The sequence below is a fragment of the Tiliqua scincoides genome, chromosome 1, assembly GCF_035046505.1.
Source record: "Tiliqua scincoides isolate rTilSci1 chromosome 1, rTilSci1.hap2, whole genome shotgun sequence".
In the NCBI taxonomy this organism is placed as follows: Eukaryota; Metazoa; Chordata; class Lepidosauria; order Squamata; family Scincidae; genus Tiliqua; species Tiliqua scincoides.
The window spans coordinates 16,389,748-16,613,285 of record NC_089821.1 but is presented as its reverse complement, the minus strand read 5'-3'; the positions used below and the strand labels follow the sequence as shown (position 1 = coordinate 16,613,285).

The 223,538-nt window shown below is 43.6% G+C and overlaps 5 protein-coding genes and 3 pseudogenes across 5 annotated transcripts; 4 read left to right on the top strand and 4 right to left on the bottom strand.

Moving 5' to 3' along the window:
- Positions 1-1,112: 1,112 nt before the first annotated feature.
- On the bottom strand, positions 1,113-39,068 carry CAPN3 (calpain 3). Its single transcript, XM_066630953.1, has 22 exons — positions 38,542-39,068; positions 36,419-36,488; positions 32,808-32,926; positions 30,276-30,409; positions 28,888-29,056; positions 27,003-27,131; positions 25,262-25,345; positions 24,685-24,770; positions 23,876-23,953; positions 22,417-22,577; positions 21,269-21,438; positions 19,394-19,405; positions 17,830-18,038; positions 15,970-16,006; positions 10,549-10,620; positions 9,729-9,786; positions 7,764-7,828; positions 7,066-7,134; positions 5,078-5,156; positions 4,762-4,878; positions 4,157-4,215; positions 1,113-3,026 (listed from the first exon to the last, which is right to left on the bottom strand). Exons 1-22 carry the CDS (start codon positions 38,803-38,805, stop codon positions 3,000-3,002), a joined length of 2,268 nt encoding a protein of 755 aa, XP_066487050.1. The 5' UTR covers positions 38,806-39,068; the 3' UTR covers positions 1,113-2,999.
- A 9,500-nt stretch (positions 39,069-48,568) lies between these two features.
- On the bottom strand, positions 48,569-89,408 carry GANC (glucosidase alpha, neutral C). The gene is made up of 24 exons (XM_066613933.1): positions 89,323-89,408; positions 87,396-87,458; positions 85,302-85,410; positions 84,157-84,284; positions 83,149-83,331; positions 82,925-82,973; positions 82,474-82,540; positions 79,821-79,917; positions 72,298-72,478; positions 70,723-70,873; positions 69,250-69,485; positions 68,595-68,721; positions 67,957-68,036; positions 66,486-66,629; positions 64,698-64,794; positions 60,623-60,724; positions 58,717-58,960; positions 57,102-57,166; positions 55,435-55,511; positions 53,390-53,464; positions 53,160-53,273; positions 52,791-52,903; positions 50,341-50,444; positions 48,569-49,763 (listed from the first exon to the last, which is right to left on the bottom strand). Exons 1-24 carry the CDS (start codon positions 89,349-89,351, stop codon positions 49,654-49,656), a joined length of 2,745 nt encoding a protein of 914 aa, XP_066470030.1. The 5' UTR covers positions 89,352-89,408; the 3' UTR covers positions 48,569-49,653.
- On the bottom strand, positions 62,180-62,301 carry LOC136638176 (5S ribosomal RNA; annotated as a pseudogene).
- A 1,877-nt stretch (positions 89,409-91,285) lies between the features above and the next one.
- TMEM87A (transmembrane protein 87A) lies at positions 91,286-125,165 on the top strand. The gene is made up of 20 exons (XM_066618443.1): positions 91,286-91,402; positions 94,733-94,793; positions 96,006-96,103; positions 99,431-99,547; positions 100,815-100,862; positions 100,949-101,005; positions 103,331-103,481; positions 106,385-106,446; positions 107,821-108,004; positions 109,416-109,515; positions 110,855-110,948; positions 114,876-114,948; positions 117,837-117,941; positions 119,000-119,058; positions 119,261-119,364; positions 119,855-119,928; positions 120,392-120,453; positions 120,695-120,747; positions 121,290-121,320; positions 123,265-125,165. Exons 1-20 carry the CDS (start codon positions 91,286-91,288, stop codon positions 123,304-123,306), a joined length of 1,692 nt encoding a protein of 563 aa, XP_066474540.1. The 3' UTR covers positions 123,307-125,165.
- Positions 125,166-132,122: 6,957 nt separating this feature from the next.
- VPS39 (VPS39 subunit of HOPS complex) lies at positions 132,123-164,720 on the top strand. The gene is made up of 25 exons (XM_066634531.1): positions 132,123-132,276; positions 137,402-137,467; positions 138,950-139,014; positions 143,520-143,562; positions 143,968-144,062; positions 145,327-145,425; positions 146,767-146,859; positions 147,133-147,316; positions 148,354-148,474; positions 149,006-149,126; positions 149,580-149,709; positions 151,211-151,353; positions 151,468-151,611; positions 152,477-152,618; positions 153,736-153,822; positions 154,318-154,391; positions 155,327-155,425; positions 155,664-155,781; positions 158,429-158,557; positions 158,877-158,979; positions 159,895-159,940; positions 160,924-161,073; positions 161,368-161,502; positions 161,798-161,889; positions 162,577-164,720. Exons 1-25 carry the CDS (start codon positions 132,204-132,206, stop codon positions 162,650-162,652), a joined length of 2,628 nt encoding a protein of 875 aa, XP_066490628.1. The 5' UTR covers positions 132,123-132,203; the 3' UTR covers positions 162,653-164,720.
- A 4,770-nt stretch (positions 164,721-169,490) lies between these two features.
- On the bottom strand, positions 169,491-169,608 carry LOC136637739 (5S ribosomal RNA; annotated as a pseudogene).
- A 5,511-nt stretch (positions 169,609-175,119) lies between these two features.
- On the top strand, positions 175,120-216,226 carry PLA2G4F (phospholipase A2 group IVF). Its single transcript, XM_066618320.1, has 20 exons — positions 175,120-175,233; positions 181,118-181,190; positions 183,842-183,978; positions 187,346-187,471; positions 189,765-189,805; positions 190,154-190,196; positions 191,621-191,691; positions 196,414-196,579; positions 196,658-196,771; positions 197,557-197,594; positions 200,042-200,177; positions 200,490-200,626; positions 201,772-201,994; positions 207,296-207,410; positions 208,403-208,540; positions 210,250-210,357; positions 213,470-213,664; positions 214,312-214,478; positions 214,762-214,948; positions 216,006-216,226. Exons 1-20 carry the CDS (start codon positions 175,120-175,122, stop codon positions 216,224-216,226), a joined length of 2,550 nt encoding a protein of 849 aa, XP_066474417.1.
- LOC136638036 (5S ribosomal RNA) lies at positions 191,940-192,058 on the top strand (annotated as a pseudogene).
- Positions 216,227-223,538: the final 7,312 nt, after the last annotated feature.

Below are 223,538 nucleotides of genomic sequence, written 5' to 3'. Positions count from 1 at the left end.
ACTATGGGGAAAGAGGAGCCTGGACTACATAAGCTTTGCATAAATCTGCTACCTCCATTGAAAATAAAGGGGAAATCCTTTTCAGGACATTTTTATTTACCCACTGAAGCTCCTACACCTATAGGAAATGGCTGAGTCAGGGTAATAATAAAAAAAGGTGGGAAATAAGTGAGCCAGTTAGTAGGCTGTTAAGTTGTCTTGGACATAGTCCTCACACTGTTGCTTCCGAATGGTTTGGCTTTTAAACAGCTAAAGATTGTGGTTTCTGGGTATTTGCTCCATCTTTCTTCTGTATCCCACATGATTACCAAGGGTTCTCCAACTATTAGCAGTTTTTCCTACTGGAGGAAATCAGGGAGGGGGCAGGAAAGATGCCTTGAGCTTACATATGTATGTTTTCCAATTGCTTCTCTGAATGCAATCCAGTATATTGGGATATGGGGATATATTGGTTGTGTGCATATTTCATCTTTCTAGGTGGCTTGGAAGTACCTTATTTGGGAGGAGGGTGGTATGCTTCATGTTCCATGCTGTGAAGGGGAGACTTACAAAGTCGTCCTTTCAGGCTTATGTGGTAATTGAGGGACTTGAATAACAACAGTATCAAAGCTCATATCTCTCTTGTGTGGAAGTAGCATAAAATGTACCCCTGAAATGGCTGAATCCCCTCTTCTGAATGAAATATTGTATGTATACTGTAGATGTCCAACTCTTTCCATTAATTGGACTGTCCTGGACTACGCATGTACCAAAATTCAAGTCACTAGTTCATGTGGAAGTACAATAACAATCTTGATCCCCCCTGTCAATGAGTGACACTTGACTTTCCTTTATATTATTACTTTATTATTAATATAAAGCCTTCTGCATTAGGCCACTGCAAGGAGTGTTCCCTGAACCAGGAGCAAGAGGTCTGCAGTACTGATGACATCTGTTTTGACCCATAGCCTTTATTGAAGGCTATATACAGTACATGGATTTAAAGGGCTAGTGATATCCCAGTATGTATTTACTTTTTCCCTTGGTAACTTTTGCCATAAGTTCCCTTAACCTCTGCAGTCCAGTTGCAAAAGCCTCAAAAGTTGATCTACAAAGATCACAGTATCTCAAAATATAAGCAGAAATATTTTTATTAGGTAGTACCATTAATATTTTCTAACTAAGGTAGTCTAATCCATATAATCACATCAAAATGCTGTAAATTTCTTTGGTTAAAGGGAGTTAGACATTAGCAATTAGTAATTTGAATCAGATTGGCGTTTTCTCTAATTTCAGTATGGCACATTTGGAGAAACCAGTGTTTTGACTGTATTTTGACAACAATGAAGCAATTACACACAGGATATTTTTCTAAAGGTCTCTCTAAAGTTTCTCTAACATGGAGACTGTGCAACTTCCAAAAGCAGGTGGTTGCAACACTAGACCCTGCATAATTTTTCTATCACACATGATTTCTGTGTAGGATAAAAGAAAAGCAGGCATGATGCAGCCCTAAATTATTTATATCCTTCTATACGTTTTTATTTGTAATATCAAGTTAGTCGGTTTTCACCAGGTACTGTGACAGAATTTGGATAAAAGCACAATTTAAATCTAAACCTGAAAATGCGAAATGTGGCTAGTAGAATATTTTTTCTGAGCTCTTGGAGCAAACTTGGAAGCTTACAGCTATTGGCCAGTAGCATTGCAATGGGAGCGCAGGCCACACCAAGTGTAACATTCAGGAGGAGTGACGCCACACAGCCTGAAGCCTCCATTTGATGATTTTCAGCCTGCTCCAGGCCCAGCTGCCTCATACTCTTGCTGATGATCGTGTTTTTGCTGCTTGCCAGCAAGAACACAAAGTGACTGGGCCCAAAGTGGGCTGAAAATCACTGAACAGAGGTGGGCTTTTTGCATTTAAAGCATTGTGATAGACCAGATGTCATCACATCACCCCTCAACTTCTAGACCAAGTAAGCACTGCACCAGGTGGCACCTGCCCCAAGGACTCCTCTGCTATTGTCTAAGCTAGTGGTTCTCACACATTTAGCACCACAACCCACTTTTTAGAATGAGAATCTGTCAGGACCCACTGGAAGTGATGTCATGACCAGAAATGGGATCAAGCAGGAAAACTTTTAACAATCCTAGGCTGCAATCCTGCCCATACTTACCCAGGAGCAAGTCCCATTGACTATCATTGTTAAAAGCATATACATAGTAGCCTGTTAAAAGTACAGATCTGTAACATTTCCCCAAATGCAGTCACATCCCATGGTAGCATCAAGTCTAATCTATTCAAAATAAAACATTGAAATGAATAGGGACCCACCTGAAACTGGCTCACGGCCCACCTAGTGTGTCCAGACCCACAGTTTGAGAAACACTGGTCTAAGCTGTAACAGCCACAGATCCATTTTATCATTGGCTATTGTCTGGGCAGTCCTGTAAGCATTGCATCCTCTAATGGCCTGCTTTTGCTGAACAATCTCTTGCTAGTGGGAAGCTTTGGCTACTGAAATACTACTACACAGATAAAGGCAGCAGTTACAAAGCAAATTACATGAACAGTCTTCAGAATGTTCAGTAGATGAGGCATGGTATTTTCAAGAATGCCAAATTTAAATTTGGATGCATCACTTTTACGTACTCTTGAACATCAATGCACTAGTGAAAAGTTTAACATTCTTAGCACTTTAGGGTCTTGTGTTTTCAAATTATGGCTTACAAAGAGTTGGAAGAAATTGCCAGTGTACACTAGAACAAGCATTTTACATCATAATAATAGCAGGCATCTTCACCATGTGCAAGATGCTTCAGTACTAATGTCAGTTATCAATAAAAGAGGAGAGATTTTGGATAAACAGCCATCTGGTAAAGGGAGATGGATGCTGTTTGGTGTTTAAACCGCTGTCAGGTTGCACTTTCTTCCCATGTCACTGTCAGAAGACAAAGATATACCACTGGGCCCTCATTTGCAAGTGCATGTTGAGATTGGGGATGGAGGCAGGTGAAGTTCAGGCATACATGGTGAGCTGTAGCCACTGGAAGAAGGAGAAAATTAAAGTTAAATAGGAATTTAAAACAAAGTGCAGTACACCAGTTTGGTCTTGCACTTAGCTAGAAGCAAGTCCCATTGAACACTGTAGCACTTCTGAACAAACATACATACACTTCAGGTGTAAATCAGCTGTCTCCCATATCTATGTTCACATAAGTGAATGCCTAGAAAAGCCATTTTCAACCACTGTGCCATGGCACACTGGTGTGCCATGAATGGTCCCCAGGTGTGCTTCAAGAATTTGGGAGGGGGTCATTTATCAATAGGACGATTAGGGGATGTGAGCCCCCATTGATAGCACAGTGTGCCTTGTCAATTGTCAAAAAGCTGATGGTGTGCCTTGACCATTTTAGTGCCTTGCCAGTGTGCCGCGAGATGAAAAAGGTTGAAAATAACTGGCCTAGAAGGTGAGCCTCCAGTGACTTCATTGTGGAAGTAGACAAAAGCCCTGCACATGTAAGGCTGCACACCTTGATATTAAGTGTTGGCTAAATCTGAAGTTCTTCCTCCTCCAATTTTGTTTTAGCAACTGTGAGTAGTATACCCCCTAAGATAAAATGATTCCAGACTGATTCTATCTTCTCCTTATAAACCTACAGAAGGGAATTTCTTTAGCACATTTGGTTTTGCAATTGTCTTGTTCAGTTAATGTTTCTATCCTGTTCTGCTCTTTTGTATGGCTATATCAGCATCCACTACCAAGAAAATTCAACATAAACAGAGTACCTCTCTAAGTGATAAGTGCTTGTCTGTATAAATAAAAATTACAGCATAGATATTCCTGAATGTTGAACTGAAATCCTGCACTACTGTAATAGTTTAACATTTTTGTCTCTTATGGAGCCCTCAACAACAGTGTTGAGTATATGTCATATGGGGGGATAACACACTTATCGGAGGGACGCAATAACACACTTTCCTAGCTATACTTATTTGCTGCTTTGCATTCTGTACTCTTCATTTATGTGTATTTTATAACTCATATTTGTACAGAGGAGAGGAAACAGCAACATGAGCACAAAAGGTAATGTATGTTTCCTCTTTAGAAAGAGAAACAACGGAACCAAACAGATACATTTTGGAAAAAAAGCACATCAGAATGAAAGTAGTTACCTCTAAGACATTCAGTTTAATAATACCATCTCCATCTTTATCAAAGGCCTGAAATGCACCTGAGGGAATATGACAAAAAGATGACATCTGGCGAATTACTTACATCAGATATAGATTAATTCTAAACCCTAACTAAACAGCACTCCCAAATATTGTGAAGCATCAATAACTTCAGTATTTCCACCCTCTATAATTCTGAAGCTGGTAACAAATTCCAAGTATTGATGGAAGTAGTATCCTTATGTGAGTAGCATAAAGTGTGAATGGGGACTTCATGGCATTCAGCAGTGACAATTTCTAGTACCTACTAGGTAAATTATGGAAATACTACTAGTTGTAATACTTGAGATCTGTGAGGTATGGGCTCCTTCAAGTGAACCGTTATTGTGAATGAACTACCAACAATGCACATGAATGGGGCAACTGCATCGCTAACAAGCAGCTTTAGTAGGCTATTTGCTATTTTGCATTCTATATTTATTGTAACTAACATTTTATTTGTGGGTGTCTGATTTTTTTTTATTGTATAGTATACATATTATCTTGGAGAGTTTTAAGCCAAATGATGGTCTACAAATATTTTACAACATATAAAATAAACTTACGAAACATTCCTTCCAGTCGCACGAAGCAACAGATGAAGCTGTCAAATTCAATGTTCATGTTTCTATCAGCATAACGCATTGTAATGATGTCATAAAGTTGGTTATTCAACTGAAAGCCTGAGGAAGGAAGTCGGATGGCAAATATTTTGAGTGAAAGGACATTTTGAAGACTTCAATTTTTTTTCCTTTTTTGTAAGGAATGTTATTTAGACAACATGCTTTTCAAAGCAGACATTTTAAAAACAAAAGTACACATATGCATATGGTGGCAAAAATCCTGTCTGAAGCATGCAGCACGGTGAGCGTTGTAGGTTACCTGCATCTTTAACGGCATTTCGCATTTCATAGCTGTTAATGGTTCCTGAACAATCGGTATCATAATGAGTGAAAATTTTCTGGAAAATAAAAATTATGATTTGGTTTTTGTAAAAACCTTTCTTGCTCATGTTAAAGAAATGCAGGGTCCGTCTAACTTGATGATCTTGTCATACTCATTTTTAATCACTTAATTTTGCTGTTTATGTTCATATAAGCTATTAGATTAGTTGGAACGTATGTTAAGCATTCTCTGGGAAAACTAGAAGTTTCACCATCCCACATGTTTAAATGGCAAAGAAGATGAGAGGCTTAGAGCCATGTGTGTAACTCGGGGAGAAGCCCTTCCCTGTGGAAATGTAGGAATAAATTTTTTCAGGTGATGCTAAGATCATATTACAGGATTCTATGTTTTGAATATGCATTGATTACCCATTGAATATGTATGTCATATATGGAATAAAAGGAATACACATATGTATGTCATATGTATTTCTTACTCAGGTAATATGTCTATTGTGATTTCTGATTGGAGCAAATATAAAACTTCACCTTATTTGCATTAAGCCAGATCTTTCTATCCAGTTACATATGTAATGAACTGAGTGTGAATGAGGTAAATAGGTTCTGAACCCCATTGTTCTGGGTGCATGTTTTTACTCTTCATCGTTGACGCACGTCACAAGTGTTGAGTGGCTTGCGACAAAACAGCTATTTTTAATAAAATAAGGACTCCTGAACTAAATGCTGTAATGCCTTGAGTCTTCACCCAGCTGAGGATCCTGAGAGAGAACCCTTAATTTTTCTTCACACTCTCCTCACACACCCCAAATCTGCCCTAGAGATATCCCTTGCCCAGATGCCACTATTCACACAGGGAAAAATAAAACACTTGGGAGAAACTTTGAAGGGTTTCATGTTAGATTGTTTAAACCTGGCCCACAGGTACATTTGGTCCCTGTTGTGTATATGCAACATTGGGCAGAAATGGCTTAAACTAAGATCCTTTCCAGTAATACACCCAGGGCTAGCAGCTGCCCTTTCCCCTTAGAAAACATAACAAAGCCATTTCCTGAGGCACAGGCACAAACCTGTGCCTCAGGCAGAGGAAGGTTGAGAGAGAGAAAAGGCGGAAAAGTCCTTAGAGGAACTTTGAAAGTCAGGTCCAGCAGTATGCAATCTCTGCTCCCTATACTATAGAACTTATATAGTAAATGGAGCGGAGATTGCTCGGCCTGACTTTCAAAGGGGTCTGTCTTGTGGCTCTCATGGGTCTAACCAGGCAAGAGGAGAAAGAAGACATCTACACCTGGGGAATTCTTGTTTATTGACAGATATATAATGCCTTTCCCCAGATATATAAAACAAAATTCTAAAGGAAATTTGCCATAGTAATGTACTCTCTCAGAATCAATGGGGTATGTGTGAGGATTGTCATTCAAAAGCAGTTGTATGCCAGCATTTCTCTCCATATGGAAAGCTAGTGAAGCATCACAAAAAAGCTTTAAACTGTCTCTCTTTGTTAGCTCCTTTTATGTGAGCTTAGAGATTCAAATAAGTAAACTTCCCCATACTAGCATTATACTTTAAGCCATTTCTGTGCAATGTTGTATATTTGCAACAGGGATAAAATGTATACACCTGTGGCTGGACAGAAATGGGTTAAAAACAAAAAACTCCTGAAGACAATGGCCTTCTGAATGACTAAGGGCCCAATCCTGTTCAACTTTCCAGTACTGATGCAACCACAGTGCAGCCCTGAGGTAAGGGAATAAATGTTCCCTTACCTTGAGGAGACCTCTGTGACTGCTCACCACCGGATGCAGGGCACACCATGTTGGCACAGTGGCATCAACGCTGGAAATTTGGAAAGGATTGGACTCTGATTCACTTTATTGTGTTGTCCTTACTAGATACAGATGATTGTGGCATTCACCCATGGAGTAGTACTGTCACTTCAAAATACGGCACATGTAAGAAACTGAATACCTGCCAGCTTTTAATCTTATTCCAAAGGTGTCGAAACTCATCAAAGTTGATTTTCCCAGAACCATCTGTCTGTGATGCTAGCATTTAGGTCCAACATTTCTTGAAACAAAATTAGTAATGCTAGAGTTGAGTTTGGGGGGCACTGTGTTCAATACAGATAATTTAAAAAAAATATTCCAACCATATTCTGACTTTGAGTTCCTGTTTAACTACTAATTTTACTGGGGCATTGAGCAAGACACTATCATTTGGTCTCGCTATTTTATCTGAGGAATAGGGATAATGCCATACCGCATAGGATTATTATGTGAGACTGAAGGAAATGAGTTTTATCAAGTACCTGTATATTATTCAAGTGCTGCAGAATGAATGCTGTTCCTTTGTGGGAAGATATACCAATAATATATAATTTGCATATGTAATATCAAATAATATAGGGGAAAGTAGCCTTTGAGTTGGTTTCCACTGAAATAAGGGGTTGGGGTGGCATCAGGGGGTCAGGGAAGTTGGGCACTGACTAAATGCCTACATCCATCGAAAGGCTTGCATGGTCAGACAAATCTGCTGTAGTGATAGCACCCAGTACACACCATCGAAGCACAGGTAGAAGGCCCCAAGCACCTTGCATTGATGCTGCAAAGAGTAAACAGGAATATTATTGAGGTGCTGAGTAACTGTGCATAATCTGAAAAGGATACATCCATTAAGGCAATCATGCTGCGGCAAGAGTCCAGTGCAAACCCTTCTGCCTTCAGATCCTTGTCTGAAATATGTGATACCAATTAGTGTCAATATTTCACTTGAAAAGCTTGTAAGCATTATAATAATTGAATTTTCAATAATAATAATTGAAAAGCTTGTAATTTATCATAAGTAAAATTATGATAAATTTTAAACTATATTTCCCTTAACAAATTTTGAAATGGCATTAAGAACAACCTGCATAGCTTCTTGACATGTTTCAAAAGTTACTCTGGTGGACATTTCACTTCCTTGCAATACATGAAAGAGGCAATGATTTCAGTATTATTACTGATTGTTTTCAAGGGAGTAGAGCTTGTGCCATATAATACAAGGATGTGATTCTTCATATTGACATGAGTGATAGTGTTATAATTTACAGCAGCGGTTTCCAAACCCCGGCCCAGGGGCCAGATGTGGCCCGCAGCGAGCCTCTATCCGGCCTGCGGCCAGGCTCTTGTCCCCTAAAAGCCTCTGGTTCACTCAACTGTACATGACCAGAGCTGTGCTCTGATTGCATCTGGAGGGTGTTCTGAGAGCCAGAGAGGCTGAGTGAATGAGCCCACTCATTCATTTATTCATTCATCTAAGTTCCATCGCTAATTTGTTTATTTAAATTTTATATTTAAATTTTTTTCCGGCCCTCAGCACTGCACCAGATATTTCATGCAGCCCTCTGGCCAAAAAGTTTGGAGACCCCTGATTTACAGGGATGGGTACTCAAGTCGACTCAACTCACAAAAATGCTGGTTTTTTGCAACTCGTGTTAACTTGAGTCATGGGTGGCACTGACTTGGACCCAACTTAAGGCTCAGAGCCAGTAACTCGGAAAAGACTCATGATTCAAATTTGACTCCAGTTTTGACTCTCTTTACTGTCTGTGTGCTTGTTTGCTTTTTCCCCCAGTTGCTTTCAGGTTGCCCCAAAAGACCTCCTGGGCAATCTGGAGGCCATCCTTCAGATCCAACAGCAGCAGTATACATGGTGGTTCCAGGAGGTGGGGCTGGGAGTTGAGAGGAGTAGGAAGTCTTTTTTGCTCAGAGACTTGACTCGTTTCTTGAAACGATTCAGAACCTTAGTCAAAATGACTTGAAAATTTCCACAAGTTGAGTTGTGGCAGAATGCGCAATGACTTGCAAGTCAACTCGAATCACAAGGTCACTAACTTGTGACTCAGCTCGGTAACTGGAGCACATCCCTGGTTATAATTTAGTATGATGTTGGTTCTCACACAGATGCAACTGTAGTAACAGGGTGCACTAAAGAGTTAAGTCTTAACATTTCTATTATGAGATAGAGCTAGCCTGCCCCCTTAGACTTTTCTTTTTTGTTCCTTTTAGTTACCAGCATAGTTGTGTACTGCCCTACAATAAAGAAACACATATGTTTAGAGTATGTTATTTCTTCTGCAACACTTGGCCCTATAAAATACCCCAGCTATTAGCTGGGTAACAGTGAACATGTAGATTTGACAAATGCTTATGAGGACTGGCTGAGTTCCAGGGATGTGTGCATTTATACATACATACACAAGTTTTTATATACCGCTTTTCTGTTTTTATGTAGCATTTATGGCAGTTTACATAGGCAGGTTAATCTAAACCACCATTTTTCAATTGGGTTTTTACAGTATCAGGCCTGATCCTCTTGGTAGGCTATGCTTGTCTCACAGCCATGCATATATAAGTACACACATGGCTGCTTCAGCCTGCTAAATCTGTTTTGGTGTGCTTGTACCTGATACTCCAAATAACCTGGATTGTAGAGCATAGCGCTCAGGCATTGCTGGTGGAGTTGTGAAGGTTTCGGACTCGCAACAGTCAAACAACTACTCGTCATCCATTCACATTCATTCATCTGTCTCTACTTTCTCTGCCTGATGATTCTCAAAAGCTGAAACTATGCACAAGAGCCAAACATACGCTTTTTAAGAACATTGTTGAGGACGTTTCTGAGTTCCTCGGCACTGATCTCCATGTCCTACGAGAAAAAAGACAAATAGGTTGAAGAATAGTAACATGATTCAAGGAGGAAAGGCTGCAAAATGGTAGTTCCTTGGGTGCTCTCCTGCAGTCTGACCATAGTGTATAGACAAGACATTCAGACAAAAATATTAGATCTCTAACAAGGGCCATTGTCTGTAATAAAATGCAAGCATTTGAAAATTGAACTTTCCTGCTAAGGACATTTGTTCTTAACACACAGAAACAATTGGAGCCCAGCCTAGTGAATGTAGCAAGGAGAGAGGCTGGTTCAGAGCTTCCAGTTTATAATTAATAAAATGATTGAATTAAATTAGTTTAATGTGAAGTTCGTCTCAAGCTTGTTCAGAGTCAAAGCAAATGTAACAAACAGCTACTTTGATAATCGTGGAGGGAAAAACTCTCACAGACTACACTTCTGTAGCCCGTATCCTGTCAAACATTCGGTTATTGGTTTCCCTTAGTTTACGGTCTTGCAGGAACTATTTCATAAATGTGGCCAAGATTGATCTGACTCTAGAGCAGCCATTCTCAACCACTGTGCCGTGGCACACTGGTGTGCCGCAAATGATCCCCAGGTGTGCTGCGGGAATTTGGGAGAGGGTCATTTATCAATAGGACCATTGGGGGTGTGAACCCCCACTGACAGCACAGTGTGCCTTGTCAATTGTCAAAAAGCTGATGGTGTGCCTTGCCAGTGTGCCGCAAGATGAAAAAGGTTGAAAATCACTGCTCTAGAGGAAGAAATTTTTATACTCACATCCCCAGCAATCTGCCGGAAAATATTCCTGAACTGTTGGTCTTCCTCTTTCTCTGTATCTCTATGTGCTGGCTGCAAAGACACAAAATTAACAAGGTTAATGGAAATGAAATGCTGATCCACTGTGGTATGCGGAAGAAAAGAGGTGCTGCTTCTGACTTTCCATGAGCATGCTTTGCAGTGTTAATATACTGTTTGTCCAGATTCCTTTCTTTTTTCCAAAGAAGGACTCTTCTAATTCCTTCATTTCTGGTCACTATAGGAATTTCTTTTTTTGCAGAAATTATTCAGAGCCTTTCTCAGGCTGCAGCCCTATGCATACTTCAGAAAAATCCCCACTGAACTCATGGGGCTTCTGTTTGAGTAACTATGCATACCATTTGATTTTATGTCAGATTTTCCATAGCAGCAACCTTCTGGTTAAAAAAAATTCGCATTTTATTTATGTAGACAAATCTGGGACAAGATACTGAACATAGAAAAGAAAGTAGGATACAAATTTTACGTTTTTCCATGTTTGACTACTGTATTTAAAGTATAGTTTTATTGTTCAAATTCTCTTGGTGCAATAGATTTGTTTTGCTGAGCAGAAAGATTTATGTTTTGGCCAGACTGCAATCAGATGTGGAATATTTTCTTGGTTTCAAACACAGGCATTCTTTTGTCATTCAGAAAACAGCCCTTTGTTTCAGGGCCTATTACCTGCAGAAAAGAAAGGGGAAGGTAAGCATAGCTAGTTAGTAGCTGAGCACTGAGCTATGGTGTAAGTGAATACTTTCAATTTTAGAACTGTAAAGCAATTTAGAAGCCTAGAAACAAACAGAATATGAAACAAAATGCAAGATATTCTCTTCTTCCCCACAAGAGAGATGCAGTGGTCCTAAAGATTCTGGGCATGGAATTCTGTGGCAATTTCAGAAAATTAGATGCAGTCAGTTCATGTAAAGCTAAGCATGATTCCATTACTGCATAGAACAATTGCTGTACTTCATTTACCTTGTTCCACTCAAATGAGTACACTCCAATTTTGTATAGCAGAAAATGGTTATATCATTGTTGTTGACTATGTTTTAATCTGTTAGATTATGTTGTTGACTAAGTTCTAGTATTAAGGCTGAATAAAGTTGCATCAGGGTAAAAATGAGTGATGGCACTGTATTTTTGAGCTAAAGAAAATTTGACAGAGCTTCAATATTACTGTTGTGACAAAAAATTTGTAGAAAAATCCATCTGCTTTTAATGAAGCTTTTCTACTTCACTGAAAGGTGGGTTATCTTTATTTGTGAATTTGGCACCTACTGATTTGCCTCACTGAGGGTTCTGAAACTGCGGATTAACCTGACACATCTCAGACGTGGCCAGAACCTTGTTCTGGTTGTGTCTTGGAGGCCTCTCAGACACTCAGAACGGCTCCAGTCACATTTGGAGCTCAGGTCGGTTGCAAAAACTGTGGCTTTTGTTATCTGTGGTTTTTAGTATTCGTGGGGGGGGGGGGGTCTGGGCATGGAACCCCTGCAGATAAATAGGCTCCACCTGTATTTCACTTTTAATCCCTTGTGATCTAATCTGCAGTTCTGCCTGTTGACCATAAGGTGGCACATGGACTGCAGTGTGCCTCTCTACTGTCAGACACACAGTGGTACCTGACTCCCTACATGCCTTGAAAGAATAATGTAGAATCTTTATCAAAAGCAATTATCCCCAACCCATCTGGTGTGCTCCCTGGGGCATTTGGTGGGCTGCTGTGAGATACAGGAAGCTGGACTAGATGGGCCTATGGCCTGAACCAGTGGGGCTGTTCTTATGTTCATCTCTGTATTTGGTGATGGCCTGCTAAGAAAAGTAGTGTATGTGTTCAGACTAGAAGTCTGGTTCAATTCTCCACTCAGACATTAAGCTTCCTTTGTGACCTTGGGTTAACTGCATGCATTCTCTCTCTCACCCTAAGCTCAATTCATTAATATGGTCAAAGGCCAGCAGAAACAGAACAGAGCAACACTGCCTGTGCAAACAAAATTAAAAATTTTTTAAGTTAAATGCACATCATACTAAAAACAGAAAAACAGAGAAGATGACCATCAGAATTTTTTTCTCATAACTAAAAATACCCTTGCGGGTTTTGCAGCCAAGAAACTAGCACTCCCTCTTGTGCTAACCTGTGAACTGCAGGTTAGCTCCCTTAAGAAGTTCCCTGGCTATCTCCTCATTGGGCAGGCTTAACCTAACTCACAGGGTTGTTATGAAGATAACAGTGAGGAGCAAAGATATGCTCTGTCCTTGGTGGCAGCACGGGCAAGAAATGCTTTACAGGGGGTCCTTACTATCTGCTTCTCAGTTAAACTCACAATTACAAGTCCAATCTATTGAGCAACACTGTCTAAAAATTTCGTACACTTATGAGGATCCTTTGATGAGAACCTGGAGATTCTGTGGATTTTCAAAATTTCTGTGTTGTCTAGTCTTGCCATCCACAACATGCAGGGAATCAATCACTGCACAGACTCTGTGCACTGTGCATCCAGTTTCTACATTGTTGCACAAAATGCTTGTATTTTGTGCAAAACACAAGTGTTCTGAACCCCCTAGTTCTACTGCTCTTCTCCCCCCCTTCCTCTATCCATCTAATAAACCCAAGACAGTTACTGTTAAGAGATGGTAAGTAAAATATTGTGATTATTTACCATAATGTACCTTTAAATTCAGTCCTTCCTTGTTACAGGGAATGGGAGTCTGGGTAAGTGTAACAATGAAAACAGAGTTTTATTTTGGAGATAGCGGGGGCAGGGGACACTTTTATTTTTATAATTGTTTCAATGAGTGAATGCGTTTAACATATCCTACATCATGCAGAGCCTAACAAAACATTTCTTAAAGGTTTTAGAATAAAAACCATCTGTATGGTAACATAATTCATAGTCATATATATTAAAAACCTTCAAACTAAACTGCGGCAGGGCATTTCAGATCTTTCAGTCCCAATCAGACCCTATCCCATTATGGAAAAGAAAAAAAAAAACAGCTGCTAACCATGGATCTCTAACCAAGTCAATTTTTCAGTCCTCATTACCCTCAGATAATGAGGATCCCCTATAAATAAATTTAGTGCCACCATGAGGATGAAAGAGAGTATACAAAGGAGTCAGCATTTCGATAGCTTTAGAGACTTTCACTGATAAACTGACAGATTATCAAAGAAAAGAATTGTGCTGTTTTTAAGGCATGACAATAATTTAGGTAAACTGCAGCTTTTTCAACCATCACCAATAACATGCTCTAACTATAAAACAAAATTTTCAAGAAAGCAGTAGAAAATGGCCCCAATGTATTAGATAGCAACGAATCTGTTAAAGACATAAGCTACACCTTAGGTCCAAAACCTAAATCCCTGGGGTCTAAATCCCTGGGGGATGGGGATAAGAATAGACCCTTAGTTTGGCTGTACTTGTCGTAAGAGGCGACTAAACAGCCACTGGGTAGATGGGACTCGTCAGCCTGGGAAGGCAGCTCAACTGAGAGAAGAAAAACTCTGATCCCAAACCTCCACTGCCTTGTGGCTACATCCAGTTATGGAAAAGGCTTCAGGAGTCAACCTCGAGGCAAAATCCGGAGCCGGAGTCCCTGAGGCAGTTCATGGCTGAACACAGTCACGTTCTGGCAACTCCTGCGACGCTGCTGGAACCAACCGTATTGGCCTCTGCCTTTCCATTGGACCATTTCAGCGACGTGGAGAGGGGGGATTTGCTGCATGGGTAACAGCCTATCCTCCATACCTACTTTACCCAGGCTTCGCGCACTGGAGAGGACACTCTGTTCCAGAACCACCATTCAGAGCATGACACCATAGTCTTCCGAAGCTGAAGGATGCCAACAAGGTCCAAAACCTTAGAGTGCATCACAAAGGGACAGTAGGCAGCACCACTGCATGGGGCAGGTAGGCAGGAGTATATAACTGATTCAGTGCACTGCCAAGTCCACTGACCCTTCATCTTGCTTCTATTCAGCTGAGCCATTTCAATGCTTGCAGCATCCCTACCTCAGGCCAGCTAGTCATTTTTTAAGCTTATTTAGAATTAGGCACACTATATGACAGAACACTCTTGCTTAAACCACATGTAGGATCGTCCCAACAAAGAGATCGCTAAGAAAGAAAGATGACCCTGCAGTGTTATAGAATTCCCTGTTCTCCTCCTCACTGCCAGTTTCCATGCAATGCGTATGATTCCATGCACAAGGAAGACAATACAGCAGAGCTGGACTGTGAATTTTTTGGGAAAGGCAAGTCAACCCAAGCTTAGGTTTTGTGCCTCCTTCTGCTTGCAATTCTGATATAACTGTTTTGTACATTTTTCTCTATGGGGATAATTCTGAAAAAGCATCCAAAGAGGCAAGCATGGAATCAGAAGAGACATGCTCGTGGTACCCATGTGCAAAGCCTAGCTGTTTCATCATGCTCATTAGAACACACTCAGTATTCCTCATGCTGAGGATACAGGCACCTCATCATTTTTCTTTTTCTTATCTGTGCTTTTTCTCTTGTCTGTTTTAGGCCCTTCACCACCTTTCAGATTCTTGTTTTTGTTTGCTCTGTCTGAAATAAAGATGATTGGCTAAAGAGAAGAGAGGAATTAGAGGGGGGGAAATGAAATTAGATCACAAACTGGCAGCATCTTCACAAAATACGTTCTGCAAGTTGATTCATCCTTTTCAGAATTGCCAAGCCAGCCCAAAGAAGGCTTCTCATCACCCTAAAGTGGGCCATGCATGTGGTTCATGCATAAAAGCATGAATGAGTAGAGCTAACGGGTAGAGCCTCCATTAACCTGAAGATAACATCCAAAGGTCACCAGTTTGAGGCCACTGGCAGCTCCGTGAACAGTGAGACCTTGAAGCAGTTATTCCACCTGCTCTTTGGTGTGAGCAAAGAAGCGTCTTGCCTGTTCTTCAAGTGAGAGATGCTGCTTGTCAGCCTGCATGGGAGGCAACTGAAGGCCAGAAGTGATACCAGACCAGAAAATATCCATCTGAAATGTTGTGCGGTTCTTGAAAGACAGAACCTTTCTTTGTAAAAATCCCTATGGGGGTTTAGGACAGCCTGCCCATGTAAACTGCCTTGAATTAAAGTCAGAGGAGAAATGTGACAACCAAGAAAGGCGGTATGTAAATACTTGTACTATGATTATGATTATGATGATTATGATTGTGATTATTATAAAAGCACAGATGAGCTATTCATAATATAGCTTCAAAAAAAGTTTATAAGTTTCCAGTATGATCACCTTTCCCTAGAAAGCAGCAATCATAATAGCAATAAAGACTAGAAACAGGCAATACGAACTGATAGGGTGATAAAAATACTATTTTGTGTGACTTCAGAAAGGAAAGAACAAGGACTTCAACAAACTTCATACAGAATGTACTCACAGAAAGGTGTTCTGCCTGAATCTTGTCTTCAACTTCCCTATAAGATAGCAGCAGGATGGGGTGGGGGGGAGGGAAAGGCAAAAAGGAAAACAAAAAACAAGATTAAAAAAAATTTTAGTGAGAAAATATACATTGAAATACAGTTCAAAATACAGATGCAAAATTTGTATTACAAACAAACCAGAAAAAAACAAGATACAGTATATCAAATTTCAAAACAGAAGAAAGAAAAGGATGTATATTATAGAGATATTTGAGCCATCTATATTATGACATACTTCACACAATAGGAAGTTTAGGAAAAGCTTTCAAATGGCCATAAATATATCCATTCATAGTCGTTATGTGTGTGTTCAAAAGTTGATAAATTCACAAAGTCTTCAATCAATTGACTAATTGTAGGAGAACATTTATTTTCCAATATTTTAATGCAAATCTTTCAGGTACCATGAGGGCACAGAGAATCCGTTTTGCTGTTAACTTCCAAGATACAGGTAAATTGTTCAAAAGGACATAAGTATCAACAAACATTGGTGATTGCCGCAATATAACAGTAATATTATCACATTAACAACTTCTTTCTGCTCCTCTCCTCTAAAAAATATTTTGGATCAAGTCCAGATCCAATGTATTAAAATTCCAACATTTAGATTCTTTAATAAACCCTACACTATAAAGACGCTGCTGTGCCCAATAAACCCTAAGTGGCATGGATGAAGTTTCCAAGTTCAGCATTGTGCTCCTCACACAATTGCCTTATCTGGAATGGAACCTTGGCAGGTGCTGAAGGCTCCTCCTGTTGCCACAGTTTTGGTAATGGCAGGCAAGGCATTTTGCAGGCCCTCATCCTATTTCTTTTGAAAAAAGAAAACATGGACCAAACACAATTATTAAAAGTGACCTTTGACCCCAAGTGCATTATCTGGGGTATTCAGGTTCATATGGTATTTCAGCCATGAACTCAGTAGCAGTGAGCCTTAAGCCACACAGTACTGCCCCATCCTCTCCTATGTCCCACTGTAAAAAATGGGGATGATAATAAGGAATCTACCTTATAGGATTATTGTAGTAGTTACTAAGGTCATGTCGTGAGAATGGATGATGACCGGATCCCAAAGGATCTCCTCTATGGAGAACTCGTGCAAGGAAAGCGCCCTACAGGTAGACCACAGCTGCAATACAAGGACATCTGCAAGAGGGATCTGAAGGCCTTAGGAGTGGACCTCAACAGGTGGGAAACCCTGGCCTCTGAGCGGCCCGCTTGGAGGCAGGCTGTGCAGCATGGCCTTTCCCAGTTTGAAGAGACACTTGGCCAACAGTCTGAGGCAAAGAGGCAAAGAAGGAAGGCCCACAGCCAGGGAGACAGACCAGGGACACACTACACTTGCTCCCAGTGTGGAAGGGATTGTCACTCCCGAATCAGCCTTTTCAGCCACACTAGATGCTGTGCCAGAACCACCTTTCAGAGCGCGATACCATAGTCTTCCGAGACTGAAGGTTGCCAACAAAAATACTAAGGTCATCAATGTGAAGCACTCTGAATACTAAAAATGTTATTTTTCATATTTTTATACTGTCCTTCCTCCAAGGAGCTCAGGATGGTGTACACAGTTCCTTCCCTCCTTTCAGAGTTGAAAAGAATGCTTTGTCTTCATGACAATCCTGTCAGATAGGTTAGGCTAAGAGTTAGTGACTTATCCAAGGTCATCCAGGAAGCTTCATGGGCGAACAGGGATTTGAACCTGAATCTTCCAAGTCTAAGTCCAACTCCAGAATCACTACACACCGTCTTATGGTGGTAGTTATGCTATGGTTGTTCTTTTTTATCTTTGGAAACGAAAGCATGGGTATTCTACTTACTCTGAAAGACTTCTTTTTTCTGAGAAAACTCTGAGGATGAACTCTCCTTCCTGGTGAGGTTCATATGTGGAGGGGATGATGACGTATTCATTTGGAGGCAACCGAAAGCGTTCAGCAATTTCTCGCATGTTTATGTAAGTCTTGCACTTGACTTTGGAGGCATTGTAGAGGAAGAAATCCTTGGGCAAGTGTTTCTTGTCCCCTTGCATCTGTACGCAAAAGCCAGTAATTGCCAGCAAGAACAGGGAACATCGTGCAGCAGGGATACAAGCTGTGGCAACAACTCTGAAATACATCACACTGAAGAATACTATTGTTGCAATCCTGGCAAGGTTAACTATAACTAAAGACTCAACTAGACACAGTGTGGTGGGAGATCCATGATCACAATTTCCTGCGTATGTTTTAATTAACTTCAAAGCAGCATGAGGCTAATGGTAGCTTCAGTGGATGGGACAACTTAGGTCAGAGAAATAGCACAGAAAGAGACTCCCCTTCCTCCAGAGCCTTTTCAGATTAGCATTCTTCCCATTCAGCTGCTGTTGGGGGGGGGGGGGAGCAAACAAGGCATGAGATAATCTGTTCAATCTCCCATGTAGCATCTACAGGATGGGCCTTGATATCTGCAGGGGTTCTGTTTTTGGGCCCCCCCCCATGGATACCGAAAACCATGCATAAGGAAATCCGTGGTTTTGACCCCTTTAAACTATCCAAAGGCAGCTGAGGCTGCACTCCGGTCAGCCTCGGAATCCTTTCAGAAGCCTGCAGAGGCTGCATGCAGCCATCTGCAGCCTCTGTGGGCCTCAGAATGGCCCCATAGCCTGAAAAAAATGCTACTTCTGGTTTCCCTCAAGAAACTGGAAGTGATATTTTTATGGTTCTTAAGGCATTCTGAGGCCTGGGAGGGCTTCCCTGAGCCTCAGAATGCCTTAAAAGTCATAAAAACGTCACTTCCAGTTCCCCAAGGGAAACTGGAAGTAGCATTTTTTTGTGGTACAGGGCCATTCTGAACCCCGCAGAGGCTGCAGGTGGATGCATTCGGCCTCTGTGGGCTTCAGAAAGCCCTCCAGAGGTGATCAGAGCACAGCTCCATTCAACTTCAGAGGATTCAGGTTGGGCCAAGTCAGGCTCAACATGGGTTTGCTTCATGCCAACAAACAAACAAACAAACAAACAAACAAACAAACAAACAAACGTTTGGGGGACCTGCGTTGAGTCAGACCCGCGGATATAAAATCCACAGATAAGTAGGTTCAACCTGTAATTGGATCTAATTTTCTTCCATTGAGTTCAGTAACGCTTGCAGTGCAATTTTATTTGTGTCTACTTATAAGTAAGGCAAAAATTTATTTTATACCTTAAAATCAATATCACTATATCCCAACAAGCTTCCTCATCACATAACAGATACAAAGTTTTAACTTCAGAAGTATAACTACAATTTATAACTACAACTAAATAACCACACAAACCCTCGAGTACGCCCATTTTAAAGTATAGAATAAAATAAATTTGAGAATGTTACATAAAGGCATCCACTCTTCTTTCTCCATTGTGCTCATACCTCTTTTGGCACCTTGGGGAAAAAAGTAGAACTACCATTAGAAAAGTGTGGCTTATGGATTATTGCAAATTCATTTATATTTGTCGTTCAGTGCCAGAGCTCTGACAAATGTCTGCTATAGATAGCTCTAGGTCCATAGTCTTATAGGGGCAAACCTATGCATGTCTATTAAGAAATAAGTTCCATTCTGTTCAAAGAAGCTTACTTTCAGGTAAGTGTGTTTATGGAATTTCAGCCTTAGAAAAGTATAGTATAGAATGATCACTTCTTATCTGTCTGACTTCGAAGAATTGTAGTGAATACAAAAAAGGTATTAGAAGTGCTTTGAGCCCTCTAAAGTGGTATAGAAATGTCATGTTTTCATCCCCTGATTTTGAAAGTGCAGCAATTTTCAAACAAGGAAGGTCTTACATGATCAGATCACCAACTCTTTTCAAAATCAGACAATGGCTTGCTTTATGAAGCTATAGCATAGTTGGTTGAAACAGCATCATAGATTAAGAGGTCCATAATTCTTGTCACCATTACAGAGTTCTAAAAATGGCAGGGACTAGAACCAAGCATAGATTTAAAACATTATAGGCATGTTGTTCAAGAAAAATCTGGAGGGAACTGCCATACTCTGTGGTAGAGCCTCTGCTTTATATGAGGAAGGTCCCAGGTTAAATCCCTAGCATCCCCAGGTAGGGCAGAGAAAAATTTCCCCAGAGAAACCCCAGAGAATGACTGCCAGATGGTGCTGACAGTATTGAGCAAGATGGACCAATGCTATGACTTAGTATAGTTAGTACAGCTTCCTATACAGTATTTGTTAAAAATATACAGGTGGACACATGAATGATGGTCCAGAACGGATGCCAAAAATTGCAATAAATGAAATCCATTTTCTCAGAAGGGCCCTTTCAATTAAAGGAAAAGCGTTCCTTTGAAAAATAGCCTTGTTTATCATTGTAAAATAGGGGAGCTGCAGTAAATCAATCAATCTCTCTCTTTCTCCATGGGCTTAAGTTCACTCCTAGGCAAGTAACCTCTCCTGTCCCCTGGAGCAGCAAGATAATGCAAAGTTGAAGTGATAATCACCTCCCTTTTCATTCTCTCCTGTGCACCAGGGGGAAGGGAGGGGTCGCTTGCCTTGGAGTTTTTCCTTGAAAGGGCCCTTCTCATTGTGTTGAGATAAAATGGAAGGTGAAAAATCAGCAGATAATTAGATTATACCTGTATGGTGAAAAATCAGCAGATAATTAGATTATGGAACTGCTATTAGCATACAAAGCCTGCAGAAAAAGATGATTGGTAAACATTTCTAGGACTTGGCTGAAGTCAATCCTCAGAAAGCAATAACCCAATATATAGCTGGCAAATATGACAATATCATATGCTTATCATATGTTTATATGCTTCATATGTTTCTGAAGACATTCTAGCCTGGTTGGCATCTTTACAAAGTTTGATATTTACAGGGATAAAATACAATATGGGTGGAGCCTCTTTATCCGCAAGGGTTCTGTTCCTGGACCCCTTGCAGATACTGAAAATCATGGATAACGTGAAAATCACGGATAACAAAATCCACAATTTTCAGAGCTTTGCTCCAGCAACTTCTCTGAGGCTCAGAAAGCCAGAACCTTAAAAAACAAACAAACAAACAAAAACCTTAAAAAAAAGAAAGAAAGCCAGAACCTTGTTCCGGTCATGTCTCGGGGGTCTGCGGGGGGCAGGACGGAATCTAAGGGTTCAGCATTAGTGGTGGGGCAAATTCGCTGATGCTGAATCCATGGATAAAGAGGCCCCACCTGTATGCACTTTTTAAATTCTTCTGTGCAGTGACATCAACTAACCTTGAGAATATAGATAGCAATCTGGTAAAAAGAATACCTCATAGATGGCAAAGCCTATCGTGAGTAGGTTGGCTCCTAGCTTGCGTTCTTTCCTCCTGTTTTTCTGCATTAGTGCAACCAAGAAACTGCACACCACTTCGTCATCTTCTGGGTCATCATCTTCTTCCAGGAGTCTCAAACGATACTGAGGATTGGTCCAAAATGTGTCTGCAAAACCCCAAAATATTAAGGCTGCAATCCTATTCACACTTACCTGGGAGTAAGCCCCATTGACCACAATGTGGTTTACTTCTGAGTAGACATGCATATGATTGAGCTCTAAATTATGTTCTATGTTGCTGAAAAAGCTATTTTTACAGCTATTTTTTACAGGAAGAAAGAATCTTCCTCAATTTCACTCTCGCTTTTCCCCCCAAAGGTTAAAAGTAATTTTTATGAATTACAAAACATTTTTCAAAGCAAGGTTCTGGAATAACATAATAAAACAGTCTGCTTTATTACTAGAGCTATTCCCTCCATTCCCTCCACCAATATCATCTTTGGCCTTCTTGCTAGTTCTAGAACAGCGATTTTCAACCTTTTTCATCTCGTGGCACACTGACAAGGCACTAAAATGGTCAAGGCACACCATCAGGCTTTTGACAATTGACTGCACCATGCTGCCAGTGGGGGGCTCACATCCCCATTGGCTCTATTAATAAATGATCTTTCCCAAAATTCCTGTGGCACACCTGTGGACCACTTGTGGCACACTAGTATGCCATGGCACAGTGGTTGAAAATGGCTGTTCTTGAACATTAGGAGTATTTATCATATTTTTTCTTAAGATTTATTGAAAGAAATTCCTTTCATGGAATCGGAGTTGGAAGAGGCGTGCTGCCTGATTAATCCAGGTAGTGGCGTAGCTAGAGGGGGTGCAAAGCACTATGTTTGCAGGCAGCCTCATGGTAGTGTGCAAGTGAACCCTCTCCTTCGCAGCCATTCTGAGTGGTGGAAGCAAAACGGAGGCATTGGCTCTGAATGGGAGTGTCTTCTTGCACACTGCAGAAAGGCTCGCTGCAAAACTTAGTGCTTTGCACCCCCTCTAGCTATGCCCCTGAAACCAGGGCACCTATTAAAGGACTATTCATTGTCTTAATCCAACCAACTAATGTAATCAACAATGCAGCCCTAATTTTAAGTTACCTGGATAGTTTCGGCAGCCTCCTGCTGTGCAGCCTCGCACCCACCGCCCTTCTGTGACTGAAACCGTCCATGTTTGAAGCTTATCAACCTCTAAAGCGTCAGGGGTGAGATTGCAAATCTCAAGTTTTGTGAAATACCTCAGGAAATCTTCAAAAGATATCCTAGAGTAGAGATGGGGGAGAAAGCAGGGAAGCAATACTTATAATATGCTATTCATTTAATGATTGCTGATGTACAGATTAGCTTTGTGTGTGGGGGGGATATTGTTTGCTATCTAGCAGGTAAGGAGTATGCTTTAAAGCAGCATTTCACAAACTGTGGGTTGGGACCCACTAGGTGGGTCACAAGCCAATTTCAGGTGGGTCTCCATTCATTTCAATGTGTATTGTATTTTTAATATATTTGACTTGATGCTTCCATGGTATGTGACCACATTTCAGGAAATGTTACAGATCTGTACTTTTAACAAGCTACTGCGTATAAGCTTTTAACAACAATAGTCCATGGGGCTTACTCCCAGGTAAGTGTGGATAGCATTGCAGCCTTTGGGATGTTTGGGGGATATAAAAAAAAATAGATCAGTAATTGCTTGTGTGCCCTATCCTACCCAATTTCCCAGTGCTGGTGCAACCATGCCAATGAGGCATGTGCGGCATCCTGTGGTGGGGAGGCAGTCACAGAGAGGTACCCTTCACATTTGTCACATTTGTCACACCCTTACCTTGGGGCTGCATTGCAGCTGAACCGGTGCTGGAAAGTTGAATAGGATTGGACCCTGGGAGGGTTAGAGGGTTCTTCTTTATTTTAAACAAATTTTTGAACTTATTAATTTACTTATTTATTTAATTAGGACCCAATTTTCCAGTGCCTTTGCAACCATGCCAATGGGGCGTGCACTGCATCCTGTGATGGAGAGGCAATCACAGAAGCCTCTTCAAGATAAGGGAACATTTGTTCCCTTACCTTAAGGCTGCATTGCAGCTGCACTGGTGCTGGAATGTAGGATAGGATTGGGCCCTGAATTAATTTGATTTTGTCTTATGGGCGTTCTAAAAATTTTCCTGCTTGATGATGTCACTTCTGGCTATAACATCACTTCCTGGTTAATGACATCACTTCCGGTGGGTCCCAGCAGATCATCATTCTAAAAAGTGAGTCCCGATGCTGAAAAGTTTGAGAACCACTGCTTTAAAGCATAGACACAAAACTCCTCTGCAATTCTAGTGCCATATTGATGGGGTCCTGGGAAAAAGTCTTCCACTGGGCACTTCATGGTGCATAGATCTGTGCATCTGTGAAAATGTAAACACTGTCCAACTGATGTTGCGTTGGGCACTACCACTGGTGTTGAGGGTTCAGGGGTTAGCCTGACCAGCTGGACCCGTGACTGGTAGCCAACTCTCCTCTTCTGCAGAAAAGGTATAATATTCCTTAACAGGCAAAAAATGGATGTCTTTACCAAAACTCCCCATCCTCTGCCACCTTATGCTGCAGGCGGGTCTTCTCTGATCGATCGATCACATTCCATTCATCTGAACTGCAATATAGTGAAGAGGTACCTTTTTCAATACACAAATGATTAAAAATTATGCCTGTTGCTTCTCAAATAATAAATTAACAGTCAAATTAGCAGTTGAGCTGGGAATTAAAGATTCACCCTTCATTAGGTTAGAAAAGGTTGAATTAAATTTCTTACCTTTCCATCTTCCCATATGTAATATGTGAAATTCTTCTTTTTCTATTCATAATTGGATATGAAACTGTACTATATTTAACTGGACCAAGCACTTATGGTCTGGCATATTATAAAATCCTATTTTTAGACATGCTCTGTTAACCATAGTGAGAAGACTATCACTTAGTTTTAGGTTTACTGTTCAGTGTCTGTCTCATCTGAAAAGATAAGGTAAGATCCTGTGGAAGAAAGAGACTTGCAATGCTTAACTCTCTTTTATTGTAACTTCATTTTTATTTGAACCATGTCTATAATTTTTAATTAATATATATTTAATATCTGTGTATTGTTGCTATCACTGTACATGGTGCTTTACACAAAACAAAAGTATATCAGACTTTTGGGATACATTGTAAAATTCTGTAGCAAGATGAATATCTGAAAAAAACAAAACACTAAGTCCTGTACAAGAGAACATTAACTTTTCAGTGCATACTTGCAGATGAAGCAAAATGAAGCACTTATACTGAAACGGAGCTATTTTCCTTCATCAAATTAATCTGTGGGTTTCAGCAAGGTTGCTTTGTACTCACCTGTCACTCCAAGCTCCGTTCCATTCAACTTGCCCCCAAGGATTTCTTAGCCGCACCAGTTTTATCTTTTTTCTTTTAAATGTTGTCTTGAAGGGGGAAAAACATAATTAATTTAACAAATAATGAGCTTGAACTTGCAAAGTACCCTCACTTTAAACAAATTAGCACAATGTATACAACTATCCACGGAGTCTGTTCAAACCACCAGTTTTCTAATGTTAAGTGCAGTTTATTTACTTCATTGCCCTTCACTGCTGCCAGTCAATAGCTAGTCTTTCCTTTTCCAAAAAAGTTGCTTAACTGCTTATTCTGAGTACAGAGACCGAGGGCCAAATTCTATCCAATTTTCCAGCACTAGTGCAGCCGCAATGCAGCCCCAAGGTAGGGGAACAAAAGTTCCCATGCATTGAGGAGGCCTCTGTGATTGCCTCCCCACCACAGGATGCAGCACACGCCTCAGTGGCATGGTTGCACTGGCACTGGAAAATTGGATAGGATTGGGCCCTGTATCATTTTCTCCTAGCAAAATTCATTCCTGGTTCGTAGGTATGTAAAGAAAAATGAATTCCATGCTAACCTCCTCCAAACCTGTAACTGAATAGGCATGTCCTGTGACCAGTCCATTAGTCATGCGCCTCTCAAACAGCATTGGAACTACCTTCTGTAAAATAGAGAGAAAACAAGTTAAGGATGACAGCTGTGCAGACTATTTATAAGGGCAACATGTTCTACCCATTCCGTTCTGCCCAAAGTGATTTGTAGGGGAGAGCAAGTCCACACATACGTGACTTAATAAAGGCAAGGTGAAAGCAGAAGCGTTGCCATTTCTAATAAGAGTGGTCCAGTTCAAGATATGTGTGAAGCTTTGCAAACTCTTAATTCAGATTTACTGAAGTAATTCCCAAGCACATACTCTGTGCTCTCAAGCGCTGATAGGGTTGCTAAATGTCACTGAAGCTATTTCTGGATATTGTTTTTTCCCAACATAATGTAACATGGAAAATACCCCCAAATCTTGTTAAAATTATCTGGATTGCTTTCAGGATCACCTAGAAATTGATGCTGATTCCTGGAGGGTTGGTAGCACAGAGTAAGAAATCCAGGACAGATATCTGCTGTCTTTGTGTATGCTCCAACAGCATCCCCCTTCAGTAGCCTAGGGTTAGGAGGAAGAATGGGGATGGGAGCAGTGGTTTTCCTTTTCACTTATCCTAATGGCATGGAAGTTACAGAAAGACTTCTTTGTGTGTGGAAATGTACTCTCCATTTTATCTTTGTAAAAATTTCACTTTGCTTGGAGGTATACCAAAGATGAAACCAAGCACAAATAGATAACTCCCCTACTTCAGTAGTACTATAGTACTACTTTTAAGAATCTATTTCTGACAGATTAGAGCTTAATAAACAATTAAGGCTGCAATCCTAACCACACTTTCCTGCGAGTAAGCCCCATTGAACAAAATAGGACTTACTTCTGACCAGACCTGGTTAGGATTGTGCCTTAAGTTTATCTCTGCCTAAGAAAATGTCTGATTAACATAATAAGTGAAGAGTTTGTACTTTTTAGGCCACAGACGCCAAAATTGAGAAGTCAGTGCATATTTACGAGCACCGATGAAATAAGAATTCACCACACCAAATTCACCAAATTGTCCCCCCAATGAATTCTTGCAACATTATTTCTGCAGTGTGAGAAGGTGGTGCAAACTGATGGGTGAAGGCTTGGTGGTGATGTTTTATAATAAGCTATTTATGTATGCAATAAATGCTGTAGCTCCTCTTACCAGAAGTTAGCAAGGTAATATAAGCAAGAGTATTTAAAAAAACTTGATAATGAACATGTTTAGAAATAAGTTGGGAACTGCATTTTTGTTAATAGACATGTTCTGAAAAAACAGCTTCCCGGATTAGTATAGGATTTTAGGCCTTGCACTTAATTCTTCATTTGTTAGGGGAATAGAATCACTTTTATCTTTGCTAATCTAAAACATAGGCCCAAATCCTAACCCACTGTCCAGCACTGGTGCCAATGGGTTGTGTGCTGCATCCTGCAGTTGGGTGGCACTCACAGAGGCCTCCTCAAAGTAAGGGAATGTTTGTTTCCTTACCGAGGGGCTGTATCGCCGTTATGCGTTGCTGGAAAGTGGGTTAGGATCGCACATATAGCTAAACAATCCTTTCATTGTTGTTCCACTCTTTCAAATACATATCTCAATGCAAAGCTTTCAGAATTTTTTAAGGTTCCTCAGGTAGAGACTTGTGTAATTGGCAGGGTTGCTGTGGATAGAGAGTGCTTAATGGATCTGAAGATGACAAACCCGAGTCACACTGTCTTCTGTCCCTTGGGCTGAGTTATTCTCAAGGTCATTCATATTCTTCATCATTTGGGCAATTAATAAGCCAAGATTAGTTTGAGGAGCAGATCCATAAATAAATCCTGTATTATCCTAGGTCACAAAGAGAGAATGTGGAAAGGAAAGAAGGGGACTATAAGAAACCGAAACATAGCATGAGTCAGCAATAAAAGTTGAAAAAACCATTTTGATTACTCCAGTTCCTTTTCCCCACATGCCAAAATGTCAGAGCTTTCAGGATAGCACTTGAATTTAATCTTTTCTATTATTGAAACAGATTGCATAATTACAGTAAGTACGATTGTATGGTTAAATCTACTCTGATGTGACCATTCATCTATACCAGTAGTTCTAACACATTTAGCACTGGGACCCACTTTTTAGAATGAGAATCTGTCAGGACCCTCCAGAAGTGGGTGACATCATCAAGCAGGAAAATTTTTAAACAATCCTAGGCTGCAATCCTACCCACACTTACCCAGGAATAAGTCCCATTTACTATCTTTGTTAAAAGCATATACAGAGTAGCTTGTTAAAAGTACAGATGTGTAACATTTCCCCATATGCAGTCACATACCAGGGTAGCATCAAGTCTAATATATTAAAAATAAAATATTGAAATGAATGGAAGGGTCCATCTAGTCGCGTTTCATGTACCTCACCGTGGCCTATCAGGTGCCTCAGGGAGCACACAAGACAACAAGAGACCTGCATCCTGGTGCCCTCCCTTGCATCTGACATTCTGAGGTAGCCTACTTCTAAAATCAGGCACATACCCATTGCAGCTTGCAACCTTGATGCTGATGCTTTGGCTTATTTCAATATGCATTCATTGTGCTCTATTCTGTCTTTTCCTTCTAAAATTTTCAATTGCCATAGGGTGCAATATTAACTACTTATGTCAATGCTTTCCAGCACTGGCATAGCGGTGCCAATGGGACGTGTGCTGCATCCTGCAGTTGGGTGTCACTCATGGAGGCCTCCTCAAAGTAAGGGAATGTTTGTTCCCTTACCTCAGAGCTGCATTGCCCTTATGTCAGTGCTGGAAAGTATCATAAGTTTCATAAGAACATCAGAAGAGCTCTACTGGATCAGGCCAAGAGCACATCTAGTTGAGCTTTCTGTGTCTCACTGTGGCTCATCAGATACCTCAGGGAGCACTCAAGACAACAAAGTACCTGTAACCTGGTGCCCTCCCTTGTGTCTGGCATTCAGAGATAGGCTGCCTCTAAAACCCGGTGTTTGCAACTAGTCATCATGGCTTATAACCTGTGAATATTTATTATATTTAACATATTTACATATTGATTTGGCCTTTCCATCATAACATTGCTAAAGACAGCTTGCAAAATAAAGCATTAAAAACAATAGTAATAAACGATGACAAATATACAATTAAGCACAGAACATTGCGCAAGGGTCAGCCCCAAGACAACAAAATTAATAACTCAAATATTTCTCAATGCTCGAGAAAAACAACATTTTAACCTAAGTGATAAATGCAGGTAGCTTCTGATCTGGCGAGAAAGTTTCAGTGCTAGCATGCCAACACTGATCACCAGTTCTATTAATACATGACTCTCCATTAATTCATATACTTGTATGTTCTGGAAGTCACAGAGTAGGGAAAGCAAAAGATATTTTCATGTATCTGAAATAAACCCTCTATAGGGCTTTATTGTGTATGGGTGTTGATTGATAGCCAATATTTCTCCATTGCTGGATCACTGTCTTGGTATGTGTTTGCTGAATATAAGCAGCATGAAATAACCAGAGGGAATCTTCATGCCATGATGACTCAGAGCTAATTATATTTGTGTGAAAATTCCTAGCAGTTTACAGGAAGTACCTCAATGGAGGAGGCCATTAGTGACCCTCTGTCAATAGCATGTTTCATGATTTTATATATATCTTTAGGAGCATCCCTTATCTCATAGAACTCTGTCACTCCTCCTGTGAAATCCTCCATAGCTTCTGTGGTGTTGCCTCCTTTCAGAGCCTCATAGGACCCATGAAGTCTGGAGAGAAAGAAGAAAAAAGGTGCAGTATAAATAATGCTGATGATTCTCACTCATCTGTGCATGGATGATCTTTGAATTTCTTGATTTTTGTTATAAAGCAGTAGTTCCCAAACATTTTAGCACCAGGACCCACTTTTAAAAATGACACCCCATCAGGACCCACCTAGGTTTACAAGACTTTTTAAAAAGGGGAGCGAGAAAGAAATATTTATTTATTTATATTTCTATTTAATAATAACCAGAAAAAAGACTCTCACACATTTCTCTCCCTATACATACATATGTTTGCAAAGTGCAGGAGCTTAGCTGCTTGCAGGGCAGTTAGCAGCTATTTTGCAAACTGCAGAAGTTCAGCTCTTTTAAGGGTAATTAGCAGCTATAATATCTGATTTATAAATAGCCTCAGGGCTTGAGGCAATTAGTTATTGATCTTTCAGTCACCCTTTGGTGACCCTGCCCAACAAAAATCTGGTCACGACCCACTAGTGGGTCCCACAGTTTGGGAGCCACTACTTGAAAGATTCAGGTCCAAATCCTAACCAACTTTCCAGCACTAGCATAGCTGTGCCAATGGGACATGTGCTGCATCCTGCAATTGGGTGGCACTCATGGAGGCCTCCTCAATGTAAGGGAATGTTTGTTCCCTTACCTCAGAGCTGCAGCACTCTTATGTCGGTGTTGGAAAGTGGGTTAGGATTACGCCCTCAAATGTCTAAAGAATTTGCATTATTTTGATTCAAATTTGTTTTAATAATATCAATTTTAATAATGCACATACCGCTGAACACACTATGTTCATACTATCTTTGTGTGGATATGGTATATTCAAATGGAATGCAGGCATGTGAATGCTTCAAAAGGGCTTTTGAAGCAGACAAATAAAACAGACGCAATGGCTCTTCAAATGGGAGCCCATTCTAAGGAGACATGGATAGTTCTCCCAGTATATGACTTGATTGGTACAGGAGGCAGACTACCCACATTGCCATGCAGTGTTGTCCTAACAAGTTGAAGGAAATTTGTTACAGTACTTGTATAGAGTACGAGCTTGAAAAGTCCTCAGAATAAAACAGGGTTATTTTCATTACGATCTGTGCCTTTGGTTACTTGTGAAATCATACCGTTATTTTATATGAGTGCACCTCTGCCTCTCACCCCAGATAGTAAACAAGAAATTGTATACAGTTAGAGCATTAAGAATAGAAAAGTACAGTACTTTGCATAGGCCTTTTCCAGCAAAGCACTCCAGAATTCATTCTGCTGAGAGGATTTGGTGAAGACCAGATGTTTGCCATATGTTGGTAAGCGGTCATCAATAACCACCTCTACCCAGCTTCCATAACGCCAAAACTGAAATTTGAACAAAGATTAGAAATGTACGATTAGAATCTATTGTGATAAAATGTGTAAGAAAAAAGATTCAGTGTGGCTTGTTGACCAAGACCTGGTTGACACGATATAGCTTTTGCAATTAGGGGGTTGGGTTTTATTTATTTATGATAAAATTTGTAGTAGTGAAATAGATCTCTCATATATTCATATATTTTTGATACATACATACTTAAAGAACATAAGAACAGTCCTGCTGGATCAGGCCATAGGCCCATGTAGTCCAGCTTCCTATATCTCACAGTGGCCCACCAAATGCCCCAGGGAGCACACAAGACAGTAAGAGACCTGCATCCTGGTGCCCTCCTTTGCATCTGGCATTCTGACATAACCCATTTCTAAAATCAGGAGGTTGCACATACACAACATGGCTTGTAACCCATAATGGATTTTTCCTCCAGAAATTTGTCTAATCCCCTTTTAAAGGTGTCTAGGTTCGATGCCATCACCACATCCTGTGTCAAGGAGTTCCACAGACCAACCACACACTGAATAAAGAAATATTTTCTTTTTGTATGTCCTAACTCTCCCAACACTCAATTTTAGTGGATGCCCCCTGGTTCTGGTGTTATGTGAGAGTGAAAAGAGCATCTCTCTATCTGCTCTATCCTTCCCGTGCATAATTTTGTATGTCTCAATCATGTCTCCCCTCAGACACCTCTTTTCTAGACCAAAGAGCCCCAAACATTGTAGGCTTTCCTCATAACGAAGGTGCCCCAGCCCAGTAATCATCTTAGGGCCCAATCCTATCCAACTTTCCAGCATCAGTGCAGCTGCAATGCAGCCCCAAAGTAAGGCAACAAATGTTCCCATACCTTGAGGAGGCCTCAGTTGCTGCCTCCCGACCACAGATGCAGTGCATGCCCCGTTGGCACGGCTGCACCGACACTGGAAGATTGGATAGGATTGGGCTCTAAGTTGCTCTCTTTTGCACCTTTTCCATTTCCACTATGTCCTTTTTGAGATGTGGCGAGCAGAACTGGATGCAATACTCCAGGTGTGGCCTTACCATCGATTTGTACAATGGCATTATAATATTAGCAGTCTTATTCTCAATAAGTTTTCTAATGATCCCAAGCATAGAATTGGCCTTCTTCACCTCCACCGCACATTGGGTCAACACTTTCATCGAGTTGTCCACCACCATCTCAAGATCTCTCTTTTGATCTGTCACAGATAGCTCAGAACTCATTAGCCCAGTGGTTCTCACACATTTAGCACTGGGACCCACTTTTTAGAATGAGAATTTGTCAGGACCCAGTGGAAGTGGTGTCTTGACTGGAAGTAACATCATCAAGCAGGAAACTTTTTTTAACAATCCTAGGCTGCAATGCTACTCACACTTACCCAGTAAGTCCCATTTACTATCGTTGTTAAAAGAATATACATAGTAACTTGTTAAAGGTACAGGTCTGCAACATTTCCCCAAACACAGTCACATACTATAGTAGCATCAAGTCTAATATATTAAAAATAAAATATTGAAATGAATGGGGACCCACCTGAAATTGGCTCAAGACCCACTGTTTGAGAAACACTGCATCAGCCTATATGTGAAGTTTTGATTTTTTGCCCCAATGTGCATGACTTTACGCTTACTCACATTGAAACGCATCTGCCATTTTGCTGTCCATTCTGCCAGTTTGGAGAGATCCTTCTGGAGCTCCTCACAATTGCTTCTGGTCTTCACCATTCAGAAAAGTTTGGTGTCATCTGCAAACTTTGCCACCTCACTGCTCAACCCTGTCTCCAGGTCATTTATAAAGAGGTTGAAAAGCACCAATCCCAGGACAGATCCTTGGGGCACACCGCTTTTCACCTCTCTCCATTTTGAAAACTGTCCATTGACACCCACTCTGTTTCCTGGTCTTCAACCAGTCCCCAATCCATGAGAGGACCAGCCCTCTAATTCCCTGACTGTGGAGTTTTCTCAGTAGCCTTTGGTGAGGGACTGTGTCATACTTATATAGTGGAGTGGCCAAACCACGGCTCGCGAGCCACATGGGGCTCTTTGACACATAATATGCAACTTGTGGAAATATGTTGGCTGACCTCCTTTGGGCATCACAATTAATATAAAAGATGAATAATTTTTTTCAAGCTTTATAATTATTTACTGGGAATGAATAGAGAGTCCATGGATTAAAATATGTTTAATGTTCATGATGAGTAAATATATTTAAGAATTTAAATGCTTCTTAGAAATACTGTGTCTCTCAAAAATCTGAAGTTTATCCTATGTGGCTCTTAGGTTAAGCAAGTTTGACCACCCCTGAAAAGTAATATTCTTCAGTGGTTACAGTGAGAATTCTGACCTGTGAAAAGGGACACTGTGTTGTGTCTGATCAAACCCACATACCTGGAAGTGAAAGATTCCAGCATAATCTTTTATGAATGTCTGGTCTGGTGGTATGACGCGGAACAGCAATTTTTCGTTCAGGGTTAGGCAAGCAATGGCAGCCAGGAACCAACAATCACCTGCGAGAAAGCAAATGGAGCAGGAAAAATGACCTGTTCAGTACTAACTGTAAGAGACACTTTTGGGGGCCAAATCAGATGCTGACAAATAGGTATACCACAGTCTAGAGGGGGCCTGACATGGCATAATACTATGGCAGAGGTTGAGGGGCTGCAACACTGCCCCCTACTGAAGCTTCCACTCTGATTGTGGAACCCCTGGTGCATTGCCTTTGAAAACCATTTGAAGAGAATTCCTTCGAAAACCATTAAGAATACGGGGGAGCCACCATATCCGTGGATGCCGCATCCACGGTTACAGGTATCCACAGATCGGATCTGTGGCCCCCCCCCACACCCCGTCCACATGCCCCCTCTGGATACAAACGGAGCTGGGCTTCCCTGGGGCTTCTAATAAAAACCTCACTTCTGGTTTTATCGTAAAACTGGAACTTGTAGGGTTTTATTTTTTTGCTTTTTTGGTCACTCTAAGGCCCTCGGTAGTGATGCTCAGCTTCTGTGGGCCTCAGAAAGCCTCTGGAGGTGAGGGGAGGCGAGGGGAGACCAGCCCCCTTTGTCTCTGGAGGGCAGGGGGCATCCTGGGTATCTGCGGTTTCACTTAACTGCAAGGGATTCCGGAACAGAACCGCTGTGGATATCAGAGCACACCTGCAGGGTTCATGACGGCCTGCTGTGGGGGCAAAAAGTTTACACTGCTTGCCCCCACACTGCAGTCTCAGGACATTTCAAGCTTCCACCAGCTCACTAAAGAAAACAACAACAAAGGGCCACACCAGGTATTTGCAGGCATGACCAATTCAGCTCTTAAATAGTCACTCTCATACTGTATTTAGCATGGGGACATCAATTTTTCTTATTCATCCTAGCATCGTGTTCTTCCTACTAGCTGTTGGTTGGTGTCTCCATTGTGTCTTTTTACATTGTTAACCCCATTTTACCTTGGGAAACCCCAGCCATCACATCTAAGAATGATATCTGAAAAAAGCTGAAACCCTTGTACTTTCTAATTCTCCAGTTATTTGGAGGGAAAGACAAATATTAGTTTGCTTAAATGCCCGGCCCACAGGTGTACACATTTTATCTGTGTTGCATGCATGTAATGTTGGACAGAAATAGTTTAATCTACCAATCAAAGTGCTCAGCAGTCCTACTTATAATGTACAGAAAAGGGGAATTATTAATTCAAACAAAAGCAAATAGATATACAGGTGGAGCCTATTTATCCGCGTTAGTTCCGTTCCGTGACTCAGCGCGATCAGTGGTGTCACTGGGATTTGTGTCACCCGGTACGGGAGGCCTGCGTGTCACCCCATGCAGTGGGTGGGGCAACACCCTAGGTGGTGGGCGTGGTGATGTACAATCGCCCCGCCCCCACTGGTTTTTTGGCTGTACCTTTTGATAGAACACAGATATTTCAATGTGGTTTGTTTCATTGCATTCTACATGAAATTACGCATTGATTGATATATAACATGATGGTATTATTTCTCCAAATTCTGATTTTAGTGATTTTGAAAACTTGTAGAGTCACATAGACACACCCGATGTCAACTTACTAACACCTCATTGCAGCAGTTCTCAAACTTTTAGCACTGGGATGCACTTTTTAGAATGACAGTCTGTCCAGGATCCATTGGAAGTTATGTCATGGCCAGAAGTGACATCATCAAGCAAATTAAAATAAATAATTATAAATAATTAAATTAAAATAAAAGAAATAATTAAATAAGGGGGAGCCAGTCCTGTTCCACCAAGTGAATCTACTCTGAAGTAAGTCCTATTGTGGTCAATGGGGCTTACTCTCAGGAAAGTGTGGGTAAGAACATAAGAACAGCCCCACTGGATCAGGCCATAGGCCCATCTAGTCCAGCTTCCTGTATCTCACAGCGGCCCACCAAATGCCCCAGGGAGCACACCAGATAACAAGAGACCTGCATCCTGGTGCTCTCCCTTGCATCTGGCATTCTGATACACAGCACATTTCTAAAATCAGGAGGTTGCGCAGGTAGGATGCTGACCTTTTAAGAGTCCAGTCCTAAGCATTTCTACTCAGAAGTAAGTGCCATTGTAGTCAATGGGGCTTACTCTCAGGAAAGTGTGGAGAGGATCGTAGCCTAAATCTCATGCTTTGCTTGCTGGGCTGTTTTGTTTGTGTTGGCTGGAGCAGGAGAGCCTGCACCATGCGGGGGAGGGGAATTTGGCAAACACTCCCTGGGTTTTTTAAAGCAATCCCCTCACCTCCCCCTCCGTACTCAGCCCTCACTGTTGCCACCTGTCCTGCTTCTTTCGTAGGTGAGATACTGAGCTTTTAAGGGATGCTGCCCCTGTGTGTGTGTGAGCCAGCCCACCCACGCACCTGCCCTGCTCTGGCTACAGAGGTTTTCTGCCCCCCTTCAGCTTCTTTGCTGGCTCAGGGGCTCCAAGAGTGTTACTGTTCCTTGGCAAGGGGAACCTCTTCCAGGGCTATTTCCCTGCCTGTGCCAGGCAGAGCCTTTTTGCAGTGTTTTGGGCTGCCTGAAAACTGAGCAAGACAACATTGCAGGGCAAAGGAAGCAAAGGTGTGTATGACTTTCGGTTCCCCCAACCCCATTCAAGTTGAGACAAATCCACAGATAATCTGTGGATAAATAGGTTGCATCTGTATGCAATATTAAGAACATATTTCTTAATGTGGACAGGTTTTTCCTCTGAAACAATGTATTTTAGGTTGGGGTGTTTATGCTAGGAATGTCACACTTCATTCTCTGACATCATCATCCATCTGTTGTCCACCTGTATTTTCCTCATGCTTAGATTGTCACATTTATTAATGCAGATAATCCAACTTTTTTTTTCTTTTGATAAGAGCAATATAGCAGTGCAATGACCACACTTGTGAACATGGTCCTACTTTTCTGACTTACTTTGAGAAGTGCATGCCCAGATACAACAGGCCACAAGACACAGGCCTGACCCCAAACTCCATGAGCTGGAGTGACAAATAAGTGCCAGATCCTGGCCCTGCTGCCCACCCACGGGCCCACCCACTGCCCACCCTCCCCCAGGAAAAGCCTCTTCCCCATCCTCCCCACACACACCAGGTCCCTGCATGGACCTAGCTAGGCCAGTACAGGCTTACCTTTTCTGCTGGTTCAGTGGGGCTTGGGCCAGCTACCATCTGTGTGCCTGACCTCCCTCCTCTCCTGGTGGCACGAAAGTGCTTTAGGATTTGCGCCAGCCCATCCCCTCTCCAGGATTGTGCCCTTAAGCATTTAAGTGCTTCTCAGATATTGCAGCTCTCAAACATTAGTCTTCTGGCTCGCAAACATCTGAAGTTTATGATATGTGGCTCTTACATGGAGTAAGTTTGGCCACCTGTGGGCACTACAAGGAGCCCATCTGGGAGTGCCCTAAATCAATGACACTTCAGAGCAATATTAGAAAATACTCTTGATTAATTAAATTGCTAAGTTATCATAAACCCATAACAGCTCATAAGAAAGGCTTCCTTACCTAGTTCTCCCTGACAAATGTCAGTCCTGTTGGCTCCACCAATAATAAAGCGTGGATTCTCACATATTTCCTGAAGAAAAGAAATAATTTTCTGAGAAGGAGGATATACTATCTGCCTGCTTTGATAATTTGATGCAAACCTGCTACAGTTGTTTTTGAGTCAAACATGCAGAACTTTCAGTGGGATGCTCTCTACGCATTTTAGCGGTGTCTGGAACCTGAAGTACAGGACTGTGGTATAGAGCTTCTGTGTTCTGTATAGGACTAGTGGACTATTCCTACTGTAGAGCAATTTCTGCATCATTTTCTCTCATGATTTCATCCTTTGGTCACTTGCTGGGAGTTAGGGCCTCAAAATATTCTTGTGTAGACCCTGCAGTTTTGTGCCTTTTGGGGGGTAAATAATAGCACTTGCTGGGTCCTGTGAACAGGATCAGGATCACAGTTGGGGGGAATTTAGGCAGGTTTCAACACTTTGCCCCCACTGTGCTTTTGATCAGAATCCTGTGCCTCCTGGATGCTATTTACTTTAGGGAAGAAAACTTCTGTTGTCATCAATGGAGGCCCTTTTCATCAGGAAAGTAGCATGGGAACATATGTGCATGAGAAATGCAATGGGGCAAAATGTTAAAGCCCTCTGCTCAGCACCACAGTTTTGATTTAGTTTGTGCCACCCCTCATGTGCTATTTATGAGAAAAAAAGAACACTGCTGGATGAACAACAAAGTAGAAGTAACAATAAATAGAAGTTCTGACCCTAATGGGGAACTGGCTTAAAGGGAACAGACCTTTAAGTACAGGTCCAGCCTATTTATACACGGATTTGACTCAACAGGAATGGCCACTGCAAATGAGAAGGAATGTGCTGATCCCTGGAGAAGGGGAAAAATGCATCCTGTTAAAATCAGCTTAAAAAACTGAACAGTCCTTTAACAATAGCCTCCTTAATGAGTGAGAGAGAGAGAGAGAGGGCAGCTGGCTGACAATCCATCAATCCTTCTCTCTCCAGGTGACCCCTCCCTTTCCCCTGAAAGAAAGGTGATCACCTTGCATTGGTGAAGGGAGGGGCTGAGTGAAGGGCCTTTCTAAGCCCTTGGAGGAGGACTGATTGATAATTGTCTTCTTAATAACTCTTATCTTACATCATAAAGATCAGCAAGGCTGTTTTTAAATCACCAGAGCAAAGAAACTGTTTTTCAAATTGATTTGCTATAGTGCATTTTTTGCCATCCACCTGAGTGCTTGGAAGGAAATAATGAGGCTTAACCTGTAAATGTGCACAGGATTGGACTGTTGGGTATCACTGATGGCTCTGTACTGCTACACTCCAGCATGTCTTTTCCTATGCATCTTATGAATGTGGTATGTATGTTCCATATTTTCAGTGAAATTTACTGACAATGTAATTTGGATTGTCTTCTGCAGTATGCCGTGGGTGCACGCCAATGCACGTGGGCAACTCTATTCTAACTATTAAGTTCCACCTGTTGAACCACGTTATTGCAATCATTGACTGGGCTGGGGGTGGTTAAAAGAATGGCATTTTCCAAAGAATAAAATCTTGCATGTTCCAAGCACTGTCTTTGCCACTGATGAGCCAACTGTGGGAGTGGCATTGAGTTCCACACCTTGTACCATGAGAACTGAGTGACAACAGTGTTTGAAAACAAAATGCATTCAGATAAAATCAAAGCAGATTAAAAGGCACTTTTACAAGAGTGAAGGAACAGTTGGTCCCCATTCCCTATCATGTTGTTTTCCAGGTGCTCTTTTTCATATCGATACATTGCTATCTAGAATGGTCAATTTCTGTCCATTCTCCAAAGTAAAAGGATAACATTCTCTTGAAGGACAGCATTTGGAGAGACATAGTCTAAATCAGGGGTGCTCAAACTTTCAACTTTAGGGACCCTGGACCTTTAAAATTGTGTAGGAGAGATAATTTCATCTGTGGGATGACAAGTTGCACCTGCTGAAATTCTCTCTTCTATACACTTGTTAAAGGTCCAGCATCCCTAAAGTTGAAAGTTTGAGCACCCCTGGTCTAAATGAAAGGAAAATTGGCTTATCGTTACAATATTAAATATGATCAACGTTTTAAATGGACTAAGAAGCCTACTTACAGGTGGTCTCTTCCACTGAAATTTGAATGGAAGCTTTTGACTGAAGAAGAGAGAGGCATCATTTGCTGGGAAGTCAGGATCCTCATACAGAATCTTCTTTTGAAGGCATTTCTTATGGAGCTCATGAAAGGTCTTTTCCTTTACTCCTATGATGGGTTGGTTGCGGCTGAGGATAGCAGAGTAGATCCCGCCTGTACCTCCACCCGGTTCAGAAGTAGTGCTAGCATGCTGGTGACCCACAGGGGCATTGGCGGTCGATGGCATGGAGGGTGGATTGAAGCAAATGTTGCAATTTAACAGCAACAAAAATTAAGGAAGAGCTTGCGGCCAGGAGGGAAGCGGCAGAAAAGAGGAAACTGCCGCGCAAAATATTTCACAGGCACAGCACGCTCTCTTCCTTTTCTTCACAAGCAAATATATGACAAACCTCTAAGAGCTGAGTCTATCACCCAGAGCTAATGCTGGCTAGTCATTCTACTGGCTGATGTCAAAATCCTCATCTCATCAGGAAGAAGTAAGCAAGAGGAATTGTTGGGTAACTTCTGCTGTCAGGTTTGTGTGTGTATGAGCGAACATGCCAATGGCATGCTCTGTAAAGGTTGCAGCTTCGAAAACTAAAAATAAACTCTTAGGGAGAGTGCTGGTGGAGGAAGGGAGAAAGAAAGATTTGCATTCAGTGTCGATTCTTTCAGAAGGACTGGAATGGGAAGGCTGGCTGAAGTAACTTTTTTACCCCTCCAGTAGCAAAATATACCACTTACTGCAAATTTCTTGATTGCTTTAAAAGATTTCTTGCTAAAACTCTCTTTACAAAGAAGAATAGCTAAAATGTTTATGAAGTTTCCATGTATGCAAAAATCATACATGTAATATTTTTTAACTAATTGCTCATATTCAATCATTCATATTCAGCGTTCACACAGTTAGGGCAGTGACATGGAAAAATGCCAAGAGAAAATAGATGCAAATATGCAACCTAATAAGAAGAGTTTGGGGGCAATTTGGGACAGGAATCAGGTTGGGCATATAATTATGTACATCCATACAATTATGAATGTATACATTTTGTATGCGCTGTCATTCATTTCCATGATGTCTCTATCTATGGGTGAATCTGAAGTCAGGCAAAATGGTTTTGATGAATGGAATCCTGGTTTTATACTCAAGGAAGTCCTTTGAATGAAACGCCCACTAATATATTAATCTCAAACCTAATAGTTGTTAAAAACCGAACTCCCATTTCCTGATTCAGAATAACTTAATGATTCCCTAAACACATTGAGAAGCATCTGAGAAGCACCAGCTGTTCTCTAAAGTCTCCTAAAAGCAGCTGTCTAAGACCAGCCTGCTCCAGTGTGTTGTCACTCCTGCTCAGAGAGGCCATGAAGAGTTCTTTTGTCCTCAGAGAGTTCACCATGAATGTTTTCAAGCAGCGTGAGTTGCAGACACTTTATTTGCAACATTTGTTTTCCTTTATTCATATTTTACAACTCGATTCCTGGTTTATTCTGACGCAGCAATAAATTTGAACTTTGGTGAGACATGTCCTGGCAGCAGTGCAAAGAGAAATCCTAGACGGAAATGTGGTGAGCTAATTGCTATGCAAGTACACAGGAGATTCAGATGGGTGCAGTCTTTGAACAGCACTGATGACTACATTTTGCAAACTGGCTGATTTTTGGCTACTGTTCTTTCCTGATTTCTTTTGCTACCAAACTTTCAAAGTAATATACTAAGGGCCTAATCCTATGGGCGCCTTCCACTGATGGAACTAGCATCTCCATTGGCAATAAAAAGGAATAAAAAGGAATAAAAAGGAAAGACTAATGAGGAAAGGCTTCAGCATTTGAGCCTCTTCAGCCTAGAAAAGAGGCACCTGAGGGGGGACATGATTGAGGCCGCAATCCTAACCAGTACTGTACCAGTACCAGTACCAGTATAGTAACGGTACAATACAGTACCAGTATTTTCCAGTACTGACATAAGGGCAATGCAATTGAAGGGAACAAACATTGCCCTACCTTCAGGAGGCATCCATGACTGCTCCCCAATTGCAGGATGCAGCACATGCCCCACTGGCACAGCTATGCCAGTGCTGGAAAGTCGGTTAGGTTTGCGCCCTTCAACATGAAAAATTATGCTTGGGAAGGGCAGAGAGATGCTCTTTTCCCTCTCACACAACACCAGAAACAGGGGACATCCACTAAAATTGAGTGTTGGGAGAGTTAGGACAGACCAAAGAAAATATTTCTTTACTCAGCATGTGGTTGGTCTGTGGAACTCCTTGCCACAGGATGTTGTGATGGCATCTGGCCTACATACCTTTAGAAGGGGATTGGAAAAGTTTCTGGAGGAAAAATCCATTACGGGTTACAAGCCATGATGTGTATGTGCAACCTCCTGATTTTAGAAATGGGCTATGTCAGAATGCCAGATGCAAGGGAGGGCACCAGGATGCAGGTCTCTTGTTATCTGGTGTGTTCCCTGAGGCATTTGTTGGGCCACTGTGAGGTGCAGGAAGCTGGACTAGATGGGCCTATGGCCTGATCCAGTGGGGCTGTTCTTATGTTCTGTTCTTATGTTCATTGAACTGGACAGAACAGTTTCCCAAAGCAGGGGTCTGGCCCCAACTTCTATTGGTTTTTTCAGGGGCTGTTTCACATCTCCCACTGTGCCAGCTCCTGATTTTAGAAATGGGCTATGTCAGAATGCCAGTGCAAGGGAGGGCACCAGGATGCAGGTCTCTTGTTATCTGGTGTGCTCCCTGGGGCATTTGTTGGGCTGCTGTGTGATGCAGGAAGCTGGACTAGATGGGCCCATGGCCTGATCCAGTGGGTCTGTTCTTAATGCAGACACAGCAACAATGCCTGCAGTGGGGCTGTTGGCATGAATGGCTAGTGACTGCATGTATGTGGCACTGGAACACTCAGCCACTGCTGGAGGAAGTACATTTGCAGTGGGAGTGGGCAGTAGGTCAGAAAGGGATGTAATGGGATGTTTTGTGGAAGGAGCAGGAGGTGTGCTGGGAAGAGAGGGTGGGTCTGGGGGCAGTTACACATATTAGATCCTATCCCCCATTTTGCAATCTGCCCCCTGGCTCTCCATGGACCTATACCAGCTATACTGTATAGCTCACATAGGTCCAAGGATACCCATAGATCATCAGAAGAAAAATATTTTCCCTTACCTCTTGCAGGTCTCCTGATTGGCCCCCTATCATAGCATGTAGTATGCACCACCATGGTGTGCATGCATGCTACACTATGGTAGGAGATAGGATTGGGCTCTAACAGCCTGATCCTGAGCTGCCTGTAGCACTGGGCTGCAGCAGTGCCAAAATGGCTGCTACAGCATCCTGAGTGCACTGGATAGCCACTGCCGGCTCCTGGGGGGGACAGTCGTCCCCTTCCCCCATGTAAGGAAACATGTTCTGTTGAATTGTGTGTTCCCTCTGGCATTTGCTGGGCCGCTGTGAGATACAGGAAGCTGGACTAGATGGGCCTATGGCCTGATCCAGTGGGGCTGTTCTTATGTTCTTAAACTACAATTCCCAGGAAGCCTTGCAGGTCTCTTGTTATCTGGTGTGCTCCCTGGGGCATTTGGTGGGCCACTGTGAGATACAGGAAGCTGGACTAGATGGGCCCTTGGCCTGGTCCAGCGGGGCTCTTCTTATGTTCTTATGAAAGTAGCCCTGTAATGAGGCTACTCGACTTTGTGTTGGCTATTTAGCTGGTGCAGAGTAATTGAGTTCCATGTCAGACCAAGAGGCCTGATGCAGGGTTCTGAATCTGGCAGAGCTGATTCCATGTTTACTTAGAAGTAGGCTTGATTGAACTCAGAAGAAGCACTTGCTTCCAAGTTAACTTGCATAGACTCAGCTTATACAAAATATTTTTTTTAAAGAAGACTAACCTTGGTTGTGTTACAAATATGTCATATGTCAAGAAATATATAGATTCTCCCACAATAACCCAGATCAATAAAAGTTATCACCATAACTATTTTGTATTGATTACTATTATTGTGTATCATAAATACTTTGAACTGGGGGCAAGTTATCTTTAAATTAACTTTTTATAGGTCAAGCCAGTCATTTGCATTGCTAGATATTCTATATATTAGGCAAGTCTAAGCAGTTTGCCTTGGTTGCTATGATCTCTCCTTGGCCATACCTTACACTGACATGTGGCTGCTACATCTTTGTGTTAGTTAAGAAGGTCCTAAATGCTAAAAAGGCACACAGTATGCTAAATATACCCAGCACTGGCGCTGAGGCCTATTTGGATTGGGCCGATCTTGCTCCCCTACTTCAGAACTGATTTTACAACCAAGAGAGTAAAAATTTGCATTTAAAACAAATCAAGATTATCAAACATCCAGGTTTCATGCTGCACGGCCTGCACACAGAAGTGTATGCTATACACTGTCCTCAAAATAGTTCCATGGAATAAGTGAGAGAGATCTTAACATTCCTGGGAAAGTACACTTGGGTGGATCAATTACAGGCAGCAACTTAAAATGCAGTGATAGCAATTTGTCTTAAATCTTGGCTCTGCTTGACATTCTCTCTACAGAAAGGCAAGGCGGATGAACAGGGAATGGACAGTGGACAACAGGTGGAATTAAGTACTGTGAAGGCATAGGAGGAAATGCATTTGGCATTTACTTGACTCATTCTATGCACAGTGACAAATATGAAAAACATTCGCCCCATTGATTCAGAGCACTTTGTCCCACCTGCAGCAGTTTCTTTCCCCCCTTCTTTTTCTGAAGAAAAAGTCTGACAGAGCCATTTTAGCATGCAACAAATTCTGTCTCTCATTTCAGGATTTACCTGAAAAACACATTCATTTCCAGGCAGAAAAACTTTGGGTGAGAGACCACTTTATACATACATGTTTAAGCCTAGAGTACACTAAGTAACAGTGACTCATCCTATTGAGAATGTCTGTTAAAATCATATAGTAAAACAGAAGTTTTTGGTGTAAAAGAGGCATCACTGGGAGGTGTGGGGGATGCAGGCTGTACCAGGTGACATGCATGAGGGGCTGACACCACTACACACTAAAATTTTTAAAATCTTGGTATTTTTAAAAACAAGTCCAACCTTGTTATACATGGATTTTTTATACACAGATTTGACTCAACATGCATGGCCACTGCAAATGAGAAGGAATGTGCTGATCCCTGGAGAAGAGGAAAAATCCACTGCCTTAAAATCACATTTTTTTAAAAAACTGCTTTTCTTACTGTTAGTGATGCAAGTGATCATGCCATTCTTCAGCTTAGCCAGGCAAAAGCAGGGGTTCTAATTGCTGACTGCTTCTCTCCAACAGTTAAGAGAACCTGTTTTAAACCACAATTGTACAGGGATGCACTTTTTAATCTTGTTAAAATGTGTTAAATAAAAGCAGTTTATGGTATTACCCTGCAGATGTCGAGACACAACCTTATTCCATTAGAAGCAGTGGGTCTTTAAATCTATTTTTCCACTGTTTTTTTTTATCCACTAGGGGTTCTGGAATGCATTGCAGAATGCAATGAAACAAACTGCATTGAAATATCTCTATTCTATCAAAAGTTATAGCAAAAAAAAAAAGCAGAGGCGGAGTGATGGTACATCACCACGCCCACCACCAGGGGTTTATGCTGCCCACTGCATGGTAGGTGGTCCATCGTAGGGGTGATGTCTCTGCACTGGGTAACAGAAACCCTAGTGACGCCACTGAGTACGGGCCACTATTCAGAAGAAAGAACTGAAATACCTGATGACTGTGTGAATGCTCTGTGGTATATAAGACCAGCAGGGGTGAGAGAGTCATCAACACAATGGAGCTAGGAGGGTGGAGTCATTTAGAAAGCTAGCAAATCGATGATTATACAGAAACCAGCTTTGCAGAAAGAAAAAAGTTTCCTGTGACCTTTTTCAGATTCAGAACATGATGAGGAAGAGAGATTACAGAATTCAGAGGCACTGAAAAATATTTATTTAATTAAAGGTTTATATCTTGCTTTTCAAGACAAAGTTCCCACAGGGTGGCTAAGAACAATTAACAATATAAATGCAGAGATAAATGCAGCATAAGAACATAAGAACAGCCCCACTGGATCAGGCCATAGGCCCATCTAGTCCAGCTTCCTGTATCTCACAGCGGCCCACCAAATGCCCCAGGGAGCACACCAGATAACAAGAGACCTCATCCTGGTGCCCTCCCCTACATCTGGCATTCTGACTTAACCCATTTCTAAAATCAGGAGGTTGCGCATACACATCATGGCTTGTACCCCATAATGGATTTTTCCTCCAGAAACTTGTCCAATCCCCTTTTAAAGGCGTCTAGGCTAGACGCCAGCACCACATCCTGTGGCAAGGAGTTCCACAGACCGACCACACGCTGAGTAAAGAAATATTTTATTTTGTCTGTCCTAACCCGCCCAACACTCAATTTTAGTGGATGTCCCCTGGTTCTGGTATTATGTGAGAGTGTAAAGAGCACCTCCCTATCCACTCCCTGCATAATTTTGTATGTCTCAATCATGTCCCCCCTCAAGCATCTCTTTTCTAGGCTGAAGAGGCCCAAACGCCGTAGCCTTTCCTCATAAGGAAGGTGCCCCAGCCCCGTAATCATCTTAGTCGCTCTCTTTTGCACCTTTTCCATTTCCACTATGTCTTTTTTGAGATGCGGCGACCAGAACGGGACACAATACTCCAGGTGTGGCCTTACCATAGATTTGTACAACGGCATTATAATACTAGCCGTTTTGTTCTCAATACCCTTCCTAATGATCCCAAGCATAGAATTGGCCTTCTTCACTGCCGCCGCACATTGGGTCGACACTTTCATCGACCTGTCCACCACCACCCCAAGATCTCTGTCCTGATCTGTCACAGACAGCTCAGAACCCATCAGCCTATATCTAAAGTTTTGATTTTTTGCCCCAATGTGCATGACTTTACACTTACTGACATTGAAGCGCATCTGCCATTTTGCTGCCCATTCTGCCAGTTTGGAGAGATCCTTCTGGAGCTCCTCACAATCACTTCTGGTCTTCACCACTCAGAAAAGTTTGGTGTCGTTTGCAAACCTAGCCACTTCACTGCTCAACCCTGTCTCCAGGTCATTTATGAAGAGGTTGAAAAGCACCGGTCCCAGGACAGATCCTTGGGGCACACCGCTTTTCACCTCTCTCCATTGTGAAAATTGCCCATTGACACCCACTCTCTGCTTCCTGGCCTCCAACCAGTTCTCAATCCACGAGAGGACCTGTCCTCCAATTCCCTGATTGTGGAGTTTTTTCAGTAGCCTTTGGTGAGGGACCGAGTCAAACACCTTCTGAAAGTCCAGATATATAATGTCCACGGGTTCTCCCGCATCCACATGCCTGTTGACCTTTTCAAAGAATTCTATAAGGTTTGTGAGGCAAGACTTACCCTTACAGAAGCCATGCTGACTCTCCCTCAGCAAGGCCTGTTCGTCTATGTGTTTTGAGATCCTATCTTTGATGAGGCATTCCACCATCTTACCCGGTATGGATGTTAGGCTGACCGGCCTATAGTTTCCCGGGTCCCCCCTCTTTCCCTTTTTAAAAATAGGCGTGACATTTGCTATCCTCCAATCTTCTGGCACCGTGGCCGTTTTGAGGGACAAGTTGCATACCTTAGTCAAGAGATCTGCAACTTCATTCTTCAATTCCTTAATAACCCTTGGGTGGATGCCATCAGGGCCCGGTGACTTATTGATCTTTAATTTATCAATGAGGTCTGAAACATCTTCTCTTTTAACCTCTATCTGACTTAACTCCTCGGTTAGGTGGGGCTGTTCGGGCAGTGGTATCTGCCCGAGGTCTTCTGCCGTGAAGACAGATGCAAAGAACTCATTTAATTTCTCTGCCATCTCTAAGTCTCCTTTTATCTCCCCTTTCCCTCCCTCACCATCCAGAGGGCCAACCGCTTCTCTGGCGGGTTTCCTGCTTCTAACATATTTGAAGAAGCTTTTATTATTCCCCTTAATGTTGCTGGCCATGCGTTCCTCATAGTCTGTCTTGGCCTCCCATATCACCTTTTTACATTTCTTTTGCCACAGTTTATGTTCCTTTTTATTCTCCTCATTAGGGCAAGACTTCCATTTACGGAAGGAAGCTTCCTTGCCCTTCACAGCCTCTCTAACTTGGCTGGTTAGCCATGCAGGCACCCTCCTGGATTTAGTGGAATCTTAAAATAAAAGCAGCCTCTTAAAATAAAAGCTAACAGGTATTGGTCTAAACCAGCCATTTTCAAACACTGTGCTGTAGCACACTGGTGTGCCACAAATGGTCCCCAGGTGTGCCGAGGGAGTTTGGTGGAGGGCCATTTATTAATAGGACCATTGGAGATATGAGCCCCTTACCAACAGCAAGCTGTGCCTTGTCAATTGTCCAAAAACTGATGGTGTGCCTTGACAATTTTAGTACCTCATCAGTGTGCCATGAGACGAAAAAGGTTGAACATCATTGATCTAAACCCTTGTGTAATTGATGGATCTTGACAGAGAGGGGATCTGATGAACTTCCCCAGGGACAAAGTTCTAAAGCTGTGGGGGCCATCATAGAAAAAGCACTTCCCTGGTTTTTTAATTTATGTCAAACACAAGCAAGAGAACAGGGAGGCTGATTGTAAAGTTGGGTTGTGAAGGCAACCCAGCTCTAGCCTACATAGTTAAGCTATGGGGCATCTATTATGTTTCATGGGTTCTAATGTTCTGGACAACCACCCAAAATATAGAACCAACCAAAACAAGAACACCCTTGTAAGCAAGGGTGGCAACTGAGCTCCTTCTTGCAGTCAAAAAATATTCCATTGTAGCAAGTTATATATCATTTTATAAGACATGCACTTCTATTTGGCAAAGTCTTTTATACTTTATAGACTGAAGATCAATGTTCTCAACAAAACAAAGTTAAAAACTTCCTGATCCTTAAATGATATAATGAACTCCCTTACCATACAATACCATATTCCTTATATGACTCATTTGGGTTGTTCTGATAAATTGGAAGCACTGACACAGTTATGTGTGTCAACAGTCAATTTAACTGATAAACAGTTCAACCAAGCTTTTATTTCTCTCTTACATATTTTTATGTATGTAAAATCTCTCCTGGATTTTTTTTGTCTTCTGGATCAGTTTCTCTATGCAAGAACTCAATGGAGATTATAAAAACAGTCTCCATAATTCTATCAAGATAGTCTTGTAAGACAAATTTTATATTGATGAATGCAACGGTGTAATTAAGAGAAAGCAGAGCTCCAAAACTTCTACTTCAAGAACTATGATATTACCAGCAGGAAAACTCAGACACTGCCTTTGAAACTTTTTCAAAACAACTTTAGTAGAGAGAACCATTAGCCCCAGCAGGAGGAAAAGAAATTTGCCTAGGGGCATACATTAATGTTTACTCTATTGTCTTTTGCAAGGGTTCCCTGAGAGACTGAATACAACTGTTACTACATTTAACATACAGTCCTATGCAAATTTCCCTGGAAGTAAATCCTATAGGTCACAGTGAGACTTCCTCTGAGTAAACATGCCTAGGCTAAAACTAATAAACCTTTTATATTTATTTGGAATACTTACATTCCATTTTTCAATTTTTATACAGTTTTACACCAAATGCAACCCACTCTCCAAGTGTTTGGAATGAACAACATCTTTCAATGAAGTATAATATATTTCAATGCAGAAATAAGCGACAGAAGAAAACACTGTAATGAAAAAATTTAAAGTTGATATTGAACCTGCTGCTGGTATTGTTACTGTAGTTTTAGCAGGGTATGTCATGATGAGTTCTGGCACTTTAAAATTTACCACTACATCACTGGGTGAACTTGACAGAGCAGTGGGTTCCCAAACTGGTGGGTCGCCACCCACCAGCCTGGGAAGCACTGGCCAATGTTCCTTTAAGGGACAGGGGGGAAGCAGCCACATGATCTGCAGGATTGCGCTGCTGCCGGGGACGGGAGGACGGTTTTCTACTTACTTGCAGCCAGTGCTGTAGTCCTAGGGGCCTGGAGAGCCCTCCACAGGGCTGCAAAAGTGTGTAAAAAAGAAAAAAAATGGAAGCGCCAACTGATAGCAAAAACTGGAAGTGCCCTTTTTTCTTTTTTACACTCTCTTGTAGGCACGGGGAGCCCTATGGAGGGCTCCCTGCACCCCCCCAGATTGCCCAGGACTGCCACACTGGCTGCAAGTAAGTAGAAAACCCCTTTCCTATCCCCTGCAGCAGAGTGATTCTGGGGACTGAAATGCTGCCTTCCCCCCTTCCCCACAACTACTTACAGTGTTCCAAACTCCCTTGTTGGTGAAACACTGTGATAGAGCATCTTCTAGGCCAGCAATATTCAGCCACTGTGCTGTGGCACACAGGTGTGCCACAAATGGTCCGCAAGTGTGCTGTGGGACTTTGGGGAGGGTCATTTATTAGTAGGGCAATTGGGGGTTTGGAGACCCCTACCAGCAGCATGATGTGCCTTTCAATGGTCAAAAAACGGATGGTGTGCCTTGACAATTTTAGTACCTTCTCAGTGTGCCTGAGATGAAAAAGGTTGAAAATTGCTGTTCTAGGCTGTTTCTTTGTCTGAAACCTTCACTACGCTAATAAACTAATAAAAAAGTGGGTATTTTGTCTTGTGTGCTCCCTGAGCCATCTGGTCAGCCACTGTGAGACACAGCAAGCTGGACTAGATGGGCCTTTGGCCTGATTCAGTGGGGCTCTTATGTTCGTGATGTCAAGAAACAGAAAATTTAGAGTGGAAGTCTTTAAAAAAAAAAGTCAGTTGAAGCACAAACCTATGGCTAATTCCAGATGTTTACATGCAGCTATGTGAGGCAACATTTGCTCCGGAACCTAAAAATTCTGGAAACAAGCCACTCTCAATAGAAGAGTTGAATTGGCCCGTTGTAATTCAAGTAGAATATTCTGAACCTTAACAAATTTGAAACCATAGAAATCTAGTCTGCAAATGCTTATGATTTATCTGTTTCAAAAGGTCCCATTCAAAGCAGCAGGTTGTGTTGACCAAAACTATTATTTTTCAGCTCTTTATCCATTTCTCTGAAGCTGCAGTTTCTTCTCTCACTTGATTTGAAGCTCCCAGTCAACGCCAACATTTAATGAAAGGTTTTGAAGAGTCAGTACAGAACTTTTGGCATCATATGTGAAAGCCACTGCTTTGTCTTTTCCATCTGAATTTCAACAGAATTAAAAACAAATACATTAAATCCACTCACACACAGGAATATATTGAAGGCTCACATGCTGCTAAGAGCAAAACCCTAGTTCAGCAGTTCTCAAACTCTCTAGGAGAGTTTGAACCACAGTAAGTTCTTGCGGGGGCGGGTGGAGGCAGCGACGTGGTCCCCAGGATTGTGTCACTAAGGGGGCTGCAGGGACTGGCAGGTACTCACCAGTCCCTGCAGTAGCCTCCGGGGGAAATGAGGAGCCCTGGCAACCATCTACAGGGCTCCCCAGCCTTCTAAAAGTGAAAGCGCAGTGATTGTGCTCTGCCTTCGCAAAACCGGTTTTTTTTACTTGCAATTGGTGGCAGTGACAGTAGTGGCAGCAAAACCTGGAAGTGCTGTACTGGCATTATGGGTCACCAGGTGGGTAGCTACCCTCCTTAATGGGGTAGCTTCCCAACAAAGGTTGGGAACCACTGCTTTAGGTCAATTGATTTTGTTTTGTTTTATACATCCACTTTTATTTTGGCAACATGCTAAAAAAAAACAGTATGGTGAAATGTAAGATGTTTCTGTCTCTTACCGTGAATGCTGGCTGTCACAAATGAAGGTTGCTTTTTAACTCCCAAGAGCACTATCTGTTCAACTATGCATTTTGTACAGAATTGTCCATTTTCATCAGCGCACCTGGAGGCAGGAAGAGGTAGAACCTAACACATATATTAAAACAACTGCTTCACACAGCATGTATAGTTAGCACATATTTATGTTCTATAAACCCAGTAAAGTTATTTGGAAAAATATAGGCTATATTTTATTTTTTCCAGTAGAAAATAGTAGGAAGTGACATTGCTAACATGCCTCTAGCACAGCACTTCCCAAACTCCTAAAATGGAGTTGGGAGCACTATTAACACATGTGGGGGAGTGGCTGTGGCAGCAACACGATCCTCAGGATTGTGCTGCTGCTGGGGATAGCAGGAGTTTTATTTACCAGTCCCCAGAGCCATAGTCCTGGGGGATCGGGGAGCCCTCTGCAAGGCTCTCTGCACCTCCAAACTTGTTAAAAATAGGAAAAAAGGGCACTTCCAGTTTTCCTCGCTCTACGAACTGCCCCAGAACCCCCAAGACTCCAGCACTGGATACTGGTGAGTAAAAAACCCCCCTTCCATCCCACTTGGGGATCCTGGGGATCACATTTCTTCCTTCCCCCCTCCCTATATAAGATTATTGTAAGAACTGTTTAATGTACGGTAAGTGGGTATGATTATCTTCATATTGCACATGGGGAGGGTGGGTCTGAAGTTGAAGTCAAAAGCAGATGGAACCGAGGGAGAAACATGATCAGATACCCGCTGCTGGCGCAGTCAATTTGGATTGAAGGCAGTGGCAGTGACAGAGGGATTGAACCCCACCCCCCAATTTATGGATCTGACTGGATCTATCTCCTGGAACTGCTATTTGCCTGGCAAGGTAAAACATACACGTATTATACAAGTACTTATCTGTTTTCCTCTGTAGGGCAAATAGGGGCTTTAAGGGAGACATTCAAATCCAAAAATGGGTGCAGAGAATCATGGCCAACCCCCTCAAAAGGTATGATCCCAATTCGAATCAAGAGGCCAAGCAGCTGTATTCAAATCAAGGATCTCCTGCTGTTTCATCAAGCTTATCTTGAGACAGTGGTTTAGGAACTCATCAAGTGAAAACAGGATAGGAGTAAGATATGAACTAGGGTTGGGCTGATTGACAGCAGTGAAGTGCTGTGAGCGACTTTAGTTGAATACTGACATGCTACTCAAACATCACTTAACACAGGGGCCACTACAAGGTCCAAGGGCTGGAGTCAGAGGATTAGTTGTTTTGCTGAGCAAAAAAAAAATCATACCCTTTATGCCCACCAACCTCTCTCATCTTTCTTATTATGCAGTCCTCTGGGAGGTTCCTTCTTTTCATGAATTTGATTGAAAAAAGAATCATTGATTTTTTTCCCCCCAAAACACTGTGAATACAGAGTACAATCACTTCACCTGGACTGGGCCAGACAAGACCAGGGCCATGTGGGACAGCATCTCTCAGCTATTTGCAGTGGAGGTTCCCCCCTAGGGACAAATGGGACTTGGCCCCTCCAAGAAGAAAGGAAATCAACTCAAATTAAATTAAAAAAATACATTTAAAGACTTCAGAATTAAATTGATATTTAATCAATTAAATATTTTTGTGTGACCTAGGTTAAGTGACTGATGAATTAAACCTTGTTATCTTATAGCTGCCCACTGCTTGTGTCTCAGCCTGAGACTCTAGTTTCAAGATGGCTCTTCATTCAGGACTCTGCAGCTGTCTGGGCAAGAGGGAGGGCATGCTGGCCACAGACTCGTGTGATAAGACTTGTTTACTACAGTCTTCTCAGTACAGGGAGGGCTCATTTACTTGTTCCACTTTGTGGCCTTCTTCTCAGCAGCAATTGGCTGAAAGTTTTGATAAATTCCTTCTCAAACTTTCAGCCAATTGCGGCTGAGTCTGAGGCATTTTCAGCCAATCACATAAATCCAGTGAACCTTGAGTAGAGCTGGCTTTAATCTCAAGATACCTCTTGAATACCATTTCCTTCCAACTGGCTGACAGTAGCCAATTGCCATGTTAGGAAGAAAATGCACCATTTCCTACTCCCTTTGCAACAATCGCTGGTTCCTAGACTGATAGATACAGTTGGTGTCGAAAGATAGGCTGGGTCTAGTACGCTTTTATGTTCCAATTTCCGGAAAGTGCGATCACTCCAGTATCACTTTTGGAAGGCTGGGGAGCCCTGCAGGCACTCATGGTCCCCCTGCAGGCACCCCCGACTGGCTACTGCAGGGACTGCCCCTTAAGGGGGCAGAGGCCCAGTCCTTCAGGCTGGGGCGTCGCAATGCCCCAGTTTGAATACCACTGCATTAGAGTGTCATTTTAAAAAGCGGGTCCTGGTGCTGGAACATTTGAAAACCACTGGTCTACCTGAATCCCTTTTTTCCCTTCCTCTTACAGTGTGTATTACCTAGATGAGAAGACATTCTCATGGAAGGTGAACTTCCTGAGTAGGAACTGCTTCTTATGGAGGTATTGGAATGAATGGCCATCATCCAAGTAGAGCAACCCCACTGCAGACTCCTATACAGCAGGTTAAACAGAAAACAGTTAACAAAGCTCTGTAGAGTTACGCAACTTATTTATGATATATCTTAACACAGTGTAAAATTACATCATCTATCCATCATGGATACTGTACTTTCAGACAGGTTCCTTGGAAGGCCTCTCAACAGAGAAAGCCCTTGCATAATGATATAAAACTGAGTGTCAGAACAGATAACAGACTAGAGATTATATAATAGTTATAAAATGTGTATAAAATATAATTCCACATTACTTTATAATCAAGGGCAGCACGCAGTTCATAAGAGACATCTGCCATCCATTCTGTAGATTTGCCTACAGAAGTCTTTAGTGGTATAATGGTCCCCCCACGATGAATCACTGGAATCTACAATTAGAAGGAGAGAAGAATCTAAATACATCAGGCCTCCTTTAAAATGAGGCAGATCATGCAATGAAACACATTAATCTTTTTTTGTCAGTGATATAAAAACACAAACTTACATGATCCAGTGTTACTGGAATCTTCACGATGCCTTTACCTTCTATACATTTAAATGTTCGGAAGTCATACCAAATCTGCATTGCAACAGAGGAAAGTGAATAAGGATGAATTACACATTAACAAATGCTTATTTCACCTCCTCACCACATTCAAGGTGGGCCACAACATCAGAAACTCCTCATAGAAGGCCAAATATAGAAAAAAATTCACAAATATCTACAAACATGAGAGAAGAGCGAGAGAGAGACCATACTACTAATAAGGTATCAGCAGAACCTTCAAAATCCATGAAAAGGTGTTAAAAATGTAGCTGTACAAAAGTTGTACAACTGGCAATATCAATACCCCCAAATAAGCAGTGATGTATATTTGTGTATCATAGCAGAAAGCTCATGTCATAGCCTTGGAGGAACTACAGAAGGATACTGATTCTCCCTGTGATTGTTCTTAACTTCCTCCTGTTGATCTTAATAAATAAGGTGTTTTATACTGGAAAAGAAGCTTCCTGCAGCAGGTAAGTCCAAGTATTTAGCCCCAGATTTAATTTAATTAATTATAAAAATCGGACACAGATATTGTTTGCGATTGACTAGCAGCCAAGAGTGAGGATCTTGTGCAGTCAACAGCGATATATCTACAACTAGTCATTCAAAGGAGGACTGCAATATCTGGAGCCCAGAGGATAATTTCGCAACATGCAGACTAGCCTATTGTGTAATATTGTGTAACACAGTAAATGTAAATGTTAGCTGGTGTGGCCTGTTAGAGTTCCTCATAAGGAGTTGCCCTTTTTTCTCTGCGCTATGACTTTGTATGTACGTAATTGCTTACTGTTATGCCAATAAAGGTAAAGGTATATCCAAGGCAATGGCAACTTTTAAATCTTCAAAGTAGCACCTTATATTGAGCCCAGCAGCTAACAAGAAACCAAGGCTGTTGAATACAGGCATTTCTGGGACAAAATGTGCACCAGAAAGGCATCACACTGATTGTCAAGATCAAATGCCCATTCTGCACATCAACCTAAGCACTGACTGAATAGTGAACAAAAAGCTGTCTGGACATTTCCCTGTACATTCTTGCACAGGCCTCTGAGGGTGGATGACCTGGGAAGTTGAAGCCATAAAAAAGAGCATGCATGTTGGCAACCTTCAGTCTCGAAAGACTATGGTATCGCGCTCTGAATGGTGGTTCTGGAACAGCGTCTAGTGTGGCTGAAAAGGCCGATTCGGGAGTGACAATCCCTTCCACACTGGGAGCAAGTGCAATCTGTCCCTGGTCTGTCTCCCTGGCTATGGGCCTTCCTTCTTTGCCTCAGACTGTTGGCCAAGTGTCTCTTCAAACTGGGAAAGGCCATGCTGCACAGCCTGCCTCCAAGCGGGCCGCTCAGAGGCCAGGGTTTCCCACTTGTTGAGGTCCACTCCTAAGGCCTTCAGATCCCTCTTGCAGATGTCCTTGTATCGCAGCTGTGGTCTACCTGTAGGGCGCTTTCCTTGCACGAGTTCTCCATAGAGGAGATCCTTTGGGATCCGGCCATCATCCATTCTCACATGACTGAGCCAACGCAGGTGTCTCTGTTTCAGCAGTGCATACATGCTAGGGATTCCAGCACGTTCCAGGACTGTGTTGTTTGGAACTTTGTCCTGCCAGGTGATGCCGAGAATGCATTGGAGGCAGCGCATGTGGAAAGCATTCAGTTTCCTCTCCTGTTGTGAGCGAAGAGTCCACGATTCGCAGTACAGAAGTATACTCAGGTATGTTCCATCAGCTTCTTGTTGGACCAGACACAGCCACACAATTCCATTTCTAGCTTTTGCTAATCTTTTTTAAGAAACCCTCTGATTTGTAATTTACTTCTTTTGTACTGCACAGAAGCCTTGAGAGGCAATATCAAGCAACATGCTTTTGTTTAGATTAGTTGCTACAATGATACTATCTATATGGCTAATGTAACTATACAGAAATGTCTAGTAGCCCAACAGGTCTAGAGTCCCCTGCATAAGGTTCATTTTAAAAAAAAGGAGTTTACATCAGTGATTCTTACCTCTTGTTGGCCTGGCAGAAAGACACTGACTGCTGTGACTTTTGGTTCTGTGACTGGACAGATCAGCAAAGCATTTCCTGAATTACAAAAATATAGAAAGAAATGAGATGCTGCTCTGTGAGATTACATATCAATTTGCCATTTGCTGATAGTTCTACCAGGAGTTCAATTTTACTTATTTTTTAAAAATGTTATTACGCATTTAGAAACAGATCTCATTTGATTAATATATTAGTACACTAGCCATGGCACCCAAAATGGTGAAATGTTTCAATCTGAGATGACGAAGGCTGATAGTGATTTCTTGTAAGGTTTGCAATCAAGAAAAAGAACCATGTTTTTCTCACAAGTGTGTGAAGTAGGTTAGGCTCAAAGATAGTGTTTGCCAAGCTTCACCAGTGAGCTTCATGTCATGACTGAACTGGCACTGGAATAGCAGTCTAAGGGCCCAATCCTATACCATTTTCCAGTGCTGGTGAGGTTGTGTCAGTGGGGTGTGCATTGCATCCTGTGGTGGAGGGGCAGTCACTGGGGCCTTCTCAAGGTATGGGAACATGTGTTTCCTTACCATGGGGCTACATTGTGGCTACACCAGAGCTGAAAACTTGCATAGGATTGGGCCCTAAACCCACCCTCCTGTGGAGGTCATTGTTAGCAGAAATTATTTAAATTCACCTGCATCTACAAGGAGAGGCAAATTATTCATCAGACAGTAAAATGACTTGAAAGCAAATCCTTTTCTACATTGTTGGGAGAAAGACTAATAGGAAGCTCTCACATGCCTTCAAGAACTCTCTCCGGTTACTATACTGCTGGATACTAGAGCATCATAACACACAATGAAAAATGTCTCTATTTTTGTATTGGCAACCTTCAGTCTCGAAAGACTATGGTATCACGCTCTGAAAGGTGGTTCTGGCACAGCGTCTAGCGTGGCTGAAAAGGCCAATCCGGGAGTGACAATCCCTTCCACACTGGGAGCAAGTGCAGTCTGTCCCTGGTCTGTCTCCCTGGCTATGGGCCTTCCTTCTTTGCCTCAGACTGTTGGCCAAGTGTCTCTTCAAACTGGGAAAGGCCATGCTGCACAGCCTGCCTCCAAGTGGGCCGCTCAGAGGCCAGGGTTTCCCACTTGTTGAGGTCCATCCCTAAGGCCTTCAGATCCCTCTTGCAGATGTCCTTGTATCGCAGCTGTGGTCTACCTGTAGGGCGCTTTCCTTGCACGAGTTCTCCATAGAGGAGATCCTTTGGGATCCAGCCATCATCCTATTTATCCCCCCACATTTGAACATTCATCAATTGCACAGGTTTTTCCCCCCCTTGTATAGATAGTCAACTCCATTGTTATCATTTTCCAAAAGTGTCAGTGTCCCAGGGAAGGACCCATCGACATCTTTCACACCCATAACAATGGGAAATTGCTTTAGTGCTTACTTTACCCTCCACATCCAAGCAGATTAGAAGCAACTTGTCCAGCCCACAGCTGGACCACTGAAGACTGGAAAAAGTGCAATATTCCACAACAGAGCCGTCCGGATTAGGCCTAACTGCAGCTCATTTTCCTCCACGTACTATATATGCTGCTCTTCTGGCATTGTTGCTACATCTTCCAATTATAAAATTGCCATGTTTTATATAATGTCTTCATCCATGAAACATTTAAAACATACCAAGCATATATTCATCTTCAATGCCAAAAGTTTCCAGTTCTTCAGGAAATTCTACCCAGACAGGTCTATGAAAAGGAAGGGAGGAATCTGAAAAGTGTTGCCATTCTAGAAGGAGTACTCTATAATTCAAGACAAATAGTTCACCAGGACTTTCAGTGGCTTGACACAGCATGCCATATGCTGACCACTTACCTGCTGACATGTCAGTCACTACTCCTCCAACACTCTAGCCTAGCAGTCTCCAAACAGTGGTGCAGCAGTATTACTGGTCTGGACACGGAGGTAGTGAGGTCTTACCATTCTATCCCACAGCCATCTTTTGTTACACCTGATCTTCACAGAGCCTTGCTCCAGGAAGCCACTTCTAATGCATGTTGCTCCAGAAGGCTCTGTACCCTGATTTCCCAGGGTAAATGACTCCCTGGCGTGAGTAATAGTAAGGCCCCACCACTGTTGTGGTTCCAGGCCTCACCACCACCTGGAACAATAATTTCAGTGTTGGATCTGGCCTGCAGGCTGCGTTTGGAGCCCCATAATCTAGCCCACTGCTCTCTTTTCCCCCTATACCTCTGCTTTATCCCCTTGTTCTTTTCCAATCCAGGAGGTGGGAGGAGGAGGGGGATCACTAGAGGTGAACAGGAGGCTGAAGTAGGTGCTCCTACTAGTCTGCTCCGTGAAGTGACCAGTTATCCTCATGAATGGGCCAGACCTGCTATGTATACCATAGTTTGTGTACTTAAGGTATACATGCATAAGGTTTTGTTTCACATTTATGAGCCATTCCTATGGATTATGTTGTAAAAGGCCTAGCAACAGTGCAGATATTGTGCATGATGGAGTTGCTGGCAGAAACAGCCAGTGGTTTCCTGTCATGCCAGAACCACCTGCACACTGTGATAGAGCAGGTAAGTTGGCAGCATGCATGGTCTGTTGGTAGTCCGAGGCAGTGATTGGACTCAGCTGAGGTATGTTGAGGGTAGGCTGGGGGGGGGTGGCTATCAGTAGCAGCGACAGCTTCAATATCCTTCATCCCCAGTCCAGGAAGGGGGTTAGGATTGGGTGGCCACTGCCACCAAACCTGCCCCCTTCTTAGGCTTGATCAGCCCTCTCTCTGCCCTGCCACTGCTCTCATTCTGCACTCCCCTGCCCCATTCCACTTTGCCTGCCTTCTTCTCTTCATTAGTGGGCCTTCTCCTGGCCATCACTCCTCCCAGGGCCACTCCAGTCTCACTGCTGGTAGGCTGGTAGCGCACAGTTCCATATGCTTCCAGCAGGCCATCTGTGACAGCTGTAAAGCATTCCTTGCCATCAGAACGCTAATTCCAATGGCGGGGGTGAGATTAGGATTGAGCTGTGAGTGAGTGAACACAGTGCTCAAATTACATGAGAGTTGTAATGAAAACCACCAACGCATTCCCCAATCCCTGTGATTTTGCCAAATCATGCAAAGACTCTTGCTCATCTCATTCCTACCTTTCAACATATGTTATTGCTTGACGTCTTCTAAGCTTTCTCTAATCATGGATGTTGATGTTTTGGATACGGCTATCAATACTAGCCATGTTCATATGTTAAAAGGCTACATGTTAATATGAAGCAGAACTTACAAGCTTACCTCATGACTGGTTCAGCAGCAGTATGTGCTTGATAGAACAATGAATATATGTAAGGAAGAAGACGGTAGCGCTCCTTGATAGCCTCCCGGATGATCCGTGTGTTCTCTTCCCCAAACAACCAGGGTTCTCGACGCTTGGTGTGCATATTTGCATGGCCTCTGAAGAAAGGCTGGAGTGCCCCGGCCTGATACCATCGAACTAGGAGCTCTGGTTTGGGATTGCCAACAAATCCACCCACATCCGCTAGATTTCAGAAAGGCAATTTTTTGAGAAAGGTCTGAAAAATGCAGAGTTTGCCTGGCCATTTTACATTTATCAAAATTAGTATCATCCTCTATGATCAACTGAACTGAGGGTTGAAAAAAGCAGTTCTTTTTATATAAATTCAGACACACACCAGTTCAGAGAGAGGAAATGAACATTTGATAAAATAATAACATTACAATTGTCGACAATGATTTGAAACCCCCAATCTAAAATTGGATGTCTTTGACCTCCAAGGTCCACAGGACAGATGTTCTTTTAAGATCAGTTACAGCATGGTATATCAGACTTCTTTGCTATACATTATAGTAAATATAATTACACTCATCCCTCATTATCCATATATAATTTATTCCTGAAAACAGCACTTATACTGAGAATCTGAATAACGAATACAATTATTACATGGGGGAAATTCCAACTTGTTCCAAAGTTAGTTCGCCCCAAAATCACCCTAAATGCCTAAGGGTGCAATCCTACCTCACTTTCCAGCACTGACATAAGGGCAATGCGGCTCCTAGGTAAGGGAACAAACATTCCCTTACTTAGAGGAGGCCTCCATGAGTGCCACCCAACTGCAAGATGCAGCACATGTCCCATTGGCACCACTATGCCTGTGCTGGAAAGTTGACTAGGACTTGAGCCTATCAGAAGATGGGCTCAACTGGGAAAGTTGCTCCAGATTTGCTATCAGCAGATCCAGGTTTGCTTCTAATTTTCACATTACATAGCACTGATCTCTTTTTAAATCTTTCAAACCACCCATGTTTGCCTTTGAACTCCACCTCACTCACAGTCTCATCGCTCTCTTCCAGTATCTTATTCTTGAGGGCCACAAACTGTGTTTGGACCATCCCTTGAATTAATATCATCGACAAAGGAATACCATGATCACCATGCAAGTCTATCCACTGCGCTAGAAGCTTTTCAAGCATTTTGTAAATTTCACGTCTCCCACACTTTAACTTTTGTTAGCTTATCGGCACCATCCACATTTTGAGCTTTTGCTTCTCTTTGATACATAGACTGTGTTCAGTGTCGATTTTGATAAAACTAAAACAAGAGATACGTCTTTTGGTCTTTTACCCACATTCAGCTTGTCAGCTTGCATGGGAGGAAACTGGAGGTCAGAATGTGATACCAGATCAGAAAGATCCATCTGAAAATGTTGTGGTTCTTGAAAGCTAGAACCTTTCTTCAATTGTAAAATACCCTACAGGGATTTAGAACAGCCTGCCTTTGTAAACCACCTTGAATGAAGTCTGAGGAGAAATCTGACGACCAAGAAAGGCGGTATATAAATACCTGTATTATTATTATTCAATGTTCTTTAGCATTTAACTGACTGTGGGTATGAGATGCCTACCTGGCATTGTGTCTCATACAGCCACTTGGTGCAATTTTTAATTGCAGTCGCAGCTCACATAGACAGGATGCTTCTTCCTGTATAACTGAAAATTTTGGTACTTATAAAGAAATATGGTATTAATATTTGTGGTCGGTATAAGTGAAAATCCATATAGAGAATGTTTGTATAGAGAGGGATGAGTGTATAGTAAATTATATTCTGCCTAGTGCTCTAACACAAGCAAAATAAGGCCAGTTGCCTTGCTTGATATTGCAAACTATTATATTTCTTACCACCACAGAAAGAAATTCCTGCCATGCTGATTGTCAGTAGCATCGGAATGGAGATTTTCAAGTAACTCCAGTCCGCTTTGTTGTCTCCACTCCATACTGCACCTGAAAATATCAGAATCACATGCTAGAGTTGCAATCCTACACACATAATGAAGTAATCCTGTGAAATCACTAGACTTTACTTCTGAGTAAACAAGTTTAGGATCATGCTGTGTATACATGAATACAAATCTGCAGGTTGAAGCTATTGTCAGTTGCATACTAATAGCTCAATGGAGCCTGCACTGCCACAGGTAAGTCATACATCAGCAGTGTATCACCAAGGTTGTCACTGTGCTGGTATCTGCATGGTGACAGAAGCAGTGTCATCGCACACCACACTACACTTCTCAGCTCCTCTTGTAAGGAGAGCACAGTGTATCATCCAGCTCTGGACAGGGCAGATGTGCACAAAGTCTCAGTAGCAGATCTTCAGTTCAGCTTCCATTAAAAGAAGAGGAAGCTGGAAACATAAAAGATGGACTTTAAGTGTTCAGAACACCACACGTGTTGCCAAGATGGAAACAAACTCTCTCAAAACGTCAGTGGGTGGGTTACCACCCAGCCTTTCCATGCCTTAAAAATCCTCCCACTGTGTTATCTCTCCATCTCTGCTTTTCAGAAATGTATTCTGCAGTTGTTGTTACTACTTTACATAATTCATGCAGGTTTGCTAGTCATGGGGAAGGGCAGGATACGGAACTGATGACTCCAACTACTGGAAATCTTATTCAGGCATCTATCTTATAGCTTTCTAGGATATCAGCAGGTCTATTTTCAACTCAATAATGAGCTGTTGCTATGATTTTATTCCTATCCTGTCCCTTAGATTCAGATTGAATAACAATGTTCCTTATTTCGCTTTAACTGCACTAGGAAAAAAGGTGAAAGTTCAACGGTACCACAAATGCTTTGCATGTCTAAGGTCTCAAACTGAATCCTTGGCATTCCCAATTAGCCCATTTCAGTCCAGCCCACAGGTGTACACATTTGATCCCTGTTGCATATATGCAAAGTTGGGCAAAAATGATTTAAAGGGTCTCAGACAGCAGGATAAGAGCTCTTCCCAACATCCTGAAGACTTGCTGACAGCTGCATTTTTAAAAAAAATGTTTGTGCTGAGATAAAATGAACTCCACTCAGATGTGGCGTCAGCCAGGTAGGACACTGACTAAAGACCCACTTCAGTTCTGGTGGTGGTAGTTACACCCAATGAACCATTAATGGGCAGGCAGGGGGTGCCATGGAGGTCCCAGTGCACAGCTTTGCCCCATGGCCTCATGTAGGCCTGGAAGCCAAAAAACCTGCCTTGGTCATAGCATCTGAGCATAAGCAAAGTTCCAGCATGCTTCAGCAAGTAGATGGGCAGAAAGGACTTGTTTGCAGACTGTTTTTTGCTGGCCAACAGTCTGCATTCCAAGTAGACAATTTTGCTACCAAATAGACAGTAGTATCAGGAAGGAGCCTTTGAGCTCTATGGTTGGTTGGCAACCTTCAGTCTTGAAAGACTATGGTATAAGCCTACAGCACCTGGTATTCCCAGGCGGTCTCCCATCCAAGTACTAACCAGGCCTGACCCTGCTTAGCTTCTGAGATCAGACGAGATCGGGCATGTGCAGGGTAACAGTTGAGTTCTATGCCTTCTTTGTTTCCTGCTGTTTGTTATCTGCTGCTTATCAGCTACGTTGGGCCATTATAACATTACTCTGCTAGATTTTCATATATATTCGTAATCAGCTGCACGCCTCAGTAGAAAAAAAACTGCTCAAATATAAATCTTTTAAATAAATAAATCCCACCTCTCCTCTGCTGGAGAAGATGCCCAAGGTGGTTTACAATTTATAGGGGAAAAAAATTAAATAAATACAATTTATAAAAACAATGAATAAACTCAAAAATAAATAAAATAAAAACCAATTAGAGGAGGACAAAACTGTAAACATTTAAGGAACAGCTATAGGGGCATAGGAGGCAGGTAACCCTAATGCCAAACAAAACAAAAAGGTTTTGAGCCCTTGCTGAAACACCATGAGGGAAGGGGTAGATCTTAATTTCCCTGGTAGGGAGTTCCATAATTGTGATGCCACTACTGAGAATTATGCCATGCTGCTTTGTTTTTGTTTTGCACTGGCCCTTGGTGGTGGTGCATCACTGCCGCTGTACCAGCTGCTTGAGTGCATCCTTGCTTTGTAAGTATCCTATCAGTCAACCTGGATCTCTCATCTCACTTCCTTGGCATATCAAAGAACTTTCAGCCCACACCCAGGGCACACACTCCTTTCCAACCTGGTGCCAACACTGACTCTGTAGCATCCTTCTGAAGTAAGGAAATAAAGTAGCATTGTGAGGAACAGGCAGTGGCATAGCTAGAGGGGGTGCAAAGAACTGTTTTGCAGGGAGTCTCACTGCAGCATGCAAGTGGCCCCCCCTTCCCTTAGGAGCCATTCTGGGCAGGGGAGAGCAAAACCCCCCTTAGTTTAAGCATTCACCTTAGTGTCCACTTGCACACTGTGGTGAGGCTCCAAGCAAAACTTAGTGCTTTACACACCTCTAGCTATGCCATTGGGCATAGGGATGGTCATATGGTGGCCAGCCAGGTTGAATTTGGCTTCTGGGATGAATCCCTGTGTTTTCCCTGATTTTTCTGCATATTTTCCCATATTTTGGGCAATTTTTGGTTTATCAGCAGTGTCCGTACCACTCAGTGCTGGAATCTGCCTACAGACAGCTTTTGTCATTTTGCCTCGCAGTCACTGTTAGCTATCAGAGGGGAAATTCAGCTTCTTTCCCGTCCCAGTTAGTGAGCTCCCACCAGAAATTGGAAAGTGCCAGCCAACTGGCTCAAGTTCCTGTATGTCTTGTTCCACTCCTCCAACCAGACAGCACAGTTATGTCATACCAGTCAAATGTTAAAATTCCCAGTACATAGGACGCCTTGGTTTTTCCTTTCTAGCTGCCTGAGAACCCACTCCATGAAACTCAGAGAGGAGCACCCTCTGGCCGTACAGCAAGTGGAAAGGGCTGGAGATTCCAGCACGAAGATGTCTTAGGGTCCAATCCTATCTGACTTTCCAGCACCGGTGCAGCCACAATGCAGCCCGGAGGTAAGGGAACAAATGTTCCCTAACATTGAGGAGGACTCTGGGACTGCCTCCCCACCAAAGGATGCAACACACGCCCCATTGGCATGGCTGCACAGGCCCTGGAAAATTGGACAGGATTGGGCCCTTAGCAGGGGAAAACGTTTAGCTAGGGAGTATCAGTCTTTTGGTTCATTCTGGCCCTTTTGCAAAGTCCTCCCGGCTGCCACAAGTGTCTCCTGGGCAAGGCCAGCAGATTGAGTACCACTGAGGCTCCATCTGGTGGACATTAGTGGTAACTGCCTCATTAGCAACCCTTTCCATTATACTCAGGCCTCCAGTGTTTTCATTGAACTTGTCATGCCTGACCCCTCCCTTCTTCTCCTATTGCTGTTTAAACTTTTAAATAAAACTGGTTCTGTTCAACTTTTAGTCTGCCTGGTCCCCGATTACAGGGAAGTTGAGTGGATTGTCATGTCTCTTTGCTCTGCAGATGCTACTGTGTGTGTGTGTTTTTAATGAGAACCCCTGAGGTTTAGTATTCTCCTGGGAGAGTTTTTTTTGCCCAGACAGCCCCTCTGTCTGGTCTTATATCCTGGGCTGGTGGCACCAGATATTCTGCTGAGGCTTTTCTCTGTTCAGCTGCATATCCAGTAGAAGGAAAGTAGGGAGCAGGAAAGGGGGAGTGCACTAACTACTAGGTCTTTACTCCCAAGAGAATGCAGGCTGACTCAGGGAAGAATCTCTTGAAGATGACAGTCTCTAAGAGTATTTCATCCTGTTCTAGACACTAAATTTAAATCAAGATGTGGAGGAAAGTTGCATTTATAATAAAAATTGATGCTCCACTCCTTAATGTCACCTCTCTTGGAGTTCTGAATGTAATAAGCTCTCAGGAATAGTTGCATTGAGGCACCCCCAAAATTATGCAAGTCTCACAGTACGACCCTCCTTACCATATCTCTGTGATCCAGCGAAGAAAGAGCGTGTGAGGACAAAGGGCCTCTCTAGACCCCCACTGCGTCTGATCAGTCCTTCTGCAGTTGCCATTTGCTGAAATGCACAAGAGGGAGAATAAAGAAAACATTTCGTCTTCCTCTTCACTGGAGCTGTGGTAGAGAAGGTACTAATCAGATCAACATTTTCTGCAATTGGCCAAAAAGTACAACACTGGTAATTACTGAAGTGCTTGGATTCCATTCCCTCTAATGTGTGTGGCTGTGTGAAAGGTATGTCTAAGGAGTCATGGTTAGAAAATCATTTTTCAGTAATAGCAAGAATGGTAAATACTCATAAGTAGAAAAGTATATAATGGAAAGGTTATTTAAGTCGTGGGACACAATTTCTATCAACTCAGACAACTTTTATACATGTCAGAAAATGAATACAAAAAGATAGTATGTTTCTGAAGAAATTGATGTTCTTATGCTCTGGAACAGCACTGTAAATATTTAACCATGTGCCTTGCTGAAACCACTATGACATGGGTTCTCAAACTTTTGGCTTTGTGACTGACCTGGTCATTTGTGGTGGGTTGTGGGCCTGCTGCCAGCTGCCAGACATTATGGGGCTTCTCAGTCATGTTGGCTTGAGACCTGGGTCAATGGCCATATTGCATTGTATCATGCAATGTGTTGTGGGTTGTGACCCAATTTTTGGTTAGTCACATGCCCACTGTGACCGGAAAGTGGCAGGGCAGCCCACAAGTGACTTCTGCATTGTGTGGCATGATGCCTGCCAGCTTCCTGGTCAAGGTGGACAATGACCCACCACAAATCAAGTCTGGTGCGTCACAACGCACAGTTTGACAAGTGTTGCATTACAGATATGTAGTTATTTTTAATAGTATTAACGCCTGCATACCTGTCTCAGACCCCTCTCTCCTTTCAAAGAAAGAACCTGTAGCACCCATCAATACAGAGTAACAGAGAGGGAGGGGGGGTAGAAAGAAACAAAGACAGGAAAGCATGAATTTAGGGGAAAGCTTAAAACTTACTGCTTTGCTAATCTTATCAATGGCAAATCTTTTGCTGACAAGTTAACAACGTGCCTAGCTAACCACAAGCCAGACATATCCTTTAGACACTAGATAAAATTAGAAAAGCAAACATACTTGGAACGGTCAAAACGAGACAAGATTACTTCCCTGAAGACAGCGAGGAGGGGGCGAGTGCATGAGAGGGACAAAGTGGAAAAGTACCAGAGAACTTCCCTTTTTGGAGACGCTTTGTTTGAATTACAACTGGAATGTATAAAAATGTGTCCCACCCAAATGAAGGGTGCCTTTTGGATTTGAGCTCCCAGGGGCTGCAGGCGTGCCTTGCTGAAACAATGAACAGCCTTCATAGCCTTCCACCTTTCAGTGTCTTGCTTATTTGGTCTCAGTGGCACTGGACAGAACCCACCCCTGTCTACCAAGTGGCTCTGCCCTTTGGGGCAGGGGTATGACAGTATAATTCTATTATTTATTCACCTAAGGACCCAATCCTATCCAATTTTCCAGTGCCAGTGCAGCTGTGTCAATGGGGCGTGCACTGCATCCTGCGGTGGGGAGGCATTCACAGAAACCTCCCTAAGGTATGGGAATATTTATTCCTTTACTGTGGGGCTGCATTGTGGCTGCACCAGTGCTGGAAAATTGGATAGGATTGGGCCCTAACTCTGTTAGCTTAAAAATAATCATCGTCATGATCAAAGGCACAAAAAGGACTAGAGTTGATTTATTTGATCTGCAAAAGCCTTACCTGATAAAAGCCATAGAGATTATGAATCTCTCGATGTTCCCATTTGCCATGGTGGACACAATCCTTCTGCATGGTCAGTTCCACCCCTCTAAAAACCGAAGGCTCATTCATATCATTCCAGGCAAAAAGGATTTCAGATGAACCCTACAAAGAAAAATTCCATTTCATTCAAATTGGAAACTCAGTCCAAGTTTCACAAAACTATAAGACTTCAGTTCTTAAAAAATGTACAAGCTTAAGAAGATGAAAGTAATCATTAGGAAAGTCTGAATTACTCCTTGTCCTGTTCAGTGCTACTTCTAATTTTGATCACATGGCATCTATCCACCCATAAATAACTCCTGTATTTCAAGCATTTGCTTTGTTGATGTGGAGATTTCTTGGCAATCTTGGCTTTCTTGGCAGTGTCTAAGGAGACCAGCAGCAGTGCTCTTTCCTTTGTTGATCTCTCTGACAGACTCTTTCACCTGGGATCAGAGTGAATGGAGACCATTCACAACATTTAAAGGCTATCTCCAAGGGTGGTATTCAAAATGGCAACTGTGAGTTTCACACATAGTACTCTCACCCCACATAAAAGATTTTGGAACGAGAGAAATTGGTGAGACAGCATAGTCCCTTCAGCTTCATCACAGCCTCTAAAGATGAGCCAAGCTGCACATCTGGCAATTTATGGTCTTCATGTGTACCTGTGCAGAAGCTGCCTTTGTGTTTATTTTATTTTTTAAATAAATTTGCATCTCGCCTTTCCGTGTTAAAATAAGTCCAGAGCAGCTTGCTGCACATTAAAAATCAGTGGTACCTTAAACAACAGCATAATAAATGGATGTTGACCTTCATAAGGGGCAAGGCCTTTTTCCCTAGGCCATATTTCTTCATTCTGGCATTGGCTGTAGCAACAAAAGAAACTGGAGGGCGTGGGATGGTGTTCAGCCCCTTCCATTAGCCCTACCGGATGATGCTGTTCTGTGCTGCTTTTCCACCAGGGCCATAGTGTCCTGGTAAACATTGCCTCCATCTTCTGCATGGCTAACAACTTCTCTAACACAGAGAACCAGAAGCCCTTAATTTTCTTGTTGAGGGATGGAGCAAGGGTCAGGACAAAGCTGGTCTTACCCATGCTGAGATGTTACTCCTTGATGGAGTCCTCTCAGGTGCTAGTAATCCTCTGGTTGATGACAGAGCCAGAGGATGCAGTCCCTGGACCGTTGGAGCAAGCAGACTTCTATCTGACATAGAAGTAGGGAGTAGGGAAGCAAGCTTTCTGCAACCACTCCTAAGGTCAATGGCAGGGGCCAGGCTGGTCTTAATTTGATCTATTATATTTAGGGTTGTTCCCATTTATAATAACAAAATACAAGCTGCTTTTCTTACTTTTTAACAACTTAAGGTTTTTTTATTTTTATTTTTTGCCTCTTTCCCTTATTTATAAAAATTCTGCTGCACGGGATCACATGAGAAGGACACAAACCTGATAGGTTTTGAAGGCAAATTGATCTGCATACCATTCTCGGACTTCAGGATTGGTGAAATCCAGGTAAGAAGAGAGGCCTGCAGTTGGGGGGGGGGGGAATAACATATGAAGGTTACATTGAAGAACATCATCATGATGTGGCATCCAAAGGCAGAACTGTAAAATACAGGTGTGCTCCCATATCTGTGGGGGTTCAGTTCCAGAACCCCCCCCCCAAAGTTAAGTGAAACTGTGGATACGGGTGAATGCCTCCCCCCACTCGCAGGAGCCGACAAAGTCAGTGGCTTCTGCTAGGCTCAGACTGAGCCTTGCTGTTCAAAAAAGCAACTTCTGGTTTTTCCATGAAATCAGAAGTGATGTTTTAAATGCCTTATAAGGCATTGGGAGGCCAGGGGGAAATGGCAACTGCTGTATCCTGTGGGTGCTGGGAAGCCACCAGAGATCTCCTTGAGGGGACATTTATCCCCCTGAGTTAGGGTGGGGAATGTATATGTATTTGATATACAAAACAGTTGATCTGTAAAATGTTAGGTGTATCAGTTCCTTTAGAGAAATCAGCTCCAGAAAATCTGTTTTAACGTACTTCTATATATTAGGATAATAGGATTTTTTAAAATGTAGAGTGGGTGGATTACCTGGCCAGCAGATGCCCTCAAAATCTTCACCCTGACGATCTTTTACAAAATACCCTCTCTGTTTGGCTTGTGAGTATATTGTGTACAGAGGATCAACCTTAATGTGAGGGTCCAGAATGACGACAAGCTGCCAATGTGAGAGACATATCATATCTTTAGTGTTGGCCATTAACTATGCCATAAGAAGAATTATGGCCCAATCCTATCATGGATTGGGCTGGCCCATGGAGGGTTTTACAACAGTAGAATACAGTTGTCATAACAGTACAACACAGCAGAACACAGCTGTCATTATATATGATGCACAACTAGCAGCCATTTTAGGTGTGCTGCAGCACTTGGTGGCAGCACTTGACGCCTGCCACCAGACCTGTATTACATGAACTCTACTGTACAAGGAAACCAAACAGACTGTAGAGATCCATACAAAATGTTCTTGTTCTAGATCAGTTCTTGTTCTAGATCAGCCATTCTCAATGGGAACCGTATGGCCCCTGGGGTGCCCTGGCACATTTGAAGGGGGGCAGAAACTGAAAACCGAAATTAATAATGATTTTATGTTTATCTGTTCATGTTGTATCCTTGTTTGATGGGAGGGGGAGGCCTGGAACCTGAGAAGAGCTCCTAGCTAGGAGAAGCCAAAAAGATTACGCACCTTGCGTTTTTTCTTCATAAGTTGCTTCTGCATCCTCATGGGATTTCCAAATTTCTTCTTATCCCACGTGAAGTACCGTTTGCCATCTGTGTGCTCAATATCCAGCCATATAACATCATAGGGGATGTCATATACATCAAAGCCTGCATCCACCCCTTCAACATCTTTCTCATCTTCGTAGTTCCAGCGGCATTGATGGTAGCCAAGGGAGAAGAGTGGAGGGAGGGCCTGAGTTCCTGGCAAGGGTAAGAAAAAAGTTATTTTATTTAAGTGATTTATATCTTGTATTTTCCTCCGAATGCTATCTTCATGTGTTAAACAATGTGTCTTTTCCCTCTTACTTGTTCTCCCAGTGCAAGAAACAGTAAACTAGAAATAGAAAAGTGCACAGGAAGCATCAGTTGTAATGAAGGCAGAACAGATTCCTTTTCCTCATTTTGAACCAAGAAAACAGGTTGTCCAGACTGCCCAGTCAGTTGGTGATCATATTGCTGCAAGCTGCTAAAGTAGATTTCTTCTGGGTGAGTGGCTTGTCAGATTCACTACAAAGTTGCCTTTTTGATACAGTGGGTACACATGTAGACAAACAGGCTAATGAAGTGGTTTGTAGGTTAGTACAGGCCTAAAGAGTATTCGCCCCTGTATCTGTGGGGGTTCTGATCAAATCTGTAGGGGTTCTGATCAAATTTGTGGGGGTTAAGTGAAACTGCAGATATGGGCGAATACTCCCCCACCCTCTGGAGCCAAGGGGAGCTCTGCTCTCCTTGCCCCTGGAGGGTCTTCTGAACTCAGCAGAGTCCGCATGTGTCCATCCATGGCCTCTGCTGGGCTCAGACTGACACTTACAGTCAAAAACATGTGACTTCTTCATGTCAAAAAACTGGAAGTGACATTTTCAATGTCTTATAAGGCATTGGGAGGCCCGGAGAAGCCCCGCGGGGTGTGTGCGTGCGGGGTGGGTGGGGTTCGCGGACCCGATTCACAGACAAGTGAATCTGCGGATATGGGATCCGCAGATACGGGGCCCCCTGTACTTTTAAAAATATTGGTCCCCAAGGTTGTTGTATAGAAATAGTTCTGTATTTTTAACTTTCCAAAAACAGTTCTGTCCTGACATAGGCTGGATGTCAGGGCTGGCCCAAGACCTCCTGACACCTGAGATGATGTACCAAATGCTATCCCCCTTATCTGGTGAAGTGTCAACCCCTGCTCCTCCCACTTGTCCTCCTTTCCTTTTCTGATCCAGGGGGGAGAAGAAGCAGTGGAAGTGAATAGACAGGAGGTGTACCCCCCCCATCTGCTGTTTGAGGTGACTGCCTCAGTTGACTCACAGATGGGCCAGCCCTGCTGAAAGTGTTATATGAATGATGGTTACTGTTCAGTTCTCTCCGTTCATCACCTTCCATTTTAAGGCAATTTGAGGATTCCATGGGAATAAGTAGAGAATGCTCCATTGTCATGGTAAGATACTACCTGTTAACTGTGCATACTGCTTAAAAATATCAAAAGGTCTGGGTCCCATTAGGATAAAAGTATCAATGATTCCACTTTCTGACATCCAGCGCACATCAGTTTGAGGCAATACTCTTTGCTTTGAGATGTCTGAACTTCCAGAGGGCACAACCTTTGAAACAAACCAACAAAACAGGAAGATAAAGGTGCAAAATGAGTTTCTCCCAGGAAGGACTTTAGAAACAACAGTGGGCTTCATTGAATAAGCACAATCAAGGCAGATGATACACTGGGCCTGCCATTCACACATACTGGCAGGTGAAATAAAGATAGCTAAACTGCTTTTACACCTGTTCTTACACCTTCCTTCAGCCTTTACAAAGAAAGTAAACTATGATTGGACAACTAGTAATGGCAAACAGAACATGGCAGATTAAAGATCACAGGTCAAAATAAGAGGAGTATATCAAACAGTTTCCGAACAATTAGAATTCATTCAATTGATTATCCTGAAAAAACATTTACTTCAACAAGCAGAAAATGGGCAAATATTTGAGAGTTAATGAAGAACTAGTATTCCCCCCTCCTACCTAAGTCTAGAAAGCATCCTCTTACTCCAGGGTCCTTATCCATTGATGTATGCTGTCAAACCCTTCTCAAAACCCAAACTAGTGATCAGGTAGATTTCTGAGCATGAGAACAACTAAAGTTCCTAAACCAGCGGTTCTCAAACTTCTTTGACTGGCGGCTCCCTCAACCTACTGGACCAGGAGTGTCAAACTCATTTCATACATAGGGCCGAATAGCATTCACGATGCCTGCTGAGGGCCGGAGGTGATGTCATTACACAGGAAGTGATGTCATTAAACAGGACAAAACCAGAAATAAACACTCTGTTCTTGTGTAGGAACTCATTAGCTGCTAATGACAGGAGAGAAAATACACAAATCTTGATCATATTTCAAGTTATGGGAGAGCCCAATTATCATGCGGGTCACCCTTTCAGCAGTGTCACCTCAGCATTGCTCAGCAGCTGAGAGCCCGAGGGCCAGATGAAAAGCTTCTGTGGGCCGCATCTGGCCCCTGGGCCTTATGTTTGACACCCCTGTACTGGACCATTGGCTGTGGTTCCTCATAAGTGCTACAATCTTATACACTGTATAGGGCGGTGGATCCCCTGGCTGGTTTCTGCAGTTCCCTGGGGAGCCTCGGCTCATAGTTTGGGAACCTCTGCCCTAAACTGTGTAATGAATCAGGAGCCCCAGAAAAGGCTAGAGCATTCTGACTTAATAAACTAACCCCAGACTGTTATTAACATATTAAAAATGCTACTAAATGTTAGCATTTAAGATGTTAGCAGCATTTTCCAAACTTTTTGAACTGCAGCACTAAATACAGTTTTTATCTGGCAACTCGCTGAGTTGGTACATATTAATAACAATAACAATCTCCAGAGCGCAGCTTATAGGAAATACTGCTTCCCATGACCCCCAGGAACCTCCATGCAACCCTTGTTTCCCCTGGTTTAGGAACCACTGCCCTATAGAGTTGTACTTTCAGGCTACAATCTGAGCAAGATTCCAATGCAGCACTCACCTTCATTGCAGCTTTTGTAGCAATCTCCACTAGAGTTTCTGAGGAATTCATCCAGAAGACTCCCATGGTTCTATCAGGTTTGTGCGCCAGGAGTAAGGGCACTGAACCATAAATGCCCATTTTGCTGTGTATCTTGTATCCAAAGACATCCAGGTTATAAAGCCGGTAGACATCGTCCTCACTGGAACAGATAGACATTGCTTTTACAGAGCATTTTGCTTACACTGCATGCAATGGTGTTACACTGTTTGGTCAATGCAAGAGATGAATATTATATTTAAACGATTTCCAGGTCCATCTTCAGTAAAGTTATCACAATAAAAGACTGGGACCTCCCACATATTCTAATTACACAGAACAAACTGCATCAGTCCCACTGATACAACTAAAGTCAGTTTGGCCCTAAGTGTGTTTACTTAGAAGTAAATTTCATTGAGTTCAGTGGGACTTTCCTCCTGTTAAATAAGTTAGAAATGGTCTAAGAAGTGCACTGATCTTTTCCAGTTTTGTTCGAAGCTTCTGCATTCTCAGAGCTCTGCCCAACAAGCCTAGCTGATTTGTGCATTGGAAATTTTGCAAATAAAAATTTATTTATTTTTTATAAATCACCAAAATAAATTTAAAAGGAACAAGAGCTCAAGCTGACAAAGATAATATTGTCCCTTAAACCTGTTCTTCTAGGATGAGGTGTGTGAAAGGAGTGTTTGCCTAAGGTACAACTCTCAGGAAGAGAATGTGTCTTTAAACAAAGACAAAAGTTCAGTTCCTCTTTCTCTCTTTCACTGGACGGCTTGTCATTCTTTTCAGATCAATACACCTTACCGAAATATGATGCCATGTACAAATCACTCTGTGGCTTCTACACTGAATGCAGTGCCCCCCCTCCACCTTACAATGGTAATGCATTCTGGTGACACTCCAGTTGTATTGTAATAATATTGTAATCTGAACCCAATAACTCAGTGATTCCCATATCTTCTCAGAAGTTTGGGAAACACTAAGTATTTGTGGGAGCAGGGAGAAGGCAGCAACAAAATCCCCAGAATTGTGCAAAGCAGAACCAGGCTGCAGCAGAAGGAAAGAGAATAAAAGGTTAATTTTGGCTGGAATTTCCCAGTTGCTGTAGAAACAATCTCTGTCCTGCCTGCCTGGTGCCTGCCTGCTGCTTGAGAAACTTGGGGCCTGTCTGCTGCTTGAGACAGGAACTTTTCAGAGTTGAAAGGCCCTCTGATAGACCTGGAGATAAGTCGAAGTGAGAATTGGAGCTTGATTACTTGGCAGAAATTTCACTACTACACATGAGTATCTACAGTAATCGGAAACCACTTTTGGTTTCATGATCGAAAACTGGAAGTGGTTTCAGATCACCGGAGACTGGCATAGGAGGAGGTAAGTTTTTTAAAAATACTCTGTTCCTGGCAGTGGTGCAATCCTGGGGATCCCATTGCTGCTTCCCTCCTCCCCCCCTTAAGGGGCCAGGATCAAGTGCTTTCCAGTTTGGTGGGTAGCCATGCACCAGTTTGGGAACCTTTGCGATAATGCGTTTGGGGGGGATTCTTTTCAAGGCCTCAAAGGTCTCAAATTTTCTGCCACAGAATTAAACTATTTCCCTCTCTAAAAAGTGGTTTTAAAAGGAGTCTAGTATGCTCTTTAGGGGTCATGGTTATGAATTTATGCAATGTTGTAATTATAAAACACAAATTACAAAGCTGTATCCTTACCCAACACACACAGCCAAGTTCATTTTGAAATGATTTGATCCTAAAGCGAACCCACCATAAAGCAAGGATCCACTGCAATTGTAATACTTAACATTCATATAGTACTGTCTGAGTGTGCCAAGTGCTTCACATACACTACTCTGATGTTGTCCTTACAACAGTCGTGTAAAATAGGTATTATCACCCCCATGTTACAGCTAGGAAGCTGAGACTGAGTGGGCTGCCTTGTGAGAATTCATGGCAGAGTTGAGATTTAAACTGGAATTATAATAAATAATAATAATAATTAATAAACTAGGAATTTAAACTGGGGATGTCCTGATTTACAGCTTGGCCTCTTAGCCATTATGCTACCCCAGGTCTGATGATGGCCAGATCCCAAAGGATCTCCTCTATGGAGAACTCGTGCAAGGAAAGCGCCCTACAGGTAGACCACAGCTGCGATACAAGGACATCTGCAAGAGGGGTCTGAAGGCCTTAGGAGTGGACCTCAACAGGTGGGAAACCCTGGCCTCTGAGCGGCCCGCTTGGAGGCAGGCTGTGCAGCATGGCCTTTCCCAGTTTGAAGAGACACTTGGCCAACAGTCTGAGGCAAAGAGGCAAAGAAGGAAGGCCCACAGCCAGGGAGACAGACCAGGGACACACTACACTTGCTCCCAGTGTGGAAGGGATTGTCACTCCCGAATCGGCCTTTTCAGCCACACTAGACGCTGTGCCAGAACCACCATCCAGAGCGCGATACCATAGTCTTTCGAGACTGAAGGTTGCCAACAACAACTAACTACCCCAGGTCTAAAGAAATGGAGGACCCAATCCTATCCAAATTTCCAGTGCTGATACAGCCATGTCAACAGGGTGTTTGTAGCATCCTGCAATGGGCCCACAGTCACAGAGGCCTCCTCAAGGTAATGTTCCTTCTCTTACCTCAGGGCTGCATTGGCACGGAAAAGTTGGACAGGATTGGCCTGAACTGGGAGAGGAAGACAAGGTGGAAAAGGAGCAATAGAGTACAGAGAGCCTAGAGGAGGGTATCTGTTAGAGGGGGGGTATTTCCTTCAGTAAAGGAGTTGCAGTCAGTTAAGCATGAGAGGCAAATGCAGCCAGAAAGATACTAGAGAAGGAATCCATCTGGAATCATAGAGTTGGAAGGGGTCTAATAGGCCATCTAGTACAACCCCTTTGAAGATGTTCTATGGAAGGCGTTCTATGGAATGAAGGCGTTCTATGGAAGATTAGAACTTGTAATTGTAAAAATCCCTTATGGGTATTTAGAAAATCCTGCCTATATATAAACCGCCCTAGATTAAAGTTGGAGGAGAAATCCAGCGACAAAAAAAGGCGGTATATAAATATTGCTATTAGTATTATCATCATCTATAGGGCTAGTGTGTTGTGTGAATGAGCTAGCCGAGTCATTGCTAAATGGGCATGAGAAAGGTTCTTGAGATTCATTCTTCTCTGCTACCATTGCGTCTGCTGATAGCCGTCCAGCAGAGCTGTTCTGTGTGGTGCGGGGCCTCCTCCATCAGGCACCGCCAGTGTACCAGGAGGAATACACGGTCAGCCGCTGTGACGTGTTTGCGCAACATTTTGCAGATAAAATAGATCGCATTCGTTACGACTTGGATGCCACATTGACAATGTCTGATGATGTCCCCCTGGCAACTGCTTGTCCAGTGTTGTGGGATTCTTTTCAGCTTGTGCAGCCTGAGGATGTGGACAGACTCCTTTGGAGTGTGAGGCTGTCTGCCTGCCTGTTTGACCCTTGCCCAGCTTGGCTGATAAGAGCTGCCCAGGGTGGACTGGCTGAGTGGACGGGGAGGGTGGTCAACTCTTCTTTGGGGGAGGGGACATTGCCACCTGCTTTGAAGCGGGTGGTGGTTCGCCCCCTCCTGAAGAAGCCCTCCCTGGATTCCACTGTGTTGAACAACTATAGGCCAGTCTCCAACATCCCGTTTCTGGGCAAGGTAATTGAGCGGGTGGTGGCGGCCCAACTCCAGAGGGTCTTGGATGAAGCGGATTATCTGGATCCTTTTCAATCTGGTTTCAGGCCGGGCTTTGGGACGAAAACTGCCTTGGTCGCCTTGGTGGATGACCTACGCCAGGGACTGGACAGGGGGAGTGCGTCCCTGTTGGTCCTGCTGGAACTCTCGGCGGCTTTCGATACCATTGATCATGGTATCCTTCTGGGCCGATTGGCCGAGCTGGGAGTTGGAGGCACTGTTTTGGGGTGGTTCCGCTCCTAGTTGGAAGGTCGGTCCCAGATGGTGGTGCTGGGGGATGCCTGTTCGACACCCTGGCCATTGAGGTGCGGGGTGCCGCAGGGTTCAATTCTGTCCCCCCTGCTATTTAATATCTACATGAAACCGCTGGGTGAGGTAATCTGGGGGTTTGGAGTGGGGTGTCATCAATATGCTGATGACATCCAGCTTTATCTCTCCTTTCCTCCAGACTCTAGGGTGGCGGTTGAGGGCCTGGAGCGCTGTCTGGAAGCAGTGAGGATCTGGATGGGGGCTAACAAGCTGAAATTAAATCCGGATAAGACAGAGGCTCTCCTGGTTCGGAAATCCTCAATGCAGGTGCTGGATTATCGGCTTGCTCTGAATGGGGTTGCACTCCCTCTGAAGGAGCAGGTCCGCAGCTTGGGGGTCCACCTGGACTCGCAGCTGCTCCTAGATTCCCAGGTGGCGGCTGTGGCTAGGGGGGCCTTTGCTCAGCCTCAGCTGGTGCGCCTGCTGCGTCCGTACTTGGATTGTGCAGACCTGGACACGGTGATCCATGCTATGGTGACATCGAGGTTAGATTATTGTAACGCGCTTTATGTGGGGCTGCCCCTGAAGACGGTTCGGAAACTGCAATTAGTGCAGAATGCGGCGGCCCATGTGGTCACTGGAGCTAGGCAGTTTGACTCTGTCAGCCCGCTTCTCCGGGGGCTGCATTGGCTGCCCATTCGTTTCCGGGTCCAATTCAAGGTGCTGGTTTTGACCTTTAAAGCCCTATACTGCTCTGGGCCAGGTTATCTTAGAGATCGCCTACTTCCGCACAATCCGGCTCGTCCTCTCAGGTCATCAGAGAAGGCCTTTTTACAAGTGCCGCCGCCCAAGGAGGTTCGTGGGGCTGCGGCAAGAAACAGGGCCTTCTCAGTAGTGGCACCAACTTTATGGAACTCCCTTCCCCTTGACTTGAGAATGGCTCCCTCTCTTGAGACCTTTCGGCGAGGCCTGAACACCTTGTTGTTTAACCAAGCCTTCTGACTTTATGGCCTTTTTAACATCTTTTATACATCTTTTAGCTGCTTTTTTACAGGCCCAATTCCTCTAAGAACTGCTGTTTTATGCTCTTTTATTCTGACTTTTATCTGACTACTGTTTTTATGGGTTCTGCTAATGTGTTTTTTAATATGTTTTTATCTGTTGTGAAATTATGTTTTAATCTGTTTTATAAGTTGTTAGCCGCCCTGGGTCCCTTTGGGGAGAAGGGCGGGATAAAAATAAAGTTATTATTATTATTATTATTCAGTAAAAGAAGGTGCCATGCAGTTGTAAAATCATGCTGTCTGAGACTCTATCTTGGAGACCATGTTGGGAGAGAAAAGTTGTCTCTCTGTGCTAGGAGAACAGCTACTCATTAGGAAGGTTCTCTTGAGAAGATACCTGGTTATCAGGTTGTACCCTGGCTCCAAGGCTAGGTAGCTGGGTCTACTAATTAAAAATTGGCTGCATCTGTCTGTTTCAGAAACAGGCCTTCAGCCACCGTGCCTGGACAGGCCTGGACAGTCACTGTGCTTGGACCGTGCCAAAGGTTCTGTGGTCCGAGGCCTGTGGTCGGCTAAAGATGCTGTATTTTAAAAAAAATATTTTATAGCTGTTGGTCTGAACTGCTGAGCCACAACTGTTCTAACTAATTATTTATTAATTGTTTTATTTATGATTAGCTTTATTGTTATTTTTAATAGATCACAGAGGGTCTGGCTGATTCTGAGGTAAATAAGGGAGGGTGTACCTAGCTGTATACCAGTGTATCTCATTGAAATGAGACCGTTTCATTGAAATGAGACCAGGGCACACAACAGCCCTGGGTAACAAGTCTGTTTTGTTCGGATGCCAAGGCCTCTCCCATTGTCTGTTCTGTCATTATACCCTTTCTCAGCTGACTGAGCTGGTGCAACAACATGGAAGTTCAGGAACACTCTAACTATGCAGCTTGAAAATGTCAGCACAAAATGTTAATGAACGATGCAGTCTGTGTGAGGGACATAGGGCTGGGTCAGCTGAGAACAACCTGGGACAGGAGAAGCTACATGCAGGAAAGAGGGACAGATGCACGGAAGTGGAGATGGAAGAGCTATGAGAGTGGGTGTGCAGAAAAAGGATGGCTGTTGAAACAGAGGAGGTGATGGGATGTGAAGAAAGGATTTGATGATGGAGAAGGCAGAGGCTTGAAGGAAAAAAAGGAAACAGAGGCATTAGGCTAAGGAAGAGTGGGGGTTAAAAAGAAACTGGATTTTGCAGAACATCAGCTACAGAGTTTAGGGAGCAAAAGAGCTATTTGCTCTTGGCAGGAAGGAGTGAGCAGAGAGCTGGGAAACTGACTGGAAAGAGGACCAAGGGTCAGGGAAACACAGCAGGCAATGGGCTTAGCTTGAGGGAGGGAACAGAGAAAGGAGAGAGTAAGTGTGCAGCGACAGAGAGCACAAGCTGAAGAATCTGGTAACAAGTCCCAAGCACCTTAGGGTGCAATCCTAAGGGCAATGCAGCTCTGAGGTAAGGGAATAAACATTCCCTTACTTTGAGGAGGCCTCTGAGTGACATGCAGCGCATGTCCCATTGGTACTGCTATTTCAGTGCTGGAAAGCACTGAAATAATGGGTTAGGATTGCACCCTTAGTCCCTCACCACTGGGCACAACTTGAGAGTCAAGGATATGGCTGGTCTGCAGCCATAATGACTGGGGTGGGGTGGGGTGGCGGAGAGGTACTGCTACTTGGCAGGCCAGCTTGATCAAATGACCTAGAGAGCCAATAGGCACCCGACTGTTGCTATATAAGTATTGTCTCAGATCTAGTTCCCCAGTATGAGCAACCTGTCACCTAAAGTAGCTGCTGAACTACTCTCTGGTGCTGTGCCTCAGCTACCTTTCGGAACCTGACTTTCTTGGATCATGTCACCTGCCTCTGGTGTCCTCTGATCCTTGCCTGCCAAATTCAGAACCTGCCTGTCTTGTACATGCTGGCTGCCTTGGACAGAGTAGGTCCTTTGCCCCTGGGTCCTGACACCAAGAAACAATGAAACTCGCATCTTATTTAGATGCAGTGGGGACTGTTTGCAGTTGGTAGTAAAAGTGTGGACAGACAGTTACAGACCTGCCCCAGTGCGCAGGTCCATGATGCAGCCTCCCCCCATCATACTGGCCCCCTGCCTGGATAACTATCCAGCAGAATGCAGCCTTGCACGGTGTTAGGGATGGCTAGGAAAGCTTTCTGAAGTTTAACACATGGTCTTAAATAGCACTTCCGGGAAACCCGAAGTACTGCTTAAGACTTCGTCAGAAACCTCAGAAGGCTTTCCGAGTGGTCTGCAACACTTTGCAGGTGCAGCATTTGAGGCTTTTGCCCCCCTGCTCCCCTCCAGGCACCACTGTGGACAGACCTTTGGAGGATGGTGAAGCATGAGCCAGGGAAGTTGGCTCATAACAATAAGAGGATCTGAATCTGAACTAACCAGCCAAATCTTCAACTGCAAATCTCTAGTTATCACTACATTCAGATGCTTGCCAACATCTGATACAAATTAATTATATTACCTTGTGTTTTTAAGGAGAAATGTCTCTGCATGCTGAGGTATTCCATAGACATGTTCAAATCCATGGAAAGAAAAATCAAGGCCTATGGAACTAGGACCTGGAATAAGAATATTGAGACAGAACAGTGCTGTGATATGATGAAAGCATATTAACAGTAAACAACAACAAAACACCCTTAGTTTGAACAGGATTCACAATTGGCCTCTGCAGATGTCTTTTGCCACCTACTATATATAGACTTTCTTTTAGAGACTTGTATCCCAATGGTACAACAGGTAAAGCCAAACCACTTAGAGGTGACAGCCAGCATCTTGAACTGTACAAACCGAAACAAAATGCGGGTCACGTTCTGTATCAGCTGATGTTTCTGTACACTTTTTAAGGGCAGCCTAACATAGCGCATTCAGGCTTGCTATGAATGAGGCGTGTGGAACACTCGTCATGCAGTGAAATGTCACCACGCCAGTGCGTGTCAGACTACAGGTGTGATCTGCTCCTTGGCATTTATTTATAACCCCCACTTGGTTTTTGCGCAGTAGCTCAGGTAGCTATAGCTGAGGTCTGGCAGCTAGGATTTTGAAACACATCAGAATATTAAATATAGTCAAGATCTACTCTTCCTATTGAGAGTTAAGTGACCCGGTTTTCTCATTTCCAAATATATGTTATGTAAGATTGAGAAGGCACTCTACCCAACAGGGCCAGGAGCTTTTCTTGCTGGCAAATCTTTAACTGCACTTTCTGTTTCTAGCTGTATTTTAAGTTGTTCCTGTTAGAAGAGCAACAGCATGTGAACAGAACCACCCAGAATATTCGGGTAGTTAAAAAATGGTGAAAATGATGACCTCCACCAGTAGGGAGTGCTTCCGTTCTGCACAGAAGTTCAAACTGTTCTGTAATTTTGTTGTGCAGTAAGTCTTTACAATTTCTATCTTGGGTGCTGGGATTGTGATTCTGATGTTTAATGCGGTCAACATTTTAATGCCTGTTTCCCACAAGTTTTGTTTAACACATGCTAAAGCAAATTCAAGTTTATTGGGAAAGCAGCAGGGCTGGCCCAAGACCTCTGGATGATTGAGGAGGGCAGCCAAATGCTGCCCCTGCCCTGCTAATATGTCAGTTTCAACCCCATCACTCTCTTCTTCTCACACTTCCATTTTGTCACCCACTTTTCCCAGTTCAGGGAGTGGAAGGGAGATTCGGTGGATGTGAGCGGGTGGATGGAAGAAGGAGCCCCTAAACAGTCTGCTGCCTTGAGGTGACTGCTTCAGTTAGCCTCCTGGATGGACCAGCCCTGGCAAGCTGTTTAGTTCATCTTTGAAAACCACAAAGGCACTGCATTGCTCAAGGGTAGAAACTTGTTCCTGAATGCTTAGAGTTGCACAATTTTGGCCTCCCTGGCCGTTTTACTTTTAACAGGCTGGGTAAGAGATTATGCACCTTGTCAAATATGCTTTGGGTATATCCCAAAGAATACATTGGGATGAAGTAGAGGGCTTATAGCCCAATCCTGAGCTGCCCGGTGCACAGGGCTGCTGTGGCACCAAAATGGCTACCACAGCATCCTAAGCACACTGGGCAGCCAGTGGCTCCTTGGGAGAAAGGAACATTTGTCCCCTTCCTCCCGGGTAAGGAAGTAGCCCTGCAATGAGTCTACTTGATTCTGCACCAGCTCTTTAGCCAGCGCAGAATCAAGGAGTCCTGTGTCAGGCCGTGTGGTCCAAAACTGGGCTCCGGAACTGACGGAGCTGAGTTCTGCCTGTCTCACCACCTCCCACCCTACTCCCTCTCCTGCCACACCTTCCACCCTGTCCCAGAACATCTTCTCCCCTCCTTCCCTCATCCCGTCTTACCTCTTCACCATCCAGTGCTTCACATGAAGCTCCAGGCAGCGAACCGTAGGCCAACACCAGAGCTGGCCCAGCGTGGGCTCATGCTGGGCTAGCTCTGGCGCTGTGCCCGCAGTAAGGCAGTGCATGCCAGCGGTGACCTGGCATACAAAGACCTGGATTGGGCCCTTATTCCTTTCTCAGAAATATGAGGTATCTAGTGACATAATCTTTATGAAAGCAGGTCCAACAGTTAAGAGAAGTTAAGGTGTCTGGAAGAATTATTATCTATTATTAATAATAATTAATATTTATATAATGCCTTACAACAAAATTATGTTTATCTCTTAGGTTGAGCTGTGACTGAAAGGGGTCTGGGATGACTGAAAGGGTAGTGGTACTGTTTGGGATGCCTCAAGATTTCAAGTAGAAAGAAGTCTATTCTGGAGATTATTTGTTGTGTAGAGGAGATAATACACACTCTCAGGGATTTATCAAACTCCAAGGGTCAGAAAAGTTAAGCTCCTCTATTGCTGCAAAAGAAGAAGTTCTGGTCCTGGTATTTTTGTGTTTCTGCTGGCCAGATTTGTCTAAGAAGGGAACCAAACGGCCAATATAGTTTAGTATGTTCAACAACGTTTGGTAGTGATTCTATAGGATTTCAGATAGGAATTTTTTCCTACCCAGCCTAGAGATGCCAGGGATTGAACCTGAGATCTACTGCGTGCAAAGCATGAACATAACACGGCCCTGCTTCATATGCCTAGAACATAATAATCAAGGAAAAGCACAAGCTTTTATATTAAGGCTATGCCTAGTCTTACCATTGGCTTTAATGTCAGAAAACCCGCCAAAATTCTCTTTCCAGAGACCCAGGACATCTTGATTTTCCTATATGTTTAAAAATAAGAGACAATGTGGTTTGATAAATTGCCAATTTAAGTCCTTAATTTGTAAATTCCCTTCCCCACATACTAACAGAGTTGCAATACTGAAGAGAGTCCAGGGCCAAGCGGTCGGCTATTGCTGAGGCATTATATTGTAATTCTGCGTTGTACACAGTCCCATCTCACACCATCATTTGTTGCCATATGGACTCCCTCCCCATCTTGACTATCGTTCAGAAGCAGTTGCCAAATAGAGCATTTTCTTCCTGCCCCAGTCATAAATTTACTATGACTTGGGTACTTTCACAATGCTAAATGCATTATTTTCTATTAAGGAGGTCTCATCACCCTCCTGGATAAGGCAAGAAGCCACAAAACACATGTTTACCTCAGAGGAAGCTGATGATCCGTCCACATTTTCTTGCACTGTAGATTTCCTAATTACAAAGCAACAGTAAGAAGAATTGGTTAGCACATTTATTTATGTCTGCTTATGGGTAAGTACCAAGGATTTCAATGGAAATCATTTCAGAATATGATTGTTTAAGATTGCAGCCTAAGATTATTTGGCACCACTTGGTGCCAATGAACCCAGACAGAAAGATATCACACCTGAGATGGGGTGGTGACCGTAGGTGCTCAAAATACAACAGGCCTCTTGAGTTCAAACTCAGCACAATTTCATCCTTGGAAACAAACTGTATCTGAAAAGGGTTTGCTGTGATGTGAAGCTGCTGGTCTTCACTGGCACAAGCCAACACAAGCTTGCCTGCATCTCTCTCTGATATATTTAGCCTGGTGAACAGAAGAGACAGTAAAGCATAAAACCCTTGAAAGCTTGTTATTAAACTGTAAACAGCAGCAAATCAGACAACAGGTCACTAAGATGTATTCTGGTTGTACACACACAGTACTAGCATTTGGCTTCAGGATTAAGTGTATCAGTTTTTATAAATTCATGCCTCCATATGCAAAGTTGACAGTTGGTTCACACAATCAGCAAACTATGGTTTGTTTAAATCGGAAATGCAGCTTGAAGTTCCCTGACTGAATCCATGCCTTCACCTCCCTTAGCTTCTCAGCAACTGCAAAGCCAGAACATTTAAATCCTGTATGTAAATCAACAGAACCTTGGCTTCTCTGAACCAGGAGCTGCTGCATAACAGTAATTTAGAAATGACTCTGGCTTAACAATGGTTGGCAGACAGCAGCTCTGAAATTGGATGTGGGCTCTGAAGGGTGCAAGTTGCGTTCGTGACCCAACAAGTCACAGTATGGTCATCTGAATCAGCCCTGTGTAAAAGTATTAAGAAAATAAGAACAGCCCCACTGGATCAGGCCATAGGCCCATCTAGTCCAGCTTCCTGTATCTCACAGCGGCCCACCAAATGCCGCAGGGAGCACACCAGATGACAAGAGACCTCATCCTGGTGCCCTCCCTTGTATCTGGCATTAATATTCTGATAGTCTGCTAAACAGTCACATGGTGTCCATAAGCAGCATATATTCTCATACAGAAAACAGCCTAATTATCTCTCCTCCCAGCAATCTCAAAACTACCTTTTCACCCCTGAGAGGGACAGATGCATAAAAGCTAAAATATCACTTTCTACTGCTTACCTGAATTTGGCAGGTTCTTTTATGAGAACATCAGGGACTTCATATCTTGGTTTAAGTGGCTTTATTTCATTAATTTTAAGTCTGAAAATATTGTCCTCTATTTCACAAATTTCCACTGAAAGTGGTATCTGGTAACGAGCAAACAAACAACAATTATAATCTATGTGCAGAAGTATGTGGTATGTGTACGTATGTTGTATTATGTTTTAGTTCAGATTTCATGTCATGCTAGAAAAACACAAACCTGGGGATGGGTGGGAAGGAGAGGAGGCTTTCCTACAATGTGGTTTATGTAAAGGTATCATTAATTGCACTTAACTCTGTCACATGTGCATCTGTATACCTGAGAAGGAAGACTGAAGATACCGAAACAAAGAAAATCCAGACTTTGGGTTCTGCTATTATTTATTTATATGCCTCTTTTCAATAAAAAAAGTGCCAAAACCACTCACAATCAATTAAAAATAATGCAGCTGCTATCTTTTAAAAATGTCTTTTATCTTTTAAAATTTTTTTATTGATCCTACTGACTGAGGGCACAATCCTAACCAGGTCTACTCATAAGTAAGTCCTGTTTTGTTCAATGGGGCTTACTCTCAGGAAAGTGTGGTTAGGATTGCAGCCTGAATATCTGTGGGCTGCTTTGAAAACTCACTAGCAAAGCAGTGTAACCATTAAACAATAAGTGATTGTTACCCATGACTGCTCCTGCAAATAAACACACACAGAGATTCATTCATTCATGTGTGTGTGTACACTGTGAGACAACTGGTTGCTTCTTGAAAACACAAATATCTAAATGGCCTAGACCCTCATTTAGACAAGGCATACTTAACATTGGCTAATTCTGGCAGAAAGGAACCACTGAATTAAATGAGACTTTCTTTGGTACTGGCATGTATGGGATCGTGCTGTGAAGTGTTAATTCCTAGTACACTCTAAATTTTACAGTACTTATAATCAGCATCTTCTAGAAATCAATGGTGACAGCCTCACTTGAATTAGCAGAGACACAGTTCATCCAAATGCAGTCACCACGCAGGCATGGCGCAGACACAATCAAGTACTAAAACAGCAAATTAATCTTTGTATGATAAACTTTGCATTGCTTTTCTCAATCAATGACATTCCAAATATATTCCCACCTTGCACTCTTCATTGATAACTTGGAATTTGATACTGTCATTGGTTATATCAAGGGTGTCCAGCAAGGCTTGGTATAAGGACTTCTCAAGACGCAACTGTTTTTGACGCCTGATGCACAAAGAAGAGAATACATTCATAAGTTCAGCTCTATAATTTATAGTATACAGTGATCTAAAATGTAATAAGGCTCACAAGTAGGTATAGTTTAAATCCTATTGACTTCAAAATCATTTAAGCATAATTGTAGCCAAAATTTACACCTATTGAAGAAACAATGTATGGATAGACAGTCTTGTATGGACAGACAGTCTTGAATATCAAATTAAAGTTTGTTTCTTGTTAAGATATAAAAATGGAAAAATCTACAGTCCTTCCTTGGTATCTGTGGGGGATTGGCTCCAGTCAACTCCCCCCATGGATACTGAAATCCACAGATGCTGGAGCCTGGTGCTGCAATCATTTTACTGAAGGTTGCGCAGGCCCACTCCACGGGCTTCAGGCCTTAGAACACCTCCTGAATGTGACCGGAAGTTATGGACAAGTCACTTCTGCTTGTGTCCAGAAGCTGTTCTGAGGCCTGGGGAGGCATCTGCGGTTGCTGGAATCCACAGATTCCAAGACTGCAGATGCTAAAGGCCCACTGTATTTAATTCAATTATAGTACTGTCTGTCCTCTGCAAAGCACTGCTTAGCGCGCTTCAGAAATCCAGTACTGCTCCTTGATGCACTATTCTTACCATTAGTTCAGGGCTTTTCAAACAGCCTGTGGGCCCTGGCCACTTTCACCTTAAAGGGCAGGGGCAGCCTGGAGGCAGGGAGGAGGCAGCCTCGCGATCCCCAGGATCACACTGCTCAGGGGACTGCAGGGGCTTGGCTGCACGTACCTGAGCCTCCTGCAGCCTCCTGGGGGTGCAGGGAGCCCCGCGCAACCTTCTGCAGGGCTCCCTACAGCTTTGAAAGTGAAGCTATCGCGCCCTGCCTCTGCTAAAGCGGAAGTGGAGTGCGATCGCTCCACTTTCACTTCTGAAGCTGCAGGGAGCCCTGCAGAAGGTCGCGCCAGACTGCCCGGAACCCCAGAAGGCTGCAGGAAGCTCAGGTACGTGCAGCCAAGCCCCTGTAGCTCCCTGGAATGGTGCGATTCTGGCGATCGCGCCGCTGCTTTCCCCCTGCTGCCTCCCCCCCCCCCCGCAAAAACTTAGAGTGGCTCAAACTCTCCAAGAGAGTTTGAAAACCGCTGCATTAGTTTATTGCTGAGATTACTACTAGTGAATATGAAAGGCAGCTCTGTTAACTAATTCAGTTATTACTGAAAGTTTCAGAAGTCACGCATCTCAAAGGAGGAAGAAAGGATTATGTGGTCAGTCCTGAAAGTTGAAGTAACTTTTTTTTTCTCAGCAATCTGAAATAACTAAGCCTCTTTCCGGAAATTCTGTGCATCACACACAAAACCAACAGGGAATTGACTAAAGATTTTTTAGCAGCTGAAAGGATGACAATTAGAAGGAGTTGTAGGCTTCCCTGAAATCAATGAGGGGTTGGAAAGGTGTAATAAAGGAAAATGCAGCAGGGCTGATTATCTGCAAAATGCATCTGTAGTGTTTTCGTTGAGTTACTTGGTTTTTGTGGTAAGAGGTGACAGGAAAACAGTTCTCGCTTCCCCCCCACAAATGACAACACTCGCACTAATTCTTTCCAGTGAGGGGGTGGTGATTGTCCTACTTTGTAAACTCTTACCTCCTGAAGACTATCAACGTAACCACAAAGACGAAGCAACTCAATGAAAACCAGAAAGCTTTTAACGGATAATTTTAGCTGGTAAATTGGAATTGGCTTTTGTTCCTCTGCTCTTACGTGGTTTTATTTGTTATATTGATATACAAGCACTCCCACTTTGGGAGTGCTTGTCCTAAAAGGCAGTGTATGAATGTCACCACCTGACAAGGGTAACTCTGTACAAGTTAGAAATACTTATGGAAGCAAAAATGTAGCACAGGTGCAATGACCTGGACCTTCCTGCAGTGTGACAGGTTGTGATGTTAAGTTAGCCCAGTTGTGTAGCGTAGGAAATACACTTAAACATTCATATCTCTTACCTGTAGAAGGCAATTTGTTTGCAGGTCTTAAATTTGCTTTTGTCCACAGCCTCATCCTCAACACTGGATTAAAAAATGTATAAGTGAAATAAAAAAGGTATGAATGAACGAACTGGCAACCCACTTATAAGGTACATACTGGCACAAACTCGCTTTGTCCAAAAGAACAGGTGGGCTATGCAAATGTAGGCTCTAGTTTGCTATTTGTAGCATTTTGTGGAAGCCGATGACTGTAGTATGCAGATATGGTGATAAATAAGCCTCATAGGACAATAGTTTAAAACAGAAAAGGTTAAAAAATGAACCAATGCAGAAATGCAAAATATTTACAACTGAACACTTTGAGAGTAGGCCTAGAGAATCTATCAATACTATTTCAGAATAAATTAAAAACATGGAAGCCAGAATCTGAAATAATATTGAACTGAGATAGATGTTCATGACTTTCCCACCTTTTGAGATCTTCAAAGTAAGCAGAGTCTCCATTACTGATTTGTCCCAAGAGGACTTTGTGTACCTGGAAATTGAAGCCCATGGATTTGACTAAGGGCCCAGTCCTATCCAACTTTCCAGCGCTGATGCAGCCATGCCAATGGGGTGTGTGCTGTATCCTGCTGGGGGGGGGGGGCTTCTTCAAGGTAAGGAAATATTTGTTTCCTTACCTAGGAGCTGCATTGCAGCTGCACCAGCACTGGAAAGTTAGATAGGAATGGACCCCAAATTAGACTTCCTAATCAAGTCTTCTTTTCATTAAAAGAAAGAAAGAAAGAAAGAAAGAAAGAAAGAAAGAAAGAAAGAAAGAAAGAAAGAAAGAAAGAAAGAAAGAAAGAAAGAAAGAAAGATCTTGCAAGTTGAGGTGGGCTGTTTTCAGTACTGCATGGCCTACTTAATTTTTAAAAACTGGGATCCTCATGGTTCACCTAGGTAATTTAATTTTATAAAGCAAGACTGTTATGTTTGAGACCTGTAAGTAATGGTGGCACAATTAATATGTGCTAAACCATTCTGAGCATGCATTCCTGCTTAAGAATGTACTAAGAAGTGGCATTAGTGGCAGAGCACACACTTTGCATGTAGAAGATCCTAGGTTCAAACCATGGCATCGCATCTCCAGGTAGGGCTTAGAAAGACTGTTTGAAACCCCGGCGAGCCAGTGCCAGTCAGCCTAGTGACAATACTGCTCTACATGGACCATAAGTCTAATTCAGTATAAGGCAGTTTCATATAGAGCACTGCAGGCACTCGCCCACGTTGATCCCATAGATAAGCCGAGGGCAGGTTTTGAGCCAAAAATCATGGAATTTTCTATGACCCTCGGATAAGTTGGGGGTTAAACTTAGGGGGGTATCTGACTATAGTTTTGTCTGATTTTACCCGAGGCCAGATTCTGAAAAATAATCTACCACTAATTATTACCCAAGAACTGTAAAGTCTCCACGTCAACTTCTCCTTACCCCAATTTTCATCAAATATAGAGCCTGAGGAAGAATTCTCTGCAACCTGAAAGCTCACATAATTTCAGACACTCGCTGGCTCTGTTTAAAGTATTATAGCACAAGCACAAGCAAACAGTGTGCAAATTGCACTCAGAATTACTTACACCATAGCTCTGTCCACAGTCTTTCACTTTACACATTGCTCACAGTCTGTTATCCCAACCCACTGATAAGGATGTAACATTTTAGTGGAACAGATTGTATCATTTCATGTTCCTTTTCTATTACACCGGAATGGATCCCCCCCCATGTATTTTTCTATATACAAGTGAGTTACAAGCTCTGTAAGTGCTCACTGTTGTGAATCAGAAAAATATGAATCAGAAAAAAAAATAACTTAATGGTGAGAGCAAAGCAAAATCCAAGCTGCCTGCTTGTCTCTTCACAGCCATGCACTATGCCCCAGTTCTTGCAGAATCATTTGTATTTACCTGATCACTTCCTCGCCACTTGCTTCCATGGCACTCTGTCAAGGAGCTATTTTGAACACTGTATGTATTTCTTACCAGTGCTCCTGCCCTTCTTACAGGCATTGGATAGGACTAGAGAAAAACCTCCACCCAATGGTGAGTTTTCATTTCACTTTATCACATTGCATTCTGGGAATTGGAGTTTTTGTTTTATAGATAGCTAGCCCTGGCAGGCAGTTGTCAAGCAGCATATCTTTTGAAATTTTTATTTCTGTGGTGCCCAAATAGCTACAAGTGGGGTGTAATTGAGGAAGTATGGGATCAGCTGGTCATCCTTTTTAGTACTCAATATTAGTTCCAGTTCTAACCAATTCTCTATAACAGGCTGTTTTAAAACACTGAAGTTTCCATTTTGGGGGAACTACATTTGTGTGACTCCTGAGAAGAAAAGGAGTAACTAGTGTGTTATCTATATCAAAAAGAAAGCACTTAAGATAGCATTGAGGTGGCATCTATAATGGTACAATGGAAGTAATGTACCTGCTACAGGACTCTTTGCAACACCTGCTCTAATTCTTTCTCTATTACAGTGGACACGATACTCTTGCACAGTGTTTTTCAACATTTGTCCTTCACTGTACCACTTCACATGGTTTATTTATCCAAACTACCACCAGGTGATGACATCATTGCCAGTTACTTCTGGGTTGGGGGGCCAGATGTGTCATGCTCAACACCAGTAAGAGGCTCAGGGTGGATGGGAGGGCTTTTTTGAGCAGGGAAAAGCATGCTTTGGAGCCTCCTACCACTGTTTGTTGTGTCACGTTCCTGATCTCACTGCCAGGTGAAAGGGGTCTGGAGGTCCTGGGAGTACTATGAGACACCACCTCAAGTCCTACTGGTGGTACCCGTACCACTGGTTGAGAACAGGGTGACCAGACATCCTCTTTTTCCAAGACACGTCCTCTTTTTTAGCTTCATGTCCTGGATAAGAACTTAAATGTCCTCTTTTTCCCTGTGAGTGGGCGCACATAGCCTTCTTGTAATTAATAAATTATATGCAATATAGTTTTAAATTTAATAAGTAATATAGAGTTTAAATTAACCACATGAAATCAACATATGAATGTTCTTACCTTTTATTTTGTCATGTCTTCCATTTTTCTTGGATGTCTTTACATTTTAGGATGCCTTGGCCTCTGGCGGTTATGACATCTGGTCACCCTGGTTGAGAAACGCTGCTCTAGGATAAAGTCCAGGTCAAGTATGAGTGTTTGTCATGTGCCGTGTTGTGGCTTGTTATTGTGTGTGGGCCAGGAATGCAGTGGAGAGCATGGAAAACAAATGCCCAACCCTTGGTGCGTGTGGTGCGTGGGGAGGCAGGTGAGGCAGAGCCTCCCCACCTGAGTCCTTTGAAAAGCGCTGCTGCTGCCACCACGTGAGGTGTGCAAACATACACAATCCATGCGCATAGCAAACAAATGCCCATTCTGCAGCTACGGGTTGTGTGTGCTTCAACACTTCACGCAGTGGCGCTTTTTGAAGGACTCCGGTGGGGAGGCTCTGCCTCACCTGCCTCCCCACCCACCGCACATCCCTGCAGAGTGGGCATTTGTTTTCTATGCACGTGGGTTGCGTGTGCTTGCACACCTCATGGGGTGGCAGCAGTGCTTTTCGAAGGTCTCCAGTGGGGAGGCTCTGCCTCACCTGCCTCCCCCTCCCTGCGCAATAACCAGGCACAACGGGAGGCACCACCCTCGCCACGGATTTGCAGAGAGCGCCTTCCCAGCAGCAGCTGTGACGTCACGCCTCTTGCGTCACAGCAGCCGTGTGACGCCAGCGCCCGTCCCCACCTGGCTGTACCAATCCGGCGGCGCCCCATCACCCGCCTCCACTGGCGCGGAGCCCCAGCCCGGGGGGCGGAAGGGGAGGCGCGAGAGCCGCGGCTGCTGGACGCGCTGTGTGCCCGGCTGCCTGCGGAGGGATGGCGCTGGGAGCCGCGCTCTGCCTGGGACCCACCTCGCTGCTGCTGCTGCTCGCGTGGCTGCCGGGCCCGGCTGGAGCCGGCCAGCTGTCCAAGTGGCGGCTGCCGGTGCTCGCGGTGAGCCAGCCTGGCCCCCTCCCCTTCCACTGAGCGGGCGGGGGCGCGGGGAGGCAGCTGGGGGGGGCGCGGGGCACCCCAGGGGCGCCACGGCTGCCTCCTGCTTGCGGGGGGGGGGGAGACTAAGCTGCACGTGTGAACACCTGCTCCTCTTCCTCCCTGGGTTGCTCCAGCTCCCACTCGCATGGGGAAGGGGGCATCTTGCTGCCCCCCCTTGTGAGCATCTGGTAGAAGTTGGGGGTTACTGCCACTGACCCCCTCCTCGACTTGTCCGCAGGCAATTTTCCACTGCTGATGAGCTCCTCTAACTCATCTTGGCTGCTCCGGCTTGTCACGATTCCAAACCTGCTGGCCCTCCAGCCTAACCGGTTCTTAATGCCCAGAGCCCTGCTCTGCAATTTAGGAATAACAAGAAAGAGCAGGCCCCTGAGCATGTGCAGAGTGCACACTCACCAGCCTTCTTCTAGACCAGGGGTGGCCAACTTTTCAACTCTGGGGCTCCTGGACCTTTAGCAGTTGTGTAGGAGAGAGAATTTCAGAATCTGTGAGATGACAAGCTGCACTTGCTGAAATTTCTTCCTTTATTCTATACAATCGTTAAAGGTCCAGGAGCCCTAAAGTTGAAAGGTTGGGTTGGCCACCCCTGCTCTAGAAATCTAGCTTTAGGGGATTTGGATCCAGGTGGACGGTTGCCAGTTGCCTAGGTCCATCCTAAAAAAGACAATTGCCTGTTGATCACCAATAATGTCTGTTAATGAAGGATCTTTTTTGTATCTTATTGCTGATAATGGGGCCCAACATGTTTTTTAACCTAGTGAATACGCATGGATGCACAAAGAATAAGAGCCAGTGGAGAGATTGTTTTTTAGAGATTATCTGCACAGGTTTCTGCTCATGTGAGTGGTCTACTCATATGAGTGGTGCAAGGGAGAAGGTTGCAGCATCCACTTGCACCTTGGACAGAGAAGTTGCTGATATGATTTTCCATGAACAGCAAATCTGGCATTACATGGCTCAAGTATGTGGGCTACTTGGAGGTTTACCGGCTCCGCTTATCCAAACGGAGTGTGACAAACAGTTAGTAACAAAAATCTGCTGCCTTTTGCTGAACATGGAAAGAAAATGAATATCAAAATAGGTTTAAGGTTGTGACCAGCTCCGACCATGGTAATAGTGTCCAGATGGTTGGATCTCATTTACATAGGTGCAGCCAGAAATTATTGTAACTGATCAGGTGCAATTCTCGTTGCACCGTCAAAGATTCCAAGAGGAGATCAGAAGTACACTGTATGTTTCTCCAAAATCTACTTCAACATATGATGTCCAGACAATGCCCTGGTATATTTTGGGTTTCCGATATCAGCCAGCACTTTGCCAAGTACAAATTTTACTGTCTGATCTACATTTAAGGCAAGCACACAGGTAGATGAAAACCCATTTACAGAGGTGCTTTTGCACAAGTTATTATTTATGAATATTATTAACTTATGCAAAAAGACCAACGTAGATGAATAGTTAAAACTCATGTTAACATTTCGTCCTGTGAAATTGGGTCTGTAATGATTATCTATGGTTTATTGCTTTTAAGTAAGTTGTTTCTGTAAGTTCAACTGTACGTTGAATTTACCACTGGGAAAGAAAAGCAGGATGATACTATTAAGGATATTTTATATCCTGCTTTTTAGCAAAAATGTTCACAAAGCAATTAATGTAGAAAAATAAATAAATGGTTCTGTGTCCTCAACAGGCTCACAATTCATACACTATTAAAATAAAAAAGTAAGTCAATACCACTTGCCATGTGACCATATGGTAATCCATTCATCTTGTCATGTGATGAAAATAACTTTTCCACTTCACTGGTTCCTGGTATTTTTGCTCAGGTGTGGTTATGTGACCCAATCCTCACTGCTGTTACAAATGCATGATTTGCTGTGTTGTTGCATGCAACTGTTATAACCAACCACTTGATAAATGACCATCTATAATCTGTGTTTTACAGGCTTTGCTGAATATGATTTTTAGGCATTGTTCAAAGTTATATGAACAACATAGTGCAATCCTCTGCCTGTTTACTCAGAAGCATGTCCCAGTGTTCTGTTAGCATACGCTCAGGAAAATATGCAGTCTTAATGCTAAAGATATTTTATATGTACTTGATCTCAATGCTCCTTAAAGCATCCCTGAAGATGGAACAGTATTATTGTCGTTGTTGTACAAGTGGGGATGCTAAAGTAAAAAGTCTTACCTTAAGCACCCAATGACGTTATAGCTGAAGCAAAAGATTAAATTGGATCTGAGATCTGAAGACTGCATGTGTCACTAATAGATAATTAACTCAAAATATATAAACTTTTCAGCTCGGGAATTCCACACCCGTGTGTTCATTTTTTGACGACTGATGTCAAATGGTGACTTGCACTCTGTGTCAACACCACAGAGGCCTTGTTGGACCATCAGGCAGGGCATATATTGAAAAATAGACTTTCATATAACCTCAGTCAGTGGTTTCTGAGGCATTGCTTCACAAACAAAGTACTGCATATGTGAACCAACCTGTATAACTTGATTCTAGCCATGTTTACCGAGAAGAAAGCCCCATTGTAGTCAATCAATCTTATTTTCAGACAAGTGTAGTGTCCAACTTTCCTGTGCTGATTCTGTTGTAGATCAGTCGTTCAGTTGTGTCTGACTCTTCATGACCCCATGGATCCCAGAATGTCAGGCCCCGCTGTCTACCACTAACTTCTGGAGTTTGTCCAAATTCATGGTCATTGCATCCATGACACTATCTCATCCTCTGCCATTCCCTTCTTCTTTTGCCTTCAATTTTTCCCAGCCTCAGGATCTTTTCTATAGTCCTCCCTTCTCATGAGATGACCAAAGTAAGCTTCAGTGCCTGTCCTTCCAATGAACAATTAGGGTTGATTTCCTGTACGATTATCTGGTCTCCTTGCAGTCCAGAGGACTCTCAAAAGTCTTCTCCAACAGTATAATTCAAAAGCATCTATTTGGTGCTCAGCCCTCCTTATGGTCCAGCTCTCAGCCATACATTACAACTGGGTAAACTGCAGCTTTGACTATACTGACCTTTGTTGACACGGTGATGTCTGATACACCTTGACAGCAGGGTGTGTGCTGCATCCTGCAGTCATGGAGGCCTCCTTGAGATAAGAGAGTGTTTATTCCAGTGTGGGAAATTTGGATAGGATAAGGCTCAGACTTGCAATCTAAGCGTATTTATTCAGACGTAAGACCCACTAATATTAGTAATATGTACTTGATGGCCTCCCATATATAGTTGTAACTTCTCTTCCTTTTCTTTTATAGCCGAAGACACCTTTCAGCTTTGGGAAGATTCTCTTCAAGAATACTTCAATCTTCCTGAGGTGTAAGTACATTCAGATTGTAGCTTCCATATAATAGTGCAGCCCGTAATAATTTTGAGTCAACTCACAGCACAGTCCTAACTTTGGTCAGAGCTGGCTCAGAGTGTTGCAAATGTGCCATAGGGCATGTCTGTGATGACGTCTGTGGCCGCACCAACAGCCTGCGTCAGCTTGCCAGAGCTGCCTCCCAGAGCAGTGCTGACTGGCACAGGTAAGATTGTGCAGCGCAGGAGTATGGGGAGAGGACATTTCTGGGTGGGGGAGGGCGGAACGGGGGCATATTGGGCCCAGGAAGAGGGCAGGGTTGGCTTAGACCTCCTCCACCATATCCTAACCCCCTTCCCAGGCCAGGCAGCTCTACATGGGGCTTTCCGGATTTGCTCAGCTAAACAGCTGGTGCAGATCTGAGAAACCCCATAGGGGAGCCTGGGGCATTACTTGGGGTAGGGGGAAATATATCCCCTTACCCCGAGAAGGTCTCCAGCCACCTCCTAACCTGTGCTGGATGCAGCACAGGCCATGTAGCCTGCCTGTACTGGCGCAGGTTAGGATTGGGCTGTCTCTCTTCAGAAGTCCAAAGCCTTTTTTTTAGGACTCTGATTTCAGCTGCATTTATGCACACTTGAAGTAACCCCATGTAACTCAGTGAGATTTACTTCTCAGTAAATATGCGTGGGATTGCGCTGTTACATAAAGCTGCAAAAATGTGTCCAGTACTTTTCTCCCATTATTTTTAGCAGTCCTTTGCCCCTCTCAAAGCAGTTAAGAACATGGAGCTATATTTAATTTGGCTTCATAAAAGGATCACCATATTTTTCTAGTGTTCTTTCTTTGAACTCTGAGCTTCAGTTTTGCTAATATTAATTGTAAGTACAGTCAGATCCGCGGTTCCAGCCTCTGTGGTTTTGACTCACAGTGGATACTGGGGTCCAAGTTTTAATGGCTTTAAAAACAAGAAAAGGGTGTGAAAATTGGGGCTCCTTCTGCTTTGCAACCAAACCACCATTTCCAAGCCTGAGGAGCTTTTTTTTTCAGCTCTGAAAGACCAACTTCTGGCTTGCATGATGGTTCTTTCCTTCTCCCATATTCACCCTAGAATGCATCGTGATGAAGTGGACATCCTTGTGGTCTGGGATTAAGGAATTGCATTTAAGAATATTTTAGTAGTAGAAAGAGCAGGAACTATTTCTTACGTGTTGTTCTTATTTGTTTAGTTGAAGGCAATGCAGACACATGTGATTCATCCCAAAGTTACAATGTCTCCTGGTACTTGAGATACTGTAATTGCTACAATGAAGTCTTCAACTTTGGGGTAAGAATTAGTATTAAAAACTATATCACATGTGCAATTTGCCACTCACCTGGATGACTGCAACCAGTCGCAATTGCTGTCAGGCAAGCACCCATGTAGCAAATAGCCCCTGCTGCTGTGATAGTAGAGTAACTAATTTCAACCAGTGTGCCAGAAATGATCTGCAGGTGTGCTGCAGGAGTTTTGGGGGGGCATTTATCAGTATAGCCATGGGGGTTGTGAGACCACCTCCAGCAGCATGGTGTACCTTGCCAATTGTCAGAAAAACCTGATGGTGTGCCTTGACAATTTTTGTGCCTCGTTAGTGTGCCATGAGATGAAAAGGGTTGAAAATCACTAGTAGAGCATGGTGGGCAGCATCATTAGCATAACACAGAGCCTTGCTGTTTGTTTAATTGCAGTGACTTACAGTAATTTCATCAGTATCCGTTTCTGTTGTAAAGAATCCACAATCAAAAGACCGAAAGGTATTATGATAAATCCATCAGGAAGACATGGGTTTAAAAATTGAGAACCTCTTTTTGACAAAAAGCAGCTGTCAGGAGGCGGGGGTAGTGTAATGAGAATCCAGATTGGGACTCAGGTGCACAGGAAGGGTGGGTGTTAACACTTTCCCTCCATGTCATTTTATTGGTAAGAATCCTCCGTACAGCAATTTACAGCAAAAAGCCACATCAGAGACAAATTTCAGCTGGGGAGAGGACGTTTAGCAAGAAAACTGCAGTGCAAAAGTGTTCCCACTCCATGTGTGCCCTCTCTATATGTCGTGGTCTTGATCTGAATTGCCTTCCTCTGGTTGCTCTTTCTCAGAAATGTGCTTCTGGTTTGAAGCCTCCTTCTTAAAGGGAGGAGCATTGATGATAATGCTTAGTTTGTCCCCATGAGTGAAATGTAGATGATTCAGGAAACAAAGGAAGGCAATGTGAAAATAATACATTCTTGCCACTTACTAGCTTTTCCAGTTGCAGCAAGCTTCCCCACCCCCCAAAAACACTCTTTTACAGCACAAATTTAGTTTTACTTCTGTTCAGCATCTCTTTACCACTTCTGACACCATCAATATTAATCTACCATTATCATCATAATAATTCAGTGGATTGTAAAACATTTCTGGAACTTCCACTCTTGTTTTCGGAAATAGGCTGCTCAGAAACTGAGGAGCCGTGGTGGAATTTACCCAGCAGGTCAAGTTGGTGATGATGACAGGATCCCTTGCTTGCTTTTCTTGCTCATAGCAGTTGATTCAAGTGGCTCCTGTGCATGGAGAAGGGGCCTCATCACATCTGGTGAAGCAACAGTTTGCCTTGCTTCCTTCCTTTCTTTCTACAAGTTGCATATATGACTTGACTTCTTTCTTGGGTAGAGTTAAGGAACCTTTAATGTCAGAGGAGAGAGGGATAGAAATGATGTGCTTTGTCTTTCCTATGGAGATTGCAAACGAGTGCTTTGTATCTTCCATGAGTGCATCTGCATACATGAGAATGAGGCAGAACATTCTTTTGTCCTTGTTCTGAATGTTTTTCAAAGCTTTTATTTAGAGTTCATTAAGGTGTTTTACTGTTTTGCTGATGGGGGGGGGGATATAATAACCTGGATAACATTTTAAATTAAAAAGGAGGAAGAAAAATTTGGATGTTTCTGAAAAAAATTATATGAATAGCAGATATTCCATGTGTAGTCTGCCCTGTTCTATTAATTGCAAATGATTTTGGCTGCAGTCTTGTGCCTAGATATCTAGGAATAAGCCCCACTGAACACAATGGAATTTACTTCCAGTAATCATGGACAGGATTGTGCTGCATGTTATTAAAACCCATTTTTGCCCAGCCCACAGGTGTGCGCATTTGTGTATATGCAACATTGGGCAGAAATGGCTTAACAGCTTAGTTCTGTACATGTTTATGTATGTCGATCTGTGTTCTATAGGGTGTACCCAATAGTGTATTTCAGACTGCGCCTTAGTTAACATGTAATGTATTTCTTTACCTCATTGCACAACAAAGGGCGCAATTCTAACCAACTTTCTAGCACCAAGGTCAGGGCAATGCAATTCCGAAGTAAGGGAGCAAACATTGCCTTTCCTTGAGGAGGCCTCTGTGACTGCCCCCCAACTGCAGAATGCAGCACATGCCCCACTGGCACAGCTATGCCAGCGCTGAAAAGTTGGTTAGGATTGCAGCCAAAATTTCTTTACAAAATTGCTCAGTTTTTGTTGTTCGTAATCTTATGGGACATGAGCAAGACAAAATCAGGACTTGAGGGTCCAGTCCAATCCAACTTTCTGGCATTGGTGCAGCTGTGCCAATAGGGCTTGCGCTGCATCCTGTGGTGGACCTTCATGGAGGCCTCTTCAAGGTATGGTAATGTTTGTTCTCTTAGCTTGAGACTGCATTGCAGCTGTGTCAGTGCTGGAAGCTTGGATAGGATAGAACCTGTAATCTTTAACCCAGTGATTTTCAACTGTTTTCATCTCATGACACACTGACAAGGTGCTACAATTGTCCAGGCACACCGTCATTTCTTTGATAATTGACAAGGCACACCACACTGCCGGTGTGGGGCTCACATCTCCCTAATAAATGACAACCCCCCGAAATCCTGCAGCACACTTGCAGATAATTTGCTGCACACCAATGTACCATGGCACACTGGTTGAAAATTGCTGCTTTGACTTCTGCACGTGTCACTATGGCTTCCAGAATTTAGTTGTTGATGTTGTACAAATGCTATTGTGACTGCACCGCCTTAATTTTTATCTGGGAAGTTGCTTTTTGGAAATCATCTAAGCATACGATTGAGGAACATATGACAAATGTAATAATGTTTCAACCCAGTGAAGCATGTGGCGTGGCCAAAGTAGCCCTGCACCTCTTCCTTATTCTTTTCCCTCCAGTGCATGTCTTCATATGCACATTGGTGGGGGAACTTGAAGTGGGCACAGCAGAGTCTTTCCTGCCTCTGTCGTTCTGGAATTACCACTGCAGCCTCCCCTGTCCCCCATGGGGGGGTTCGACTGCTACCTTTCTTCATTTACTTGATGCCGCATTGTGTAGAAAAGCAAAATGTTCATTTTGCCTTGTGCTTGGCTAATACTGAAGCATTTGTTACTTGTTCAAAAATAGTAAAAGGGACATGTTTTTTCTGTGTACTTTGCATAGTATCTTGGGCAAGAATTTCACTTTTGAAGGAAATATTCTTCACACCTTGAGATTGTAGATGAGTGATAGATGCCCTTTAAGAATGTAAAGATGCCTTGGTGAGAAGCAGTTTTACCTTTTTATTCCCAGTTTTCTTAGAAACCAAAAAGTCACGTTCTGTTTCTTACAGGATGACGAGGTAACAAATTATTTTCAAGGCACTACCGAAAAACAGCCCGGTTGGACAGGATACTATGCTATGTCTTCGCTGTTCTTCTCCAACTGTTCTAAGCTCTTCACACCTCAGGTACTGCAGAGCCTGTGACAGGTCAGAATGAGGCAGGTGTGGGCTCAGTCTATCTCAGGGATGGGGCACTGGGCAAGTGTGCCTACACTATTCCTCCCAACTGGCTTGTGCCTTGGAACAGAGAGGTTGAAAGAAGTTGTGACACTTGCTTCCTTTACAAGACCATGCAAAATACTGATTGATATGAGCTCTTCAGGAAAGAGGAGTTTGGCTACAATCCTGTGCTCACTTACTTGGGAGTAAACTTCACTGAACTTGGTAGGACTTACATCTGAGTAAACATGTGCAGAATTGTGCTGTGGGAATTCTAGTACTGAATTCTAGTACTGAGTGGCCCATGGTTGGAGTATGACATCTGTAGGACGGACTTGGCTTGTAAGTTTTGAGGGTGAGAAGAGAGAGCAGCATTGATATACTTCTTTTACATCCTTTTTTGGGGAAGGACAGACGGATACACAGTCAGAATTGAAAAGTTTTTCAGTTTGTGTGCACTGTTGGAATAAAGCTGAGGAAAAAAAGGTGTTGACTGTGCAGGCTCATATTATGGATGCACTGTTCATCAATATTTGCAAAGGCTCCTGTCTTCGTGGGTGTCTGACAGTTCAGTGCCACACAGAGAGATGCTCTTTACACTCTCACATAACACCAGAACCAGGGGACATCCACTAAAATTGAGTGTTGGGAGAGTTAGAACAGACAAAAGAAAATATTTCTTTACTCAGTGTGTGGTTGGTCTATGGAACACCTTGTCACAGGATGTGGTGATGGAGTCTGGCCTGGATGCCTTTAAAAGGGGATGGGACAAGTTTCTGGAGGAAAAATCCATTACAGGTTACAAGCCAAGATGTGTATGTGCAACTTCCTGATTTTAGAAATGGGTTATGTCAGAATGCCAGATGCAAGGGAGGGCACCAGAATGAGGTCTCTTGTTATCTGGTGTGCTCCCTGGGGCATTTGGTGGGCTGCTGTGAGATACAGGAAGCTGGACTAGATGGGCTTATGGCCTGATCCAGTTGGGCTGTTCTTATGTTCTTAGCTGAGCAGATGAGCCTTGGGTCCTTTTGGTTTACTTCTAAGGGCCAAACTAAACACTGTGTTAAACACCTAGTCTCATGCTCTGTGTGTGATATTTTTTAAAGCATAAATGGCACCCATTGTGTGTATGTCATATGGATTGGGACCATATTATGGGAACCCTTTGCCTCCCAGTCACTGTGCTATATGTGCCATGTTCATATGTAAAAAATATTCCTCACTTTATTTTTAGGTTTTTTACAAAGAATTTGTCCACCCAGAAGTCCTCTCAAAGCCTGAGGTATTATTTTTTTTTATTAGTATGTGGAAATTTTCATTTGAAAAATATTCTTCTGGGTTTTAATCAAGCCTACTTTTGTCTTTAAGGTTTTAAAGGAGACAAGGGAGAATGGAACAAATCAGACTACTGTAATAGAGAATAATGTAAGTATGAGAGAGGAAGTATATGGAAAATAAAGGGGAGAACGACTTGGGTTCTTGTCCTTTCCTCTGTTGGAGTGCTGCTTGAATTGGTTGTGCTGCTGGTAAATTCTGTGTTCGCTTTCCTCCAATTAAGATAAAGAAAAATTTAACTTTGATTTTATAGCATTCATACTAGATTAGCACAAACTATGTTGTTTTGGAGCACTTGTTGGGTTCCTTTTCTGACCTTTTCCAGTCTGGCTTTCAGCCTGATTTGGGACGGACACAGCTTTGGTTGATCAAGTGGGTGATGTATGTTGTGGGTCCCTGTTGGTTCTACTGGATCTCTCAGAGACACTGGATACTATCAGTCAGGATATTCTTCTGGGATGCCTATCTGGGATAGGGACTGGGGCTATTGCATTGCATTGGCTCTCATCCTTCCTGGAGGGCAGGTTCCAGAAGGTAGTGTTTGAGGACTTCTGCTTGACACCATGATAGGTACATTGACTATGACTGGTTTTTGCCTGTCTCAAATCTTCAGAATGTAGTGGGGTATATTGTTTTTTAAGTAGTTCAAATAAATAAATGTTTTACTGGAGTAATGGTCCTCTCCTCCCTCTGCTTTCTCTATCCACCGTGGTCCAGCCCTCCCCCTCAGTCCTCCATTTCCCACAATTTGCTCCTCCCTCTGCAATCCTCTCCCTCCACAACCCCAGTTTGGCTGTACTTGTCGTAAGAGGGGACTAAACAGCCACCGGGTAGATGAGGCTCGTCAGCCTGGGAAGGCAGCTCATCTAAGAGAAGGAAACTCTGACCTCAAACCTCCACTGCCTTGTGGCTATATCCAGTTGTGGAAAAGGCTTCAGGAGTCAACCTTGAGGCAAAATCAGGAGCTAGAGTCCCTCAGGCAGTTTGCAACTGAACACAGTCACGCTCTGACAACTCCTGTGACGCCGCTGGAACCAACCGTATTGGCTTCTGCCTTTCCATTGGACCATTCCAGCAGCGTGGAGAGGGGGGATTTGCTGCATGGGTAACAGTCTGTCCTCCATACCCACTTTACCTAGGCCTCGCGCACTGGAGAGAACACTCCAACTTCGCCGTACGGCGTCGGCACAACAAAGCAGGGCTTTGGAACTGCAACAGAAGGCATCTATTTCTGGAACAGATCAGACGGAAAGCTCTTCAACCTCTCCAGACTGAGATCAAAGTCCAAAGTCCAGCTGAAATGTCTGCGTGACTTCCTCTTTGCCGATGATGCAGCTGTCACCGCCCACTCTGCCAAAGATCTCCAGCAGCTCATGAACTGTTTTAGCAAGGCCTGCCAAGACTTTGGACTGACAATCACCCTGAAGAAAACACAGGTTATGGTTCAGGATGTGGGCTCACCTCCCTGCATTTCAATCTCTGTGCACGAACTGTGCATGACTTTGTGTACCTTGGCTCAACAATCTCTGACGCTCTTCCTCTCGATACTGAGCTAAACAGACGCATCGGCAGAGCAGCTACCACGTTTTCCAGACTCGCAAAGAGAGTCTGGTCCAACAAGAAGCTGACGGAACATACCAAGATCCAGGTCTACAGAGCTTGCGTCCTGAGTACACTTCTGTACTGCAGCGAGTCATGGACTCTTCGCTCACAACAGGAGAGGAAACTGAACGCTTTCCACATGCGCTGCCTCCGACGCATTCTCGGCATCACCTGGCAGGACAAAGTTCCAAACAACACAGTCCTAGAACGAGCTGGAATCCCCAGCGTGTATACACTGCTGAAACAGAGACGCCTGCGTTGGCTTGGTCATGTCGTGAGAATGGATGATGGCCGGATCCCAAAGGATCTCCTCTATGGAGAACTTGTGCAGGGAAAGCGCCCTATGGGTAGACCACAGCTGCAATACAAGGATATCTGCAAGAGGAATCTGAAAACCTTAGGAATGAACCTCAACAGATGGGAAAACTTGGCCTCTGAGCGTTCTGCTTGGAGGCAGGCTGTGCAGCATGGCCTTTCCCAGTTTGTAGAGACACTTTGCCAACAGACTGAGGCAAAGAGGCAAAGAAAGTAGGCCCATGGCCAGGCAGACCGACCAGGGACAGACTACACTTGCTCCCAGCGTGGTAGGGATTGTCACTGCTGAATCGGCCTTTTCAGCCACACTTGACGCTGTGCCAGAACCACCATTCAGAGCGCGATACCATAGTCTTTCGAGACTGAAGGTTGCCAACAAGATCTTTATTGGAGGACTATCTGTCGCTTGAGTTGGCAGTCAAGAGGATGTGAAATAGGATTGAGATGCTTGTTTTGATTGCACCTGACTTGCTCTGCAAATATGTTTTTTTTTTTCAGGAAAAGAATGCTGTGATGAAAACCTGGCAAGATGGGCCTTATATATTTATTGTCCAGTTTGCACAGACCAATGAGAAAGTTAAACGGAACACAAATGATGCATTGCAGACCGTTTCAACTTCCTCAAATCCACAGGAAACTGGCATCACCAGTAAGCCATAACAGTTCATTTATTTTGTAATTTTATTTTGCGTATTCATGCATCAGGAACTGAGTTAGATGACGCTTGATCTTCAGGATTGCATCTGTGGTAATTTTGGGAGTGGGCCTCTGGGTCACAGTATGCAGAATATGACTGATTGCACTCTAGGAAGCAGAGACCAGAAGGATTCTGAGATGTTCTGTTAATTAATTGACTGCTACCCTCCTCGGTGGAAAATATTTTAGCACAGTGGTTCTCAAACTTTTAGGGAGCTTTACTCCCTCAGTAAGTCTTTGCGGGGCAGGGGCTAGGGCAGTGACGTGATCCCCAGGATTGCATCACTAACGGGGGGCGAGGGGGGGTGCTTTCACTTACTTTTAAGTAAGTGAGGCTGCAGGAGGTGCGGGAGCCCTGCGCAGCCCTCCGCATGGCTCCCTGAAGCTTGGAACATTCAGTTAAAGCGGGTGCAAAGCACCTCCTGCAAAACGGAAGCCTCAGGGAGTGCTACGGAGGGCTGCGCAGGGCTCCCCGCATCTTCTGCAGCCTCCAACAGCCCTACCTACTTAAAAGTGCAAGCACCCCCTCTCACCCCCCTTAGCGATGCGATCCTGAGGTTCATGTCACTGCCTCTCCCCTTCCCCCACCCCTTAAAAGGTTAGGGGAACCTTTACACAAACTGGTGGATTGTGACCTACCAGTTTGAGAACCACTGCTTTAGCATATTATCCTGTTCCTAAAGTTTGATATGAACAGGGAGAAAGTGAGGTATGCTCTCCTGATCAATGCTTGCACACAGTGCCTCCATTTTGTTCCCACCTCCCAAAATGGCTCTGAAGGGGAGGGAGAGGAGCTGCTTGCACGCTGCAGTGAGGCTCCCTGCAAAATTTAGCACTTTGTGTCCTCTCTAGCTATGCCTCTGCCTACACAAACATCCAATGTTATTCTCATATGTTCTCATATGAGAACTCCAAGGGGTACTTTCATATGTTGGTGGCCTCTGAAACAACCGTGAAACCAAAAATCAGTTTTGTAATTTCAGTTTTACTGTTCATATTCCTAAGAGAGCTACAAAACTTTTGTCTCACAGGCTGAGCTCTGCCCACTGTGACCTACCAAGCACTTGACTGTGTTTTTTAAAGTCCTAGGCAAGCAGCAAAAAACCCGAAGGTTTATTGAAGCCTTGGTGGGCTACCACGCATACCAGGCATGCTGTATTCTGCTTGGTGGGGTCACAACTTGTAAGGTCTTTTTTAAGGGCAAAATATTAGCAGACACGTGTTTAGTTTCAGCATAATAGTGGTTACTTGATATCAGCTTGCTTTGTTACTTGCAGGTCCTTGTTTTTTGCATTCATATACAGGGGGGCCTCCATGTCCACAGATCCCATATCTTCGGTTTCAGGTATCTGCAGATACAAGCACTCCCCTCTGCTCCCCCACACTCCAGAGGCTGAGGACGACCACCTGTGGCCTCAGCAGGCCTCAGAATGGCTGTTTCCAGCTGAGAGCCGGAAGTGACAGTTTTCAACTGAAAACAGCCTTTTTGAGGCCCGCTGAAGCCACTGGTGGATCTTCACAGCCTTGGCAGGGCTCAGATGTCCCTCCAGAGCATTCAGACTGTGGGGATGGGCATTTGCCCATATCCACAGTTTAACCTGTCCTCATGGGGGTTCCAGAATGGAACCCCTGTGGATAAGGAGTCACACTGTTACATCTGATATTTGGGGAGATAGTGGGAGGGAAAAAGTGGATTTCACATATTCCAGTCCATACAATCGGCTCATTATTAGAGACCCTTTTCCAAGTGCCTACCACCTTCTGAAGTTATATGAACCACGATAGATGAGAGAGCCTTCTCTGTTGTGGCACCCCTTCAGTGGAAAGCTCTCCCGGTGTTCCTTACCTGGCACTTCCCTTTAAGTTTTGCCAGGTAAAGCTGTTTTGATTTTCCCAGGCTGTTTTAGCAGTGACCCAAGTTTGATTTTATTTTGTTGCTATGTTTATATTTAGCTATGCTATTGTTTTCATTATTCTATTTACCCTTGTTTCACTATATTAAGTGATGTGATAGTTTTCTTAGCCCTCTGAAAAGCTATGCTAATAGAGTGGGATACACAGTTTTGTGGGATACACAGTTTTGTCTAAATAAATAGCCTAGATGACACTGGATTGGATTCAAAGTATTCCTTGTGTGAATGGCAGGCGCTTCTGTTCAAGCAAGAAAAAGTGCCCATTTTTCTTACCTTGCTTTTCTACTGCATAGTACAGTAGTTTCCTGTACTGCATAACATCCTGATCTTGTGCCTCTGCAAACCTCGATAGGAATTTTTGGGGTGCAGAAGAATATAAAGGGGGATAAATTGAAAATCGCATCCTTGTTGTATTCATACGGTGGGGTAGGATGCGATTGTTCATTTATCGTTTATGCAATTTATCATTAATGTGAATACAACAATTTTTCATTCACACAAGAAAAGTTTAGGATCCAACTTATTATTTTGGTATTTTTTCTGAGTTGATAAGAAAAACTCTTAGGGCCAAATCGTATCCAATTTTCCAGTGCCGATGCAGCTGTGCCAATGGGGCGTGCACTACATCTTATGGTGGGGAGGCAGTCCTAGAGGCCTTCTCAAGGTGTGGGAACATTTGTTCCCTTACCTCAGGGCTGCATTCTGGCTGCACTCTGGTGCTGGAAAGTTGGATAGGATTGGACCTTTACACTGGTATGCATCACAAATGCGTTACTATTATGGAATGGAAAGCAGAAGAGAGACACATCAAATGACATGATAACTGGCATAAGAATTGCATTCACATGACAACATGACTGATGTTGGAATGAAGGAGTTGTACTTGCAGTTCTGTGTCAGCAGTTCTGATTCCTTGCTCTTGTCTTTGGTTGTGTTTTGACAGTGATCGTGGAAGTGGTGGGTCCCTATGAGTATCTTTCTCTTGCAGATTATCCTCTCATGATTGTAAGTTCATTTAATTATCTGATAGAAAATACTAGTAATTGATTTTCAAGCATATGCAGATAAATAGTCTTGATAGCTTACTGGCAATGAAAGGCTTCTTCACAAGTCCAGATGACTGTTTCCCCCTTGGACTCCTGTTTATCAAGACCAGGCTCAGGAAACTGGAGAATGGAATGGGGAGGAAGTGGTTAATCCAGGCATCCAAGTCTGTCACTGGGGCCAGTCCTTGTTACCCAGGTAGTGAGGGAGGGCAAGCAATTGGGTGGAGCTTTCTAGAGAAGAGAGGAAAGATGAGTGATTGAAAGCAGCAACAACTGCTTCTTGTAACCATCACTATCACTTAAATTACATTCCTTGTTCTGCAGAGTTAAATAATTAGTATGTCAATATGCAATATAATTTTTAGTACATTTGGCAGTTTTGGCCTGCCAAGGTTGTGGAGTCCAGATAAAGGTTGAGGTTGGAGCCAAAATCAGTAGGATGCTGTAGCTGAAACTGCACTGGAGATTAGGGAGTACAGCAGGGAACTGCAGCGGGAGGCTGAAACCAATGATAACAGCACTTTGATTGCCACAGCATAATTGCACCGATCTTCCATTTTCTTGTGCAAACAAGAATATATTGTTGGTTTTTTAGATCGTTCTTTTGTGGGAGGGTGCGACTTTGTTTCTTCTCGAGTTCAAGTGTTTCCTGGTAGAAACGGGAGATTTTTTTAGAAGAATACCTTAAAGTATTTGTTGGTGGAATCTTCTGCTACAAAACTGAGAAGCAGATTCTATTTGAGTTAAAGTTCCTGAAATCTCTTAGTGCAGTGTTTCTCAAACTGTAGGTCGGGACCCACTAGGTGGGTCGTGAGCCAATTTCAGGGGCTCCCCCCATTCATTTCAGTATTTTTAATATATTAGGCTTGATGCTACCATGGGATGTGACTGCATTTAGGGAAATTTTACAGACCTGTACTTTTAACAAGCTACTATGTATATTCTTTTTACAATGCTAGTAAATGGGACTTACTCCTGGGTTTGTGTGGGTAGGACTGCAGCCTAGGATGGTAAAAAATTTTTCCTGCTTGATGATGTCACTTCATGACATCACTTCTGGTGAGTCCTGACAGATCCTCATTCTAAAAAGTGGGTCCTGGTGCTAAATGTGTGAGAACCACTGTCTTAGTGATTTGAAATTTTCTTCCTAAAATTTATTTTAAAGATCAAATCTTCTACCTTGAAAGACAGGTTTTTACTTCCCGCAGAAGTATTTGTACTATGAAAAGTTGTTAAAGCAAGAAAATCTAGGAGGAAAAGATCCCTATAAGCAGCTATGGAAATGCTGGTTGAAACTATTAGTTTCCAATTTTCTTTTGTCTCTATGTAACAGTTTTTCATGGTGATGTGCATCGTATATGTATTATTTGGAGTTCTGTGGCTTACATGGTCAATCTGCTACTGGAGGGACCTCCTGAGGATCCAGTTCTGGATTGGTGCCGTTATCTTACTAGGAATGTTAGAAAAAGCCGTTTTCTATGCAGAATTCCAGAATATCCGCTACAAAGGAGAATCTGGTATGTGGGAATAACATTTAAATAATATTTATTTGAAAGAAACAGGTCATAGATAATAAGCTGTCATCAACATTAGTGATAGTAGCAAATGGTAGTGTAGAAAATACAATCAAAACATTGTTTACTGTCAGTGGTGTAGCTAAGGGAGTGCAGAGGGTAGCAGTTGCACCAGGCAGCAAGCTTTAGGGGGGCAACAAGCCGAGCTTGACACAAGTGACCACAATTGTGAAAATCTTGGTATGTATGAACAATACCATCATGTTATATATCATTGGAAAGGTAATTTAATGCAGAATGCAATGAAACAAACAGCACTGGCATATCTGTATTCTATCAAAAGTTATGGCCAATTAAGCAGAAAATGAAAATACAATTGCCTTATGGAACAAAAAGTGGATTTTCTTAACTCAAAACTGACCCATGAGACTGATTGTTCTGGGAGTCAGTGTCATATTATCATGTTATTGACATGTGGCAATGACATGTTATTATGATATAGCATGAAACCAATAAGGTGTTAATATGAGTCAGCTCTCATTTCCATGTATCATAATACAGTTACCCCTGCTAACTGAGTAAAAGGCACTTTTTCAATTGGTGCCCTTCTTAAATTTAGCAAGGGGAGAATAACCGTCCCTCTTCACCCCAGCACAGTGTCTTTTACCTATCAGGGACACACTTTTTATTTATTGACTTAATTAATTTGATTTTGTCTGGGGGGGGCTACAGATCTTCTTTGATCCCAGATAGCAGATAGATGCCTTAGCTATGCCACTGACTGGGGGGAGGCAGCAGAGCAATTAGGTGGCAAGCTGCTGGAGGGAGGAGGTGAGTTCCTCCCAATTTTCACTTTAAGAAAGCCCAGGTATGACAGATAGAGTAAGGGCGCAATCCTAACCCACTTTCCAGCACCAATATATGCAGCTCCGAGGTAAGGGAACAAGCATTCCCTTACTTCGAGGAGGCCTCCGTAAGTGACACCCAACTGCAGGATGCAGCACATGTCCCACTAGCACAGCTATGCCAGTGCTGGAAAGTGGGTTGGGATTTGGGCCTAAGTCCCACTGAATTCAGAAATTTACTCCCTGGAAATCAGACTGAAGGCTTTGTTTCATGGAGCTTGCTTTTTAACATGTATACTTAGGATTGCGGTCATTCTACAGAGGGATGTCTCACGAGGAAGCACTAAAAGAGTATATCTTGAATCATCTTTTTGAAATATTTCAAAATACCATTTTGTATTTAAGACTTTTGCTTTATTATTTGGCATCTGGTGAATGAATTGCCAGTTTTGTTGCAATTATCTGGTGTAGTAAAATCAGTTGGAACTTTTGTTGTAACTCCATACAACTTCAACTACTGAGAATTATGTTTAGTGACCCGGCTGTTTTGTGGTGTTGTTTGTTGACAGTTAAAGGAGCGCTGATACTGGCTGAGCTGCTTTCAGCACTGAAACGTTCACTCGCTCGAACTCTTGTCATTATAGTGAGTCTGGGATATGGAATAGTCAAGTGAGTACCAGCCTTTCTGAAATTTTCCATGTTCTAAATCAGTGTCATTGAAGGAGTTGGATGTTGCTGGGTTCTCTCTACCCATTTTGATGCAACCTGTTTTATACAGGTGCGCTCTGGTATCCTCAGGGGTTCCATTCTGGAACCCCTTGTAGTTGGTTAAAACCCTGGAAACCGGGGACACCCCCTCTTCCCTCCAGAGGCAAGGGGAGGCGAGGGTCTTCTGAGACCCACAGAGGCCTTGCACATGAGGCCCAGCTCTCCTATGCCTTTTAAAGGCATAAAAATGTAACTTCCAGTTTTATGGAAAAAAAACAAAAAACCAGAAGTTACTTTTTTTTTTTTTGCCAAAATGGCCATTCTGAGGCCTGCAGAGGATGCGGGTGGATGTGTGTGGTCAGAAGATCTTCCTGATGCAAGTGGAACGCAGCTCCTGTTGCCTCTGGAGGGTACAGGGAGTGGCATACTGGTTGGCATAATGGTAGGTTTTTTTTTACATGACTTGCAGATAGTGCTGCATCCTGGGATGGGGGGACATTCATGGAGGCCTCCACAAGGTAAGGGATTGCACATGCAATCCCTTGCTTCAGGGTTGCACTGTGGCTGCATCAGCAATAGAAAGTTGGATAAAATTGAGCCCTAAGTCACACAAAGCCTGCAATGATTTGTTCTTGTGTATGTTGCAAGTCTGAGTCTCAGGCCTGCAGTTGGAAGGATCTGCAACTGATATTGCTCATAGCGTCCTTGAGAACATCAATGGAGACCCATTATCTAGATCAGGGGTGTCCAAACATTTTGGCAGGAGGGCCACATCATCTTTCTGTCGCTGTGTTGGGGGCCGGGGAAAAAAAAGAATTACTTTACATTCAAAATTTGAATAAATTTACATAAATGAATTTGTTAGAGATGGAATTTATATGAATGAATGAAGGTCTTGCAGTAGCTCAAGGCCTATAAAAGGCCTTGCACAAAGCAAGCCCAGCCTTTCCTTCGCTGCCACTGCTGCATCACAGATGTGAAACATCAAGAAGTGGAAGGAGCCGTCATCCCACAGCTCAGGTGAGAGGTCGAACAGTCGTTCTCATGCTGAGAGCAGTTTTGTCAGGACAGCAGAGGCTCCAGCAAGTCTCTGGAGGGCCAGAGGCTCATTGGAGACTGGGGACTCCCCGTGGGCTGGATTGATAGGGCTGCAAGTGGCCCCCAGGCCAGAGTTTGGGCACCCCTGATCTAGATGGGCAATGAATTTGTTAGAAGACTTGGGATTTGTGCTTCATGTCATTTGCTAGGCTGAAGTATGCTTTGACTTTGTTTTAAATTTCTTTCTTTATTCCCATTGCAGACCTCGCCTTGGAGTAACTCTTCACAAAGTAATTGTGGCCGGAGCCCTCTATTTATTGTTTTCTGGCATGGAAGGTGTCCTTAGAGTCACAGGGGTTAGTAATCAGATATTGGAATGTTACGTGTCTTGTATTCATAGTAGTTGATAACTTTAGCATATTGCAAGTCTGCACTATATAATAAGTCACTGATTTTCAAGCTCACTTTGACATCCCTTCTGTCGGGGTCCGGGAGGTATAGGGAGCCCTATGGAACCCTCTGCAGGTCTCCCTGCAGCTTGTACAAAGTAAAAAAAAAAGTGATTGTGACCCACTTCTGGTTTCACAGTTGCAACCCATAAGAGGGTTCTGATCACTTTTTAAACTTTCTACGAGCTGTGGGACACCCTCCAGAGGGCTCTGCAGGACTCCCCACATCCCCTGGACCCCAGCAGCAGCTAAGGAACATTAAAACAAAGCCTTCTCTTCCCCTGCGGAGGTGCAGTCCTGAGGAGTGCGTCACTGCCTCCCCCTTCCTCTGTCCCTTAAAGGGAAAGGGGCAGTGGTTCTCCAGCTGGTGGTTCGCAACCCATCAGTTTGAGAACCACTGTATAGGTAGTAATGGAAGTTTTTGATTTGAGTGAATTCACTGTTCATCTGAACTGAACTTTTTTTCACTAGAAAAGAGAGGTTTTTTACTGGTGATATAATCTGCTTTAACATTCTGTGTAGATTAATTCTGACTTCATTATTAACTTTCGTTGGTGAACCCAATTTTGTTTCTCTTTTCTACATTGCTTCTATTGTGTGTGCATGTGTTCAAATGACGAAGTGTTCACTAGTGGCATAGCTAGAGAGGATGCAAAGCACTAAGTTTTCTAGGGAGCCTCACCCTAGAATGTGAGGGGCATGCAAGTGGCCCCTCCCCCTTGGAGCCATTCTGGGCAAAATGGAGGGGAGCAAAATGGAGGCGAATGCCTCTCTCCGAAGGGGAAGGGCTGCTTGCACGCTGCAGTGAGGATCCCTGCAAAACTTGGTGCTTTGCACCCTCTCTAGCTATGCCACTGGTGTTCACCAAGTGAGTTATCCTCAGTTCCATCTGATTCACACTTTTTTGTTTTTTCTAATGATGTGTTGTGCAGCTGTTAAGTCTTACAACTCCATGTGCAGAAACGTAGTTGCACCTCTAAAATGGGGACCTTGAAAGGCAAACAGACACAAATAATAGATAATACAGACCCTCGTTGTGTGGAATGAAAGTGAGATAGCCTGTAGAAGTGTGCTTTATCTGCAGTCATTTTACAGGACATGACATACTTTCCCAGCGAATTTTAGCAGGTGTCTGTGATGCATTAGTGTCGACATACATTATTTTATGAAAGAAATGTATGTTTATGAAAAGATAGTTATTTGGTATTGGAAATTATTTTGGTAATATGAAAGTATAGGATACTACAAAAGTCTCAAATGGTCATGGCTTCCTGGAAAGAACTTGTTTTACATACAACACCACACATGGACTAATAAAAGCTGCAGAACTTTGGGAGCATGTGGCTTTGGCTGAAGAAGGTTTGTACTTGGATGGCTTGTTCTTCCCACTATTGAGAGCAGCTGTTTACAGTGCAATCCTATGCCTGTATTCAGAAGTAAGTCCTGTTGAGTTCAATGGAACTTACTCCCAGATGAGCATGTGTAGGATTGTAACCTTAATGGCCATAGCTTCTCACTTCTGTGTTGATCCCTTTTTAATAGGATCAGGAATATTTTTTAAATCTCTCTCTCTCTCTCTCTCTCTCTCTCTCTCTCTCTCTCTCTCTCTTTTTTTTTTTTTTTGTAAAATGACACTCTTTTTCTTGGTACTTTTTCAGTCCTTCCATGGTGTTGCAGCTGTGGTAGCTAATTTTGGGCTGGCAATCACTGACTCCTGTATTATTTATTGGATATCCTTTCAGTAGTTGCACAGTTTATGAAAAACTGCAACATACGACATGGATGCTTAGTGAAAAGATTTATGTGGCTGAGAAATTTCTTATAAATTCATATTTGAAGGGAGTGAACAGCCAGCTAAGTTTCCCATCTATCACCCCTAAGGGTTAGCCCTGCCCATTTATTCTAGGTGTTTGTAGTATTCGGCACTGTGAAACCAGCTTGTGATTGAATTAGAATGAATGACAACACTTGCTAGTGCAATGAGAGTGAGTATCCAATGCACCAGAGAAATTTAAACATCACTCTATACAGCTCTTAGCTGGTGCAAAAATTCCATTGATTTAAATGAGATTTAAGAATGTTTTATGTAGCCTGGGTTGTATCTGTTGTGAATAAGAACATAAGAAGAGCCCCACTGGATCAGGCCAAAGGCCCGTCTAGTCCAACTTCCTGTATCTCATAGTGGCCCACCAGATGCCTCAGGGAGCACACAAGACAACAAGAGACCTGCATCCTGGTGAACTCCCTTGCATCTGGCATTCTGAGATGGCCTACTTCTAAAACCAGGAAGTTGCACATGCCCATCAGAGCTTGTAACCTGTGATGGACATTTCCTTCAGAAATTTATCCAGTCCCCTTTTAAAGTTATCCAGGGTAGATGCCATCACCACATCCTGTGGCAAGGAGTACCACAGACTAATTGCATGTTGTACAGTGTAATTGTACAGTGTAGTTTATAGTGGAATATATTTTTGCATGATTTTCTTTGTATAAAAAATACATTTTCTCTGTGCCTGCACTAGTTTTCTGAAGCCAGATAAGGGCAAGAAATTGAACTCAGATTGCTCAGTGTCATCTGAACATTTTTGGGTGTCTGCAGTAGAATCTGCGCTGTGATTTGGCAGCAGACTCTACATTATGATGAGGTCATATGAAAGCACCATGCCATGTCATGGGGAGATGCACAGGAAGGCCTCTCAAGTTAATGTTAGATTTTATTTTTCTGGAGTTTGGTCCCCTAATGCGTTTGCAAATAAATCCAGAAAAGCTGTACCCCATACATATTTTTACAAGCTCATCTTCCTACATAAGTTACGTTATTTATTTAATAGAAGTGTAATCCAGTCCTCAACTCCTATATGCTCTTACGGTGGCTCACAAAGTTTGCAAATCAGAGTCTGGTATAAAACAATAAAAATAAGAAACAATAATAAATGCAGCAGTAGAGAAACAGCCATTATAGCTTCAGTCAGTGGCAGTTTTAAAGGCCTGGGATAATAAGAAGTTCTTCATCTTGCACAGGAATGACATCAGAATAGAGTTCAGCTTGTCACACCTCTTTGCACTAATAACACAGGCCAACACACATTTTCCTTCCTTAAATGTTACACCAATTCCTGGGTATATTTGGGGTGCTGATTCAAAAAATGGCATCTGTTTTGCTCTATCACGTCTAGTTTTGGAGACATGGCATAGCCTCTTTAGTGAATGGTTCAAGCAGCTTCCTCATGAGGAAGCCTACACCATGGCTTCCTCATGAGGAAGCTACTTGAACCATTCACTAATGAGGCTATACTATATCTCCAAAACTAGATGTGATAGGGCAAAACGGATGCCATTTTTGGAATCAGCACCCCAAATTCATATCTAACCACCATAAAGTTTGGGAAAAACGTTTCTGACCCTCAGTTTTTTTAGGCCATCTGTCCATCTGTCCATCTTTGTACAAGATTTACACCTTCACTTTGTACAAGTTTGTGCAGAACTGAGTTTAACGAATAGTCCTGCTGATGTTTGTCCTGCAGGCTATTATGAATAACTTTCTTACCAGCCAGAATGGATGAAAAGTAATGGAGCCTGAAGCTTCAAATGCAGTTATGGATCCAGAAATTATTTTAATATTATGAACTTAAGTGATCAGGATGAGTATCTTTGAGCTTTTCTCCTGCTGGTGATTCTCTTGTTTCACTGAACAAATGAAAGTCATATTTACACCTTTGGGGTTCTGCGTTCATTCTTCTGACAGTAGTATAACTTGTTGTCTGGGTGTCTAAGTCTTGTATCTTGCTTCTCATCTGTCTTGATCTCAATGCCTTTTTCTCTTTGTCTCTCTAGGCACAGAGTGATCTTGCCTCCTTGGCTTTTATTCCACTGGCTTTCCTGGATACTGCCCTCTGTTGGTGGATATCCTTCTTCACTGGCTTATTTGGTGGAGTGCTAATTTCTTTGGAGCTGGGTTTTCGTGGTGGATGGTATTCTGTTGCAGATGTTTTGCTAGATTCAGTTACTGCCTTTTTCTCTCCACAAACATAATTCTTTAAAGGCTGGAATCCTATTATACACCAATTATATACTATTGATGGGGTAGTAAGCCCCATCAAATGCAATGGGATTTACTTCTGAGCAGACATGCCTAGGGTTGCACTTGAAGGCTAAGCATGAAGGATGGTAACTAGGGAGTAAGGGCGAAATCCAGCCCTTGACTTGGGCAGGTGCAAGGGAGCCGTAAGGCACGTTTGCGCCTCCTCAGAAGTTGGCTAGGCCGGTACGTTCTGCGGAGGCTGGAACAAGGCCGATGCAAGGCTCTGAGGTAGGCAGGGAGGGGGTGGGGAGGAGGCAGGTGGGAGGAGTTCCTGGGTGGGCGGTGGGTGGACAGTGGGCAGGTGAGCAAGAAGCAGGAGGCAGGTTTGGGATCTGGCAGTTATGCCAGATCCCAACCCCTGTTCCCTGGGGAGAACGGAGCAGCTTCAAGCCACTCTGCTCTCCTCAGACTTGTGCCACCTCAAGAGGTGGTGCAAGTCTGAGGAGACACATAAGGGAAGGGACGCCTTTCCCAGAGGTAAGGGGGAAAGTTTAACCTTGCCTCTGGCTGAGCAACTTTTGACCCCTATCCTGCGCTTGATACAGCGCAAGCCTCCTGGCTTGTCTGTTCCAGCGCAGGGTAGGATTGTGCCCTAAGTCTGGTTGAACTCCTTAGAGTTGGGCCATTATCATCCACTCAAGCACCTTACCAAGAAATCTGGCCAGTAATTATCCAGTGCAGTAGGACCAAGACAGGACTTTTTCAGATATGGTCTTACATACTATGGTCTTACTACCACCCTTTCAGATAAGCCCTCACAAAGGCATTTACTGCCCTCTTGGTCTATTTGGCTAGCCCTGCTCTGGCTGCTTTAGTTAGCCAGAATGGGCAATGGTTGGGTCACAGGAAGCTGGTCTCATACCAGTGAGCGCTCCACCTCGTTCATCAGGTTGAACAAACTGAAAGGTAACCATAACAACAGGAAAAAGCTACATCCTCCAGTTTGTTTTATATGGATTCCAAGTTGGAATGGATGTGAATGACTTTGGGCGCAATCCAGAGGTGCCTGTGTGCTGGCGCAAGTCCCTTTGCGCCAGCATAGGAGGGTTGCAAATGTGCTGTAAAGCATGTTTGCGCCTCTCTGAAGTAAGCTGTGTCCACGCACCTCTCCAGCCTCCATGGCGGCTTACTCCATGAGCCTCGCGTCAGCCCAGCTGGGCACACACAAGGCTCTGGGGTGGGCGGGAGCCAGGTGTTCCTGGGCGGGGGGAAGGCGGGCAGTGAGCGGCCCCGGGGATAGGTGGGTGGGGAACGGGAGGCGGGGCTGGGATCTGGCAGTTATGCCGGATCCCAACCCTCGTTCCTCAGGAGGTGGTGCAAGTCTGAGGAGAACAATAGGGGCCAGCATGCTTTACCCGGAGGTAAGGGGAAAAGTTTCCCCTTGCCTCTGGCTGAGCCACTTTGGGCCCCTATCCTGCGCTGGATACAGCGCAAGCCTCTTCGTTTGCCTGTTCCAGTGCAGGGTAGGATTGCGCCTTCAATCTGTGCAGTGCCCACACGGTAGTCACACTGTATGGGCCACCAAGTATTTCTCTTAAACACCTCGTGGGACAGGCTATAACAGGCCTCTTCCTACTGAGCTTAGAAAAACTCCCCTGGTTGATTCTGAGCAGATGCATTGGTGGCAGGAAATTGAGACCTCTTTGCTATGATCACCCCTGTGAAACAGGTCTTCAAATGGGCTCTAGTCCATGTTTGATCGTATTCATCTCAAGTTTTCTTCCACTGTTGCCTTAGCCATCATCCCAGCTGCTTCATCACCTCAGAAAACCAGGAAGTTGACTTGACTTGGAAAAGGTTGCTCAGGATTGATCTTGTTAATGGCCTTGGTAATTTCCCTAGTCTAGAAGTTGGCCACGGCCTCAACAGAATCACCACAATTTGAAAGATTGTCTGCGTGTTACATCCGTAGTAGCGAGAACCTCAATTTCTCCCAAGAAACCACTTGGTTTTTCGGCATATATCTGTTTATTACTCTCATGTGGAAGCTGCTGAAAACTGTTTCCATATGTCAGTGTTGTATGCTGGAACTTTGATTGTTTGCATACAGGTTGGTACATGGATACTCTGAATGTGTGGAAAGTTTCCAGGCCATTGCTACATAAGAATATAAGAACGTAAGAACAGCCCTGCTGGATCAGCCCAAAGGCCCATTTAGTCCAGCTCTCTGTATCTCACAGTGGCCCATCAGATGCTTCAGAAAGCACACAAAACAACAAGAGACCTGCATCCTGGTGCCCTCCCTTGCATCTGGCAGTCTGAGGTAGACTGCTTCTAAAATCAGGGGGTTGCACATGCTCATCATGGCTTGTAACCCGTGATGGATTTTTCTTCCAGAAATTTGTCCAATCCCCTTTTAAATCCACTAGGCCAGATGCCATCACTACATCCAGTGGCAAGGAGTTCCACAGATCAACTACACTGCACATTTCCCATGGATGGCGTTACCCACCTTTTTGAAACGCCACCACACAGAAGTGACTTTTGACAGTCTTTGTGTGGTGACCAAAATGTTTGAATTGGTTCTGAGGGTAAGTGGTGACTAAACCACAAAGCAGCAATCATATCACTGATTTTTATGAGTTCTGTGTTTATTTTGGTGACCTTTTGGCATTTTGGCATTGTTTAGAGTTACAGTAGAATCTGAATACCCTTAGTAAATTTGGCCAGGCTTTTTTTGTTAAGCTTTATTTTTCTTGACTTACCATACATATTCATCAGTCTGACACAGACCATGAAGCTCTTAAAACTTCGAAGGAATGTTGTGAAGCTCTCTCTCTACCGACACTTCACCAACACTCTTATTTTGGCAATAGCAGGTAAGTGTTAGCAATAATTTTTTCCTAAACTGTGCTGCTTTAAGTTTAGAGGGTTTTTGAATCACGTGTTCTCTAGGATATTTACCACTTCAGGGCTCTTTGTACTATGAGGTATGTCCAAAATGCTGTTTGCCTTGCTTGGTGCCTGTATATTAAAGAGGAAGTATAGATGGAAAATGAAGTGGGTACCTTAAATAAATTGTAGTTTTGTAGTTGTTGATTCTTACCATGCTGTCATGAAACCAGGTTTCTATTTTGTAATCACAGTATGCAGAAATAAGTGGCAACGGGTCCAATCCTGTTCAACTTTCCAGCACTGATACAGTTGCAGTGCAGCCTTGAGGTAAGGGAACAAATGTTTCCATACCTTGAGGAGGCTTTTATGTGACTGCCCCAGCACAGGATGCAGTGCAAGCCCCATTGGCACGGAGAATTGGATAGGATTGTTATTTATTTATAGTTATTTATCACTCAATACCAAAGTTATTTATCACAGCACATTTGATGAACTGACTGGGGGAGCAGAATGGGTTCTGTAAAATAATTTATATTCCTCAGGTTTGTTTTTTTTAAAGAGTAAAGAGCAAGTGCTCAAAAATGCTTTTGCACATTATCAATGAAATGGAGATCCAACAGAATCAATTGATATTTGGCATAACCCTCATGACTACAAGTGATTTAGGCTGCAATCCTAACCACACTTTTCTGAGAGTAAGCCCCATTGAACAAAATAGGACTTACTTTTGAGTAGATCTGGTTAGGATTGTGCCCTTAGAGCAGGGCTTTTCAAACTGGGGTGTTGCAACGCCCCACCCTGCAGGCCCTGGCCCCTGCCCCTTTAAGGGGCGGGGGCAGCCTGGAGGCAGGGAGGAGGCAGAGGCGCAATCCTGGGGGTCACACTGCTGCCTCCCCCCTCCCGCCCTCGCAAGAACTTAGTGGCTCTCAAACTCTCCCAGAGAGTTTGAGAACCACTGCCTTCGAGTATCTGAAGAGGAGTTCTGCAGTCTGATTTGCTAATTTTATCAAATATGTGTTTTGCTTTTTTACAAAATCGTTAGCATCTGTTGTCTTTATCATCTGGACCACTATGAAATTCAGGCTGGTAGATTGTCAATCGGTAAGTTTGAGTAGTCTTTTTAAATTTAATTTAATTAAGCTAAAACTTCCATGAAGAAGGGTGCTTTTTTTAAAAAAAACTTTTCAGTGGGTGGGTAAGAATTGTCAATTAATTTATGGACTCTGTGCCTTGCTACTTGTTGAAAATGTTTGTGTTTCTCCTATAAAATAGGTTTGGGTTTTGCATATTCTTCTTTTAACAGGATTGGCAGGAGCTGTGGGTGGATGATGCCATCTGGCGTCTGTTGTTTTCAATGATCCTTTTTGTAATCATGGTTCTTTGGAGGCCGTCTGCCAACAACCAGAGGTATAACATTTATTGGCATGAAAGCCAAGGTTATTTTGATTCTTTCTTTCCAGGGGCCATCCGTTACTTGTGATTTTGTTTATGTGTTGTTCTACCTTGAGAATGTTTAAATAAAATCCAAGTTAAAAAAAATAGTAGCCACACAAACGTTGTATAGATCTAACCCTGCAAAGCATTACAAAAACACTGTTACCTAGTTATGTCTGGTATCTAAATTTGCAGCACAATCCTGTGCATGTCTGTTTAGAAGTAGGTTGCACTGTTTTCATTGGGGCTGATTCCCAAGGAAGTTAATTGCAACCTTAGATTCAGCGGCTGCTGTTTCACTGAATAAATATAAATATTCAAAGCGGCCTGTGACAGATGTTTTCTGTGCATATGTACATGCTCACGCATACACTCACAATAGAATGAATGTCTATTCATAGAAATGAATGAATGCATTTCAAAAGCCATTTGCAATTTTTTAACATTTATGTCCTTCTAAAAGGTTTGCTTTTTCACCATTGTCTGAAGAAGAGGAGGATGATGAACAGAAGGAACCAATGCTAAAAGAAAGCTTTGGTAAGAGGAACATCTTTCTGCTTTTGGTAGCATTTTTGGTAGCGAGGGGGAGCTTTAATTTCTGCAGTATATATGCTTAGTATAGGCTTCTTGTGCTAGTTGCCAGACCTTTCTTTGCTCCTCAGTTCAGCGTAGGCAGCTTATAAGGTTGGTGAGGTCTCTGCTCTGGCTGACTCTAGGGGGCATCATTGCTGCAGGTCAGTAGAGGAATAGAGTAGAACTAAGCCTGGAGACCCAACCTTGCTTGCACACTGTGCTGTTCCCAAATGCTTTGCTTATCTTCAGGATTTTCTACCTCCATGTCCCAGAAGCCAGTTCACAGGCTTTTGTCCTGCTCTGCGCATGATAAAAAGTAGAAATTTTGGGAACTCACTGTTATACATCCCAGTTAAATATTCATAATGTTTAATCATTCTCTTTCTGGCGGCTTAGTTGAATGAGTTTTATATTATATCACCCGCAGAGGGAATGAAAATGAGGAGTTCTAAACAAGAATCAAATGGAAATCCTAAAGCCACCAAAGCAGTAAGTTCGATTTTTGTCGTCATCACTACATTATGCAAATAAAACCAAGCTAAGAGCGACAGAAATATCAAATGTAGTTATGTGAGCTTCAGTGGGGAAAAATTACATACAAAAAATATTTTGGGCAGCTTAGCTTTCTGGTACTTTGGAATTAGTGGCATGATACTGTGAGAAATAATGTGTAAGTTTCAAGTAGCCCCAATATCCCTTAGTTGCATGGATTTTCTTTTTAATCTAGCAGGAAGATGATCTGAAATGGGTAGAAGAGAATGTTCCTACTTCAGTGACCGATGTGTAAGTACATGTAGCTTGACTATCTTGAGGGCATGCACTGAAAGTTAACTACTAAAAATAATGATTATTTCTAGAATAAGAGGTGCTACTAGTTGCATTCTAGGATTGGTGTAGAATGTTTGAATGCTACATGTGGGTTCCTACTACTAGTCTTTTATGTACAAGGTGAATCTGGCTTGTAACCAGCTGCACTGATTATGCATAATGGGGTGCTTTAGCTGTGATCCTCCTGACCAGATCATGGCTACTTTCGTTTTTCTTCTTCTCTTAAGCAAATATACAGATGTTTCCTAATTTTGTGCTTTTGCTTGTGTTCTGAAGCTTCGGGCACAATCCTAACCAGGTCTACTCAGAAGTAAGTCCCATTTTGTTCAATGGGGCTTACTCTCAGGAAAGTGTGGTTAGGATTGCAGCCTTCATTAAGTAATTGTCGATTCTGTGTATACACAATGTTTCCCCACGAGTATTATTAATTGCCAGCATTCATTCTTCTTATTAATGCTGTATATGTGTATTTGTTTCTTTTCTCCTAACCAATGCAGTGCTCTCCCAGCGCTTCTGGATTCAGATGAGGTCAGTAAGCCAGCCTCTAGCAACAATTCAAGTCCTGTGACACGTTAGGGAAGTCATGAGCTAACAGTGAAGGAAATGATTTCAGCCCCTTAAATGCTCTAAAACATTCCAAGCAGTGCATCAGGGAACTAAAGAAGGCACAAGGGAAGCACTGATAAATATAATTCAAAGATTTTTTGACATATCTGCCTTAAATCAGTGCATTGAACTACAATCTGAATATTTCATCTGTTGAGTTTATTTCCTGTATTTATGGATCATCTTGCTGTTGAAACAATCAAGGCAATTGCCATTTAAAATAATGGGTTGAAATTTTAAAATGACATGATACAAAAAAGGAAAGGAAGAGGAAAATATATAAGTTCAGGAATAATGGCTGCTGCATGAGATGGTGCTGGGAGGGGAGAAAGTCATACGACTGGGTAGCACTGATGCTGGTTGAGCCAGCGGAGGGAGCCTTTTTGTCTCACCTATCTGGTACAGCAAATTTGAATGGCTGTTTATGGAGACAGTTCTGTGAGCAGAAGAATTGTGCAGTTCTAAGAGAACTGTTGAAATCAATGCTACGTTTGTGTTGGAAGGAATACTAGATAGAAACATCATATTAAGTTCTGTGCAAGTGTTGAGTATGATTGTTTATGTGTGTCACAGTCTATAAGATATATAACTGTAGTTGGGCGCAATCCTAACCCCTTATGTCAGTGCTTTCCAGCACTAAGGGCAATGCAGTCTGAGGTAAGGGAACAAACATTCTCTTACTTTGAGAAGGCCTCCATGAGTGACACCCAACTGCAGGATGCAGCACATGTCCCATTGGCACCTCTATGCCAGTGCTGGAAAGCACTGACATAAGGGGTTTGGATTGCACCCGTTGTTTATTAAGTATAGTGTGTCATCAATGTACATGGTGAGTTACAGATTCACCTTAGCAAAAAACAAAAAACCAACAAAATATGTTCCTATCCAAGGGACCTTAACATCTAAATGTTGACAGTGGGGTGGGGGGAGATAGCACAGGAAGAAAAGACAAGGATAGCAAACAACCTAGCATGAGAATAGGTGACAATGACAAAAGTTGAATGTAAGCAACTGTAGTTTCATATAGTTTTTGTTTTGTTTGGGAATGAGGACTAAGGAGTTGAGCCAAGGCTTTATGTGTTTTTAGTAGATATTGAGGAATGAAGGTCACAGGCAGGGATATATTAGGAGATTAGGGCAAAAAAGTAGGGCGGGGCAAGGCCATAAAGGGCTTTAATGGTAAGGAGCTTGTGTTGAATGTCGAAGCAACAGGAAGCCACTCCTGTGACCTGACACAGATTTCTGAATGATGAGAGAAGTAATTCTTAGCGTGATAACACAGGCCTACACACATTTTGTCTTAAAACTTAGACCTATTATGGGGTATATTTGGGGTGCTAAATCAAAAAATGGCATAGGTTTTGCCTGATTGGCTCTAGTTTTGGGGTATGATTGGGGTGTGTGTGTAAAATATGCCAATTCAAGCAGCTTATATACTGATTCAAGCAGCTTCCTCATGAAGCCGTGGTATCAATTTCCTCACGAGGAAGCTGTTTGAATCGGTATATGAGGTGGTTATGCTGTACCCCCCAAACTAGAACCAGTTGAGCAAAATCGATGCCATTTTTGGACTCGGCATCCCAAAAATATCCTAAATCCATTCAAACATTCTTGGCAATGTAAAAAAAAGTGTTTTTTTGATTTTGGTTTTGTAGACCAGTGTAATATATACCATCAACTCATAAACAAGCATTTGTAGTGAGTGAGAATTTGGTCTTGGTACTTGTTCAGAGAAGAAGCTTTTACTTAAATCACATTTGTGCATTTAAGGATGAACTTCTGCATGACAATAATGCAACCTTTTTAAAAAGAAAAAAAAAAGTTATGTGTCGATTCTCATTGTGGTTGGTCTGTTTAATCTTACAGGAAAGAATGATCACACATTTTGAAAGATCCAAAATGGAGTGAAAGAGGAAATGGTTCCCAGGACATTTCTTGCAGGTGGTGTTCCTCAGAATGTTCTAGTGCTTCATTCTTCTGGCAGGGTCCTTGATCGTCACCTTTGGAATTGGATACCATTCTCAGAAGGAGGATGTTTTACTTGGGTCTCTGTAGAAGAGAATGACACGCATGTTGGTAAACCTAGGAAAACATCTGCACTGGGGTCATTGCTGGCCAGTTGAAGTTTTGAGCCATTTAAGTATCTTTTATTGCAGCACATTCTGTTTGTTAAAAAATATTTAGGTCAAACTAAAGCTCTTTAACAATTTCCCAAAGAACTATTCAATATTACAGCTACATCTCGTAAGTTTTAGCTACGTTTTAGGTGATCTGGGGGAGAAAGAAGCAGAGAATAATGAACAGCCCCTGTCCCCCTGCCAGACAAGAGTGACCTGTACACAAAAGCAAGTGTCTTGCAGACAGTGTCCAGTAATCCACATACTCAAAAAGATGCTGCACTCAAGCATCTGGGGAAGCACATGGAGGGAATGAAGCCCCTCTGTGTTCCCCCATAGAAGATTGGCGCTATCGCAGCTGGCAGCATCAGCCATCTGCAAGAGAAGCTTGCACACAGTAGTGTGTGTGCAGCCTACCGTGTGCATGAATCTGTGAAGCAGGGTCAGTGCCTTTTTGTTTTTGCAGCTGTTGATTGAAACTTCAAGTATCTAGCTTGGGAATAGTATAGTGCTTTAGAAGAAGAGTTCTTGCTTGTGGAAAACAATTCACATGTCACAAAGGGTGGACTTGAAAAAGTTACGATTCCTAATGTTTTTAGTTAAATCAAGTGCAATTGTATTCAATCCACTGGCTAGGGAAGATTGGTGATTTTTGCAAACTTAGAAGCAATGCTCGCTTAACTCTTTGTTGGGTATCTCATTGCTGGCAATGGGGTGTGAGCAGAATTGTGGCAGGGTGATTGATCAGGATACCTGGGGGACTGTGTTTGGCTATGTTTGTTCAAGCCTTCTCTAATGATTGTGTACATTACACAAATCCATTCTAGATTTGCACATGTTCTACATAAAAATGTGATCTCAAATAGCCATTGTTTCCCTTGCAGTTCTTCAACAACTCCCCTGTCAGGTGCAGCCTGAATATTGTCTCCTTCCTATAGTATGCCCAGCATGCCATTATCCTGTGAGGCCCAGCCCCCATGTCCCCTTGCCAAAAAAGATATGCCATGCTTTCCATGGCTCCTAGCACTTTTCTACAGTTCTTACCATCTAATCCTCCCATCACAATCAATTTTGCTTTGTGTCAGTTTCCCGAAAACCTGAAGCCTTCCCCTCTTGGTCCATAAAGAAGAGTCACCCCAAGCCCTCATTTTTGGAATTAAATGTATTTGAAGATTCAAATATGTCACAGGATTTTGTAAGAGACTTCCCCCCCCTTGAGTTTGTTCCTGGAAAGATAATAAACTCTCGGAGAAGGAACAAATTAGGTTAATTCTAATGATGAAAATTTTCTTGAAGTAACTACTGTATGCTAATATTCCATGCTGGGTACTTCTGTTTCAGGTGTCCTGATAGGGGGAAAGATAGTTTTTGAACTTGAAATTGTATTTTTAAAACCTTAGTGCCAAAATGTGGGTTTTATCACTGATTTCACATATTCTTGCTCCTGCAAAACCTGGAATTGGAATTTCACTGGAAACATTGACATTTGCCAGTGTTTCATTTCTGCTTTCCAAATTTATTTTAGCTGTACTTATTATGTATAAGTGGTTTGGTAATGGGTTGTCCTGTAATTTACAGGCACTTTTTCATTTGATTCCATCTGAGTTGCAGATTTTTGTTCTGTATAATAAAGTCCTTTTTTTTCTTAAACTGGTGCAAGTCAATGTTTAAGAATATCTTTCTTGCCTAGTATGAAGATTAATATAAAGCGTTTTATATTGATGTAAATTAATATATATGCTAATATAAAGATTACACTGTTTCTCTTTATTCCTGCTCTCTGTCTTGCAAGGGGATCTGTGTGTTCCAATTCATTCTGGAGATAGACCTTACTAATGGCTAGATTTTATATTTTTCAAAATTTTCATATTTTGCTGATAAATGAGAGCTATAAGCCAGTAATATCCAATCTTTTTAGTACTGGGACCCACTTTTAAAAATGACAATCTTTTAAGACCCACCTAGCTTTACAAAACAGTTTCCCTATACCAGCCACTCAAGCCTGTTTTTATCCTTCTTACTATGGTGGGATGGCACCTTCTGGTGCAGTTGTTGAGCTTCATGTTCATCAGATTGGGACCATTCTGGTGGTCTTACGGTCCCCTTTGGCATAAGAACATAAGAACAGCCCCACTGGATCAGGCCATAGGCCCATCTAGTCCAGCTTCCTGTATCTCACAGCGGCCCACCAAATGCCCCAGGGAGCACACCAGATAACAAGAGACCTCATCCTGGTGCTCTCCCCTACATCTGGCATTCTGACTTAACCCATTCCTAAAATCAGGAGGTTGCGCATACAAATCATGGCTTGTACCCCATAATGGATTTTTCCTCCAGAAACTCGTCCAATCCCCTTTTAAAGGCGTCTAGGCTAGACGCCAGCACCACATCCTGTGGCAAGGAGTTCCACAGACCGACCACACGCTGAGTAAAGAAATATTTTCTTTTGTCTATCCTAACCCGCCCAACACTCAATTTTAGTGGATGTCCCCTGGTTCTGGTATTATGTGAGAGTGTAAAGAGCATCTCCCTATCCACTCTGTCCATCCCCTGCATAATTTTGTATGTCTCAATCATGTCCCCCCTCAAGCGTCTCTTTTCTAGGCTGAAGAGGCCCAAACGCCGTAGCCTTTCCTCATAAGGAAGGTGCCCCAGCCCCGTAATCATCTTAGTCGCTCTCTTTTGCACCTTTTCCATTTCCACTATGTCTTTTTTGAGATGCGGCGACCAGAACTGGACACAATACTCCAGGTGTGGCCTTACCATCGATTTGTACAACGGCATTATAATACTAACCGTTTTGTTCTCAATACCCTTCCTAATGATCCCAAGCATAGAATTGGCCTTCTTCACTGCCGCCGCACATTGGGTCGACACTTTCATCGACCTGTCCACCACCACCCCAAGATCTCTCTCCTGATCTGTCACAGACAGCTCAGAACCCATCAGCCTATATCTAAAGTTTTGATTTTTTGCCCCAATGTGCATGACTTTACACTTACTGACATTGAAGCGCATCTGCCATTTTGCTGCCCATTCTGCCAGTCTGGAGAGATCCTTCTGGAGCTCCTCACAATCACTTCTGGTCTTTACCACTCGGAAAAGTTTGGTGTCGTCTGCAAACTTAGCCACTTCACTGCTCAACCCTGTCTCCAGGTCATTTATGAAGAGGTTGAAAAGCACCGGTCCCAGGACAGATCCTTGGGGCACACCGCTTTTCACCTCTCTCCATTGTGAAAATTGCCCATTGACACCCACTCTCTGCTTCCTGGCCTTCAACCAGTTCTCAATCCAGGAGAGGACCTGTCCTCTAATTCCCTGACTGTGGAGTTTTTTCAGTAGCCTTTGGTGAGGGACCGTGTCAAACGCCTTCTGAAAGTCCAGATATATAATGTCCACGGGTTCTCCCGCATCCACATGCCTGTTGACCTTTTCAAAGAATTCTATAAGGTTTGTGAGGCAAGACTTACCCTTACAGAAGCCATGCTGACTCTCCCTCAGCAAGGCCTGTTCGTCTATGTGTTTTGAGATCCTATCTTTGATGAGGCATTCCACCATCTTACCCGGTATGGATGTTAGGCTGACCGGCCTATAGTTTCCCGGTTCCCCCCTCTTTCCCTTTTTAAAAATAGGCGTGACATTTGCTATCCTCCAATCTTCTGGTACCGTGGCCGTTTTGAGGGACAAGTTGCATACCTTAGTCAAGAGATCTGCAACTTCATTCTTCAATTCCTTAATAACCCTTGGGTGGATGCCATCAGGGCCCGGTGACTTATTGATCTTTAATTTATCAACGAGTTCTGAAACATCTTCTCTTTTAACCTCTATCTGACTTAACTCCTCGGTCAGGAGGGGCCGTTCGGGCAGCGGTATCTGCCCGAGGTCTTCTGCCGTGAAGACAGATGCAAAGAACTCATTTAATTTCTCTGCCATCTCTAAGTCTCCTTTTATCTCCCCTTTCCCTCCCTCACCATCCAGAGGGCCAACCGCTTCTCTGGCGGGTTTCCTGCTTCTAACATATTTGAAGAAGCTTTTATTATTCCCCTTAATGTTGCTGGCCATGCGTTCCTCATAGTCTCGCTTGGCCTCCCCTATCACCTTCTTACATTTCTTTTGCCACAGTTTATGTTCCTTTTTATTCTCCTCATTAGGGCAAGACTTCCATTTACGGAAGGAAGCTTCCTTGCCCTCCACAGCCTCTCTAACTTGGCTGGTTAGCCATGCGGGCACTCTCCTGGATTTAGTGGAACCCTTCTTTCTTTGTGGTATACACCTCTGCTGGGCCTCTATTACTGTTGTTTTAAGCAGCCTCCATGCACTCTGGAGAGACTGGACTCTTTTTACCCTCCCTTTCAACCTCCTTCTAACCAGCCTCCTCATTTGAGGGAAGTCCGCCTGTCGGAAGTCAAGGGTTTTTGTTAGAGATTTGCCTGGTATTCTTCCCCCAACGTGCACGTCAAAACGGATCGCAGCATGATCACTGTTCCCCAATGGCTCAGTAACGTTTACATCTCTAACCAGGTCCTGCGTACCGCACAAAATTAAATCCAGAGTCACCTGTCTTCTGGTGGGCTCCGTGACTAGCTGATCTAAGCCACAGTCATTTAGCACGTCAAGAAATCCGGTTTCCTTATCGTGACCAGAACATAAATTGACCCAGTCAATATGAGGATAATTGAAGTCCCCCATGATTACAACCCTGTCCCTCCTTGTCACCTCCCTGATCTGTTTCCTCATTTCAAGGTCCCCATCAGATTTCTGGTCTGGAGGACGATAGCACGCCCCCAGTATTACATCGCTGCACAAGCCTGGTAATTTAACCCACAGAGATTCTACGGTGGAGTCGGACCCACCTTCAATCTCTACTTTGCTGGATTCTATCCCTTCCTTAACATAAAGGGCCACCCCAGCTCCAACACGCCCCTGCCTATCCCTCCTGTAGAGTTTATAGCCCGGGATTGCGGTATCCCACTGATTCTCCGCATTCCACCAGGTTTCCGTTATGCCCACTATGTCAATATTTTCCCTTGTCACCAGACATTCCAGTTCTCCCACCTTTGCTCGTAGACTTCGGGCATTCGCATAAAAGCATTTATATACGGAATGCCCCAGGATGGGCTGCTTATTCGCTCCTTTGTCCCCGCATCCTCTCATTGTGCCAAACCGTCTATCACATCCCATCACCCTACCTTTCCCAATTTCTTCTCCTACCCTGCCTTTGTCTTGTTGTTCTCTAACCTCCCCATCCTCATCCCATAGGGATGAGGAGTCCCGAACCGGATGCCCCTCGGCTCCTGTCGGCCTTCCCCCAGGGATCAGTTTAAAAGCTGCTCTGCCACCTTTTTAATGTTATGCGCCAGCAGTCTGGTTCCATTCTGGTTCAAATGGAGCCCGTCCCTCTTGTACAGGCCCCGCTTGTCCCAAAACGTTCCCCAGTGCCTAACGAATCTAAACCCCTCCTCCCTACACCACCGTCTCATCCACGCATTGAGACCCCTGATCTCCGCCTGCCTAGCTGGCCCTGCGCGTGGAACAGGTAGCACTTCAGAGAACGCTACCTTTGAGGTCCTGGCTTTCAGCTTCCTGCCTAAAAGCCTAAATTTGGCCTCCAGGACCTCCCAGCTACACTTGCCCACATCGTTGGTGCCGACATGCACCACAGCCGCTACCTCTCCCCCAGCACTGTCTACCAGCCTGTCTAGATGAGAAGTGATGTCCGCAACCTTCGCACCAGGCAGGCAAGTCACCACGCGGTCCTCACATCCGTCGCAAACCCCCCTCTCTATGTTTCTAATAATCGAATTCCCCACTACAAGAAGCCCCCGACCCCCCTCCCGCCGAGGAGTATCCCGAGTGCACTTGGATACGGGCCCATCCCCTGGAGAAGGGATCCCCCCTAGGGGATTGTTTCCCTCCTCTCCAGGATGACGTCTTCCAGTCCCGAGACTTCCCACCCGGGCAGCCGAGGAGCTGCATGCCTGAGGTTGGGACGAAGCCTGATCGTCCCCAGAAGTCTCCCCACGGTCCTCCTCTGGCTGCCTGCGCTTCTCCAGGTCGGCCACCAAGGCTTCAAGGCATAAGAGCTGAGGCACGTTTGCCTACCTGTAACATGTGTAAACATGCACATGTGGCTCAGTTTAACCTTCCATAGGGCAAAGATCAGGTTGTGACCCCACTGGTGGGACCAGACCCACATTTCTGGAACTACTGCCATAAACTGTATATGGCCTGGGCTGTGTGCTTCTGGAGAACACATTTTCTTAACATCTCCATTCCTTCCTTGAGATCATCTGGGGATATTCCAAGTATTTCATGAGGCAAAGTTTGTGAGCACGCAAGATAAGTCTGATGTGTAGTAGACTGTAGTGTAGTCTGTCTCCATGGGGAGTAGTCATGGCTCCATTAAATGTAGAAGGTCCCAAGGTCTGGCTTGATATCAATAGAAATAACTCAGAATTGGAAGGATTCTGCATGAAATCTTGGAAAGCCATCATTAGTCAGAAGAAATATAGTATTTGTTTCAAAAACTCTTTAATGTGTGGCTAATCCTCTCCCTGCTATTTAATTCTTTATGTTCTTTGAGTTTTAATATGCTTCTAACATGATACTGTATGTAGACACGAGTGCTATATTTTGTAGTAAAACAACTCACAATACAATCAATGCACAATACAATGCATGTTTATACAGAAGTGATTTCTATTCAGTCCAATGGGACTACTCCCATTAGAGGCTCCTAAGAGGCTACTCTTGTAGCCTAAGAATACATTTAAAAAAAAAATAAAACTCTGCTTTAATAGAATAACTCTGCCATAGAAAGATAAAATAACTTATGATCATGTGCAGAGTTCCTTCTTCTAAGTATATATGATCAGAATCCAGGTCTGTGAGCCTTATTCTTAGAAGCAAAGGCAGAATCTGGCAATAACCAGCTCAGCCAGATTTGAAATGAGCAACCTCCTTTAAGGTTTGAGGGCTACATGCGCTTTCTTTCAACACAGTGTTCTTCAGCCTTGGGGTCAGGACCCCACAAAGCCTCAGTTTTGGGATTGTGGCAACTTACAGGAATGAAATAAGTTGAAAACTGCTGGACTAGAACAGCATCAGGTAAAGGGGGAGGCATCTGGTGTATCCCATCAGGAACCAGGAGATTGTCCCAGTCTTGGTCAGATTCTAAGCAATTGTGCTAAAATAGCTTTTCTTAGCCTAATGCCAGGCTTCATGGCAACCTTTTCTGTTATTTATTATTTTATTAACTTATACCCCGCCTTTTTGCTGAACGGGCACACAAGGCGGCTTACAATTTAAAAGATTCTCTCTAATACAATGGTTCCCAAACCTTTCAGCACTAGACCCACTTTTAAAAAGAACACTCTTATCAGGACCCACCTAGAGTTACCAGTCTTAAAAAGATTTAGAAAAAAAAAATTTAAAAGTAATAACCAGAAAAAAGATGCTCAGACTTTATCTCTGTATATTTACCCATGCTTGCAAACTGCAGGAGTTCCTCCTTGCAGGACAGTTAGCATCTATCTTGCAAACTGCAGGAGCTGAGCTTTTTGCAGGGTAATTAGTATCTACACTATCAGATTTTTTAATAGTCTCAGGGGTTGAGGCAATTAGTTACCTGATCTTTCCATAACCCTTTGGTGACCCACCAAACATAAGGTTCTACAGTTTTGGAATTACTGCTCTAAGAATATTTTGTTACAGTAAACTGTTGGAAGAGGAAAGGGCCCCAGGTCAGGAACAAGGGTGGGTCCCGGGTCTCAAACTGGTTTAATTTAATTTATTATTTTGGGTGATTGCACAAAAAAGACTGAAGATGATTGAAGGGGTTGCTCCCTGTGGCCTGGGCTCCATCCCCATCTAAGGCTGTGTCCTCCCCTCCTTTTTGCAGAAGGCCCCCCCCCAACTCATAAGAACATAAGAAGAGTCCAGCTGGATCGGGCCAAAGGTCCATCTAGTCCAGCTTCCTGTTTCTCACAGTAGCCACCAGATGCCTTGGGGCGTGCACAAGGCAACAAGAGACCTGCATCCTGGTGCTCTCCCTTGTGCCTGGCATTCTGAGGTAACCTACTTCTAAAATCAGAGGGTTGTCCATACACATCAAGGCTTGTCAGCTGGGATGGACTTTTCCTCCAGAAATTTATCCAATCCCCTTTTAAAGGCATCTGGGCCAGATGCCATCACTGCACCCTGTGGCAGGGAGTTCCACAGACGACTTCTCAAATCAGGAGGTTGCAGGTAGCCATCGCGGCTTGTCAGCTGGGATGGACTTTTCCTCCAGAAATCGGGCCAGCCCCCTTTGAAAGGCATCCAGGCCAGACGCCACCAGCCCACCCAGTGGCAAGGAGTTCCACGGGCTCGCGACACGCAGGGCACCGGCGTGTTTTCTTTGTGCTCCAGCCCCGCGCGCCTCCTCCCGCTGCGCAGCCAGAGGAGCGAGGAGGGACGGGCTGGGCTGGGCTGGGCTGGGCTGGGGGGCGCGCTGCTCCCTCCGGAGCCCGGCTCCAGGCACGGGGTTGGTCCGCCGAAGGTGGAGCCTGGCTGGCTGGCTGGCAGGCCGGCCGCGGAAGTGAGGACTGAGCCGGAAGCGGGGCCTGCCCGGGAGGAGGCTGCGGGGCTGGGCTGCCTCTTCCCGGTGTCGCCGCCCCTTCTCCGGGGAGCCCGGCCAGAGCCGCCGCCATGCACGACGCCTTCGAGCCGGTGCCCATCCTGGAGAAGCTGCCGCTGCAGATCGACTGCCTGGCCGCCTGGGGTGAGTGCGCCTCACCGAGCGCTCCCCTGCCGGGTCTCCTCCCCGCGGCCCGCAGACCTCGCCCTGGCAGCCCCGCCGCGCAGCCCCCTCCCAGCTCCGGCCCCTCCACGCGGGCTGAGCCCCACTTGGCCCACCCCCGCCCCTTGCCGGCGACACCCGTGCGCAATCCGCGCGGTGCGCAACCAGTCCCCGCGCCAGGCTCTGGCTGGACGTCTCCGGGTGTCCTCTAGGCGTGTCTCCTCGGAAGTAAGCCCCACTGCCTGCCATGGAGCTTGCTCCCAGGAAAGCCTTGCACAGGTCGGTGCTCCTCTGCCGTCCCGCTTCACATGGTCCACCTTCTTCCAGCCGTGTTCAACCGCGGCACACCGATGTGCCACGAATGATCCATCACGGGTTGCGAGGCATGATAGGCATGTGCAAGCTCCTGACTTCAGGAGTAGTCTACCTTAGAGTGCCAGCTGCAAGGGAGGGCACCAGTGTGCATGTGTCTAGCTGTCTTGTGTGCTCCCCAAGAGGCATCTGGTGGGTCACTGTGAGATACGGGAAGCTGAACTAGGTGGGCCTTTGGCCTGATCCAGAAGGGCTCTTCGTATATTGTTATGTCTCCAAGTGTGCCGCAGGAGTTTGGGAGAGAGTCATTTATTAGTAGGACCATTGGGGGATGTCAGCCCCCCCCCCCCACCAACAGCATGGTGTGCCTTGTCAGTTGTCCAAAAAACTGATGACAATTTTAGTGCCTTGTCAGTGTGCCATGAGATGGAAAAGGTAGAAAATCACTGACCTATTTGAAGTACTGCCAAAAGTAATTTGCGATGACATCATTGCCAGTTGCTTTTGGATTGGGAGTCCAGATGGGATGCGACAAACACCAGTAAAAGGCTCCATGTGGACCAGAGCAGTGGCATCGCTAAGGGGCTGCAGGTTGCACCAGGTGATGCACATGGTGGAGTGGGTGGGTGAAACCATTGCTGGTCAAAGTTTTTAAGATCTTGGTATTTTTGAATAATACCATCATGTTATATATCATTTGATGCATGTTTTTATGCAGAATGCAGTGAACCAAACTCTATTGAAATATCTCTATCAAAAGTTATATCCAAAAAGCAGGGGTTGGGGCAATGGTGTATCACCACACCCATCACCCACGCATTGCTACGCCCACTGCACAGGAGGAGGTTCATTATGGGAGTGATGCACTGGCCTCCTGTACCAGGTGACACAAACCCTAGTGAGACCACTGGGCAGGAGGGCTTTTTCAACAGTGGGAAAGTGTGCTTTTGCCCATTGAGCCGAGTCTCCTACAGCTGTTTGTTGTGCTGGGCAGTAGGTATCCAGGGGTCCAGCAAGTACCACCAGATACCACCTCAAATACCACTGGTGATACCAGTACCACTGGTTGAGAAACACTGGCCTAAATCAATATGCATCAGACTGAGCTGTGAGAGTCGCTGTGCCTTTTGAGTTGCCCATTTCGTGTCGCAAGCTGAACTTTGCAAGGTGCATGTAAGGGGATATGCATGTCTGGGGTGGGGTGGGGGTTACAGTGGTGTGTCGCCCCCCCTTTAAATATGTGTGCTTAAGGAAAGAAAAAAAAAGTTTGGTGTGTGTGGTGGTCCTTGTTTAGTGGGGCAGGCCTGGCAAGTGAGAACAAGATGGAAAAAGAGAGAAGTCCACCCTCCATAAGCAGTTTTAGCTCTCTGCCCAAGAAGTGCTATAAACGGGGTAAAAACAGTAGAAAGCGTCTTAGAGCTTCACTTTCATTACTTATAATTTTAAGCAGCTGCTGTTTCATGTGCCACAAACTGAAAGGCAAAATAATTTTTAAAAAATGCCATAAACGGGTCCTGGGAGTCAATGTTTGGTCCAGCTCCTGGAGAAGAGTTGACAGTGTATAAATGGGAATACCTTTTAAGCCTTACAGGAAAGTTGTGAAAAGAACAGCGCCTTGTGGCGTCTTAAGGGCAACCAGGTTTCATGTTCTGGATTCTTCTTCATAAGATGCAAATTACTGGAAAAGATGCTGTTAACCTGCTATGGAAACACAAACTCTTGCCTTTTGCAGCAATAACATGAAACAATCTCTGTACAGTAGAGGCTTCCCAGAGGAAACCAATGAGCCACTGTGGGAAACAGCATGCTGGACTAGGATGGCCTTTGGATTTTTCTTATGTCAGGTTCACAGCCTTTTACTGTGTTGCCTGATTAGCAAGTATATGAATGCCATGGGACAGTTCCTGTTCTTGCCTGATGTGGAGCTTACTTGGAAGAGTTTAGAAGGTTACTTCCCCAGCAAAATACTTTAACTTTAACATCTGCTATACTGAGTCCTGCTCTTCTTGTTTATATCTTTAATCTTTATCTTCTAAAAATAGCTTCCTCCCTCCCTTTTTTCACAAGGTGTCTCAAACAGCAGTCATGTGAGCCTTAACATTTGTTGCATCTTCAAAGACCTGTTATTTTGTGCATCCAAGTGATCTCCTTGTGAGTTATTTATTTATACCCTCAGTGAATTAGTCAGCCGATCTCAGATGATCGTGGTTTCCAGTCAGAAGTCTGACCATCAGATGACTGAGAGCCCAATCCTGTGCATGTCTACTAGAAGTAAGTCCCATTATAGTCAGTGGGGCTTACTCCCTGGAAAGTGTGGATAGGATTATAGCCGTAGACACATTTACATCAAATGTCAAAAGGGTGTCAAAAGGGTATATAGCATGTCTCAAAAAAATGTATACAGGTTGAGACTAATTATTCACATGGGTTCTGTTCCAATCACTCACCTGGATAAAAAAAACGCACTATAGCAAATCAATTTAAAAAGCAAAGTTTCTTTGTTCCAGTGATTGAAAACAGCCTTGCTGACCTTTGGACTCTAAGATAAGAGTCATTAAGAAGACAATCCATCAGCACTTCACTCAGCCCCTTCCTTCACCAATGCAAAAAGATCACCTTTCTTTCACATGCTGGGGGAAGGGACGGGTCCACAGGAGAGAGAAGGATTGATGGATTGTTAGCCCTCTCTCTCTCTCTCTCATTAAGGAGGCTGTTGTTAAAGGACTGTTCAGTTTTTAAAACTGATTTTAAAGGGATGCATTTTTCCCCTTCTCCAGGGATCAGCATGACATAGCCCATTTCTAAAATCAGGAGGTTGCACATATACATCATGGCTTGTAACCTGTAATGGATTTTTCCTCCAGAAACTTGTCCACTCCTCTTTTAAAGGCATCTCACCAGATGCCATTCTGGTACCACATCCTGAGGCAAGGAGTTCCACAGACTGACCACACGCTGAGTAAAGAAATATTTTCTTTTGTCTGTCCTAACTCTCCCAACACTCAATTTGAGTGGATGTCCCCTGGTTCTGGTGTTATGTGAGAGGGAAAGAGCATCTCTCTATCCACTTTATCCTTCCCAAGCATAATTTTGTATGTCTCAATCATGTCCCCCCTCAAGCGTCTCTTTTCTAGGCTGAAGAGGCCCAAATGCCATAGCCTTTCCTCATAAGGAAGGTGCCCCAGCCCAGTAATCATCTTAGTCACTCTCTTTTGCACCTTTTCCATTTCCACTATGTCCTTTTTGAGATGTGGCAGAACTGGACAGAATACTCCAGGTGTGGCCTTACCATCGATTTGTACAACGGCATTATAATATTAGCCGTTTTGTTCTCAATACCTTTTCTAATGATCCCAAGCATAGAATTGGCCTTCTTTACTGCCGCCATGCATTGGGTCGACACTTTCATTGACCTGTCCACCACCACTCCAAGATCTGATCTGTCTCAGACAGCTCAGAACCCATTAGCCTATATGTGAAATTTTGATCTTTTACCCCAGTGTGCATGACTTTACACTTAATTACATTGAAATGCATCTGCCATTTTGCTGCCCATTCTGCCAGTTTGGAGAGATCCTTCTGGAGCTCCTCACAGTCACTTCTGGTCTTCACCACTCTGAAAAGTTTGGTGTCGTCTGCAAACTTAGCTACCTCACTGCTCAACCCTTTCTCCAGGTCATTTATGAAGAGGTTCGAAAGCACTGGTCCCAGGACAGATCCTTGGGGCACACCGCTTTTCACCTCTCTCCATTGTGAAAATTGCCCATTGACACCCACTCTCTGTTTCCTGGTCTTCAACCAGGTCTCAGTCCAGGAGAGGACCTGCCCTCTAATTCCCTGACTGTGGAGTTTTCTCAGTAGCTTTTGGTGAGGGACCGTGTCAAACACCTTCTGAAAGTCCAGATATATAATGTCCACGGGTTATCCCACATCCACATGCCTGTTGACCTTTTCAAAGAGTTCTAAAAGGTTTGTGAGGCAAGATTTACCCTTACAGAAGCCATGCTGAGTCTTCCTCAGCAAGGCCTGTTCGTCTATGTGTTTTGAGATTCTATCTTTGATGAGGCATTCCACCATCTTACCCGGTATAGATGTTAGGCTGAGAACATATGTTCTCACTTGTTAGCCTTGTTTTGTTCATCATCTCTTCTTGGAAGTACAGGCTGGTTGAAAACTTAAGAGCACAGCTGCCATTGTGGATCAGATCTGGTTGGTATTGTTCAGTATTTTACAAAGGTTCTGTAGATATCCGACGAAACCACAACGAAAGTGTTGGTGATAACTAATGCTTTTATTTTTTATCCTGGGTATAGTTCTATAGTGAAGTGCATATCTCTTGGCTTTGCATGGCATTTCATCTTCTGAAAACAATGCCTAGAATAGACCTGTTCTACCTATGAATTTTGAACTCATCATTAAACAAGAGTTGTTTTCGGCCCTGAAAAATACTGACACAATGAGAGTGAATAAATGAATCTTCAACCAGCGTGCTTTCTTTTTTTCTTGATGTTCTTGACAGTTATGAAGGCAAGAAACACTTTAAAACAAAGCCTTTAAGGCTGCCCTTTGAGCATGCATACTTGGAAGTAAGTTCCAGTGTAATCCATTGAACTTGCTTCTGAATAAACATAGTTTAGGTAAGGGCAAAATGTTTTATAAATGTGCCACACAAGGGTCTCAACAAGTGTGTGGTCTATATTGCTCATTCTTTGGGACTTTCTATGTGAAATGTTGGGGTCAGATAACTTCTGCTTCGAAGGACTGGGACTGATTAAAATATTTGCTTCCTTTGCAGAGGAATGGCTCCTTGTTGGGACTAAACAAGGCCACCTTCTCCTTTACAGAATTCGAAAAGAAACCGGTGAGTTTGTGAAGATGTAACCAAGATTCTGTATGTTGACACTGATGTTTGGGCTCTTCAGTGTAGCACAATTTTGCAAAATTACATTGTGGGGCTGTTTTATAGAGTTCCCTACATGTTAGCTGCATATGTTGTGCTGGATTGTGTGCCTGAGACTCATTGGGGCACAGCACTACATAACAGAGCTTAAGTGCTGAGGGGGATGTATTAACCCCCTCTAAACATCCGAGGATCCTTATAGCATTTTTGACTTTCCAGTTATAAGCCAAGACTTGTCTCATGAAGCTCAAAAAAATTCCAGATCCCCAAACTAATGGTTCACCTTTTGTAGTTGAACTAGGTCAACATTTGCTTGAAAATGTCTTGCAGAGACTTGGAATAGACACAGCTGTAATCAAATAATTGTGATATAGGTTTTCAGATTAACATAGCCAGAGGCAACTGCACTCATAGTAAAAATCTCTGGGTATACTGGCCATAGAATTCCAAAACAACTAGTTTTGTTTGATGAATTAAAAGCAATGTTTCGTAAGACAATCGCTGTAGACATCATCAGGCACCCAAACTCCACCAAATAATAGTGAGTTGCCAAGGAAGATGCCTTTCATCACTGATGATAAGATCAGCTTGCTAGTTATAAGGCAATTGAGGGAAAAGCTGGGACCCATTCTTCAAACACCTTAGACCAGATGTGTGCTCCTTTTGTCCTTGAAACCTGTTTCTTATTCTAGTTGGTTTATGGAGCTATGCTGTAATTTTGAATTTGGCATACAGTTTAAAAGGTATATGCCTAGTCTTTTATGCTGAACCAGCTTATAAAACATACTTCAGTATGATTTATAATGAGCCCTTCTGTATGCTATGGCCCCTCCTTGTCTGGAGAGTGAACCTGGGATGTTCCTCCTTTGGGTCGCATCCTACCATCTTGAAGAGCCCCTTCTATTTTGTAAGTTATTGATCTGAGAAAACTGAGCTTGACGTGTTCCAGTCAAATCATGCTAGTTTTGAGTTGCATTGTCTTACCTGGTAAATTTCTCCCCCTTTTTGCATCACCATCAGGAGAGGTTACGACATCAGAAAGTGGCTGTAAGTTTGTATCCATAAACCTCTTTTAAGCCTTGTGATGGTGTTTTTATTGTATTTTCTCCTCTTGACATTTTGAGATTTGATTTGTTAGTATTTGGTCTAGATAAAGGATGCTGCTGGGGGCTTGTCTTTCTAGAGTAGATTTGTGAAATCTTCTGTTAAATACCTTAGGCCCATGAGATCACAAGACTGTGGCCTGGTTTACCGTTGGGTTAATTGGGTGTTCTCTAGTGTTCAGTTGCTCAATTTCTAGTAGTGGTTCTATGAGACTTGCAGCTCCTCTGGTATTAGAACTTTGTGGGGCACTTAGCGTTAAGTGATGATAAAATATGTATTACCCAATTAGTTAATTTGAAAGTGTCTGTGATCTAATGAAATCCTTTCACCATTTGGTAGGTTGCAACAGGTTTGAAGTGACACTAGAGAAATCAAACAAGAACTTCTCCAAGAAGATTCAGCAGGTAGGTGTGATAGCTTTGGCCAGCTAAGGGCACAATCCTATCCCGGTCTACTCAGAAGTAAGTCCTATTTTGTTCAATGGGGCTTACTCTCAAGAAAGTGTGGTTAGGATTGCAGCCTAAGACTCATATTAACCTAAAGTCTCATCTTAAGTTTACTGGGTTTGGCAGTGATTGGTGATAGCTGAGCTTGGCTTCTAGGAGGTGTGGTGGTGATTGTAGTATATTGAGCTGTTCTAGTCTTGCTGAGTTTACGTGGTTTACTCCTAATAAATGGGCTCTAGGTTGCTATCCTAAAATCATAGAGGCTGCTTCAGAGACAGTTGGGACATTGCAATGCATACTTAATCTTTCTTGATTATAACAAGTAAAAAGGAAATAGATTCACCCTTGTATCTGTGTTTGACTAGTTTTGAGTACTTAATGGCCAGCTTAGAATACCATACTGCATGTGAAGCTGTAAAACAGTGGTATCTCAGCATCCACAGGTTCCGTTCCCCGAGCCCCTGTGGATGCCGATGCGTGCAGATAATCAGACCCATCAAATTCTGGGTCTCGGCACCTTTAACCTCCAGAGGGACTGGAGTGCTGACTGGTAGTTCTGGTCACCTCTGGAGAATCCAGGTTGAGCTGTCCCCACAGGTTCGGGACCCATGGATAATTAAATCCATGGTTCCTGAATCTGCAGATTCAGAAGAGGCCCGACTATACTCACAAGAGGAAAATGGTTTATTTTGATTACCCATTTCTGTTAACCTTTGCCATCTTGGTACTAATCTCTTTTTCATGTTTCTGAATAAACAGCACTGGTGTGATTTTTTTTTTCCACTACCCTCCTGCCTTTTTTGTGGTTTCACTTTATTGGCATTCTATTGGTTCTTTTCAGATCTCAGTCCTGGCTTCTAGGCTATAATCTGAGCAATAATGGCTAGATTTTAATGCTTCATTCTTTTCATCTTCTGTTCTTACTTCCTACCACGCTTGTAGGCTATCCTGTGTTGGAACTGCCCTCATTACAATTGGCTAGTGGTAACTTAGAATAGCTTTTCTGTTATTCTCCCCCCCACCCGAATAAGCAAGCAAAGAGGAGGGTTGTTTTACAAACATCTGATAATTTTGGAAGTGTCCAGTTATGAAAAGGAAGCTACTATTTGATCATTAGATGATAGGTTTCTAATTTCAGAAAACAATAAAAACACGATTGCATAGACCTAGCAGGGGAGGGCAAAAAATTTCAGCATCAGCTACCCCATGGAAATTTCTGACAATTTAGAACAGTTTTTCCTCAAACTGTAGGTCGCGAGCCAATTTCATGTTGGTCACATGGCACCTAGCTCTGCTGCCATTGAAAATACGGAGCTGAAAAGAACATGATACAGATCTGCTGGGCAGTGTGGGATCTCAGTGGGAGAGAGCCATAGTGGTTTGCACTGAGGATGGGATGCTGGAAAGGGGGAAGGGCTGTGTGGTTGGAGAAGGTTCTAAATCTGCATTCTGCTTTGCTCTCCAAGTTGGAATGTTTGAATTCTGAGCTATGCAAAATAACAGCATGAGGGCTCTGTGTAATGGGAAATTTGACTAATCGTGGCTGAGTTTTGAGGTCTAAATGGAAGCTGTCACTTCTGGCCATAGAATCACTTCCAGGTTAATGACATCACTTCCAGTAGGTCCCAACTGGAAATTCTAAAAAGTGGGTCTCGATGCTAAAAAGTTTGAGAGCCGTTGATTTAGAGCAGGGGTGCTCACACTTTTTTGGCTCGAGAGCTACTTTGAAACCCAGCAAGGCCCGGAGCTCTACCAGAGTTTTTTTTACAATGTTCGCGCCATCATAACATATAACATTTATGTGTACAATGTATGTTGGTGTACCTTGAGCCCCACTGAGTATAACAGGACTTACTCCTGAGTAGATATGCCTAGGATTAGGCTGTGAGGCTGCAATCCTAGCCACACTTACCTGGGAGTAAGCCCCATTGAGTACAATGGGCCTTACTCCCAGCGTTTCCTCCCAGAGGCACCTGAAGGGGGGGGGTCGGCACTCCGCGATCTACTCATTTTGCCTCGCGATCTACCAGTAGATCGCAATCCACCTATTGAGCACCCCTGATTTAGAGCATCACATTTAACCAATGCAAACAGCAACACCGTTAATGGAGAAGCAGAGCTTTATTTTTTTTTTTACTTTCTTCACTCTTCTCCTAGGGTTAGGAAGATAACTTGAGAGTATGCCATATATCCTATTTCTGAGCATTTCAGATAAGTTACTCATGATGCTTATCACTAAGGAGCAAATCAAGTTCATCAAGTCTTTACACTGGCATAAGTACTAAATATTGTTGTGGCATTCATTAACGTTATATTTTTAAAAATTCTGTGAAAACATACAAGCCGGACTTTCAGCTGAAATGGGCTTTGTTGCCTAAGTTTGTTGCCTTTGTTGCCTAAATTACAAACCAGAACTAGTACCGTATTTTTCGCTCCATAAGACACACCTGACCATAAGACGCACCTAGTTTTTAGTGGAGGAAAACAGGAAAAATATTCTGAACCAAATAGTGTAATAAAATATTTAATAAACTATAACAGAATAACATTTGAACCATGTAAAGTGAACAGCAGTCAACAGTGGCATTAAGAACCATTATCACTGTCATTAACAAATGGAGAGACTTAAAGGTTTGAGTACTCTAGTTTTCTGGAAGCCCCAAGAACTCATCATCATTAGAGTCAGAATTTATGAAGCTCACAAAAGCAGGTGCACACAAATAGGGGATCACATTATCTTTCTGTTACAATGATGTTCTGCCAAATCCTAATCCACTGGGCCTTGTGCCCGCTTAAGGCTGATCAGTCCCCCTTGTGCAACTCACTAGTGCAGCAAGCAAAAGTGAGTCCAGTTCCAGTCTACAGATGCCAAGTAAATCAGTCCCATCAATCAGAGTTGCCAAATCAGAGTCCAGAACCAATAAGCCAAATTACAGTCCAAGGTCAGTCAAATCCATCAGGGTATACAAGTCCAGTCACAATCCACAGTCAGATTCCAAATTCAATAAACCCAGTCAGTCTCCTCTCCAACCTGCACTCCTTCAAAACCCACAAACCCTTTCTGCCTCAGGTACTCCTTATATCCCTGAGGGCCCTATTGCCTTCCAGTGGCTGCAGCTATGCAGCACACTCTGCTGAATGCCCAGGCCTTACCCTTAAAGGGGCCACTGCTGACACCACATCTACCTCCTCGCCAGTTCTTCTGTGATTCCAATACAAATGAACAAGTGGAAAGTCCAACCACAACTTGAATTCTCAAGACACAACAAACCTCTGGATTTATGGTGAGAACCGAGCCTTACCTGGGGCTTGTGCAATAAGCAAACACTGGCATTCTGACCAAGGAGACAGTTTTTTCTTTGTGATGGGGGGGGGGGGGCTTACATTCAGATGCTGGATGAGATGAGTGAAAGCGCCCCTCCCCTGCTGTGTGAGTGTGTGTGTGGGGGGCAGAGCATCTGTGTGTGTGAGAGAAGGGGGCAGCATGTGTGTGTGAGAGAGGGGGGAAAGTGTTTGTGTTGCAGAGAAGTTGTGATGCTCCAGGCTTGGGGGGGGGGGAAGAGTCTGTGATGCTCTAGGCTTGGGGGGGGAAGCAAGAGTCTGTGATGCTCCAGGCTTGGGGTGGGGGGGAAAGAGAGGCTGTGATGCTCCAGGCTTGGGGGGGGGGAAGAGAGAGGCTTTCCTGGGAGTAAGCCCCCCTGACCCTAATGGGACTTACTTCAGAGTAGGCATGCACAGGATTGGGCAGTGAGACTGCTACCTCACCCACGCTTTACTGGGAGTGAGCCCCAGTGACTCTGTGACTTACTTCTGAGTAGACAAGCGGGCTTGGGCAGACTGCCACCCCACCCACGCTTTACTGGGAGTGAGCCCCACTGACTCTGAGACTTACTTCTGAGTAGACACGTGGGCTTGCGCAGTGAGACTGCCACCCTACCCACGCTTTCCTGGGAGTGAGCCCCAGTGACTCTGAGACTTACTTCTGAGTAGCCTCTGACTGCCCGGGGAAGCAGAGCAGAGCGAGGGGGCAGGGCCAGGGCTGGGGCTGGGGCGGAGGTTTTTTTTTTGGCAGTATTCGCTCCATAAGACGCACACACTTTCTGGGGGGGGGGGAAGTGCGTCTTATGGAGCGAAAAATATGGTAATTTAGGGCCCAATCCTATTCAACTTTTCTGCGCCGGTGCAGCTGCAATGCAGTCCCAAGGTGAGGGGACAAACATTCCCTTACCTTGTGGAGGCCTCTGTAACTACTCTCCTACCACAGGGTGCTGTGCACATCCCATTGGCACAGCTACGCCAGGGCTGGAAAGTTGGATAGGATTTGACCCTTGGACAGTCTGCCACTATCACTGCAGGGTTACTTTGCTGAAGGTGGGCAGCCTATTTATAAATCTACCGGGTTTTGACAAGTAAATAAGCTTTGAATGCAGCTCATTCACAAGAATGTTCTCTCTCATTTGTAGATTCACGTTGTATCTCAGTTCAAAATTTTGGTCAGTTTGTTAGGTAAGTGAAATACTTAGGTAAGGTAATACTTTAGTATTAAATTCTGATTTGAAGCACCTTATAATAGATTGTATCATGCTTCTGTTAAATCTGTTTAGTACCTACTAGATTTCTTAAAAGGTTCTACTAAACCTTAAATATTTCCTATAACAAACAGATGTTCAGTCTTGTCTCCTGCTTCACGGAGTCATTTCACTGCATTCCACAGAGCTTCCCCTACTAGCAAATTTTGGCTAGACAACAGGCACCTTAGAATTGATGAGGCAGTGAGAAATGTTTGCAAAGCTGTGGTCCAAAACAGTATTAATCATTTGGTTTTAAAGTAGAATACTTTTTGCTTGTCCCCAACTTTAAAGTGGTTCTGCTGTAATTCAAACAGTAATTTGGATCTTTTGTCCCAAACAGAAAACAACATTTATGTTCACGACCTGTTGACGTTTCAACAGATCACCACGGTTTCCAAGGCACGGGGTGCAACTCTCTTCACGTGTGATTTGCAGGTAGGGGCAAGTAGAGAGCATGTGCATGCTTTCTCCAATCTTGGAAGGAGCACTGACGTTTATAATTGTGTGAACTGGGTGGGAGAAATTTAAAAGGGAAAGAGTTGTTTACAAGGTGGTGGCAGATTTTATGGGAAGTGGATTGTCCATTACTTTACTCTGAAAATTGCATGTCAGAAAAAAAGATGCTTAAAATGCATCTTTAGATTTCCATTTCAGTAAGATTCATGCTGCTCGGTCTTAATGCAGTTTCTGCACTTGAGTCCCCTGTGTTGGCCTCCCGGTGTTGCAAAAGTGCTGTAAGGCACTTCTGCGTCACTGGGCGAATGGGGAGGTTATGATCCTCTGTTTTAATCTGGTGTGGGTCATTTATAGTCTCAATGGGCCTTTGAACAGATTGGTTGTTTGAAGGCCTTGCTGTCCCAGAGAAACACCTAGAATAAGAATTTACCACTGTGTCCCTGGGATTGAGATTGTGAGTGCCTTAATAAGGATGGATGCTATAGGTTGAGTGAGAAGGGGTAAGTTTGCCATTGTATGCCCTGCTAGTCTTCCAGTCATTGCTAAAAGTATTCCCCATGTTCTGAAAACCTGAATGTTAGATGTGGAATATTAAGGGTTTGTTTTTGTTAATAACACAGGCCAACACACATTTTGCTTCCTTAAACATTGCACTAATTCCTGGGTATATTTGGGGTGCTGATTCATGTGGAAGCTGCTTGAACCATTCACTAATGAGCCGATACTATATCTCCAAAACTAGACGTGATAGGGCAAAATGGATGCCATTTTTTGGAATTGGCACCCCAAATTCATATCAAACCACCATAAAATTTGGGAAAAACGTTTCTGACCCTCAATTTTGTAGGCCTGTGTAATGAGTTAAAACACAAAACACAACATTTTGGTTTCCAGAAATTAAAATAGATTATTTTTCCAGTTAGAAATAATACTGTGGCTAATAGTGTATCTGTTGACACCTTATCACCTACCTAGTACACTTGTAAAGCATTTAAAATTAATAAAGATGAGAATTTGGATTAGAACTTAGAATAAAAACACATAACATCATTTTCTGGCTTTTTCATTTTTTTAAAAAATGAAACCTGCAAAAAAAAAATTTGAACACTCCTTGGAATAAATTATGCAAAATTATCAAACATGCGCATTTCAGTAATAGAATCTGGGCTTTCAGGGGGCTAAGCTTATGCATTAATGCACAGTTTTCTAGTACTCATGCATGAAGACCTATCTGTTTTCACAGCACTCTGGTACGGGGGAAGAGGTCCTGAGGATGTGCGTGGCAGTGAAAAAGAAGCTGCAGCTGTATTTCTGGAAGGACAGAGAGTTCCATGAGCTGCAGGTGAGTTGAGCCCAGTGTTGATGGCTTGCCCCCATGCCCTAGCAAGAGTTCTTCCTTAGCTCTTACAGCCAGTTTAACTCTTAGGGCCCAAACCTATGCAACTTTCCTGGGCTGATGCAGTGTGCTAATGGGGTGCACACTGCATCCTGTGGTGGCAGTCACAGAGACCTCCTCAAGGTAAGGGAACATTTGTGTGCGCCACCATGTCTCCCTCCACCTGCTGCCTGTTTTTTTGTTTGTTTGTTTTGTTGATAGACCCATTTACAGAGCCTTACAAGGCCTTATGAGAGCTGGGGAGGCTGCGCGCAGCCTCTCTGACCCTCAGAAGGCCTAAAATGTCACTTCCGTTTTTCAGTTGAAACAGGAAGTAATGTTTTTAGGCCTCCGGACACATTGGGGGGGGGGGCAGCATTTTGCAGTCCTGGCCTCAGGTGGCACAAGGGCCAGGATCACATTTGGGAGGCAGTGGGGAACAATGGCTGCAGTGGACCATTATCTTCTATCCCACCACAATCTACCCCACGAGTAGTAGCTCACCGCTCACAGGGCCTCTGAGAGGAATCTTATCAAGGGATACAAAACTTCTTTAGGGCCCCTTCCCAAAGGGGAGAGAGCAGGGGGAGGATGGCAACAAGGGTGGGAGAAGTTGGCGACAAGGGTTGGGAAGGGGCAAAATGGGGCTGGGGGAGGGTGGCAACAGCGGAAAGTCTTTTGAGCCCTGGTCTACTGGGCTTCCCAATGTGGAGGCCAGGTCTACTCATCTTTGCAACGTCAGCTGTTGGATACAGTAATGCAGAAAACCAAACACAATCCTAAGTCTCTTTTAAATATAGAAATTAATTTCTGAAAATTAGCAGCATCATATTTAGGCTCACACTAGAATGGAAAGTGTCCTGTGCGTACCAAAAGTTGCTTCTGCAGTAGCTGCAGTCCCACAGCTGTGTCCCTGAGCTCTTATACTCTCCTTCATGGTGATGCAAGTTAAACTGCAGGTGAGGCTGCATATCCTTTGGTCATGGATCCAACAAAATACTTGTTGATTTTGCCTTCAGATAATTGTTTGTGTATTGTTACAAGAGTGTTTCCTGTGTGGAACTGGCCTGAAATGAGAAGGTGTAGGCGGGGGGAGGGGGGGAGGATAGACTTGAATTGGGTTCTGTTTTTGTTTAGAGAGAGATTTCAAATGTTATTATGTTTAATTTATGTTAACTAGATTGTTTGGGGGCAGATCATGGGGGCTGGTGTGTGTCCACAGAGTTTTCAGGACAGATTAGGATAACGGGGTACATTTTTGAACCCCTGGTGACATTACTTTAGCCAGCTATGTTCTTTGCTTTCCAGGGAGACTTCAGTGTGCCAGATGTACCCAAGTCAATGGCCTGGTGTGAAAATTCCATCTGTGTGGGTTTCAAGAGGGACTATTATCTCATAAGGGTAAGAGCAAGATTTAGGGCTAAGCTTGAAACAATGTTAATTTTTCGGATGATGGGAGTGGAAGGTTGAGTTTATTTGCTACTTCATTAGTCACTGTGTAGTCAGCTATGCTTTAGGTTTCTCAGAAAATATTGGTTTGTTAATGGTTTGCAAGGTCTTAATTGCATGAGACGCTGGGATGGCAAAAGCCAGCCTAATCTGATCGCAGCGTCTCAAGCCAGCCTAATGTGACAGCTTACTTAGAATGATTGACTTTGTTTTTCCTCCTCATAGGTGGATGGAAAAGGGTCCATTAAAGAACTCTTCCCTACAGGAAAGCAGCTTGAGCCGCTGGTGGCTCCCTTAGCAGATGGCAAAGTTGCTGTTGGCCAAGATGACTTAACAGTTGTGTTAAATGAAGAAGGAACTTGTACTCAGAAGTGTGCATTGAACTGGACTGATATCCCAATAGCCATGGGTGAGAACTTATAGTTCTTGGTCTTCTTTGAACCCAGCGATAGTTGTTCTTGTCCATCGGAATCCCATACAAGTTAATGAGATTGGCTAGATGGGTGACTGAGCTGATTTTTGTTTAAGATGCAATGGGAGAAGGTGACTAGTCTGAATGCATGGTGTAGTTTAATCTCTCGTTCTGCCTTCTTTCAGTGTTTTTTTGCCTTAGTTTCTCTGTAAGTAAAGTGGTCACAGTGCTACTCAAACTATGCTCTGAGGGTGTGGTTGAAAGGCATAAGATTAAAGACAAACTAGTAATATTTATTAGTTAAGTTGGTGTTAGCAGTGTTTACAGTCCAGTCCTATAGAATGAGAACACTGGGATTGCAGCTGCAGCAGCAGCACTGGGTGTTGTAAAAGTGCCACAAAGTGCTTTTTGACACATGATTGAGTAAGCTGCACAGCAGGAAGGCCTGTGCCATCCTCTAGGTGTGGTAATCCACTCGACAGCTGCTAGGGCAGGTATGTTTTGTGCGGGGTGGAAGAGGGTGTTCTGGAGGCAGAGAGAGGATGTTTTGGGGCTGAAGGAGTTCAGGGAGGGGGCAGGGACACAGACCAGGCCTCTGCCACGTCCTAATCCCTGTCCCGGACCTGCAGGCGTTACACGGGGCTACTTGGTTCTGTGCCAGCTAAATAGCTGACACAGCTCTGAGTAGCTCTATTGAGCAGGCTTGGTACTACATGAAAGAGACCTCCTGTCTCCTGTAATCCAATGCGGGATAGGGGGTGTGCCCCACTGCACCAGTGTCGGACAGGATTGAGGTGTTAAGACTTTTTTTCATCAGAAAGTCCTCAGAGCAGTTTATGCAGCCAAAAGAATGGAAAGATGCTTCCTATCCCAAAGGGGCTCGCAATCTACAGAGAAACACAAGCAGCAACCTCTGCTAAACAGGGATGAACAAAGACACTTGCTGTCCCCTTCTAAACACAAATCACTGCTTGAAAACTGCTTCTTTTCTCTAGAACCATATCATGTTACTGACTGTTCCATTTCCAAAACAGAATATCAGCCACCGTACATTGTGGCAGTACTGCCAAGATATGTAGAGATTCGTACTTTTGAACCCCGTCTCCTGGTGCAGAGCATTGAGCTGCAGAGGCCACGTTTCATTACATCTGGAGGGTATGAAAGTCTTAGTTGCTTGCCTTTTTCATAAGTGTGTTTGGTTTTAATTTGAAATAATTTTAGGCCTCTTTTTGGTCCCACTAAAGGGCCCAGTAAGACAGCTTGCAACCGTTTTATAAAGCAATCAGAAAGTTTTTTTTAAAACCACCATAACAGCAAAATGAGCCTGGGAAGCAAGCGATGAAAAGTACTCTTTTCATGATGATGGTTGAGCCTCCTGGGGGGAAAATATTCTGAAGTTGGGGGGCTACTGCTAAGAAGGCCCTGTCCTGTGCCGTCCCCAACCACACTTAGATTGGCAACTGGACACTGGCATCCAGTGGTGAGTGTGGGCAGGCTGATGTGAAACTATCCTTCACAGATAGTTATTCAAGCATTAATGAGCTTTAATGCCATGTGGGCACTTCTGTACTGAATTTGTTAGCTTTGAAATTTGTAATGTTTAAAATGTGCGTGGATCACAGAAGAGGAAATTTCTCGTTCTATTATAGCATGTTGGTAACTTTTTCCCCTCCTCTTCTTCTTTAGTACAAATATTGTGTACGTGGCCAGCAATCATTTTGTTTGGCGTCTCATTCCGGTTTCCATTGCAGCCCAGATACAGCAGCTTCTCCAAGATAAACAGTTTGAATTGGCTCTGCAGCTGGCAGTAAGTGGTGGGTTAAAGGCATTCTCAGCCTCTATCTGTATGGACTGATGACTTTTGTAGGCTGCACCCTGTCAATGTTGCAGGACTTGTTTTAAATTTTCTATTAATTAAGCCGCAGAGTGTGTGATAAATCCATAATTTAGTGCTCATGCTCTAAACTCCAGAATTTTAATTCTGGATTTTATTATTGTGCTTCTGTTTTGAATGGTTCTTTGATATAATCTTCCTCTTGGCTGCCATAAATACAATTGGCATTTTGTCTTGTGACCCTCACCTTTTTTCTAACTACTGTGCCTCCATTTTTCAGTTTGCTGTAAAGACTTTGCTCCTGTCATTTTTGAGGTCTATATTGTTTTAGTACTGGGTTTTTCTTTCTTTCTTTCAAATAGTGCTATTCAGATCACGTCTGTCAAATATTTATTCTTAGGAAAAATATTCTGCTTAATTTGTTAGGATATGAAAGATGACTCTGACAGCGAAAAGCAACAGCAGATTCACCATATTAAGAATCTCTATGCCTTCAACCTCTTCTGCCAAAAGCGCTTTGATGAATCCATGCAGGTCTTTGCCAAACTTGGGACAGGTAAATTAGTTATGTAGCCTGGATTTGAAGGAGTACCATATTCTATGGATATGGGAGAGTACTGTAATCAAAATCTGATGCTGAACTTCAAAATAAAGTGATTTTTCTTAAAATTCAGGGACTGCTGCTATTCGTTCTTATGTAGTGGTCTTGATATCAACTTCTTTATGACACCAGCTTAAGGTGCACTCACATGGCCATGGGCTGTGATCAGATCCAGTGATGGGATTGGCCTCATTGGACAACTGTAAAGAGTTCAGTGCTGATCCTGGAGACCACCTCTGTGTGCATAGCCCTTGTGTGGCTGTGAAGTGATGCTTACAGGGCCCACCCAGATTGTGGGGGACAGGCATAGGGGGCACTTTGCTGAATGTTTCTTGGAATTGACTGGGTTGTTGGCAGCCTTCAGTCTCGAAAGACTCTGGTATCGTGCTCTGAAAGGTGGTTCTGGAACAGCGTCTAGTGTGGCTGAAAAGGCCGATTCGGGAGTGACAATCCCTTCCACACTGGGAGCAAGTGCAGTCTGTCCCTGGTCTGTCTCCCTGGCTATGGGCCTTCCTTCTTTGCCTCTTTGCCTCAGTCTGTTGGCCAAGTGTCTCTTCAAACTGGGAAAGGCCGTGCTGCACAGCCTGCCTCCAAGTGGGCCGCTCAGAGGCCAGGGTTTCCCACTTGTTGAGGTCCACTCCTAAGGCCTTCAGAACCCTCTTGCAGATGTCCTTGTATCATCAGCCTGGAATTGACTATGGCTGTGATAACTGGTTACATTGCAGAATCTTGATATCCAAACTTGACTGGGTATCAGCACATGCTCGTGGAAGTCTTCTTGTGATGAAGCACTTCTATTTCGGAACCAAAAGTGTTGTCATGTGGATTGGCCCAGTTGTGAGGCATCCTCTGCTCATATATGGCACGATCGGACCAATCCACATGGAAATCAACCTGTAAATGTTAAACCTTTTCTTCCTGGTCCTAAAATTTGGAGTTAGTTCCAAATCATGGAAGAATTTTTAGCCGCTCCACACAGGGGACCCAGTATATGAAAACTGGCCTTGAGGACAGTTGGGCAAGGGATTTGATTGTCTAGGGCAGTTGTGAACTCTTGGGGTTTCCTTCCCTATAACTTTTTTTAAAAACTGGAAATTGAATAGACATTAGTTTTAATTGAGGGAGCCCAGTGAGTGGTTTGCTGTTTTTGTCACTGAATTCTTATAGCTCTGCATAGAAGGTTAGTGAACAAAGTTGTGGACTTGGAGGCTTTTAGCTTGTTAGAGCAGGAATGAAGATCAAAGCACGAGGACTTTCCCTTCTCTCTGATTGACTTTGCTTTTGGTGCACGTGTCTGGTTGCTAGCCTCCATGATTTCTTTACTATCTCTGGTAAAGAAGAGTTAAGTCCTTTGGGTATGCAGAGGTTCATACATTTTTTAAAGTTAACCTGAATATATTTTATGCAATATAATTTAGAAATATTATGACCAATCCCTGCTGTTTTTTTTTTTAAGATCCTACCCATGTGATGGGTCTTTATCCTGAACTGTTGCCTAGTGATTACAAAAAACAGCTCCAGTATCCCAACCCAGTGCCAGTCCTCTCTCCGGCAGAGCTGGAGAAAGCACACTTGGCACTTATAGATTACCTAACTCAGGTAAGCACCAACCATCTACTATGGGGATCTTTGGTAGTGACTGTTCCCTGGGGTGATATGGGCAAGCAGTAGTGTGGCTTTGCTCCTTCCAACATTTGCTCTTAATTTTTGCAGAAAAGAAGTCAGTTGGTGAAGAAGCTGAATGATTCAGACCATCAGTCCAGCACTTCTCCCCTCATGGAGGGAACGCCCACCATCAAATCCAAAAAGAAGCTGCTGCAGATCATTGATACCACCCTGTTGAAATGCTACCTCCATGTAAGTACTCTGCTTCTTCAAAGCAGCCCTTCAGAGCAGTAGCATAGCCAGAGGGGTTGCAGCGTGGTGGGTATTGCAGGTACCTTAATGTGCCATGTAAGCCATCCCTCCCACTCGCTGTCTGAGCCATTCTGGGCAGTGATGGCAGCGAGTGGGAGCAGCCGCTTACATGGCACATTGAGGTATCTGCAATACTTACTGCGCTGCACCCCTGTAGCTACACCAGTTCTTCAGAAGAACTTAGAAGAGGGCAGTTCCAGCTGGAAACAGCATTGTGACCTGGGTGCATTATTGCATCCCTTGCTGTTCCAGCCCTTAATGTTGACATGTGCGGAGTGCAGCACCTGCAGCCCCTCTAATGCTGCTGCAGTGTGCTGGAGGTGAACATATGTAACTTCCTTATACTGAATTATTGAGCCATCAGGCTCAGTATTGTCTCCATGGATTTGAAGCAGCTCTCCAGTGTTTCAGGAATGAGTCTTCCCCCTCCCCACATCTGGAGATGCCAAGGATTGAAACTAGCACTGAGTTAACAGCCCATTGGGAGTTAGTGAATTGATTGCTTGGCTGCTTCAGATAAAAGGCTGGGCATGGAGGAGCGATGTGCTTTGTTTTTAAAGAAAAGTACCCAACAATATTTTGGATTTTCCTGCCTCCTCCCTCCCCCATATTGTAGGAACAGAAAGAATTTTAAGCTTGTTTGTGCCGCTCCTCATTAAATACATAACTTTGCTGTATACAAATGCATTATATTATTAAATGCCAAGTTTGTTGTTGATTGTTGGTATTACTACCAAGTACCCCAAAAGATAAATCGGAAAGTGAAACCGTTTGATTCTTTTAAGTTGTTCTCCCTTATTGACAGACAAATGTAGCCCTGGTGGCACCACTGTTGCGACTGGAGAACAATCACTGCCATATTGAAGAAAGTGAACATGTGCTCAAGAAAGCCCACAAGTACAGTGAGCTGATCATATTGTATGAAAAGAAAGGTCTGCATGAAAAAGGTAAGTGCCATGGAGAGGGGAGCAGAAAAGGTGTGTGAGTGAGTTGAGATCTTTCTAGCTTCACACTCATCCTGGTTTAATGATATGTTAAAAAAATTTATAACCATCTTTGCAATTGGAACCATTCTGGAAAAAGTGGTTCTGGCTTGTTTGGGGGTATTCTCCGGGATATACGTATATTTTGGAAGTTCTGTGGTTCATGGTCATAGTCGGTCAATTGCAGATATAGGGGCAGTCTCGTGTAACAGATTGAGAGGAATGGAACTGACTTTGCTAGTTAACGGGGATGATGAGATTTGAGTATAAAGGTCTACTGTCAGTTTTTGGAGCTGGGGTATGACTGATGTGGTACTGGTATAAACACTGTAAGTGATGTCCAGTTTCTCTTCCATGGAAAGCCATGCTCCATTTTTTTAAATTAATGCAATCTCCCCTTATTAAATAGGTTTTTAGTACTAAGACAGGCGTCAAAAAGAGACTTACAATCCTGTGAAAGTGTTCCTAGTTCTTTTTTTTTTTAGTGCATATATACAGTATAGCAGTATACTGATGTTGTTATATGCTACAGCCACCTCCCCATTGCAGAACCATCATTGCTACATTCTCCTGTACATTCTCCTGTTGCTAAATTCTCCTGGGACATAAGAGCGGCCCCACTGGATCAGGCCATAGGCCCATCTAGTACAGCTTCCTGTATCTCACAGCAGTCCACCAAATGCCCCAGGAAGCACACCAGATAACAAGAGACCTGCATCCTGGTGCCCTCCCTTGCATCTGGCATTCTGACATGCCCATTTCTAAAATCAGGAAGTTGCACATATGCATCATGGCTTGTAACCCATAGTGGATTTTTCCTCCAGAAATTTGTCCAATCCCCTTTTAAAGGCATCTAGTCATTTAGGCATCCTAGGCATCTAGGTGGAAACAAAGTGCCCCACAGTTTCCTTTCCTTGTCTGTCTGTTCTGGTGCTTCAGTTTGTTGTGTGTGAAAGGACTGCCTCTCACTTGTGCTGAAGGCAAATGTACTTCCTTTGTGTTGACTAAAGACCAATTGTCTTGAATGAAGTCGGAAGCTGCTTTAATCTAAAGGGTAGTCCTTGCTTCTATTTTATTGAAGCTTTGCAGGTTCTAGTGGACCAATCAAAGAAAGCCAACTCGCCGTTGAAGGGCCATGAGAGGACAGTTCAGTATTTGCAACATTTAGGTGAGTGTAATCGAGTTGTATAACTTCTGCCTTCAAACCTTATGGCCCATCTGTACACAGAACTCATGATGGCTCACAAAAACACCCCCCCCCCCATGCTTGGGTTAATCAAAAAATATGTTGAGTGAAACTGTATGAAAACCAAAGAACAGCAATCCACTGTGCTATAAAGTGTGAGACTTGTACGTCTTCGTCAGTCCAAAGAAACTTCCATGGTTGAGCCTGGCAGGTTCTGTAAGAGCAGCAGCATCTATCTCATGAATTTACCAGTCTAACATCCAAAAGTGGAATGAGGATCCTATGGGAGAAGGCACGTTAGGAGGTGCATAGGATCCTAGTCACTTTTAGGATCTTGTATTAAAATCATCACTTTTAACTGCAATCAGAAACGGATAGCCAAATGACTGGTTGTCATTTGTGCACCTTATTTTATTGTGTACATTCTCATAATGTGGTTCTTTTCAACTTTGGTTCTTCTTTGTTTCTTTTTTCCAGGTACTGAGAACTTGAATTTGATATTTTCCTATTCTATTTGGGTGCTGAGAGACTTTCCTGAGGATGGACTGAAAGTAAGCTTGCCTGCTGACACTGGAAAATGAAAGAGGGCGCAAGAGAGGATTAGGATCATTCTTAGAGTAGGCTGCTATAATATTTGGCATTGGTTTCCATTCCTAAGTGTGTGTTAAAAATGACATGTATTTGACAGACCCCACACAGATGTCACCTTACATTGCTCCAAGTAGCAGTTGTGATGGACTAGTTAACATGCAGCAGCTCCCCACATAGGTGGTGAAAACTGACCAATCTTACCACACAAGCTACTTTATGCAGCTAAATGATGTTGGAGCTTCAGTTTGGTGGATGAAAGTCACTGAAAATGGCAGCTCTCTCCATTGTTCCATTAAAAGGGTTTTCTTTTTTAAAAGAAGTCTCTGTGAACACTTTGAGGACCTGTTAAATGCCTGTTGTAACAACTAAAAAAAGCCAAACATGGGTGTGTTAAATAGTGTCCTGCCTTCATTTGTTACAGTGGGCACTTCTGGAAAATGAGTATGTTTGCTTGTTTTAGAGTCAGATGAATTGTGTCTTTAACATCTCCTGTGCACACTTTTTGAAATGAATGGAATTTGCCTGGAATTGCAACCAGTTCCCAGCAGAAAGTCCCCCAAGTTTGTCTCTCCATCAGAGAGCCACTGTGAGCCATTTTGTGAATAGAAATATTTGGTTTTTCTCAGATAAACGAGTGTATATTTTGTAAAATGCGTCATCCGTGATTTGTGCAAGACTAAGCAGATCTGAACCAGTCAGCAGATTTTGCTACTATTCTATCTTCTGTACAGTACTTTATATGCATATTATATGAAAGAGCTCATTGTGAAAACTTTGATGTGAGATGCTTCAGGGTCACTTTGGAGGCTGAAAGGTGGGATAAAAATCTCCAAAATAAATGATTGATAGATAAATGTGCAAAACTCCACTTGTGAATTCAACTTTTCACTTGCAGATCTTTACAGAAGATCTTCCGGAGGTGGAATTGCTCCCACGCTATAGGGTTCTTAGCTTCTTGACTGAGAGCTTTAAGAATCTGGCTATTCCTTACTTGGTAAGAACTCATATTGTAGCAATACCTATTGCTGAGGTGATAGCATTTCTTGTAGATCTGTCCAGCAGACTTGTGCAACCACAAACTTTAAAGTCTTTAATATAGTAGCAACTAATCCAGATGGTGTTTTGTCACCTTTTGGAGTTCCTTGTCCTGATCAAACTTTGAAATGTTGGTGGAAGAGGGAGGGTTTTCTACAGTCACTTTTTTTGCATTGGATGTGGTCGTGTTTTCACAGGAACATATAATCCATGTCTGGGAAGAGTCTGGCTCCCATTTCCATAACTGCCTGATTCAGCTCTACTGTGAGAAAGTGCAAGGTTTAATGAAGGAATATCTCAACTATTTCCCTCCAGGTAGTTATATCTTTGCTCTGCTTAAGTATACAATAATAAGAGAGACTAAGGGCTCAATCCTAACCTCTTATGTCAGTGCTTTCCAGCATTGACATAAGGGCAATGCAACTCTGAGGAAAGGGAACAAACATTCCCTTACTTTGAGGAGACCTCCATGAGTGACACCCAGCAGCAGGTTGCAGCACATGTCCCATTGGCACCGCTATGCCAGTGCTGGAAAGCACTGATATAAGGGGTTAGGATTGCGCCCTAAGCCAGACTATGGTGTACAAAAGCTGCAGACAAAACATATTTGGGGAAAGCCAATTCTGTAGGTTTGAGACTGTAGGTAACCAATTAATTTATCTTTGTGCCTTGATCTGTGCTGCTTAGGACCATTATTAAAAAGAATATTTACTTTAAAGAGATGCTTAGGAAACAGGAATTCACAAATACAGGTGCTAGAATCACCACGGCAACTATGAATTTAATTCTGGCAGTCCAACTTGGGGTGCACTGTCCAGCTAGAAGTTGTAATATTTTGCTCTTAAAAAAAAACAAGGGGAAAAAACAGCAAGCCAAGCTGCCAGTTTTTTCCCTGTTGAGCAGGTAAATTATGCTGCCTACCCTACCATTGTCTCATTAATCCTGCCACGACCCAGAGTACTCTGAGTTGAGGCTGGAAGCACAATTGTTTAAAATGATGTACTGTTGGCAGCTTCGTGCATGCTGTTTTTCTTCAGCTCTCCCCAAAGCAGCAGGGTCCCTTTCCCTCAGCCCCTGCCAAATCTCCCAGACTTGCCCTCTGTCGCAGTGTGCACAGGCTGCTAGCTGCAAGCTAAGGGTTGGTAGCTTCTCTTCCTCCATCCCCAGTTTACATCCTAGAAAAGAAAAAAGCAGAAGCTTTACACAAACTTGCTCCAGCTGCTCTGTCCAGCCTCAGTGCTGATTTGAAAATAGTTTTAAAAGACCAGTTAGGAATCAAGTTGCTGTGCAAGGAAATTTGGCAGGACAAAAACTAAATCCTAGCATGACTGTCCATAGAGGGAAAGATGGTGCTTGCTTGCCTCTTTTGCTTTGATATTGAAAATGGGTTCTGTTGGACTGTGTCATCTCAGAAATGAAATCCTGTACAGCAGTGTTTCTCACACTGTGGGTTGGGACCCACTAGGTGGGTCGCGAGTCAATTTCAGGTGGGTCCCATTCATTTCAATATTTTATTTTTTAATATATTAGACTTGATGCTCCCATGGTATGTGACTGCATTTGGGGAAATGTTACAGACCTGTACTTTTAACAAGCTACTATGTATATTCTTTTAAAAACGATAGTAAATGGAACTTATTCCTAGGTAAGTGTGGGTAGGATTGCAGCCTAGCATTGTTGAAAATTTTCTTGCTTGATGATGGTCACTCACTTCTGGTCATGACATCTCTTCCGGTGGATCCTGACAGATTCTCATTCTAAAAAGTGGGTCCTGAATGTTTGAGAACCACTGCTGTATAGGTTTTTGGTGCAAACAGAGATTCTGCTTAAGTTGAGAGTTGTAGGGCGGGGAGAAAATATTTTTGTGAAGAGCCGTTGGACAGGTGTTGTGGGGGGAGGTGGAAGCCAGGACAGGGTGGTTTGGGCAGAGCAACTGTGTTTATCTGTTATGTACAGTATACTTGTAAGAGAGAGGGATGGTGTTAGGCGTGTGGCATCTATCCTGTAAGTTTTTCTCTTTTAATGGCGGCTGCACTGGCTGCCCATTCGTTTCCGGGCCCAATTCAAGGTGCTGGTATTGACCTTTAAAGCCCTATACTGCTCTGGACCAGGGTATCTTAGAGATCGCCTGCTCCCGTACAATCCGGCTCGCCCTCTCAGGTCATCAGAGAAGGCCTTCTTACAAGTGCCGCCGCCTAGGGAGGTACGTGAGGCGGCTGCAAGAAATAGGGCCTTCTCAGTAGTGGCACCAACGCTATGGAACTCCCTTCCCCTTGACTTAAGAATGGCTCCCTCTCTTGAGACCTTTCGGCAAGGCCTGAAGACCCTTCTGTTTAAACAGGCCTTCTGAGTTCTTGGCCTTTTAACATCTTTTTAACATCTTTTAATATTTTTTTTTACAGGCCTGATTCTTTTATGACTTGCTGCTGCTCTATGCTCTTTTTACCTATTTTTTTTACTCTGACTGCTGTTTTTAGTATGTGTTAATATGTTTTTATTTGTTTTTTAAATTGTTTTTAATATGTTGTAAGCCGCCTTGAGTCCCTTCGGGGAGAAAGGCGGGGTAGAAATAAAGTTATTATTATTATTATTTATTATTAATGGAGGCACGGGGGTCAGACTGCATTTGCTTAGTGGAATGACAAAGTCAGTCTTTATGTGTTCAGAGGCATTTGAACCTCAATCCTTGCTCTGGAATGAGACCCAATGAACACAGTGGGGCTTCCTTCAAAGTAACCATAGATAAGACTGTGCTTTTAGTATGTTCCTGCTGGTTAGCACAAATCATCATTGGCTACTAAACACTGCAGCAGTTTGGGAATTCCTTTTCAGAAGTGTTGTCTTTTTTCTGCCTGGAGTTTACCAACATGGTTTGTTTCCTTCTGTATCTACACAGGAGTGGGGTGCTGTAGTGAGTTTCATTTAAATGCTTCTCTGATGATATTGTTACCTTTCCTTATAGATAAAGCACCAGTACCTGCTGGAGAGGAGGAGGGGGAACTGGGAGAGTACCGGCAGAAGCTTCTTTCCTTTCTTGAGACTTCCTGTTGCTATGACGCTGAGCAGCTCATCAGCGACTTTCCCTTTGATGGTAAGAGGGAGTCCCTTGGTGTTGCTGTCTACATGCCAATCCACAGGATTAAGTTTAATTTCTTTAGCATTTTTTTTCTGTTAAATACCCCACAAATATTGCAAAAGGTATCCTTGGTAGATAGTTTTCTGCTGCTGGCATTCTGTATTGATACCAGTTTTTCAGTACTTTTATACTTCCAGATACTGTATTAAAAGTAGTCCCAGCCTCCAACACTTAGTTCCTGCCTGCTTTTTGGTTCATTTTAATGACTTGTTTTCCTTGACCAATTACATTACTGTTGAGGGTAATAACAGCTATTTTGTCCTTCTGCCCCCAGGCCTTCTAGAAGAACGGGCTTTGCTATTGGGGCGGATGGGAAAGCACGAACAAGCTCTTTTTATATATGTTCACATCCTGAAAGACACCAAAATGGCTGAAAAGTACGTCTTTTCTCAGAAAATGATGCTCTGTTGCAGTGGTATAGCTAGTGGGGGGCGGTCTGCCTTAGGTACCCACTTTGGGGGGGTGACAACACAAGTGACCAAAATCGCGGTTTTTAGAAATACCTTCCTGTTATATACTATTCGATGAAGAATTTACAGCACAATGCAATGAAATATCTCCATTCTATCAAAAGGTATGGCCAAAAAACCAGAAAATAAAAATGCGTGGAGCCCTATGGAAAGTGAAATTGAGCCATATCGTGCGTTTACTCCTGAGTAGGCAAACTTGTCTTAGTCCATCAGAAATTATTTTGATGTTGTTCGAATGCTGGTTTTTAATACAGGTTGTGTATCCGTTATCCGAAATGCCTGGAACCAGAAGTGATTCAGAATTTGGAATATTTGCATATCCATAATGAGAGATCTTGGGGGTGGGACCCAAGTCTAAACACAAAATTCATTTATGTTTCATACACACCTTATACACATAGGTAATTTTATACAATATTTTTAATTTGTGCATGTCTTCTGTACATCTGCATTTTTACTGTGACCTGTCACGTGAAGTCAGGTCAGTTGTGGAATTGTGGCACCATGTTGGTGCTCAAATTTTGGATTTTGGAGCATTTTGGATTTTTGACTTAGGGATGCTCAATCTGTATTGTTTTATTATAGTGTTGAGTCACTGTGGCAGTCCCTTCAATGGAACATAAAGGTGGTCAAAGAGTATTTTAGATATATTGATTAAATAGTTATCAGCTGCCATTTTAAGTTTATTTTACAAATAGGTTTTTTCTATTTCAGTATCTTTCTGTATCTGTTGGCAATTGTTAATAAGTCTAAACATGCAACTTCTATGATCTGCTGGGCTTCAGGGCCACTCTGAATGGTTTGTTGGTGTTGTTGTTTCAGTTACTGCCACAAACACTATGACAGAAACAGAGATGGCAACAAAGATGTGAGTAGCTTTGTTTCCCCATCCTGAATTCAGCACTACACATGTACAACATGCACACCTCTCTTAATCTGCAGCCCTATACACACTTATTTGGGAGTGCGTTCTACTGAACTCAGTGGGGTTTACTTCTGAGTAGACATGCATAGACTTGCACTGTAAAGTTTGTAATGGTATCTAATGGCATGGTCAAACCAATTATATATTATTGAGAACAAAATGGGCTTGCAAACCTTGGATTTTATAAGCACGAGTCTTAAAAACATTTCAGTTTTGTATCGTATTGCATGGGCTGCTTTGTATACATGACTTAGGACCAGGTAAAGGAAAGCCTAACCTTCCTGTCAGATCCTCAGGGGATCCATCAGAAGCCTGGCTGGTGGAAACATGGGAGAGAGCCTCTTCCATTCCAGTGCTGAGGCTGTAGAACTCTCTGCTCCAGGATCAGACTGGCCACTTCCATTATGACTTTAGCCACCAGAGCATGGCATTCTTATTTTAGCTAGCTTATGATGTGGCTGACCTTGGAAATGAAAGAGTTAGTCTGTTGACCTATATACTGAGCCAAATGACGTCATTCAGGTATCTGTTCTGAGTGCATGTTCATCATCCAGAATGTACCTCTGCAGTCAAATCAAGCCAGTCTACTTGTGTATCCATAGTAAGTGTTTTTGTTCATTTTGGGAACACAGATCATCCCTGTCTGAACTGGTTGGGTGCCAGGAGCACCATATCTACATCATAGTATGTATAGAACCCTGGACTAAGGTGATAATGCAGGAGAACTGTGGTATACAAATTCCTGCTAATATATACCAGTACCCTTTACTTTTAGGAAGTTGCTATCTAAAACTGTAAATACTTCATTCAAGCACAGAGGACTGCTGCAAGATTTAATGGGCTTTGATCTGTTGTGGATTAGTGAGCTTGATGTTGAGACATTTTGCAAAGATCAAGTGCGGTATTTTTTGTTTTGTGTCAAACAGGTATACCTGTCCCTGCTTCGGATGTATCTCTCACCGCCTAGCGTTCATTGCTTGGGACCAATCAAAATGGAACTACTGGAGCCTCAAGCCAATCTCCAGGCTGCATTACAGGTTTTGGAACTTCATCATAGCAAGCTGGATACCACCAAAGTAAGAATTTGAGGTGTTGGGTTTAAAAATAAATGGTGACATGGATACATGGGCTGGAAAGCAAAGAGCCTCTTTTGCATGCAGAAACAAGCTTTTGTATATTAAATTGACATTGTGCTTCTATAAGCATCTCATAGAAGAACATTTACACAATTTATTAGGGAGTATTTTTGTTTCTGCTTATGGCTGCTCTCTCCAGTGGAGGCAAAATAAAATGCAGAGAGGTAGTTAGAACCATGTTTTAGCAAAATCATAACATTTCTCTACTCAGTTTCGCTTTTGTTGTCCTTTTAGGCAATAAACCTCCTCCCAGCAAATACTCAAATCAGTGAGATAAGAATCTTCCTGGAAAAAGTTCTTGAAGAAAATGCTCAGAAAAGACGGTTCAGTCAAATACTTAAAAACCTTCTCCATGCTGAATTCCTGAGAGTAAGTGTACATAGTTCTCACCTGAGATAATAAAGGGGAAAGTTAGAACAATTATCTGTGTAGGTGTGATTGTTTGTTTTTTTTGCTTCCAGATATGAGGCAAAGAATTTGATCCATTGCAATCCAAAAACTATTAACTAAAATGTATTTATTGATTAGCAAATTTATATACCACCTTGCCCCAGGTGGCATAAAACCTAAACCAGCAGCAATAAGCTGCAAAATGTCACTTGGGTGTATCTTTGGGCTATCTGTAATTGATGATTCTGCTCTGCTAATTTTTTCCTTGTCACAGGTACAGGAGGAACGGATTTTACATCAGCAAGTGAAATGTATAATCACAGAGGAAAAGGTTTGCAGTGTATGTAAAAAGAAGATTGGAAATAGGTATGTGCTTCTGACTTTCAACTGAAATTTTCTTAAACCCCTTTTAAAAATATTTTTAGTTCCTTTTGAAAAGCTGTTGCAAAAACAGAAAAGGACATGTGCAGAAAATAAAACATTATTATATGCAGCAGAGAGAGATGTTGGTGCAGATGTAACCCTGGAAATACTAATTTTGTGAAAATGTATTTGTTCTCTGGACAACTGAAGGTGACTAGATCAGTGGTTCCCAAACTGTGGGTCGCAACCCAGTTTTTCATGGGTCACCAAAGAGTGATGGAAAGATCAGATAACTAATTGCCTCAAACCCTGAGGCTTTTCAAAAATCAGATACTGTTGCTGCTAATTACCCTGCAAAGGGCTCAGCTCCTGCAGTTTGCAGGGTAGCTGCTCTTCAAGGAACTCAGCTCCTACAGTTTGCAAGCTTGTGCAAATATAGGGAGATAAACATTTGAGGGTCTTCTTTCTGGTTACTATTTCTTATTAAAATAAACTTTTAGATCTCCTTTTTTTAAAGTCTGGTAAGCCTAGGTGGGTCCCAATAGAGTGTCATTTTAAAAAGTGGGTCCCAGTGATAAAAAGTTTGAGAGTCACTGGACTAGATCGTTGTGTTCTTCTGTAGTAAACAGTAGACTTAACTAAGGTTATACCATAATTAACCTGATATGCTGACTTTGTTTTTTCTTGCAGTGCCTTTGCTCGCTATCCGAATGCAACAGTTGTGCATTACTTCTGTTCCAAAGAAGTTGGCACAGTAGACACCTGAAAGTATTGCCATACACAATATGGACTGCACTAGCCATGATGCTTATATGGAAGGAGAAAGAAGAGGGTGATACAAGCAATTGATGTCTCTAAGAAATCTTCTGGGCATGTTGCTACAAACAACTTGAGTCCCAAGTTGCTTCATGAGATGATTCTACTTTTAACTGGCCAAATTGGCTTAGTAGGAAAACAGATACCTAACTATTCTTTGATACACTTGGCAGCAGGTTAACCTCATAGCACTTCAGCATGAGGAAGAATGCTAACTAAATGGCAGTGAGTTGCCCTTGCACTCCACATCTTGCAGTAGTGACTTTTAGACAGTTCTGATATTGACGGAGGAAGGCCAGATTGTGTTAAAAATGGAATAAATGGGGGAAAAATACATTTTGTATTTGGATTCTACATTCCAATCATAGATGAAAATATTCTTACATCAGTAGTTCTTTTCAGCATTGTGCTGAGAGCTCTTTAACAGCAATTCGGAAACGATTTGAAGACTGGCGCTTCTAGAACTGTAACCAGATTTTTCTTCCTCCAGGTGTTGGGAATAATTAGATATTAGCCAGAGATAGCCTTCCCTCTTTGTACCTGGAGTGGATATCGCCACTAATATAAGGAAGTTCCAAAGGAACAGACCTCCATTGATTTGATCAAAACTGGCAAATGTGATTTTTTTTTCAGTTTTTTGATTATGTAAATAGAAATGAACGTACTATTTGCACTGTGTACAGCCACTCCCATTATGAGTGAAATGAAAAGTAGCAATGATTTTCTGAAGGAAGGGGAAAATAGCATCTGCACTTGTACCAAAAAGTAAAATGAGCAACTCTTGAGAAGAAACTACTTTTTAAAAAGTCATCTGACTTACTGCTTGAGCATCTGATCTACTCTTTAGAATCCCCATTTTATTGAAATGGTTAAGTCTTTATGCACTATCCAGCTTCCAATAAAGCAGACTTTTCAATGTCAGTATTTTGAGTTTCTTATACCCATTCAAGCTGGTGCTGTACTGTGGCTTTGGGTAGCCAAAGCCGTACCCAAATCACTTTTCATACTAGAAAATCCTGGCTTGCAGTGCACACCCTCAAAGTCTGCAACATTTTTTTCCCCTAACCCTTTTCATAGTTGATATATAAATGTTTCTGAGTGTTCTCACAAAATGTAAGAACAATCTGATCGGCACTTGAGTAAAGGCTCGTGCTTGGAGCAACTGGTTCATAGTAGCTGGATGGGGAGAATATATCAACATCTTGGTTGAGCTTTTTCTCAAAACGATTTGTAGTAAGTATAATCATTCAGGGGTCATGGAATCCATTTATAATCTTTGCCTAAAATTCACCATTCTCCTAAACAAATGGGTTGAGGAAGTAATAGTTAAAGAAAAACCTTCTTATGGCATTTGGATTGCACCTGGAGGGTCTCTTTGCTAAAGTCTCAGGTTGACTTGCTGAAGCACAAGGGTTCATTTGTCTCTGTAAAACAGTCCTTTTTGGTAGCAGTGGCTTCCCTGGTTTCCTCAATCACCATAGCAGTGAAGTCTATCCTCTAGGTCATGTTTAGCTCTGTGTTTTGGGCTGTAAATACCAGTTGTGTCTTACTGCTGGCTTTGGGGTTTGTTCTTGTGTTAAAATGAAAATACCTTTCGGTACTTTTGTATTTCTTCAGTTTGAAGAAGAGAGTACGATGACATTAGATTTTTTCGGATACCTCCTTGTTTTTAGACTAGACCAGGAATTGTGGTTGAAGACTGGATGAGATATTCATATGTAATGAACAGCAAAAGGAAGCGATTCCATAAAAATATAATAATCTGTGCAGACTATTTTACCATGGCTGATGATACTTCTGCTGCCAATAAAGCTGTGTATTCTATCGAGGTTTCTGTAATGTACTCTTCTCCTTCACAGCAAAGCTTTTATGTGCCTCAGTTCACCTTCATGATGTACCTTTTGCAGAGTTGTGGCTTGTGCTGTCATAGCCTACAGGTAGTTTTACACAGTATCTGGAACACTTAACTGTACAGCAGCTTTATTTAAAGCAATAAATTATTATGAAGGTTTGAGTAATCAGCATGTTTGTGGTGCCTGGTTGTTTTTTTTTAAATTATACATAGTGGTTCTTAAGAATAAGCACCTTTATATTGGTTCAACCCAAAACTTGACTCTAATTGGCATTAAGGTTTTAGTAAAGATTATGGACATGACCAATGGTGTTAACAATCCAGTTTCCAAGCTGAGGCATAAGCTTTGGATTGCAACTTTGGTGCTTCCTAGACTTAGCCCTAGAGCCTGGACACATCATGTAAACCTTCTGATTTTCAGGGTTTTATGTCATGCAAAAATACCATTACAAGCTGTTCTAATTAGGGCATATTCAAGCAGAGGTTGAGTTTTATTTATATCATGTTCTTGGTCTTTGAAAATCCAGACTAGAAAAACCAGTTGGCTGTTAATTTTTTTTTTAAATTTTAACATGATTTTTATGTTAAGCTATTTCTACCCAGCGTTTTATATACGCAACAGGGATCAAATGTGTACACCTGTGGCCTGGGCAGAAATGGGTTAATGCAGGACCAGCAGCATAAATAAGACATCACTTTTTTATTATTCCAAAGCAGTTCTTATTAACCCATCAATTTTCAACCTTGATTATTGCATGGCACACTGACAAGTGCTAAATTGTCAAGGCACACCATCAGTTTTTTGACAATTGACAGGGCAGGCCATGCTGCTGGCAGGGATTAATGCTCCCAGTGGCCCTACTAATAAATGACCTTCACAGCATGCCTATGGACCATTTGCGGCAGACTAATATAGCTCAGAATGTAGCTCACTAGCATCTACCCTATTGGCTTTTTCTCCTGTTCACCATTCTTTTCCTACCTTTCTCCCCGTTTTCCAAATCAAGCAGAGTAGTTGTGGCCACACTGAGTGTACCCACTGCAGCATTAGGAACTTGGGGGCATGCTGTGTCAATCAGTAGCAAACAAATCAAGCAAACCCATAAACTGCTTGATTTCTTTCTTTGGGCACAATCCTAACCCCTTATGTCAGTGCTTTCCAGCACTGGCATAGCGGTGCCAATGGGACATGCGCTGCATCCTCACAGAGGCCTCCTCAAAGTAAGGGAATGTTTGTTCCCTTCCCTCAGAGTTGCATTGCCCTTATGTCAGTGCTGGAAAGCACTGATATAAGGGGCTAGGATTGCGCCCATAGTTATTTAAATGTTTTTTCAAAAATATATGGTGACTTTGCATGTGCCACTTAGAAAGTGTCTGTGTGCCACTAGTGGCACATATGCCATAGGCTGGCCACCCCTGGTCTAGGCCTTACATAAGGAAAATGCAACAGTGTTAATCCTAGCCAATGTTCACAACGGGGCTATCTCATGTATATATTTGTATATAACTATGCATAACTATTAGAAATTGTTCAGAGATGTAACATTATTTTGACTTCCTTTTTAAAGACATTATTTAGACCAGGGGTGTCCAAAGTTTTCAGTAGGAGGGTCACATCATCTCTCTGACACTGTGTCAGGGGCCGGAGGAAAAAAAAATAATTTACATTTAAAATTTGAATAAATTTACATAAGTTTACATAAATTAATATACTAGAGGTGGAACTTACACGAATGAATGAAGGTCTTGCAATAGCTCAAGGCCTATAAAAGGCCTTGCACAAAGCAATGCTGGCCTTTTCTTTGCTGCCGTTACTGCATCACAGATGTGAAACAGCAAGCTGTGGAGGGAGACCTCATCCCACAGCTTACACAAGAGGTCAAACTGTTGCCCTCACTCTGAGAGCAGTTGCATCGGGCCAGTGCAGGCTCCAGCAAATTTCCAGAGGGCCAGAGGCTCATTGGGGACTGGGGTGCCCCTGAGGGCCGCATTGGGAGTCCTTGAGGGCCGCAAGTGGCCCCAGGGTTTGGGCACCCCTGATTTAGACCCATTATTGCACAAGCTACCTGTACCAGTAAATTTCTTTTTCCATTTAGGTCTTTTTTTGTGATCTAAAACTGCTGTCAAAGTTTAATGTTTTATATTTGTTGTAGTTTTGTGATTGTTTTACCCTGAATTAGAATTGTGCAAGTTTCAGAGTTTGCCTAATTCCTTGATAAGGTTGCTAATGAATGGTACATCATTGGAAGGAAGGGCTTTGGCTAAGTTGTAATGAGGTTGCATAAATACTGCTGCACAACTCTATGGCGCTTTCTCAATTAAATCATTGCCGCATGTGGTCATAGCGTTGCCTGCGTTATCTTGGGAGGGGCTGTATCTTTGTAGGGCATTGATCAATGCCAATTGTTGGTCTGAGATGATAAACACACTTTACCCAGGCAGGATTTTTGAGAGCACTGAAATGTTGACATAGTGAGATTAAGGAGTTAGCAGGCCAGACAGCCTTAAATTTCATCATGCATCATTCTTGTTACCAGCAAAACATCTATAACAGTGGTTCCCAATCTGGGGGTCACTAGCTGATTTTCAGGGGGTCATGGAGAACTATAAATCCCATTTACTACTGTAGATGCTTTTGCGCCACATTAAAAGTCGCATTTTTGCAACATTTTCAGGGAACCTCCAAATATGTTTTTGAAAAACATGAAGGCAAATTCAACTTTCATTTTGGGAGGGGCCATAAATAAAATGACAGTGCCAGGAAACCCCCCCCCCCAAAAAAAACCCCAAACTTCTGCCCCCTTTTCTTACATGATGACTTAGGTGGACAGTCAAAAACTGTAGCTCAGAAAAGGTCTATCCTTACAATGTTCACAAGGCAAATTTCAGATCTTTTGGTGGTGCCAATTTTTTTAAAATCTATTAAAAACGGTTACATTAACACATCTGTGGTAGAAAATGGGTTTTAAATCAGATAGAAAAACAAGTACAATGTACTTAATCAGAAATGCAGAGAGCTGATTTCTAATGGTAGGTCTTCTTTCACCTTACCCTCTTACAGTAGTCACAAATGAAGATCACTGGACTAGTGAGGAATGTCTCAAATATTGATGTACAGTTGTGAAGAGCTGACCAGCTAGTGATCTCTAACTGGTGGCTTTAACACTCTTTCTCACACACATTTATTTTCCATCCCTTTCTCCAAATGTGATTGTTTGATTTCATGTGATTTATTTAAAAAGTGTGATTTATTAAAACAATATTACTTATTGCTTAATGACATCACTTCCCTTCTGGAACAATGATGTCATTTCCTGCTTAATGACATCACTTCTGATCTTAGGGGAGTCTTGGCAGGTTCTTGTACCTAAAAAGTGGGTCCTGATGCTAAAAAGGTTGGGAACCACTGATCTAACTTTGCTCTGTTAGCTTCTCCGCTGCTTTTTTGAAAGAGACAGGTGTTCTTTGCAGTACTGCAAAGCTATGAAAAATAAAAATACAATCTTCAATAAAAGTGATGTGCATTTCTGTAGCCCATGGATTTCTTCTTTAAATATTGAGCTGCTTCTTAAATAAAGAATACTATACTATAGTTCAGTGGTTCCTGAACTTTTTTGACTGATAGCTCCCTTGACCTACTGGGCCATTGGCTATGGCTCCCCATTAGGGCTACAATCCTATACATTGTGTAGGGCAGCAGACTTTTCGTGAAGATTCCACGACTCTCCTGGCTGGTCTCCATGGCTCCCTAGGGAGCCACGGCTCACAGTTTGGGAACCACTGCTATAGTAACTATATTTCATGTTTTGAGAAATTATATGAAGTCAAAAATGTTCAGAGATCATCTTGATCATCTTTTTATGCCCCACTTTTCTTTGACAAAAAAATTACAAGGTGACTGACAGTACAGAAGTGATAATCCATTTAAAAAATGCTAATGTCCACAACAAGACCAATCAGTGAAACCACCATAGCAGGGCACACTCCCTTAAAGTTACATCCTCACTAAATGTTGATAATTAGGTGAACCTCTCATGAGGCTGGATTCCATGGTATCAGTGCCATGGTTAAAAAAGGATGCTGTTTGTTTTGGGCATCTGCTAAGCCTCAGCTGACACAGGAACAGGGCGAAGGACCTCTAAAGTTGATTGAAGTATAAGAGGAAGATCCAAAACAGAGACTAGAAATGCCCACACTGTTTTCCACCTCATTCCTTTATTTGCATTTTACCTTCTGAGGAGTCCATAAGGTGATTCCCAATTCATTTAAGACCACACTCACAAGTAAAAATTATAACACTGACTAAATAATATGGCAGATAAAATCCAAAGGGCTGCACTTTAAAACACTAAAGGAACCCCAATACCCTCCAAACACTTAAAGCCAATGCTTTGGCCTTAAAGCAAAATGTTAAAAATATCAAAACAATTAAGGACCACACAAATTTTCCTAGGGAGGGAGTTGAATAATGTTGGTGCCATCATTGAAATGGCCTTATGCCAGATCACCACCTCTCAAAATCTGAGGACTTTTGGGAACTCGGTACAGGACATCTGTGGAAGATGTTGGTATATTGGTAGGTATGTACAGGAGGAGGCATTTCTTCAAGTATTCTGGACCCAGACCATTTGGGGCTTTAAAGGTAAAAATTCAGTACTTTGAACTGGACCTGAAAGGGCCAATGCATTGTGTTGATTATTGTTGTGTTGTTCCATTCTGCCTACAGCCAACACAGCCATGAAGTGAGTTTAAAACTTTGCCTCAGGAGGTGGACTTGGCCAGCATTTCCTCCACCAGAGGAAGCGGCAAATGTGCAGGATGCCATAGGACACAATCCTAACCAGGTCTACTCAGAAGTAAGTCCTATTTTGTTCAATGGGGCTTACTCTCAGGAAAGAATGGTTGGCAACCTTCAGTCTCGAAAGACTATGGTATAAGCCTACAGCACCTGGTATTCCCAGGCGGTCTCCCATCCAAGTACTAACCAGGCCTGACCCTGCTTAGCTTGCGAGATCAGACGAGATCAGGCATGTGCAGGGAAAGTGTGTTTAGGATTGCAGCCATAAGCTCTCATCCTTCCCATGCTCTCGCTCAGCATAAGTAGATAAAGCTGCCATGCAAGTGCATACTATTGGTTGTGTGACTTGGGGGGTGCAATGCGTGTCTGCATGCAAGTGGTGCAACATATGATGGGGGTAGGGTGATGGGCAGAAACACTGGGAGAGCTGGCAGAATTAGGTGGTGCATCCATGCTGTCACTGGTATACCTGGGGGGCGGGGTCAGGGATGGCAAATGTCCTAGTGGCACCCTGTGAGAGGGGTGATGGTGGCTTTGCAATCCTTGCCATACTGCCATTTTTTCTTTTCTCAGGCCCATTTTTAGGCCCACTTTCAAGGGCCAGAGAGGCTGCCCATGGCTTCCCAGCCCCCAGGAAGCCTTCTGAGCCCTTCAAAATGCAAAAAAAAGCACTTTCGGTTTTCATGGAAAACCAGAAGTGCCGTTTTCAGGTGGGGGGTGGGTGGCATTTTGCGGTCCTGTGCCCCTGGACAGCACCGGGGTCAGGTCTGCAATTACAGGCAGCGGTCTTCTCCAAAGTGTGTCCCAGTACTCTAGAAATTGCACTCATTATAGTTTCTAGGTAGTCTTTAAGGGCAGCCCCATGTTGAGCACACTGTAGCAGTCTACCTAGATGTTAGGTTTATAACGTGTGTTTTTTCAGGGCTGCCTCCAAGTTTTCATATCTGAGGCTAACATTAAAAAAATAAGATAATACAGAAGAAAACAACAAACAGTCTTGTAGTAAAGACTACCACATTTATTTTAACGAGGTTTTGTGGACTATAGTCCACCTTACCAGATGCATGAAGTCGCATCCTCAGGTGTGCACACTTAGGGATAGAGAGAAAGGGAAAAATACTTGTGAAAGGGTGTGTCAATGGAATGGAAGAGGGACAATTACTATGCAAAGTTCAGAGGTGATTCATACCAACTCTAGCTTGGCATTTACTTAAAAAAATATACATTTTTACTTAAATACAAGTACCACATTTTGTAAATGTGTATGCTGAGCAAATTATCCTGGAGCTGTTTCCCTTAATCCCTGAGATGACTGTTTGTGGTTACTCAGTGGTGAGTATTCTGCTCCAAAGTGCTCATTAGTACTGTGCTTAAGGATTTTAGTGAACTTTATTGAAGGTGATGTGTTGACAGTACCTTGACGGAAGCAACTTCCTGTCTGGTCAAGCTCACATGCAACATGTTCTTGGTTTACTTGTCACTGGCAATCAGGAGTTCTGGTATTCCAGGTATTGCTGCATTCCTTGCCTTGGCCACTTAGTTAGGAAACCTCTGGGTAGTGCTGCTCATTTAGTACATCTGTTGCAATTTTTAAATATTAAAAAAAAAGAAATCTTTCCAATTTGGATGACACAGCATTACCTGACTTTGCTCTTCATGAATTTTACCCTAGTTGTAGAACTTGTTCCACAGAACTGATTGTATTTTCCTGGTGCTCATTGCCTCATGTTGGGATTTCATTACTGTAATACACTGATAAAAGCTGATAGAAAGATCAGATAACTAATTGCCTCAAGCCCTGAAGGCTCAATCCTATCCAATTTTGCTGTGCTGGTGCAGTTGTGCCAATGGGGTGTGCACTGCATCCTGTGGTGGTGGGGCAGTCACAGAGGCCTCCTCAAGATATGGAAAAATTTGTTCCCTTACCTCAAGGCTGCATTGCAGCTGTACCGGTGCTGGAAGGTTGGATAGGATTAGGTCCCGAGGCTGCTCAATAATCAGATACTGTAGCTGCTAATGGTTCAGGATGTGGACTCACCTCCCTGCATTACAATCTCTGCGCATGAACTGGACTTTGGACTTCATGCCTTTGTGTACCTTGGCTCAACGATCTCCGACACTCTTTCTCTCCATACCAAGCTAAACAAATGAATCAGTAAAGCAGTTACCATGTTTTCCAGACTCACAAAGAGAGTCTGGTCCAACAAGAAGCTGACGGAACATACCAAGATCCAGGTCTACAGAGCTTGCGTCTTGAGTACACTTCTGTACTGCAGCAAGTCATGGATTCTTCGCACACGACAGGAGAGGAAGCTGAACGCTTTCCACATGTGCTGTCTCCGACGCATCCTCAGTATCACCTGGCAGGACAAAGTTCCAAACACAGTCCTGGAATGAGCTGGAATCATGTATACACTAGCATGTATATACTGCTGAAACAGAGACGCCTGCATTGGCTTGGTCATGTTGTGAGAATGGACGATGGCCGGATCCCAAAGGATCTCCTCTATGGAGAACTCCTGCAGGGAAAGCACCCTACAGGTAGACCACAGCTGCGATACAAGGACATCTGCAAGAGGGATCTGAAGGCCTTAGGAATGGACCTCAACAAGTGGGAAACCCTGGCCTCTGAGCAGCCTGCTTGGAGGCAGGCTGTGCAGCATGGCCTTTCCCAGTTTGAAGAGACATTTGGCCAACAGTCTGAGGCTAAGAGGCAAAGAAGGAAGGCCCATAGCCAGGGAGACAGAACAGGGACAGACTACACTTGCTCCCAGTGTGGAAGGGATTGTCACTCTCGAATCGGCCTTTTCAGCCAGACTAGACGCTGTGCCAAAACCACCATTCAGAGCACGATATCATAGTCTTCCAAGACTGAAGGTTGCCAACAATTACCCTGCATAGAGTTCAGCTCCTGCAGTTTGCAAGCATGTGTAAATATAGGGAAATGTTTGAGGGTTTTCTGGTTATTATTTTTGTTGGCATCCTTCAGTCTCGGAAGACTATGGTGTCATGCTCTGAATGGTGGTTCTGGAACAGAGTGTCCTCTCCAGTGCGCGAAGCCTGGGTAAAGTAGGTATGGAGGATAGGCTGTTAACCATGCAGCAAATCCCCCCTCTCCACGTCGCTGAAATGGTCCAATGGAAAGGCAGAGGCCAATACGGTTGGTTCCAGCGGCGTCGCAGGAGTTGCCAGAACGTGACTGTGTTCAGCCATGAACTGCCTCAGGGACTCCGGCTCCAGATTTTGCCTCGAGGTTGACTCCTGAAGCCTTTTCCATAACTGGATGTAGCCACAAGGCAGTGGAGGTTTGGGATCAGAGTTTTCCTTCTCTCAGATGAGCTGCCTTCCCAGGCTGACGAGTCCCATCTACCCGGTGGCTGTTTAGTCACCTCTTACGACAAGTACAGCCAAACTGAGGGCCTATTCTTATCCCCAGCCCCCAGGGGAATTATTTTATTATTATTTGGTTATTATTATTTGGTTATTATTACTTAGAAATAAACAAAACATCATTTCGTTCTAGATCTCCTTTTTTAAAAGTCTGGTAAGCCTAGGTGTGTTCCAACAGATTGTTGTTTAAAAAATGGGTCCTGGGGAGATGCTAAAAAGGTTGGGAGCCACTGGTGTAATGGCTTGCATTTTTTGGATATTTGAACATAAGAATTCTTCCTTCTGTCTCAAGCAAGCTGGTGTGGTGTGTTTCATTAGGCAATGAATTGTGTGACACAGAGCCCTATAACTGAGAAGACCCTGTTCTATCTGCCACCTGCTGGACCTCAGATGATGAGATGCTTTTGATTCTTGCTTCTGCAATAATCTCAGACAGAACACATGGGTTTTCTTTTTCTTTTTTCATCTTTTTCTTTTTTCAGTTTTTTTTAAAAGAACAGCCTCAGAGAGGAAATGCAAGTGTGGTAGGGATTGCGTTGAGACTTTAATGCATACCTTTTTTACTGCCCGCTACATGATGTGTCACGCAAGAAATATCTAGGTCCATTGTTAGCTAGGATGCAGGGCTGGGAGGATTCAACCATGCTTCAGTCTCTCCTTTCCACACCTGATTCTGAGACTCTGGATAATGTCGCTTCCTTTTTATCTGGGGTAATAGCCAGGCAGAGCCCTGGGACTCTGGGCAGCGAATGATGTTTATGCTTATGTTGTGTTGTGTTGTCTTTGTATATTCCTGTTTTGTTTTGTTCTTTCTCTGTATTTTATGCCAATAAAGGTCTTACTGAACTGAACTGAAAAAGAACAGCCATTTTGAGTCATACCCAGAAATTTCATCACCAAAATGTGGGTCGAAGGCAACATGCTGAAATGTGCTCCTTGTGTCCAAGCAGCTTCTGAATTCAATGTTGGATCAGAAACAAACAAAAAAATAGCACACCCTTAATGGATGTGCTCTTTGTCTGGAGAATCATTCATTTTTCTAAAACCATCAATCATATCATGATGTCAGTGTGCTTAAAAGTTCAACTTGAAGCTCTTTTCAAGGTGAATCACTTCCCCTTCACTTCGTGTTTTTTTTTCTATCCTATAATCTTTAACTCCCTCCCCTTACTCCACTTACTAAGAGGAGTTTTAGCTCTGTAGCTCATGCATGACAGTCCTCTTACGGAGAATGAAAATGATATGATAAATGGATTAACCCATTTTTGCCCTGCCCACAGTTGTACACATTTGATCCCTGTTGCATATATGCAACATTGGACAGAAATGGCTTAGGGCACAATTGTATGCATATTTACTTAGAAGGAAGTAAACTTCCTATGAGAGGGAGTGGTGGCAGGCTGCCCCAAGCCCTGGGCCCTGCTGCTCCTGAGGGTGCAAGAACCCCCCCCCCGGTGTGTGGAGGGGTCCTGCCCCCCTGAACTCAGCCACTGAGAAACCCTCAGACAGAGCCATTTACTTGAGGGGTGATGATTTTGGGGTGGTGGTGGTTACTTGCAGGTGGTGGTGACTGGGGGGGGGTGACTTGGGGTGGTGATGATTTTGGGATGGTGGTGATTTTGGGGTGGTGGTGGTGACTTTGGAGTGGTGGTGACTGGGGGGGTGACTTGGGGTGGTGGTGGTGACTTTGGAGTGGTGGTAACTGGGGGGTGACTTGGGGGTGGTGGTGATTTTGAGGTGGTGGTGGTGACTTGAGGGTGGGGGTGACTTGGGATGATTGCCCCCTGCCCCAGGGAGGGCACCAGGATGCAGGTCTCTTGTTGTCTTGTGTACACCCTGAGGCACCTGGTGGGCCACTGTGACACACAGGAACCTGGACTAGATGGGCTGTTGGCCTGATCCAGTGGGGCTCTTCTTATGTTCTTAAGCCCCATTGTGTTCACTGCATAGGATTGCAGCCCACTGTTCTGGGTCATTCTAGACTGTAACACGACATGCTTTCACACGTAACGTCTTGCAGCACACCTGTGGACGATCCTCCTGGAATGTCCTACAGCAGAGCAGACGCCCTGCTCTGAAGGAAGGCTGGTCCCTTCTTGCCCAGTCTTGGCAGTGCCAACAGTGGGGGACGAGAGAAGCCTGCCAGCCTGCCCATCTCAACTCTACACCCCGCCTCGCCCTCCCGCGGAGCTCACCTGTCTCACCTGCGGACCGGCCCACCTGCCAGGGCGGGGATGCTCCGAGCCCCGCCCCCTGCGCGGCTCGGCTCGGCTCTGCTCTCGGCGCGGCTCTGCTCTTGGGCAGAGGCTGGAAGAGGCGGCGCTGCGAGGAGCTGCTGCGGGGCGAGATTCTTTTAACCCTTTCGTCGCCCCTCCTCATGTTCAGCCAGGTGCTGCTGGGCCGCCTGCCGCCCCGGATGCTGCCCCTTGCGGGCGCTGCCCTGCTGCTCCAGAGGAAGGACAGGAAAGAGACGGGCTTCTATCACTGGAGGGTAAGGTGGGCTCACTGGGAGCAAGTGCCAACTCCCCCCCCGGCCCCCACCCCTGCAAAACTTTCCTGGCTGGCAGAAGTAGGGACAGCGCTGCACCTGTAAGGACAGGTACAGGTAGGCAACCAAGCTTGGCCAGCGACCAGCAGAGATCAGGGGTACAAAGTCGTAGGCGGTACAAAGTTTCTTTGGGGTCCTTTCCCAAAGGGGGAGGGGGTGACAGCGTGGAGGAGGGTGATGGTGGGGCAAAACAGAGTGGGGGCAGTGGCGTAGCTAGAGGGGGGGCAAAGCAGGACGTTTTGCAGGAAACCGCACCGCGGCATGCAAGCTCCTTCTCTTCGGAGCCATTCTGGGCAGGGGGGTACAAAATAGAAGTGAAGGCGTTGTGGCTTCCTGCAAAACTTAGTGCTTTGCCCCCCCTCTGTCTATGCCACTGGGGGGGAGGGTGATGAGCCAGCCAGCATAGTCTTTGTAGTCCAGGTCCACCTTGCTTCTTGATGTGGAGCCCTGATCTACCTGCCCACATGGCCTCAGCAGCTAGATCCAATAATATGGAAAACCAAATGCACTCCCAAGTCTGTCTTAAATCTTTTAAATATAGAAGGTCATTGCAGAAAATTAGCACTATCATATTTAAGTTCACATGGAATGGAAAGTGACCTGTGCATACCAACACTTACTTCTGCCAGCAGCTGTAGTCCCGCAGCAGTGTCTCTGAGCTCCCATACACTCCTTTGTGTTAAGTGTATCCGCAAGCCAAAGAGCTACCCCAGTGGGCCAGTTTTCTCCCAGATTTGAGGCTGTGTGAAGGAGTGTCAGGTATGTATTTCTCAGCCTGGCGCATATGGCTTGCTGCAGCAGTGACCACTGCACCCCCTTGGTAGCGCCCTCTACATCCCATGTGGGTGGCGAGTTCAGGTGAGATAGGAAAATGTAAGATCCCAGGAAATTTCTGGGTCCCCTCCTTTGGCTACTGGGCCTCCTTTTTGACCTTGGGCCCAGGTACAAATTACCTCCTTTATCCTACTCTCATAGCAAAGGAGAAAGGGTGCCCAGAGGTGTGACTAAGGTGAAGCATGAGATGCACCTGCCTCAGGCGCTACGAGGGGGGGCATCACTTCTGAGTTTTCCCCTAGAGGAGGAGGTGCTGGTGGCTTTGCACCCCCCGATCCTTCTTCTATGGAGGTACCCCTTTGGGGAGACTCCACAGGAGAAGGAACGGGGGGCGCAAAGCTGCCAGGATCTCTTCCTCCAGGGAGAACCCCCAAGTGGCATGACTGTCCCAGGCTCTGGGTTTTAGTTACACCTCTGAGGGCACCTGCAGTGTTGCTATCAAAGAGGGGTCTGGAAGCTGGTCTGGGAGCTGCTCTCTGCCTCACTTTGTGGTCTGCCCAAGTAACCTCTTCTACACAACAGTGAAAGGGCCAGGATTAGTTTTCTGGTTGCTCTGACTTGGGGTCCTGCTAAAACGTGGCAGTTTTGGGTACTTTGGTGTTCGTACCAGAGCACCTAAATAAAAAATTCATGCTTGCTTGTATGACAGTGAAATTTTTGGCGGGGGTGGTGGCTTCTCAGCGTGGCCCGTCCTTGACAATTTAATTAGGTAGAGCGAGTGCATGTCTGTGTGTGTGGGCGGGGCTGCTCTACTTTATGTGCGCTTGTTTCAACATTCGAGGTGAGCATATTCTAGGACACGCATAAGGCACGTGGTCAGGAACTCTGCAGAGGCCTTGCAGTGGCTATAATTGTTGCAGAGAATATCGATCTAGTACTGAAAAAGTTGTCCAAGTAGCTTATTGTCGCAAAAAGGGTTATCTGTTACGTGGAGAGGCTGTGATAGCAGGAGTGCTGCATGCATGCTCCCCTGTCTTCATTGTCGCTGATTTGAACATCTGAAAAGGGACAGGCGCCCTGTGCTTACCTGTGCAGAACATAAGAGTTGAGGTGGATGAGGGGAAGTAGGATCACACCTGCTGGCTCTGCCCCAATCTCTCTGTGTTTACTGGAACTTGTGAGCAGAGCCTTTATGTGAAGACCATGTTCTTCTTCCACATCTGCTTATCTGTGCCTTTTGCAGCAGGTAGTATAAGGCAGTGTGTTCCCCTTTGATGAAAATAGCTGTGCCTAAGCTTTATCCTTGTGACTTTTGTCCCTTCTGCTGGTCAGTCCCCTCAACCTTGCTGGTGCTATGGGAGTTAGAGGGGCTCTCGACAAGCTTTCGATCATCCCTTTTGTTAATTTACAGGTTTTTGGTAGTGTTGATTTAGCGGTATGGTCAAGCAATTTGTGAGATTGCATGAACCCATACTACAAATCTGTGTCCACAGAACCATCAATTAACTACTGTAAAATGACCTGGCAAACCAAGTGAATAATTGGTCCAATTTTGTGCTGGTGAGAGAATGGCAGGAGGGACAATAGCAGGAGAATGTTCAAAGCAGATCAGCTTTGACCACTATGGGCGCAATCCTAACCCCTTATGTCAGTGCTTTCCAGCACTGGCATAGCAGTGCCAATGGGACGTATGCGGCATCCTGCAGTTGGGTGTCACTCACGGAGGCCTCCTCAAAGTAAGGGAATGTTTGTTCCCTTACCTCAGAGCTGCATTGCCCTTATGTCAGTGCTTTCCAGCACTGACATAAGGGGTTAGGATTGCGCCCTATGACTATTACAGTAGTAATTGTGATGGCTGAATATGGGGATTACCTGTAGAAGCTCTCTCTCTCTCTCTCTCTCTCTCTCTCTCTCTCTCTCTCTCTCTCTGGTATACTGTTAATATTAGTGGCAAAGTTTGTCCCACCTTAAGATGACAGAACTTCAATGCCCTTAATCCCCAGATGTTTTCTGTGTGAACTCTTAAGAGTTAACCACTTTCTCTAATATCTGTAAAAGTTCATAAAGGATTAGATTTCATATAAGTTACCTGCTGGTTGCTTAGAGTCAACATGTCAAAACCTGATCATGATGGCTCAGACAGGCTCATACAATCTCTACCAGCTCATACTTATGATACTTTCTTTTATATGTTCGTCTTACTATTTGCAATTTGATTTCTACGCAAAGGTTTCTGACATTTTATTTTATTTTAATAACAAACAACATATTGTTTGTTATTTTGAGTTCATTGTCACTACAATCTCATCTATACTTTTTTGGGAGTGAGCTTCATTGAGCTTACTGGGACTTATTTTTTTTAGAAAACATGCATAGGATTGCAGCATAAGTATGCAGCATAGCATACTTAAGGTTGTAAGTATCAGCTTAGTGTTGTGGAGATGTTAAAAGGACAAACTTTTTTATCCTTTGATACTATAATGCTGTGATGTAAATCCATGCTCTTGCTCTCTCACTCCCACATATTTGATACTGTTTGCCAATCTACCTGTCTCATTGTTGGAAAGATATAGCAGTACTGTAGAAGGGGCAAAACCAAAAAAAGAGCAGAATGTTCTGGTACATATAGTTATGGGCTCCTTAATCTCTGAGAGGTGAGAAATCCATGGATAGTGCATATTTATTTGCGTATATTTATTCAAAAGTGAATCCCACTGAATCCAGAGAACGCTGGAGACTCATGGTACCCTTGTCATATTCATTTTATTTACAAATGCACAAGCAGAGTGTATTGGAAGCTAGGAGACTTGATAAAATAAACAACAGTTTTGCTAATCCTACATTAGGTTCCCAGAGAGCAACTATTATACCCCCTGCCTCCCAATTTCAATTCACTGCAGTTACAAGCTTCCAGTTCTTTCTCAGATTCTAGCTGGAGAACTAGCTCTGGATTATTTTCTGCCCTTCTCCTTAGCCATTCATATGGTTGTAAAACACTACTTTGTCTAGAAGGCATAAAATGATTGATGAACATAACTGGTGATGAGGAGAAAGTGAACTGATGAATGTGTTCTCAGTTTTTCTTGTGATCATCCAAATAAATTTCAAGTGAGCAAGGCCAAGGCATATGTGTCACGGGGTGGGGCAAGTGCCTTTCCCTTTAAGATGGATTAGGTTGGGTGTTGGTTACCCAGGTGTAGTGCATTAGTAACTTAAAGAATAAAACCTGGGCATGGGTTGCCTGAAAACACACAGCAGGAGGAAGGGAGCTGGGGGTTAACAGCTTTTATCCTGGAAGAAATGCAGAGAGACCTGTAAGATGGTAATTTTAGCCTCTTTTTAGATATGATCTTTTCTTGTTTTAAAGCTACTGTAATTCATGTAAATATGCTATTGGAGCAATTGAGGCTCCCTTAAAGTTAAGTCTTTTACATGAAACTTGAGTGCAATAATTAACCAAGGACATGTATGTTAATAGGACCTGAGGCTTGGAGTAAGCTAAATAAATAAACATTGCTCTTGGGGGTTTGTGGAGGATGGTGTAGGTGGAGGAGGGTTAAACCCTGGTTGACTTGGGAATCTCCCCTGGTCCTTCCCTACCCCAAGGGTGATGTTTGTGACAATATGGATGACCAATACACAACATATGGATTTCCCTGTTATGGGATGGTGACACTTGTTTTTTACAGATTCTTGAAGGATGTAGGGCTGGATTCAGAGGTGTGTAAGTGGAATGGCCCTTCCTCATGCAAAATGCGATGCAATTTCTATCGACTCTCCCCTCCACCGACAGCCCCCCCATCTTTGCATATTATTCCCAAAGGTCACCCAATCCTCAGGATCACCCCTTGGGGGTTGCTGAAGTCTGCTTCATTGAGGAGGGGCATGAAAGACTTGTGTTGTGAGTGGAATTCACTCATGGTACTCCGGATCCAACTCATTGAGTAATAATCAAGAATAGTTAAAGATGCTGCATTTTGTTGTTCATATTCCTAAACATCTGATAGTTAGAAACTGCAAGAGATACCAGGGCATGGTTTACTGCATATATATCCCTTTGGCTCTCTATATGTTTCCTCTAAGTGTCTTGTACTCTTTGGAATTGTGAAAGGCCATATGTCTTCAAGAATAATTGGTGTGACCAAGCATATATCTGTAAACATACTAAGGGCGCCATCCTAACTAACTTTCCAGCTCTGAGGTAAGGGCCATGCAACCCCAAGGTAAGGGAACAAACATTCCATTACCTTGAGGAGGCCTCCGTGACTGCCACCCAACTGCAGGATGCAACACATACCCCATTGGCACAGCTATGTCAGTGCTGCAAAGTTGGTTAGGATTTGGGCCTAAGGCTTTCACGGCTGGCATCCATGTTAAAGCAGTGAAAAGTATTTTGGGCTAAGTGCTGTGGTCTAAATTTTTACAGTTACAGTTGACTATGAGGTTCTTAATGCAGTGGGTATTCTGAACTACAGAAGAACAGTTGAGTGCTGGTTCCAGTGCTTAAGGTAGTCACTAAAAATGGCAACCTCTGAGGAAGCTCACCAAAGCAGTGAGTATGGTGGCGTAGCTGGAGGGGGAGCTACACGACTCCGTTTTGCTCCCCTGGTCGGGAATGGCTCCAAAGGGAGGGGCCGCTTGCCCGCCTCACTGATGCTCCCTGCCAGCCTGAACGCTCCGCCCCCTCCAGCTACGCCACTGGGTGGGTGAAATGTTAGGATCTTGTTTTAAAATTTAGACCACGGCACTTAGCCCAAAATACTTTTCACTGTTTTAACATATCTCTGTTAAAGGAAAGAGATTCAGAAAGAGGTACTTTTATTTTCTATTGGTGAGGAACATTTGTCTGTTGGGCTAGGAGACAGGACATTACAATGTTATTTGCTTGTGTTTGCGACCCTTTAGTTTCACTTTCTGTGTGTTAGTGTTTGATGGTTAATGCGATAGTTGCTGCATAGCAACCTGTTAATTTCTGAAGTGGTGCTTTCTTTTGCCATGTTTGCAAGCTGTACTTAGTTAAAGTTTAATATATTGGGTCTGATTATCTTTTCAGCGTGAGAAACACCCTTACTACAACCTCACAGTGAAAATCCTGCGTGCCAGAAATATTAAAGGAACAGATCTGTGTGAGTACCCATAGATGTTTTGGCTTGTTTCTTCTGCACATTGCCCCTTCATGTATACTTGTTAATATTGTTAAGATAGTCTCTTCCATGCCTTGCAATTAATGAAAACTGTATCAGTTCAGAAAGAACAATGTTTTTCTATTCATGAATATAAGAAGAGCCAAGAATCCATCTAGATCAGGGTTGCTTAAACCCCGGCCCACGGACCACTTGCGGCCCGCTGGGGGTCCCTATCCAGTCCCTGGGGGGGGTCCCCCCATCGCTAATGGGTACTCAGCCCTCATCACAGCCCGTGCTGGCACCACACGTGAGCTCCAGGTCTGGCTTTCCCTCACTGCCACTCAGCTTTGCACCTACGAAGCTCAGTGGCAGCGAAGGAAAGACGGGCCCATGTGCATGCAGGGCCTTTTACAGTGGGAAGATAACGCAAGACGTGCAGGTCTCGCATTACGTCCCACTACAAAAGGGTCCTGCATGGGCCTGTCTTTCCCTGCCTGGCCGGTTGAGGGCAGCCTGCCCGCGTGGCGGCGGCTGCAGCAGCAGCAGAACAAGCCGCCTAAGCGGGTGCACAAGTGGGCAGGCGGACAGCTGAGTGGGGGTGCAGGCAGGCAACCGGGGGGGTGGATGGGTGACCAGGCTGCAGCACAAGCTGAGCAAGGGAAGGAGGGAGAGGGTGGATGGGTGGGCAGGTGAGTGGGCTGCAGCACAAACCGCCCAAGGATGGTTGGGTAGGCAACCGGGTGGGAGTATGGCTGCCCAGGCAGCAGAACATGTCACCCGAGTGACAGAGGGAGGGAGGGCGAGGGGGCAGGCGAGCTGGCTGGGGTGTGTAAGTGAGATTCCTTAAGAACTGGCTGAAGATCCCCCCACTTTCCCGAGTGTGGATGTGTGTATGGACTAGTTTGAATTAATTCATTCATACCAGTTCTGTCTCTAATATATTTATGTAAATTTATTCAAATTTGAAATGCAAATTTTTTTTTCTGGCCCCCAAGAGAGATGATGTGGGCCTCCTACCAAAATATTTGAGCACCCCAATCTAGATCCATCTAACAGCCCAACCTTATGGTGCTCTAGCACCGCCACTGTATTGCACTGGGCCAGAGCAGCTCAAGGGAAGGGAAAATTTGTTTTTGTATCCCAGGCAGAGCTCGGCTGGTACCAGTGGGTCTCCTTGGAGCTGTGGTATTTAACAGGTGCAGAAGTGAGGAGGCCCATGTTGGGCAGCCCAGCTTGGAAGGGGGGCATGGGATTTGGCAGCAGTCTCTGCTGCTATCCCTGCTCCCCTCCTGGGTTGATCCATCCTCTGGTCCACCCTCCCCAAAAAGCCTCCCTTCCGCCTGGTGGGGATACCTACCACCTGGCACACCTGGCTCGCGTCCTTCTGGCACTGAGGCCCAGCATCAACTAGCACTAGACTTTCCACCTGCACAGTGGGCTTACTACTGGCTTTGGACTGCCTTATGGCATTTTTGTGATGCTCTTTTGCCATGCTGGCAGTGGGGCTGGAGTGCCAGCAGTAAGCCCGATAGGATCAGGCTCTAAGTTGCCATTTTATTTCAGGACGGCAAGATGACATTTCCCTCCCTCCATCTGGTATTTAGAGAGAGATTGCCTATGAATGGTACCAAAGCAAACTGATCCTGAGAGTGGATTCATCCCAAAGAAACAAAAGAAAAGTTTTTCCAACAAATATCACATTTTTCAGGGCCTTTTTTCAAATTTCATGGCCTTTTGACTTGACTAATCTGGGATCGGCCCAAATGAAATGTGCTTCTGCTTTCATATAACATAGGTCAAAATGATCCAATCTGCACTCTTGGACATGACCTGAATTATGTATTCTTTTGTGCTTTCAAGCTTTTGATTTGTTTGACTTGGCTTGTAGAAAGGAAGACTGGAACTTTATTGGCTCATCAAGTGCCTAAGTTCTAAGAACAGGTGCTTCAGCCTTCCCTGAAGTCGCACACCACTGACATGGACATAACATTCCACTGACATTTCTTTCTTCTTGGATAACGGACTGGCTTCTTTGCCTTGCGTGACCACCTGTCCCTCCCTTTCAGTGTCCTGTCATGTTCCTCTCCTTTCAGAGTGCTCACTCATGCCTATGTATTCACCCACTAGGATTTGTTCCTTTTACCCATTTCTGCCCAGCCCACAGGCATACACGCTAGATCCCTGTTGCTTATATGCAATGTTGGGCAGAAATGTTTTAAAATAAATTCTAAAATATTGCAAAAAGCATAAGTATTAAGTTTACATACAGAAAAATCAAGTGCAAGAAAAGCAGTCATGTCTTATTACATAATTTACAGAATTGGGATTTTTTTCCCAATGCAGAGCAGAAATTGTGTCGAATTCATATGGAGTGCAAGCATATGGAGTGCAAGCAAAATAATTAGTAAATATATTTTAATGAGGCAATGACTTTTAGTAAGTTTGAAGACACTTTGTTGGAAGTTTGGAATAAATAAAGTTTGGAATAAACATGAAGAATGCCCTTGTCCCAATAAATTGTTGTTCTGTTAAGGGAGATCTACTTTTGAAGAGTATTTTTTTTTGGTCTTCCACTTAGCTGATTCTTGGATGTGGTGAAAGAAATGAGTGAAAACATTTTCACGATCACCTTCCTGTTCCATTCCCTCTAGTGTCCAAGGCAGATTGCTATGTGGAATTGAGTCTGCCGACTGCATCGCCAATTACTTACCGAACTCGAGTTATTGACAACTCCAGTGACCCAGAATGGAATGAAACTTTCCGCTATAGAATTCACAATGCTGTCAAGGTGAGAGATGATGCTTCTTGATTGCAGCCGTCAGTACTGGATAATCTTTGTGGATTTGGGGAGGGCGAAATGGCTTAACTTTCCAAAGATGAACAATCTTTGCAGGGGAAAAAATAATAGAATGTAGGGTTGGAAAAAATTCAGTGTGCTTTTATCCACCCCAGCCCCAAATATCGTTTTTTCCCCTCCTGTCACCACCTTACACCTGCAGTGTTATTCTTGGTACCTGTCCCACACTATTGATAGGGCTGAGAGAGGCAAGCTTGATTGTCTGTGCTATTTTTCCCACCTGGAAAACAGCAGGGAGAAGGTTCCAGTGGACTACCTAGCCCAAGTAACAAAGTGTTGTTGATCTAACCAAGGGATGTCAAACATAAGGCCCATGGGCTGGATGCAGCCACCAAAAGCAATTAACCCCCCCCCCCAGCAATTAACTGGTATAATATATACCAGCAATTAACTGGTATAATTTTGGTCTTCCAGCATGATAAATGGAAATATCATGAAATCTCATATCATGAAATTATGAACAAGATTTGCACTTTATCTTCTGCCATTTGCAGCTGATGAGTTTCTGTGTGAGAACATAGTGCTCATTTCTGGCCATCATCTGCTCAATGATGTTACTTCTGGCTCTCAGCAGGTACCATGAATTTCATTACATGAAATGAGTTTGACATCCTTGATCTAACCCAGGGGTGCTCAAACCCTGGCCCTGGGGCCACATGCGGCCCTCGAGGCCTCTCAATGCGGCCCTCAGGGAGCCCCCAGTCTTCAATGAGCCTCTGGCCCTCTGGAGATTTGTTGGAGCCCTCACTGGCCCAATGCAACTGCTCTCAGCGTGAGGGCAACTGTTTGACCTCTCACGTGAGCTGTGGGATGAGGGCTTCTTGCACTGTTTGCTGTTTCAGGTATGTGATGCAGTAGCGGCAGCAAAGGAAAGGCCAGCCTTGCGTTTAGGACTTTATAGGCCTTGAGCTATTTCAAGACCTTCATTCATTCATATAATCTTTAATATATTCATTTATGTAAATTTATTCAAATTTAAAATTTAAATTAATTCTTTTTTTCCCCGGCCCCCAACACAGTGTCAGAGAGATGATGTGGCCCTCCTGCCAAAAACTTTGAACACCCCTGATCTAACCTAATGCTAAGGGCATTGTTTTGGTATTAATTACTCCCAGAACTATGCTTGCTACTATGATGATGCACAAGCCCAAATTTTGTAACTGTTTGCAGAGACACCCAGAGCTAAGATAAGGAAATAATGAGAGTATTATACATTTTGGTGAAGATATCAAGTTAAGGTATTACTCAGTCCTTATCAGATAGAATTCTAAATTTAGATTTGGACAGTGCAAAGGGATTCAAGGTTGGGCACCAGGATGCAGGTTTCTTGTTACCTGGTGTGCTCCCTGGTGCATTTGGTGGGCCACTGTGAGATACAGGAAGCTGGACTAGGTGAGCCTATGGCCTGATCCAGCAGGGCTGTTCTTATGTTCTTAAGTGGTCTAGGACTGTAGACTGTCATGATGGAATGAAACTGAAGAAACTTGGAACTAATATGGTGTAGCAAAAGCTTGCTCAGCCTATTTTTGAAACAGATACTGTTTCCATTCTTTTTTAAAAAAAAAAAAGGTGTGGTAATATATCTTCAACTATGGGCAGTGGCGTCACTAGGATTCGCGTCACCTGGTGCAGGAAACCTGCGTGCCACCCCATGCAGTGGGTGGGGCAACGCCCCAGGTGGTGGGTATGGTGATGTACCATTGCCGCGCCTCCACTGGTCTTTTGGCTGTATCTTTTGTTAGAACACATATATTTCAATATGGTTTGTTTCATTGCATTCTGCATGAAATTATGCATTGATTGATATATAACATGATGGTCTTATTCCTCCAAATTCTGATTTTAGTGATTTTGAAAACTTGTAGAGTCACACACACACACACGCGTGTCAACTTACTAACAACTTATTGCAGCAGTTCTCAAACTTTTAGCACTGGGACCCACTCTTTAGAATGACAATCTGTCCAGGACCCATTGGAAGTGATGTCATGGCCAGAAGTGACATTGTTATGATATATTCCCCAGGCCTATAGTGAATTTACAGGCTGGATAGGGCAAGGCTAGGCTCTGATGTCTTGGCCTGCATACATGCAGTGTAGCCCAGGTGCATCATGGGATTGGTTGATGCAACAGGGCACAGCAGGGATGATGCAATACCCTGCAATACCATGTCACCGGACAATGAGTCATATGATCACCAGATCATAGCCCGCTTCTCATTGGCCAGTGCCAATATATATTGCAGCTTGTGCAAGCTGCTGTGTGGGAGATGTTATGTGGAGTGTCTGCAGGAAGCTGCGTCGGTGGAGTTGGTGATTGAAAGTTGAGAAACGTGCTGTTTGCTTGCTGAGCTGCCTTTGCATTGTAAATATTGTACATACTTCTAGTAAAGGACATCTGGTAATGGAGCACTGCCGTGTGCCTCGTTTTTTACCGGGAGTATCTGGCTGACCTTGAGTCTCTGGAGCTGCGGTGTTGGCTGCGTACTGCAACAGACATCATCAAGCAAAGAAAAATAAAAGACAGTAATAAGGGGGAGCCAGTTCTGTTCCACCAAGTGAATCTACTCTGAAGTAAGTCCCATAGTGGTCAATGGGGCTTACTCTCAGGAAAGTGTGGGTCGAATTGCAGCCTCTGAGCTCAAGCCTATGCAAGTCTACTCAGAAGTAAGTCCCATAGTGGTCAATGGAGCTTACTCTGTAGTCTGCCTGCAATAACACCCCACCCCCAAAGAATCAGTGAGATTTCCAGCCCTCCCCAGTTTAAAGTTCTTCTATTTCAGGCATATCCAGATAAAGACCTACCTGGCTTTTCAAGTGCAAAATAGAAAACTTCCCCTTACCAGCTCAAGCCTCTTTTTTTGTCCTTTTTAGTGGGGGGGAGAGGCTGCCTTCTGACATGGTAGCTCCTAAAGCCGCAATTTTAGTGCATCACCCCCCCCAGTGCATCACCCCCCCAGTGCATCACCCCCCCCAGTGCATCACCCGGTGCGGCCTGCACCCCCCTAGCGACGCCACTGACTGGGAATAACCTGGGAGACCTAACTGAGTATTCAGGACTTATGCATTGAGTTAGAAGAAAACTCCTAATTCAATGTAGCTTTAAGACATATTGACTTTCAGTAAGACAACTGTGTTTAGAAATCTATAGAGGAAAGTTCTCAATGGAGATATTATATAATGGGGAATGCAAAATATCAGTATTGGAATACTTACGTTTTTGTTTTTCTAAAAATGATTGACTCGTAATGCATTCTGCTTTTCCTTATGAGCTTCTCCTCTCTCTCCTGTTCTTTCAGAACACTCTTGAGTTGACACTCTTTGATGAAGATGTTCTTGTAAGTGATGAACTTACTTCTGTTGTGTTTGATGTCACAGGGATGGTGCCAGGCCGTCGTATGAAGAACACTTTTAAACTAAGAGAGGTTTGTCTCGTTCTTTAGTGCACTGTCAAAATTAGGCTTGCCATCTTGGAGTGTTCTGAAACCTGGCTTTGCTTCTGGGTGCCAGGGTGGGGTTATGGCATCAAGTAATTTTCAGCAGGGATATCTAATACATTGACTGTGACCCAGTCATTCAGACCTTGGTAACTTTTTGGATTGACTGCTCTAATGTTGTTTTATATTTGTGAAGACTATTCAGAATCTTCAGTTAGGGCAGAATACTATTGTCTTTCTTTGTTAAGGACTGGTGTAGTGTGAATATTCTGTGTGTAGGATCCTCTCACAATTGCATTGACTGCTATGTAGCTTGTGGGCCTGATGCAAGGCACTGACCTGTCATAAGAATTGCGTTTAGACCCAGACAGCCAGATCCAGTGCAAATCCTGTGCAGTGGTGCTGGTGCAGGCTACACTGCAGCCTGCATGGGAATTTTGCATGCTGGAGGTCTCCGTGGAGTAAGGGGCCATTTGTCCCTTTGCCCCAGGGTAAGACCCAGAGGCTGCATTAGGACAACTAGGACCTATGCCTGCTAAATTGCTGCCCCAACTGCTGCTGGTGTGTCACAAAAGGCTCAGTGCTCTTCAATCCACCCTGGGGGGGTGGGGTGGTCCCTCATCATTAATTACATAGTGATAATTAATTCCTGGATCTACATTTAGTTCAGCCAGCTTCACAAGTGATTCTGAGTTCTGTTTTGAGTGAGCGAAATAATAATAATAATAATAATTATAATTATAATTATAATAAATAACTAGTTATTTATATACCGCCTTTCTGGTCATCGGATTATTCCTCTGACTTTATTCAAGGCGGTTTACAGAGGCAGGCATTTCTAAATCCCTTAAGGGGATTTTTACAATCATAGAGGTTCTGTCTTTCAAGAACCAACAATATTTCAGAATGGATCTTCCTGGTTTGGTCTCGCTTCTGGCCCCCAGTTCTCCCACGCAGGCTGACAAGCAGCTCCATCTCTCACATGGAGGGCAGCCAAGATGCTTCTTGCTCACACCAAGAGCAGGTGGAATCACTCAGCTGGGCTTGTCAGCTGCTTCAAGTTCTCACCATTCTCAGCCGTTCAGGGAGCTGCCGGTGTCCTCGAACTGGCGACCTTCTGATGTTATCTTCAGGCTAACGGAGGCTCTACCCTCTAGACCAGACCTCCTGCCCGAGGTCCCTGTTCTCTTCCTTCACTACCATTCATCTAATATAAATGTATCATGTCATCTGCCTTTTTTCCTTAAGTAAAAAGACCCAACGAGTTTAGCCTTACCGTCTGAAAGATGCTTCAGCTCCTTGATTATTTTATCAGTGCCTCTCCATCTTTACTATTTTTGAAATGGGATTTCAGTTCTGGTGTCGACTTAGATACGTTTTCAGGCAGTCTTTGCCCTCCCTCCGTTGCCGTGGTTGTTCATTGGGAGAAATTAGAAAAAGACTTGTATGCCTGCGCACAGAGTCCTTGTGCTGAGGGAATCACTAAAATGGGAGATTCAGTGGCTATACTTCAGTCCCTGACTCAAGCTCTGGGAGATCCTGTGCTCCAATAACCATGCGATCTCCTGCTTTGGTTGGTACTGCTTCCTGTGCTGAATGGAGTGAGGAGCCAAGGCCTGCTTCTGGTCTCTGGCAGGTGACAAATATTTGAGCTTACATAGTTCTCAGCATTATAAGGAAACACTGCAAATCTGATAAGAAAGCAGATTGTGCACAACTTCTGAATTTTAGTGTTTAGATCCTGTGCTTATTTTGGCTGTTTACAGCAATACCATGCATTTTGGGTAGAGACCAGAGCATGGATGAAAGTAAAAAATGGATGAATGTCAAAGCATAGCCTTATTTAGCTTGCAAATTTAATTTGGCCAGTGAAGAACATCAATCACTATATAACTCATGCAGACATGTGTAAAATCTAAACAAATAGAAATAAAAGAAAAATAAATATATGAAAGTTGATGACTGTCATTGAAGGGCGGGTGAAATTGGATGAAAGAGGAAAGTATGTGGATGAAATTTGAAATGTGGTTCTAATTGAAAATGGTTGAAAGAGCAAAGTGATGAAGGTCAAGTGTATGAAAGTCAAGGTATTGCTGCATTAGACTTCATATGACAATGTATTTTCCAACTGGAAAAGCGTTGCATAAGAAGTAGATTAACATGACAATTCCCCTTTTAGATTATGACAGCATAACAACAAATAATATGCCCTGACATGTCACAGTCTTCTTGTCCCTGTGCTTCACATATGATGTTTTAATATAATATTACTTATATGTAGGACAAGGAGGAGCTGGATGTAGAATTCTTTCTGGAGAAAAGGTGAGAACTGCTAAATTTCCCATTGTCACAAATCTCCAATCCTCGGGTTGCTAACAGGGAAGTGAGTCTCATTTGAGTTCAATGTGATTTAATTCTAAATCGATATAGGATTTTTTGTCTTTGCTCTTATGGGAAACCATCTACAAGCCTGTGGCACGTGTAAATCCCCACTGTGAAGCACTGGGAGGTCTTTTATTAGTGTCAAAATAGTTGTAGAAATCCACCTTGTAGACTGGTTGAACCATTCTCGTATGGCAGCAGCTGGAAATGAAATGAAAGGATTTTAAGAGGGCAAAATACAAAGTATCAAAAATATCTTCGTTCACATTGGTATTTTACATTTTATAGTTCAGATGCACCAACTGAAGTTATCACTAATGGAGCCCTTGTGGTGAGTACCTGGGGAAAAATTAAATGTCCGTTTAGGAATTATTATTTTTGTGAGTGACAATACTTAGACTCAGGATATGAGCTCTTTCACATGGCAGTTTTTTTCAAGTTGCTTGTGCAGTTGGCTCAATCTGCCTTCTGTCTTGCTTTTTTACTGAATAAAATGAATGGAAATACAGTGTTGGATTGGAGTCTGCCAACCCTCCCCCCTTTTACATATTTGCTTATCTCTACTTCTCAATCGCTCTGAACTGTTTCAAGAAGGCAGAGGAAACAGGGGAGAATTAGGAGTTGCCTGGTCAGATGTCCCCCTAAGTCTGCGGTTTTCAAACTCTCCGGGAGTTTGAAACCCGCAGTAAGAAGTCTTTGTGGGGGCTGGAGGGGGAGGGAGCAGGGGCAGGGGGAAGGCAGCGACGCAATCCCCAGGATCGTGTTGCTCTGGGGGCTGCAGGGACTGGGATGCACTCACCAGTCCCTGCAGCAGCCATCCCTGTATGCGGGGAACCCTGCGCGAGCACCTGCAGGGCACCCCAGGTCAGGGAAAGGGAGAGTGGAGCGATCTGCTCTGCCTCCGCAAAAGTGGAAGCGGAGCACCATCACCCCAGTCTCCCTTTCCCTGACCTGGAGAGCCCTGCAGGTGCTCGCGCAGGGCTCCCCGAACACAGGGACGGCTGTTGCAGGGACTGGTGAGTGCATCCCAGTCCCTGCAGCCCCGTCAGAAGGGAAAGCGGAGTGATTGTGCTCCGCTTCCGGTTTGGTGGAGCAGGGCGTGATTGCTCCGCTTTCACTTTTCCTGACCTGCAGGGCTTCCCACACCCCCAGAAGGCTGCAGGAGGCTTGGGCAAGTGCACCCAAGCCCCTGCAGCCCCCCTGAGCGGCGCGATCCTGTGGATCACCCCGCTGCCTTCCCCCTGTCTCCTGGCTGCCCCTGCCCCTTAAGGGGCAGAGGCCAGGACCTACAGGCTGGGGCGTCACAACACCCCGGTTTGAATACCACTGCCTTAGGGGTTCAGACTGAGCTCTTGGGCTGCCAGTTGTTGGGGTCACTCTTGAGCACCAGTTAAGTTTTCTATATTTTGGGATCCCTTTTTGCATTGACTTGTCACATTGTCTATGTGCATGCTGGTTTCGTTAGGTCTTTTTCAAATGTTAAGTACTGAATTTTAGTATTGTATCCAGAAGTTATTGTCCTTGAGAAATGCAGGATGAATTATTGACTAAGCAGTAGCTATTCTTGCTAACAATGTTATCATCCTCCTCTTAGGATCAGTTACCCAGCCAATAAAGGAATACATTTGTTATAATTCATAACAAATGTTATGTTTTTAAATTCACATCTAATCCATTCCTCCCCCCCATATATGTACTGTACTAGAACTTATTCATGCAAAGAATGGTAGTGTGCTTTTTCTACCTTCCACATAGGCTTATCCTTGCCTTTCCCTGAATGGAATAATCAACAAAAAAGACAAGTCAAATCTGAAAGAACAGGGTAGGTCTGTCTTGTTGTTGTGTCCTCTTCCTTGCATAACTTCAAATTAAATTGTTTCTGTGCTTTTAAAGTAGGAATATATAAGAACATAAGCCCTGCTGCATCAGGCCAGGGTACATCTAGTCCAGCTTCTGGTATCTCACAGTGGTTTTGGAATCTCACCAGATTTCTTAGAGAACACTCAAGACAACAAGATACATGAGATGTAAAATTCTATGGGATAACGAACAGTGACGTCTCTATCAGTGTGATCATGATAGTGTTGTTACCCCGCACATGCCTGATCTCATCTGATCTCAGAAGCTAAGCAGGGTCAGGCCTGGTTAGTACTTGAATGGGAGACCACCTGGGAATACCAGGTGCTGTAGGCTTATACCATAGTCTTCCGAGACTGAAGGTTGCCAGCCAAAAGTGTCACTGAAAAATCAATGTCAAAGTGGATCTTCTATGACTCATCGATTACATGTGGCCCTTTGTCTGGGTCTACAAAAGATTAGGGTGGATGAGTAAAAACTAAACCTCAAAGTGTAGTCTACCCTCTTGCAGTTGGATCTGTATTATTTTATTATTAACAGTATTTATATAATGTTTTTCAACAAAAAGTTCACAAAGCGGTTTATAGAGAAAATCAAATTGAACCACACAGACAATAGCAGGATGACGACTAAAATAAAATACAAGATTGTGGAGGAAAGAACATGTCCGGGCATGCCCTAGCAAGCACACTCAACAATGCAGTGATCACCATCAGGACCAATAAACATGTATTTTCATGTTTTTGCGAGCACTGGCAGTGAAAATAAATTTGTTTTTCCATGTTCAGTTTTTCCCCCCCAAGTATGATGAATTTGAAATTTAGCGATTTCCAGCTACCTGTTTGACCAAGGCACATTTCGATTGTGAAAAAACCTGACGTCCCAGGAAAAAATGGTGGTCATTTTTGAATTCAGCGCACCAAAAAACATAAGAATCAGATAAAATTATGAAAACAGCGTTTTGGTTGCAGACCTGTGTAATTAATGGCTCTGTGTCCCAAATGGGCTCACAATCTAAAAAGATGCAAAAGAGCACCAGCAGAACAGCCACTAGAAAAGACACTGCTAGTGGGGAAGAGGGCCAGTTACTCTTCCCTTGCTAAATAAAAAGGAAAACCCATGTGAAAATGTGCCTCTTACCAGCTAGCAGGGGTAATCTGTATACAAATAATGTTGGTTAGAATTAGTAGAAAATACTCTTGTGGGCATCCTCTGCACTGTGGTAGCTTAATGAATGAGAACATATGCATGTCCCGTTCTAACTCTTGTTTCAGTCATGAGGTCACTGAGTGGTAGTTGACAAGTGCATTTCTCTGAAGTTTAGTGCTCCTCCCCTCAAAATCTGGGGGTTGTAATACTTTACAGGGTGGCTCAAAGGTTTGTTGAGATAAAAGAATATGAAGTGATTTGAGCACTAAGGAACAAATACTCCATAAACACTAAGTACATTATCTTGGCTGGGTTGTTGGAAACCTTCAGTCTCAAAAGACTATGGTATTGCGCTCTGAAAGGTGGTTCTGGAACAGCGTCTAGTGTGGCTGAAAAGGCCGATTTGGGAGTAACTGCTGCTTCCCGTGTTGTGCCGATGCCGTATGGCGAAGTTGGAGTGTCCTCTCCAGTGCGCGAAGCCTGGGTAAAAGCAGGTATGGAGGATAGGCTGTTTCCCGTGCAGCAAATCCCCCCCCTCCACGTCGCTGGAATGGTCCAATGGAAAGGCAGAAGCCAATACGGTTGGTTCCAGTGGCGTCGCAGGAGTTGCCAGAACGTGACTGTGTTCAGCCATGAACTGCCTCAGGGACTCCGGCTCCTGATTTTGCCTCGAGGTTGACTCCTGAAGCCTTTTCCACAACTGGATGTAGCCACAAGGCAGTGGAGGTTTGGATTCAGAGTTTTCCTTCTCTTAGATGTCTCCCTGACATCTGGCAATCTGTGAACACTTAGGGCTTCCATTGTTGCATGGATATATAACTTATATCTATATAACTGTAGTTTCCAGTACAAATGCCAGGTGACGATAATTTACTAAATTATGGCCAGTATATTGTGGGTCTTGTGCAAAGGAGGAACTGGACAGGGGGTCCGGGTAGCAATTGGTGGTAGAGAACCCTGGTGCTGGTTCCTCCCTCCTTTCCCCAGGTCTGTCTGTATGCTGGGGCCAAAATTGGTTGACTTCATTTGATGACAAAGCCAGGCAGAGAAAGACCATTGTCAAAAGCCTTCCTCCTAGTTACATAGAGAATCCCCCCCAGTGTATACAATAGCATAGCATGTACCCAAGAGTCCAGGAGAAATGGGGCAAAACTCTGGTTGTGTTCAATCAACAGCAGGCAGGTGAAGAGTTAAAACAGTTTATTAAAACATGAAAAGGTTAGACGGGATTGCAGTTATTTTCAACCTTTTTTTGTCTCACAGCACACTGATAAGGCACACCATCAGGTTTTTGACACTTGACAAGGCACACCATGCTGTCGGTGGGGGGCTCACATCCCCCAATGGCCCTACTAATAAATGACCGTCCCCCAAACTCCCACGGCACACTGCAGACCATTCATGGCACACCAGTGTGCCACAGCACAGTGGTTGAAAATGGCTGGATTAGAGGATACAAGGAGGAAAGGAAAGAACAAGCAGGCTTGGAAAACGGCTTGAGGATTAGCTCAGATGTGGAGCATAGCAAAAATACAAGCAGGCAATTACAATCAAACTTAAAATAAAAATAATTTCTTAATGCATCTTAGTTCTCTGGTCCTTAACATATTTACTTAGGGTCTCAGCTTTCCTGATGCCATTTTACCTGTTTGATCCCCAGTGAAGCAGTTGAACTTGACCATGCACAGATTTCTCCAGAGCCTGATTAGAACACCTACAAACCCTTGGTTACCTACATTCAGTGAATTAGGTAGCCTATATTCAGTGAGGTCATAAGTCTGACTGGATGGTATTCAAACATCTGAGCATCTATATCTGCCTTCTGACCTGGTCCAGTGGCCTTGGAGGCCCATTGAACTGGCAGGACCTACCTGCTTGGTCCTGCAGTCTTTCTGCAGTAGCACTGATTTCATAGTGTCTTAGGGAAGCCTCTTTCCTTTTGAACTGTATGCTGAGGCGTTCCTTAAGGGAGACATATGAGTAGAAGGAAGTAAGGGGAGTTTGGTTATCACAGAGCGATACAAGTTACTCCTGAAGGTATAACACCAGAGAGCTGCAATGTTTTGGTTGGTGTACTCTAATGGACACAACCTTCTTACCTAATTGTTGGACTGCAGAAGAATCTCTTCTTCATCTCCCAACCATGTATAGTCTTGAAATCTCTTGTCCTTTTTTCTCCCTCATTTGCTGTCTCCTCTGTTGCTGTCTTTCACATGCACACAGCTGTCTTGGACATGCCATCATATTGTCTCTTCTGTGCATGTGCATTCTCACTTTTTCTTGCATCGCTTCTCTCTTTCCTTCCTTTGGTAGCTCTTTTTCTTCCTTCAGTAGTTGAAGTGTTTAAAGTGCCACCTCTAGCTCTTTCCACATCTCCAGCACTGCCAGTCCAATCCATCTTCCCCATTCCTGCCTTCCAAACTTTATCTAGAGTGAGCACTTTCCAAGACCACTTTTGGCAAGATCACAGAAAAAAATGGGGTCAAGAAATGCATTTTCTTTCTGTGTTATGACACTGAGGGCCAAGCTACATTTTACTTCAAATGCATAGATTTATCCTTTGTATTTTGGGTTCTAGTTCAATGTGGGGATGGGGACTGTGGGTGGGGGGGGATGTCCCATTGTGTCACAATCCTGTTGGGAATTTCTCTCTGAAGCTACTGCTAGGCCTGTGAAGGAAGTTGCCATTGATACCAATCACAGAAAATTTGGTGTCAGTGGGATTGGAAGCTGGAAGTCTGCACAGTCAGCTTCTTTGCATGGAAGTTAATACCCAGAGATGAGGCACGTACAGTCCTAAAATTATGTATGGAAGGCAACTGGCCTTTGTTCTTCTCTTTGGAATTCAAATATTCAGTTAAATTAACTAGTTAATTAATTGAATATTGGCAATCCATTATATCAATAACAGTTCAAATATTATCCAGTACAGCAGAGGTTCTCAAACTGGTGGGTTGTGACCCACCAGTTTGTATAATGCTTCCCCTGTCCCTTTAAGGGGCAGGGGAAGGGGGAGGGAGGGAGGCAGCGACACGATCCCCAGGATTGGGCGAGGGGGGGCTGCTGTGCACTTACTTTAATAAGGCAGGGCTGCTGCAGGAGGTGCGGGGAGCCCTGCACAGCACTCCCCGAGGCTTGGAACTTTCACTAAAAGCAGGTGCAAAGCAACTCCTGCAAAATGGAAGTGCTTTATGCCCACTTTTAGTGAAAGTTCCAAGCCTCGAGGAGCGCTGCGCAGGGCTCCCTGCACCTCCTGCAGCCTGCTGCAGCCCTGCCTTCTTGAAGTAAGTGCAAAGCACCCCCCCTTGCCTCCCTTAGCGACACGATCCTGGGGCTGCCCTAGCCCCTCCCCTGCAAGAACTTACTGAGGGAGTAAAGCTCCCTCAAAGTTTGAGAAACGCTGCAGTACAGTATATAAAGACATGGAATTCTGCTTTTACTAATTGTTCTGTCATTTCCAACAGTATTCTCTTTTCCTTGCTATGAGGAAAGCAGTATAGTGCATGTGTCCTAAACTTCACTCTGTTCTTTGTAGCAAATAGTCATCAGTTCAAGATTTCGCTTCCTGGATCCTATGAGAAGAAGTTGTGCATTCCTTGCAAAACAGACTCTGGTCAGAACCGTGGGATCCCATTTGTCTTCCATGTTGGCAAAGACATGTGTTCAGAATTGGATGTGGAGCTGGAACAAACCATTACAGTCATTCAGGTGAGACATGGGCATGCATTTCATTTTAGAATGCTGCAGACTGGTCTTTTATTGTGAATATGTTTTGTTTATTCCCAGGATGGAGTGAGTCCCGACTTTGAAAAGCACAGTACGGTTCTTGGATCAGGAACTGTTCCATTGCAATCACTTCCTCCAGGAAAGGAAATTGAGACTACTGTTCCACTAGGAAAGGTATGTTGACTCCTTGGTGGGTTGCACTGGGAACTCTTTTTGTAAAGACTCATCGGTTAACCATACATGTTCCTAAAATATGGAATTTAGAAGAGACAGTATTAACATTGCACTCAATCCTTTGCTGCTACTAGGGTTGCAAACATCTTGTTTCAAAAATTTTGGTGCCTTGGTGGACATCAGAAATGAAATCCAGTGACCCACCCTGGCTGGAAGAGCTGAACTTGGAGGGGAAAAAAATCCTGTGTGTCTGAGGTCGGTCTGCACAACTTCTGTCACTCAGCTTGGGTGCAGCCCACCAGCCACAGAATGGTAGCCAAAACACAGAATGTTTTGGCCTCCCAAAACATTGGGGTTGTCAAACATCCAACAGGCTTCAGAATATGAATATGGGCTGGAAGTGGCTTGGTGGGTCACATGTTGTGCAGATCTTATTTAAGGCATACAGCTATTGCAGGTTCCCATGTCCCATGCCATCAAACAGTACCATCCATAAACACGGGGCAGAACATAATGTTTTCTGCTCTTGGTCACCTAAGATTGATGGTGTAGCTTTCTGAAGTGTGTCCAGTGTGTTCAGTTTTGTATTGGGTAACCTCTGAAGAATTGATCCAAAGTATGCCCCTCAATTTAGAAAAAGGAGATTGAGGGTGTAAAGACCCAATAGGGAGATAGATTTCACTAGCCAGGAAAAACAAGGATACTGTGGGAACTTTGCTGCAAAATTAGGAAGCCTTGCTGTTTTCCTGGCAACCTCTTTTAGTGTATGTTTTCTCTGTTTTTAGGAGCAAACTGTAGATCTACATGTGAAGACTGAACAAATGTGAGTAAGTCTTCTGCCATTTTGCAGACAAAGGTTATTTTATTATGTTTACAAAGATGCAGCTGGAATTATTTAAAAGTTCTTAAAGGATGGCTGTGTTAGTCTGATGCAGCAGCAACAACAGAAGCTCTTGTAGTACCTTAAAGACTGGGGACCCAATCCTATCCAACTTTGCAGCACCAATGCAGGCGAACCAACAGGGCGTGCGCTGCATCCTGCTTTGGAGGGACAGTCATAGAGGCCTCCTCAAGGTAAGAGAATGTTTGTTCCCTTACCTTTGGGGCTGTACTGTGGCTGCATCAGCTCTGGAAAGTTGGATAGGATTGGGCCCTAAGGCAGTGGTTCTCAAAATTTTTAGCACGTGGTCCCATTTTTTAGAAATCTGTCAGGACCCACCGGAAGTGATGTCATTAACCTAGAAGTTATGTCATGGCCAGAAGTGACATCATGAAGCAGGAAAAATTTTAACACCCCCTCCGTACAACAAAATCAAATTAATTAATTAAATTAAAAGTTTACAATAAGTTTAAAAATTATTTAAGAAGAACCCTCCTAACCCTCCCAAGCAGTTGCTGATCTGTTTAAAAAAATTCCCCAAACATCCCAAAGGCTGCAATCCTATCCACACTTACCCAGGAGTAAGCCACACTATCATTGTTAAAAGCAGATACATAGTAGCCTGTTAAAACATAGTAGCCTGTATTTCCCCAAATGCAGTCACATACCATGGTAACATCAAGTCTAATATATTAAAATAAAATAGATATTGAAATGAATGGGGACCCACCTGAAATTGGCTCACGACCAACCCAGTGGGTCCCGACTCACAGTTTGAGAAACACTGGACGAAGGTGTTTGTTGCAGCATAAGTTTTCAGAGCCTACAGCCCACTTCATCAGATCCTTGGTCTCCTGACCTTAGAGCAAAGCAGCATTGTAACAGATCTATACTGCAAACCAACAGATGCTCACATTTATTTAGGCTGGAGTTCTACCACCCAGAACACTCAAAAGAAAATACACTCTACGGCTTGGCTTATATGCATATGTAATAACAATGAGATATACTATAAAAGAACACATGGAATTCTACAGAATCAATTTTGTGTGATTTATACCATCCATAGTGCTTCCATGTCCTCAAGAGGATGTCTCCTCCACAATGTTTTGTCACTCTTGTCACCCAAGAAAACACTCTTAAGTTGTGGTTTCCTTCTATCCAGTACCTCCTAATTATCACCAGGCAATTAAGGAGACCTCCCCCATATCATTCCAACCTCCTAGTCCAGTGGTATTCAGATTGGGACATTGCGACGCCCCATCCTGACAGCCCTGGCCTCTGCCCCCTTAAGGGGGGGGCAGGGGGAAAGGCATCAACACAATCCCCAGGATTGCGTCGCTAACAGGGCTGCAGGGACTGGGGTGTACTCACCAGTCCCTACAGCAGCATCCTTGGGGGTGCGGGGAGCCCCAAGCAAGCGTCTGTAGGGCTCCCCAGCATACAGAAAGCGAAAGTGGAGCAATCGCACTTCCGGTTTTGCGGAAGTGGAGCACAATCGCTCCACTTTCACTTTCTGCATGCTGGGGAGCCCTGCAGATGCTCATGCAGCGATCCCGGAGATTGCGTTGCTGCCTTCCCCTTCCCCCATTGCCTCCCTCCCCTCTCTTGCAAGCACTTACTGCGGCTTTCAAACTCCCAGAGAGTTTGAAAACTGCAGCCCTAGTCTATGGAGATAATTAGTGAGAGCTGAAATAAATCCACTCCTCCTAGATCTCATCATGTTGACCCAGTAAAACATTTTTAATTAAGCAGAGCATCACCTAAGTCCACCTGTGTAATATTTTTGGAACACAAGGACTCTGGATGCCATATTCAGTATGTTGGTAAAACAACAACAGACCTTTATATGCATTTCTGAAACCACAAGTCAGCAATGATGGCGAAGACACTTGAACAGCCTGTTGCTGAGCATTTTAATGCTGTTGGCCATAGCCTCTCTGACTTGGAGAGAAGTCCTCCTAGGAAGCCATTAAATACTGGGAAAGACCTTGCCCATTCTGGTATTATCTTGAAAATAATGCTTAGTAAGTGCATGTTTGTTTAATTCTCTTGCATGTGCCATTCTGTAGAGAATTTCACCACCACTAGAATTCCTCAAACTGTCATCACCTTGGCTTATACTTAAATCAAAACTCTGAAGAAGTTAAATGTTTAATTTCAGTGATTTGAATCTTCTAAATTTTTTCAGTCCTTTATATCCATGCACAGTATACGTGTGGACTGACTGAAAGACATAAATTCTTTGGTATTGAAATTTGTTCCTTTTGCCTGAGCTAGTCTTGAATAACTTCAGATACATCCTTCAAGGTTGTTTAAAAGGCATCTGGAAACTTCTAGGCAGGTATGTTCATCTTCCCCCCCCCCTCTAATACTATTCTCAAAACCAGGACAAAGGATCTTGACGTACGCCTGGGGTTTGATCTTTGCAAAGAAGAGCGAAAATTTTTGAACAAGAGGAAGCAAGTAGCTTCTGGGGCACTAAAGAAGGCTCTCAAACTGAGAGAGGAGCTCAGCGATGAAGAGGTATGTGACTTGCAGTGTTTATTGAATTGAGCTATCAGTGGTAACCTTACAGTTATATCTGTAATTGGTTCAGCTCAGTAGGAATAAAACAGAAGACTATTTTTTATTTATTTAAGGAAACATTGCATGCCATATCCTTTTGCAGGCACACATGATTTAATTAAGTGGGCGACTCGATCATAACAATATTACTTTAATCTGAACATCCTTCAAGATACCAAACATGGCTGTAGTGCACTAAGAGGAGTGTGGATATCCCTGCCAAATAATGCTCTGAGCTTCTCGTATGGTACATTTTTGTTTCTGTTAAAGGTTCCTGTAGTAGCAGTCTTAGGATCTGGTGGAGGGATGAGAGCACTGACTTCATTCTACGGCAGCCTTTTTGGGCTTCAGCAGCTAAATCTTCTGGACTGCGTCCTCTACCTTTCTGGAATCTCAGGCTCTACGTGGTACGTGATAATGACATTTCTAGCTGACTGTAGGCTGATTAAGCTGGAAAGAACCTGAAATCGTATGCTCCAAGGACATGCTTGATGGCAGAATCCTCTCTTTAGTGGCTCCCAATACAGTATTCCTGGGTAGCTCTAAGAGTAACAGCACAATCCTATTGTCTTCCTGTGCTGGTGCAGCAACCACTGCATGTAAAAGGGGATTGGACAAGTTTCTGGAGGAAAAATCCATTATGGGGTACAAGCCATGATGTGTGTGCGCAACATCCTGATTTTAGAAATGGGTTATATCAGAATGCCGGATGCAAGGGAGGGCACCAGGATGAGGTCTCTTGTTATCTGGTGCGCTCCCTGGGGCATTTGGTGGGCCGCTGTGAGATACAGGAAGCTGGACTAGATGGGCCTATGGCCTGATCCAGTGGGGCTGTTCTTATGTTCTTAACTACAATTCCCAAGAGGCCTTGCAGGTCTCTTGTTGTCTGGTGTGCTCCCTGGGGCATTTGGTGGGCCGCTGTGAGATACAGGAAGCTGGACTAGATGGGCCTATGGCCTGATCCAGTGGGGCTGTTCTTAGGTATGCCGTCATGCTTATGCCAATGGAGAAAGGAATGCTTGCTGGAGCAGGTAAGAGCTACTCTGAGCAGCATGGGGGAGGGGAGTGTGGGGATGGGGTGTAACGGAGTAGAGGGAGGGTAGAGATGGGATAGGGTGGGCAGATTGGTGGCACTGGTGTGTGCCATTTCTTTTGCTCCTTCCCAAGCTAGATCTACCAACACAGCTCCCCTCAGACGTGTGCCAGTGAGTTAGCAGGTGTAGGTCTGAGTAGACCCATCACTATGGCTGGTGTTTTCCCCAGGGCAAGGTAATGAATGTCCCCTTATCTCAAGGAGAGCTCCAGCCTTCTCAGTTCATGCATAGGATGCAACATGGCTGTGCTGGCCCTGCCGGATTGGCGCAGGTTAGGATTAGGCTTACAGTGGAATCTTAGACTTACAGTGGAATCTTATGTATGCCTACCCAAAAGTCCCATTGTGTCCAAGAAGAAACTGTGCTGGTCTCTCTCTCCACCCTCAGGAGCCTGGGGTTATAAGTTGTTGCTAGATATCTGACTTAAATTTCATGTATTCTTATGGAAACTTTTGCAGGTGTTTGTCATCCCTGTACCAAGATCCTGAATGGTCCTGTAAAGACCTCAGAGGTCCCATCAGCAATGCCCGAGAAAAAATATCCCGCAGTAAAGTGGGAGCATTTTCTTCAGAGAGGTTGAAATATTACTTCCAGGAATTGAATGCGATGGAGAATTCTGGGCGGAAAGTGTCTTTCACAGACTTATGGGGGCTTATTATAGAGTACTTCCTCCAGCAAAAGGTGAGGAATTATAAATGTTGGACACATACTACTGTTTACCTGCTCAGCAGATTCAATGTCGTGCATTGCTTCATGTTTGTTCTTGTCAGAATAATGTAAGTAATCTTTATTCACTCAGAAACTAGGGAATCTTGGAACAAATACTTTAAAATAAACATTTTTTTAAAAACATATTGCAAATATTAAGCAAGACACGATCTAGTTCAGTGGTTCACCAAACTCATGACGGCTGTACAATGGAAAACCGGTCCCCATTCAGACCAGAGCTTACTGTTCTGCTTCTGTGCTGCTCATATTCCGAGTAGATCTGGGCACTGGGAGACTCTGGACAGTTGTGTCTATTGCCTGATGTTCTAGAAGGCTGTGCAATTGGATGTCCGGGGAGTTGCACCTGTCCGCAGCATCCTGGTGCCCAGATCTACGAGCAGCACAGAGGCAGAATGGGAAGAGGCACTCACAGACTGGAAGGCTTTCCCCAAACCCTGGATCCGGCACCCGGGCCAGGGTTTGGAGGAGCCTGATCTAGTTAACTAAGCTATTTCCTGAATTTTGTTTCAGTTAGAGGGAGTGAAGCATGTGCTTATGTCTCCAACTGAAATGAATGAGATTTGATCAGCTTGTGGCCAATATACTTAAAATCTTGAATTGCATACATTGTGATAAAGATCAGGAATGAAAAGAGTCGAAGAGTAGACTAATGCTGAAATCCTATATGCACTTACCTGAGAGTAAGTTCCATTGAACTTGATGAAATGTACTACTAAATAAATACTTGCTCCCTGCATTTGCAGGTCATACTCATGGACAGGAAATGTTCATATTTTAAAAATAGAGATAATTGTGAATTTGAAGCTCTCCTGTTTCAGGCCAGGTACCTACCTGGTCCAGTATTCTGCTTCTCATAGTGGCCCACCTGCTGCCTCACAATGAAGAGAAAAAAAGCATGCAGAGGTCATTGTTATCAGAGGGTTGCTAATAGGGGTGGAAAAATAACTTGGATAGTAATCCATGGTTAGTGGGGATTTTTTTCCGTAAGTAATAATTGGATAGGATCTGATTGGGTCTGGAAGATTTGAAAAAGCCCCCAAAGTTTTTATTTTGAACACTTTTTTAAAAAATGACTTTTCTGAAGGTCAACCAGGAGGTGCTCTCATGGGGATCCATGTTGGGGCTGTTGGAAAAGTTTTTGTTTATTAAGCTATGTTATCTTTGTGTGCATTCCAGAAAAACAGTAAGGTTCCATGAAGGGGTGGAATTAGGGAGTTCAGTTAGAGTGGTTGACTGTGTTGGAGAAGGGGCAATTCCATCTCTGACTGCAGGCTGTGACCTGACTTATGAGATTGTTCCTTTGCAATATATGCTCTTCTGTTACACGAATACTTACCTCAATGTATTTTTTCAATAAATTTTTCCACTGAATCCTCCTGGCTTGTTTTCTGGGTGGGTTGCTACCAGGCAAAACCACCTCAGTCCTTTCAATATTGCCTGTTTGGAGCTCACCTCAAAGCCAAGCTAGATCTGGGTCATGGCAGAAAAAAGGCAAGTAGGAAGGAGCACAGGAAGCTGTTTAGGTTGACCACCCTGCTAGAGAGCCTCAGAGTTCGGCAAAGGAGGGCAGGCCATTAATTCATCCAAGCCTTCCTCCTTCCCACACAGGCTGCTTCCCCCATGGGCTTCTTCTACAGATAGCTTCCCTTATCTATTAGAGGACAGGTCCTCTCGTGGATTGAGAACTGGTTGGAGGCCAGGAAGCAGAGAGTGGGTGTCAATGGGCAATTTTCACAATGGAGAGAGGTGAAAAGCGGTGTGCCCCAAGGATCTGTCCTGGGACCGGTGCTTTTCAACCTCTTCATAAATGACCTGGAGACAGGGTTGAGCAGTGAAGTGGCTAAGTTTGCAGACGACACCAAACTTTTTCGAGTGGTAAAGACCAGAAGTGATTGTGAGGAGCTCCAGAAGGATCTCTCCAGACTGGCAGAATGGGCAGCAAAATGGCAGATGCGCTTCAATGTCAGTAAGTGTAAAGTCATGCACATTGGGGCAAAAAATCAAAACTTTAGATATAGGCTGATGGGTTCTGAGCTGTCTGTGACAGATCAGGAGAGAGATCTTGGGGTGGTGGTGGACAGGTCGATGAAAGTGTCGACCCAATGTGCGGCAGCAGTGAAGAAGGCCAATTCTATGCTTGGGATCATTAGGAAGGGTATTGAGAACAAAACGGCTAATATTATAATGCCGTTGTACAAATCGATGGTAAGGCCACACCTGGAGTATTGTGTCCAGTTCTGGTCGCCGCATCTCAAAAAAGACATAGTGGAAATGGAAAAGGTGCAAAAGAGAGCGACTAAGATGATTACGGGGCTGGGGCACCTTCCTTATGAGGAAAGGCTACGGCGTTTGGGCCTCTTCAGCCTAGAAAAGAGACGCTTGAGGGGGGACATGATTGAGACATACAAAATTATGCAGGGGATGGACAGAGTGGATAGGGAGATGCTCTTTACACTCTCACATAATACCAGAACCAGGGGACATCCACTAAAATTGAGTGTTGGGCGGGTTAGGACAGACAAAAGAAAATATTTCTTTACTCAGCGCGTGGTCAGTCTGTGGAACTCCTTGCCACAGGATGTGGTGCTGGCGTCTAGCCTAGACGCCTTTAAAAGGGGATTGGACGAGTTTCTGGAGGAAAAATCCATTATGGGGTACAAGCCATGATGTGTATGCGCAACCTCCTGATTTTAGAAATGGGTTAAGTCAGAATGCCAGATGTAGGGGAGAGCACCAGGACGAGGTCTCTTGTTATCTGGTGTGCTCCCTGGGGCATTTGGTGGGCCGCTGTGAGATACAGGAAGCTGGACTAGATGGGCCTATGGCCTGATCCAGTGGGGCTGTTCTTATGTTCTTATGTTCTTATCACCAGGGAGAGTTGGTTGGAGCCCTCAGTCTTTTGCCTGCCAGCAACAGCAGTTCCTCATCAATGGCGACAGTCAGTGTTTTATAAAGGCCTGGCTGCAACAAGTGGATGTGTGTTTCAGGAAAAACCAGTTCTTCTTTGGGTTCTGCTCTTGCATGTTATAGCCTTGGAACATTCTAGAACACTTGTCAGGGAACGGGTACTGAAGCCATGTCCCCTTGATGGGAGAGTGATAGGAGTCTGTATCAAGAGGTAGAAGGGAATAAGGTGTTTTGAGCTATGAGTTGGTGAGGAGTACAAGGCCTTGGTGAGCAGGGGCACTGTCTGGGGATTTGCTCCCTGCTTGAAGGAGTATTGACTTGCTTCCAATATTTTCTGCTTGTAAATAAAGCACATATGAGACAGACACCATAAACTTTGCGGTGCTCTCTCGTCCAAAGGAAACCAGATTTTATAGCATTGTTCCTGAAACTGCTTCCTCTTGGGGAACTGCCTCACAATATTATGCAACTGAAATGAAACTTTGTAATGTATTCAGATTTATAATTTATGTGATTATCTTATGACACAGAGTTCTTGTAGAGTAAATCATGGTTAAGTAAGAAATCATGATAAATGCTGACGGAATCTTTCTGTGTAGCCACTAGGAAGTTATAGTGAAAGCAAGCATGATGAGCCATGCAGACTCCAGTGCATGCTTGTGCACTGGCATCGCTAGGGGGTGCTTGGGGTGACGCGCCGCACCGGGTGATGTGCCCTGGGGGGTGATGCGCTAACTTCACGGATTTAGGAGCTACCGCGTCATGCCATACACCGTTGGATGCGGAATGGCCAGTGGAGTGCAATGCAAAAAACAGAATCAAAATAGCTCCTTTCGTACAAAAGTTATGGCCAAAAAACCAGAAGGAAAAAATGCCTGGAGCCCTATGGAAAGTGAAAGTGAGCCATATTGCGCGCTTACTCGCAAGTAGGCATACTTGCCATAGTCTGTCGGAAAGAGCAGGCTGAGAGGAATCCAGCGACACCTGAATGGTCCTGATCCAATGAATGCAGCCCCCCAAAACACCCAAGAAGGTCCCATCCCTCCCAGCTGGGAGTCTGAGCCCAGACAAAGCCACCTTGCCACATTTACTCGCAAGTAGTCCGTCGGAAAGGGCAGCTGAGAGGACCAAGGAGGTCAGAATGGTCCTGATCCAATGAATGCAGCCCCCAAAAACACAAAAGGGAGAAGGAGGTCCCTCCCCTCCCTCCCCCCCAGCAATGTAGTCCATTGAGCCCTATGGAAAGCCAAGCAGCCTCATGTCGCATTTCCTCCCAAGTAGGCAGACATGCCTTGGCTGGTGGTCAGGCCAGGGACAGGGGAATGTGAGGACACCAGAAGGGTCCTGATCTGATGGAACTGGAGATGCTCCAGAAGGCAGCCCCCCCCCCCCACACACACACACTAAAAAGGACAAAAAGAGGCTTGAGCTGGTAAGGGGAAGTTTTCTATTTTGCACTTGCAAAGCCAGGAGGGTCTTTATGTAACCCATTGACCACTATGGGACTTACTTCAGAGTAGACTTGCATAGGATTGGGCTCACAGGCTGCAGTCCTACCCACACTTTCCTGAGAGTAAGCCCCATTGGCCACAGTGGGACTTACTTCTGAGTAGACATGCATAGGCTTGAGCTCACAGGCTGCAATTCTACCCACACTTTCCTAACCCCATTGACCACAATAGGACTTACTTCAGAGTAGATTCACTTGGTGGAACAAGACTGGCTCCCCCTTATTTAACTATTTCTTTTATTTTAATTTCATTATAATTATTTATTTTAATTTGCTTGATGATGTCACTTCTGGCCATGACATCACTTCCAATGGGTCCTGGACAGATTGTCATTCTAAAAAGTGGGTCCCAGTGCTAAAAGTTTGAGAACTGCTGCAATAAGTTGTTAGTAAGTTGACACGTGTGTGTCAACTCTACAAGTTTGTGTGTGAGACTCTACCAGTTTTCAAAATCACTAAAATCAGATTTTGGAGGAATAATCCCATCATGTTATATATCAATCAATGCGTAATCTCATGCAGAATGCAATGAAACAAACCACATTGAAATATCGGTGTTCTAACAAAAGGTACAGCCAAAAAACCAATGGGGGCAGGGTGATGGTGCATCACCACGCCCACCACCTGGGGCGTTGCCCCGCCCACTGCATGGGGTGACATGCAGTCCTCCTGCACCAGGTGACGCGAATCCTAGTGACGCCACTGTGCTTGTGCATGCTCATACTGATATGAGGAAGAGTGGTTTGTGCAATATTCGTATATTAAAAGTGAGTGAGAGTAAGCTCCAGTTTTACTGCAAGAATGATGACTCCCTTGTCCTCTCTCCTTTCATGCAGGAGGACCAATCAAAACTGTCTGACCAGCAGGAAGCTGTGAAACAGGGGCAGAATCCCTATCCCATTTATGCAGCTGTTAACGTGAGGCCCAATGTTAGTGGTGAAGACTTTGCAGGTATAATAAAGGCAGGTTTATTTCTCTCTCATAAAATCTGCAAATAGTCGTGTTGATCTTTTAGCACAGGCAATTTAGCAGCCATTGCATGGGGTTGCTGTCCCTGTTCATTAACAGGTGATGTGAAAGGCTAGGGGTGGTGATTGATGAAGGGGCATAGCAAGGAGTGTGTATCGGTAGCAGACAGGGTAGAAAACGTTAAATTGTCCAGGAAATGCTTTGCATAAAGTGTGAATTCTCCTATTTTGTCTTTATACCATATGCTTTCTTAATCTGACAGCATAGAGCACCGGTTCCCAAAGTTACCATGGTCATGGCATCCATCTTTTGCAGCGGCCTCTTCTTCCCAGTTCTCCCAGGTGCCACCATGGATTGAGCTAGATCTTGCATGATCAAAGATGGCAGTGCCTGGAGAGGTGGTGAGAGGAGTGCCACCAGGGACATTCTGCAGTGCCCGCACACAGTTTGGAAACCACAGGCACAGGGTCTCTACTGTAGTTGGGTTCCCTCTTACTTAATGCTGAACATAAAATCTAGGCAGGTTTGCCACTTTGGAGGGGGATGCATTTATCACTTACATATTTCCCAGGAGAACTTGTGCAAGGAAAGCGCCCTACAGGTAGACCACAGCTGCGATACAAGGACATCTGCAAGAGGGATCTGAAGGCCTTAGGGATGGACCTCAACAAGTGGGAAACCCTGGCCTCTGAGCGGCCCGCTTGGAGGCAGGCTGTGCAGCATGGCCTTTCCCAGTTTGAAGAGACACTTGGCCAACAGACTGAGGCAAAGAAGGAAGGCCCACAGCCAGGGAGACAGACCAGGGACAGACTGCACTTGCTCCCGGTGTGGAAGGGATTGTCACTCCCGAATCGGCCTTTTCAGCCACACTGGACGCTGTTCCAGAACCACCTTTCAGAGCGCGATACCATAGTCTTTCGAGACTGAAGGTTGCCAATATACATACATATTTCCCACGGTGTGTTTCCTTTTAGAATGGTGTGAGTTTACCCCTTATGAAGTTGGATTCCGCAAGTATGGTGCTTTTGTCAGAACTGAAGACTTTGACAGTGAGTTCTTCATGGGACGACTGATTAAGAAACATCCTGAGCCAAGGATCTGCTATCTGCTGGGTATGGATTTTAAAAACTGTTTGTTGTAAAATGTTGTTGGGATTGGTAAGCCATGTACCTCATGAACACACTTTCTACAAGATGCCTGCTCTGTGCTTATGGCTTGCACCGGACTGGGTGACGTGAGCTGGCGGGCACAGTGGATTGAATGATAGTAGTTGATCCATGAGGGATTAATATACAGATTGTCCTGGTTTTGGGGTGGTGGGACTAAATGGCCTTTTGGCCCCCTTCAAATTCTCTCATGTTCAGGTATGCTACTTCTGAAGCACAGCCTTAAAAGCAGTTGCTATAAACCTGCTATATAGTAGTTGCTCTAAAAGCAGCCACTACTATCTTGGATTGTCTTTGGCCACGTGGCTTTCTGTATGCCTTTCTCCCTTTCCCAAAAATTACTTAATGTTTTTCAGAGGAAGGGAAAAATTGATCAAGATATTCTTAACAACCTCCTTCCCCAAACGTTAAATTTGTGGTCTTAGAACACATGCCCGATCTCGTCTGATCTCGGAAGCTAAGCAGGGTCAGGCCTGGTTAGTACTTGGATGGGAGACCGCCTGGGAATACTGGGTGCTGTAGGCTTATACCATAGTCTTTCGAGACTGAAGGTTGCCAACCAACCAGAATTAAATGTGTGGTCTTATAGATGGTGTATTAGATTTTGACTTGGATTCAGGAGATCCTGTTTCAATGTAATCTCACCTATGGTCTCTTTGGGTGGCCTTGACCAAGCCACAAATTATCCGTAAAATGGCAGTTGTAATGGTCTTCCTCCACAGAGTTGTTCAGATTTTCACATTTTTCACTTTCTTTCACTAGTGGAGTCTTTCACTAGAAGTTTTCTCATTTAAGGTGCTGCTAATTGCAACAGTGGTAATGTTGGCAAAAATTAAGCTGGGCAGGTTGTGGCTGAGAATAAAAAAGGCTCTGTTTTGGGGTCAAAAGGGCCAAGACCTCAATGAATGCCTATGAGAAGTATTTCCCAGTAACTTCAATGCTATGTCCGCAATGTATTGGTGTCAAGGAAAGTCCTGAAACTGAATTAATTTTATGATTTTTTTAATATAACTATTAGTGGTACATTTTTCACCAGCACAGAAGGATAATGGTACAGTACATGTTTCTTGGCAATCATTGTATCTGCATTTATTTCCTGAGAATGTATACACATACTATTAGTAAACAACTATTAGTCGTAATGTGGGACTTTCATGTTTGGGGGCATGAATACCAGTTGCTGGGAAGAGCAGGAATGGGCCATTGCCTTCATCCCCACCCTGTGGGTTTGCCAGTGCATCTGCTGGGGGAAAGGTTATGGTGGACCTGATGACCCTTGGCATGATCCAGCAAGGCTTTTCTTCTGTTCTTCCTGGACTTGTGTAATCGGCATCTTGTTACACTGGAAGCAGGTTTGCAGAATTTGGCAATAATTCCATGGCTTTAAGCTGAACTTGTTCTTACAGTTGTTAATGTTCATATTGAGTCAATCTTAGATTATGTTGGTTTGAAACTCCACAGGGGGGAAGCACATCAGTTAAAAATCTGGAACCAAGTGTCACTTCCAGCTGCAATTGTTTCCAGCTGTGGTTTTACATTAACTAGTGCAGGATAAGATTCTAACCTTTGCCTGAATTTGATGTCTGTTTTTGTTTGGCAAAGTGGCTTGAGAAATCTTCAAGGTTAGATTAAATGCTTCCCAATTCAATCTACAGGAATGTGGGGCAGTGCTTTTGCTGCAAGCTTGGACGATGTCTTTCTGAAGGTGGTTGGTTCAGGATTGAGCTTTCTAGAATCTTTGGGTGATGTTGTCAAAGTTATTGGTAAGTAAAGGAGTTGCTCAACTATGTTTTGTGCAACTGGAGTTTTGCACTAGAATTTGATTTCTCAGATATGTGCAGTGGAGTCACTAGGATTTGTGTCACCCGTGCGGGAGGCCTGCGCGTCACCCCATGCAGTGGGTGAGGCAATGCCCCAGGTGATGGGCGTGGTTATGTACCATCGCCCCGCTGCAACTGGTTTTTTGGCTGTACCTTTTGTTAGAACACAGATATTTCAATGTGGTTTGTTTCAACAACAACAACAACAACAACAGGTATTTATATACCGCCTTTCTTGGTCTTTATTCAAGACTTTATTCAAGGCGGTTTACATAGGCAGGCTTTATTTAAATCCCTTATTAAATAGGGATTTTTACAATTTGAAAGAAGGTTCATGCGTTCTGCATGAAATTTCACATTGATTGATATATAACATGATGGTCCTATTCCTCCAAATTCTGATTTTAGTGATTTTGAAAACTTGTAGAATCTCACACACACACACACACACACACACACACACACACACACACACCCCTACCCCCATGTCAACTTACTAACACCTTATTGCAGCAGTTCTCAAACTTTTAGCACTGGGACCCACTCTTTTGAATGACAATCTGTCCAGGACCTATTGAAAGTGATGTCATGGCCAGCAGTGGCATCATCAAGCAAATTAAAATAAATAATTATAATGAAATTAAAATAAAAGAAATAATTAAATAAGGGGGAGCTTGTCCTGTTCCACCAAGTGAACCTACTCTGAAGTAAGTCCCATAGTGGTCCATGGGGCTTATTCTCAGGAAAGTTTGGGTAGGATTGCAGCTTGTGAGCCCAATCCTATGCATGTCTACTCTGAAGTAAGTCTCATAGCGGCCAATGGAGCTTATTCTGTAGTCTGCCTGCAATAACAACCCCCCAAAAAGAATCAGTGAGATCTTCAGCCCTCGCCAGTGCCCAGTTTAAGGTTCTTCTATTTCAGGCACATCAGAATAAAGACCCACTTGACTTTGCAAGTGCAAAATAGAAAACTTCCCCCTTACTGTTCAAGCCTCTTTTTTGTCCTTTTGGGGGGGGGGCTGCCTTCTGTTGCGCTCCAGCTCCATCGGATCAGGACCCTTCTGGTGTCCTCATGTTCCCCTTTGCCTGGCCTGACCACCAGCCAAGGCACGTCTGCCTACTCGCAAGTAAACGCGACCGTGAGGCTGCTTTGCTTTGTAGCTGGGAGGGAGGGAGGGACCAACCTCCTCCTCGGGTGTTTTTCGGGGCTGCACTCATTGGATCAGGACCATTCTGATGTCCTTGGAGTCCTCTCAGCCTGCCCTTTCTAACGGACTAAGGCAAGTCCGCCTACTCGTGAGTAAACGCGACCACGTGGCCTTGTTTCTGGCTCCATAGACTGCAGCTGGGAGGAAGGCAGGGACTTCCTTGGGTGTTTTGGGGGGGCTGCATTCATTGGATTGGGACCGTTCTGGTGTTGTTGGATTCCTCCGAGTCTGCCCTTTCTGAAAGACTATGGCAAGTATGCCTACTCACGAGTAAACACACGATACGGCTCACTTTCACTTTCCATAGGGCTCCATGCATTTTTTCCTTCCAGTTTTTTGGCCATAACTTTTGAACGAAGGGAGCAATTTCAATTCCATTTTATGCACTGCACTCCGCTGGCCATTCCACATCCAACGGTGTATGGCATGATGTGGTAGCTCCTAACCCCGGGATGTTAGCGCGTCCTCCCCCAGGGTGTGTCACCCCCCCAGCGCATCACCTGGTGCGGTCCGCACCCCCTAGCGACCCCAGTGGATATGCGAACATTTTCATTAACCTTAATGTTGGGGACAGTTGAAGCTTCCAATTTGTTAAGGTTACCAAACTTCTAGCTACCCACGGAACAATTCTTGGATGGTATTTCAGATTGATCCTTCAGAAATGCAGAGTAGCTACTTAACTGATTGTGGAATGTTGCTCTCTTTTTTGTCCTGTGAGGTAGGAAAGTGTAACATTCCTAGCCTTGTTTGTTTGTTTAAGAAGATTATTCTAAGTATTAGAAGAAAGTCTAGTTTCAAGAAGCTGGAAAGTGACTTTGTGGTGTCATGTGAACTCTTGTGTAAGGCGTAGTGGAGAGCCTTGTATTACACCAGCAGTTCTCAAACCCTCAGGGAGAGTTTGAGCAGCAGTAAGTGTGTGTAGGGGCGGGGAGGGGAAGGCAGTGATGTGATGTGCTAGATCTCTCCGCGTTGAAGGGGCGCAGGGCTTGCTGACACTTACCAGAGCCTGCAGCAGCGTCCTGGGGGTATGGGGAGCCCCCATGCCAACCTCTGCAGGGCTCCCCACACTGCAGACACCCTCAAAATTGCGATCGTGACCACTTCCAGTTTTGCAATCACAAAACCAGAAGTGGTTGCGATCGCAGTTTTGAGGGTCTCAGCATGTTGGGGAGCTTTGTGGAGGCTGGCGTGGGGTATACCTTCACCCCAGGAGGCTGCTGCAGGATCTGGTAAGTGGCAGCAAGCCCCTGCACCCCTCCAAAGTGGCGTGAACTAGTGCATCATGTCACTGCCGTCCCCCCCATCCCTTAAGGGGCACAGGCCAGGGTTCTCTGGCTGGGGCGTAGTTGGAGAATCACTGTATTATACTGCAAGAAACATGGTGAATAAGGAAGATACAAACTACAGAATGTAAAAGTACAGAGTTATCAGTGAGAGATTATCTGGTACTATGAAATTTACACTGGTGCAATTCTGAAATAGCTGTGAGCCCAATCCTATGCATATCTACTCAGAAGCAAGTCCCCTTAGAGTCAATGGGGTTTACTCCCAGGAAAGTGTGGATAGGTTTGGGCTCAGTGGATGCAAGGTTTTAAACTGTGAACATTCAAATTTCAGGTTCATGCTGAATTATCTGGGAAGTGTCATTTTTGTGGAAGTAGGTATAGCTGCCAAGTAAAATATGCAGTATCTAGAACATGTATGTGGCTTCAAGGGTATGCAAAATGTAAATAGCGTTCATATTCATTGAACTATCTTCGGAGCGCTCAATGTCTTGCAGGCTGTATTAGATTAATTTACTACAATTTACTACAATTGACATTGTTTGCATGATATGTAACTATCAGATGACTGCCGACGAGCCCATTTCCGGGATCCTATGAGGCTGAAAACCCGTCTGATCATACCCGGTGGACCCTTGCTACAGATTTTCCAGGATTTTTTCAAGTCGCGTGTTACCGCTGGGGAAACGTTCAATTTCATGCAAGGACTGTACCTCCACAGGGATTATGTCAGCCTCAATAAGTTTGTGGTTTGGAAAGGTAACCTTTTTTTGCTTGCCTGTTCTTTAAGAGAACTCTGATGGTCCTCAAGGTTTTTAAAGCAGTACATGTGACCCATACATAGCAAAGAAATATTGGTGATCAGGCAGTGTGGTAGATCTCCACTGAAATCTCTCTGAGATACCATAAATGTACACTTATGGATGTGGGGTAGCACCTGCAGTTTCTCTTCCTCAACCAGAGCAAGAAATTGTGGATGCTATCTATGGGTGTTCTTAATTAGGATATTTATGTGCCACTTTTTAATTGAAAAGTTCTCAGGTGTTGATACCAAAAGGAACAAGAATAGGGTTCCCTTTCTCCAAAGGTACTTATAATCTATTTTAAAAAGCCAAAGAAAGGCACCCTTGGAAGTCTGCTACTAAAAAAGATGCTGGGCTGAGATAAGCAGTTGTTCTCCCCTTGTTGAGCAGGTCCAGCCCAAATCAGCGGGCTCACTCTACTGATGAATATGAGAACAAAGGCGCTTCTTCACATAGTTAGCAGGTGTTAGTCCTTACTGTAGGTGTAGGACGTGAAGCTATTTTAGATTCCACTCTAGGCTTTATTTGTTGCCCTGTTTCACCATTGCCAAACAAAAAGTATGTTAACAACTGTTAACGCTGCTTTCCCCTGTCCCTCCACAGGAACCCACTTAGATGCCTTTCCTAACATGTTGACTCCAATGGAAGAAAATCTGTACCTAGTGGATGGTGGCTTTTCTATAAATTCTCCCTTTCCCTTGGTGGTCCAACCAGAAAGAGATGTGGATATCATCGTGTCGTTCAACTACTCTTGGGAAGCACCATTTGAGGTGAGACAGAAGAGTGCAGGGCTAACCAGAACTACGCTATAGTAACATTAGGCAGGACTGTAGCCTTTGAAAGTGTTTGGTGGGATAAGGCACAGAAGCTTAAAATGGGAATAAAGACTGATGTTTGTGAATCAGGATTATCAAATTGTTAAAATGGATTTAAAACACTTACATTTCCAAAACGTTGTCTTCCTCAATAATGTTGACTGATGCAAGAGTGACATTTTGTAATTAAATATAAGGAAAAGTTCCCAATCATAGCTTGATCTTCCTGCAACTGCAGGTCTTACAGTTGACTCAGAAGTATTGCAAAGAGCGGGGAATTCCCTTCCCACAAATTATCCTGAATGAAGAAGATGAAGAAAATCCCAAGGAGTATTACATGTTTATGGATGCTGATAACCCAAGGACTCCCATAGTCCTTCACTTCCCTCTTATTAATGATACATTTCGCAAATACAAAGCACCAGGTAAGGTTATTTAGGCTATTCATATCCCACTCTTTTAAGATTCTCAAAGTGAGGGTACAAGAATACAGCATAAAATCATAGAACAACAGTGAAACAGTCCGCAGTACAGGTGAAAAATACAAAACAGCCAATCCTACACACAGAAGAACCACACACCATAAACAGCCTGCCTAAAAAGTATGGAGAGAAACTGAATGTCTCCAGAATAGACTGTTTTAAGGAGTAGAACTTGCAAATCTAAATATAATATTACTAACTCCTGTATTAACAAGTGATCAATTTTATTACCAGCCCGTTAGCAGGGACAGTTCAAGGTGATCTGCTGCCTGAAATGAAGATGCTGCTATCCCAACATGCCCTCCAAAACCACATGGAAGTTGGAGATTCAGCCTTCCCAACTCCTCATACTGCTCCTCCCTTGCTTGGTCCCTTTAAACAAAACGGGAAGGGCAGGATACTTCCTGTTTTGTTTAAATGAACTGCACGAGGAAGGAGCAACGTAAGGAGGTAGGGAGCCACTTCACTGCCTTCCAATCCACTTCCTTCTCGCTAAAAACAAGTGGAAAGCAGTCAGAGCAGCTTTATCCACAGTGGGCTATAGAGAGGGAGAGGCGGACTTGATGTGAAAGTTACCCTAATTTGTTTGCCACAATCTGTCGTGAGCTTCACTGGTCTTACCATGCATGAGCCAGGTGTCCCAGGAGCTCCCAGTAACCATTTTAAAAAAAAATAACTTGAGCACAAATGTGTTGGTTAATCATCTAGTACAGACTTCCTTGAAAATTTGGGAACATAGTAACAATCAATTTCCTTTCTCACAATGAAATGAAATAAATGGTTTTTACTTGTAACTGGCTATAGTGATATGGCTCCTCTCTCAAATTACTTATGTTGTCCTGGGGATGCTATTTTTGATGGCACCTCCATGGCCTAACTTCTGCACCTGCTTTGAGGTAGCGGAATTGTATATCAGATTGTCTCTATAGTTACGTTGGTCAATGGTTGCCTCAGAACAACATGAAGGAATGAACTCACACTGTGTATCTTCCGGTTGCAGGGATAGAGCGTGAAACAGAAGAGGAGAGATTCTTTGGGGATTTCACAGTTGAAGGAAAAGACTCGCCGTATCGAACACTAAACTTTTCATTTGAGTCACAAGACTTCGACAGACTAGTAGAATTAAGTTCCTATAATGTACTAAATAACAGGGACACTCTTTTGAAGGCATTAAGTTTAGCTTTAAAAAGACGAAAGCTTAAAAAAATGATAGGAAATTAGGATTTTCTTGAAAACCTGGGTGTGATTGGATTGTAGTGTGCTTATTAAAGGATTGAAGTAGGAATAATGCAAAGTATCCTTTTTATGTGAATGAAAATTGCACTACTTAATTCTATTCAGATTGTGCTGGAAGTGTTTATATGCAAGGGAAACTGTTTACACATTCATTTTCCGACCATATTTCTCTGACATAAATGCCTCTTGTCTTAAGCCAGTTACTCGTGGCTAGTATTCAGTGATTCTGCCTCCCCCCCCCCGCTCCATTTCACATCCTTCCAAGAACTGAGGAGGGGCTACAGTGGAGAGGGATGCGTGAGTGGGAGAGCCAAGTAGCCTCTGCTGACACAACAGGAAAGTCAAGGGAAATGTTTAAATGGGGGAAAGAGAAATGGAGGCTTGTCTACTCAGCTGTACTGATAGTTTTGAGAATGGTCTCTTAAAAGGATCACCACGGGCAAATCCTTGGTCAGGCCTGCTCCTCTCTCTTAAGAAAATAAGAAGAGCCCTGCTGGATCAGGCGAAAGGCCCATCTAGTCCAGCTTCTTGTATCTCACAGTGGCCCACCAAATGCTTCAGGGAACACACAAGACAGCAGCACACAACCTGCACCTGGTGCCCTCCCCTACATCTAGCAGTCTGAGGTAGCCTACCTCTAAAACCAGGAGCTTGTAACCCATGATGAACTTTTCCTCTAGAAATTTGTCCAATTCCCTCTTTTCCTTGCCTGCTTCCTAGTTCATGAACTCTCTGCTGATCAAATCTGTAAACTTCTTTTACAAAAAAAAACCTACAAGAAAAACAAATGTAAATTGTCTTAAGGCTGCAATCCTAAGCATACTTACCTGGGAGTAAGTTTCATTGAATTAAATGTGAAACCAATATAATGAATGTAATTGTGAGACACTGTTACTGCTAGATCACAGTTTGCAATGACTATGTGTTGAAGCAGGCTCTTGAGGAAGCTTCCTGATGCCATTGAATACAGGTTTAGGTTAACTTGTCAACAGTATTGGTGTATGAGCTATTTATTTCTGTATTTATATACCGCCTTTCCTTCTCCTCAGAGTGCTTGTAACAAAACTTCAGGAAATGAAAAATGTAGATGACGGTCACGACAGTCAGTGTACTTTTGAGATCCAAATTGAGAATAACTTCTATTGGATTCTGACTCGTGGGATGAGCTTCACAGTCACCCTTGAACCAGCATTTTAACATAAAATTTTAACGAACTGTGACTGTGTTAAAAAAACACAGTTCTTCAGGAAGGAGATAAATTGCCAAATGGCAACAGAATCATGGCTGATATTTTTGTATGGCACTGGAATTTTGTAGGTTATAATTGTGCCTCTAAAGCAGCGCTTGCCAAACTATGGCCCGTGGGCCAGATCTGGCACAGCGTGCATCCCTCCTTCGTGTGAGCAGCGCTTACCTTTCCACCATGCTGCTCACATGAAACCTAGCTGAGTGTTGTAATGTGACACTCTAGTCCAGGAGTCTCCAAACATTTTGGCTAGAGGGCCGCATCAAATGTCTGGCGTGGAGTGGAGGGCCGGGAAAAAAATTTAAATATAAAATTTAAATAAATAAATTAGAGATGAGTAAATAAATGAATGAATGGGCTCATTCATTCAACCTTTCTGGCCCTCAGAACACCCTCCAGACACAATCAGAGCACAGTTCTGGTCATGTTCAGTTGAGCGGGCCAGAGGCTTTCAGGGGACAAGAGGTTGGCCGCGGTCTGGAAGGAGGCTTGCTGCGGGCCGCATCTGGCCCCTGGGCCGGGGTTTGGAGACCCCTGCTCTAGGCAGTTGCATCTGCTCGGAAATGCAGGCACAAAGCCTGCTGAGGCAATGGGCTGCAGATGCGACTGCCTAGAGTGTCACGTTATGGAACTCAGGTCTGCTTATTCTGAGCAGCGCGGCAGAACGATAAGAGCCGTTTCAAACAGGGACCACTTTTTCCATGCACAGTGGTTGCAAGTTTGGTGAACATTGTTCTGAAATGTAACAAATGAGGTAAATCAATGTATTTGTTTCAGATATTATGCATATGTATTTACGTATTCATGCTTTGGCTCTCTCCCACATAACGCATCCACAACCAAACCTTAATCTGTGTTTCTTCTTTGGCTTCTTGACACTTGATGACTGATTTTTTTGTTGAAGGTAGTATATACACCTTTGAAGAGACACTTTGCCAACAGTCTGAGGCTAAGAGGCAAAGAAGGAAGGCCCGTAGCCAGGGAGACAGACCAGGGACAGACTGCACTTGCTCCCGGTGTGGAAGGGATTGTCACTCCCGGATTGGCCTTTTCAGCCACACTAGACGCTGTGCCAGAACCACCTTTCAGAGCGCGATACCATAGTCTTTCGAGACTGAAGGTTGCCAATAAAACAATAAAGTATATACACCACTGCATCCATGGTAAATTATTCAACAGGTCGTTTCTCTCCTTGCACATAATGGCCACTTTGGCAGTGTGTTCCTGTAAGGAAAAAAACATGGCTGAAACATGGGACACACAGGTTGGAGCTGGCATGAGAACCAAGCAGCATGTGGCAAACACAGCTAGATAACTTTAAGCAAAAGTTAGCAGTTGCCACACCAGTAGTAGGCCAAGAAAGCTGGTTATGACCAGATAGCTAGAAGGCCAGAAAAACCAGGCAAAAAGGGAAGGGTGTCAAGGTGGGTGAAAATTTAACTGACCCCTGTGTGTAATGAGCTCAGCCCCCAAGAGGGCAGACTTGCTTGCTTGTATGACTCTGTATAAATAATCATGGCCCTACCCCTTAGGGCAGTGATTTTCAACCGTTTTTGTCTCGCGGCACACTGGCAAGGCACTAAAATGGTCAAGGCACACCATCAGCTTCTTGACAATTGACAAGGCACACTGTGCTGTCAATGGGGGCTCACATCCCCCAATGGTCCTATTGATAAATGACCCTCTCCCAAATTCCCGTGGCACACCTGGGGACCATTCACGGCACACTAGTGTGCCATGGCACAATGGTTGAAAATGGCTGCCTTAGGGGCAGAGACTTGCCTGCTTGCCCATTTGTGCAACTTTGTTTCTAACTTCTGTAGAATAAAGAGAACAAAAAAAGAGAACGGCTTCCTCTAGACTCTTTTTGGTAGGGTCTCAAGACTTTTTATTTAGAGAAGTTTTTAAATACTGACGCTGGGGGGGCTGGCGCTTTTTATGAAACATCTTTTAATGATCCAACTATGTCTTACTGTTTTATGGTCTTAACTGTTTTTATTAATGTTTTAGTATTGTTTTGTCTATTATATTGAAATATTTTGTAAGCCACCTCGACGGCCCCTAATTGGAGTGGAAAGGCAGGATAATTAATTAATTAAATAAATCTGGAAGCATTCCAAACTTCAAATTTGTTGAGTTTTTGATTTTGCCACACCAGGGATGAACCAAGCCCCTTAGAGGCTCTAGCAATTCAACTAACATTCCTGTGTGTGGCAAAACTTCTTCCGGAAATGAAAAATGCAGATGACAGTCATGAAGGCCAGTATGCTTTTGAGATCCAAATTGAGAATATCTTCCATTGAATCCTGGCTGAAAAATGACCACCTGGTACAATGAGCTTCACAGTCACCTTGTGTCAGCATTTTAGTGAAAAACACAATCCCATTCTTCAGGAGAGAGTTAGAGATCGAGCTGAATGGCAACAGAATTGTGGCTGATTATTGTTGGGTTCTGGAATTTTGTTGCATTGTATTGACTATGACTTTCCCCCTCCCTCACCCCATTGCTTCTTAAAGAAATTGGAGCATAAGGACAGAAAACTTGGCACCCTTTTCAATATTTACAGTCTGAAACTAAACTTTGTATTTTTAAAGTTTTGTCTAACTTTACATTTCTATAAAGGAACACACTTATATTTTATAAATAAAATTATTGTTTTCTAATATGCGTCCTGTAATTTTTTTAAGCATCTGATCTATGTGCATTTAGCGGAGTTATACTGTATAATATTTGATCTGTTACAAGCTATTGGGGAAGACCTTTGTGTTCTGTGCTTGTTGAACTGAGAGCTTACAAGGTGCTGGACAAAGTCTAGAGGAATGAATCTAGAGGATAAGAAGTGGCATGCAATAGCTGGTGGTTGCTTCCAAACAATTGTGTTTAATAAGGCCCTCTGTTATTGGCAACTGATCCGGCACTGCAGGAATCCCAGGAGAACCTGATCAAATAATGGTGAAAACTCTGCTTATATCCTCAGGCAAATTCTTATATCCTCAAGCAAGGCTGGGTAACGAGCACAGCCCGCCTCTTGAGATAATTGAAACCAATATTGGGTTCTAGAACTAAATTTGTAATTCTATGAGAGACAGTGTTGCACTGCCTCTTTAGGAGCAGGCTCCAGGTCTCCTTGGGGTATGGGAATAAGAACAGCCCCACTGGATCAGGCCATAGGCCCATCTAATCCAGCTTCCTGTATCTCACAGCGGCCCACCAAATGCCCCAGGGAGCACACCAGATAACAAGAGACCTCATCCTGGTGCCCTCCCTTGCATCTGGCATTCTGACATAGCCCATTTCTAAAATCAGGAGGTTGCGCATACACATCATGGCTTGTACCCTGTAATGGATTTTTCCTCCAGAAACTTGTCCAATCCCATTTTAAAGGCGTCCAGGCTAGATGCCATCACCACATCCTGTGGCAAGGAGTTCCACAGACCGACCACACGCTGAGTAAAGAAATATTTTCTCTTGTCTGTCCTAACCCGCCCAACACTCAATTTTAGTGGATGTCCCCTGGTTCTGTTATGTGAGAGAGTAAAAAGCATCTCCCTATCCACTCTGTCCATCCCCTGCATAATTTTGTATGTCTCAATCATGTCCCCCCTCAGGCGTCTCTTTTCTAGGCTGAAGAGGCCCAAACGCCATAGCCTTTCCTCATAAGGAAGGTGCCCCAGCCCCGTAATCATCTTAGTCACTCTCTTTATAATTTCCCCTTACCCTGAGTAACGCTCCAGTCTTCCCAATGGAGCTACTTGGAACTGCACCAGTTGTGCTGGCACAAATCCGAGCAACCCCATGTAGGACGTTCAGGCCAAAGAGGGAGGACAAGATACAGTGGAGGCAGAGGCGTGCGCCACCTATCTCACCCCCTCCTGGGCCTAATCCACTCCGTTCCACTCTACCCTGCCCAGAAATGCCCTACCTGCCTCCATTCCACCCTCTTGAGGCTTCACTTGCTTCGATTGTTGGCCAATCTTGTGGATGCGGCATTGGCGGTGCTCCCCGTTGGTGCAGCTTGTTTTTGGGTGCTACAAACTTCCTTTACAGCTGCTGCGCTGGCCGAAGACAAGGTTAGGATTGCACTGTGGTGTTCCAAAGTAGTTGTAGGCTCAACCCATATGTTCTTAAAATTATCTGAGCAGTCAAATAAACTTAATAAATTTGTAAATTTAAATATTTTGAATGTTTGAATTGATATACTGATAATGCTTTTATATAGGTACGGGCTTGTTTAAAGCGGGTGAAGTAGTCAAAATCATTACATGCTCCAAGTACTATATGCTGGAGCCAGGCTGCCACTGGTTCTATAAGGTGTATAGAAATACCCTTTAAACTTAATTTGAATAATGATGCAATGAGTTCTTGTGGAGGAAAAAAAAGTCAAGTTATTCAGAGAAATATTGTTTGGCACAAATGAATGTGACAGTGATTTTGACCCACAGAAACGTGACCATCAAGGAATGCAGCTGAGAATGAACTAAAAATGCCACTGCATAATACAGTCTTACAATATTTTACCTGCTTAAATAAACTGGTTAACCAATCAAATGAAACAGGGTGTGTGATTTAGCCTAAAGACTTTAACATGGTTGTTTATAAAGAAACAAAATTCTTTTTAACCATCATCACCACTAATAGCAGTGAATATTTATTCAGCGTGTTACTGATTAGTAATGAGACAAAAAAAAAATCCTCTTACAGCATTTCTTTTGATGTTTGTTAAAAGCACTACAATATTTGGTTTGACACACAAGAGAAATAACCTGGTATATTAAGGTCAAACCTTCATCACCTTGGGTAGGAATGTTGCTTGGCCTGTACTCAGGCATGGCTAGAATCTCAAGACATCTCAGTCGCTAATAGCCTGTTCTGACCTTACCTTTCCTTGGGATCGGCCTCCAGGAACTTTGTATGAGTGGTTGTCTGTTGTCTCTGGTTTGCCCCAGAGAGGGAGCAGCTGTATATGGTGGTGCCAACAGATTTATCTACAAGAAGTGCTACACGTGCGGCTTGTTTGGATATGGGCCTGAGAGCCATATGCATGCCAGAGACCCACCTGGGCTGAATCTGGCCCTAGAAACAGCCAAGTGAGGTGCATGTACAGATAAGGCCAATGGTTGTGGTCTTGGAAATGCCCACCATGAAGAGGGAAATAGGTGAAGAATACCTAACACACTTCATGCTCAGATGGCTGCTTGGTGTACAATGCTCTAAATTTGTATACACTTAGAGCAGCGGTTCTCAAACTTTGTACTGCTAACTGAGTAAGAGGCACTTAATACCCCTGCTAACTAAGAGGCACTTTTTAAGTGGGTGCTCTTTTATTTAGCAGGGGGAGAGTAACTGGCCCTCCTCACCCCAGCACTATCTTTTCTAGTGGCTGTCTACTGGTGTTCTTTTGCATTCTTTTAGATTGTGAGCCCTTTTGGGACATTAGGCAGCCATTAGTTGTTTGTTTGATTTTCTCTGTAAACCGCTTTGTGACCTTTCCATTGAAAAGTGGTATATAAATACTGTTAATAATGTTAATAATACTGTGGGCCTTCTTTATGTGTGGGTTTGGCACCCGCAGATTTGACTCAAAGCAGGTGCTGAACCACAATGGAGGACCTCGCATGACCTCCTGGATGCGACAAGAAATACCTTCTGGTTGCACCCGGGAGATATTCTGAGGCATATCTGGTTTTTCAGTCCTGGCCTCTCCACACATTTGATTATCCACAGAAATTGGTATCCACAGGGGTTCCGGGAGTGGATCCCCTGTGAATACTGAGGGCCCACTCTATTGCTGCAATCCACCTCGTCTTCTGTGCTGGGTTGCAACCTGATGCTCACTACATGCTGCAAAGCATTACTGGGAACCACCGAACACTGCTTCTGGGGTTGCATGGGCTTTTGATCCACTCCATTGGCCTCTGCGGGCCCCAGAATACCTTGCAAAAGCAAACTAGAAGTCACAGACACAAACTGGAATTTGCTTCCAGTTGCTTCCACAAGGCATTCTGGGGCCCGTGGAGGCCCATGGAGTGGCTTGCAGGCGTGATGCAACCC

Bases quoted from the DNA above. Each gene is read 5' to 3' on its own strand.
- VPS39 (XM_066634531.1), top strand. From the start codon at position 132,204: ATGCACGACGCCTTCGAGCCGGTGCCCATCCTGGAGAAGCTGCCGCTG. The intron at 144,063-145,326 runs GTAGGGGCAAGT...CTGTTTTCACAG, and splicing joins TCTTCACGTGTGATTTGCAG to CACTCTGGTACGGGGGAAGA. The intron at 152,619-153,735 runs GTAAGTGCCATG...ATTTTATTGAAG, and splicing joins GAAAGGTCTGCATGAAAAAG to CTTTGCAGGTTCTAGTGGAC.
- PLA2G4F (XM_066618320.1), top strand. From the start codon at position 175,120: ATGTTCAGCCAGGTGCTGCTGGGCCGCCTGCCGCCCCGGATGCTGCCC. The intron at 196,580-196,657 runs GTGAGACATGGG...GTTTATTCCCAG, and splicing joins AAACCATTACAGTCATTCAG to GATGGAGTGAGTCCCGACTT. The intron at 200,627-201,771 runs GTACGTGATAAT...AAACTTTTGCAG, and splicing joins GGAATCTCAGGCTCTACGTG to GTGTTTGTCATCCCTGTACC.
- TMEM87A (XM_066618443.1), top strand. From the start codon at position 91,286: ATGGCGCTGGGAGCCGCGCTCTGCCTGGGACCCACCTCGCTGCTGCTG. The intron at 117,942-118,999 runs GTAAGTGTTAGC...CAAAATCGTTAG, and splicing joins TCTTATTTTGGCAATAGCAG to CATCTGTTGTCTTTATCATC. The intron at 120,454-120,694 runs GTAAGTTCGATT...TTAATCTAGCAG, and splicing joins ATCCTAAAGCCACCAAAGCA to GAAGATGATCTGAAATGGGT.
- CAPN3 (XM_066630953.1), bottom strand. From the start codon at position 38,805: ATGCCATCGACCGCCAATGCCCCTGTGGGTCACCAGCATGCTAGCACT. The intron at 30,410-32,807 runs GTATGTGGGTTT...TTCAAATTTCAG, and splicing joins CTGGAATCTTTCACTTCCAG to TTTTGGCGTTATGGAAGCTG. The intron at 4,216-4,761 runs GTAAGTTTATTT...ATATTCCCTCAG, and splicing joins GCGACTGGAAGGAATGTTTC to GTGCATTTCAGGCCTTTGAT.
- GANC (XM_066613933.1), bottom strand. From the start codon at position 89,351: ATGGAAGCAAGTGGCGAGGAAGTGATCAG. The intron at 66,630-67,956 runs GTTTGTGTCCTT...TTTTCTTTGTAG, and splicing joins TTGCCTTCAAAACCTATCAG to GGTTCATCTGAAATCCTTTT. The intron at 57,167-58,716 runs GTAAGCTTGTAA...TCCTTTTCATAG, and splicing joins GCTGCTGAACCAGTCATGAG to ACCTGTCTGGGTAGAATTTC.